The sequence below is a fragment of the Seriola aureovittata genome, chromosome 16 (genome assembly GCF_021018895.1).
Source record: "Seriola aureovittata isolate HTS-2021-v1 ecotype China chromosome 16, ASM2101889v1, whole genome shotgun sequence".
NCBI lineage: Eukaryota > Metazoa > Chordata > Actinopteri > Carangiformes > Carangidae > Seriola > Seriola aureovittata.
In genome coordinates this window covers 19,635,399-19,861,775 of record NC_079379.1, presented here as the reverse complement: position 1 = coordinate 19,861,775, position 226,377 = coordinate 19,635,399, and the positions used below count along the sequence as shown (strand labels likewise).

The window sequence follows — 226,377 nt, the reverse complement described above, 5'->3', positions numbered from 1 at the left end:
CCGAGTTAAACGGCAGCCTGTTAGCTTGTATTCGTGACTGTGTTAATCTGACTGAAAACGATTGTTTTACTCGGTTTATTTCAATCATCTGAGTGTCATCCAGAGCATTATGGCTGCCATGTCAAGGTCTCCCTGCGCAGTTCCTCGTTTCAACACTTTTCTTACCTGCATGGAGTCGGCGCTGATTATTTCTCCCTGAAGCCGTTTTCCGATCTCGATCGCCAGCTTGGACTTGCCGGTTCCGGTAGCTCCTAAAACCACCACCAACGACGGAGCTATCGCTCTCCGCAAAGCGAACTGCACGCTACGAGTGGACGCCGCCATGATGCTGCTGCCTGAGCGCCCAGCTGACGGCCGTGCGCATGCGCAGTGGGCGTAGACTTGAGAGGTGGGCTCTGTTGCCAGGCAACAGGCAGCCGTTGCTGTGGCAACATTGATTGATGGGGCTGGATTCATTTTCAGACTAATAAGTGTAGATCTTTTGTAGCATTTTAGCCTTCCTGATGCAGATCACGCTCGGATTGGTTACTGGTGCTTTACCTGTCATTAAACTGGATTAAAACCAGTTCATCAAAGAAATGAATCAGCCAATAAGGCGTCAGAATAGTCTTGTATGTCCTTGTTGCTGCATTTGTGAACAGATTGATGATAACATTTACAATGTCTATGAAATGGCTTTACAGGGCGGGCTGAAGAATAGTTGGTATTGTTTCTATGGAAACAGAGCTCTGCAATGGTGAGCAAAGATGCTTGTTGCCATGGCAAAGATGCCAGGATGGGTTACCTTGGAGACTGCTCAGAACAAATGGTGGCTGGGGAGAGGGAGATGTGTGTTTACTCATACAGGTGGTTTGTATGGAAAACAAATGAGTGTAATACAATAACAGTGTGATCCAGTTTAAAGCGAGACAATAGATTTGAGTGTAGCTTTATTCAGCTGAAATAATACAAGGCTAGTTGAGGATTCTCCTTGTGCATGTGAAAGGGACCAACAGAGAAGAAAAACAGGTTGTTTATGATGTCAAACCATGAAATTTATTAATTTTATGACTTACTCTTCATACATAGAGGCTTATGAGGTACAGAAAAAACAAAGTGCTGAGACAAGGCTCCAAATCACCATAATTGAACTCCCAAAGTAAGCAAGCAATGTCCACTGCTACCATGACTGTGCCAACCGCAGAGACCAGTGATCAATACAAGTTAAACAAAACAGAAATATGGGGCAAACCACTGCTGTGGGTGCACCCTATTGAAAAACAAACTAAAAATCAGGGCTACTGGTGGTTTGTGCTGAATTCATTTGAGATTTTTTTTAAGACAGAGTAAAAAGGGGAAACATTAATGATATTTGTAAGTATTTCTTTAACCATCACGAATCCTCTGATCAAATCCTCTCTTTTCATCTCTGAGGGTGCTTTCTGAGGTTATATTATACATACAGCATATTATATTACGGGTTTTTCCCCCTCAAGCAGAGTCTATGAGCCTATCACAAGAGCTACAGTTTACTTGGGGGGGGGTTTTCCTGAGTGCTGGTAAAAGCAGGCGATGCTACTCGTGATCAAGTCATTTACAGTACTAGATCCAGGGCTACAGTGTTCTCTGTTGCATGGCTTATGGGACAGTAGGGAGCGCCGGGCTTGCAAAAAAAAAAAAAAAGCAGAGAGAGCCGTAACATTAAGGCTACACACAGCCAGAAGTTTAAAATCGGTAGATCCTCTTAAGCCTCCCCCCCTCCACCCCCACACCTCACGCCAGATTTAAGAGAGTGCTACAGCTACAGTGATTGGATTGAATACAGGAGCTTTCAGGTGCTTTCCACTCCAAAGAGAGGGAGAAAGCAGACCACACATGCCAATTTTCAGCACATAACCACCAATAAAGCCCTGGTGGCTACATAACAAAAAGAATAGTCATTAGCTCACACTGAAACACAACTCGGTAGGAAAATATAGTATAAAACTTTTGTCAACTCTTGACTTGTACAAATAAAGAAACCCCAGACACAGAAAAAGTAATGAAAACAAGTAGGCATTACAAAACAAAAACAAAAAAAAAAAGAAAATGTGTGACAAAGTGGCTAGTGTGATCAATGTTCAGTAAGTGTTTTATTTTGACTCTTTTTCATAATCATTTTATTAACAAAAATAGAAGCTTTGAGTTATCTTTGAAAAGCCAGCAAGCCTGGCCCCGGTTTATCACGCGAGGCCCAACAAGAACTAGGATGAGTATAGTAGACAGCTCTGGTTTTGGTTTGGAAGGGGCTGTACAGTAAGGGAACTATATACATAACATCCAACAGGATAGTCTACATACATTGAAAGGCTTCTATAGGCATTACATGAAATGCAAAAAAAAAAAGTACAAATATAATCAGAGAGCAAGATGAAAGAAATGTACTTTTGGAACTCAGTGGGCAGAAGTTGGCATTTTTTATGACATGACATATAGATTAAATTTGAGCCATTTTATAAGAGTTTCTTTTGGTTAATTAATTGAAGCCGACATTCACATTTTGGCTGGTCTCCATTGCACAACAATATTAGGGAGCGTGAAAGCTTGGTAAAAAACTTTTCTTACTGTTTTTGCAGATTGTTGCTTGAAAATATGATCTATCTCAAAACAATGCCTGCATGGCAACAAATCTTCTCATTTTCTCCAAATAAAATGCTACAAAAAAACAAAACAAAAACAGGCTGTTACTGTGACCAAAGTGCCGGAACATCTCTGATGCAAGAAGAAAACTACAAGTTTATCAGTGAAAACCTGCAGGCACAGAAGTTAAGACTTAACCTGAGCTATTTCAGAGGTGCAGAACATGTTGTGTCCATCCAGTTGTAACATTACTGTTGCATGGCTCAGTACAGTCCAACTACAGCCCGGTGCATCTCCATTATCAGCAAGCATAAAGCTAGAAACTTCTAATGCTGACAGGGAGAGAAAAAAGAACGGGAAACAACAGGGATAGAGGGTAGATGCTACAGACAGCGAGTGAGAAGTAAATGAAAATGGAAAAGAACACACAAAAGAAGTTGTATGCCAAGCGTATGCCAGCATTAGAGAGAAAAAGAAAAAAGCAGAAATTTGAAGGGGGAAAGAAACTCTAGGGGGCTCTTCAGACCGATAGAAAGAGGAGACATCATTGCCGTGCAAGCACATCTATCACAAGGAGACGTCTGACCAGACCATGCAGCAGTTAAACAGCACAGTTGTAGCAGTTCATCAACTAGAAGCTGCTGCTTTCACAGCAGCCTTCCCAGTAGCAAGCAACAGTTTTGAACATTTTTAGCAGGGGGAAACATAACAGTTTGACATATCTGTATTGAGTAACCATGGACATATTCATCTGCCCGTTAGATTCATAAGATCAGTCCCTAGCTTGCTGTCCCGACCGGCTTGTGGCCTTGTCAATCACTCAGAAGCTAATGTGCAAACCACAAAAACAGAAAAAAAAACAAAAAAAAAAAAAACAATCCACCCGCACTATTCCAACGTGACCAACTCAAAGTGAACATTAGTGTCTTTTCTTCTTCATGTAGTCCCATTGAGTTCTGTGAGTGTACGTGTGTGGTGACAGCCGACGCGCCCCCCCCCCTCGGACGCTCAGGATCGTTTGAGCTGTGCCAGCCTCTGCAGCAGCTGCAGCTGCCTGGCTTTCAGCTGCTTCCTCTCCTGAGCCTTCTGCCTCTCGCTGGTGTGCAGCTGCTGCAGGTACTCCGTGGCTCGCGTCAGGATCGCCACCTTTGGAGTCTTGGGGCAGTCCGCTAAGCCCGGGATCTCGTCCCGCAGCGACAGGAAACGGGAGCGAAGGTCGTTCCGCCGCTTGCGCTCCAGGAAGTTGTGCGCCTTGCGTTTGTCTGTGTCCTCGCAGTCGGAGGACTGGGGGCTGGAGAAGTGGGAGAGGGAGTGGGGCTTTGATGGAGAGCTTTGGGAGGAGGAAGAAGAGGAGGAGGAGGGAGGAGACGAAGGCGATGTGGAGGAGGTGGGAGAGGAGGCGCTGAGGTTCGGCGACTCTGACCTGACTCCAGCCACGGTCACATGAGACCTTCTGCTGTCTAAGTTCAGAGGGGCGTGGCCTGGCCGGGGCTGGTGGTAGTGAGAGTTCTGGTGTGGTTGGATCGCCTGGGTGGAGGCCTCCTGCCGGACCCTCTTGCGAGGCGGTTCGGTTGGCGCCGGGAGAGTGTCCGGGGATGGGGCAGCATAGTTGTGCTGCTGTTGGTGGATGGAGATGTGGAAACGCTTCATGCCGGGGTCGAGGGGGTCGGCCCGCACTGTGATGGTCACAGGTTTCCGGCTGTTGACCAGTCGACGAGGCTTACGCTGCTGCTGCTTGTGCTCCACCGTCACCACGTCAATCTCCTCTTCATCGTCATCCTTGTCATCTTCATCATCTGAAGGGGCAAAAAGAAATCCATTACACAAAATGTTTGACTGTAGAAAAGAGAAACATGTGGTTCAGACTGTAAGTGACAGCTGAGGTGAGAGAGACAGAGCTAACCCTCACCCTCTCTGGCCCTGTGACTCCTTAAGCCAATTAAATGCTTCTGTAAAAATGCACTTCGTGCAACCTTATGACACCTGCATGATCTCACACACACACACACACAGTAAAAATACACCCTCTCACTAATGCTGTGAATCGTCACTACATTAGGTCAGCTCCCTGAGTGGAAATTCTCCCTCTCCATTCATGTGGATGGAGTGAGGAAGAGAGGCAGAGACAGGCTGCGTTAAGAAGCACTCAGGTGAAAAATCAGCAATTCTTCAACTTGTTAAAACAGGCTGACTAATATTCAACAGCGCACCGGTCTGAAGACCATTTACTGCTCTATTTACTTGAGTGGAAATGGTGTATTAAACATAAAGGGAAGGCGTCATCGACTTTATTCCCGCCAACTGACTAGACTCTTGGGGAGAATTTCAATTCTCTTGTGAACTGAAACACTTTTTAAGTAATTGCACCTCTGTGGATTCGGCAGCTCACAAAGTAGTAATCTCTACATTAATATCACCGTAGAGAGGGTGGGGGTGTCTGCCTATATTCAACAGCATTTATATGACAAAAGATGACATCTCATATTATCAGGCATACAGAAGAAAAATCCCCCAAGAAGCCCTATCCTATACTGGCTCTTTATTGGAGCTTTATGATCGCTCATTCTCCTCTTCTTTGAGTACACATTATCCCCCTGAAACGGCGCGAAATACTGCCCTAAAAACTCATGTCAAAGAATTCTGCAGGCCTAGCCGACGTCCTAAATGGCTAATCCCGCTCTATTCACAGCCCAGGCTGGCTGGCTGGGACCAAATCCACCCACTGACACAATTGGCGCTGCAGCCTGTTGAGTGGAGGAATGCAGCAACAAGTCCCCTTTGTGACATTCCACACACCATTATGCATGGTCCAAGCTCAACATCACATGGCAGCCTACATACCAAAGTCAATCATATGGGTTCACGGAGGGAATATGAAAGGAAAAAAAAAAAAAAAAAAAAAAAAAAAAAGGTGGTCTGAAGTCAGGGAAAATTTAGGCCAGACATAATAACTAAAGAGGGGGTAGATTTTCCTCTTTTCCTCCCTCCTTTCCCTCCTTGTTACATAAAGTTCCAATAATGTGTAACTCTTTGCTGAATTCATGTCAAACCCGAGCCATGGAGTGCAGGAGAGGATATTGTTATCATAATTCAGACTGGAGGAGCAGGGAGAGGTAGCAGCTGGTCTGCTGGAGCCCCGCCAAGCAGCAGATGTTTCAATGGGCGTGTCACTCTCTGGGCTTGAAGCATGTGTTGCATGCACCAAGGTAACGCAATGCAGTCATCATGTGCCATGCCAACCCCCTTACTGCCAGATAAAGGCTGATCAAAGCTATGTGTTGACTGAATGAGGGAAACAAACGTGGAATTATTAACCCACAGTCACCCTTGCAAAAGAAATTAAATTAAAAAAAAATTATATAAATAATAGCCTACCAGAATAAAAACACAAAGTAGATATCTACCAATCACCAGCACGGACAAACTAGAAGTCAAAGAAAAGCTACAAACACAATTCTTATAGAAAAGTCCTGTGTTGCTTCTGTTACTGACCTGACGAGTCGGTGTGAGACTCTGAACCAGAGGACACTTGTTTCTTGCATCCACCGGTAAGCGGGAAAGTAAGCACCGCAGCGGGGTCCACACAGTCCGTTGCCAAGCCACCGACGGCTGGCGTGTCGGCGGCTGCACACTGCGCCCTCCCCGGGGAAGAAACGGCAGACCCGGCGGCGACTTTAGCGGCAGACGCCCCCGTCCCGGGACAGGAGGCGCAGCGCTCCCCTACAACTCTCTCCAGCTGCTGCCCGGCGGAGAAGCCGCTCCACATGCAGTCTTGGATGATAATGGAGCTCAGGTTCCCGAAGGAGTCGTTGGCCGCGGTCAGCTTGCACGGCAGGTCCTGCTGCTGCTGCTGCTGCTGTTGCTCATCCTCCTGCCCCAAGAACTGAGAGACCCACTCCAGCTTGTCCCCCAGAGACGGGTACAGCAGTCCGACCCTGCCCGACCCTTCTACCGCCCGGATGGGGGACATGGGCGGGGTCGGTACCAGCTCGAATTTCTTCCATATGTCCTCGCTGGGCGCTGTAGACTTGAAGAAATCCTCATCCGGGTCGTGGTCGTCGTAGAAATAATGTTGGTAATGATCGAGGTGGTCCATGTCCCAGTTTTCATAACGAGGCGCGGTGGAGCTTATGCCCGGCATGGGGGCTGCAGGCTGGTGGTGGTGGTGGTGGGGGGTGAATCACTCCCTGTTCCCTCGGTCTGCACAGGGATAGAGCCAATAGTTGTATCAGAGCTGAGCCTTATTCTCATCAAAATAATCACACCCCTGTCTGTGGACATGTTGCCCTCTGCGGGGGGAATGTGCTAATTCTGTGGCCACTAATGCATCAAACTGGACAATTATACAGTTTAATATTGACAATATTTTTTCTGGGGGGGGTTTTACAAACTTAAAACAGGTTTAACAGATGAATTAAACACGTGCGGGAGAACATGGTGTGCCAGCTGAGTCCATGTGAGGTCATTGAGAACCACTGACACCGAAAAGGACATTAATACAAACTATCTTATGCTTAAATACTGAAAAGTTAAAGTTAAACTTCTCCGTGTTGCTGCTGAGAAGTTCCAAGTTTCGCAACAGTGTTTCATTACATAACACCGTTTTAGTAGTATACTGTGACAGGCTGAGAGAGAGAGAGAGAGAGAGGGGAGGGGGTTTATCGGTGGTGGAGGGGAGGGGTGTCCAACTGACTGCTCAGCAGAAAATAGAGTGATTAAATCAGATTGAAATTGATTAATTGGAGAGACAGGTACCCGTCCTGCTTGCCAGTGAACCTGTTCAGACCGAGGAGTAGCATGTAAAGTAGTTTATTTGACTCCTCCTCGGTTCAGCTCCTTATCAAGCTCAAAGAATTCAGCTGCGACTAAAAAAGCGCCGATCGGTTAATTAAGCAGCAGACGCGCTTCAAAGCTCCAAAACCTCCAAACTCCAAAGCGTTCACGTATCAGCTGAAACCGCTGTTCCCGCGCCTGTGTATTCACATCCCGACAAAGTGAAGTTCCCGTGGAATAAATGATAATAACAGTAAGAGTTTTACCTGGTGCTGAGAGTGAAAAACCTGCCCGCGTCTTCATAGATCCGCCGTGCGCAATTTCGAGTGTCCAAAAAAACAACAACAAAAAAAAACCAAAACAACAAGACAAGCAGCGACCACACTGATTCCTTTTGCGACAAAACCTGCTTGAAACGTGAGCTTTCCCGCTGCTCCGTGCGGTGTCGCTTTCAGGTGGTAAACAGTCGCTGAGGCAAATGAGTCCGTTTGGTCGCAGTCCCGCCGCTCAAAGGGCTGGATGGGCGTTCGGCTGTGGTCACTTTCTTTGCAGACTGCTGCACTATATGATCCGGGAGAAGCAGGGTTGGCTGTTATGCATAAAAAGGCGGGTCGTAGTAGAGGAGCCACGCCTGCCGTTTAAAGGCGCAGCACACATGAAAACACACTGAAGCGCTGCAGAGGGACTCTTATGAGAGCAGAGGGTTACATGACACTGATTTCATAAGATGACACTGTTCTGCTTCTGCAATAATTATGCATACATAATAACAAGGTGTGTATGTGTGTGTGAGAGTGTGAGAGTGCAAACATGTGTGCGCATATGCATGAGCACCTGTATGTCATCATCATGCTGCAGGATAAGGGATAATAATGGGGGCATCTTCCACAACAAGAAGAGATACGCATTGCTGATGTGTGTGTGTGTGTGTGTGTGTGTGTGTGTGTGTGTGTGTGTGTGTCACGGTAATTTCATGTGGACATATGGCTGCAGTATCTGGTGTCTTCAATGCATCATAGTCTCTGTAATCAATATCAAGCTTGTGATGTAGAGCCCTCCCTCTGAGAGAGTTAATATAGAAGCAGCACTCAGTCTGCCATGTCATGTGTGCGTGTGTGTGTTTGTGTGTGTGTCTCCTCGACAGCTGCACACACACGCAGACACACACCAACAACTGCTGACACTTGTTTTTCCTGCCATATGAAACCATCTCGCCGCTGCCTTTTTTTGACTCATGAAACTGTGCCACACAAACTTTACCACACTCACTCTGGAGGATGATGATTGGGAAACATCCTTCCTATAACTGCTCCTCTGAAGTTCCCCCTGCAGCTCGGCGGGGAAGCAGACACCGTGAAATCCTTGTCTGTCCAGTTCATCTTCCCATCAAACTCAGACACACACACACACACACACACACACACACACCCTCCTCTTACCCTTAAACCCCATCTTCTGTCACTCATCCTCTATTCTTTCTCTCTGCAGTTTAACTCTTGCCTACTTTTCTCCCAACCCCCATGCGCTTTTATCCTCAGTCACCCCTGATCAAAAAGATCTTGACCCTACATGAAACAGGGAGACTTTAGAGGGTTATATCCTCCATTTCCCAGGAGCTACCCTACAAAGACACAGAACTAACAGACTGGAGAAACAGAAGCGGCAGTCTTTCAGTTTCCCCGTCTGTATCACTTTCTCTCTCAGTTCGTATGGTTCGTGATCTCTCTCTTTCTCCTGGTGCTTTCATCTCATTCCTCTCTGTCTTCTGCCTTGTTACATACTTTGAAAATACTTAATCTTCCGCCCTGCTTTGAATTAATCATCAAAAGTGAATGGGTGCAAGGCTCGGCTCCTTAAAATGCACAAAGAAAATGTCTTTTTAGATAAAATAAGTAGATTAAGTGAGTTTAAGGAGTCCCCCACACTGTTTTAATCATTTACATGTACAACAATTTGCACTTTCCTATTAAATAGCGCCATTTTATTGATATTTAAATGTAAATAAGCATTTACTTGTGATATAGAAAATGTTATATCCATGCAGATCCTTACATGGATGGGATTTAGTGAAGCGCAGAGAGAAATAGCTCATTTACAGTAATTCCCCTATGGATTAGTGAACCTTGTTTGCATGAAAATAGGAGGTGTAACTTGTGATCTGCTGCTGTTTTTTCTCTTACAGTACAGACATGCAAGCAACAGTCTCATAGGATTAGTGAAACACCCATGAGCTACCAATTACGTGATATTTGCTCCAAGAACAGAGAAGAAGACGGTGTTGAGCTGCACCATATTTATATGTGAAAGCATCGGGCTGATGTGCCACAACTTAAAGCAAAAATACTGTATGAACTGAGGCTAACGGAAACTTTTGTTAGCTTATCTTAGCATAAAGGCTCACTGTTTAACGTGGTGTATCTATAAAAGCATTGCGTTGTTTTTCTATCGATTCATCCATTTTCCTCTGCATTATCCGAGGTCCGGTCGCGGTGGCGGCAGGTCAAAGCAAAGTAGTCCAGACGCAGGACTATTTCCTGGCTGTTGTAACCATGTCGTTGCCAAGTGACCAGCATTAATGCCACAAAGTCACTACGCCTGGACAAGAAATAGTCCGAGAGAGACAGTCCAGTCTTTGAGCTAAAGCTTCATATTTACCTCACAGACATGATGAGAGCGGTATCCATGTTCACTTCTAAGTGATTCAGACCAACTTTAACTCTACATGAAAAAATGCAGCTCTCTCATTCATTTCAATGAATGGGTTATTTTGTAACATGTACCCTGTGTTTTCTGTTTTCCCCATGATTGTCGTGACATAATATAAAACAACTGCTCTAATCATTTTAAATAATTATTAAGTGTAACATGCTGTCTCACAGATTTATAAAGCATCGTGCAGTTTTTCACAGATGTGTTACTCAAACTGGCCCGTCTGGATCGCATTTCATGTCAATTTTCAATGTATTTCCCAAAATATGGAGCTATATCTTTAACAGACCGTGATGATAAAACTTCTCTTCATCATCCATGACCTCACTGTCCGGTTTGAACCTTCGTCACCACTCTCAGCTTTCTTCATCCATTGTCCTCTCACATTTTTCATCCCCTGATATCTCAGGGGAATAAAAGGTGGGGCGGCTCAGTTTGTCAGTGCGAAGTTAAGAGTTTGAAGCTTTCTCCCTTTAAAGTCAAAGATTGTAACACTTGTGTAAAACCTTTCGCTGTGTTTCTTTCCCAGCAGCCTTTGGTATAACATGGTGTGTGTTTTAAGCGCATTCCATTTTGATGCAATGTGGTTGCTTCTAATAATTCGATTAGATCTGATTAAATGAATCTGTAATGATCCCCACGGGACAGCAGCAGCAGCAGCAGCAAAGTGCAGGATATGAATTTATCATACACAATACTGCAGATAATAAAAAACGATCACACCTATTCTGCCAAGATATAACAAAAGTAGTGCAGCAAATATGCAGTAGTAGTAGTAGGAGTGTGTGTGTGTGTCTTAAATATGCATATGTGCATTGATCAGATTTAGACATGGACTATAACACGTTCAGATGAACATGCAGATGTGCAATCTTAGCTCTCAATGTGTCATGCAGATTAGAGTTTGGCAGCAGGGAGAAGAATGAAATGCGCAGAGGCTTGCTGTGTTCGCTGTCACCTCATTAATATACCAATTAAAACCTTTTCTGAGAGGAATATTAATAATCACATCACAGGTAATTAGTCAATATGTGTAAAAAGGTGATTTATATATCACAGATGGAGGAAGTAAGGAGCAAAAAGATGAATGGAGCTGGAGAGAGAAGTGATGGTCAGAAAGGTAGGTGCAGAAAGGAGATGACATGTGTCGACCCCCCCACCCACCCTCCTTCTCTACCTCTTCCTGGGTCACCCGCCCCCACTCCACCCGACTCTGACCTTCCAGACTGATCAATGAACACCTAGTCTGGGACCCACCCATCAGAGCGTCTGCGGTGTCTGGTGTGGCCACAGGTTCAACTTGATGCAATCTGGGAGGCTGCAGAGGAAAAGTGACAGCTGCTACCCACTGGATGGTGTTGACCTCCTACTGACACACACATACACACACGTTAAGTGAAAGGATTGCCTTTCAGTCCAGATGCTCATTACATCAAGCTGCTGCACACAGAACTGCACACACACACACACACACACACACAGTTTCATTCTTTGTCTGGCCCTTCACCTCATTCCATACTTTTTTTTTTTTTTTTAAAGGGCCAGCTAACCCAAAATACCAAAAAAAACCAAACACATTTTCTCACTTCCCTCTTGTGGTGTTTAGTAATGGAGATAGTTTCAGTTTCCTTTGTCTGAGTTTTGGCATTTTGTCTCACGTCTTTCAGATTTTCTTCATTCTTGTACAATGGAAGTGAATACAAATTAGTTTGTGTTGACATCAGGTTTAAAGAATTACTTTTGTTTGATAAAATCAGCAGCAGCATCTTTTTTGAAAAACAACGTCCTTGTTTCTCAGGGATTATTTCTTTGGTAAAAAGAACCATTCACAGAAATGAGGTTCATGGTTTAACCAGTGGAACCGGGATATTTATGTTGCTTTGAATTTCTTTAATGTAACTTTTAAATACTGTGAAAACCACATTTGAAATCCCATTTACTTCCATTTTATTTGGGGCGAGGGCAAAAATAGCAGATAGACTCTGGAAATCAATTTTCTCTATCAGATTGTTATCATAAGTGATGAGGCCCTACGTGGACACACATTTCTGTCACAATTAGAGCAGTTTTGAGTATTTCGCAGAAGAGATTTCTGTATTTGTGTTTTTCTTCAGTGCACCAATCAGAGTTTAGAAACATCTAAATCAAAATGTTTTATTTATAAAGCTATATGAAAAGTTTTCAGGGGCTTTAAAAATGTGTGTATGCGGGCTTTCCAGTAATGTGTGGGAGACTGTTTTCCATTTAACAAGTAAATCAAAGCAGGAAATACTGCACACCATCAGTTTTAACTCCCTCTGAACCAACTCTGCAGTGTAATCTATAATCTTTGTATATCTTCCTGGGCCGTCCGTCATGTTTCCATATCTGTTTATATAAGCACATGTACAAAAACAAATCAAATGATCGATTGATTTTAATCAAACGGCAGCACAGCTAATGATTAGCAGTTATGGAAAAAGCATCAAGGTGGCAGGGAATCCATTAAGACGTCAATCAGACTCAATACCGAATACCAACAGCGAGAAAGGCTCCTTGCGTTCATGTGTTACAAACACACTGCCACTGTAATGTATAAACAAGTAAATCGACTTTATGCTTTGTATTTGCATCTACATGAGCACATAGATGAGCCCATCCCAAATTACACACACACACCCATCAGCAGCACTGATTAACAAGCCGTTGTTACTCAGTTGCTCCTCTTCTCTCTTCAGTGACTTTTATTGCATTCTGGGTAGGAATCAATTGTGGAGGAACAGGCTGTCAGCACAGATTGTACCCTGGAGAGAGAGAGAGAGAGAGAGAGAGAGAGAGAGAGAGAGAGAGAGAGAGAGAGGTAAAGAGAGAGGGTGTGAGTGTGAAAAAGAGAGGGGTATATACAGTATGTGGTGTGTCAGAAATCAAGGGAATAGCAAGTGTCTTCAGGAGAAAGAGAGAAGAAGAGGGAGAATGGAGGGCAAAAGATGCTGTGCAAAATAATGAATTAGAGGAGAATGCAGGAGGCAACTGGGGAAAAGAGGGAAGGGGTGTTATACATCAAGGGAGTGAGGGGGAAAGAGGGAGGAGAGGAAAAAGAAAGAGCATGGTGGAGATTTAGGGAGGTGCAGAGATAGCAGTTCACAGGAACAGACTTGAAGAAAATGATGCAATTACATAGCTGATATTTGGCAGGGCAGCGTTACTGAGCATTCTTGAGGCATTGCACATGCTCTCTCAGACACACACACACACACACACACACACACACACACACACACACACACAGAAGTACAGATAATCCTATATATGCATATAAACTGTAGTAAGCAAATACAAGCAAATAATAGTCTGCTAACATTTTCACTGATAAATCGCTGGTTGTTTTGCGTTTACATTACGTAACTGTTGCCAGGGAAATTATCACAGTGTGTGTGTTTAAGTGCATGTAATATAACCGACTGAGCTGCCTTTTTTGAATGTGTCTACAGAGCAAGAATGCACAAAAGCTCTGGTGGCCATCACTGTATTTTGTGTGTTGTTCTCTTCTTGTATCACAGCTTCTCCATACCAGCAGGTCACTCGCTGCAAAAAGGGTCAGTTCAGATGAACAGAGTCTGGGTGAAGTCTATGTCAACATTAATAAGTGTTTCTCATTGCTAAATATTATACTCATTGGGGAAAAAGAGATCCCTCTCTCTCTTCAGCAGAAAACTTTAGGCACCCTGTAATTTTAGGAATCAATAATGATGTAATGGTAAATATAAAAGATGTGTTAAGCACATGTGGCCTCCAGCTGGCGACGGTCTAAACCCATTAGACAAAAAAAAACCCCAAACAAAACATTCTACCACAAAAGCATGAATGAATGTTTTTGTGGTGGAAATTGAGTGTTTGCAACATCTTGGCTTGTACGTACCAGTACAGTTGTGATGAAAGGGGAAATAATTAGTTATAGAGGCCAACACTGTTTTTTTGGACCAGGCTGCTGTAAAGTTGGATATTTTAATATGTGAGTCTGTGAGGATTGACTTGCTTTTGGAGCCAGCTTCAAGTGACCATTAAAGGAACTGCAGTTTTTGGCATTTCTGTGTTGGCTTCATTTTTCAGCAGGAGGTTGCTGCCTGGTTGCCACCTTCATCTGTTTACCATTTGGGGCTAGGCAGGAAGCCATGATGGATTTTTACAGATGTTTCACTTGAAACAGCTGTCTGCTTCTGCTGGAAACAGAAGATGAAAGTTTGTTTGATTGATGGCAGAAAACCAAAACAATGAGCTGAAAAACACTAAAACTCAGGTGAAGATTCCTCTGTTGGTGTGTCACTACAAGTGAACCACTTCACATTACACATTGTAATTTGATCCACTGTTAATAAAACAAATGATTAGAGCAGCTTTAAGTTGTAGCAGTAATGTTATTTTCAATCCTTAAATTAAAAGGTGGGTAAAATGAGTTAAAGCTTACCCTCCATTAAATCCATCAAAACTTCAAATATTATGATGGTTTCATCTTAAAACCAAATTCAGCATCTCTGTGTCCCTGTAAACTGTATAACATTGCATGAATGCCTCACCCATTGTGTCCTGTCTGCAGCAGATCAGAACATATTGTTCAGTAGTGAGACATCTAGTGGTGAGGACTGGTTCTCTTACGCCTGACTGGCTGGAGGACACATTTCTCTGGAATCTGGAACCTGAGCGCCTCTCAGATATCAGTTTACAAAGTTGCTTTAAAACTGACAAGGTTTGGGATGACTGAATTAACCCCAAAGAAATCCCTGTCAACATTTTCTGTGATATTTTGCCTTCATCAGGCAGCATTTCAGGAAGCTCTTCAGTCCACTAGACTCTAAGCCCAGACAGACAACTCTGTCATTCATCTTAACATTTATGGGAATTTTGGTGTCTCCATCGTCCTGCATGTAGTTTAGACTGTTGAAGAAAATCCACTCGAATACTTCCTCCTCTGAAGTGGCAGTGCTAATCCAAAGTTGTACAGGTGGTACAAGCTAGACAACTTGATATATTTCTGTATAAAATGGGTCAAATGTTGGTATTTAATGAGAAAATGGTCATTTGTAGTGAAAAACCCATCAGTATAGCGCAAACCACCCAGGCCAAACAATCCTACACACACCTGTCTAGCTCTTATAAGAGAAAAATAAAAGGAAAAAGTAAGTAGTCAGTACTATAATTCATACAGCTCTACAGCTGTATGTATTTTCTCATTGCTATGTTGCAACCTCTATTGTTATTGTGTAATTGTATTAGTTGCATGTTGAACTAAATAATGATGTAAGCATTCCTGAATGCTGCTGGTGCATTTTCTTCCACCGGATCCAGACTATTTTCATACAAAGTCAAAGATCTTAACACCATAAATGGTTCAGTACATTTTTAATAATTGTACTGACAAACAAAGAATCAGACAAAAACAAAAGAGTGAATATTTGACTTACATTTGGCAGATGGACACAAATACAACTTCAAATGAATGCTATTGTTGTTCCTTGTCTGCTGGATATGCAAACAGGCAATTGCTAGTTGAGATATTTACTATATCAACTTTATAGGGTAATAATATGTCAGTGTTGTTTTTACACCATTTGCAAACCCTGACTTTGACGTGCTTTAATTGAATGCTTTAGCCCATGGATGTTGGGGTTAAGGCAATGGTTGGCTTAGTTTCAAGCCAAGCAAGTGAAAAAGTTTGGATTTCCAGGGCGTGGCCTAGAAGAAAACTGTGCCAGAGAGGCTGAACACGGAGTCAAAAAGATCCCACAAAGTTTTATTTCAGTCTTCAATTTAAATGTATTTGTGGTTCCTCCAGATGGTGGGAGGTGTGTGGTGTCCCATGGGGAGCTAAACAACCAGAGTCATTAGTTGAAGGCTAATATGTCTAAAGCAGCTGGGGGAGCGAAAGCTCAGCCTTTGTTGATCAGACAAGATGCAAGATATATTTCCAAAATAATTGTCAACAAAAATATAGAAATAATTAAACCACTTTGGGTAAATCACTGGCATCTCAATTTTCAAGGTGAGACATGTTTCTTTGTTATATAGCTCTACTTTCTGATTCGGGTTAGTAAGATTTATGTATTTATGTAGATTTATTTTCATATAAAATGCTCACCTCCTGCAGCTTTAAAGGAGAGATGGGGGTGCTAAATGGGATTCCTGGCTGCTGAATACTGGTCCTGAGCTGGTCTTATAGCCTGGAGGCAAGAGAGGCAGGGATGTGTGGTAACCTACAGATGGGCACCCAGACACAGATGGGCGCACACACACACACACACGCACACGCACACACACACACACACACACACACACACACACACACACACACACACACACACACACACACACACACACACACAGCGCCCTGCAGAGAGATCAAAAGAGGGAGTGTGGCTTTGGCTTGTCAACAGTGAAGACTGATAGATGGAGGCATCTGTGTTGGTTGGAGAGTACAGGAAGTTGAGCGAGAAAGGAGAGATCTGAGCATTCATTTCCACATTATCATCACATCAGTTCATGCAAAACAATATATGGGTGTTCTTGAAAGTTGGCAAGCACTGACTTATTTAGCAGAATGTAACTGTCATAAACTGTTTGAAAAAATCTGCATGTGTGTTTTCTTGTGTAACAATCAGGTAAAACTGATTGTGTAGACTTGACTGAACTGTCTAATCTCCATAGTGACAGCTTTGATGCTATTTGATATTCAGATGAACTAACCCTGCTGCTGCAAATGGGAAGGGAAAACCACATCTGTTTTTCTTTCTTGATAGGCTCTTGTCAGAAATGTACAAGCTATAAACAGAGTTCCTTATGCAACACAGGAGGGTAAGTGGAGATAAAAGGAAGCGGAAGAGACCACCTCGCCTCATAATTACTCTTAATTAAGATTAATTGCCATTTGCAGAGTGAGGGTAATTCTTATTGGCCCTGTGGGTTTGATTCTCCATACAAAGATGACTCAAAACAAAACAAGACTGTCAACATAGATCGCTCCAGTAGCTCACAGTTTATCATAGTACATTGCCTAATTTATTTCACTACACTGGTACATTACTCTCAGCATCACTTAAGAGCTCTGAGACCATTTATTCAGCAACCAAATACTGGAAGCATGTTTTCAGAGTGATAAGTGTAAGGTAAGCAACCACTAAAATGGAAAAAGTCTTTTATTTAAAGCTGCTATAATCAATATTTTTATATTACAGTAACAATGGATCAAGTAGCTAGTTGTATGTGAAAGCGGGAGCCCAAATTGATGAGCCCCCAAGGAATTATCATGCAACTCTGCGGTTCCCCTGAGCTTTAAAGAGCATATTAGCATTTTTCAGTTCATTGTTTTGGTTTTACACATATACCACAACTTCACTGTTTTGGCAGATGGAGAAAGTTAGCAGCTAGCTGGTGAACATTGTGTAGCATTTAGCATCTAAAGAGCCAGATTTTTCCCTCAAGAGTTAGAGATCAAAATAAGAACAAAGGTTAGAATGAGAATCAGACATACATTCATCAGGCACATGACTCCAAATGAATGAATGAATTAACAAGTTCACCACACCAACTTTAAAAGGTGATAATAATTCAGTGTTGGGTGTACAGGTTGTTGTTGCTGTCCACAGTTGGCCAAATAGTAAGAGTTAATACAACTTTAAGCATTAATTCATTCTTGTCATTTCTTGCATTTCATTACATGCTTTTTTACACAAATGAATGTGATTTGTGCTATCACATTTAATGAGAAATAATAATGTCAGGCTTAAAGGGGAACAGCTGCAATCAAAGGGTGTAGGTTTCGTCTCAACATTGGTAGGAACGCAACAACCCCACCACCCCTCCAAAACAAAGAGGATCATTTTTTTCATTTAAAACCTCATCTAAAATCCTGAAGATGCACCTGTTTCCTCATCAACCTCCTCTGCTTCTCTGGTCTGCTGCTGTTCCAGAATATAAAATAATTCCTATAAAATGATCATACAGTTGAATTAACAACTGTCTAAAATAATTTTATTTAAAAACTGAACATTATAACCTTCATGAAGGAGGATTTACTGCAGGACTGTTTTATTATACTACATCAGTTCTAGCTGGATGTTCTTAATAAATTGTCAACTGAGTGTATATTAGTAGGATTCACATGGTAACCTAAAGGGGATCTTAAATTTAACAGTTTTATCATATATTATTATCACCATTTAACGTGTTTTACCCCTCCCCTTTTAAAATGTAGCATGTTTACACAGAAACATTATAACTGACTTACTTTGTACTTTTATTTTTACACAGTGATTTTACTTCTACTGCAGTAAAATGTCTTTTCAGTAACAGTAGTTTGTGACCGTTCACCTGCTGCAGTCAGCGTAGTATCTCATCGCCGCTCTGTGGAGTTTCTGTTGCTGGTATAGTTTATTGCTGCTCTGTCTGAACACAGTTAATATTTTCTTCATCACAGTGTCTAACTGCCTACTGTACATTTAAACTTACACTACTTCAGCTCCAGCACACAGAGCTCTTTGCTCCTTTTAGCAACTTTCACTAATTCAGCAGTTGTTTACACAGTGGGGCAGATAGGCGAAACAGTTGTGCATTTTATGACTAAAGCATGAGTGTTTCTGCATATAATCTACATACCCCAAGGTTTCTTGTGTATCTTTGCCAAAATTGCATAAAGACGCATATTTGCTGCTGTGGCCGTGTCACATAATTTTGCTTAGAGCACCAATTTTGCCAGGGAACTGCAGACCCCACAATTTCCTGGTGTTAATGAGCTATAGCTTATTAAAAGCACTGACAATTTCTGCTGTGCTCTATGGAATCACATGGCTAGCTAGCACATTGGCAAACATTCCAATAAGAAGCTAGCATGCTAGTCTGGTCTGGACCACACACATTACTCCAGGTGGTCTGCCCTGTCCCAGAGGTCACATCTGAAATTCCTCCACATTTGAAAATAAACTTAATACTTATAGAAGCAGGAGTTTCATGCTTTAGTCATAAAATGCAAAATACCTCCCATATACAAGCTCATCTACTGCACTAACATGCTATTCAGATGCTAGTTACTTTAGCTTAGCAGTTAGCGCTAGCTTCTCTCTCTCTCTCTTGCTCGGTGTGTTTTGAATCGACAGATGAACTTGTTCATCAGAGTGTGGCGTTGTTGTAACTTCAGTGTAGAGGATTGTGATGTTTATTACAGCTTCAGTGATGCCTGCTGTCTTACCTTCCAACACACAGCTCAGCCCTTAACCGGAGCCGCTCGTTGACCGGAGCTGCGCGTGTCTGTGTCCGTCTGTGTACAGAGCAGCCTTCGGCGTTGATAGGGTGTTACTCGTGACGTATAACCAATCAGATGGAGCTGTGGGCGGGACATTGCTCTGGACCACAGAATGGAAACTATACAGATCAGAGACAGACTTCTGCAGCAAATCCTAAGCAGCACATTTTAAATTTATTTTTATCGATTATCGGTTAAAATGGCATTGGAATGTTCTAATATGACTTCACGCCAAAAATAGTGCGAACGAGTTCACTAAAATAAACACCCTTGCTGCAACCTAGTATTGCATTTCCATAAGGTTGAGGAACTCATAAGAGCCAGATTAAAAAAAGAAGCTGCAGAGGCCACAGTATCCTATAACATTTGTATGCGTCAAGTTCCAAACACACTGGATCCTACATTTCCCATAATGCAGTATAGTAGACTCCTACTGGAAATCCTGAATTGGGACACAGCGAATATACACAGGCTGAGCAGTTCTCTCCATAACTTATAAATTGGTCTTCATGTGTAAAACCAGTGGCGTTAGTAAACTCTAATGACTTTATGCCTCTTCAAGAGTGTCACTACGTATGGGCATGTTTTAGAATTGCTAAATTACTAGCACTGTCAAAATGTCAAATTGGAAAACACACTTACTCTGTTATAAAGTATGATTATGGGCCCTGTAATGATACCTCTTACTCCTGCAGGAAACAAATATATGAGTGAGGTATTATTAGGTGAAGATGGTGGGGTAGCGGGGAGGACGATAGACCGCCTCCAATCAAGACTCCAATCTCTTGCACACTGGAACCAGAGGAAAATCCAATTTTGTTTTTGCGTAATGGCAGGTGATCACTGAGAGGAGAACACTTATCTCCTCTGTCTCCCAGACAAAATAACAGTGGTCTGAGTGTGATAATGCTCCCACAGTCAGTATGAGAACACATGCAGAGGGAGAGGACATTGGGATGTTGAAGTAGGAGTATATATAGAACAGATTTTGCCTAAGATGTGGCTGCATTACAGATCCCTGAACTGTCAGCGATGGCCCAGAAGAATTGTGGGAATTTCACTTCATTGTCCAGCATTTGATGTACGATTCCTTCGAAATGACACAGTGCAAGTGTTCAGCGCCCACACACAATCTGCTGCTTAAGACCATATATTCATTGGGGTCTCTCTGGGTCCTCACCTCACTACAAAGACTTTCTGCTCTCCCTTCTCCCTTCACAAACTCCTTGCCTCCCCCTCCACAACCACACAAACACCCAGCAATTGTCTCTCACCATCCCTGCCGAGGAAGACACAATGGTTAACGTTAACAATACCTCCTCCAGCTCCTCCTCAAATGTTGCCAAACTGTGGCAGCCAGTTGTTTGTGTGACTGCGTGTGTGTGTCTGTGTGTATCTCCTCCTTATTGTCTGTGAAGCATATGGCCTTCTGACATTGCTGGCAGAAGGTCACTGGCTAAAGGAATTTAAGTCATTCTGGGAATCTTTCTGTCTCTCTCTCTCTCTGCTTAACAGACTTAGTTATAATGCACTCATGCTTGAAAGTGCACACACAGACACACAGACACAGACACAGACACACACACACACACACACACACACACACACACACACACACACACACACACACAAACATAAACCCACATGTCCATGTGCACAAACCCACTTTATCAAACAGTATTTAAATCATTTAATTCACAAATAATTACATCATTCAGTTGAATAAATGGCCAGTTTTGGGTTGCTGTTGCTACCCACCTGTTAGCCTAATAACTGCAGTCCTCTTAACTATTACAGCCAATTTACAGTCTATATACAGCCACTATTTGCTCAACAGTAACTAAATATTTTACTCAATACTGTACTTACCTGCTTTAACTGATTTCATGGCCTCTTGGGGGCAGCAGTAACAAACTGTGAACACAACACTGGCAAATCCATCTGATGAATAGTAGTAGAAAAGTCCAATTTTCGCTCTTCTTTTAGCTCTAACTGCAGAGTAAGTGACTCTTATCTGCTGGTTCATCTGTATGAGTGGCGCCTTTTACATTACACATAATCATTTCATCCTTCGTCGGTATAAAAATATTGATGCCTGCAGCTGTGAGCCACTTATACTAGAGTATTTTCATTTTATGCCACCATGTACGTACATCTACTCCAATTCCAATTTCATATTTAGAATCTGAACATATGGTCAGATTATGAAACATAAAGCATTGTTATAGATTGAACTATGAAGCAGTTCCAACATTAAAATGCTGTTTACATGTTAATCCATCAGTGATAATGATCCAATAAAACAATGCAGATATAATAATATATCACACTGACATTACTTTTATATGCAAGTATATTTTGCTGATACTACTTAACTTTTTCAAATCTTATTACAGGACTTTAATTTGTAATAGAGTAAGCATATTTTTAAATTTTGATATTTGTATTTTTGCTTAGGTAAAGAATCTACATATCGTATACATGGCATTGCTTACACATTAGTCAATATAGCAAGAGCAAATAAAAACTCCTACATCCACATTATGGTTTCCCACTAATAAGTAAGAAAATTTCCTTCACATGCTTATAGCTGGAGCAGTACTGACATATTTTCTTTTGTTCCTTTGTTGCCTTTTGTTCTCTTCTCTTCTAACTGACCATATGTAAGTGTTTCAGTGAGAATTTCAAAATAAATGGAAAGAATTGTTTTCTTTTGTTTTCCCCAAATGCAGTCCAAACCATGACCCCCCCTATAGTGTATGTATTGTGCCAGTGTTACATACCATTACACCCCCAACGCACACACATGCACACAACCACACTGAGGCACACAGAGTAGCCAGATGTAATCAGGAGCAGATATCAATGAGGAGCATCTTGTTACATCTTAACTGTGGGGGGGGGGGGGGGGGGGGGGGGTGATACTTTGAATGATACACACTACCCCTATTGTAAAGCTACTACCTTGGGGGAAGGGATGAGGGGTAAAATGTAGGATCAATGGGGAGGGATGAAGATAAAAATGAAATGCAAATGTCTCTATAATCTTGGTCAATTGTGTGTGTAAGAAGAACAGAAAGTAGGAAGTGAAAATAATCCAAAACTATGAAGAAATATAAGGATTGAGTAGAAATTTTGAGCAACAATAGACGCTATATATGGTACTACTGCTGGGTGGGGGTGAAATGATCCGACCTCAGGGAGAGGCCTTGATGATGGGCTGGGGTCTCTCAAGTGGCAGCCTCTTGCCTCGGGGCTCTGGGTGGGATTCCATGTGTCGGCCCTGGCTAGTGGCAGATGTCTCTCTCTCTCTGAAACTGCAATAATTTACCACTAATCTGCATGAGGTGTAAGATACTGTAACACAGAAGGGGGAGGGGTGGGTGGGTTGGTTGGGTGGGGGTGGGGGGTTAAGAGGAATAACAAAGAACAAAGAGGGAGGAGGGGGGAGGGAGTGGAGTCTGTGAATATTCATCCACCTTCTCTGATAAGATGTGATGCAGAACTTTTTTCTGTGCACTGCTCTTCTTAGTATTTGTGCACATGCTTGCACGTGGCAGCATTAAATCTAACACTGCACTGTATATCTCCGTCCATGAATCTGCTCTCTCCCTCCCTCTCCTCCCTCTTGCAAGGTATCATGATGGGAATGTGTCACTGACATTAATATATGGTGATGATCACAAACTCTGTGTGTGTGTGTGTGTGTGTGTGTGTGTGTGTGTGTGTGTGTGTCTCTCTCTCTCTCTGTCATGGCAGTAAATACATCCAGGTTATTATAATCAAACCAGTGTCTGGGAGTATTTCTTCCAATGCTGACACATTACTCAAGGGTGGGTGGGGGTGAAAACCAGCACCCACGTGTCGGTTGTGCTGTGATGGCAATTTGTGTGCACATGCCCGGGATTGTTTGTGTGCATTCGTGTGTGTGTGTGTGTGTGTGTGTGTGCACAAACTGTATGTCAGTTCCTATGCACATCTGTGCCCATTTGTGTGTCTCACTGTGCATCATATGCGTAAATGTGCATGTTTTTTGAGCCTGTGTCTGACTCTGGTGCTGCCTGTTATCCTCGAGGGATGATGATCCTCAGATCAAGTCTGTCAATCATTGTGATTGATCAGTCTTCTGCCCCTCCCTCCCTCATTCCAATCCGATCCCTGTCGCCCTCTCCTCCCACTCCGAGCCCCCTGGTGATTAATCACTCAGTCAGTCAGACAGGTAGCAGTGACATCACCCAATACTTCCCCCATCCCACTTAAAGAGATACACTGGAAACTGGTGGTCAGCTAAGATCCACCATGTCTCCAGCTGTCCCTGAAGTAATCACATTTACATTATCTTACATACACTTTGTTATTCACAGCAGTGTAACAACAGTGGCAAAGGGAACATCTGCACTAGTGATTACTTTATTGCTTGATGAAAAAAAAGAGCTAAATTGTCAAATGTCAGTAACATCATTGCCATGTGTACTGCAGTTGTATATTTAGGTAAGTGTACATAATCTACAGTATACAGCAGTTCTCTGCAGACAGGGTTGTGGTTACTAGGTGGCACACAGAAGTCAACCAGTTATATAATTACACATTTGTCTCTAAACGATGTTGTTATGTTCATCATGTTTAACCTGAAAGCTGCCACTCCCCACAGTACTTTATAACCCAGGGACAGCAAACATGGCATCTCATTACATTGTCTCACCTCTTTGTTGCTGATAGGCACATATCCAATTGAGTGAAATGTCATCAACCAACCGGATAATAACCGGAGTCAGTGTGTTTTGTTACTAACTTTTTTTTAACTTTCTTTCTTTTTGAATATTGCTGCTTTAAAAAAATAAACACTGAGTCAATAATGCGCTGCTGTCTAGTCTGTATTCTCTCCTGTTCACACATCAGAACTGCTAATGTGTGATGATGATGATGATTGTGCATTTATCAGATAAGCACAGATGAAGTATCACACATCAATCACTACAAATATATATATGTACATATATATATAGATATATATATCTTCAAGCTGTTCAACATTATATAATGTTCATGATCCATGACACTGACTGGCACTCTGCTGACGCCGACGCCTCACATATCTAAAGAAGCAAGAATGACTAATATTGTCACCATGTCTGGTGACCATATCTGGCAATATACAATCCTGATTCAGACCCCAAATTAGAAAAGCTAGACGAGAAACATTATTGGTTTTTTCTATTTGTGACGGTGGCAGTTCGGAATGGCACAATTTAGTCTCACAGTTTCACTGTGACGAGAACCAGAGTCATGCTCTAACAGTAGCACCACATCAGTGTTTTTTTCAGTCTCCAACTCTACTTCATCATCAACAGCTTCAGCTCAAGGACTCAAGGACTTCTCTCTTATGTGACCCTGAGAGCACAGCCAAGGTCCTTGGAACAAACAGAGTGGGTGTTGATATTGTCACCACATGAGAACTCCTTGTTGTATTCACCCAAACACTGTAAACCTGCATAGAAAGAGAAAGATCCTATTGGGTATTATTATGGTCTTCTATATAAACTCAATGCCCATTGTTACTGTGTTTGTCTTATAATTGCATTGTGTGTAGTATGTAATAGTGAAGTGTGAATAATCCCAGCCCTGGTCACCATAACGCAAACATTAACTTTTGCTGCTCCCTGCTGGACAGAATCTTTCCCTGCACACAAGACCGATCATCCCCTTCACCCCATTGTTACTTTTCTGTTTAGTTCTATATACAGGTTTTCAGCATAGATGTTTTCTTTTTTGTTTCCCTTTTGTTTTTAAAATGCTAATATGCTAAACTGATTGTAAATACACAGAGTTTTGGTGGAGGTTGAGTGAGAACAATTCACAAAATTTGAAAAATGTGGTCACGCTACACATTTTTGTCAAAAGCAATAAAAAGTTATTTACAGTCAAAAACAAAAACAAAAAAACAAACAAAAACACGGTAATCACTGTAGATTATTGTATCAACAACAGACACTGTGTTTCAGCAGGTGTTCCAGAAGGTGGCAGCAAAGGTGCAGCATAAGTATGAAGTCATCGATGCCCTGATGTTAAGGGTAACTTCACCGTCCACGACCCAACAGTGTACATTGTTCTGTACTGTTTGAAGTAGTTCACAGCTTTAGGGAACTGCCTGGCGCTATTACTTTTAGTCTAATTATAACTTTAAAACTGAAAAATATGCTCAGAAAAATAAAATGAAAGAAACAGCACCGGAAAAGGTATCCATTGTTTATTATACAATTTTATACACTTGTAGACTTATCATGTTGTCCTCAACTGCCCTGCTGATTAGCTTCATTTCACTCTAACTGATATCCCACTCACTTCAGAGACACTATCTGAGAAGAGATTTCAAGAGGTCTTAGACAACAGGAGACAGGAAGCAATAACTGAAATATCTATGGATTGGCTATAAAGATAATGGCTAATGGGTTTAGATAATGGTTTACTCCCTGAGATAAATAGTCTGGTCTTACTGGAAAGTATCTGAATGTGTGTTATGGATTTGTAATTTAGTCAACTATGCAAATTAACTTGTACGTTTGACCTATTTCAATAAGGGAACATGTGCTGCTTGTACTTCTTTATGTTCCTGTAAATACTGAGATGTTGTTCTTAATGAAGAGAAATGAAATAATAATAAAAACAAAGTTGCAGCAGATAGAGCCCACAGATCAACTGACCGACAGTGAACTCCAGTTTACTTTGACTGTCCTTGCCTGTTTTCTCCCAAGGGTCAGAGGCGGACATGCCAAGGGGTGGGTGCACTACACACACACACACACACACACACACACAGAGTATTTACACTCTCACACAGACGCACACTCCTGCACACGTCACAGTTTCCATTCTAAACATAAATAAACCCCCATGAGAGCATAACCATACACAGTCAGCTGTATGAAGTCTATTATGACGCCGCAGTTGCTCTCGTCCACATGTTGTACAACATCACATGATGAGAGAGAGCCACTGAATATATCAGCGCAGTTCACGTCATCACAGCATCTGATGGATCACCAGAAACAATCCGAGCTACTCATTCGCCAACAAATCAATCTGTTGAACGATAGTGACCGACACAACACTGAAGTCCGTGTTCTGACCTGAAGCAGTCAAATACTTGAGAGTCAAAACGACCTCTGGTAGCTTGAGGCAACCTCCAGCTGAATCTTTACACAGTCACGCCACAGTGACCTCCCACGTGGCACTGGGCACATGATCCACGATGAAGCCTAAACATAACAGAGAGCTTAGTCTGCCATGTAACTGAGCTGCTGCTGAGGTGGATGTTATCAAGTCAGTGTTTATAGATGTTAAAGATTTTAAGTTAGTAGTTTTATTGCTTGTGATTATGATAGTAAATGTGATAATTGACTTTAATCATCTTAAATTCCTCCGTTTTACACCAAGGCAACTAGACTTTGTTTTATAGCAGCTTGAATGTGTGTGTGTGTGTCGCAGCAGCAGTGTCTGTTTATCTGCATGTGATATGCATTTCTGATGTGCACGAGTGTGTATGTGTGTGTGTGTGTGAAGTCCAAGTATTACTCATATTGTGTTAACATAGTCACATGATGATATGTCTTCTTTATGGGGACAAAAAGTCACTATAATGTAAATCATTAATTTTGAAGGTGAACACAAATTTTATGGTTACACTTAGGGGTGGGAAATGAATGGTAAGAGGAACTCTACTGGAAATGAATGGAAGTCAATGCAATGTGTGTATGATAATGTGCACATTACTCTCCTTAATGTTTCTATATCATCTGTTTACATCCTCCCATCTACATTATTGATCTATCCCCTTTAACTCTGCACTGCACTATGAACTATGATACCCTAAAACTGACCCAGAGATGAATGTAATATGTCTTGATCACTCATATTACAGGTATTGAGTGCCAGCTACATGCACACAGATGTCCAGACACGAAGGCTACTGTAATACTCTCCCCTGCTTATAGTCTTTGTGCTAAGCTTAAAGTGCTAAATAGCTTTGATCTGAGCTGAAACTGATCCCAGTCCTCTGATCTGATCTGACTGCCGAGAGTTAGTTGAGAAGACAGACACTCATATCTGCACGGTAAATATGATGCTACAGCCATCAGCTGGTCAGCTTAGTTCACATGGTAACTTGCATCATTTCGCACATAAATTTGAAAACAGATCATAACATGCAGCTGACACATTTATTTCAATATGCATGATTTAGAAAGACGGAAAAACAAAAACACAGAGGTTATAATTTATATTTTAATGTGTTTTGAATACAGGGGCACAAACTGGGACTAAAACAGGACTAAAGTGAAACGAAGCTGATCAAACCCGACAAACCTGAAGTTCTTTTGTACAGACTTGAGTAATACTGAGTAAGAAAGGTGGGGTGCAGAACTCATAAAAGTAAAAAAGTGTTTACTGTAATTACAATAACAGACTGAGCCTGGCACATCTACACGTACTGTGCACAGTCACCTGTGTATTTGTGTTGCTGTTGCTGTCTTCCTGTTATTATCACTAAGCCAACTGCAGTGCACTTTCTTGTTTGCAGGTGACCATTGTTTTGTCTGTGCATGTCGGCGCTGTCTTGTTTTCGTTCTCACAAATATCCTGTTCTCGTTCTTTCTCGTCAGACGTGGCTGGAAAATCCCTGGAGGTTCTCTGATATCTGCATCATCTCGTCTGCGGACAAACTGTTGACATTAAAAACACATCTTGTGTTATAGATATATTATTATTACTCTATAGTCTTTTATTACATCATGAGCTTCTCTTCTTTTGCTGAGCTTGTTGTTGTTGTTGTACCTTGCAGTGCAGAGAAAAGATCTGAACTCTCCAATCACAGACCCCTGCAGGGGTGGGATGAGACTCAAAGTTTTTAACTTTTTTTGAACCTCTGACCCAGCTCTGAACTTTTCTCAGAACTTTCCCGATGCTTGGACAGTTTGCATGTATGTATGAATACGTGGGGCTCATTGAACATTGGAAAGTACCTCTTCCTCAGTATTTAAGATCCTTTACATTACTCTTATTAGCAATAAGCACAAATTCGCACAGATCATATGATTTCTGGAAACTGAAGTATAAAGCAGTTTGGCCAGTCAATGTGTAATTGTCTCTTCTAACACAGCCTCACTGACGCCAACACAACCTGGTGATGTGCAGGCAGACAGGCTGTCAACCTAAACACGCTGACATCACCAGTCTTGGTTAGATGTCTCAGTGCCAAAAAGGTCTGACCACGCTGATAACAGCAAAGTTCAATGTTCTGTCGCTCTGAGCCACACTGTCAAAAAACATGGACTTTGAAACAATCACCTCAGTATGATTGATGCTGTTTGTTTTTGTGTACATGCATCATCTCGGGTTGTTGTGTCTGCAGCAGATGTGGAGTCGTGACAGAGACACACAGCAGTTTTATTCTTTGCTTTAATGTCAGTCTGGGACATAAATTAAATTAAAATGGTCAGTCCCTTCTTCATGGGCAACACCTTGTAATATCTACACAGCAAGAGCTACAATGGGAGAAAAGACAAAAAGGAAAACTATCATACTGAAAATGACAATTGATCACATAAAGTATAAACTGCCCTGTATTTTTTTATTTTTATTTTTTTTACAGATTCCTAGGGGCAACTTAGTCATCAACAGTATAAAGACTTTTTTGTTGTATAACTGTTACAGTATGTGCAAGTTATTATAACTCACTCGCTTCCTAAAAGCAACCAAGGCCACTGACCCCAGGGCAGGAATCTCAGGGAAATGAATACTGACTTTGATTCTGGCAGCTGAAAATGTTTAAAGAGTTTTTGTGTTTTGCTGTATGATACGTTATACTGTGTCAAACTTGTCATTAAATGTTTCTTCCCCTAAACCTAAATGCATTTATCCCTGATCACCATAGCACTAATCTTTCACTGATTTGCTTTATATGTCAAATATTATAGAGACTCCATCATCGTGTATTTGCCAAGTCTGGCTATATCCAAAATCACTCTCTTTTTGATGATATGGTGCATGCATTTTATTTAAGGGTCCGAATTCGACGTTCATTTACTGTGTAGTACCTCCCCAAATGTCCACAACAGGCCTTTTTCACAGCACACATTTTAACATGTCAAAGCAAGAAATAAATGATAAAGCAGGTGTAAATAATAACACTGAGCCAGGTGCAGTGTTTGGTATATACACGCTGGGTCTTTGAACAGGCTTCCTGGGACACTGAATAGAACAGAGCCATTGCCAATGTTAGTAGTTCCACCTGTGCTTTTCCTGCTGTGGTCAGTCAAAATGTCTGCTGTGAAAAAGCTCTGCTGGCCGAGGTATGCACACTGCTTTCTGCTTTCAATCCCATAAAGCCAAGCATCACATTTTAATGTGACAAAACATCTGTGAATGATGTGTCTTTTATATGACGTGTAAGTGTCGGAAATCGCAATTTTCTGCTCACTACTAAGTGTCAGTTATAAAGGGAGTAATGAATGAATGAATGAGAGGGTGATTTTGGACACAGCTGCTGCCTGTTCTGGTTGAGGCAGTAGGTTTCAGCTCATATACTGTAATAGCAGTATTAAAACATTTACTTGCTGAATCCCAGCCCAATCATTTCCATGCTTACTCATTCAATACAGCCAGTTCCAGCGGAGAGGGAAACTCTTCCCTGTGAGTGCCCTACATTTTCCAGTTTAAAGGAGCTATTTGTAAGTTTGGCCATTGCTACATAGCCAGCATTAGCATTAACAGCTGTGTCCAGCAGTGGAAATGTCTCTATCATGTCTTCTCTTTTATTGAAATTAGCATACCAACCAGCTAGCCTGTGTCATCACTTTCCAGTAGCGACCCGCTGCAGCCTTCAATCTGCCCTGAGGACGTAGTGCTGCTCAGAGGGTGTATTATAACCTCTTGTCTTATAAACGCAATGATGGCCAAAGCTCTTACCAAGCGACAATCAGCAGCACCTGCTCCTGGCAAGGAATCTCTCTTGGTGGCAGAGAAAACTCACAGCTCCTTTAATGATAACCAGGTATCTGAGGTGAGGTGGATATGACTGACAGACTGAGTAATATCTAAATGTTGGCCTTTCCCTCTGTTTACACATTAGATATTTGACTATCTCTGCTTTAAACAAATTCTTTTGTTTGGAGGCTCTGTAATGCAGTGAGCCTGAATCATCAGAACAATGATGCAACAGAATAAAGGTGCTTACTTAGTACTGACAGACTAACGAATGCCACCTTCCATTAGCCAATTTTGTGTCCACACATGTCCTTCTCTTAGCAAGTTCCATGTAATTGCAGTGTGTACATGAACTACCAGTTTGCATGCAACATTATTATCATTACATGTTCAAAAAGAGCAATATCTTGCCAATACCCACAACAATTTGTCTCCAATAGAAGTGTTGGTATAGTAGTGCTGTATCAGCACAAGCAAGTAGGAATGTGAGGGGTGAAGGCAAATGAAAGGGAGCAGCTTTTGATGCTAGTCACAACAGGTTGGGCACATAATTAAAGTAAAGTGTCTCCTTTATGCCCTGCAGATTAACTGTGATCACAGCCACAAAGAGTTGTTAAGCCAGAACAGCAAAGTCAAGTCATCTGGGTCACATTTCATAGCTTGCAGTTAAATTACTGCCTATGTGGCCCCTTTTTTCAATACTTAATGGAAATTGCAATCTAACACACTGGGTGTTTGAATGCACCTTTTTGTGTAACTTTAAAAAAAAAAAAAAATTAAATGAAATTAAAAAAAGCACAAATACTGACAACTGATCCAAACTGATTTGACACAACGTGACCCAGAAGAGTATCAACTGCTTCCCAGCAAATCCACCTTCTCTGAAACCCGCTTCCTGTGAAAACTTGAACTACTAACCACAAAGCACATGACAACTCCTCCCACCCGTCCATCCATTAGCTGTCCCAGCTGAGCCGATCCCAGCTGAGCTGAGGAAGGGTACACCCCGGACGGGACAGGTCACCAGTCTATCACAGGGCTTGCATATAGACACAAACAACCATTCACACCAACGGGCAATTTAGGGTTGCCAATTAACCTAACCTGCATGTCTTTGGACTGTGGGAGGAAGCTGGAGTACCTGGAGGAAGTGCTGGCACAAAGAGGACATGCAAACTCAACAACCCCCCCCCTCCCCATTTTATGTGTATGTGTGCGCATTCCCCCCTCCGTCCTGAGTTTCCATCCTACCTGTCGCTATGTTTAACCTCGGTTGACGCACGCAAGCGCAACCTATTGGACAGCTTCTGCATTCATCGCATGGCATTGCTCTCTCAGAGTTTCACACACGCTGTGTTTGGCGACAAATACACAGTCATGAGCCTTTACTCACACTCACATCACACTTGCACATACTGTATATCTACACACACACACACACACACACAGACACACACACACACACACACACAGGCAATAAATCCACTTGTACACAGTAACGTCATCACAAGTGTGATGTCCATCAACAAGTGTGACTTTAACAGCACCGGTGGCAGTGAAAACTAATAGTGCACTCACACTCAAACACACAAACACACACACAAACACACTCATACATGCATACACAAACTCATGCCAAAAGACTTCGCCCTGTCTTTGTCATGACCGTGTCTTGATCAACCAGTGTGACCAATGCGTCCCTACTTGCACTAATTTTAACGACAAAGGATCACAGACACAGGGAAGGGCATTATTTCTAAATTGTAAACATCTCTTCTAAGTTAAGCACAGGGTCACAGCAGCTGCTTTGAGGATACATATCTAATCTTTTTGGGTTGATTTTTTTTCGGTAGCCAAGCTGCAACAAATGGGACAGGTAAGGTGATCCCTGGGAAAGTATCTTGTTGGTTCAGGGTTAGGTCCCTCAGGATGCAGTGGAAAGCTTGGTCTTGTTGCAATAAAATGCAAGGGAGTTTGTTTACCAATCAGTTAGCCCAAGTCCCTCTTGGTTTAGGTCGACTTTGAGAAGAACAGTGCATTCATTAGTCATTACCTACAATGTGTGTTTTTCCCTGGCTAAGGTGACAGAAATGTTTTCGTACCGTGATGCAGGTGCTTAAACAGTAGAACTGTGTGAAAATGGGCTGACAACAAAGGGTCAATATAGTGGTCCACACACTAAGTAGAGTCAAAAAGTCGGCAAACTAACCTGGTAGGGTTGTTCTCTAAAGTTGTAAAGAGCTAGCCACAGTGGTCACACATATGGTGTAGCTGTTAATTGAAATTACTTTATATAGAAACTGTGTGAAAATGGTTGCCTGAAGTGTAAATGCTAACATAAGAGCTAACATTAGCTATAAGCTACTAGTCATATTAGATGAATTGAGGTTTTAGCTGCTAAATGTCCGTGTCTTATGTACCGCAGTTCTGTTTTATTGCAAATGCATTCATTAATTCATTAATTCATTCTTTAATTCATGCAGGGTATTTTTACTGAAGGCCCTCCGCACCAGATTGATGTTTGTCAACCACAGGCAGATGTTTGGAGACTACTACTCTCCAGCCTCGGCATACAACAGCCTCCTCCTCTCATTTGCTTCATCAACAGCGTTCTCCGAGGGCTCAACGTAAACGGTGCGAAGAACATTTATGAAACATTTGTGTAAAGTTAGCTAACATTAGCTAACATTAGCTAACATTAGCTAACCTTGGCCACCATAAGTGACTGGCGCTACAAGAAAAATGCCTGAATTGAACGATGGGCAATGTTGCTAATGAATTCAACTTTTCATTTGTAAACTGTGTGAAGGTGAAAATGGAGTGACCTTCGCTAATATTAGCAAGTCATACAAACTATGTTGTGTGACTGATTTATGAAAAAACTCAACAGTGCTTCTCTCCTCTGTCTTTATTTCACGTTGTTTCTATTTTCCTCAACATCAACCTCTGTCCTTCAGTATTTCAATATTACCACATCTCTCGAAGCTTCCTTCCTCCTATGTGAAATTAGCTTTACAGGCAGACAATATTTTTTTATTGGCAAATTGTAAGATTTCAACACCTTCCAACAGACCAGTGGCTCTTTGCCCCTGAGGTATTACAACAAATCATTTTCTTATATTGAAATTATGTCAAAGGTGAGATAAGCTGAGTCCACTGTCACCTGAATACACAATTTAGACCAAGCCATAACATATAATCTAATCTACAGTGTGTTGACACACATTGATTTATCTTTATCGCAGATTCACTTTACACGTCTGCATATGGTACAAACTTGACTTTAAAGTTGGAGAGGTCAGGGTTTAACTGCCACAAGTTTATTAATGCTGTGGGGAGATTCCTGCTTAGAGATGTGTGTGTGTGTGTGTGTGTGTGTGTGTGTATTGGGTTTGCGTGAATAAATAGGTGAATGGTTCATAGATAACGCTGCATTGTGAGTCAATGTTTGATCTATGGAGGCGGCATGTGTGTGCGTTATATCTCTGCAAGCTGTGTGTGTATGAGGGTGAAAAGACTATGTAAGTAAACACTGCAAATATCTATACGTCTCCTGCCACCCAGAGCCTCCTACCAGACACACAAATGGGTATTCAGACTAGTGGTGGTGTGTGTATATTGCATACCTATACTGGCGGCTTCATGGTATGTGTGCTCAGCTAAAATAGGGACATACTGTATACATACATAGGCTGCACAGCCTCTCGCAGCCAGAGCAGAAGACGCTTTGCAAATAGAGACCTGAGTCAGAGGATTTGAGAAACCGTAAGGCAGCAAGCAACCTCTGGCTAGCCGCAGGAGAAAAGCTATTTGTTCTACCACACATGAGGAATTTTGTGTATGCCTCCATTTAGCAGTCAGGCTATATGTGAGCACATATTAAAAGAAGTTAAAACCGTCGCTTTGAACCGTCTTCATTGATGGTCAGTACAGAGGAAGGTGGTCACTTTGAGATATATGTAGGACATGTGAAGGTTGAAGTAGGCCCACAGCAAGACTGACGGACACACACACATAAACACACACACATGTGAGCGTACACACTGTGGAGCCACTTATTTTCCAAAATATGTAATTGTTCGTATATGTAGATGAGATTTTTCCAGAATTTTATCAGTGTACAGGAAGTCACCAACTCATAAAAAAATATATTTGGGCCATTTTTTTGGCATATTTTATCTTCCTATTGAGGAATTTAGTTCAGCTGTGGACAATATTGTGCAATGATGTTACTGTAATTTACAATATTAGGTGACAATGTTTTATTGAAGTTTTATTTTTGTCCTCCCAAAATTTATTTCAGAACTGCTTGATATTTTCTGTTTCCGTATCTGAAAAGTCTGATTTTGGTGAATACTTCTCACTCAATCAGTGACCGGGGAAGCACAGGTCATTGACTGAACATACAAATTCTCCTTTATCAATCACAAAAGTTGTATTCCTAGTGAAGCCATTCAGGCATGAATATTTATTTAAGATATTTGCTGAAAACCAAATTCGAGACCCACAAAAAGCAAACATACAAATTGTTCAGTTAGCTATAATATCTGTATTTTTTTTCTGGATACTAAATCCATTATTTTATCCTTTTTTTGTGATCAAAAAGTTCAATACAGAGTATTGAATAGGTGGAATCTGTCTATAACATACTGACATATTTAACTTCTCCTTCAATGGTAGCTACAGCCATGACATTATATTATTATCACATATATACATCCTCTATCCTATGAAATACCCATAGTAAAAATGTGTATATATACATATATAAAAAATATCAAAATGATGATTTTTTATGATTTATGTTTATTAAAACAACATACATATTAAAATGATATTTATTTTTGTATGTTTTTATTACTAATTTTATGTCTATCTTTCCATTCTGGGAAAGTGGTCTCAGACTTTTGGACCCTATATAATTATTAATGTATATTGACAGGCTTTGGGATGGATAGGTATTTACCATAGACTGTATATAAAAAGGTATTTACATAACACATATGTAAACATGCAAATATAAACATACTTGTATATGTGTTATTTGTATGGGTTAGACATTTATGTCAATACTTGAAATTGTTCCAATTTCTAGGTGTATTTTACATACACGTTTTTTATTACATATAGGTATTTCATATATGGAAATTCAATATATATAACCTACATATATTAACCTTACGTGACATTATAGGGATGAAACAATAGGTTGGTTTATTGTCTGTATAGAGATGCAACATGTGACAGATAAAGCGGTATAACCAGAGTCAGGGGGGAAATGTCTTGAGTGGGAGGGGGGTGTCATACTTCAGGACCTGTATGACTCTGGATAAGCCTGACTGTGACCCGCCTTTGGGGGCGGGGTCAAATATGGCGTGAATGGCAGGGGCGGGGATCTCTAAAAATTACTACATCCACCCTCTGCCACCGCATCCTCTCAGTTTTCAAAAAGATTGTAGACTACGACGATACCACTGGACGTGACTCTTCAAACCTTTACCGAAGACTGTTTTTTTTGGGGGGAGTTTTTCTACGTTTTTTTCTTTTTGTGTCAAGTTTAAACACAAGAAAAAGCAGCTGCTCTGATATGGCAAAAGGAGAAGGAGGTGAACAATACTCCAGCGCCAGTTTATTGAATAAACCGGTGGGCTCAGATGGCATCAAGCTAGCCAAGAAGGTGGGTTCATTCATTACGTTTATTCAAATTTTCAGGGTCGTCGGCAGTTTAGTATTTGTTTGTTTAAGTCACCAGTTAAACCAAGACGAGGAAGGAGCTTGTCTCAACATGAATGAATGGATCACATCGGTAAATTGACATTTTAAAGGAGTGAGTCATGTTACGTTTTGCTAGGCGCGCGTTGCTAATTGTGATATTTCAACACGGAGTTAACCAACATAGCTTCACAATACAGACTTGATAAATTATGAAATGAACGAAATATTATTTAAAAATCATAGACTTTAAGACAATTCAACGAATTCCAGTCAACAAACCAAACCTCCTCTGGTCTTATTCATATCACGAGAAATGCAAAATCGTTAGAAATCATATAAACCGAGGCTTTGTACGGTGTTTGATACAGTTAAATATAGTAACTTTCAGTCATAATTTCTGGGTGGACTCTCTAATCATAGAGGTTTTCGATGCACTCATTACCCCAGCCACACAGCTAATTTTAAAAGCTGAAAATGCCAATCTTCTCACTTGAAGGCTGCACCCTTTTAAATATGGTCATGGTCGTCTTATATTAGCATAGCTTGCCAAATTAATTACACATATATAGGCTATACTAATGATGGAATAAATAAGTGAAAGTTTGAAGTCAACATGTGAATTAAAAAAACGCTGGGTGTTGTAAATAATAAGAGGCGTGTGGGCTGCATCCTCCATGTCACTTTATTGGGATGCATTCGCAATAAAGGTGTGTTTTAATGCTGCGTTCACGGGCTCCTGTGTAGACGCCTCACATCAAGAGAGAAAGGACCAGTTGGCATATATAAACTACAACACAAATATTTAAGAAAACCAAATGTATTGGTACGTGTCTTTCTGTTTTAGATTTAAAAATTAAAAAAAGTGACGACATGCTTTGCACTGTATCAACAAAATGAGGAAGACAAATCATCGACACAGTAGTGAGTTGTTATGGGATCGCATATAGGCTTTCACTTTTCAATGTTTTGTTTTTCACGCGATCTTATTTCTGAAGAATCACTCGTCAAAGAAAACCCCCTCTTAATTAGTTTTTTTTTTTTGAAGGCGTGTTTGAGAGTAATTCACGTTTTTTCCCATAGCTGTGAATGCAGCAGGAAGTACAACTCATCAAGGCGACGTGTCAGACACAGAGGGGGCAGGCTGAGGACGATGTCCTAAAACCCCATCCAAAACCAGACCATTTCTGTCTTTGCCAGTGTATAGATTATTTATTTAGGTGTTTAATATTTCTAATTGTAACTGAAATCCAAAATGCATTTATAACCTTTTGAGTATTTAAAAAATCCACCCAGTGCAGGACCAAAGCTGTTTACAGTGATAACATATTACTACTGCTGCCAGAGGCAGTAGCCTTTTGAGGTAGAAATGAGAGGCTGTGTTTAATGGTTTTAATGTCACTTTTACAAAACACTGTTGGACCTCTGTGTTGAATGTAAGGAATGAGAAACACTGCATCTTTTTTTTTTTTTGCAGAAGACATCAACATACACATAACTCCTCTAATGTAACTGATCTATTTAGGGTGCGCAGAGGAGTATTGTTTTCAAGCCGAGTGACATTGATGCAATGATACTATCCTATGAATGTTGCATGACAAAGTAGGTACAGTCACTGCAGTGAACTTCTTTAAAACTAGGAGTGGCAAAAATATGTATGCATACAAGTAGAGCAGGTGTAGGAGAGTTATATGTAGTGATGAAAAGTTGATCTGCCACACACTGTCAGACAAAAATGTTCTAGCCCTCCGTCTGACATAGACTGACCAATCCTTGTCCAGTTTACAGCTGTATTGCTTAGTTTGAGGGGGAATGTGGGAAGATCACATGGCCAAGTTCGGCCCACGAGATCCTGCGTTCAGTACCGTGGAGACGTGACCTGGATCACCAGATAGTCCAACTGTTGCAAGGCCAACCATTGTGTTCAGTCAGTGCAGTTTGAATAATTGCTTCAATGTTTTGAAGGTGCTGGTTTCTCATTTCAGCCACTGAGCGTTTTGTCAACTAAACAAAGGCTTGGCTGGGTGTATCAACAAGACAGGGGCTGGTTTTTATTCAGTCACAGTCACAGTGCTGTCTTGTGTTGTGGTGATGAGATGAGGCAGTGTCCATTTTCTTGTCATGACAAGACAAATCCTGAAATGTGCCTGCAGATCGGGGTCATTTTTCCATAAACCGATGCTATCTTACAGGTTTACGTTTTGTCTGAGGCTGTTAACAGCAGCTGTGAAGAAAACTCCTTTGACCAGCTGAAAAGGGGACAGATTAGGCAGCACCAAACACAACCTTTTGATTGGTCACGGAGGAGGGTGTGTTTTCACTCCTCTGTGGGCAACACTGGTCAGAGCACTGGTCGAAGTGGCAGCCATCCATCTGGGTGTTAACTCAGCACAGGCTGCTGCCGAGCTGCTGTCCCCCTGGCTTTTGGTGTGTGTGTGTGACACCATGGTGTAGTCATGCCCTGGCACTTACCGGCAGCGATTTGTGTTACTATTAAAGGAGATGTTTAGAGTCGGTCTGTTGAGGAAATTATTACATCTAGACTGAGGAAGATAAAGAAGAATGAGCCCTTGTTAGAACACCAAGGGTTTCTTGTTTCCCAGTGGCTGTCCCTGACTTCTGCCAAATATGCTACGTGATAGTTAGCTTTCTGCCAGCTGCACTTTTAAGACTCTGGCGATATAAGAATTTAGGCCACATTCCTTGTGAGGCAGTAAAAAAATCTATGATTGTCTTAATCTAACCAGTGAGAAAAACGTGAGACTAAAGATTGAAGGAACTACAGGGGGAGGATTAAATTGTTGAGACAGAAATTGAGAAAGTTGGCTATTTATAAGCCAGGGGAGTTTAGCTGTGTGCTGCTGTATTGCAGGCACCCTGTTAAGGTTGAACTGCTTTCGTCGATTTTGCTGAATTTAACTCTCCTATAATTACGTGGGTTAAGTCCTGCCAAAGCCTGAGAAAAGGTTTGTGGGCAGCTGCAAATACTTAAGGACACTTTCTCTAAAAGTAGGTTAATGCATAATATGCCTTTGTTAAGTAGTTTGACAGATCTCATGTCTGCTACTGTGTCTACACTCTGTGAAATTTCCTTATCGTTTTTCCACTTTTGGGGTTAAAGTACTTGATCATTTTTCTTAATGTTTTTCTGTTCTTTTTTCCTTGTATTTCTTTTCTCCAGCACGAGCACAGGAACAGGTTGTCAGTCTGCAACAAGTTATGCTATGCCGTTGGCGGAGCGCCCTACCAGATCACAGGATGTGCCCTGGGCTTTTTCCTGCAGATTTACCTTCTGGATGTAGCTCAGGTGAGTTGGTTGAGATTATTTGAAAACTCCATGATCACACCTGTCCACGTATTTAGTGTCACTTTTACAACATGGTCCTAAATATAGCCACCTTAGTGGGGATGGGAACATAGTGTACCTCCACTACCGACCTTCCTACGCTCTGTGCTGTCCTGCCACAGTATGTGAGGTGGCATTTACAGGCTCGGAGCTGTACACGATCCTTCCTGCGCCCTCAAAGCACCTCTTTCATTAGGCCACATACAAGACATTGTGACCGCCAAAGTTCGCCAACAAATCGTCTGATTGTCCAGGAAAAATGAAGAGGTGGAAAAGGCTGCTCTCTTCTTTCCATTATTGGCTCCATGATGGGGCTCCACTGTATAAAAAGGCTTACAGGGGCTTATTCTGAAAAATGTAAGGGGGGGGGTGGGTGTTGGTAGCACGATGAGGAGGGGCTCACTTTAATGGGCTCTGACACTAATCTGATGGTGAAGGCCAAAATAACGTGTAAGTCAAGAGCTTCCCAGGGTTTAGCTTTGTCCAGCTACTGAGACTGTTGATTAAGAGTCTATTGGGTGACACAGCGTGGTGCAGATTGTACAGTCAGGAGTGGAGCATTCATGCTGCCTTGGCTTCCACTCAGACTCGTCTCCTCTGAACAAAGCTGGGTGAACTGCAGACGGCCTGAGCTGCCAAGTGGCACCTTTCGATAGATTGTCAGCTTGCTCATGACATTCGTTTTTTTTTTGTTTGTTTTTTTTGTCACTGTCACAGTTGCACTAATCTCTGCGTCTTCTTCTGCTTTCACAGCTGGACCCCTTCTATGCCTCCATCATCTTGTTTGTGGGCCGAGCATGGGACGCAGTAACGGACCCCACAGTGGGATTCCTGGTCTCCCGAAGCCCGTGGACACGTTTCGGACGCATGCTGCCATGGTAGGTTTACCCAGCAGTCTGACACTGTTTCGTGCACTGATGCACATGACGACTAGATCTGCTTTTTAGAACAATTTCTTTTTCAGATCTGGGTAATTTTTCTCTGGAGCTCCTGCATCCTCTTTGGGTCTCTGCCAATCCTTTTCCATTAACTTGTTGATAAAGCCCGATCCTTTTCCATTACCTTGTTGATAAGCACCCTGAGTCATACCTCAGGGTGCAAGTTTTCCAGCTTTTCCCTCTACATGTGTCAGTGTTTTGGGGTGAGGCTTTGTGCTGGGTCTCCGTTGAAATCACCAGCGTCATCTCCCAAGAGGGGTTACTATGGGTCATGCTGGTACTCCTGTACAGCTTCCGCATAGCCCACACATGCGTATATGTTCATTCACGCCCCCCCCCCTCTCCCTTCCACACTCACACAGACACAGAGAGACACACACAACTGCTGCTATGCATACCGGCAATAAAATAACCCACTGAAAATTGCCTCTAGTTGAACTGGTCCAGGCTTGACCGCTGAAGCCGAAATGCAAAGGTACTAAGCCTTTTTTGTTTTTTAACTAAACAAATATAAGGAGTTCATGCAGCCGCTGGTTTCCCACAGCACGGCTTTGGCATGGCTTTGACAAATATAACTCCTGCTTGCTACCGAGGCTGCACCTCACTGGAGGCACACAAATCATTTTTCAGAAGGAATTTCTCCAGAGGACTCGGACAGTGGAATCTGTGTGTGTGTGTGTGTGTGTGTGTGTGTGTTAGTGAAACTCATTTTCAGCTGTCTGACATTTCGATATTTAATATTTTTGGTATTTTTCACTTCAGATTGTGAATTCCCCTCATGAGTGAATGTTAAAACGTAGTGTGTGCGTCTGTGTGTGGCAGCCAGCCTGAGGGAGTGGGAGGCCTGTGACACTTCAGGCTTTTTACACGGAAAGGTTACTGACCCTTTTTTTCTTTTTTTTTGCCGCTATATCCCCTCCCCCACATCTCTGCCTCTGAATCTCTAAGCAACCTACAGGGGCTTATCTGAATCATTATACGTCTGCTCGTGAATATTGGATTGTGACTTTTGTCCACAGTTCCCTCCATCGCCAAAAATCGCAGACCCTCGTAAAACTCTTGGTCCGTGTCCGAGGGGTATAATTCAAACGGTTATGTTAGATAAGTGCGGTGTAGGGTGTCAGTTGCTGGTTATAGAAATGGCCGCCAGCCTCCTGTCAGCACTGTGTTGGATGTTTCAGAGCTACTGTCCCTTCAGTAGTAGCTGGGAGCATGCGATACCTCCACAGGGTGATCAGGGCAGTGCAGGAAAAGGGAGATGAGGACACTTTGACAAGCCTAGGTAAATCTCTCAGAGGGGCCAAGGCAGCAACTCCCTAGTTGCATATGAAACGGTGTGAGAAGGAGTGCAGTTGGCAGGTGAACGCAGCCACAAACATCCCTGTTGGTTTCCCACCTCAGCTTCCTGTATTAATGTTCCCTCGGGTGCACCTATAGAGAAAACACCCGCATAATTAATTTACAAAGAATACAAAGGAATTATCATCCTGTGCAGCTAATTAGCAGCTCGTGTGAAGTGCCAGGATATGTTCTTTCTTTGGTAATGAAATAAAAGCTACAAGAGTTACAGATGTACAAAATATATTCAAATGGCCTTTTGTTCTGGACCGACATGAATTTACTAAAATAATTGAAGTCTAGCTTTTGTCACACATGAGCAACCTTGGTTTTGTGATTATTCCTATTAAAGGCGACTTTTTGCTCATACTGTTGTATTTTTAATTACATTTTTAATCAGTTTTAATCAGTTTTAATCACATTTTAAATCATCTCTTGTATGTATAAATGTCTCGTCTTTTCTAAAATGCATAATCTAATTGGATATTTTTGAAATTATATATTTGGCACACTACTTTATACACATAACAGCTGTTCTTTTGATAGACTCACTGTTTATGCAGAAAATTCAACTTAATCAACTTGGTGTCGTAGAGGATTATGATGTCATGGCGGAGGTATATCAGTACTGTAATTTTCTTCCAGCGTGGAGATGCTGACATGTGACTCGAAGTCTTTCAAAAGTGGGTCATTCTTCATGTTGCTTGTGGTAAGCCACAGATACATATCGCCCATTTGCTGTCAGAGAGATGGGTGTAGGTGGGGGGTTGTCGGAGGAGGAAAAGGATGGAGGAATGACGGGCATGTTAGGTCACATGACGCTCATTACAGCCGTTTAGATGTGTGAGGATATGACGATGTGAGGAGATGAGGACGGAGCTGGAGGAAGACCACTGGAGCTGCTCCATCTTAAAATCTCTGTGTGTAGGAAGTGGGGGAGGGGAGAATAGTCGGGCTTCCTTGTCATTGGTCGCTCCCACAACACACCACCTTCCTCAGCCAATAGCGTCGGCTGAAAGGCCCGGTAGGATTTTTTAAAGAGCAGCTGAGGAATTCAGGAGGTTACTGCAGTTCGAGGTGCAGGAAACGAACAGAATGATTTTCACTGTTGCTTCACTGCGACTGCCAGACTGTCACCAGTGACAGACTGCAACTTTCTGCCACTCCCTCAACACAAGTCATTTCTTTACACACTGATTGTGAAAGGCTTGTATCACAACTTCAACAAATACTGGATGTCTTTCTTTGTCCAATATAAACTTAAAATTGAGTTAGAATTTGAGTGTTTTCACATTAAGTTCATGTTTTTTTTTCTCACACTTTTCACATGAAGCAGGAGTTCTTTTTAAATTCTCTTGATTTCACAACCAGAATGTTTTGCAGATTTCTTTTATTGTTACAAGCTGTTCACCCACTCAGCTTAATGGTGACTGCCAGAAGAATGAGTTCACATATCAGCTTATAAGACAACAGTTAATGGCCACCAGACTTGCTGAGATAAAGTCACCCCTCCCAAGTCAGCACGGCTATTTCAGAGGACATTTAAATATGACTCCAGGAAGGGGGATCTGGACAGTGCTTATATGTCACCGCTGTCCTGCAGGCACAGTGCAAGTCTTAGCTTAGCCGTGCAAACTGTTGAAGAACATAATGCACTGACAAAGATGGGACTTGAAAGTTCATTTTTAAAGATTCAAGCATAAGTTTGCATGCTCAAAAGATTCAAGTGAAGGCAATGTCAATGATAGACCGAGCTAAAGCCAAAGGAAGTGGCGTGACTAATTTGGTAGATGTTCATCTCAAGCGGCACAGAGGAAATGAACATGCAGTCCTACATGTGCTGTCATCCCTAGATAAAACATCTGCTTTGACCTGCTCACCACTCCTCGCACACTCCCAGAGTAACTTTCCTCAAGTGTACAGTTAATCGCATCACATGCACGAGAGAGCTTATTGAATGCCGCTCCTCCTGACATTTCTCTCTTTTAAAGAGATATAGATAATCAGAGTTCAGCCATTAAGTGGGATTAAGTTGATTAGCAGCGGGTTTGCAGTGAAGCTGGTCTGTTTCTGTGGCTGGATAGCAGCTGGTGCTTCTGACGAGAATTTGCGTCACTGTGTTTATATACGGCAGTTACATGCTGTTGCTTATGGTCCGATGTGATACGAACATGATGCATGATTTCATGTCCTGTCTGGTGAGGGTGAGCAACCTAATTAACAATAGAGGATCAAGCCGGAAGCCCTGAGCTACTTCCTGTTCTTTTCCTCTTTTTTTCTCATTCCCTGCACTCAGAATCTCATGTGTGATTGGTCAGCGTTGATATGACCATAGGAGGAAGCCGAACAGAGGGAAGGAAGTGACTGAAGGAATTCCTCTCCCACAGGAATTTAAAAAAACATTTTTCCTGTTAAAATGACCTCATGGTGTGAATTTACAGGATGTGAGACGTGTAAGGGAAGAAGGGAGGCGGAGTACAGGATGGCACAGATACGTTTAGAGAAGTAAAACAGATTCTTACTCATATATGAGCATTTGAAACCTTTCTCTCTATTTGTAACACAGGCTGTGTCAGCAGTCGTCTGTGAGATAACGCTAGCCAGGTTTGGTTTTGTTTACCAGCATTCCCAAATGTCATATCCTCTCATAACCCTCAGAGCCTGGCAAACATCAAGCCCAACCTGTTCCATGCACCAGGAACATTATGTCTCTATTAACAACAAACAGCGAGGGAAAAGCAAACCCTGATGAGGAAAAATTGGCGCTCACTGAATGAAAGACACTTCACATCAGTGGCCACAATTTGTTATGTAAAGAGTGGCCCCCTCTTTTCATGATTGTTTACAGAGCGAGAGTGTTTCACGCTCGAGTAGGATCACGTTTTCATCCACTCATGTTGTTGTTGTTGTTGTTGTTGTTGTCTCCTCTTCCCTGTGTAGGATCCTGTTCTCGACCCCTCTGGCTGTGCTTTCCTATTTCCTCATATGGTATGTTCCTCCCTTCGAAGACGGCAAAGTCATCTGGTACCTTTTCTTCTACTGCCTCTTCCAGACCCTTCAAACTGTGAGTACCTCACTGGCGCAGACACAGACGCTCCTTGTGAACACTTACTTGCAATATAAGGTCATGGAAGTGTTTGATTTCCAAATAAGATTTTTACCATGTGTACACCCATCACACTTTCACATCCTCAGTGAAAATTAAAGGTAATCACAGGGTCTATAAGCTTAAGGAACCTTAATTTTAAATATTATTTTTTTAACTGATTCAATCATGACAGTATGAAGCAATCTTTCCTACACACACACACACACACACACACACACACACACACACACACACAACATTTTGTCAGGAAATCCTTAAATTGCACAATAATCTAAAATAAGCATGAACTTGCAGCCAGGAGAAGGTTAGCTTAGCTTAGCATAAAGACAGAAAACAGAGGGAAATGGCTCACCTGCCTCTATCCAGCACCTTCAAATTTCACTAATTAACGTGTTATATCGTGTTTATGTAATCTGTACCAAAACTGAAGTGTAAAAACAACAATTTGTCCTTTTTATGAAGCGTTATGTGCTGGACATTTTTGTTGGCTATGGCTTTGTGTACAGATTAAACCAAGGAGATACATTTCCCCCTGCCTCCAGTCTCTGTGCTAAACTAAGGTAACTGATGGACTCTTAATATTTACCATACAGACACGAGAGCAGTATCGATCTACTCATTTATCTCTCTGCTAGAATACAAATAAACAGAAAGTGAACCACCGACATGCATTCATTTCCTTCTCTCTTTGCTTTTCATTGCCGTCAGTGCTTCCATGTGCCGTACTCTGCGCTCACCATGTTCATCAGCTCAGAGCAGAAAGAGAGAGACTCGGCCACCGCATACAGTGAGTATCACAGTCGGTAAAATGTAAAGTTGTTATTGTGTAAACGAAACCATTCACCGAAAAGACATTAGGTGCATCACCTCGACAGTGACTGAACGTTTCCCCATGATTCTTCCAGGGATGACGGTTGAAGTTCTGGGCACCGTGCTCGGCACAGCCGTCCAAGGACAGATAGTGGGCATGGCCAACGCGCCCTGCCTCCCAGGTCCCGGTGACATCATTGCAAACCTGAACAACTCGGCCAGTTCTGTTGGACTCAATGAGTCAGAGCCTGTCATTTCCCTGGATCACACGGTAAACAAATCTGTTTATCTGTTGTTTGACAATAAAGATTAATAACAACATAACTGTTCAAATGTGAAGCGATGAGAAAATTTGGGATATAGATTTTTCTTGAGTTTTTCTAAACATCGTCCTTCTCTGTTCTCATTCTTCCTCTGCAGAAAGCGGCCTACATGATTGCCTCTGGTGTCATCTGCTTGATCTACATCCTCTGTGCTGTTGTTCTTTTCTTCGGTGTGAGAGAGCAAAAAGGTAAAGCATCTCTCCTTCAATCAAACCGGCTCCATCTTTCAATTTAGATGCCTATGACCACTCCTTTTAATTTAAGCTTTAAATTGTTGAAGAAAATTCACTCAAGTCCTTAGTTTGAAGTTTGCTGTAAAGAAGTAAGTTTAATGGTACCCCAGGATATGGTGAGCCAACTGACACAGAGCAGGTCTGAGGCAGTAGACTGACCCCGAGTGTAGGGCAGGGGGACAGTTATACAGTGAAAGACAAAGGATGGACAACTGTATTTGCATATACCTGGGGTTACAGACATTTGGTCAGACAGGAAAAGAAGTTATAACAAAAGGTAATGTTTATCAGAGGTCTTGTAGTGTAGCACCTTGGTTCAAGTTATCAGGGGGTAGGAGGGGGCCTTGGGCTGGATCAGCATATCCATAGTTGGGCCAGGAAGGGCCCTTAGACTAGATCAGCATATGTATGGATAGGGCAGACAAGGCCCCTAAACTGAATCAACATATGCACAGGTAAGATGTTAAGACAATGAAGCGTTGGTGATGTAAGAGGGAAGAGGGAGACAGACAGTGGTTGATAATAAACAGGGAAGGGTACTTGTTTAAGGTAAGTAATATCTCCTTGATCAAGGATCAAGGAGTCGAATCAGTGGGGTTATAGGGTTATTTCTAGGTGCCAGCCAGTTTACATTAGAGGATGTGTATTTTCTTCCTCAAAATCAAATCCAAAGAAATCCTTCAAAAATAAGTTGAAAATCAGAGATATCTTTTTCCTTTTCAGATGTTGATTTTTGCCTTTTTAAGTGCATATTGCAAAAGGCAAATATATTCAGCTGTAAGCCTGAGAGTCTTCCATGGCTTTTCACACATAAAAGTCACTTAAGTTGATTGGATGCAGATAAACACACGTCTTTCATGTGACAGAGCCGTTACTGACGTTGTGTGTTGTAGTCCAATGGGGATGCACAGTTATGGCTGTATGTTATGGTGTGACTGTGTGCTGACAGGCTGAGTGAGGGCACTAAGGCTTTGGTTAAATTAGAGGCCAGCGATGGGGACCGATAAGACACAATTGTCTAGTGACAGTAAAAGATGAGCCTGAGAGGCAGCTGCCTCATCCTTGTAGGCATGAAGGAGGGAAATAAGAATTTAGGTGAAAGTCATTTTACGTCTTTGTTCATTTTTTCCCGTTTTCTCTCCTTTCAGAGTCTTGTCGTCCCAGGTCGGAGCCCATGTCTTTCTTCCAGGGGATTAAGCTGGTGATGGGGCACGGACCTTACGCCAAACTGGTCATGGTCTTCCTCTTTACCTCACTGGCTTTCATGGTGCGTATAGACACATACATGCACATGCACGCACACACACACACACACACACACACACACACACAATTTTCCTGTGGATTTAATCCATATTCAGGATGTCAATCACGGTCTTTAGTCTCATCCGACTGTCTGTCTCTGCCCGATGTTCAGTTTGTTTTTTGGTTACTGAGTTGAGCCAGTTCTTCTGATGTTGGTAGTCTCTAGGTGGTGCTACCAGCCAGAGTTTACTTAGCGCCCGCAAGGTTGGCCCGCGGTGTGTGTGTGTGTGTGTGTGTGTGTGTGTGTGAGTGTGTGTGTGTATTTATTTATTTGTGTTTACGCAGTAAAACTTGACTGAAGTGCGCCTGTGTGCTTCGTTCCACAGCTCCTGGAGGGAAACTTCGCTCTGTTCTGCAGCTCCACGCTGGGCTTCAGAAACGACTTCCAGAATATTCTACTGGCCATCATGGTGAGCGCACACACACGAACACGAACACGCACACAAGCAGGTGGCATTTTCAGACACTTAGAGATAGGTGCACTGTTTCCATAGCAATGGCCGCTTTTCCCTAATCACCTGAAACCTTGGACAGCCCATTTGTGTGGAATAAGTTAAGCCATTAGCTCCAGAGCGCAGACAAAGCTTCTCTCCCAGGACAAACGCATAAATTGTCTTCAGTCACAAAGCCACAGTGTCTCCCCGCCGCCCATTTCAGTGATGTGTGTCCATTCTGACTCCTCTGCCCAAATGGCATCCCATTCCCACGGACAGTAAAGGAGCCACATTTGCTTTTCCTTTCATGTCAAGGTCTCTCTTTTTATATAAACCCATATCCAAAGAGAAGTCTGGCATATCAAAGAATCGCTCCGCCTTCGGTCCGACAGGTATGAAACCCAGTTAAGCCAAGCATTGCTCCTACTGTAGCACGCACAGCAGCACTGTACAGGGCGAGAAAGTGCAGGTTAAAGAGGTTGAAAAGATTAAATGCTTTGATCCTTTACTTTATGGAAAGGATTACAGAATCAAGGCAGTGACCTTTTTTTTTTTTTTTTTTTTTTTTTTAAAATACACTTATTTAGCAAAATGACTTTTTAGCGGCTTCAACACTGTGAGCTTTCAGAGCCCCTGCTCCTTAATAAGTTACCCTTAATCAGCACTAAGTGATCCTAATCCTCACCTTCAGTAACTTGATGAGATGGCAGGCTAATCTGAGACGCTCGGCTCTTAATAGAACGAAGATGAGTCAAACAAATCAAACTTAGAGGCGTTATGTAAGGGTTTGTTACTCAAGCTGGTTTGTCAGTTAGTTGATGCAAACGGCGAAGGTCAAATGTAATGAAGCATGGTGTGAGAGCAGCGCGGGGGGGGGGGGGTTCCTTCAAAAAGCAACAAACAAAAAGAGCCTTGTGTGTGTTCCTTTGTGCCGAAGAGAGGCACATTTCAGAGAGCATGCTGTATGGTGCATTGCTCTCCAGACTCCATGATGCTGCACAGCACATGTACTCATTTAATCAAGGGCTGCACGGTGTTTATGTGCTAAAGGAGCAGCCGTGTTTGTTTTTATACACCCAGGTCAGGAGTATGAAACTAGCTTTATGAGCTTTAGTTAGAAGATAGAGATGGTCAAGATATTATGATGATTAATTTCTCAGGAAATGGCTGGTAGGGCTTGTAGGGTGGGGATGGTGCCTGGGAACTTCTGACTCAGCACTGCACACAACAATGCTGTTTTTCTTTTTTCTGTTTTGTTTTCACAAGTTTAGATTGAAGGAAATGAAATTATGCGTTCACTTAGACTGAGAAACCACATGAAACAACTTTTGCTGCCACAGACTCATCGTAACGTGGATGTGATGTGTGGGCAGTGGTGGAAAAACACTGTTGCACCTTTTTGCTTTTCTGTTATCTTTACCTTAGTCAAACACTGAGGTCAGAGGTCGCATTGATCTGAGTGAGACCCCCCCCGTAGCGTCGTTAGGATGACCCCTGTGGAAGTTTGCATCACATTGAACTCGAATTTGTTTTAGGAAGAGCTGTAGAGGCCGTATTATCTTCCATCGTCACTGTTGTGTTTGGCATATATGAGAAGTCAGAAGTGCTTCTGCATCGCCGCGCTTCAAGTCCGGAGCGGAAGGATTTTGAGAATGCACCTAATGTCATGCTTCTTTTATTTGTTATGCAACGCGACACAGAGGATCATCCTTTCCTGCTTCTCCAAGCTCTTGCTTACTTGTAATAAAAGGCCTTTTTATGGAATTTATTGGAATCTGTTTCAGTTTTGTGTGTTTGTCAAAGAAAAACAGCTGGTTAACCGGAATTTTAATGTTTTTTTTCCCCCCACAGCTTTCAGCTACTCTGGCCATCCCCTTCTGGCAGTGGTTTCTCACTCGCTTCGGGAAAAAGACAGCGGTTTATGCTGGCACCTTGGTAAGGCCCACAATCACGTCCAGACACCACTTCTAAGTCACATGAAGCCTAAGATTGACAGGATTTAAGTGTTATCCTAGGAGTTATGAGACAACAGCTGTAGTGCCATTAAGAAGCTAGTTTTGGGAAGTAAAACTCTGGCGGACAGCTGTTCAAGTGAGCTTTAATGGTCTAATATGTGTCTGTACTTTCCAGGCTGTGGTTCCCTTCATGATCCTGGTGGTGTGTCTGAAGAGTAACCTGATTGTTACCTACGTTGTCTCCTTCGCTGCTGGGGTTGGAGTGGCCGCAGCCTTCCTGCTGCCCTGGTAAGACCCCTGCTGTCTCTGGGTCAGCTTTTACATGATGTATTAAGTGTGAAGGTGCGAAACCAATTCTGACTCTTAACATTTTTTTTTTTTTTTTTTTTGCTCAGGTCCATGCTGCCTGATGTTGTCGACGATTTCCAAGTGCAGAACCCAAACTCCACTGGCCACGAAGCTCTCTTCTATTCCTTCTACGTTTTCTTCACCAAGTTCGCCTCTGGAGTCTCTCTGGGCATCTCCACGCTCAGTTTAGAGTAAGTACTCACATGCTCTCTCTCTCTCTCACACACACACACACACACACACACACACACACACACACACACACACACAGACCCTATATTGGAAATGTTTTTTAGGGATTATATGAAGTTTTTTTTATTCTTTTATCTAACACACTTGGACACAATATGAGGCTAAGCCAAATCTCCCAGAACCCAAATCCCACATCAAAGCAAGGAATTCTTTTTGCTTTCATTTGATCCAGTACAGTAAGACTGTTTGTGTGTGTGTGATGAGTTCATGCATCACATGACTGATTCTACACCAGTGTTGGCCTTTGATCAGCCATTTGGTGGGAAACTACCCTTCATATCTATATCTATCTATATTACATTAACACTCTGCTTTGCACAAGGATGTGAAACACTTATGTTTTCATTTTCATAATTGTGTTTCTTCTGTTATTTTTTTCAGTTTTGCAGGCTACATCAGTAGAGGCTGCTCTCAACCAGAAGAAGTGCATTTAACCTTGAAAGTGCTGGTTTCCGCCGCCCCCATAGCTCTTATCATTATCGGCTTGATCATTTTGTACTTTTATCCGATCGATGAGGAGAGGAGGCAAGGCAACCGCAAACTGCTGCAGGAACAAAGGTGAGGCTGTGAACTGAAACCCCTTGCTCTCTTGTTGTTTTTATGTGTGTTTGTCTGAGAGACTGAAAACACTTGTGTTTTTCCTGCAGGGACAACGAGACAGATTCAGACACAGACTCGACAGAGCTGGCCAACGTGGTCTAGGACATTTTATAGAACCTACGGACCAATCAGATGAACGGCTGGCATTTTGCACTGGGCAGGACCAACAGACCCGGGTCTGTCGGATCATACAGACACTGCCTTGTCCAATCACATCGCTGCTGTTTTACGTCTCCAAAAGTGTCGCTTCAGCCACACTGAGGGCTTTCTAAAGATCGACTAACCGTCCCCATTTGTGACCTTCTCCTGGCATGAAATTCTCTTTCCTCTTTTGTTCAGTCAGATCTCAAAAGCCTTACTTTTTTCTACAGCACAACTTCTGAGTAATGTGGGAAAAGAACTTTTTTTTAAAGGTTGGTCTTGAAATGTGATTGGATCATGTTTTGTCAGTGTTCTCGCTGGAACTGAACAGTTTCCATCCTCTTATAAACTAATGACCTTGAGCGCTGCACTAAAAACATCTTTATACTTCAGAGATGTAAAACATCGTAAGAAACTTGAACAAACAGTGATGACGCCTTAATTTCAGCCCTGTTTTGGGGTTAAAATTCAAAAGTGATACCTGTGTCAGTCACTTGCTCCTGAGTCATTGACTTGTTGAGTATTTTCAACGTGTTTAAATGTGTTTTGTAATTTTACAAGATCTCCTCATAGTTTACCGAAACCAGTTGGTTTCCATTTCATTCCCGTCCCTTCTTTTTGTCTTTTTTTATAATCTCTTTTTAAAGAGATGTAATATTGGAACTAGTGGTGTGGCGTTAACAGCTCATTTTAGTTCCCCACCATAATACTGAAACCACTACATTAGTAAAAGCAGTTATTTTGTACATATAACTGCAATGTTTATCCAGCTATTGCATTAATTACATCTCATTTATACAACGGCTACTGAAGACAAGGAAAGCTTCTTTTCTCTAAACACTTTCATTTTCTTAATATTGAACAAAACGATGACTACAGCACGGTACTAATTTAGAGATATCATTATTTAAATATTTATTAGTTTTGATTTTACTGTTTTGGAATTCATGTTTGCTGGAGAGCCGTGTAGTATTTAAATCTATTTAAAGCCTGTAGGTTTTTTCCAACTGGATTTAAAAATGAGGAAAATGGGGTGGCAGTCAAATTTTAAAACATTCACGCACCTTTTTAATGCATGTTGCCAATGCTACTGTCTTTGCTCCATATGCCTTCAAAAAAGGGAAGCATGTAATTGTGGGAAAAGAGAAGATTGGAAGGTGGGGAAGTGAACCTGTTTTAGTCTCCCTTGGGTGTTTTTTTCTTTGTATATATGTATGTTTACAGAAGGAACCACCAGGATGCTTTGTGATCATCTCAATCCCTGTCATTGAAATGAGGATTGACATATTTCATATCTATTGATATGGAAATGTGTACACACAGTGTCATATGTTATACATACTGTTACATCTTTTGACTTGTTGTTTCTGACAACTGAGTTGCCAAATGTGAAAATGTTCATATTTCATTCACTTTATTTTTCCATTTTATTTTATGTTTTTCTCACCAGAAGTTCCTTATATTGTTAATACTGGATAGTGTACATACCAAAAACAGTGCCATTTTCGCCCACAAACCCTGTTATAAATGTACATCATGTAAATCTCATTCTGTTTTATTTTGTCAGCGTTTTGTCTTTTATGGCTCTGTCACTGAACTTCCTCATGACTCTTGAGGCTGTAGCCAAATGTGTGAGCTTTAATCCCACTGGGACACACAGAAGCCTTGTGTACATGCCTCCTGTGCATATGTATATATTGTATGTAAACCTGTAAATATCTTTGATATTTGTGGCTGCAAGTGAAATGTACATTGTTCTGTAGTTATTTAAGGAAAAGATGTTCAGATGGAAAAAGATATTGTTAATAAATACTAATTAAGTGTATTATGAAGGAATTGTCAACATGTGTTTACTTGACACAACTACATAACACAAGCTGGAGCCAATTTAAACAAGAACATAAAATCACACATGCATCATGTGGGTACATTAGCCATAACCCAATGCATACTGAAGACACTGAGATAACTCTTCTGATATTTTCATATTATGTCCTTAAGTACTTGGAGCTAGTTGTTAGAGCAGACACAAAAATTACTAAATGAGAGCTGGTTTAAAAATAATATAAAAAGTAAATATAAAATATCTAAAAACAATTTATAAAACAAACAATAAATTGAACAATATGTATGTATATGTTTATATAAAACTAAATTTAAACAATTACTCTGCATACTTTGCATACTTTGGGTAGCATTAATTGCACACTACTGCCATCTAGTGCTGAGTTTTTAAAAAGCTATTTAAAAAGCAGCATCAATGAAAAAAAGAGTATAAGTAGTTAAAAACAGTTAAAGCAGTGGTTTGGGGGAAAAAAAAGAAAACAAAAAACGTTTCAAATGACACTTGACATGAGACTTTTTACAGGAGGATGTGTCATATCAGATCCATTCTTTGAGATTAGTTGAGGGTCAATAATCTGCCATAGATTGTGTATTGACTTGATTGATTTCCAGTTTCGTTGTAATTTTTAAGATCCTTGTTGTCTCGTATTCACAGAACAGATTAAGCATGTTATGGTACTTTTTAAACATCATTAATACACGTAAAGTATAGTGCAGTCTTCCTTAGGAACTCGTGTGCCTTTATTTTGAAGGCAGATCGTTGAATCCGGAAGTGTTTTACACTGTTAGCATACAGCGGCAATTTTAGCACTTAAATTTTAATACTTAATTTTGGTTCCTCGTGCGCCTTGTCTGTCAATTACAGCGACATTAGCTTGACAAGTATCTAACTTAAACAAATAACGCTAACAGCGACATTGATCTCCTTCATGGATTGACTTTTATGTGCTCCGCTCGCTGCTGAGCTGACATGGCTGCCAACCCCCCAGGACAAGGCTTTCAGAACAAAACCCGGGTGGCCATCCTGGCGGAGCTAGACAAGGAGAAGAGGCGGCTGCTGCAGAGCCAGTCCATGAACAGCCCTGGAGCCAACATCCCCCTGTCGTCCAGACCGAGCCTGAAGGAAGTGAGGGACAGCGCGGAGCAGCAGCACATCGCCGCCCAGCAGAAGGCCGCCCTGCAGCACGCTCACGTCCACTCGTCCGGCTTCTTCATCACGCAGGACTCGTCGTTTGGGAACCTCATCCTCCCGGTGCTCCCCCGCCTGGAGCCCGACCTTTGACTCTGAATGTCCCGACAAAATACTGACCCATGCCCCGGCCCTGGTGGACACTGGCAAAAACTCACATGCAAAATCATACCTGTGGTTCTGTTTCTGTCTTTTATGTGATATTTTTCCTGTAGTCAGTCTAATGGTGATTTAGGCTTCCAGGTAACCTCAGTGACAGAATAAAACGATGTATTTGAACTCACTGAATTAGCGTTGCTCTATTTGTACGGGTACATAGGCAATCTGGGCCCCCAGAGTGCTGTCAGCCCTTCTGTAATTGTTTCACACATTCTGCTGTTATTACAGTCATCATTACCTTTCACTTCACTAATGACGACTTATATTTGTTGCTAGGCAAACAGGATGGCCAGCCATTATACACGTAGTGCTTTAAGAGTGTAATAACACATACTGGGTTGTAACAAGGAGCACTATTTATGTTAATTGCTCGCAGAGCTTTCTATTGAAGGTAATGAGAGAGAAAGAGTAGTTTTGTTTTATTTTATTTTACATTGAGCTTACATGGAGTATATACTGTGATCAATCAAAATAATCATTTAGCATATTCAAACCCAAGACAACAGCTGGGTGCATACACAATGTACAGAGGGCAGGTTGTTTGTATGGGCCTAATATTATTTTCCTTCTAATATTTTGTTAGTTTGTCTTGTCCTATGCACCTGACGCACCGATCACACTCACTGCAATTACCTGACATTGTCATCTATGCCTGCCAGCTGTAGAAAACATTATTTCAATAAATATTTTAATTCCAATAGAAGCAGAACCTCGCAATCGTGTGCTCTGTAATCTACACTCGATTGCTTTCCCCTGGAGTCTACAGTGAGTCAGTCGATAGCAGAGCAGAGTCTGTCGCTGATGCAACCACACTGACTGGTCCACCCAGCCGGCTCCTCTCACCCACGTCTCACTGTAAGAAGTCAGGTTTTGAGGTAAGTCAGCAGGTTGTACAGTGTTGCTTTATGGTAGACTGATATCGCCGTTATATGAGATGAAAATGTAGCTATTAAACAGGTCGGAAGTCGGAAAGTGGAGCTAGATAACGTTAGCTGCACATGTTTTTTTTTTTGCTAGCTGGCTCGCTACATAGCCTTAGTCGGCTGGTTGATTCAATATAAGCGTGACGTTACTCTAAGCTCCAGGTCAGTGTAACGTTAACGTCACCTTTCTCAGTGGCTAACTTACTTGGATACAACCTGTCTAATACATTTTATTAACTGTTATAGTCGTCTGGTAAATTCGGCACACAGACAACTCATTAAACTGCTGTGTCTTTTTCATAAAACATCCAAATTTAGGACGGATCATATGCAGTTTGCTACCGCCCACCATAGCGCAGATTTAGTGAAAGGGGATTTTGTGTAACGTGGGAAACAGCCAAACCAGCTCAGAGAAATGTAACCATGTAATTTATTTGTCCGTCGCCAGGGGCAACATTAAAACCGAAATTGATTTAAAAGAGTCTCGACTCACATATGCTGCTGCTGCTGCTGTTCACTCACAGTAATACTCGAACTGCTGCCCTCTCAGTTAGGAGTCCCTGAGCCATGGCAGATCAGCTGAGTCCTGATGAGAAGTTCGACCTCATCACTAGGAACCTCCAGGTGGGAGACACAAACACACACACACACACACACACACACTCTCACAGCGACTGAAGTCCATCAGTAGCTATTGGTCTCATGAATCTCTGGTTGTGTGTGTGTGTGTTGCAGGAGGTCCTGGGAGAGGAGAAGCTGAAGCAGGTTCTTCAGGAGAGAGAGCTGAAAGTTTACTGGGGTACAGCGACCACAGGAAAACCCCATGTCGCTTACTTTGTCCCCATGTCCAAGATAGCAGACTTCCTGAAGGCTGGATGTGAGGTGGGTACATCTCAGTGAGCGTCTTGTCTGTCGATGAGGCGTCGATTTAATCTGTTTTGCAGGAGCTTACAGGTTTGCTTTTTGTGTCTTTTTTTTTCTTTTCCTCAGGTCACTATTCTGTTTGCAGACCTGCATGCCTACCTTGACAACATGAAAGCCCCCTGGGAGCTGCTGGAGCTCAGGGTGAAGTACTATGAGCAGGTCATCAAGGCCATGTTGGAGAGCATTGGTGTGCCACTGGAAAAACTCAAGTTTGTCAAAGGAACGGACTACCAGCTCAGCAGGTCAGTTGGGCCGACGCTGCTCTCTGACTGTCTTGACATGTATTTGTATAACTTTATATTCTCTGAAACAGACTTGACTTAAACTAATGTTATAGCTCTTTGTTTTCATGTTTGTCAGAGAGTACACTCTGGACGTGTACCGCCTGTCCTCCATGGTGACAGAGCATGATGCTAAGAAGGCCGGAGCTGAGGTTGTTAAACAGGTGGAGCATCCTCTACTGAGTGGTCTGCTCTACCCTGGACTGCAGGTAATACCCCTGTTATTAGGTGGAGTATAAGCAGTGTTATATACTCAATGAGTGTCTGCAGCAGCAGTAAATGTGACATTTCTTTGTCCTCAGGCTCTGGATGAGGAGTACCTGAAGGTGGATGCCCAGTTTGGAGGAGTTGACCAGAGGAAGATTTTCACCCTGGCAGAGAAGGTACCATCACCCTCCAACATTTATCTGAACTCTCCACCCTCTCCATAAGGGCAAGATCTTCTGGAACAGTTTTCTGAATAAGATTTATCAAAACTAAAGCAGAGGTCCTCTTTGAATTTTAACTGATCGCTCATCTAAACTGCAGCTTTTCTTTTTGTCTCCAGTACTTGCCCTCTCTTGGATATGCTAAACGTGCCCATCTGATGAACCCAATGGTACCAGGACTGACAGGAACCAAGATGAGCTCTTCAGAAGAAGTAAGCCTGCAGCCATATTATTTGTCAGAGGAAAAAAGTGATAAAGATTTAAGATTTGTGTGGTTTATATGATATATATTTTATCTCTTTGTGGCTGCAGGAATCAAAGATTGACCTACTGGACTCTAAAGAGGATGTGAAGAAGAAGCTGAAAAAGGCTTTCTGTGAGCCAGGAAACATTCAGAACAACGGAGTCCTCTCCTTTGTCAAACACGTCCTCTTCCCTCTGCGTGGAGGTAGAAAACTCCTCCTTTAATCTCCTATTATCTTTGCCTCTGGCTTCTCTTCCACTTGTAAGAAGAATATAAAATGAGTGAATATTTGGGATCCACGTGTATTTCAGAGTTCTGCATCAAAAGAGACGCCAAGTGGGGTGGAGACAAAGTCTACACGGGATTTGAAGAGGTGGAGAAGGACTTTGCTGAGGAGGTAATGTACAGTCTAACTGGATTGTTTGAAGAGTAAAAGCTCCTCTTAAATGATATCTCTACAAAAATGTTTAATTTTCTCCTTATGTTCTGCTCTAATCATTGATCTCTGCACTTGTTAGACGGTCCATCCAGGAGACCTGAAGGCCTCAGTGGAAGTTGCACTAAACCAACTGCTGGATCCAATCAGAAAGAAGTTTGAGTCGCCTGAGCTCCGCAAGCTTACCAACACTGCCTACCCTAACCCTTCAAAGACAAGTGCGTGCTTAACCCACTGTCCTCATTTGGTCCTCTTCTTCTCATATGACTTCAATCCTTTCAGCCCAAATACAGTAGGGCAAAAAAGTATTTAGTCAGCCACCAATTGTGCAAGTTCTCCCATTTAAAAAGATGAGAGGCCTGTAATTTTCATCATAGGTATACCTCAACTATGAGAGACAAAATGAGGAAAAAAAAAAAAAAAAAAAAAAAAAAAAAAAAAAAAAAAATCCAGAAAATCACATTGTCTGATTTTTAAAGAATTTATTTGCAAATTATGGTGGAAAATAAGTATTTGGTAAATAACAAAAGTTCATCTCAATACTTTGTTATATACCCTTTGTTGGCAATGACAGAGGTCAAACGTTTTCTGTAAGTCTTCACACACTGTTGCTGGTATTTTGGCCCATTCCTACATGCAGAGCTCCTCTAAAGCAGTGATGTTTTGGGGCTGTCGCTGGGCAACACAGACTTTCAACTCCCTCCAAAGATTTTCTATGGGGTTGAGATCTGGAGACTGGCTAGGCCACTCCAGGACCTTGAAATGCTTCTTACGAAGCCACTCCTTCGTTGCCCGGGCGGTGTGTTTGGGATCATTGTCATGCTGAAAGACCCAGCCACGTTTCATCTTCAATGCCCTTGCTGATGGAAGGAGGTTTTCACTCAAAATCTCATGATACATGGCCCCATTCATTCTTTCCTTTACACGGATCAGTCGTCCTGGTCCCTTTGCAGAAAAACAGCCCCAAAGCATGATGTTTCCACCCCCATGCCTCACAGTAGGTATGGTGTTCTTTGGATGCAACAATTCTTTCTCCTCCAAACACGACAAGTTGAGTTTTTACCAAAAAGTTGTATTTTGGTTTCATCTGACAGTCTCCCAATCCTCTTCTAGATCATCCAAATGCTCTCTAGAAAACTTCAGACGGGCCTGGACATGTACTGGCTTAAGCAGGGGGACACGTCTGGCACTGCAGGATTTGAGTCCCTGGCGGCGTAATGTGTTACTGATGGTAGCCTTTGTTACTTTGGTCCCAGCTCTCTGCAGGTCATTCACTAGGTCCCCCCGTGTGGTTCTGGGATTTTTGCTCACCGTTCTTGTGATCATTTTGACCCCACGGGGTGAGATCTTGTGTGGAGCCCCAGATCGAGGGAGATTATCAGTGGTCTTGTATGTCTTCCATTTTCTAATAATTGCTCCGACAGTTGATTTCTTCACACCAAGCTGCTTACCGATTGCAGATTCAGTCTTCCCAGCCTGGTGCAGGTCTACAATTTTGTTTCTGGTGTCCTTTGACAGCTCTTTGGTCTTGACGATAGTGGAGTTTGGAGTGTGACTGTTTGAGGTTGTGGACAGGTGTCTTTTATACTGATAACGAGTTCAAACAGGTGCCATTAATACAGGTAACGAGTGGAGGACAGAGGAGCCTCTTAAAGAAGAAGTTACAGGTCTGTGAGAGCCAGAAATCTTGCTTGTTTGTAGGTGACCAAATACTTATTTTACTGAGGAATTTACCAATTAATTCATTAAAAATCCTACAATGTGATTTCCTGGATTCTTTCCCCCCATTCTGTCTCTCATAGTTGAAGTGTACCTATGATGAAAATTACAGGCCTCTCTCATCTTTTTAAGTGGGAGAACTTGCAAAATTGGTGGCTGACTAAATACTTTTTTGCCCCACTGTATAACAGAATGACTATCTTTGCATTAATTAGTTTGTCAGGTTGTTGCATGGGAAAATTTATCGTCATTTATGTGTGTGTGTGTGTGTGTGTGTGTGTGTGTGTGTGTGTGTGTGTGTGTGTGTGTGTGTGTGTGTGTGTGTGTGTGTGTGTGTGTGTGTGTGTGTGTGTGTGTGTGAAATTAGAAGCGGGAGGAAAGGGTGCCAAGGCAGGTGGAGGAGGAGGAGATGACGATGAGCTGGCACCCTCCAGATTGGACATCAGAGTGGGCAAGGTCATCAGTGTGGAGAAGGTACAAGGTTAAGATGTCACTTGATGCCTGATCATCAAATTGATACATAACCTGAGCTTGTCTTGAGATGTATGTGGAGACGATGCATCGATATTAAAAGCCCTCTTCCTCTGTGTTCACTGTGTTTCTTCTCTGTTCAACTTTCAGCATCCAGACGCTGATTCACTGTACCTGGAGAAGATCGACGTGGGCGAGGCGGAGCCCAGGACGGTAGTCAGCGGGCTGGTGGCCTATGTTTCACAGGAGGACCTGCAGGACAGAATGGTGTTGTTGCTGTGCAATCTCAAACCCCAGAAGATGCGAGGGATCGAGTCGCAAGCCATGCTGCTGTGTGCCTCTGTGTGAGTGCCATTCATTTTCTTTTTTCCACAAAGACAAATGCAGCTTGTCCCCTCAGCCTTATCTTTTTATTTCTTCACTCTCTCTGATTGGCTGATTTTTAGTGAAGGGGAGCCCAGGAGGGTGGAGCCTCTAGACCCTCCAGAGGGTTCGTCACCAGGGGAACGGGTCTTTGTGGAGGGATATGAGACAGGCAAAGCAGACGACAGACTCAACCCAAAGAAGAAGGTGTGGGAGAAACTACAGGTGCGTTTCAGTCAGATTTTACTTTCACTTAATAGAATGGAGCCATCGTTAATGTTATAAGTAACACCTATGCTTTTCCTGTTATGACAAGTCATTGTCTTTACTGAAAGAATAACACAGTAAATTCCATCAGTTCAGTTCTTAGTACAAACTTTTCAAAACATGGATTCATATGTTAATATTTATTAATATGTTTCCAAAATAGAATAATGGCATATTGGAATTTAATGATGGGTCTTTAGGGGGACGTTCTGTGTATTCGCAATGATTTTATTTTTTTTCTGTCTTCTCTCAGGTCGACCTTAAGGTCTCAGACGAGTGTGTAGCTCAGTGGAAAGACAAGCAGCTGATGACCAAACTGGGACAGATCACATGTAAAACACTGAAAGGAGGCAACATCAGTTAAATACACTCAAGCTACATTCAACACTGAAGCTGCTGCTGCCCACCACCTCAAAACAACAATACGCTCATCACCAAATTGCCATGGCGACAACGGTCAATCTTCATCTGGATGTTTTCTCGGAAAAGGACATCGATGCCAAAAGTCTCAGATGCTTTCAGACTGGCTTTGACAAATTCTGTTACCTTGCTTTGACTTCATTAGGAAAGATGTATGTAATTCCTCTAAACATAAGCAACTTACAAGAAAAATTATGAAACTAATCAACCTTTGATTCATTCGTTTATCTTTTTTGTTTACTGGGCATTGATGGTTTTACTAATGCACTTAAATGTACACATACAAGAAATGTTCTGCAAATCGAGATAGAATGTTGACGTACCAGTCGCTCATTCTTGGTAGTAGCTGATAAGGATTCTCAGGTGTTTAAAAAGGGACTTAATGTATCAGTACTTTTCCTGGGTAAAATTGCACTTGTGTTGTTTGCCTTCATGGTAAATGTCATGCCAAACTGCCAAACCTAATTAATAAGAATGGTTTTATGGGGGTTTCAGTCATCAGATGTGTGGAAAGATGTATTTGCCTTGTGCTATAGGACGGTTGCATTTGGGGGTAATGTTGTACAGACATCAATAACTGAACATTAACTGTCATAATCAAATAATACATAATCTCAAATATGAAATAAATGCTGAATTTTGTGGTCTGCAGGAATTAAATGTTTGTGTTGGATGAGCAAAATGAGTAAAAAAACTGAAAAAACACATGGTTACTATGGTTACGGTAAGACAATGCAGGAAACAGCATATTTAATACACTTAAATTTTATTTATAGAAGTAATAACTGTACATAATTCTTTATAATCATCAAAACGTAGATTTTCGACCCATTAGGAAGAGTCGGTATAATTCACTCCTGATGATTTTGCTGGGGGAAAGCATTTTGTGCAAATAGAGATGAGCTTGATTTTTTTCCATTAAAGATTTAGATAGAGAACATTTAATAAAAACACTGACCTCACACTAAGTCTACTCCAGTGTATCAATCATCCAGGGCCAATCTTCACATCCATAGCCCTAAAAGTGGTTTTCAGATGAAATAGATTCTTAAATATTTCATATTTGGTAGGAAAAGGTGACTGACAGTGCTACTAGTGGAAACAATCACACATAAATAAATAGGATACTTTTGTTACTGTTTCCTAAAAAGGTTTCATACAATGTGTTGGATTGACCCTTACTATATCCAAGAAATGGATTATGTATAGGCATCTAATTGACATTTTAGCTGTTGCTGTAATCAGATGCTTTTGTGTTAAGTCTTCATGGTTTATCATCTGTAACTTTACAAACATGCTTCTGTCTTAACTGACAAAAAAAAAAATCTCTCTCATTCTTGTAAGTATGCAGCATCCCTTTTTTTTTTCAAATACTATTTCAGATCTGTCTATCCACACAGTGATGAGCCAGGAGTAAAAATGAGTGTCGTGCTTTTACTCAGATCTTTAAGCAAAGACGGTGATAAAAATGCAGATTTGTCCTGTAGTGGATGCCATTGTCAGCCTTTTCCGACAACTGCTTAAATCCCCATCAAAATTATGTATTATATTACAACAGGGAAAAAAAACACACAAACTTCTGTACAGAAATGCTTTGTTTCACACTCTGAGCTGCAGTGACCACTACCTAATTCAACCTCTAGGAGGCGATCTCACGCAAGCCAAATATTTACACTTGAGCCAATGTACACCATTTCATCCTGAGGGGCCTTAATAAGAGATAAACTATCGCTTAGAAAAATACTCCAGAATAAAGCTATCATAAGAAATTGGGAGCGACACATTTTTTGCATAAATATGTAGGAAGGCCATTAACAGGCTAAGGCTTTTGGAGAAGACTTAATACACAACAACACTCAGATAGTTGAGCTTATTGTCTCTCAGTAATGTCAGTATCTGCTGTGAGTTGTCCTTTTACTTTGCTTCTGGCATGAGTATGGTCCTCATTTCATCATCACTGCAAAACTCTTTCAAAACAGCGTTTCAATTGTGTCTGCTGTCACTCTCGTAGCTGGAGGAGGAAGAAAAGAGGATGTTAGACATTATGACATTACCGTTATACAGTTACAGGAAGAAATGTAATGAGTATTCTGCCCGTAATCTAATTCAGTTACTGAGACGTGATCACAAGCTTCAGGTTAAGGCTGACTGAGGCACATGCTTGCACAATTTGCTGGAAAAAAGCTGTAGGCAAGCTAGCAGAATTTATATTGTTTGTGTGGAACGGGGGGGGGGGGGGGGACGACGACGACAAAATATGCTCTTGCTGTTTCATGGTAATGCTGGAATTTGCATTCTGTTTTTCATGACAAGAGAGTTGCAGGAGTTATTGATTAAAGCTAACCAGCCTTGAGTTTACATACTCAGCAGCAGCAGCAGCACCCTGAAACATATTGATGAAGGCAGTGCTAATCCTTCAATGATAAAGCCAGAACATCATGGTTATAAATTATGTTGCTGCACTTACTTGTTGTCTCAGGAGGTGTTATTCCACTTGCATGTTGTACTCCTCCTATTGCTCCATTTCCCTCAACACAGTACTCCATCTTTCCTGAACAAGCAGCGTAATGCTGTGAAGGACTGATGCTGCCATGCGCTGGCTTCTTAGCCACCGGCGGAGGAACTTTGTCACACTTCACTCCACCATTGGAGAAAGTGACAGCCCTTGATTGGTCAGACACGTGCATGAGCTCGGCTGCTAAACTTTGCTTCAAACTTGCCTGAGCTTCGGGCGAGGAGGCAGCTGCAGTCTCTATGACGACCTTCTTTGTGCTCCTGGAGAAGATAAAGCTAGCGGTAGAGGCTGGGGACTTGTGCACATCGCATCCTTCAGGTGATTTCAGAGACAGAGCTCCAGGTTCACTGACACAGCTGTAAGTGGATGATCTCACACCCAGTCTGGAGGGAAGACCATCTCTTGAAGACATGGCTGCAGTTTTCATACGTATGGCTTCCTGTAAGCGCAGTGAAGGGGTGTTCAGTGTCACAGAGGATGCTTTTACTGTCTGAGGTGGAGATTTTAGAGACAGAGACTTGCGGATGGGCTTTTGTGGGATGTTTTGAGGTCCTGGGATTGAAACTGAGCAATTCTCCTGAAGTGGAGCTCCCTCGTTTGTTGGCCTGTCTTCGGAGGAAGATTTCACCTGATCTTCAGTCATGTTGACTGATCTGAGGCGAACCATCTGAAGCAGGGACGGGGTGACAAGAGGTATGTTCGCATCCTCTTTAGGAATGGGTGCACTTTTGTGACGGGAAAGGAGTTCCTTGCTCCTGGTGTCCCGGTTTGATACACTGGGCTGCCTTCTGAAATTAACCCCATGGCTTAAATTATCTGCCGGTAGAGGGGGCGCTGCTGGGACTTTAATTGGAGTTTGGGGACTAACGGGAGGCCCAGACTGATCTTCAATTTTCACAGAGTCTCGCTTTAGGAAACTGCTTGAAGGAACTAAAGCAGATACTAATACTGGGTTCTCTGCTCTTGTTATAGGGGGTAAAGGCGGTGCCTCAACTGGTGGAAGTGGGACACCATCTATAAGAGACGAAACATTCTCCACTGGTCTGCAAGAAATCTCATCAGCAGTGTTAGCTTTGGAAACTTGCACAGCAACCTCTGGTTTGTTGTCATTTACTACCAATTGTGGAACAGCACTGGGCAAATCTGGATTTTGTTCCTGTATAGATGTCACAGTTTCACTTGGGTCCTTAATTGTCTCTCCAACTTCCTGTGCAGCCACAGTATGCTTGTTAAGGTCATCCAGCTGTTTGACACAACTGTCCATCACATCTGGCACCGCATCTGTTACAAATGGTGGCGGAGGAGGAGGAAAGTCGACCTCATCCCCTCCATCAAAGACTGAGTCCCCTTCCAAAGGAGGTGGAGGAGGTGGCCAGCAAGACTCGACAAAGTGAGTCTCCTCCTGTACCCTCTGTAATTCATCCGGTGGCATAGATACTGAAGAGGGAGGTGTCTTTCTTGAGGGAGGAGGTGTAGGGTGGTATGGCGGGGGTGGGGTAGGAGGTGGTGAGATCTTATTAATTTTGGGGACTTCTACAGAAAGTGTTTGCATGGATGGGACCTCACCTCTGTCCGTCTCATTCTCGCTCTTAACTTCAACTAAAGTCGTAACCCCATCCTGTGAAGAGGTCGTATGGTTCTCAACAACTATACGAACTTCTGGCGTAGCACTGCCACTCATGTCCTTTTGCTGAATCTCTACTGACTGCTCTGTTAATTTCAGTTCCTCTCTGTGCAGTATGTTCGTGGGTTTCTTCATCACAGGAGGGGGTTCTTTCTTTGGAGTTGTCTCTTGATTCTTGGGGTCCTTCAGTACAGGGCTACTACTCTGCTCTTGTCTCTGAACATCTACACTTGCTTCCACTCCCTTTGTTTCGGTACCTGCATGTTCCTTGTTCTCTAGTTCCTTGTGGACATCTTCAGGATCAGTTGCTAACAATGTCTCAAGCTTTGCTTTGCTTTCTGACAATTCTAAGACGGGTTTGACGTCGATAGTTGTCTGTTTTTCATCTAAAACTTGCACTTCCTTTCTGGCTTTAGTCTGGGTTCCTGCCTGTTTAACTGTGCCGTCCTGTATCTGTGTGGGTTTGTGAGTTTCTTTGCTGACATTGGGGCAGGGCCCACACAGGAGCTCAAAGGTGCGTCTGTTGTGGACCCATGTCTCTGGAGGAGGAGGACATGGTGCTTTGACCTTGGGAGGGGGTGGGATGTTCAACAGCTCTTGGATTTCTACTCTCAAAGTTGACGAATTGTTATTTGGTGTGAATTCAGTTGGAGTAACAGTGGCTGGAGTTTCCTGTGGAGGCAGGCTGGGGCTACATGTGGGAACATCTGGATTGACAGGCTCAGATGTACCTGATGATAGAGAGGTAAGAGAGGAGGAAGGAGAAGCTGCTGAGGATGAGGCCCGAGACACTGATCTCTCTGGTTTGACCGGTTTCTTCTTCTGTTTTTCTGGGGAGGTTGGGGAGATACCTTTAGGGGAAAGTGTTGGAGTTCCACTCTGGCTGGAGTAGCCACTGGAGGGGGACATGGTCCGTTCAAATTTCCCCCCTTCTGAGGGAGTTTTCTGTGGGGAGGAGCTGCTGGATTCTGACTGGGCCTCTGGTGGCCCTCCAGCCTCTTTGGAAGAAGTCTTTGTGGGGCTCAGAGGACCTGAGGAAACATCTGGAGAGCTGGATCTAGTAGAGCTTGATACAGGGGTGGGGACCTTATTAGTATCTCCAGTGACCAACTTAATCTCATCCTTAGCTGCAGTATTTTCTGTACCAGTTTCCACCTCTCCGGACACAGAGTCATTAAGATCTTTGCTTTCCACCAGAACCCTGGCGTTACTCCTGAACTTGTTACTATGGAGAGAGTTTGTTCTCCGTGGAGGTGCTGGAGGTTGTTTGGTCTTCATGATTGAGAGACTTCGAATGAAGTTGCGCTTGTTCTTTGCATCCTCCCCAGCAGTCACTGACCCTGACTCACCAGACTCAGATCCTTGACCTGTAACAAGATGTTCACTTTTACTGTTGGGGCTGCTAATCCCGCAAACTGAGATACGTAGACTGACAAGGTCTTGATCTCCTCCAGAGTGCTCTTGCTGGCTTTCCTGTCCATTGAGACCCACTCTCTGGGAATTACCCCTGTCTCTGCTCCCCTTAGAGGATACAGGGGAGGAGTTTGAAATCATGGTCTTTGAAGACTGTGACTCGCTCCAGTTTGACCCCGAAGTCGATGCGGGCATCGGTGTGGAGTCATTGCAGGAATGTTCAGTCTGGGAACCGTCACCTTCGGACCTTCTGGACAACAAAGGGCTGACTGATGAGTCCCCAGATGCCAGGCTGCTTTTGCTTACAGTGCGGACACCGCTGCCATGGTTGACGCTGCTACCTCGAGTTCGGCTGCTGCGGTCAATCTCTATTACTTCAATCGAGGCTGGCAACACCGCATTAGGGATGATCGTAGACAAGTAAGTGGCCTGAGGAGATATGGACATCACTGGGCCCTAGAAAAAACAGAGAGTTTTACAGCTAAATGTCAAGAATGGTCAAGACACCATAAGTTAAGAAGAGTAACTCTTGAATTTAAGGCCATATCATTAGCTAACAGCTTGATTTTGTTCTTACCTGGGGTTCCTGGAGGAAGCTAAACATTGCTGAAGGACAGAAGGAGGAGGAGGAGGTGGTCATGCCAGGTACTGCAACAGACTTGGGTCTCAGGCTGGGGGTGGGGCAGAGATGGGAGCCAAAGCCCTGGTGGTTGAGGGGCTGCTCATCCTGGTACATTGCCTGGAGGTGCTTCCTAAGCAGCTGCTCATCTCTTGATGCCTGCTTAGGAGTTGAGAGAGGACCGTTCATAAGTGACTGACAAAACACAACCACTAGAATGTATGTTAAAACTATTCTAAATGAATTGATTCTTTTTGTTTAACCTTTAACTGTACCTCTAGCTCTGAAAGGTGCACTCTTGCTCCCTCCTTATTTGCTGTCGGAGTCCCTCCATCAACTGTGGGAATGATAACAACCCCTGATTGGCTGTCAGTGACCTGTCCATTGTGATTAGGGAGCTGTGTAGACACAAGCGGCTGGAAGGTGGAGCTTCTGTGCAGTGCTGGAAAGACGGTGGGTCACTGTCAATAACATGTTTACTACAAAGGACACATCATGTCTGCTGGTTATGCAAGGATGACATATAAAAACATACCAAGCTCTTTCTGGACCTGGTTGGGAATACCCATGATGGTGGTCCTCCTTGTCCTCTTCTTGCTCTTATCTAACCTTTTCACTGGATTCAGTGGTTTGAAAGTGGAACCTGAGAAAGCAAAAATGGTCTCATTACAGTACCTGGGTTATTTTTGCAAACAAAACACTCTATATGGCTCAGGAGAAGACATAATGCATTGAAACTCAGCCTGTGGAGGACTGGATTTTCTTAAGGATTTTTGAAATATGATAAGAATACCAATCACACTTCCTGCATGCGCACACACAGAACGGCACACTTTGCCTCCCAGTGGTGAAATGCAGAGGCAGCCGCAGTGCTGCCTTTAGATGCTTAGAACTTTTGAGTTACCGGGAAAAGCTACAGCTGAGTGTATGAGTGTGTGTGAGTGTCTGTGTGTTCATGTCAAGTCCCTCTTCCTTTGATTTCACACCGTGACTGCAGAGGCACCAAGCAGCTGGGAATGAGACGTGCATGCTAAATAAGTACTGTACATGCCTGTGGCTCATCATAAACTCGGGAACAAAACTCAAAGTGCTTTTACAAGTGCTATGATTAGCTCACATTTTTATTAGATGAACGAAATGCAGGGTGCTTCCTCTCTACTCACACAAACAGAAACAGAGCTGTTGTTTACCTTGGCGGGTAAGCACAGGTCTTGTTGACGCAGAAGAGGTTACTGTGGTATCAGTATTCCCGGTGGTGGATATCAACTCCGGATAGTCACCTCTGTCCTTGGAGCTGATATCCTGCTCTGGACAGAGGGTGTCTGAGGACTGTGGGGGATACACACACACACACACACACACACACACACACACACACACACACATACAGTAATATTTAGTTAAGTGGCATTCTTGGTGTGTACGAAGCGCAGGGAAAATGATCCACAGAGGTCTGGCGGACTTACAGCAATGCTTTCATCGTCGGGGAAGTTCACTCCATTTTTGTGTTCTGTGTAAACCAAACGGACAAGGCTAAGACACAGAATCTGAATACACTCACACTCCATCCTTATTCATCTACACACAGCATCAGTAACCAGTTATCATAATCATAATCATAGATAAAAAAAGGTGGATAAACTATAACCTTCACTTTGTGACCTTCAGTGAGAAATCAGCCACAAACAAACTTTAATCAGTGTGATAGCACTGTATGGTACAAACAACAGAAATATATGTCAGTATATGTTTATAGTATGAATGGATGTGTTTTCACATCTGTAAAAACCCACTGAATGTGTCTGACCTTCCTGCTGTAGTATCTTCAGTCCCTCCTGAGCCTCAGTGTGCAGGTCCTCCAGGTACTGAGGCCTGCTTCCCTCAATGAAGACATTCTCCTGGTGGTGCTGCGAGGTCGTGTAGTGGACCGTCAATCTCTTCTGGTCTTCATTACCCTTTGGGCCAGCTGTCGGGATGGAGGAGAAAAAAGCGGTTGGTTGACAGATTTGGTGGAGAAAACAGAGAAGAAGAAGTCGTTTCACTGACAGTCTATGCCAGGTGAACACTTTTCTCCTGCTGCTCCTCCTGCTGTGCCTCTGTACTCTTATTATGCTAACTTTAGTCTTTCCGCTGCTACTTCCGTGTCCTCTTACACCAACTCAACACACACATGCTCAACAAGTGTCCATTTGCCAAAACTTTGATCAGCTTTACAGTGAATCCTCTGTGCCTCCACCTGGCGTGACTGTATGTCCCTTAATTGCTGCATCTTTGACGCAGCACACTCGTCAAATCTCATCAGCAGGGCAGTTCGGTGAGCAGACGTCCAAGCCTGGGCCTCAACGGTAAACTATTTCCTGGCTAATCTCCTGCAGCATCTCTCTTCCCCGCCAGTCCCCAGGGGATTAGATAATCTGGATTGTCCGCAAAGATGCCACTGGACCCCCTGCTGCAGGACGTCCTGCGTGGGAACTGGACTGGGCTCTCCCTTCAAGGTGGCTTTACTCAATGTTGAACAACAACTAAATACAGTGGAGACTGAACAGAAAATACACTGTTAAATTTGGTACTAGTTGGACACCAGTCAAAAGAGGCAAAGCTTGCAGGGCCAAGGGGTGTTGTGTCCCTGCCAGCTTCATCAAAACAGTGTTGGTGCAGCCAAAACTGTACAATATTCTACGTATAACCATGTCTTGCAATGTCGAAGTGTCAAAGTATATAAAGTGTGACATAATGGGTTTCAATGTTGAGAGCATAGCCTGCAGAAAATCACTCATGTAAAGTGGTTGTTTCTTTAGTCAAAGGTCAATGTGTGGTGTCCACTTTCCCTCCTTTTGTCACTTTCAACACTGTGACTCTCCTGTCTCACCTGGTTAGGTAATACTGTGCGAGTGTGGATGCACATACTGTACAAGTTTGTGTGTGTAAGGTAACAGACACTCCCACCCCTCACAGGTGAGGCAGCCCAGACACAATGCCCTCCCCTGTTTTTGTGACTGTGGGAAATCTCAGGTCATTGTGAACCTGGGACTGTGTGGACGACTCCCCCTCAAGGAACTGAGAGCAAGTCTAAGGATCTCAACTAGACTCAGCAATTCATCACATACATTACTCACATATAAGGTGCTGTAACCCACGGTTGTGATTAATGGGACAAGTAACCCTCCCTAAGAGACCACCAGACCCCTGCAGAAGGTTTAAGGCTTTTGGTTGATTAAGACGATCGCCAGAAAATCAGTTAAGCCCTTTATCTCATTAGAGAGGACCCCCAAAGCGCATTTAACCCTAATTCTTGCGTGCCAGTGTTTGTATGTTTGTATGACACAGAGACAGAGACAGTGACTGGCACAAGAAATCTGCAAGTGTTGTCACATCTTTACACTCAAATAAAAATACATACATCCACCACCTTATGGCTTCAACAATGCAACCCAAGTTTTATAGGGTACTAAAAAAGCCACCGAAATCCAGAAACCCCTCCATCAAAGCAAGAATTAATGTCATATAAACCAGCATTCATTTCCTGGCAGATTCCTCCACCTGAGTCAGCACTCACCCTTCTTCTTGAAGACAGACAGCAGAGAGTGGAGGCTCTTCCTCAAGTAGACCACCATACCTACACTAGTTCCATGGCAGATGGAAAATCAAAATACTGTGGTAAAGCAAAACAGAATCCAACAAGTCCTCTTTCTGTCACTTGTGAGAAAGAAATCAGTGTGTGTCCCGAAGAAGATCCAGACGCTCTGAAGTTCAAGGACAGAAAAAATGATAAAAGAGCTTGAAAGCAGAATAGCTGGGATGGACCGTGGATGGACAGGAGTGAGAGGCTCTCTGTGTCTCACTCTGTGTCTGAGTGACTTAGGAAGGACAAGTGCACAGTAAGATCTGCTTCCAGCCAAAGCAGCCTGTCCCAGCTGCCTTATCCCCGAGTCTGATACCCTCCTCCCTCCCCCCTCTGCTCTCTCTATCTCTCTCTCTCTCTTTCCCTGTATTTTGCTTGGTCGCTCACTCTGGCTCTCTCCATTGCAATTCCCTCTCTATTGTCAAATGAAGAAACCCCCCCGCCAGCAAAACGGCTGTCAAAGTTTGGCTTTCATGAGGCATCCACCCCCACGTCTCTCAATATAGACACGTGCGAGTGTATATGCACACACACCGCCCATGTGAACCCCCCCCAGTTAAACCAGAGTGATTTTCCCTCCTTATATTTTTAAGTTTGAATATATTTCACAGAAATAAAAGATAAAAATCTGACTTAAAGTAGGTTTTCCCTTCCCTTCTTTTTATCTCAAGACCCTTTAGATTTATCTGACTTATGTTGGAACCACAGGTTTTCATTGTGTTTATACTGTTTGGGTCAGCAAGACAATACTTTTGCCAATAAGGAAATTTCACAGTTTATAAGTATAAAATACAAAAGGGTCAAAATTGTTATTTTAAATGAACTACTTCCTCCAGCTTCTGATATGATAAATGTGCTGCAGCACTGGAGCCATTCCTCTTTGTTTGCTGTCATCCTTCCCATCTCCGAGTCCAACACTAACTACACCCATAATCACTGATATATGTATAATGTTTATATGTTATAAAGTTCTACTTGTCATTGTCCCTTCCCTAATGAAAGCCTTCAGCATCATGCATCTGTCTGACTCTCATTATCTAAGTGCTACAGGGGCCACATTTTGACAGGAGAGGTTGTGTCCCCACAGTGAAAAGCTAAACAACCATTTCAATGTACTGTGTGTATTCCTCTCTTCTATATCACCGCATCACTTTCTCTAGTGCCCTCTTTGACCCCTCTGTCTTTGCCAATCTCTCCCTCTTCACATCTTTCTCTTCCTGTCTGCTCTTTAGCCTTATAGCCACAGAGGTCTAGTTTGAGTTATAAATAGCTGACATAGCCTCAGTTCATCATCTCTAATGGTGCCGTGTGTGTGGATGAGTTTCTATGTGCCTACTAATGTTTCCTGACAAACTGCAGAGGGTATGAAACACAACACGGCCATGAAAAAAAAAAAAAAAAAAAAAAAAAAAAAGCTAAAAAAGGCTGATTCTGTGCCAAAATATAAAACCAGTGCTGTGTTGTGCTGCATCAGAACTTTGATCCACTTGCCCTTCCCAATGGGAATAAACAGCAGGGGGCTACAGCTGGTCCATACACCCGGACCAGCTGGAGGGACATGCTGGAGGGTAGTAACACAATTACTTTTAGTCACACTGCACCAACACACGACTCCTGGCACTTGAAAATTGAGGTGGGGATACTAAGCTTCTTCAGTGAGGAAATCTCCACCACAGTGTCTAGGGGTCAGACTGACCGGCCTGGGGTGCTGGCTGTGGTTCAGATTCGGGGTTAGCACGGCTGGAATAAGCTGAGGCCTTCAGGAGAACAGCTTTAGATATGGGAGCCATGCCAGAGGATTAATGTTGCCACTAACTTAACCTGTCCATCTCTTTACCTTCTACACCCTCAGTCCTGACATCTGTTTTCCCCTCTATCACCACGTCTTACAGTTCTTTTAACACCATATTTTCACTTCCTGTCTTGAAGAATCCCCTGGATGACATCACTCAGGCGGCTAATTCATACTCATTATCTCCTAATCCATATTAATTTCTGCGAGACAGTTGACCAATATGGGGCATGTGGGAGCTTATGTGCATGAGAAAACCGCTTTGTGTCGTGGTGATGTGGCAAGCACTCCCTTTCTTCAAAAATAAATCCTTCCACACCCAGTCCCCTCAAAGCAGACCTTTACTAAGTGCCAATTTTTGGGGGTCTCTGGCCCGGCATGCGTACCCCCCTGTTGTTAACCAAGACCCCTCATATCAATATTCATTAGATGGCCTAAAGAGACACCATCTGGTCTTGGGGGAGAGGGCAGAGGGGAGAGAGGGGCTTCAGATGCCTTTGATTCGGTGCACACAACACACCATTCCACTGCATAAGCAAAATATGCATAAACAGAGTGCAGTACAATAGAGGAAAGTTATATATGCTAACTTCTCGCTCATGTAGATTCCCCAAACTCACACTTTAACCCAAAAAAAACAAAACAAATATTCAGTTCCTTTTTAAACAATTTAAAATCAAACAGCTTGGCATTTTAAGGGATAATAATTTGTCTAACTCCACAAAGATAATATCATAAATCAACTGAGTCAGACTGCTGGACTTGTTAGCAGGTCAAACAGCCTGTTGAAGAACAATCAGAGTTCAAACAGCCAACACACTCACTTGTTAAAATGTCAAAGACCAAAAAGCATTTCGGCTCATTAGTTAGAGCCACATTCAAAAATAACTGTAACGATCTGATGTGCCATTCTTTTTTACTGATTTACATCTCATGTTGTGGATTGTCTGGAATCTGTTGTGTAACTAAATTTAAACTGGATGTGGTAGTGTTTACTTTATTTTTCTTTCTTCAGACGCAGCACACAAAAACTTCCCAACCATAATGCACTCCCATAAACTTGAGGGACTCACAAGAGACACATTCAAAAAAGAGAATAGTCAAAGTCAGAAAAGCAGAGGCAGATATATATTTACTTTTAGTCCCATGTGTGGGTCAAGTTAAAAAACTATAATTCTCCTAATGAAACTCAACTGAAATTCTTGTTAAAGCGCCTAAAGCCTCCATGATGTCCACTTCTTTGAAAACTCACGCCTGCGATTTTTAATGCAGGACTTCTGTTTAACAATTGAAGTCTCAAGCCCGAGCCGAGACAACCCCGATGACGTCATCAGATTTATTTTTTCTCAAACCAACAATTCATTCATTTGCAGTTAGCAGCTCTTCAAGACAAAGTGACCCACCACACCTATTCATTTGAAGGAAGAAATGTGGGACATAAGTGAGTCAGTTAGAAGATAACGAAACAAAGACTGACTGACATATTTAATAAAAGGTAAATATAGCAGTTTTTCCACCGGAGACAAAGACAGACCTCATCTCTCTCAGGAGAGATCACATAGACAAGTTGATCTATATCAACACTGTCATTCATTGTACACACCCATATAACTTCTTGCTCCACTAGAGAGTGCTGCATCAACTCTGACTCTTGTCTCTGCAAGTATGAGACTGCAAAAACAGCAGGTCATCTGATGAGGATGTTTAGGATACACACGGTCGGCTTGTACTGATACTGGACAAAAAGCAGCTAAATGTAAAATATAACTCCCAGTGGACTGAGCAGCCCTAAACCATGACGCTAATACACAAACACACTTATTGGAAAATGTGATAGCGTGACCACACGGCGAGTATTAGCTCATCTCATGTCCTCAGCTCACCCTCTCATTTGCTGTACAGAAGAGGAAGGAGCTAAGCAGAGGGAGAGAGAGAGAGAGCGAGAGAGAGAGAGCGAGAGAGAGAGAGAGAGAGAGAGAGAGAGAGAGAGAGAGAGAGAGAGCTGTTCTTGCCTTTGTCATAACCTCAACATCAGTATCGGGTGAGCATAGACGCCACTGGACCATAAGAAGTTACAGGGTTTCCACTTCACGCCCGGTTGCACTTGAAAACGGCCATCGTGTGTGTGTATCAATGGGTGTGTGGTTCAATGAGTACACGCTGGGTTCACTAGAAGAAAAAAAAAATGGAGGCACAAGGGGAGACGGGGACAGGCTTATGAAGTAAAAAACGAGATTAAAATTGATGTGTTCACCAGGTAGATGCAGTGCATGGATGACAAAAATCTCTAAGTTTCAAATATAAACTTTCAATTTTTTAAAGGCTCAGTAATTCTCTAATTCTAAACAGCTAATAAATAATACATTTGTTAAGGACTATTGTCAGCGCTGGATGAATACACTGTTTTGGATTAGTGAGTATTTACTGCAGCGGGCCAGCGTATGTGGAATTGAATCAAAATAATCTGCAATACTCCAAACATGTCACAGAGTAAGTTATAAGATATATAAGGATTGTGGCTACCCACCAACACAGTGGTGTGCCTTTGTTCACTGACTTCTATGTTTTGCTGCAATATTGTTCTCTCCCAGTTTCTCTTTCCATCCGTATAGATAGATGCAATGAGAACAGGAAGAGAGGGTTAAAATGTGACCAGCAATAAACCTCCAATCGCTGAAACACACGAGCACACATGCAAGTACACACACACGCACACACACACACACACACACACACACACACATAGGTGTCATTATTCAGCTCATTGCTGCTCCCCTGATTTGTATTCTATGGCTGCTGTGGTGGACTTGTGTTATGAGCGTCCCTACATTGAGTGGTGTAGTATTAACCCTAACCCTAACTAACCCTAACCCCAACCCTAACCCTAACCCTAACCCTCAATCCTCTTTGTATGTACATAACTAGTGGAATATTTCATGTTTCGTGTATCTTTGTTATGTTAATATCTCACAGTCTGTTCAGGTGGCCTGCTCTCAAGTAAATAATACCTGTGAGATTAGGCTCATTCCTCCCTGTGCTTATCTGATGAGAGCTGATGGCTGTCGAGGGAGCATAAAAAATTAAACATACAAAATGTAAAACTTGTACTACACGACCCTGGAGATGGCGGGGAGATGACAGCATAGATGAGGAAGGTGACTGAAGGAGAAGGGCAGAGGAAATGGGAAAAGGAGTAGGAGGGGAAGGTATGGGACAGGAGGAGGACATAAATCACAGAGTACAGTAAGTGACACTACTACTGATTACAGGTCATGCAGTGCCATTGTGCAATGCAGAGAGTACACTTAACAAACTACTACTCAGATACCAGGTTTGTTTACAAGTAGTTCAGCTGACATTGCTGTTTACAACACCACTGCATTCTGCATAATCTAAACTAAACCAGCAAGCATGGTTCCTTGATGGATCATATTGTACTATATGTCCTAACCTAGCCCTGGTGTGTCATTACTTCAGCAGAGATCAATCCTCTATTTGCAGCACTTCTTAATCCTGACCTGGAGCAGGTTGTTAACCTGAGCCGAGCTGACTGACTGCACTTCAGGACCCTCTGCATCGGCACACATACACATACAGAGCTAAACTTAGCTGCTGCAGCACCCACTGTGCTTAAAAATAGCAACAGTCACTCTGTTTGTAATTATCCCTCTCTCGGTTCCCCCCACCCCCCACCCCGTTCTCTCTCTTTCAACCTGATAAGGGGATTGTGGGTATTTTTCCTGAAGGAGGATGAGCTGTTTTTGCTGCTTGTCGTTCCAACTTAAAAGCTTTTTTTGAGAGCCAAATTGAAAGCTCTGTAAACACTGATACAGATATGAATGCCTCAGAGTGGAGACACAGATGACCTCCTGTTCAATACATTAATCTACAAGATAATAAATCTATTTGCTGCCAATTGGTGTGTGGGAGTGAGCATAGGAGTTGCCTGGGTGACCCAGGAAAATTAGAGGGTATAGAGAGATGCAAAAGCCTCCAGACAAAACCACCCTGAGAGCAGACAGAGTACAAGTGTCTTAACTTATTTAGTATGTGTTTCCAATGTAGAGTCACAGAGACAGATTCTGTTTTTGCAGTTATATTGACTTGACCAACTATTTTGTGTTTATACTACACAAAATAGTTTGTAAAGGTGTTTTTTGTACTACAAGCAGATATGAAGTCCAAAGGGCAACATCTGAAAATAGAAAAAAAAAGAAAAAAGCGCAGGTTCTGCAGGTTATTTGAGGCCATGTCTCCCTAATGGTGAATCGTCTCATTTAGTATGACTGATGAGTTAATGAGAGACCTCCAGCTTCCGCACAGACTCATCTCCGAGCAGGACAGGACAGGACAGGACAGGACCGGACAGGCCAGATGCCCTCAAGTCTGATTCCTTTGTCGGACCTTTGTCGGCTGGTTTGGACTGAAGCAAACTTCAAACACACAAGGACAGTCTCAGCAGAAAATGCATGTTAAACAATTTCTTGAGACGTACAGTCCTATATTTAAGTTCTGCAATAAGTCACAGCATGGGCTAATATCAGGTAAAGAAGTAATTTTTGGAAATTTGCTTGTTCACTTTGCTGACGAAGGTTAGATGAGAAGACTGACGCTAGAGTCAGCAGCCCTTTAGCTTACCTTAGCATTATGACCAGAGAGGGGGAAACAGCTTACCTACCTTTGTCCCAAAGTAACAAAATCCATCCACCATCACCTTTAAATGCGACTCATAACACATTATATCTTGTGTGTTTAATTCCTAGAAATATTTAAATGTAAAAATGAAAAGTTGTGGTTTTACGGGGGTCATGTCTTCTGTTCTCTCCTGCCTGTAGCTTCATATTTGGGGTCAGAATATTTGTTTTAGGGAATCAAATTATCTCAGTGGCAGATTGTTGCCTTAAAAAAAACCCAGATTTTAAACACAATTGCTTTTTTCAAACAAAAAAAAAAAACAAACAAAATTTGTAATAACTAACTTGCACTTACTGTACAAATCAGTGGTTTCATAGATTTGCCAATCTGTCCTATTATCAAAAAGTCTTGCAATGCTACATGACAAACCACAAGATAGTATATCTGCACTGTCACATACGAAGATCCACGAGGCCTGAATTATCACCATAAAACTGCCACTGAGATGAAGACATCTATTTAACAGGAAAAAAAATTCTTTAACGGTTAGCAGCTGTAAAGACTCCCAACCTCCTTGACCTTTTTTGAATTGCAATAATGACAAAAATCAAAATGTCACAGTCTGGTCTCGTTAGAGAATCAGAATGTATGTCTGTAGTTCACTGTCCTTGCAACCAAAATGTCACTTACACCATTTTATGCTCCCATCCTCCACTGGGAGTTAAAGAGATTGTAAAGATTTCCAGACATTGACTTTTCTGTGAGACAAACGACCCTTGTTCTTTTCTGTACATGGACTCTGTCTACTATAATGGATTAATTGCCTCTGATTCAGCCACCAACTGCTGTGACCCAGAGGAATGGATATAGAAGCCATTTAACAATGCAAAGTATGCATTCAGGATGAAGCGCTCGCTCCGTCACTACGGAAATGTTGATGCTTTTCATCATCATCATCATCATCATCATCATCATCATCGAGTGAGCTTATGAGACGAGAGGGAGCAGAGTTGAAAAAGAGATGAAAAAGAAAAACAAGTGCTGACGTCCTGAGTACTGAGCTGTGAGATACGAGTGAGGAGACTGACAACTTTAAGTTCATTTGACTGTGCGTCATCCAAATCACGCCAGACACATTAGGCTTGAACAGATGTAGCCTGTTTTCAATACACGCCACACATGTAACACACACACACACACACACACACACACACACATAAATGCACAGGCAGTGAAAGTATGCACTATAAGTGCTACAATGTGTGTAAGTGAGTGAAAGCAAATGAGTGTTGTGAGAGCGTGCATGTCAGGTCGTGCATGCGCCTCTTGCCCACAGAAAACAACAACTCATTCTGCCAATTGTGTGGCTTCATTAGTGTCGCAGAAACACGCTCTTCCTCATCACTCTTCCTCAGTGAAATCCCATTATGCACGGCCAAGGAACTAAGCTTCTCCTTCGTAAACAACTTGAAATCATTTTGACTGAATCAGTTTGAAAACACTTGTAAATCCGCGTGAAAAGACGACAGCGTGTTTGAGTAAACGTGCTGCCAAATGTTGAAGTACAAAAGGAGGCCGAGGCTGGCGCCGGCTCGACACCATCTGCTTGGCACAGATACTCAGCTCCCCAGTGTAACCTCTTCACCAACATGAGTCCAAGGTCTCTTGACACCAGTGAGATGACATAACTCAAGTTGTTGACTTTAATGATTGTTTGGCTGGCTAAAATCCCTAAAGTATTACACTGATTGACTCTATATATGTATCATTAGATTTATTTGCCAGCAACCATTTGCAAAAGGTATTAATCTTAAAGAACTTGCAGATTTAGCTACTAGCTACTCTCCATCTACAGGCAAACACTACGAAACGTCAGACAAAACAGAAGTAGCTTTAGAGTGAGCGTTCTGTTATATAAGGGAGGTTCTGCGGGGCTTGCAAAATGATGTTCAGAAAAACAGTGTTTGTATATCATGCTTTGTATTTGATTTGCTGACAACAAAAATTTGAGTTGAGTAGAAAAGATTTGTAGTTGTGAAAAACAAAACTGTGCACAATTTAAATTAACAGTGAGGCTGCACAAAAAGAGAAGAGTGTTTGTGAACATCTGGGAATTCAAAGCAGAAAACTGTGTGAAACTCAAAGAAGTCAAAGTTCCCACACTGTGTGCGACACTGAAACTTTTGGGCCTGTGTTTCATTGTTTGTCCTTTCTGGTGCATTTCCACGTGACATACAAAAGCTTCACTGAGACATGCTAATATACCTGAAAAATTTCAGTGTCAAATCATGGGACTCAAGCGAGAATTTTAGTGTCCTGCAATGGACCAAAATGTTGATTCTGAGGCCTTTTCATGTTGATAAAGATACGTTTTTGGGGGAATAACCGAACAGCTTTAATTAGAATAATAATTATTTTGTTATTGGTCAAGTTGTGGTAATCATTCCTGATTTTATGGTTAAAGTTCATCCAAAAATATTGGTTTCAGTCCTGGCTTTCAAACCCCAGACAGAAAATAAATCAGACAGTGATTACAACGGCTTATCAAACCAGATTTATTTTCATCAGAGCCAGAAGAAAAGTAAAAGCCCCCTTTATGGTTGGATAAGTTAATTTCAGCGAATTTAACCTTAGGTTTGATATCGCTTTCTTCTCCATCAGCAGGGCAGGACCTGCTTAGCTAAGACTGTCACAAGTTTCAAATTACAGATTAGACACAGTGACGAAGCATAACCTGAGCGATAAACAACGAGTTTGTTCTCATTTCAAAATGATAACCATCAAATTCGAGCCATGCCAAAAGTTGAAATAATTACTTTTGAGTAGCAGGGTCACATACAGGTCTGTGTGTGTGTGTGTGTGTGTCCGTCCGATGCTTTAATTCAATTTAGGTGGTGATGCAGGAAGAAGCCACTGGACTGAGCCCCATTACAGAGCAATCCAAACACTGGGTCCTTTTATACTGAGGACGGAGATACAGCCTCTGATGCAATCAAGCTGCAGGAGATTTGAGCAGCAACATGGTTTGTGAGCGGTCAGAACCGGTGTTTTCTGGGGACATGTTACTTGAAATAAATGTTACTCAAACATGAAGTCCAATACTTAACTAACTTAAACAAAAAAAAAGTGTCATTACCTTGTCACCTCGTCTATATATAAAGCAGAAAACATTCCCATTTCTTCAACTATTGATATTTCTGACCACGCAGATGGAGCACAAAAAGCTGTAAACAAGGGCTAAACAATATGCATAAAAAATCATACTGCGATTATCAAAACAATGAACTGAAAAATGCATCAAGTCTCTGGAAATATGGAGAGTTGACTTGTCACTACAAGTGATGCCTTTCACATTAGACAGTCATTTGATTCACTGTTTAAATGAAATTGTTGATTGTGCAGCTTTAATTAAGCAAAGTGTTATAATAAGGTGATTTATAATGGTAAGGTGTTGAATGGATTACTGCACTAAGGTAGTAATCATATAATTTCTAAAAATTACAAATGAACCCAACGCTGCTCCTAAGAAAAGGCTGAAAAACAGGATTTCTTTCCAAGTGGCAGCTGAGTTAAATTTGGGTCTTAACTTTGGGTTAAAGTCATAAAATTGCAAACTTACAAACGCTCCACATACACTTTCTTTTCGCACGCATAAGACTTGCTAACGGGTTGTGGCTCATTTAGAAGGAATGATCCCAACTTGAAAGTGTTCATGAAACAGATGCCATCCAGTGACTAAAAATTCCCCATGCTACATTTAGGAAAAGAGTATGCAGACTAACCACAATTGCATGCTGCCAAAAATGTCCTTTCATTTAAAAGGGAGAAAACAAAAGTTCCTGCTCCTAAAGGGCATGAGAGGACAGGACAGAGGAAGAAGGTAATGATCTCCCTTCATCTGCAAAGAACACTCTGGTGACAGTTTGGTGCAACAGGCCAGAACATGACGTTACAGGTGAAAAATTGACGACGACAGTTAAAACAGGCAGAGCCAAGACAGGCTGCACTACCCTTGGGGTCTTGAGAAACCCTAATGTCACAGGAAGGAGACGAAGGGGGTGATGAATGACAGGGTTTTTCACTGGCTTTGCACTCAGTCTCCAGCACAGACAAAAGAAAAATTAGAAAGTTGTAGATGGAGAAGAAAGGGAAACAGAGGAAAGTACAAACGCAGAGGTTGGTTAAAGAAACACTCCTCCATTCGTCCTATTGTTATGTCTTCTGTGATAAAAAATTCAGCTTCAAAAGGAGCAGAAAAGAAAGAAAAAGAAGGGGGAATGGAGGCACTTGTGTTCAGCTATTGCTTGCCTGCCTGAAAAGCAGAGGATGGCAGTGAGATGCACAGAGAGAAACAGCAACAGAACATAAAAGATCAGGGCTGGAAGACGAGATGGGGCGAGGCGTAGGAGGGATAGATAACAGAGATGAAAAGTCATCCTCCCTTTATCCAACTGTGTGTTGCCTAAGCTGTCTGCGGGGAGTCCGTGACTTTGACAGTGGCACACAGTAAATGGGATCTTCAAAGGAGGACCAAGAAGAGAGCGTCTTAGCCCCGCTTACGGAAATCAAAAGGCTTATGCGAGCCATACCCGGCAGGATAATGGAATATGGAATATCACACCCTGCACAAGACAGTCGTAATGAAAATGGCAGGCAAATCCGGTGCCAGCCTTGTTCTCGAATTATACACATCCCTACACAACATGTTCATGTCTTTGTCTTCTCTTCCCATTATATTCGCTCAACTAAAGTCACCTTCTTTCCATTCTCCCGCCCTAATGCTGTCATCAATTTTCATTTTTCTTCACCTCTCAATCCGTCACTGCCCCCTTTTTTTTTTCTTCTATGTTTCACAGTCAAAGGCAGAAGTTGGCGTAAATCTCACCGTGTCCAAATGCAAATGTCACACCTTTGGAATGCTGAAGATAAATAACAGGCCGACAATTCCAAGGTCAAGGCGATAAAGGAGAGGAAGCGGAGTGGACTGAAGCGCAGAGGAATGCGATAAAGGGGAAAGCCAGGGGAAGGAGGGCGTGATTTCAATAACATGTCCTGATATTTCTGGTTAGTAGTAATATTGGTTTATTAGATGGATCATTCTGACGTCTTACTTTAATGCGAAGACACACTGAGTCAGACTATCCAGTGATGAAAGCCAGCTGAGGCTCTCCCTGCAGAGTGGACAGTTATGAGAAGGTAATATGAAACATCTGGAGACCCATCAGCTGCATCGCATGATTTCAGAAAACATCAAAAGTGGGTCTGTGTGTGTCTGTTTGTGTGTGTGTGTGTGTGTGTGTGTGTGTGTGTGAGACTCCCTCTGCATCACTGACCACCTGTGGATGCAGTAAAGTGAGTTCATAGTGAGCTAATCTCGTCCACTGTAGCCACTCAGTGCTCACATCACCAGATGAATAGTCATCTTTGTGACCCTCAGGCTCAGCTGGCAACATCTCAACTCTACTCAGCATATTGTGTCCTTTAATAGTTTGTGTGCAGACAAATGCATCCAGTCATTGATAAGTGATGTGTGTTACTGTGTCGAGTGAAACAAAGTTCAAACTGAAAAAAATGAAAGCATCTAGCATCATCATTGTAGCCACCAATGAGAAAATCTATCCAGAGTGTATTTGTATTTTTCTGAACTCATAAGATAATTCAGACAGAAAATCTATCAGCATCTATTTTTATGGTCATATTGCATATCACAATGATAATATCCTCCCATAAAATGAGAATGAGGTCAGTGACTAAGCAAAAGCCAGTGGGAAGCATGAGATGAAGAACAAAAACACACTCCCACGGATGACCTTGACCACAAATACAGACAAAGCCATGCGGCGCATGTGTGACATCCAGTCTGTGAGGTGTTGGAGTGCACAACATCAACAACTCAGGTGTTGTGAGAGGTTTCTTGATTGGAACATGGCCAAAGCCACAGAGATGACACATATTTCAGGAGCACGTAGTGAGCATCTATTCACCGAGCTCATCTCCTGCATGTTACATTAGCCTGCTACAACTAGAAGCTGCATGCACTGCTGCAGCACAGAGACCATGTACTGTGTGGTTGCTGCCTTTACTGTGGATTTAATCCATTAGCTATGGTTTACTGGTATATAAATAAAGCCAACATGAAGTCAACCCAAAAGAATATTGAATCAACATGGCAGCAACCTGAACATGTATGCAAAGCACTCTCTCCCCTTCTCTCCTACTTGATCCGGCTTTATGTTTGGATGTTGTGTGGAAAGAAACAGCTACTCTCATCTTAAAAGAAAAAGGGATTGAGCCTCATTTCGTCCTGCCCTGAGAAGTTGTGTGTTTGTGTGTTGGATGGGTGTCCATGCGTAAGGAAATTGGCTGGAATGTGGGAATGCATTCACACCCCAGGTTTCTGAATAAACTCCCCATGAATGAGGGCGGCGAATATAGGAGAACAGAAGAGGACGATCACACACACACACACACACACGCACACACACGCACACACACACAACCCACACAGACATCGACCACCCTGAGAGAAAATCAAATCAAGATGTGTTTGTACGCACACGTAGTCATTATCTACTATGAGCACAGTTCATCTCTCATGTAGACAGACACACACCGACACACACAAATGCCATCCTCATGTTGTCATAAGAGACGTTCCCTAATTGCCCAGTTACTGGCTGCTGATATGGCATACCACCACACCATTAACATGCGGGTTTCAGGGTTCAGTGGGGTCAGCTGTTTCTATGGTAACCAGTGGCATCAAGGTTCAATTTCAGCCATGTTGGTTAAACATAAGCTGAACTATCAAGACATTTTCTCTCATCTGCACAAACAAGCGAAATGAAAGTCTTTCACGTCCTGATTCATCGTGGTCCGATTGTCATGGCTGATTTGTTCTGGCCAGTGTTTCATGCCGTCTAATGACACAAGCAGATAAATGCACTTGGTAATATTCTAATGCACCATCTCCCACTGATGGCCATCTAACCATGACAGCCATATACGGAAAGAGGCGACAAACATGTGTGGCAGGTTTGCGGTGGACAAACTGCTCCATCAGCATCTGCTTTATCAAAAGTCTTTAGACATCAAATTTTGTTTACAAATATTGGCTGACATGGACATATTTTTTTCAAAACTTTGCCACACTGACTCAAGTGTTTGAACTCAAAATTGAAAGTATTTTGTCAGTAAACCAAAGCGGGAAAAAGATGATACACAACAACAAAAAGAAGGATGCAGGCAGAGAACAGGAAAGAGAAAACAGCACCTCAGAAAAAGAAAATAAAATCCACAGCAGCCTTGTGAGAGAAAAATCTCAGCGGCAGAACATTATCTGACAATCTGTCTCTGTCACTGTGAGCTTGTGTTAAACCTGTTATTCAGGTGGGTTTTAGCTGCTTCAGGGACATTTAACAGAGACAATGATCAACATGGGACAAGCTAAGCTCTGTTTTCCACTGCAGGTATAGTGGTCTGGCAATAACAACAGAGTCATAAAATAACCCCCCCCCCAAACACAAACACACACAAACACATAGTATATACACACTGTGGCATTAAGGTGGATGGTGGTTTGGGGGCGAATTCAGACTGTGTCTTCAATTAAAACCCTCTGTTGACCTTCTCATCTATCAGCAGGAGAAACAAATCACCAGAACAGCAAGAAGGATAAAAAAAATCTCTCTTTCCCACACATGAACACACACAACCCTGTTCTGCACAGCTGTGCAATAAGCAGGAAGCCTTGAAGCTGACTAAGGGAAAGTCAGCATTGCAATATTGTCACTTTGCACCCAAAAAGCTTACTGTAGGAACTAATTCACATGCACATGACCCCACTATCTCACACACACACACACACACACACACACGCAAGTCAGCTACAATCTAATCCCTTCACAAACTCCTCACATTCAAAACAAGTTAAATTTTACAAGCAAGAATAAAATGATCCTCCCTGAACAGTCAGGACTTTAAAATGAACATTTACGACAACACACATCAACACATCCCCTCCAGACATCCTGCGCTCCTCTTACCTGTTTTCGGTTTGTCTGGACGTCCGAACAGCCAGAAGCCTTTTGGTTTTTCGCGGACAGGGCTCGGGGACAGGGACACAGAGAAGTTTTTCTCTGTCTCTACCTTCTTCTTCTTCTGGACGCTGTTCCCCATTCTGGGGCAGTCCTGAAGCCCCCTAAAGGGGGTCTGTCATCTTGTCGTCCTGTAACATTACATCTGTATTCCTTCTCATGAGATCTTTCCACAGTCCCTCGCTGTCCAGCTTGAAAACCCACCCAGAGTAAAACTCAATAACGTGCTCCTGAATCCCTGTAGTCAAATCATTCCTGTTGATTAAAGTCCTGCTGACACACATACACACCTTGGTATACTGTAGACGCGCTAAAGACCCACTGACACCATTCCCATACAACAAAATAGACTCCAGCTGAAATGCTGTGACAAACACACACAGATCCACAACACAAAAATGCCTCACAAACACTCCAATCAGTCCTATTCTCCGAGCTGACACACTTCTAATCATGTACCTCCAGCTGCTGAAGCAACGGCAGCATCCGGCACTGACAAGCTCACTACCAAGTGTGCGTATGCATGTATGTGTGTCGTTATGTGTGTGTGTGTGTGTGTGTGTGTGTGTGTGTGTGTAAGTGCCCCTCCCACTCTCTGCCTCTGTGATCGCTGTGCTCCCATGCAGGCTGAGCATTCACACAGCTGAGCATTTTCAGGAGAAGGGTAAAAACACAAACATACACAAACATACACAAACACACACTTATCTTCATCATCATATTCTCATCAATTGATTCACACACGGTTCTCCAGTGGTTAACAGCAAACTTCAGTTCTGTGCTCCCCCTGATTTTCTCTTTCAGTGAGCAGTGATCAGTCGTCTTTATTGCAAACCATTATAAGTTCAGACGACAGATCCTGTCAACACGATGTGTTGATGGAGAAAACACAGATTCCTCTGTCACAGTTACACACACACACTGACAGCCGCTTATGAGAAGAGAGCAGTATATAGAAGTGGTGTCTATGCGCCGGAATGAGTAATAAAGAGCAAGAATAAAAACTGAGATACAGGTAAGAGTGGAAACTACAAACGGCGAAGGGTTGCTCAATAATTCAGCTGATCTTTACTGGTGCAGATCTGCTGTCTGCCACCTTTTGAAACTCCTCACAACACACACACACACATACACACACACACACACACACACACACACACACACACACACACACATATGACTACACACATACACATAAAAACTATAAAGAGCGGGATATATGCCAGTCCACTAGTCGGACAGATCAAAGCTTGTTTTGAGATGAGAACATTCCAGCTATGCTTAGAGGGGAGTACAGATGAGGAGCCAGATGTTACAAAAACGGAGATGCTGGGGAAACTCCAGAGTATCAACATCATTTATGTTAAACAGAGCAATATCACAGCAATGGGAGACAACAGTGAGCTAATATGAGGAAGCAGATATAGCCAGCAAAAGTGCCAAGAACCCCTTCGTCTTTACTGTAACTCATCATCTTCCTCGTTCCTTCTGTTCTGTTTCCCTCTGCATCCTCCCCCACATCCCTAAAAATGTACAGTGTTGAACAGTGCCTGAATAACACGATGGCTTGGCAGGGGATGTCCCACACTGATGATATCAAGACCGTTGCCATCACTCAGTGTCGGTGACACCACACCAGGAGCTCGTGGATCGATAGCAGCCATCCAGAAAGAGGTCAGTGGGAGACGTATGGAAGAGGAGAAATGGTATGATCCATATCATGTGAAACTGAGATTCCATATTGGACAAAAATGGAAGAAGGAAGGGAGTGTGGTGATGAGGAGTAAGGAAATGAAACCATGTACTCCTCATCATGGTCACCCTGCTCATGTTTCTTCCCACCCCTCTGATGTGTAGAGAACTGCTGGAAAATATAAAGCACTCCAATAAAAAGCAGATTTACTGACTGGGGGGGGGGGCAGTTAGGAAGGGGAGAGCTGCTAGGCTGCTGGACGAATAATTTATAATCCCCTGTCGTTTTTACTATAAAAGAGAATCGATTCGGTGCCTTCAGAGCAGGAGAAGTTACTGGGTCTTTCCAAATATGAATGTGAATGCTTACAGTGACAGTACGTGTATGAACGCATCCGTGTGAGAGACAGAGAAAGATGTAAGACTATGATGTCACTCAAGCAAAGTGTAAAACGATCTGCAATAAACTGCTCAAAGAGAGATGATGCCTCTTAATGCAGCCCCAACAGAACCACACCCAGTACATTTGTGCTCGAGTACTCTGAGCTCGCTATCTCATCTGTCATGGAGTGCACTTAGATTGTGTGTGAGTGTCTTGTGTGTGTTGAGCGCTCTATACCCTGCCTTCACCTACGAGCTGCAATGTGCCGTGCCAAACATGCCCTAGATACATTTAAATTTGAGTGTGATCAAAGTGCGTGTCACCGTCGAGAGAGATTTTAGGTTTTGACAGCTGCAGGGAACTCAAAGGACTCAAAGAGTCGGTCTCTGTGTGTGTGTGTGTGCGCACATGCGTACATTAAAGGACATCAGTGTAGAGGAATGCCGTTGTCGGGGAAGAGTCGTCAGAGAAAGTGGTTGTCAGGGTGACCATCACCAGGGAAGCAAGAAAAGGGAATAAACCTTTCTAAATGTCTCTGGGTGTACTTTTATTGGTGTGTGTGTATCTGAGACTAAGGAGGTCTGATACTAATGGCCTGAAGTAGGACATCTGTTTAAAACAGCTCCATTAGTAAAATAGTAGCAGTGATTATAGATTGACTGATATGACCTTGATGGGATGTATTAGCCTTGGTACGTCTTCACAGATAAATCCTCACATTCACTAAATCTGCAAACATCAGCCAAGCACTCCCATCTTGTGGCAAGACTCTGCCATCACAATAGAAAAGAACCTAAGGACATAAAGTGGCATTGATTCAAAGCACTCGATACCATGCCCGGTCACTAACATCCAATTGCAGAGCAGCAGTTTCAGTTCAGTCTAACCTGCAGCACCTACTGGCAAGAAAAGCAGATGCAGATGTAAAAAATGCCCAGGTTCGCCATCTACAGGCAAGGAAAGTAATGAGTCATAAAACTGCAGGTTATTTCTGTTTATCTGCCCTTTGCGTGAGTGTGTATGTGTGTTTTCAAAATGCAAAGAGTTTTGTTGTTGCAGCATATTTTAATCTGTGTGTCCTCCTAGTTAGTTTTATTCCGATTATATTTGCTCAATAATGGAAAAGGCCAAACTGAAGAGTAAAAAATTAAAAATGTTAGGACTCGTTAATTCATTAATTTCCATGTACACGAAAAGATATATATGCGGTTGCAAAACTACAAGCTGAATTGTATGTTATTATTTCATATCGACCGGTCAGTGTAAAAGACTATGTTCCATTTTTATTAATTAATCTATTGTGTTATGGTTAAAAGTTGATACAGGTGTTCAGAATTTCAGTTGTTCAGGGATTTAATGATTAGTTGATTAATCACTTAGTTGATCCAAAAACAATTGATAGGCAACTACAGTATTTTGATAATTGATTCATAATTTCAGCCTTTTTGTAAAGTTAAAATGTGAAACTTCTGTCGGTTCCAGCTTCTTAAGTGTGAGCAAATTGAATATTTTTGTGTGAGTTTGAGAGTTAGTTAGGTCTGCCAGATGATCAATCATAATATGGAGCTGCAGCTTAAATCAGAAACAAACATGAGATAAAGGGACACCGGTCAGCTCAAGCTCGAGCTCAAGCTCAAGTTATCAGAACATATATGGCTCGAAATTTCACTTAACTCAAGACTGACTGGATTCCTGAGTTGCTTTGTCATCGTCTGGTCTATTCTTCTCTTTGGAGAAAAAAACCTCCCAAAGACAGAACACGCAGCTGGATCAGGTAAACATTGTTCAACAGGTGTATCTATTACAAAACGTTACATAACAGGAGCCTCACATACATACACACACACACACACACACACACACAGTCGAGGGTAAATCAGTTGATCATCCCTGTGTATACAGACTCCCACTCCCTCAGTCCCACACTGATGTCTTCCAGCTGCTTCCCCGCCACATCAAACACAGTCCATTTCCTATAAAACAACCCATTAGCTCTTATTCCATAAACAATACATTTAAAAAAGGATTCTGATTTTGATTACAAGACTACATAAGTGTCTATAATACATGTAATTTGTATGGGCTTGACTGAACAGCATGTGTGCATGATGCTCTAAAGACGATAGTAAAATCATATTAAAAATATTATTCTAAACAATGAATAATATCCTATAAGCTACAATGCAGATGCTGTGACTTCCATTCTTATTATGCGTTCCTGTTCTTTCTTTCTGTTTCTTTCTGTGTGCTACTTTACTGTAAATCCTCGTGTTAAACGTGACCTGAAAGACGATTAATGTTTCACTCCGACATCACAGTCGGGCCCTATTGTTGCCTCACGGTACTGCTGCCACAGCAACACGCTCCTCACAATGCCGTTGCCTGAGAGACGTTTACCTCACCGGCGTGGCTTCAGGTCTGCGGTGATGGATGAGGGTTTGGAGGTATCTGCTTACCCAGGTAAAATTACCTCGCTCATCAAAGTGTGTGTGTGTGTGTGTGTGTGTGTGTGTTGTGTGTGTGTGTGTGTGTGTGTGGTGAGTGATGTTCGCAGGGGTTGCATTAAACTTTCACACTCCTCCCTCTCTGCTGCATGCCTTTCCTTGCCCTCCACTCACTCCCTGCTGTATTAAAGTAGACTTGAGTTGTGGCCTGTAATAGAGCTCAGGCTGTATACAATGTTCTCTGTGTAATAAGATGTTTGCTCCTCAATTACTTTGCCAGGTCTGTAATCTGCACTGTAGTTTGTGAATCTACACACCCTAACTGAATTTTGTGATGTGGCAGCCCCCCCCCCCCCCCCCCCCCCCCACACACACACACACACTTAGAGAAAATCAAGCAAACAATGGGATCCATAACAAACAGATTTACAAGATCTGCATTTATGAGACAGTAAACAGTATTCTCTGCAGACACACATGGCTTCACACATGTAGAATACAATGACTACACACACAGACACACGCGCGGCATCCCAGGGATTGCGCACAATGACCTCACCGCTCAAACAGCCAGCCAAAGATGGGCTGTGCTGGACAAAGCAGGTAGTTGCAGAGGCTCTATACGCCCTTGTGTGTGTGTGTGTGTGTGTGTGTGTGTGTGTGGAGGTGATGTAATGAGTGCTAGTGTTGGGATGGCGCCGCCTTAAGCCCAGCAATATGACGTTGACACACACACACAAACAGAGATACCCTCTGATACCGGGTAGCACTCGGTCACACACAGCTCCGCAGACGTCCACACAACAACCATAAACACACACTGATTACACAATAATAAGCAGTGAAGACCAACACTCCCACACTGGTGCTGAACAGAGGATGTTAAGCAATCCGAGAAGCAAATCAAAAACAGTAATATGTGGTAATGAATAAGCAAGGACTGAAAAACCTGAGACAGAGAAAAAAAGATGCGTGTTTGTATGTGTGTGTGTGTGTGTGTGTGTGTGTGTGTGCTCTGAAGTCGCTCTAATTAAAAAAGCATTGAGAGACTGTTCTCTAAGAGTCCTCTCAAGGCTGAATGGGGCTTTGTCATTCGTTGTAATCTCTCCTCTTCATCGCATAACTCTAGGCCCAATCTGGCATCCAGGCTGCCACGCACTCGCACTCACACACGCACACGCACGCAAACAGACCTTGACACACACACACACACACACACACACACACACCACTGTAATACACAGCTCCCAGGAATTCAGCACATCAAAGACTATTTTTTTTTTTTACAGGAGGGGAATCTCAGTAAAATATAGCTGGCTGGCAGAGCTGGACCACTGACTGCTGGATCACAGAGGAGCCAGTCATGCAGGGATGACACAGCCAACTTAAATCAGCCAACAAAGACATTACAGTAAGAGCAACATGTAAGTAAACCACGAGGGGACAACACAAAGATGTGTACAGATGACGACAAGTTTGTCACAAAGAAACAAAAAGGTGCAGTGGTACAAGAACACAAGGCTAAATAGGCCTCTTCTTTACGCGACTACACAACTATCATTTTGTTTAGTAAATGGAGAAAATGTCAAAGTAACTTCACCAACACCTTCTATCTAAATGAGCCTGTGCTAACAGTGTGTAGGATGGACAGTTTGTAAACCTATGTGGGTCTGAAAGTATATAGACGAATATGTGTATGAGAACATGTGTTTGTTTGTGTGTGTGTGCGCGCGCGCCCGTGTGTGTGTGTGTACAGACTAATGCTTTGTCTTGTAAAGTTTCCAAAGTCACCCAGCGGGTTCGGGAAGAATGAACCACAGCAGTGAGAAGAAAATAAAGGTGCAATGCACCAATTATTTACTGGTGGGAAAAGAACAGGCTTCCTTCACTTTCTCTGCAGGAGAGAAAAAATGGCAAAGAAAATAAGACAATCCAATGTGTGAACCAATTTGTTCACACACACACACACACACACACACACACACACACACACACACACACACAAACTCGCAGGTGAGACAGAAAGCACCAGCTGTTCCTGTTGGTGAATTAAGGAACAAATCACTCTGTCAAACTGCATGATTGTTGCTTTTGTGAAAGTAAAATGGGACTCCCCAGGCTATACAGACCTGCTGTGTGTGATGACAGCAGGTTAACTTTGACAAGATCCAGTCATGATTTACAGCTGCATTTTGGAATACTGTTAGAATTAAGACAGAACAGGAGAGGGCGTCCTGTCTAACTTTCACTTTCTGTTTTTCAGATTTCACCTATCTTCTCTCCAAAATAAAACTTTCAGCTGCTAGTAAACCCATCTGTAGTTACACAAGGATCCACGATGAATCACAGTCAGTCAACAGACACGAAATAAAGCTAGATTTTTTTTTTTTATTATCTTTAAATAAACACCATTGAAACTGCTGTAAAACACTTAGCGAATACAGAGAATAAGCAGACTATGTCTTGGTCACTTTTCAAGCTGCAGCTCCTGGCCTAGCTGGATGTTCTCTGATCTGTTTCTTGGACATGTTTGACTGTGGTCCTCTTCAGTCTTAAAATGGGAAAATCAAAATGCCAAAAAAATGGTTCCCACACATTCTTACCATCAGCCTTTGACCACATTCTCTGCTGGGGAATTATCAGCCCTACTACTTGTTAATCTTTGGTTTCAAATAGAGTCACTGTCTGTGTTGCCCGTCCAGTGTTCATAGTTCTCATAATAAGGGATCATGGAAGTCCCTTTTCGTCGGAACAAGCGCAAAAACCACACAGGAAACCGGCCAAAAAAAGGTCTGAAAAGATTGTGAATCTGGATTTCCAAGAGTTGTTGGATAGTTACTACAGTAACACACACACACACATGCACACACATACAATGACAGAAGAGAAAGGGATGGCTTTAGAGGTGGAACAAAAACAGGAAATGGGGACTGTGGGTAATCTCTGTGCTGCCGACCAAGCAAACGCATCAGTAAACAGAAAAAGGGGATTAAACCCCTGTGTCAGTCTACGTGTGTGTATGTGCGTGTCACAACTTCCAGGTTATAGACGTACAGACTGATGTCTTGACGATAACTAAATCTCTCTTAACTTTCCATCTTAATCCAAAAGCCCACACATTTCTCTGAAACTTCGTGACCACACAGTCTGTGATTGTGACAGACAAAACAAGACAGAATTACACGGCAGAGTTGCCAAACAAGCAACCCATGGCTTCAAAATGCTGATCAGCAACTAATCTGAACCTTGACAAAACTTGTATGTCCCACTTTATCAGAGACAGAAGCTCTCATTGACTGCTTTTTTATAAACCCACATTAGTAGATATTTTGGCCACTTGGGGGCAGCACAATAAGCTGTGAACACAACAATTAGCTGTTATGGCAAATGTAGAACCTAACACTTGCCTGTTTGAACCTCCGGCTGACAAGGGGCAACAATATCATTAATTCTGAGTTATGCTTCTGGCCGCCTCGTGAATTTTAGCTTCTTTTTTGCTCCTTTTAGCTCTTTTTACATCTCCACCATCACATGAGGGTGGTGCTCCACTATGCTCACCACCTGGTCGCTAAATTTGTCTGCCTGTTGACTGGCTCTGGATAAGTGGTGTACAGTGACTTCCTTTGCTGAAAACAGCTGCCTACTGTGGCTACAAATGGGGTTCATGAGGGCAGTGAGAGAGAGCCATAACAGTAAAATGCGAGTGTACAATAAAACCAAAACAATGAACTTTTATTAGTTCGGATTTAGAGTTAAAATATGATTTTTGTTTTCATGAATACAATCAATTTAAATTTCTTTCATTAGCTGCTATTTAAACTCATTTCATACACTCAACTTTTAATGGCCCTTTTATGTTTAAAGATTATTGTAAATGTGCAAAAGTCTTGACAATTCTTTAGTGAGATTCTTGTTTTGTCTAGTATAGTATAACGCCATGATCACTCACCTTTAGCAGGATCATGGTTCTGAAGTCCCAGTTTGGCATCCGTCACACCAGTACCAGTTCGGTTCATTCCATTGCCGATGCTCTTCTTCTTCCGGCTCCCCTTTAACCAGTTGAAGGCCTGCCCCAAGGAGCTTCCCGGCTTCCTCTGCCCACGCTGAGCCCTCGCTTCCCGGGCTAAGATCTCAGTGATGTCCCTGGGCACCAGGTCACCTGTGGACCTCCTCCGGGACATCCTGGAGGTTGGTCCTGGGAGCTAAGGCCCAGTACCTCCCCTTAAATCAGTGTGTGTCTTCTGTCAGAAATAGGTTACAGGATCTGAAATCTCTCTTCCTTCGGAGGGTTTGATGAACCCCTCTGTCCCTCTTTGGCCTCGCTCAGCGTCTCTGTTTTTCCTGTCTGTCACCACCTGGGACAACAATGAGATCAGCAGAATAAGAGAGACAGGTCGAGATGGAAAGAGAGAAAAAAGGCTGAAAATGAAAGCCACAGGGAGGACAGAGTTACATGAGAAAGCAGGAACAAGACCATGAAAAAGAGCAGACTAATTAGAACAGGGAGATTAACTGGAATAAGTCAAACTCACAAAGGAGTATTACAAAATAAAAAGGTAAAAAATGGTGAAATATTGTGAGAATAACTGTTAACAATGTATCAAGATCAAGAGCGTTCCCACATTGTCCTACTAAAGTTTTCCCTTTACTTGTCCGCCCCAACTTTCCCTCTTCCTATTCTCTCATTTTTGTGCTTGTAGAGAAGAAGCCCCAGGGAGGAGAACTGGACCTCTGCAGCGTCTATGTATGTGTGTGTGTGTGTGTGTGTGTGTGTTCATGCATGTGTGACATGTGGTTCACATCAGCAGAAAAGTTTGTATGGGTGAGTTAGAGAAGAGAAAGAAGCTTAATTCAATAAAACTAGCAGTGGAAAATACTTTGAATGCATACTTTTTACTTTGTAAAGACATACAGACAAAGAACGCTGATGAACACAAGCAATTTCTCTACATGTTGCCCAACTCACAAACAATGCAAAATACGTGCCGTGAAACGGTGAGACATGTATACAACTTACTCGGAAAACGTGCTGTCGTCTCCTCCGCTCCCCTCTTTTCTCTCAGCCTGAGAACAGCCTTGCGGAGCATGTGTGTGTGTGTGTGTATGTATGTGTGTGTGCATGTGTGTGTTTAGCAGAGTGAATGAAGCTCCATGCTCTCTGAACAGTCAGTCCCTCCCTCTGTATGAGAGCCAGCCTCTCCTCCCACCTCTCACAGTGCTGTTAGGAGTTAGGTACTCCATTTCAGTGCTGGCTAGCTCCAAACAGCTGGGATTTAGTATTTTAGCTTCAGTGTTGAGTCCTTTACTTGACCTGCACAAGTCATTGGTAGTTTCTTGTCATACAGTTGGCTTTCCTTTTATATTTTCTCCTAGCCTCCTTTCCGGGGATCAGGTGCAGTCATCCCAGTCTCCCTCAGGAGGGGAACCCCTGGGTCACGAATCATCATGGCAGCTAGGAAAGAAAAATACACTCCTTGGATCAGTGTATCCATATTATAAGGCAATACAAGACAACAAGCCTGGTGTTATTCTTGTGTGGTTTTCACAGAGGGTACAGGTGGATTTCTTTTGCTCTTGAAGAAAAAATCTTAAAAAGCAAATCTGATGGCAAAGTTTCCTGGAAAACTACTGTAGAGTCCAGTGTTTGAAGGTGGTCTGGCAAAGGTGAAGAGGTTCAGCTCTTTCTGTATATAAAAAGGGAGTGGCTCTTTCCTGTCACTATGTAGCCAGGTGGAAACCCAACACCCCTTGTTAAAAATAACACACACACACACACACACACACACACACACACACACGCATAATTAGACAGACAGGTAGGGTGAGTCACATGAGACCAGTTAACTTTAAGTCTTGTCCAGTTGTACTCACTGTCAACATGGAAGCTGTGTGTGTGTGTGTGTGTGTGTGTGTGTGTGTGTGTGTGTGTGTTTGTGTGTGGGTTGGCGGGAGACACATGTCAGAAGTAAGTGCAGTGCATATACATGTGTGTGGTAGGACTAGCTCATCTGGTTTGAATGTGGAGGGGATCCACTGGGGAGGGGAAGGGGGAAGCAGGAGGACAGGAGTCAAAGCCTTGAGGGAGCAGAGTGAGACACACCTGTGACCACTGTGACTCAGTCTTCTTCATTTAGCTCCTGAGATGGGGCAGATAAATTACCTGTCTGTTGGGATTCCTGGGCTAATTCTGGCACAGGATCTCCGGACATCACGATCAGCCAGAGTTGCTGTATCAAAAGGGCAAACATAATGGGGAATCATATGGATCATCTTCAGCCAAGAGGGAATTAATACATGTGGAGTGAATTTACTTGACACACTAAATATTGGGTAAAATTATCATGTGCCACATTGCCTTTATCACCCTAAGATTTAAACGTTAACTTGCTCCATCCCCCCCAAAAAATCTGACCTATTGCACAGCTATGAATGTGAAATGATTCATAATGTCTCGGTGTGTGATGAGGTAGCTGTGTGTGTGTGTGTGTGTGTGTGTGTGTGTGTATGTGCATGTGTGAGGTGGGGGAATCCATACTGTATGCGTGTACTGGTGTGTTGGGAGGGGCTGAAATGAGTCATAGTTTAGTTCACTCATGCCGAACACATTGAAATGTTTTAACGTTTCCATGGCGATACAATAGAAAACAGCCACACTCGGTATGTCTGCGAGGGAGCTGAAGAGTGTCTGTGCTTGTGTGTGTGTGTGTGTGTGTGTGTGTGTGTGGTAAGAGGTACAAAATCATTAACTCCCAGAACGCTATGGGCCTACTGGGGAATGTAACACCAATCCTCCCCGACTCTGTTTTCCGCTGTTTCTCTCTTTCTTCGTCACTTCTTTTCTAGCTAAACTGTTGTAGCTACATTTACTGACTATGTTTACATGCACGCACGTATTCTTTTCCAAGCCTTTCTGCTAGAGAGAAGATTACGCAGAATTACTTATGGAAATGTTAATACTTTTGTTTTGAAGGAACATGGTCATGCTAACAACTTAAGATGGTTGTAGAATAAGATACGGTATAAGGCAATGGGACTTCTGAGCGTGTTTTGGAATCCGTTTCGTATGTAGCTGCAACAAACTTTAATTCTATATCATTAGTGGAGGAATACAGACAATCTGGGATCATGTTTATTTATGGATACATGATTACAGAGATATGCAGGATCTTGTTATGTATAAATAATAAATCTTGCAAAAAATGAGGCAGTATCTGGAAAACTGTGCATATAAAACATAACCGCCGACTAAAACAAGTTCAAACAGTCTGAAGTCCAAAACATAACAAGCATAGCAAACTACAAGGAGCCTGTGGTGTCTCACACATAGGAGTGTGATATGGATAAAAACATGCACACAATGAAAATACTAACATGCGGGTATTTTGCAAATATTATGTTTATCGTGTTCACCATCTTAGTTTAGCGTGATAGCGTGCTAACATTTGCTAATTAGCCAGAGACACAATAAACCAAAGTATTGGACAAATTAACATCTTGACCTGATGACAGCGGTAACAGAATTAAAAAAATGTTTTTGTTAAAGTTCATCCTGCGGGAAGAATAAATGTATTTAACAAAATGTATTGCAATCATCCAGCAGTTGTCCAGACATTTCAATCAAAACGACAAGTGTCAAAAAGCTGGTGGAAAAGTCAGGGGCTCACGAATGTCATTGAGATTCATCCTCTGAGGACCATGAATGTTTGCACAAATTTGATGACAATCCATCCAATAGTTGCTGAAAGTGAAGGACTGAGCCACATCGTCACATGCATAAAAAACTCCCAAATTGCCATAAAGCAGTCGTGTTCACAAGGTCTAATGCAACCTAAACTAGAGAGATAGCAACCTTAGGTATAAACGTTTTAACAGATTTTTATTGTGTCACAGTATATATCATCATATGGTCAACTATGGACCGAGAAGTACAAAATAATAATGTAATTCACACAGTAAGAGCTGTCTGGTTCCCATATTGTAACGACTGCACACTGCTGAAAAGATCTTTTTTTTTTATTATAATATCTGCACCAAAGAAATACAGTATAAAGCTGACATAAGGGATGAAACAGCATCCAAAGATCAAACAATCCTCTGCAGCAGTCAGAGGGAAGAACCTTGCTCAAAGACATTCGGGCCTTGAGACTGTCCAGTCACACAGTACCATAAACAGGCAGCACTAAATCAGTAATGACACCAACACGAACTTTCTGTCATCGGCCTCTGTGCGTATCTGTGTGTGTTGGATGTGACTGAAAGGAGGCTGCAGGCAGGAAATCCATACTGCCGGTTGGGATAAGCCCAGCTCTCTCGGACCAGCATTATCATTCCCGACCTGCCTTTGTCCTGCGACAGACGCATTCTTTCTGCACCGACTACTTCTCTCTGTCCATTTCTCAAACAGAAGCATACAACACTCAAACTATGTCAAAAGAACACCAAAACAGGTCTCAACTGCACTAATCCATTGTTTTCTTCCATCACCTCTTTAACATGAGTGTGCATGTTTACTCTCTGTATGTACAGTAGTACCAAAGAGTAATCGAAAACACTGAAAACTCTGCAAAATTACATTCCACAGTCCACTATTTATAACATCAACCAACTCAGGGGATGGGAGGGGTGCAAATTTAGGTGAGAGAAAAAAGAGAAATGAGGGCAGAGAAAAAAGCGTGGCATGTAATAATAGTGTAAGAGAGAAGAGGGAGAGATTCCAGGTTGATACTCAGCTGTGAAACACACAGAGGGGAATCCTCTGTGCAACAGAGACAGCTTTGTCTCACCAGTCTACGACTAGAATAGATGTTAGAGTCTCTGTTGGCAGTGAGTTGTGCTTGGTTCTGGTTGAAAAAAGGGGTATGGAAACAGGAATGAACAAAAGTATAAACCAAAGTAGTTCAAGAGCTAAAAAGTGTGAAGAAAAAGAAAAAGGGAGGAGGTAAAAACAATTCTCTGACCTCTACTTCACTCCAGCTTTCCCTGCCCAGGCATGTTGTTGCCCTTCATGCTGTATGCAGCCACTGACAGTCCCTGCCACATTCTTCTGACCTGCCTCAAACAGACACACAAAAAGACCAGGTTATAAGGTTGTAAGAGTGGGCAGGAGGTGTCCATTTCCTTGCCCTCATGAGAAAAAGCGAGGAAATGGAAGAAACATTGTTGAGTAATATCTCTTGTGTGTGGGTTAAGTTTGATGAGGAGGAGAGGAAAGAGAAAAATATGGGTTGAAACTGCAGAAAATGAAGCTATAAGATTTGGCTGTTGCCTGTTTTATGATGCCTCCAGGGAACAATTTTGTCTGAGAGCCAGACAATAAGGCTAAAGGAGGGTCATTTTCTTACAGTCTGTTAGTTCTACCCTAAAATAAAGTGATATCCTTGAAACACTCTAACTCTATCCATCACTCTTAGGGACAGATGTGTAATTCACTCTCTGGAAATACGTTTGCCATGTCAGGCACACAAATTACACAAAATACCCATTATCCACAAATAATGTAGTGCTCATTGCCAATGTAAACTATGTTGACTGCTGTCACTGAAGACCTCTTCCTGACCTTCGACAGTGACAAGTATGACAAGTATCGGCTTCAGTGCTTTGAACTTAAAAGCTGTGATGTGATGAGAAACTGAACCATAATGCTGACCCTAGATCAGTGTCTCTATCTGTCTGATACTATCTAGCGCAGAGAAGGAGGCGGGTGGGATCTTCATGTGTGTGTAACCCTGTCGCAGACCAGCTCTGTGACCCGTAAGCTGTTCATCAAATTTTATTGGCCAATCAGTGTTTGCCTTTGCCTGGACAAGTTCAAACTGGCCTGTTGATGGTTCTTGCTTTAGGCTGACTTGACCCTTCCTGGACATACATAAACAGACATAAATTAAATAAAGGGACCTGTAAAATGTTACAAATGGCCCCTGACCAACTACACCGCTCCTTGTGTTTTTGCTGAAAGATAAAATAATAAAACACAGTCAGAGCAAACACACAAAGCCCTGTGTGTCTGATGTTAAAGGGTGAAGCTGTCTTCTCTGTGGACACTCAAGTATTTCTCAGAATCCAGGAGTGGTCACAGCCAAAACACACTGGCTGTTTGCAGAGCCATCTGGTTAGCAATTCACACATACTCATGAAGATACACAAACAGACTCACACAATTCACTCAAGTTAAAATACAAGCAGAAATATTTAGGCTTAGATTCCAGATATTTCTGATTAAGAAAAACCTTGTTTTTGGCATTTTCTTGGAAGTCTGCGATTGTTTTGTTGTCTGTTTCAGCCATCCCAGTCACAACAGAAGGTCCACGGGACCTGTTTTGGTATCCTGACTCACTACAATCAGGGTCTATATCCCTACTTTATATAACATTCATCAAATAAATCTCTTTCTTTTCTTGTGTAAAATGTTTTTTTTTTTCCATTGAGTAACTTTATATTTTTCCTCCTCATTTTTATTAATTGTGTAGTGAACTTTGTGGATAACTATTCAACACTATTTAGAGAACTACTCTGCACATAACATTAGTCAACAAAAACTTAATAACAATATTCACTAATGTGAAAATAAAATGTATACAGTATATGGTTGAATTTATTTCTATATACATCTATATACTGTACATCCCATTTTGCAACATGGGGGTGTTTCAGGGAAAAAGACCATTCATAATGTTATGATAAAGCTGAACTGCTCCTTTAAAAACATGACATGAAATATTTTTACAGCAGGAATTCCTGAAAGGGTGTGGTTGCTGCTGGTTTGTTTGGGACTGGACAAAAACAGGCCACAGCTTTCCATCTATTCATCCATCCATCCATCCATCCATCCATCCATCCAACTATCCCTCCGTCTTTCTTTGTCTCTCCCTCTCTCCAGTTGCAGAGGAACTGTCTGTCTGTTTTCATTCTCTCCAGGGGGTCGTTTAAATGAGGCACTGACGTCACAGCCAGGAAACCTGAAGTGACCCCTGTCGAATCTTTACTAAAATAACAGGATTGGCACTGCTGCAACATCTAATTAAGAGAGCTGAAAGCACAGTGGTGATTCTCTCAGCTTAAACCATTTCTGAAAACAACAGGGATCAAGTCTAAGGTTTTTGGGAGTGTGCAAAAAGATATTTGTTAACTTTTGAAGTCTAAAACCTACTTTATTGTAAGAAGGCATCACAATATTTACTGTAGTAGCTCAAACTAACATTTATACCACACCATCTTAAAACAGCAAATTCCAGCTCCTTTAAAGGATGCAAACACACTCAGTCACATAGACACATGAATACATGCTGTACACTGAACACCAGCCAATGACTCAGAGGAGTCATATTAACTTTACATCTAAGCATTATATGTTTGGATTTAGAAACAAACTGCAGGTGAACAGACCGTCCTCTTGGGAGCATTTATGATTCATGGCTGTGCTGAAAGTGGTACCAGTAAGAGCTGGGTGAGCCAGAGGAATGCTACAGTTTATACTGACTTAGTGTGGTGGTTAACATGTCGTTGTACTTTCTGTGAGATTCATGTATACTAACATTGAAACAAGACTAAGAGTCTGCAGCCCTGGTAGCAGGTCTGTGAGGGTGTACTTGAGCATAATGCTAACAAGAGAGTGAGCTAACATACTCTAGGCCTACCGCTAATGCAGAAGTTAGATACAGCATTGCATGCACACAAACAGCCTTAAAATACAACTGAACCCCTATCCAAATCTAATATCACTATTTATCAAGTCTTTGGTTGATCAATGGTCAGTATCTCCTAATGGTTTAAAGTTCCTCTCCAGACATGTTTTGTAAAACTCTGTAAAAATACTCTGCTATGATTTATACTTTATTTAACACAGTCTTCCCACATAAAAAGTGAAAACAATTGTAACACTGGAGCAGGAAGCACATCTTCCCTTACTTCCTCATTAAGAAATTCCAGATCAGGCCTTGTGCCCCGCCCACCAGCACTGCTTGCGTTAGCTTGATAGGTGAAACAGCAGTGTGTATCAAGATGGTTTGCATTAGAGGAGACATTGGAGAGACTCATATCTTTGAACCTCAGTCAGACCCAGACTCAGTTGAGGAGTCTGTTGTGCACCAAAATCAGCAAATAGCAGACATATCAGAACTTTCTCTGTACTGACAAAGTTTCAGGTTTATTTTGCACGCCTCCCTGGTACCTGCAAGTTGATGGGATTGGTTCCTTAAGAATATAGCACATGAAAAACCTGGCTGCCTGAATCCGTTTTCATGAGACCGTCATTGGTGCACTGAAGTTGTAAGGTTGAAATGGCATTGGCAGACATGGTGTTGACTGTTTATTTGGCTCATGATGTCTAACAAGGTTAAAAGCTTGATTTTCATTAGAGGTGATTTCATTAATGGTGTTCACTCTGTAGATGAAGTCTATGGCCACAGAACCTACAGTGTGAACCTCACTGACTGAACATGTGAGCTCCTCTTTCGTCAGCTCGTCTCATCTTTCCATATCAGCTGTTCTCATCTGCAGTGCCGTTTCATGGGAACTGGTTGTGACTGTGCAACAGTGTAAGGGTGACACACCGAACAGTAAAAGATCGGCAGAAGAGGTTGACTTAGTGTTAAAAAGCCTGGGCTCTGCCTCAACACTTAAAAATTAGGGCTATTTTCAAAACATCCATTTAGCAGCTACAGCTTGTTCCCTGTGTCTTTTTAAGGGTAAGCATGTCCGTCATCTTTAAATGGAGGAAACATACTTAATCCAGACCAGTGGAAAAACACACTGAAGGAGGACATGAGGCCACCTACTTCATTATATTAAGTGATCCCTTAAGACTGTGAAAAGCCAACTGGTACAAACACTGGGTGGCTGATGACAGTAAGAAGATGGCGACTGACAATTATGTAGCAGAGGCACTCTCTTTAAATAAACACCAGATAAGGTCACTGTCATTAAAACACACTTAGACACAGTGAGACAATGCTGTATGATGCATGGAGTGACAGACAGCAGGGAACAACAAAGTGAGAAAACATAATTTGGGAAAGCGGGATGGTAATCAGATGATCCGCAGTCGAAATCTTCTGACCAGCAGAGAAAATGTGCCTGGAGACACTGAATCAGCAACGCCACGTCCTCCATCTCAATAAACAGCTGTCAATGTGTCCTTGAGCAAGGCATTTTATCTCTTATCTTAGCAGTAGAACTCGGGTTGTACTAGGAGGCACTGGTATGAAAGTGAGATTACGAAGTAAGAAAGTGAAAATGGCATCCATGCTTTTCTGACTTCCTGTAAAGACAAACGTTTACTGCTATCTAATGTCAACTTATGTAACCGTAACCTAACATACAGGAGGTCCAATTAATCTATAAGTCTCTTCTTTAGCAAATAGAGTGACATACGAAGAATATTGTATTATAATCTGTATTATAAACTTTATTTATGAACATGTAAAGCACAGCACATGTATGGATGTGTTACAGTCTCAATACCCTTTCTTTATGGCATTTGAACATTTCACATTTCATGAAAGAGTTCCTCTAAATACTTGTTTCCATGAGAAAAGCTCATGACAAAAACAGCTACTATTAATTTGAATGTACATACAGCTTGTGGGTCATATATAAGACAGAAAATGGACACTTTTTGAGCTACCAGTGTAAATATGGTGTACATATTATTCATTATTGGTCGATTTAGCAGCAATTTCTTAACCTTTCACTTAACCTGTATTTCAAAATCACACAGGGAAAAGTAACCCCAGAATTGAATAAAACCATGAGTACAACCAAAAAGGAGCCACCCATAAGGGACCCTTTGAGAGGAAACAGGATTCTAAACTATTCTTGGAAAAACGTTTTACAGCTGACAATGGAGTATACGCACATTTAGTTTTGAGTGGGATGTATATTCTGAAGAGTCACTTAATCTGTCCACCAGTTGACACAGGTCTCAGAAAATACACAAAAGAATCTTAACTGATCTCAAAACAAATTTTAGTGAATATTGCACAGTATACTTGTCTGCATTTGTGGTCCTCCACCACAGTCCCAGTCTGAGCCAAGAAATACTGTACTGTCAGCTCCAAATGGCAGAAACGGGAAATATGAACAATATGAAACCGTGTGTGTTTTATATCTCTGCCATGTACAAAAGGAAACTGGCTACAGTAAAATTAAAACATTTATGAGTTCAGCTCTTTCTAGATACTGATGCCTTACTGCTGCTTAAGGCACCAAAAAAAAGGAAGAGAAATGTGAGGAAGAAGGAAGACACACTGACAGGATGTTCTGGCGAGTTTGGGCAGTACTGCAGATTGGAGCAGACAGTAACAGGCTAGTCCAAATGAATGTCCAGCATATGGTCTACCTCAGTGGGACATTCAGTCCTGAACCACAACGCCCCCTTAAATATTTGGTTTCCCCCTGTCCTGCTCTACACCCACCCACACACACACACACACACACTGATGATCTCTCCATCCTTTACGAAGGAAATGACAGAAAAAAGACAAAAAAAGAGCATAAAAGATGTGAGAGAGATTTTTATGGCAGAGAAGTGAGAAAGAGTCTCTCTGGATCCAAGTGGCTGTGTGGGTGTGGATCAGCACAACAATGTTAAACCGTTGAAACAGATCATCTCTGGACATAACGTCATGTAAATTACTGTCTCTCTTCTAAAGCCTGGACTTACAAAAACACAGAGTCACAGTGGTCAACAAGGGTGAATAAGATAAACATTACATCTTTTCTTGAGTAAAAGGGACGCAATCTTTTCTTGGAAAGACTGAATCAGAATAACAGTCAGTATTTTACAGGGTGTTAACTGCAAACAAAAGCATATTTGGTAAAAAGAAAACTCATGTAAATTCTCAGAAGTAGGACTTGCAGAAAATAATCTTAGATTCATTTTCTAGCACATATATTAGTGCTTATAGTGGTCCATCATTCTCTTACTATGCCCCAATTCCTTTGTAAAGCAGTAATTAACCATTAACATAACTTTAAAAAACAAAACATAAATACAGAGAAAATACTGCGAAGTTATCCAGAGCATTGAGGTAAATTTGTATAATGCATGTTATTTCATCTTGTTAAAAACTAGATAAAACTATTGCTGTTAGTGCTTTAGTCTTGTATTTACATTTCATGACAATCATGACTTCTAAACTGATGCTGCATTCATAAAAAGAAAAGCCCACAGGAACACTGGGTAGAGAGGTTGAAGCTGTTTCTAGACAGAACTGGTTCTTCAGAGTTAGGAACTCAGCATTTCCATTTGTTACCCTTGTGAGAGGAGTTGTGGAGCCATCTAGTGGTGTCATTTTATTATATTATTTCTTATGTAATATAAATATAAAGAAATATAAAGACATATTCAAAAATAGTGTGAAAATGACAGGCATGGCATAGGAAAAAGGGAAATGAATGACAAACTGTCATTACCCAAAATAATATCTAGAAGATAACTTGAAATCATAGTTTTGGGGTAAAAAATAAAAATAAAAAAGTAAGTAGTCATTGCAGCTCAAGATATGGGTTGCACTGAAATCTGATTTTCACCATCTTCAACATTTCATCATCTCAATCGTCTCCTCCTTTATTCCTGTAAACCTTTCCCTTTCCTTTACGTCTGCCACATCTTTTCATGTTTTCTACAGATCTATCCCATCCTCTCTGCCCTCAGACTACAGAGGGGGACCACCTGGTCCATTGTTGGGGTCAGAAGTTTAGGTGAAAACCAATCCTCCCGTGGGAAGCGGCTGGAAAAGTGCAGGGAGCTATTTAAAGACTTCTCGATAATGAGGAGGCGCGGGTGGAATCCTGGAGCCATGGTCTCTTTCATCATAAACATACACACACACCATAAACCCCCAACACCCATCCACCTCTCGACAGCCATAATAGATGCTCCCAACTGCGACTCCATCAGACCACCTGGCGTTACAAAAGAAAAACTATGCTGTCAGTGATGCTGGCTGTGTGCTACAAGTTCTACTGATGCAAAATAAGATGATCTTACTGAGCTTTTCTTGAAACTACTGAGACATCAAGACAGCGAGTGATTTAATTTCCCTGTCCAACGCAGGTTTACCTTCAGTATGGTACCAGCTTACTGCCATGTACTTAAATAAAGCTGATTACTCCAATGGCTCAAGAAAATAAAATTTAAAAAAGATATGGCTGCCAGGTGTTCGGTCTAATCCTTAGAGGTCCATTTTGGCAAATCCTTTATCTCTCTCGAGTTGAAACAGCCTGCCGTGGCTCCTCTCTCTCCCTGCCCAGTGTTTATTAATAAACCTAAACAGATTCGAGGTAGTCATGGTCACACATAGCAGCACAGTGACAGAGAGAGGAGGAGACTGGGTCAACTGTCTATACCCCCCTTCTTCTCTCAGTTCATCTGCACACTACATTGCTCCCGCTCATTCTTTGCTGCTCACTTTGCTTTGTCGTTTGAACCACAACTCTTACAACAAATTCATCCTGATGATACAGCACAAGTACAAAGGAAACTGGGATATATGTTGAGAGGTAAGTTCACTTATAATTGACTGCGGCATATGGTTTGTGTTAATGATTCTGATAAAATTTGAATGAAAAAACTAACACTAACCATGTATGTAGCTCTTAGCTTTCAAGCAACGAACTGTATAACTAAAGCAATTTAAAAACTAAAAACTAAAGACATGTCAGATGTAGCATAAAATAATTTTTTCAAATGTTGTTATTTAGTTGAAGGAGAAAAGTTGGTTTAGAATGGTCAACAAATGTAGGCCAGTGCTGTTGGGGTGGTGGGGTCTAAAGGAATGTGCCTCATGCCCACGCCTGTCCTGCAGCGGGACAGCTGGTCACTCTCATGTCCTTCCAAAAGTTTTGATCACCCATGCACAACAAAGTCCAGTCCTTAGGCACTGGCGACACTTAAAAGAAAAAGACAGAAGGGTGTTGTGGGTGCTGTAGGTTTTAGTACATTATTCATATCATTGGATCTAGCTTAACACAACAGCTGAAACTGCATCTGGAATTTCGAGGGAGGAGGTTCTGGCCAGGAAAAGAAAACTGTTAAATAAATGTCACACTTGTCTTCCATGGCCTGTCTACATTACAAATCTCTCTGTGATGACACTATTGGGTCAATTTGATCAATTTACTCTCTGGGAGTCTCTTGCCAGTCTTGGCAAACACCTCAAGGGGTGAAATTACAGCCACATTATTCACCAGGGGAGAGTGCAGATGCCCATCCATCGGCACAATGACATGTTATGATAATCTGTGCTCTAATGTAATCTGTGTAATGCCACTCGTTCGAGCTTCAGACAGAAACCGTTTGTAGGTGTTTATATTAGTAGTGTTGCAGTTTTCATTTGAATGCATAAGTAGATTTGTTTGAGGTGTGTCTGAGTATGCTGTGCCCAGGAGATCTAGCCAAAGGGGACAGCTGCTGGTGGCATACTTTCTGCTAAACTGTACCCTTGCTCTGTTCTACATGCCCACATGTGACAATGACATCAACATAGTTTACACAGAAGACTGGCCAACATATTAACTCAACTCCTCTGTCGACATATCAGTGCAGGCAAGGCCTAGTATCTGTGACATGCAGCACGAGTGCCAACAACTACAGCTATCATGCTTGATATGCATCAGCTAAGCTAATTATATTAATTTGCTTTGGTCAAGGGATGAGACGGTTTTGAAGGAGATCATCTATGTCCAAAGAGGGTAATTAGGCTAAACCAATGGAGGACATGGATGCCAGCGCTTCATCTACTGGGTTCGAGCCTCTCTTCATCAAAGAAGAGGATGGGGAGCCAGACAGAACCTTCATGGAACAAGGGGAGTGCAACACGGCACAATCTGGACTCACCTTCACAGGAACACAGCTGAATCCATCAGCCTTAATGAAGCCATACTTACAGGAGATGGATGACTTACTGAAGAGCTGTGAGGAACTTACTGGTATTCCCTTTGGCTCTCGCTTCTCAGAAGGTTACACAGAAACAAGCATGAGCGAATCAATTCTTGGTCAGAGCAAAGAGGAAGTTACAATGGAGAGCTACAGAGAAACAAGTATGTCTCCCCAACCATATCTTTCCACAAGCTACATTGACACACACATGGATGGGGCCGGAGCAGAAGACCAGTCAGCACAAGGGCAGCTGCAAGGCTTGGGCACCATCATCAACAGGTGTGGAATGACCACTGAAGTTTCTCGCCAGACAGAAATGCCTATCACTTCAGCAGGCACCAAACTGAGTGAAACTATGGTGGAGTATGAGGGCCAGCTGCTGGGAATGTTGGCCATGCTGGAGAATTGTATGGAAGAAGCTGGGATGGACTTTGAGCCACAAGACTGGGCTACAGATGCAGGCCATGAATATGTGCACATCAGTAAGAATCCTAATAGGGGCACAACACTGGTCCCCATTCAGCAAGAGAGGCCAGTGAAGTTGGAAACCCAGCCAATGCAATTAGAATCCTGGGCTGCTCAACATGCAGAGGGAGATAAAGTTTCCAAGGACAGCAGAAATGGCGTGACGGTAGGTTCAGCAACAAATAGAAGTCAGCAGAATCCTTTGCTTGGCTGCGACACCATGGGTGGCATTTCGATGGAAACACTGGAAAGGTCAGGGAAAACAGTTCAGGGGGTTCTTAATCCGCAGTTTTCACGGCCATCAAAGCCATTAGATAGTAACGAAAATGATCCAATGTACTGTGAAGGGACAAAGACAGGCTCAGAAACAAATGAAGACATAACTGGGACTGAGGTAGATGACACTGAAATGTCAGCTGAAGAGAGACTAGAGTCCACGGATCTGAAATCTGGGATGAATGAATTAGGAGATTTGGGGTCTCAGATGGAGGAGTGCATAGAGGAAGTACAGCAGTTAGAGAAGAGGAGGAAGGAGCTGTTGACAGAAGTGCTTCAGTTGAGAGGGAATAAAAACAGAGAGGAGGCAGAGGGGAGCAATAAGGAGGAAGAAGTGACAGAAGAGCAAATTGCCACCAAAGTGGCAGAGCTGATGGCTATACTAAAGAGTGAGGAAGAGGGGAGAAGGGAGGAGAGGAAAAGGGAGACACAGAGCCTCAGGGAGGAGAGAGCAGAGGAGGAGAGGAGGTTGTGGAAGGTCAACCTGGAGAGACAGGGGCTGCAAGAGGAGTTCAGAAAGCTGAAAATGAGGCTCTTCGTCACAGCCAGGGACTGTACCCACAGTCAGGCCTCCCTGAACAACCAGCGCCGCGAGACGGAGCTGCTGAGGAGAGAAGAGGTAAGACAATTTTCAACTAGAGTCTTCATGTGTGCATTGTATTTCCAGGAAAACCCTAACATAATTTTATTTCCATGCTGCAGGTGAAGCTCCAGTCTCTGCTGCTTCAGCTGACAGAGGAGGGCTGCCAGCTCAGGTCAGCCCAGCAACAACAGGTCTTAGAACTACGAGCAGCGCTTCATGCCCAGGCGTCCAGTAAGACCTCCAACACCCAGGAGGATCTTACCGAGTGCAGGAGGCATTCCTGTGGGGACATCCAGCAGTATTTGCAGGGTGGACTGAGAGCCCTGGAGGATAGGTGCCTCTATTTTCACTCTTAACACAATTAGCATTTAGAGGCTGATTATACTATATCTTATAGTACCTACCTCTTCTCTATATTAATCTGAAAGTATAATGTGTACTGTTTTCAATTTGGCTCCCTGCAATTAACCACAGGGAATTTGTTGCTCATATTTCAGTTTTGGGTAGAAACTCATTAAAATCAATGGTTGCCTTGGCCAGGTATGAACCCATTTTGCTGGCGTTGCTGAAGAGGAGAGACGCAACAGCTGGAGCGCTGGTGAAAGCTAAAGAGCAGGCCCAGGAGCTGAGAGCCCAGCTGGGACCCCTTAGGGAGGAGATCCAAAAGCTGAAGCTCCAGAGGGCTTGTTTGGAGGAGAAACTCAAACTAATCCACATCCATCGGAGAGAGGATGCGGGGCAGTACAAGGTGAGCAAAATGATGCGGAGAGGGGTGTTTAAAATGGGGAAGATGAAAAGATAAGATAAGATGTACATATTAAAAGTGGTGTAACTTGATACTCAAAGGACTTAAGTTTTCAACCATTACAGGAGACAGTGTACTGTCTGGAGGAGAGCAGCAGAGAACTGAAGACTGAGTTAAAGATTCAGAAGAAAAAAACCAAAGACACAGAAGAGTTGAGAGACAGCCTAACCAAACAACTCCTCCTTTACAGGTAAGATATGTTGATCTATTCTGCATCTTACTTTTAAAACCCTACAGGGAAGCACTCTAATCAAATCATTTTTCTTACAGGGCTGCCATTGAGGACCATAACAAGTGTAACCATGAGGAGAAAACGTGATTGTTTTTTTGTTTTTTGTTTTTTAAATCAAGAACATACCCGCGAACATAGTTCCGTGACTTAATAACAAAACTGATTATCTCATTATTTTTTATCTGCAACATAGTGAATGCCAAGGTTCTATTAATGCACTTTACATATATTAAGAGACATGCTGTTGTTAAAACAAACAAAACTAAGATTGACCTAGTTTGTCCAGAACAGTCTGTAAAGATGAACCAGACTGCTGCTTGTAGAAAGGTTTTTGTTATGAATAAAAGCTTTATGGTTCTTCCAACCTGAGTGCGACTGATGAGTTAATGTCTGACTCTGAAGAGAAGAGAGGGGTTCATGTACTTATATGGGCAACATGGCTGAAGAACTAAACAATGGGACACAGAGTTATAGAGTGAGAGTAAGATCAGAAGACAGGAGTGCACCAAGACGTCACAGCAGACACATGAAAAGGTCTGAGCAAAGTGTGATGAGGCATAACCAACTGTTTCACTGAAAGGATTATTTAGGTTTGTTTAAAAATACTTCTAGGCTTAGCAAGACACTGATGCTATTCAGAGGCATTGACATAAAGTGCACCCAAAGACTAATGAAAGACAGTTTTATTAAGAAATGCACTAACAATTTAACTGTACAAATGCAAAATCTCAAAACATAGAAAAATGTATTTCACAACGACAAAAATGATTAGTAAATTATTTAATTCCTTTAGACGAGTAATGTAATGTTAAGGTGACTGGACATGGGAAAACAACTGGACAATTCAAACACAGATTCAGAAACAGCTGGTGTGGAAATCGGAGTTCAGAACAATTCAGTGGTGACCAAACTGACTCATTATTTGCCTTTTACATTAAACATGACATTCTCTACACTTTTAACATGTGTGGAGGGAGCTGTGTGTGTACACAACAGCAGGTTACTGTGAATAAGCATTTTTCTTGGGCTCTCAGTATGATCGCCCCCTTGTGTTGTAGAAAAGCTTTTTTGAAAAAGCATTGGCTAAAACATTTCAGTGTATAAGGGAAAGCCAATTTGGTTACAAAAATATACTTTTTATATGAAGTGCAAATAACATGGCGGAGGCAATAAATCACTGAATAAAAGGGGAGGTCTTCACTTTGAATATTCCAAACACAACCAGGGCTGTACATGCTTACTCTCTTTCCTGTATTTACAGTGATTTGTGACATATTGTGTCCCACCATAAAGTAGAGCAGGATGGGAAGAAGTAGCTGCATGGATCTTCTGAAGTGGCAGTTTGTGATGAGGTTAAAGGTTAAGACAAATGTGGGTAAATGTGTTACGCTGTGGCTTCAGGGTCTGTTGCACCCTCAGGATCTTCATCATTGTAGATGTTCTCAGCCTACAAGGAGAATCAGTGTGTCAGTCATTCAGACATACTGTCAAGTTATTAGACATTATGAGTCAGTGCATTATTGGATTCAAGGACAACCAGAAAAAGATGAACTCTCAGGCTTTCAAAGCACCAAGGTTTATCTATTAAAACACTACTACATACTTGACTGCAAGCTTTCCTTATATTTATGACAGTTTAGTGTTAAAGGAAATACATTATACAATATTACAAAGGGAACAAAGTAAGCACACACCGTGGTTAGTACACTTAAAATACTCACCATTTCTCTTTTCTGTCTTGTCACTTTGCCCTCACTGAATCCCTCCAACATAAAATCAAAAATCGATCTTGACTGAGATTTTCTCTTTGTAGTTGTTAGCTGAAATTTCAGGAGCCTCCCATCAGGCGATTTATTCCTACAATTCACTGTTGATTGCTCTGATCCACCATGTTATAGCTTCTTTAGAGACATGGTATCCTGAGAGCAGTCGCCTCTGCTGTTTGTGACCTTAAAATGTTCCTGCAAAGTTATGATTTGGTATGTTGTCTTTGAGATAAAATAATTCCCTATAAGACAACATAATACAAAAAAAGAATCATGTTCTCTGCCTGTCCTCAGCTAACATGTGTTAGTAAAATGGGGACTCAGCTGTCTTACCATTTGCCAGACTTGCATAATGTTGTCTTCAGACACAGAGCAAATCACCCAGGGCTCATTGGGGTTCCAGGAGAAGTCTGAGATCTTGGCTGTGTGTCCTCCATGGATAAACTGGTACACAAAAGAAAAACCACTATCATCATTATTGTGATACACGATGATTTTACCAATTAGAGTGAAACTCAACCGCCGAAGATTAGGAGACTTCAATGTGACTCACCAGTAGCTCAGGAGGACCATCCTCAGCATCTTCTGGGGACTGCTCCTCTCCGATTTTACTACAAAAAACAGACAGAAGAGTTAAAGTTCTGAATCATGTTATAGAACAACTAGACCCTATGTCAGCTAGATGAATCTGCAACTGTGTCATGATTCAAATGTCCACTAGGAGTGTTTTTGAAGTGAATGTCTTCAAGTAAGTCTGTTCTACAGGAGCTATATTTCCAGTGACTATGATGACGGTTCAACAGCACACCAACTCATCTTTAAATTGTATGTGTATCCCCTGGATAAGGTTAATTAGCTGAGGAAAAACACAGAGCATTGCTCTGGAAAAAATCAACCTGACATGTAAAGAGCACAGAGCTGAGAAGAGCCACATCTGAGATCTGGGCAAGAAGCTTTGTTCACAGACCAGTGGACATTACCACACTGACTAAAATGTCAGGGGATCACCACAATGGAGCCACTACGAGACATTGCCACATACGGTGGACATAAAGGGTAGATGTCAAGTTGTTTACCTGAGATCCCAGACATTGAGGCGACGGTCTGTTCCACTGGATGCCAATATAGTTTCATTATGAGGTGACCACTGAACCTGGAAAAGCCAGTCAGACAACTCAAATTAGGTCAACCTGAGCAGCAACACAGACGTATAAAACTGAAACTCTCATCACAAGCATCTGTCAGGAACATTTATCTCAAAGTTCATATCTGCTTAGCAAGTGCTGATGCTTCTTACTCATTAACCTTTTGACTCATACATCAGAGATTCTTCAAAGCACCAGGAAACAATTTTGTCTGAGATAACTATTATAAATGCAACATTGTAATTTAATTTCTACCAAAGTCTTTTAGTTGACTATACAGATTTGAATACAAGATATCCTGCTATTCTTATTTTGAGAAAATGTCACAAATGATAAATATTTTACCTGGAAGATCTCATCCTTGTGTGACTCAAAGGAATGCAGCTTCAGTTTCAGGTTTCTCAAATCCCAAAGAGCCACAGTCTGAGTGGGAGAGAGATATTACACATACCTGCCAGATTTTCTTCATGTCTGTGATAACATGGCAGTTTCAAAATAGCAACAATGTCGTCATTATTTATTTAGTCAAAGAGCTATAAGATGCACATCTGACAGAATTAAACTTCATGCTATCAATGAAACTAAAGATGAGATGAAACAATTAAGATGAGGTGGAGTATTGCATCACCTTGTCTGCAGAGCCAGTGGCAAGGATGAACTCGCTGTAAGGGTTAAATGACAAGCAGTTGACCTCTGCAGTGTGGGCATCTACTGCATGGCTGGGTTTGGAGGTGTTGTTTGAACGAGTGTCCCAACTGATATGAAGAAAGGCAGGGTGATCGTCATTTATTTGTATTATTTAAAAAAAAAAAAAGACAAATATTGATGGACTGTGCAACATTGCCTAACTTTTCAGGTGAACTGCTTCACCAACCTGTCAGATCTGACTCATTATGAAGCTACTTACATCATGAGCTTCTGGTCATCTGCTACAGATCCAAAGAGTGACTCATGAAGCAAGTGCCAAGAGACGTCTTCCACCACAGCAGTATGACCGGTGAAGATCGTCTTTGCATCAACTATTTTCCCCTCCTTTGGCACAGCACTTATATCCCACAGACAGATTGTCTACAGATTAAGGAAAGATGAGAGGTAAAAACCACATCAATACTTCACATTCCATGTTTGAACACTTCTTAAAATTTGAAATAATAACTCAATAAAAACCAAAATATGTGAAGATGTCTGATGATGGTTCTCAACCATGAAACTTTAATTTTCCTCTTACATGGTCATCTGATGCACTAAGCAGACAGCCAGACAGATTTGCATTCCAGGATAGACCATAGCCCTCTTTCTGATGACCTCTGAGTCGCAGATCAGGGCGGCATTCTCCATTAACATCTATGGACAACAAAATGAATGCACACTGTTATTATTTCCCAGCATAAAAAACAGATACACAGTAATGAGGTGTTAGTCATGTTCAACAACATGCAAACTTTAGCAGTGTCTGTACTCTGTGATCTATGTACCTGGCTTGGAAGGATGCTTGGTGTAGTCAAACACAAGCACGTCTGAGGTGGGGGTCTTAGTGGCAATGATGCAGGGATTCTGTGGCATGTAGCGGGCACGGTTGACCTCTCCTTCATGGTTAATCTTGATTTCTATCTCGATCTTGCCACTCACTGAGCCAAAGCCTCCAAACTCTGCAGCAACATACAAAGATGCAATATGAGACAGTGAGCTTAAGAAAATGTACAATTCACCTATAACACCAGAGCACTAATTCCCGTTGTTACTCATAAGCTGTGGGAAACAAGTTGTGTAAGGATTCTGGAGCTATCTGAAGAAATCCAATAATAAAGATGATTAAGCCCAACTTAAGATACAGATCCTGAGGGGTCTGCCACTTGATTTAGTGTGTTACAAAAAACTAAACAACTTATTAGAAATATACATGAAAAGTCTGCCTGTCCGAATATGTACACTTATTAAGCATGTGACTGTAAAGTTCTCCAACCTCCTTTTTCACTGTCATAATGTGAGGCGTCAAACTGGGCATCATCATTGGGCAGCTGGACACTAGCAATGACTAGGTGATTCTGCTCATCAGATGTATGAGTGCCCAGTACCAGTCTGTGTACACTGTAATCCTTCCCCTCTGGCCTGTAAGGAGAAAAAAGTTTAGTCATTAACGTCATTATCACTTATTGAAAGGAGACATATTGGTATACACACATGTATGAGATTACTACTGGCCCAGTGTGTACCTGGAGACATCAGGCAACCACTGAGCGGTGAGGCTGGGCCACTCTAAAGCATGGGTCATAACCAGGTCATAGAGGAAGGGGGTGTTTTTCTTCCAGATCTTGTACTCCTCATTAATCACTCTTTCCTCCACTGCATCGTCAAATGCACCAGCTATAGTGGACAGAGAGTGACAACAGAACCATTGATGAATAATTGGTACTTCTACATTTCATTTAGTTGCTAAAAATACTTGCAAGATATGTCTATAGCTTTCAGTGGCTAACGGTGTCAGTTTAATATTAAGGAAGTTGACGGTGTATCTCTGCTATAATCAAGACATTACTGATAGCTAAAGCTATGAGGTTCGACAAGAGCTGTTTACAGTTGTCTTTGTAGTAGACCAATGAATGACTCTCGACCTGACTAGTGCCCGGTATGTAGGCATGTTTGGAGTAATAACCTAACCTGGCTATCATGTGTATACTCTTGCTACATGGTTAGCATACCTATTATAACTTAAAACAGTGTGGTACTGCACCGTCAGTTGCTACCAGTATATAATAGCTAACGTCACTGTTGGCTAACAAATAACGCGAAAACTCGAAATGAAAACCGAAACCGCGGCTGTTACAGCTCACACAATGGAGGTTTTACGCGGCTTAGGTTGTGAATGTGAAAGGTTAATTCTGGAGCTATAGCAGCTAACTGCTACTTAAGCTAGCCGTATAGCTAGCTTAATACATGTCCGATAACAGCGATATTTGTCGCAGACAACATTGAAACCCTTCATTTTACCTTCCTTGTCCGCCATTGCAGGTATCTTAAGAAGTTGATGGACGACAGTCACTTCAGGTTAGTTGATACTTGGAGTCAAAGAGCCTTGTCGCAGGTCTCCCTGTGGTGAGCAAACCCCAGTGCCGTTTAAAGCACAGAGTGAACGAAGCTAAGCTAACGGCTAACTGAGGACTGGGGGAGACGTGGGTGCATTCGCGCGCTCAATACAAGTGAGAGAAACGTCTTTCCGCCAATCACAGCGCAGTAGCTGTGCTCGTGCTGACCATAGACTGCATACAACAATGGACGTCTCCGGGGTTGAAAAGTGAAGCCAATGCGGAAGTGCCTTAATGTGCAATACCACCGACAGCTGCTGGGGGCTGCCTCCAAAAAACTCAATACACTATTATTCAAAAACGCCAACTTCTATCATGAAATACTCAGTAAACATTTTTTTCCACAACTCATTACGGTATGCTGGGTCAAATCCACACCTCTCGTTCAGTGTACTGGTGGTCCATCTGAAATAATCATCAAATTAATTAGATATTAGGCCATAAAAACTGGTACATTTGGGGGCGTGCCTGTATGATTGACATGCCTGGTTTGCAACGATTGATAAACTGACGACGCAGGTCAGGAGGAGGGCTCGAGCCGTGTGCGCGTCGTATTGAAACAGTTGTTAAATTTCTATTATTATCTCAATATCTGTCGGTGTAGGAGGAATTTTGCACTAACAGTTTTTTCTGTTAGTTATTTAGTTTTAATGAGTTTTCGGTTCACAGTAATTATGACTCGTTCTTCGGAACTAACAGACCGAAGGGATGCTGATATACAGTTTTTTCGGTAAGTAAATGTTTATTTCCTGAACGTCCTACGGTTTTAATGTGTATGCACCCTAAAATGGAGTGCGTTTTTTCCCTACGTGTTTTGACCGGAGAAGCAAAACAGCAAAACATTCAATTTTATCTCATTACCTTATTATCTGTATGCTCTTTTCGCTAGTATCGTATTGTATTGAGTACAATACACAATGTATACTAGAACATTATCTTGTAGGAGTTTGTCATTTAATACTGTAAATTCATACACAGTAGTCCTCAACTGAAGCAGATATAGCTAGATAGTTAGATAGCTAGATAATTTATTTATCCCCTACGGAAAATTTATGATGTTCATGCACCTGTCCCGACAACTGGTATATGTGTATGATTAACTGTGATCCACCATGTCTGAACTAAAATGTTTTTGTTTTTTTTACTGACATCCTTAGTTCTCAAATGGGCTGTGATGATGATGATGATGCATCATCAACTTCCTCTGATGAGGGGACAGACCGGCACATTTGTTTATGTGCCGGTCAGAACTTGCCTGCTCTACAAAGAAGGTGACGTTCATTAAGCCAAACTCGAGGCTTCAAAACAGCAGTTCACAAACCAATGGGTGACGTCACGTTGTTTGCCACTTGTATGGGTGCTGAACAGTGGAGGGCATCAGGAGGCCGCCTTAAAATAGTACAAATCTTATTTTTATTTTTGCCACATGTCACACTCATTAGAGCACATTTAAAAAAAACAAAGCCATCGTTTATTTAAATTTAAAATGATCTGACACTCTACGGATTCTCTTGTGATCTCATCCATTTCAACGGCAACTAAAACAATATACTTATATTTCTCATAAAATATTTCCTTACTTATTGGTGTATCTATTCTATACACGTGTCTTTAATCTTGTTTACCCCTGGCTCTGTTTGTTATTTGTATGATGACTGTTAAATAAGGTTGTGAAAAAAGTGAGGACACTACTGTCTTATTGGTCATATTCGACGAGCATGTTATCCTCACTGTGAAAGAAGTGGTTATTATGAATAACAAACCCTCGAAAAGGGCCTCTATGGTGCCTGTAATGACTTTAAAATCTGATGTATTCCTATCTTTTTTTGAGGAAAAAGTCTATCCGAGGACAGTTTAATTGTATTTCTCGGTACAAATCGCATAACGTTTAAATATGCATGACCACACTCGTATGTACTGCTACATTTACAGGTGGAACTGACAATATCTTGTCAGGAAAAAGGGACAACATGCCTTTTTTTGTTCGCCACTGGTCAACTGTGATTTCACCGCTTTAGTATGAAGCTATCTTATTGGACACCTCCTCTTAAGTGCTCTCTCATTGGCTGACGATGACGCGGGCCCTTGAAACGACAAAGTAAGGCTCACCTTGAGCTTGCGCATTACGTTTTTAAGCACGCGTTATGTCATGTCCTGAGTGATACCACAGCGTGCTCATTCGGTCAGTATGACGACGTCTGATATGTCCGGTGTGCTTGGCATCCTCAGGTCTCTTTATCGGCACATACAGACACTGGAGGAATTTGCAGACAGCATCGTGTTCAGAGAGGGACAGAGGGCTGTGCTGGTCCAACAGTCAGACACAAACCGCTTCAAATCATTCGTACAGGCTGTTTTTGTCTGCTTTGATAAGGAGCTACAGCAGATACCAAGCTGCAACCAGGTAAGTTTTACCTATCCGGCATGCATCTCGTGGAGTTGACTCGAACCTCTGAACAACCATGGGGCAGTATTTCTAAAACTAGCTGCTAACTATTTAGCTAACGGCTGCCAAGGCAGTAAGGTCATATCTCATGGAAGCATTGTTCAGTAGTGTTATAAAAGAGTTGGGACAGAAATTATGTGCCGAGGCAGAATAATTTAATTTCCGTTCAACAATAATCCGGCATCAAATGTGGCAAACTGTAAATGACAGTTTTATTGTAAAATAAAAGAAATTATCAGCTTTAGCTGATAATTAGTCTTGAATTGTGATATATAACGGTTGCACAAACCATTACGCTTTTTGGGTTATATGATATTGAATTTTAAGTTTTCTTGATTTAAAAAGAAAAAGGAACATGCTGTGATTCAAATGTTAGAAACATTCTTGCGTTGATGTGATGTATGTTATGTTGTTTTTTTTTCCGCAGATATGCACCCTGCCTGAATTGCTGGCCTTTGTTCTTAACAGCATGAAAAGAAAAAAAAAAAGAAATGTCTTGGCACACGGCTACAATTATCTCTCCTTGGCTCATGAGGAGCGGGATGCAGACCACTTCAAATTCCAAGGAGATGTAACCCAAAGTGCTGCTTATATCCATGGCAGCGACTTGTGGAGGAAAGTCACAATACGTCTTGGCACAGACATCACACGGTACCTGTTGGAGAGCTGCTCTGTGTTCATGGCAGTCCCTCCCTCATGTGTTTTCCAGGTTAGCGGCGTTCCGGTATATGACAGGGTTTCCATGGCGTCTGCTTCCACTGGGTTTTATCTCCAGCCTCGCTCCAGGGCACATAATAGTACTCGGTTTAGAAGAAATCAAAGCTCAGTGACCTTGAAAAGAAGACACAGAGTCGAAAATCAAGCAGTCAGCAAGAGGAGGAACAGAATGAATGTAAGTGTGAAGAGGAGGAAAAGAAAGAGAGACACGGATCACAAAGATGATGAGGGGGTTATGAATTGTTCAGGAAAGAGGAGACGAAAGGGACAGCTAGAACCCACACAGGACAACCAGCAGGTTTGCTCTGAAACAGTGGAGGAAGAGCGGCGCATGTCTGTGGAACAAACACTATCTATGAAGCCTTTGGAAAATGGTTGTACTGGTTCTAAACAGCCTGTTGAAATTCAAACAAACAATCTTCCCTTGGAAGGAGGACCCAGTTGGAGATCGGGGGTTTTCCCTCCTTTTCCTCCATCACAATGTTTTATCCGTACGCTGGGATTCCTGTATGGGGGAAGGGGAATGCGTGGCTTCCTTCTCAACAGGAAAAAGAAGAGCTCTGTTGGATCCAGAAGGCTACAAGGGCGAGATCTAGTAAGAATAGTCTTCTTTGAGGGACTGGCTTATCTAAACAGACTAGACAAGAAGCTAAAGAAACTCCCCCAACGCTTTTTTAACATGGTCCCCCTGTTCAGTCAGATATTGCGTCAACACAAGAGGTGTCCGTACAGCAGAATACTGCAGAGGATGTGTCCACTGGTGAAAGAGAGCGATGGAGGACAGGGAGAACTGAGCTCCCTCTTGCCTCAACACTGTGCACCTCACCGGGTCTACCTGTTTGTCAGGGAATGCCTTTCTGCTGTGGTCCCACATGAGCTGTGGGGCTCTGATCACAACCGACTTAATTTCTTTGTCAGGGTCAGGGGTTTCCTGCGCAGTGGCAAGTTTGAGAAGCTTTCATTGGCTGAATTGCTGTGGAAGATGAAGGTGAATGACTGTGATTGGTTGAAGATCAGTAAGACAGGTAAGATTATCGTTGGTGGTTAAGTAGTATTTTTATTCTGCTGACATATGTATTTTTGTCTGACATAAATACTCTCATCTGCAGGCAGGGTCCCGCCCAGTGAGCTCTCATACCGGACACAGATCCTGGGTCAGTTCCTGGCTTGGCTTCTGGATGGCTATGTTGTAAGCCTCGTCCGAGCCTGCTTTTATGTCACTGAGAGCATGGGCCAGAAGAATGCCCTCAGGTTCTACAGACAGGAAGTCTGGGCCCAACTACAGGATCTGGCCTTCAGGTACATACACGTACACGCAAAGGTTCCTATTTATACAACCACAAGCTCACAAACCATTTTTGTGATTTAGAGGTCACCTTTCCAAGGGACAGATGGAGGAGTTGACTCCAGCAGAGGTGACATCCCTCCCCAAAACCACCGTCATCTCACGCCTTCGCTTCATTCCCAAGACTGATGGCATGAGGCCTATCACACGAGTCATAGGAGCAGATGCCAAAATGAGGGTACATTTTTACAATGACGTTAAAGTCAGTTTTGTGTTATTACGTGTTGTAAGCGTATGCAGGGTTTTTAAAACGCTTTCTTTTCTTCCCTGCAGCTCTACCGAGGGCGTGTCCGGGACTTGCTGGATATGTTGCAGGCCTGTGTGCGCTCCACTCCATCTCTCCTGGGCTCCACAGTGTGGGGGATGACCGATATCCACAAGGGGCTGCAGTCTCTGGCTCAAGCCCAGAAGGACAAACCACAACCCCTCTACTTTGTTAAGGTTGTTTTCTTTTTATTACACAATTTTAGCACACAAAAAATCATAATCATCATAAATCATTTCCACTTTTAGTTATTAATTCTGTGTTTTCACTGTGGTTAAGGTGGATGTGAGTGGAGCCTATGAGAGTCTGCCTCATGACAAACTCACTGAGGTGGTTGGCCAGGCCCTGTCACCTGTCCAAGATGAGGTCTTTACCATCCGCCGCTATGCCAAGATCTGGGCTGATCCCCATGAAGGCCTGAAAAAGTCCTTTGTTAGACAGGTACCATCACACCCACACACATGAATGTACTGTTTACACACACATTATTTGACCCACTTGTGGCTATTGTCACTTTTGTCGATACAGGCAGATTTCCTGGAGGATAACATAGGATCCACTAACATGAAAGGGTTTGTGATGTCACTGCAGAAAAGGAGCAAAGTTCATCACGCCATACTGGTTGAGCAGGTGACTTCCTGAGATGTATCTTTTAGTTAAAGTTGTTTGATAGTTTTTCCTTTTTGTTTTTTTTTTTTTTTTTTTTTTTTTTTTTTTTTTTTTTACGTTTTAGCATTTCACTCCTTTTCTTTATTTCAGCATTTCTGCTCAGATCTTCTCGGCAGAGAGGCAATGCAGTTTTTCACCCAGATGCTAACTGGCAGCATTGTTCAGTTTGGGAAAAAGTAAGCAATACCATGAAATGACTTTTGTGACCGGCATGTCATGACTCATTTTCTTTCATTTACAATGTGACCAGGAGAGTTAATCTGATTTTGCCGTTGTGTTTTGCAGAACGTACCGTCAGTGCAGAGGAATTCCTCAGGGATCGGTTGTGTCCAGTCTGCTCTGTTGTCTCTGCTACGGTCACATGGAGAATGTGCTTTTCAAAGATAAAACTGAAAAAAAAGGGTAGAGCAGACCTATCTGTAGTTCACTTAACCTCTATAGATGTAGTAACACATGTGCAGCAGCAGAGAGCAGTCTTTCTGTACCTTTCCCTCTCTGTGTCTCCTGTAGGTGTCTGATGAGACTGGTGGACGACTTCCTTCTGATCACCCCAGACTTACACGAAGCACAAACATTCCTCAAGTACGACACACTCACAGCTTTGTCATGTCACATATTACTACTCATGTGATACAGTTGTTCTCACCCAACATCTATTTTTTTTTTTTACAGAACTTCCTCATTTTTTCTCATGCACTTTTCAAATATTCTGAATATTTCAAACTTTTATAAAATCCATTATTAACCACATAATTAATTAATCTTAAGAGTTGAGATGAAGCACTCAGACTAACTTGACTGTTGAAAAGGTCAGATGTAATTGAACCTTATTAATTTACTCTCACTGTGTTTAACTGGCAGCCATTTTTTTTTTCTTGGCAGTAAAATTGTTACCAGAGACCGTACAAAATATTTCGAAGTAGCAGGCTGCAATATGATCTGCAGTTCCTTCAGAATCCAACATAAATGTATCAATGTATAAGAGTAATAATAATGTAATATATAAGAGTATCAGTGTAAGATAATGATAATATAATATATAAATATATCAATGTTGTTATTCCTCTCGTGCATCATGTTTGTCTTGTGATATCATCAATCCATAAAATCAAGTGGTAGAATTTAATCAAATGGATTAGATTTTATAATCATATAATTATTCCAGTGATATAAGATGAAAGAATAAAGAGACAATTCAAATGCACATTCTTTTTTTAAATGGAAAAATGTCGACAGCCAAAGATTTAACACAACATGATGCTGAATTTTTGATATAGCAGTTGGTAATGACATCTGCACTTGGTGTGTAGGATCTTGCTGGCTGGGGTTCCACAGTATGGTTTAGTGGTCAACCCGCAGAAGGTGGTGGTCAACTTTCAACTTTCAGGAGGCGTTGGCTCTTGTCCCGGCATTCGCGTGCTGCCCCCTCACTGCCTCTTCCCCTGGTGTGGACTGCTGCTGGACACAAACTCACTGGATGTCCACAAAGACTATTCTAGGTGAAACATCCCGTCAGTTGTAATTGCACTGTAGAATTATTGCCGACAGTGTACTTCTTGCGTGATAAGTTATTTAGCTTTGTCAGTCTTTACGGTTTCTTGTAAGCTGGGTGAATCCCAACGCTGTACTTTGTACCTTCTCATAAACATTCATCGAGACAACTCCCAGTGTAGCATGGATGACTAAGTCTCCTGTAGTTTTTAAGTGATTTTCCTTTTCTTCTTTCCATCTCTGACAGCTTCGCAGGCCTGTCTCTGCGCTACAGCCTTACTTTGGGCTCTTTCCACTCAGCTGGACAGCAAATGAGGAGGAAACTGATGGGCATCCTCAGACTCAAATGTCACGCCCTGTTCTTGGACCTCAAGGTCGGGGAAATAATTATTGTGAAAGTTCAAAAGAAGTTTTCCAAAATCCTGTGAACGCTCACTATTAACATTACGTGGCTCTTAGTATATAAAGTATTTACCCCCCCTTTCACTTTTGGCAAATTTTATTGTGTTGTAGATTGAATATTTTTAGAAATCTTTGCAAAGTGCCATCATCAGGTCAAAAGTTTTATTTCCAGTATCCAGTACTTTAATTAATCACCAAATACCAGCAAAACTAATGACATCTGCTTCAGTCTCATGCTACAGTTAAAGGGTTAATGTGTTAAACCTTATATCGGCTAAACACCAGCATGTTGGCATTGTAAATAACATGCTGATTTAGCTTAGAGCGCGTCTGTGCCTAAGTACAGCTTCACAGAGCTATAAACTATAAAACAGTTTTGTTGTCATAGGCATAGTTGCATTCAAGCAATATCTTTAATTATAATAAGTAAGGAAAGGGTATGAGTGAATTGAATAATGTTAGAATTTTAATTATAGCTGAATTGATAAGACCTTAATTGCTCTAATTAGATACTGCTAGCAGATAACACACTATATTTGGGATTTAATTGATGTTAGCACATGTAGATTTATATTTAGATCTACATAGGCTAAATTTATCCACCTGCAGTTTGTTGTTTGTTGCACTGTATTTGAAAAGGCTCCTGACACAGCTACATTAGTGCTAGCAGCCATAAACAAACATAGACTAGCTGTGTCCTACTTGAGGAGTTGCCTCCTTCACATGACACAGCCTATAAAGGTATAAACATGAACTTCCAAGGCCCTATAGCCTCAGAGAGTTCTCCTATAGAGTCAGAAGTTTCCAGAAGTGGTTAATGACAGTTGTAAATTCAACGATATCTGAGTTTATGAGCCATGATATTTCACTTCAACTCATAACAAACAAGAATGTAAATATTAGTAAATACAGTACGTACAGAACAAATAGTGAAACAATCAGGGAACAGGAAATATAATGTATGTTATATATCATTTACAAAATAGTAAAGACTGTTTATTTGCACCTTTCATAAGCATTATTGCATTTGATTGAGATGCATCTATGAAGTGGAAGTCCCACATATATTTTTTTCTGTTTCAGTCCCTCTTGTTTCATTTCTGTACCTGCACTTTTGCACTGAATATAATATATAATATAATATAATATAATATATACATACATATAATAATAATAATGATAATAATAGTTATAATAATAATAGACTCATTTTGCTCCTCAGACCAATTCTCTTGCGGCAGTCTACAAAAACATCTACAAGCTGGTTCTGCTTCATGCGTGCAGGTAAACACACTGACCTTTTGTGTCTCCACTCTCCTCCAGAAGCACTGAAATCGAATGGCAATAAACACAATGCTTACTTCCATTCTCGCACGTGCTCACTGGCTTCGACTTAATAAACAGGATTGTAAAGATAAACCTGCTATTAAAATAAACACAGAGAAGGTTGTTAATCAATACCTGCGCTGAGCTGCGACGTAATTGCGCCGCCTTTTTCTTCAGAATGTAGATATCTGAACGGGGAGGGCCTGTCTCTGTATTCTCTTTGTCCTCTTTATGTGTTTTCTCTTTAGGTTCCATGTGTGTGCCCAAAGTTTGCCATTTGGTCAGACGGTTGCTAAGAACTCTGTCTACTTCCTGCACATGATATGGGACATGGCTGAGTACGCCAACCACCTCATCAGGCTCAGCAACAAAGGCAATTTCCCCCACACACATCTCGAAAAAGTAATTCAAAACATTATCAAGTTCAAAACTTATTCTCATCATTTTTTTCTTCTCCCTTCCTCTTTTTCCAGGACTGATTTTAGGCAGTAAGGCTCAGACAGGCACCGTGCAGTATGAAGCAGTGGAGCTTCTTTTCTGTCTTTCCTTCTTGCTGGTGCTGTCACAACACCGTCCTCTCTATAAGGATCTGATCCCACACCTGCACAAACGTATGTACCTCCAGGAAACACACACACATATACAGAAAGTATCCAGGACGACTAGCACAATTCTCCCAATAATAATAAAAAATGTGATGGCTATAACACATTTCCTACAAAAAAAGATACAATCTAATGTGCTACACAAAAGATGAAACGTATGCAAGAAAAGTAATGATGCAAGAAAAAGCAACAATAAATAAACCAAATTTACAGTCAATTGAGCTAATGATTATTTCATCATCGATTAATCTGTTGTCATTTTTTCAATTAATCATTAAGTCTAAAAAATATTCCCAAAAAATGCCAAGCAGAGGTGCTAAGAGCCTGAGGTGAAGTCTTCAAATGTCTTGTTTAGTCTGACCAATTATCCAAAACCTAAGCTATTCAGTTTACATATTTAACTGTAAACTGAATATAGACGAGGAAAAAAGTCCTCACATTTCAATTTGTGCAAAAGCTGTTTTCATGGGAAGAGGTCAAAGGGGGCGATAGATTTTTATTCAAAGAAATATGAAGTGACATGTGGCATGAGTCAATGAAACGGTTTCTGGTGGTGCGAGATCATCCAAACAACTATTAACAACCATCAGATCTTGCCAGGAATGCCAATCCCTTTGAATGTGGACTTTGTGAGAGATGCACCCAACTCATCAAATATTACATGTACTCAAGTCAAGTTTATTGTCATCTTTAAATCGATTTTACAGGCAGATGAATGTTACAGTTCACCAACAAAGAGAAAAGAAGGACACCTTCCTATCTTCTGTTATCATCTTTTGACAGGGAAACGCAGTCTGGAGCGGCGTCTGGGGGATCTGAGGCTGGCCAGGGTCCGACAGGCCACTAACCCCAGGACCCCAGTTGACTTCTTGGCCATCCAGATGTAAACTACCACCTAACCTCAGTTACTGCTTCCAGCCACCAAGAAACCCCTCATCAGCTGAAAGGTATGAATAAGTATTATTTCCAGCTTCTCTGGCATTTGTTTTTTCTCCAAAATCCATTTATGTTTTTTTTTTTTCAAATTCAAGACATAGAGCAAAACTTTCTTGTCTGCTTGTCTCATCCTCAGGTTTGCGAGAGAGTAAGATGAGCAGTGTGTTGAAATCAGTAACTTGGATTTATCTGATCTGTCCGTGCCAAAAAATGTAATGTATCTGTTATAGTGTCAGGGAAGCTGGCTGCAGAGAAAGAGAGCAAAAACAGCTCTGTTATAAAACACTGAAACGATAAACTTAAGTCATAAACACACCCAATAAAACAACAACCTCCATATATCAATAAAGATGGATGAATGAATATCATCCAGCTACTCTACTAGACTCTGTGTCAACCCCAAGCTGTTTGTCTCTCTGGACTTTGATTTACACTTTGTGGTGATTTTCCACAAAGAAGACATGACATCACTTTGGAAATAATTTATATGTAAATCGGCCCACAGAAATATTGTCAGCACATTGTCATTACAGTAAGTGAGTCAAATGATTTTTGTAGAAGCTGTGTAAAATGTAAGGTTTTGTAAATGTGGAAGTGAAGACGACTGATTGAATATTATTTACATCATATACACTACTACTGTGAATTTGACTGTTAAATAAATCCGATTTGTTTATTAAGGAAACAAATGAGTTGTCATATGTCAGGTCATGTCCTGATAAATCCTGATAAATGTAAACATAAAAAAATGAACAGGAAAGTCTATTTTACAGTTCATAGTGACTGATTATATGTCAGTTCACCAGTGATTTAAGAGGAAAGGTCCACAGAAGTGGTAATATCCATCAGGAAGTCGCTCTGTTTTCTAAGCTCTCTGGTTCCTCTGTTCCTGAGTTTCAACCTCAAAGCCGTCGTTGAAGTAGGGGTTCAGTTCAGCGGGAGGAGACGACCTCTTGCGCATACAGCAGATCAGTTTGTAGATGGCCACCAGAGGGAGGGAAAGCACAGGGACTGCAGAGAGGATGATGATGATGGCAAAGACCCAGTCCGGGTATGGCTTCACTTCAGTTTGGGGGAATAGTTCCTAAAAAAACAAAGAATAGATGTATAAAAATGAAATGAATCAAATGTTGTATCATTATTGAATTTTAAAGTTAAGTTTAAGAAAGAGATAAAAGGATTGATACCACTTTATGCGGTTAATACAAAGCTATAGCCAGCAAGCAATTAGCTTAGCTTAAAATCACTGTGTTCAACCAGGAAGTACTAGTAATGCACAGGTTGTGTATGTATTAAGGAGAGACATGTTATTAAAATTGGGTATATTTCTTTTTATTTTTGGACAAAGCTATGACTATAAAGCTGTTTCCCTCTGCTTCCATAGCTTATCGCCTGCTGGTGCTACCTTCATATTTGGCTGACAGGCATGAGAGGGGTTATAGTCCTCTTATCTGGCTGTCAGTAAAAAGCAAATAAGCGAAACTATAAACCTGCATTACTGTTCTTTGTTTGTTTTTTACCACTCGTAGACAGCAAAACAAGCTATGAGCACAACATTGACATTATCACCCTATTATACACATCCAGCAGACAACGGGAAATGTTAGCTGTTTCTGATCACCAGTTGAATGTAAGTCATACAGTCACTTTGTTTTAGATCTAAATATGTGGAAGTGGTCTCAGACTTTTGTACGTACTACATATACAGAAGGGTGACAAATTAAAGGAAAAACCTGAAAAATGAGTTTAGAAACAGGATGACCCCATCCATAGGGCATGAGGGGCCACTACATGGTTTGATGAGTATGAAAATAATGTGAATCATATGCTTTGTCCCCCACGGTCACCAGGTCTCAAACAAATAGAACACCTATGAGAGATTTTGGACTGATAGACAGCGCTCTCCACCACCACCATCAAAACACCAAATAAGGGTATATCTTTTGGAAGAATGGTGTTCATCCCTCCAGTAGAGTTCAGAGACATGTAAAATCAATGCCAAGGAGCAATGAAGCTGTTGTGGTGGCCACACTATGTTGGTTCATATATATATATATACGGCTTAACCAGCTTACATAAAGTGGGTTCCATGTAGGATAGGTGGGATGTTTTTGCGCCTGGATGACCACATAGGCAACCAGCACCACCAGGAGCATTAAAGGACTGATCACCATCCAGCACGCCTTCCAAAAGATGTTGGGCCTCTTCCCAGTCATGAAATAGATGTCCTCACTGAAACTGTAGCGAGGACACAGGAGACCAGAGAAAATGCTGAACACATTGGGACTAAAAGTTTTTATGAATACTAAAAGACTATTGAGGATATATTGGAAGAGGAGGAAGAAGAGATTACGTTTTCATTCCACGGACATAAATGACCCCAATAATCTCAAAGAATGCAATGATGAGCAGAGGCACAGAGCCCACGTAGCTGTTAAAGACCTCCACCCAGTAGTTCCCCGAACCCAGGGTGAAGATGAGAGCCGTCAGGAAGCATATCAAGCAGACGACTCCTAAGAAAGCAAGAAAAAAAGATTTTCAGAGACGGATTTCAAAGGCAACAAAATTTTGACTTAAGAACAACATGAGCAGATCTGCCGGTACCTGTTACAAGCTCATGAGGGATCCACTTAGGCACCAGTTTGAGGTCATTGATGGGGGTGAGCACTCCCTCTAAGTTGCCAAACATGGAGGAGAGGCCCAAGCTGAAGAGCATAACGAAGAACAGTATGGCCCAAACCTGCGAGCCTGGCATCTCTATCACTGCCTCAGTGAACACAATAAAGGCTAGGCCCGTACCTGAGGCGCTCTGGGGGAGGAAGATGAAGGAGACAAGAAAGTAATGAGGAAGCTTCAACTGGCTGTACGTGTGTGACCAGCACATGATGTACTGTACTCCAGGAAAGACAGGGGAGGCAAGAGTGGGAACAGCACACAGGATTTAAGTGAAGTAGGAGTTCAGAAAAATGAGACCTGGACAAAAAGAATGCAATGTACAAGATTGGACGTGTTTTTGATGTTACCTTACCTGGTCAAGGAATGTATTTAGGTCACAAACCCTCAGGTGCAAGTTGGCCACCTCACTAGGATATGTCTGATTTAGATATGTGAACGAGTGCTCGTAGCTCTCCACTGTTATGTTCTGGTCTGGAATCTGAAAGTGGTTGGTCAGAGCCAAGATGTTTCTGCAGAGGAGATACAAAAAAAATCCACCTTGTTAGTATTAGAGAGCAAAGAAGAAGTTTTAAAATAAGGAATACAATAGATGTGAATACGTACTCTTGTAGGCAGGCGTTGTAGAGAGTGGTAGCTTTAAATCCCAGGATGGAGAAGATGGATATGGAGGCGTACAGAGATGTGGCACTGTTTATTATGCCTACTAGAACAGCATCTCTCTCACAGTTGTTTCTAATAGACACAAAACAGAATCAAAAGTGAGCTTTTTAAAATCGTCCCAAGTTTACTGAGGTAATTGAGTTTCGGTTCTTACCTCTCTGAATTATAGCTGGAGAAAGCTATGAGACCTCCAAAGGCCACAGAGAGAGAGAAGAAGATCTGGGTGGCAGCGTCCAGCCACACCTGAGGGTTCATCAGTATCTCCCACTGGAGTGAGCGCAAAGACAACACATCAGGTCATTGTGTCTGTGACAGGAGAGGCAATTTTACATCACCTGTAGTAGCAACAAGTGAGCACACTCACATCAGGAGAGAAGAGGTACAGCAGTCCATCAGTAGCTCCAGGCAGAGTGAGGGCACGAATCAGGAAGATGGTGAGCACCAGGTAAGGGAAAGTGGCTGTCACATACACAGCCTGAAAGTTAAAAAAAAAAAAAAAACATTACTAGGTATAATACAGTGGTGGAGAGTTAAATTGGAGTGTATATATATTTTTCACCAGGTGAACTGACCTTTCCCATGGACTCGATGCCTTTGATGAAACATATGTAGACTATGCACCAGGCGCTGGCCAGACAGATCACCATCCACCACTGCAGGGAGCCGCTGGTGTCGATGTCAGGTGTGATATTCAGGGTCTCACGGTACCAGAAGTAATTGACTGGGGTGCTCTTCTCACACTCGACATTATAGCCTACATGGAAAAAGAAGATTCTGTAAGGGCTTAAAGTAATTATTGTTTATTCCGGTTTAAAAATTTCATGCACTTTAATTTTCAATATTAAAATTTCTTTTGGATTTCAGATGTATAATGTGTTCTTGCATAATTTATGTAGCATTTCAAAACGATTAAATAGATTTCAGTATGTCGGTATGATTACTGTGCTCTTTGCCTGTCACACATTATCTGCCACTGAGCGAAACTTACCATGAAAGAAAAACACCCTCTTTTTATTTTATGTTGTGGTGTAATATTCCTTTGTGCCATAAAACAATCCAGGAGCTCTCTATTAAATCTGACGTGGAACGCCATGTGGAGCCTCATAGTTAATCAGTCCTCTCATGATAGTTTAGTATGTTCGAAGTTATCATGCTTTCCTAAACCTAATTTGATAGCAGTAATATTTCATATACAGTACATGTATCAAACTGCTATTAGACAGTATGTTTGTTGTTACTGTCAGTGTGGAAGTGTAAACACTGGTTGGTGTTAATTTAATTTACCTGTGTGACAGCAAAGTTATCAAGAAAAAGCTAGAATGAGAGACGGGTGCAGTTTCCCTCTTACCTGTGTGATTGTCATTAAGTGGACACTGGCTCCACGGCAGAGGGTTTTGGAAGGAATGAAAGAAGTACCAGAGCACCCAGGCCAGGATGGTGTTGTAGAAAATACCCACCAGGAATGACACCACCATAGAAGCAATGCCTGCATGTAGGAAATGATGTCAGGAAAATAAATAAACAACAATTTACATCCACAAAAATGTTTCAGCTCATGACATAAGGAAGAATTGTGTATCATGTTTTTCTGAGAAATCTTTTCATTCCATTTAATGTTTTGAAATGCAACTTTCAAGAGAAGGAAGAATCTTTTATTTTATTTCATTTACTTTTGGATTTGTACTAACTGAAAATACTAACACATTTTACTAATAATCCTAGGTCACGTACCGAGCCCACCCAGCAGTGGTGAGATGGAGTTCCAGACACCTATGCTGCCCATGCGGAGTCTCTGTCCTATAGCCAGCTCCAGGTAGAGCAGGGGGAGGCCCTCAAACACTAAAGCTATCAGGTAAGGGATGAGGAATGCACCTGAAGATAATAAGTAAACATTTGCTTCACAGTTAGACATCAGTCAAATTACAAGAGTTTTTATCAACATACTTTGCTGAGAAATTTAAAAATAGGTTTTGTGATCATGAGTGACTATTTGAACTATATTAATGAAGTGAAAGGTATTCTTTAATTATCTTGATCAAGCAGTAATAAGTGATATTTAAAGCAATGATAAATAAGGGCACTGCAATAATAAAATAAATAAATTGTTCACACTAGGTGATCAATAGGATTTTTTATTTGTTTTCCAAGTTGCTAAAAACATGAGTGGACCCGAGTCATGTGAGTAAAAATGCATAAAACCCCCAACTACTCCTCACTGCATGTGTACCAAATAATCTAAGACTAAAGTAAAAGTGACTGAAGGAAAATGGGACTGATTGATCCCTAAGCCGAGGTCAAACGGAGGCTCACCTGAGTCTGAAACAATGCCTGTGGGAATCTCAATCTTGATAGACTTATGCACGTTTACAGGATGGCTGTTTACTCAACTTTACCCTGACCTGGGTTCTTTAGGATTCTGTGGCTTTGGGGCTCAAGATATCTGACTGAGAGCTATGAGGAAGTAAATACAGGAATTTAGACTATTGAGTGGGAAAGATCCGTAATGCTCACTGTGATCAATCAAACATAGATAAGGCTCACCATTTTCCACAGACAGTAACAATAACTGGCCTGGTCCATTTGTTAATGACTAATTACACTAAAACAAAAAGAGAATCTTTGCTCCTGTGGAAATTCAACTGTAGCCAACATTAAAGCATCTCATTGCCGGATAAAACACAGGTGATAAAACATTTAAAATCTCTCAAAGTGAATGTAATTATAGTGCAATGTGAAATAGGAAAAAAAATGAATGTAAATGTAGCATCTCACCTCCTCCATAAATTTGGCATAGGTAGGGAAAACGCCACACATTTCCAAGTCCCACTGCAAAGCCAATACATGTTAGCAGGTACTGCACCTTGTTGTCCCATTTGGGTCTCTCCTCTGTCCTAGAGCTGTTTGCTTTGTCCATCCTGAGCCGGCCCAAAGGATTAGCACAACCCCAGTTCTCTTACAAAGATGCAACCCTCTTAATTCTAATTTACACTTCAATCCGGTTGTATGTATTTTTCATTTAGTCCAGAATTCTCCTCCTGATCTCAGTTCAGTGTACGTCAGAAGACAAAATACTGTCTTGAGTGGGTTTGTCTAAGTGATGTCCAGTGCTCCCCTCTCGTCCTCTGTCTGACTCCCTTTAGGGGCTGTCCTTTAAAATCTTATCAGATTCTGCTATGAGTCAGGTATACAGATTTTATTGGTTTTTATGAAGAACTCACGTCAACAACAAGTGAGCAAAAACATCAGGCATGATGATTTAGTAGCTGAACCTCCCTGTTTGTTTAAAATTGGAGTGTGCTAAGCCTCAAATTAATGGATAACCAGGTGATGCTGTTTCAGTGTTACACTGACCTACAACAAACTGTTCAGATGCAGTCAATAAAAATACATCATTAAAGTTGTAAAGTGATCATGCTGTGTTTATTCACTCAGTCAAACTTTACACATTTAACAGGTTTTGTTAATTAAAATGCAAGGCAATGTGCAAAACAGAAGGAAAAAAATAAGTAAAATGACATTTAAAGCAAGCAGATGAAAAAAGTAAAAAGTCAGTAAAAATAAAATGTATTAATAGTAAAATAGTGATAGTAACTGACCTAGATGTAAGAAAAGGTGAAAAAATGCAGCGAGAAACTATTTCAGAGTCTCTGTCCATATGTGCCAAATGCTGCTCCAGCAATCTAATAAAAAGATAAGCCTTTAAGAGGCAATGTGGAACTGTTGAATTCATACTCCAAACAAGTAGGGGGCAGCATATTACCAGAAATGTACCATACCACACCATACCATCAGACACACTGACAAATCCCGACGGACCAAAAGAAAAATCCCATAAAGTTTTTACTCTGGCTCTCTGCATGCCTGATATTAGGGGTGTGCATGAGAGCGTGCATGTTTCCGGGACTGCAATCACTGGCTACTCACAACCGAGTATCAACCCTCGTTCTGTTAATAAGCTTAGTTCATTTTTTTAAATAGTTTAAACTAAAATACTTATAGCTCTTGTAAACTCTATTCTGATATTAACCTGAGGCTAGTGACAGAGAAACAGATAGAGCATCCAGTGACTTTTTGGAAAAACTTAAAATACTGTTCTTAGAGGAGAGACACCAATACTGCCCCATCTGCTCACATCTACTCTGTTCAGTGAGTGGCGAGAGGTGGGGCAGCAGTTTGTTACGCAGATGGAGGCTGTGGGCTGTGTGAGAGACAAAATAAGAAAGATATTGTGTCGCTTCTAGTCATTTCTCTGAGTGATCATTTTACAAGTAAATATAGCCCAAGTCACAGCACAGTTGTTGTCTTTAACTCGGTTTTAGCAGCAGAGCAGCAGTTAGGAAAATGGCTTGGAAGTGATTGCTGGTTAACATGTACTCTTAATGGGCCATGTGTCAGTCACTATTTTAAACTTACACCGTTGTCTGACAACAGTAACAGAAAAACATGTAAATGAAAACATCTTTATTGGAAATTTTGGCTGTATTAAAATACTATATATGTGAGCACAGAGAGTAGGAGAGAATCTAACAGATAAAGGGCTGAAACCAGCTGACACTAGGCAGATAGTAAATAGGATGCAATCATGTAATGTCAATCATGGTAATCTGGGGAAGCCGTTTTGATTGCAGATTGCGGTTTTAGTTACATTACTTATCTGCAGATTAGAAATAACTGAGTTAGTAATAATAATAAAACCTTCATGCCTGTGTTTCCTGTCTGTGACGATGAGCTCAGGTTTATTCTCTTCTCCCTTCCCAACCTGTTATATTGTTCTTGCCAATGTTGATTCCCATGAGGATGTACTCACTGACGAGCAGCACACCAAGTGTTAATTAAAGATTTTTTTGGTGGTAACTTGCATCAGGTACCGAAATGAATGACCGACTGACTGAATCAAATACAATTCGCCACAAATGCTATAATTTGTAAAACAGTTGCACAAATGCTTTTGAAATTGATTCAAAGTTACATCAAAAGCTTCATAGCAAAAAATGTTAATATTATTGCTTAGCCATTTGGCTGGATCCTTTCTGTGAGTAGTTTTAGTCTTGGTCTCAGTCAGTGTGGATTTCCCTCTGTTAGTCCAGTCCAGCACTTGCTATGGAAGCGCATTTGGAAGGAATCTGTTGATAGCCTGTATGAACAGCAAAATGGCCAGTATGGGCACCTGACTATTGTTTGGAAAGACTTGAAAAATTGCGAGCCTATCCTTTTAACAGAAAAATATTGGACGTGTAGCTAGAAAGTTTCATGACTATATCAGTTTAAAGCTTATTGACTTAATAATTCCCATATTTGACACAATTAGCTCATGAAAAACCGTAAATGTAAAAACACTGTAAATGTGAATTGATTTTCTCCTACATCTCATAATGATTATTGACATCTGTAATTCTCTTTCTGTTGAAACAATACAATTCCAAGTCTGTTTCTGCCACCTGCTGGTGTAAACATGCTTCTGCAAGTCCCAAATAGTGCGTGCGTGCATGTCCCGTTCTGCAAACACATAATTGGCAACTGCAATTAAGAATCAAAAAATGTCTAATCCTTAAAGCATTTTTGAATGGAAACATATTTATTAAACACAATATTTGAACAAAAAATGTGCAAAAATAAAGAAATTAAATTAAAAACAGCAATATCACAACAAAAAGTGCATCTATAGCCTCCTCCACCAGGCCAGACAAAACAAGAAAACTTGTTCTTTTTTTCAGGCTCTGTTGCTGCAGGTTAAACATACAGTACACAAGCTATATTCATACATACTCATATCCATACGTATATACCCGTACGCACATATACATGCATATACTTGACTGTACAAAATACATTCACATGTATATGTATGTATATGTTTTACGCATACATATGCATACCCCACATATATACAGTATATTAATATATATACATACTTAAATGGCTCAGTAGTAGTGCTTATGTACATATGTATGTAAGAGATCAAAACAATGTAATGATGCAAAGGTTTGTAGCCATAATTTCTCATTCATATTGTTAATCTCTCTTTTTGCACTCATAAGTCCAACTGATTCAGTTTTTGTCATCCATGTAATTCCAAATATATAATTTAGGGTTTAAGGGAATATTCTCTAATAATTTTACGTAAAGTTAATGTAACTTACTTCTAAAATATTTGCAGATTTGGGCATTTCCACTTCATTTGAGAAAAAAAATCCTTTCTCCTCATTAATTTTCTGCCTGTCTTATCACTGAACTGTATAATTAGGGCCTACACATACCGAACTGATATCAAACAGCTAGTGCTGATGCATTGACTCACATCAACTTGTGTCTTCTCCTCTTGAACACACCACAAGGGCTATATATTATAAATATATTAGGCCCCATTGTTTTTTTTTATTTTTTGAGGGATCATCTTAAAGTTGGCCACATTATGAGTATGTACTTATATTCAAGTTATCGGACAATTCATGGTGTCAAGGTAAAAATCTGTTGAAAGTAAAGTGAGTAAAGTTTTAAAGTGACAAAAATAGTTTAATGACAAAACTCACAAGCAAGCTATATTCATGTACAAAACTACATGCGCGTTGCTAAACAGGATCGGCAGCTATAGAGCGTGGATGGATGAAAAACAGCATAATGTCTTGCCTTTTAATAAAATAAAAAAAGATGCAATACAATAAGAAACTCATTGATAGGGCAGCCATAAAGCATGAGCAGAAATATGTCCAATTTACATTCATTGACATCATTAACAGCTCAGCCTTGTGCCCCACAGTTTGCAGCGGAAAACCAAATAAGCTTAAAGATTTTCTTATGAAAGCAACACAACAAATTTTAAAAAATATCATGCATTTTGTTCTACTCTAATTTTACGATGTTTTAATTACTTTAAGAAATTTGCTTCATTTTTTCTGTGGATGCACATTTTTTCTTGCAGCCAACAAAGATCAGTCGACATAATGCATACACAGGCACTGCCAGGCTGGGGACTCCGGCCAAAAGAAATATGACTGCACTTATCCATGAAGGGTACGGTATTGATGCCAGCGATGGAAACCCCTCCTGTAAACCACAGAACAGTATGATTACTGACAAGTAAGTGAGTTATCATTATATGCTGTAGTATCAACAACATTTACCATAAAAATATTATATTATGAATTTGTCTTTTTTAATAAGGCATGATCAGAGAAAAAGGGCTTGGAGTTTCAGTCTGATCTGACACCCAAATATTAATGATCTCAGATTACTGTTATGAGTTTGTGTTCTTACAGAGTTGGGGTCCCAGACTAAATAGGTGAGCTCCTCTTGGGCTTGGGTTACCAGGTAGAAAACTAAGATAACCAGGATGATTAGAGGACTGATGAACCTCCATGAAACCTGCCAGAAGATGGAGGGCTTATGTCCAATCATGAACTCCATGTCCTCATTGAACCTGTCACACATGAAGGTTTTAATTAGATTATGATATATAACTTTATTTAATCAGGAAAGTTCCACACAGAAATTAAAAAGCTGTTTTACAGGAGGGTCCTGGCCAAGATAGTGGCACATACAAGACAGATCATACATGTTACAAAACATATATCAGACTTAAAATAAAACAGATACAATATAATACCAATAAACAGTAAATTTGTGGGATATAAAACCAAAACAGTGAGCTGAAAGGTGCTAAAACAGTAGAGGGGAACTCCAAGTAGATTGATACTTATCTGTAGGTTGACGTGACGTAGTCATTTTTTCCATTAAAAATATTAATCAGCAAAGATTTAAGTAAATATATTATATGGATAACTGTTATTATCATTAATATTTAATCCGTCATTAGAACAAAGCTCAAAAGTGGCTGCTAATATTTCACAGTAGGCTGTACAATATCACACAATACCGTATTAACTGAATACAGGAGCTTTGTGCACTAACCTGTCTATGCCGTAGATGTACACGACAGCTATCAACTCAAACAATCCAATGGTCAGAAGTGGAACCGATCCAGCAAAGTTGTCAAAGAGAGTTACCCAATAAAGCCCTGAGTGCTGCGCAAACAGGAGGGAGATGACAAAGGCAACAACGCATGTTGTTCCTGAAACACACATGAACAAAAACAGGGGAGTTTGTGTTAAAACACAAACCAGACAATCACTTCATCTGCGGTTGCAAAGCCGACGTATAGATTAATTTAACTACAAAACAGAATACCAGTCAGTGCTTCCTGGGGCCATTTTTTAGGAAACATATTCAGGTCTTTCAAGGGTACCACCACTCCTTCAATGTTGCCAAACAGGGTCGAGACCCCCAAGCAGAGAAGCATGATGAAAAATAGGACAGACCACGCTGGAGAGCCAGGCATCTTGGTGATGGCTTCTGTAAACACAATAAAGGCCAAACCTGTTCCCTCCACTCCCTGAGCAAACACAATTCAGATTAGAGTAACAAACGGTAATAACTGAGGAATCTGATAGATATTCATCAATATAGTTACCTCGCTGAGGAGTTTGTGCATGTCACAGGTTTTGATGTCCAATCCAAGAACAGTGTCAGGATAGGAGCTGTTGAAATGAGCGAACACTTCCTCATAGTTGCTCGTAGTGATGTTATCTTCAGGTAGTTCAAATGTGTTTAATAATGTCATGATGTTTCTAGAAAAAAAATATGTCTTTGATTAGTAACTCTGGATTACTGGAACAATACAAATCATATTTGTATTTTTTTTTGCCCCTCAAAATTTGAGTTATGTACACAACTGAAGAATTGAAGTTATGGATAGAAAATGAGCATGTTGTTAGTCAAGTTATCATGATTAAAAAAAATATTTCAGTTTTGCTATGCTCATTAAAGACATTACTGATATAAACAAAACTCTGACGGCATTAGAAAACGTTTGATCTATTTTTCCAAGCGTTAGGGCTTCCCCTTTTTAGATTTTGATTGCACTTTTAAAAAAAGTCTTGAAAATGCACTTTAAAATACAAATTCTGTGACTAGTCACTCGTTGATACGATGATCATATTTCTCAGTGGCCCAATAACTCTTTTCATCATACATATGTGTGTGAGTAATGTAAGATAGACATAACAATCTCTAGACCCATTCTCTTAAGGCCCAATCAATAATTTGTTTTCCATATACAGTACATCTGAGAGTAATACACATATAAGTGAAGAATTGTTTATCATTATTGAAAAAAGGAATTTTAAAAAAAGGCGGGGTCTGCTTAACTTTTTCAAAACTGTACTCACTCATTGATACAGTTGTCATATTTCTCAGTGGCCCTGAAGCCAATGATGGTGTAGGTGACTGTGGCAGCATAGATTGAGGTGAAACCAGTAATTGCAGTCAGGATCACAGCATCTTGCATACAGTTGTTGCTTGGGAGAGATAACAGGCAAAAAATGAAGGACACATCATGTCTGACAATGGCTACTTTCTTTTTCATTTTCATTGATGTGAGCTGAATAAGAGTTGAACTTCTATGTGGTTATAAAACACAACAGGTCTTCTAAATGTCTCTTACTGAACAGGGTTGTAGCTTGAGAAGGAGATGAGGCCTCCCCATGCTATACTGAAGGCATAAAAGACCTGGGCACCTGCATCCAGCCAAGTTGTTGGTTTCATCAACTCCTCCACCTGCAAAAGTATGTAGTTTTGAGCTTTGAGATACAACACATTTTTTTTTGGCTGGACTGGCCATGGGCCAGCGCTACATCCATAAATGTCCCTGACTGACTGAGTGAGTGGTAGAGTTCAGTGAGTGATGAAGTTTTACCATTGGTCAGTCCAAGTGTTGGACTTTTCCCATTGGCTGTTTCTCTTTCAAAACGACTTGGCACAAACAGTTTCTATTGCACTATCGAAGATCTTTACAAGAGGTCCACAACAACTACCTTATTTCCGCAAATAGTGGCCAAGGCTTTTACTTACCTCAACTGCAGAAGGTAACAGGCCTTTATTTGACGCAGACCTTTATATTTAAGTCCCTCCGTTTAACATGTATAATTGGTCATGCTGGTATTTTAGTACAAAGCCTTGTTTTGATCTCCTCCTGTTTGCCCAGTTAAAGTTTCTGAATTACGTGTAACTTTCCAATTGCTGCTGTTTCTGTTGTTTACATGCTATTCAGATCTGATAGTTTCTTTAGCTGTGCTCTTTCTCCTTCCCATTCTCTTAGATCTCACTTGCTTGGTGTGTCTCATGTTTAATTATTCCTCTACTCCTTTAGTAATAATGATACATGTAAATAAAGTAGTTTATTTGCCGTAATGGAGGCAAGGCTCAGTGAATTGGAATCGTGGCTTAGCCTTAAGCCCCTGGTTTACACCATGGTTATGCCAAGTGTTGTACAAATGTACAGTAACCCTAATTGACATGCACATTATTTGACAGGCATCAAGACCTCTGGTCTATATTCTCCTGGTGTTTCCTCTGGCGAGTCCGACTATGGAACAGTCTATAGAACAAATAACTATAAAATCAGAAATGGACTTTCACACCTGTGACAATGGCCTATTTATTTTTTAGCACATTGTACTATTACATTTTGACATAAATCCGGAAGTTTAAAGTGTTTTGGCACGCCTGGCCAAGTGGCGCTATCCATGGTACTGAAAGGGGTATTTCGTTCTGGCATGTTCAATTAGCATTTAATCTTTTGTTTTGTTTTGTACAAACATATATGCTATATATACCAGGTTAATATATAGTTTTGGTTATCAAGATTTGAAACATACGTCTGGTGTGAAGAGGAACTTTATTCCGCTCAGGGCTCCTTTAAGAGTCAGTCCTCGGACCAGGAAGATGGCCAGCACTATGTACGGCAGGATGGCTGTGACATACACTGCCTGAGGTGAAGACAAGATATTAAAAAAAGCATGAAATGATAGTGATTGATAGTTGTGATTCAGTAATATATATTATTTAACAGCAGGTTCAACAAACCTTGCCTGAAGTGCTGATGCCCCGTATATAGCAGATACAGATGAGTGTCCAGGCAGCTAAGAGGCAGACTACTATGGGCCAGTGGAGTCCCTCAGAGTCAGCTATAGAGGCTGAACTATTTAGAGTCACTCGGTAAAAATAGTAGTCCACAGTAGAGCTCTGTTGACACTCTGGTACAAATGCTGCAGGGGCAAGAGAGAGGTTTCTGCAAATGTTTTAATCATGAGTAGAGTTCTTACTGTGTTGAGCGTGTGTGTGTGTGTGTGTATGTATGTGTGTGTGTGTGTGTGTGTGTGTGTGTGTGTGTGTGTGTGTGTGTGTGTGTGTGTGTGTGTGTGTGTGTGTGTGTGTGTGTGTGTGTGTGAGAGAGAGTGTGTGTTTCCAAATACCTGTCCCATTGTCAGCAAGAGGACACTGGGTCCAAGGCAGTGGGTCTTGAAAGGAGTTGAAGAAATACCACATGATCCAGGCTATCAAGGTGTTGTAGTATAGTCCAACCAAAAAGGATACCAGCATGGAGGCTATACCTGAGGGACAGCACCATTAACTGTGATTTCACACTCACAGGAAGTCAGATATTCATTGAAAGCTTTGCGTTGCTGTGCTGTCTTGTTTTATATGCATTTATTTTGCCTCTGCTTTGGACATATTGTTCCAGAGCCTATTTTACATACCAATACCAGTCAGATAAGGGCTGATAGCCCTCCACACTCCCACACTGCCTTTCCTCAGGCGCTGGCCAATGGCAAACTCCATCAGCAGGAGTGGCATTCCCTCCAACACCAGCAGGATCAGGTATGGGATCAAAAAGGCTCCTGGAAAATGAAGACGATCGGTGTTACAATATTAAATCTGTATCACTGAATTTCTGACAATCGGAAGCCTTGTTAGACTCCCAAAAAGAACAGAGTAGCCTAGGGTGTAAAACATTCCCACAGGATAGGGTCATAAATGATACTGACCCTTGTGACAGCCCCACCTGCTCTTTCTGCCTGTCTTTCTTGTCCTGCTTTGTTTTCTCTGTGCAGGTAGTTGGTTGGGTTGTTTGCTCATACCTGCAACCTCTGCGCTGAGTCTCTGAGTACATAATGGACTGCCTTTCCTCTGTCTCATTGCTGGACTCCTGCTATACTCCTGAGTATATCCTGTTTGTCTGTTTTGTTTGCTGATATTCCAGAAGAATTAACTCAGAATTTCCCCTAAACTGAATTTGCTCTCATCTGCTGTTTGCTAATCTGTGTGTACACTTTTGTTGAATTTGTACAAATGGATAGCTAAACTCAGCAAACACTTTATTTATCTGTGTGCACAGTTCACTAATTTGTTTACTCCAAGCCATTGTTTTTTTTTTTTGTTTATAACCACTGGCAGAATCAGTAGAACCCCTTTACATTGCTTGATTGCTGTATTTATTCTGACAATAAAATCAGTTATTGCCACAATTGGTTTTATTATATAGTTACAAAAACTTAATGGTAACTTCTGGCAGCCCTGCCAGGGATTTTAAGGTGTATAGTGTAGTCCAAGTTACTGGTATTTTACAATGAGCAAGCACTAGTTTACAAGCTAGCAAGATAGCTTGAAGGCTTGCTTGTAGAATAGTCACTAATTGTGGCTCTAATGCTCTGTGCATACAATATATTTTTGTTGCAGTTTCCCATTTTTAAATGGCAACTATGTCAATATCCAAGTGGTAATTCCAACTATTGCAAAATCTGGATATTTCCTGATTGCTCCGATATCAGTCTTGATGTTTTAGAAAAGTGCCTGAAAACACCTCAAATTAGACAAACTCCATCATGAAAACACAAATTTAATGGATATAGAGCAATGCTTTACAGTCTAGTGCAGTATTTTTAGCCTCTACAAAGCTATCTTTGTAATTGAGCTGTTTGATGACGTATCACTCTCAGGTTGCAAACATGGGAGTCTTTCCAGTGGAGGTGATCCAAAGCTTGGATATCGGTTGCAACAACCAAAAACAAACACAAATCAGAGCAGAACAGAGAAGATGCTAACATGAATGATTACAAAAGGCAACAATTACAATACTACTTTTCGACCATTATTATTATTTTTATTGGCGCTAGTAGTAGTTGTAGTGGTAGTATTTGAGTATTTGTGGTGGTAAAAAGTACTTTAAGCACTACTACATATTTATTTATAGGAGAGAATATTTATTCATACTCTCTCCCTCATACTTACTCATTGCCTCACTCCCACAACCAAATATACACGCTCTCACACATAAACATGTACACATACTTGCACTTGCGTAATCCAACTCCAAGTTGACCAACGTGAGACAATCTAAATCCCTTATATGTCCTGGTTCTTTAGTAGCTGTGCTGTGCTGTTTTGTTTTCCCTGTCTTATCCTGTTAGTGTGTTGTCTGTTGTGTTGTGGTAAATAATGAAATTGAATTCTAATATATTATCTTAAGAAAATTGTCTCATCCCCTGTGGCTTAATCCACAGTATTACTTAACACAGCCACTTTTGAAAAAAAAAAACACAAAGTGCTAGCGATTTCTTTGAAAGTGAAAGAGTTCAGAGTTCACTATATCAGCACTTGCCTTTTGAACCTTTCTCTTGAAGACTCATACTAATATTGCACTGCTAGAATTTGTCCCTCCAGGAAAATCGCAGGGGAAAGACCATAAAGTTACTTACAGTGATATAAGAAGACATTTTTTTACCATTCTATCTCGGCTTACCTCCTCCATGACTTTGACATAAGTAAGGGAATCGCCACACGTTGCCAATCCCAATGCAGAAACCCACACAGGTTAGGATGTACTGGGCTTTGTTGTCCCACTTGGGCCTGTCACTGGCCTCCTCCTTCTCTAGCCTCTCCAGATCCTCATAGTTAGGGATCCGCAGATCCAGTCCCCGGTTGGGAAATACCAGTCTCATGGCGAACCGGCTAAAGCAAAGATGTTAACACGATCGTTCTTGGACGTTGAAGTGAGCGCTTGGAGTATGCACTTGCCAAGGTTGAGACATGTTTATGATCTTTTACTTTATCTGGTGCAGTTCAGATTGGCTAGTGCACAGTCTGTACTTCTATTTTTATACCACCAGTCTTGCTGAGTTGTTGCTCCAGGAATATTAAGAAGGGGTATCAAGTGTAGGAAACTGTTGAATGGAAGGTTCGCCAAACTAACTCTAACTTTACAGCTGAGGCAGTCACTCACTGAGTAGAGTTTCACCTTGAGAATGAGGTGAACCCTCCAAGGAGGTCAAAGGAAAGAAAACCTGTTCACTTGCCTCCAACCATGTCATATGGATTTATGAACTAATTCAGAGATAATTGAAGCTGGTATGATTTAATAAAACAAACCTGAGATTTAGTACTAATCAAAACCTGTAGTAAACACTGTTTCCAGTTGTCCTGGGCATTGTTAATAATTGCTTGTTCAGGCTTTATTATAAAGTTTTATAATGCAGTTCTATAAGCTGGAATGTACTTCTGTTATAATCATGAGAGACATCCCATATATTGTATAACATTTGACACCATGTTTCTAAAACAAAAAACACACACACCACAATTTTCATAATTTGAGAAAACCACGAAAGGACTCCTAGACTCTGGATAACTTTACTGTGTCCCCCACTTCTGAAATTACCCCAGATTGCGTTTATGTTGATGATGTAACAATTCATGAGCGTTGTGCTAGCTCACACGGTTTCATGTTAAATCTACTGTGGTGTTCTACCGATATTAATGAGTGACCTCGTGATGATGCCTCAGTAGGATTCAGATGTTTTATAAGACATCAGCACATGGACAGGTACATCATGTAAAGCTTTCTGATACTGTTATCGTTATTTTTGTGAATTATTAAAAGACAATGGTTTGGCAATTGTCCAGATGCACTAAATGAATAAGAAGCAAAGTTCAGTTTGGCTAGAACATTCTTCAATAACATGTTATTTTATAGTTATAATTAGTTATTGAAGTTACTTATTATTACTTGTAAATGATATTTAGTGTATTGTGTATCGGCACCGCGGTGTGCTGATCAATCCATGTCAGCGTTTATTTATATTGTTATAATGAAAAATAGAATAATCAGATTAAATCATATAGTAGATCACTATGCTGTAGTTCGATGAGTGCTCAAATAATGGATTTATTATTTTAGCAACTATGTTATCACATTATCACAGTTGAAGAGCCTTTTACGTTTCTCCTGTACCTCAATCACATGCAAAGTATCCTGCCACAGTGTGTTGTGCTTTCCTGCGTCTGGTTCACCGGACCTTACTACCACTCTGTGTTCTCGCAGTGTGATGTCTCCCTCTCTTGGCCAATTTGCTGTTCTTATTCATTTTTAAACATCTATACTGTGTGGTTAGGTCCCAAACACATGAAGTGACATCAAACAGCTCATGCTGTTAAAGATCAACTGATGCACTGCCTCATCTCACCTCCTGTCTTCTGTTAAAAGTTACTCTTTAACACACCACGAAGAAAACTCTTGTATCTAAATGCAGATGTAATTTCTTTGAAAGAGCTTCATTGTTTATGGCAGCCGTTAGTCTGTACTTCACATTCAAGTTTTCTCCAGAGGTCTTATGCACACAATGCTCAGATTTTGGCCATTTTCATAAAAGATTTTATTTGGTGTAATTTTGTTTCTTTTGATAGGCAGACATTTTTTTAAATACTGGAGGGTATTTCCTATAGTTTTCACTTATTCAACTTTTATTTTCACTCAAATACATCAAGGTAGAGCAAATTAAAAAATAATATATAAAATAAGAGCACAAAAATCCAAGGCTTGTAAAGTTATTTAGTCAAAATTATATTACACTGAGACAAAAATGATTTCAACAGCAAAACTTACAAGTAAACTATACATTTACAAACCAATATGCCCCTCTATAAATAGCATAGGCAGGTAAAAAGCATGTATGGATCGAAAACTAATTTTGTCCAATGGAACGAGAAATCTGTGCAATGAGTAAGTTTATTTATACAGCAGCCATATAACTACAAAATATGAGCAGAAATTCAGAGTATGTTATTGAAGTGCGTCACTAAAACATCAGCATTGTGCATTTAAACATACCCGTGCATTCATATAAAACATTGGAATTCTTGTGATGTTAATTGACTTTAAGAAGGCAAATTAAATAACCTTGCATATTGTTGTACTCTGAAATGTATGACTTAAAACATTTTAGGAAATTTGGCTAATTTTTTCTCAGGATACAATTTTTTTCTTGCAGCAAACAAAGAGCAGTCGACATAATGCAAACGCAGGCCCTGCCAGGCTGGGGACTCCTGCCAAAAGAAATATGACTGCACCTACCCATGAAGGGTACGGTACTGATGCCAGAGATGGAAACTCCTCCTATAGAACAAATAGCAGTATAGTTAGTGTATTTAGCATTCAAATGATTTCCAAACTTTGGTGAAATACGGTGAAGCTATTTAATATATGCTATACAACAGAAGAAAAACATTAGTGCCATATAATTTGTGTATTTTGCAATGAGGGAACAAAAAAACAACATAAAGCAGGAATTCATATGCTGTTAAATGAGATGATCACAGAGCTTGTGTTCTTACAGAGTTGGGGTCCCAGACTAAATATGTGAGCTCTTCTTGGGTTTGGGTCACCAGGTAGAAAACCAAAATAACCAGGACGATTAGAGGACTGATGAACCTCCATGAAACCTGCCAGAAGATGGAAGGCTTATGTCCGACCATGAACTTCAAATCCTCATTGAACCTGACACACAAGAAGTTTTAATTTAGTTTTGAAAAGTTTTGAAATATGTAATGAAATCCTGTAACACAGGACTTGAATAGGTCTAGGGTTTTTTGCTCAAAAACTGGTAGAGATTGGTGCTGGTAAGTGTATGGTCATATTGAAGCCAGTATCAAGATGTAATGCAAACACAAAAAGGCAATGTGTTGCTAAAATAGTTTGAATAGGCACTAACCTGTCTATGCCATAGATGTACACGACAGCTATCATCTCAAACAATCCAATGGTCAGAAGTGGAACAGATCCAGCAAAGTTGTCAAAGAGAGTTACCCAATAAAGCCCTGAGTGCTGCGCAAACAGGAGGGAGATGAGGAAGGCGACAACACATGTTGTTCCTGCACCAAACAGAAAGCAAAGACAAACTCTAAAGTTGTTTCATTAGTAGATGAAAAGCTGAGAAACTGACAGAGTTGATTTTTAAAACCAGGTTACCAGTCAGTACTTCGTGGGGCCATTTTTTAGGGAATACGTTCAGGTCTTTCAAGGGTACCACCACTCCTTCAATGTTGCCAAACAGGGTCGAGACCCCCAAGCAGAGAAGCATGATGAAAAATAGGACAGACCACGCTGGAGAGCCAGGCATCTTGGTGATGGCTTCTGTAAACACAATAAAGGCCAAACCTGTTCCCTCCACTCCCTGAGCAAACACAATTCAGATTAGAGTAACAAACGGTAATAACTGAGGAATCTGATAGATATTCATCAATATAGTTACCTCGCTGAGGAGTTTGTGCATGTCACAGGTTTTGATGTCCAATCCAAGAACAGTGTCAGGATAGGAGCTGTTGAAATGATTGAACACTTCCTCATAGTTGCTTGTAGTGATGTTATCTTCAGGAAGTTCAAATGCGTTTAATAATGTCATGATGTTTCTAGAAAAAAAAATATGTCACTGATAAGTAACTCTGGATTACTGGAGTCAACATTAAAATATGGGTTCAGATTTTTCAAGTCTGTCTTAATACTTGCTAGTGTGTCTGTAAAAGATGGGGGACAACATCTGACAACGTCAAAAATATATTTCAAAGTACAGTTGAAGCTATCGATGTCTGACTTGGTATGCTGGGTGTTTTCCAAAGCTATGCCATATTAGTTCAGATTTTCCTGTATGAATTGTTATCTGTTATACTGTAACAGTAAGCAAACACTGTCCTGGGGAAAACTAAAATAGACTTTGTACTATGTAGCAATTGCATAACTTACAAGAGATCTCTATACCCTTCTTTAAAGGCCCAATATTTTTTGTCAATATACTGTAAGTCAGAGATGAATCCACATATATTTGCTTATCATAATCGAACTGTACTCACCCATTGATACAGTTGTCATATTTCTCAGTGGCCCTGAAGCCAATGATGGTGTAGGTGACTGTGGCAGCATAGATTGAGGTGAAACCAGTAATTGCAGTCAGGATCACAGCATCTTGCATACAGTTGTTGCTTGGGAGAGATAACAGGCAAAAAAATGAAGGACACATCATGTCTGACAATGGCTAATTTCTTTTTCATTTCATTGTGTTTCAGTGAGCTGAATAAGAGTTGAACTTCTATGTGGTTATAAAACACAACAGGTCTTCTAAATGTCTCTTACTGAACAGGGTTGTAGCTTGAGAAGGAGATGAGGCCTCCCCATGCCAAACCAAAGGAATAAAAGACCTGGGCACCTGCATCCAGCCAAGTTGTTGGTTTAATCAACTCCTCCACCTGCAAGAGTGAAGCGTGTGAGATTGATTTGAGATAAAACACACTTTTTTATTCCAATCTAGATTTGAAACATACGTCTGGTGTGAAGAGGAACTTTATTCCACTCAGGGCTCCTTTAAGAGTCAGTCCACGGATCAGGAAGATGACCAGCACTATGTACGGCAGGGTGGCTGTGATGTAAACTGCCTGAGGTCATAACGAGAAAACATGGAATAATTGATAATGGAAATCCGACTTAAGTTTTTTCAGCAATGTATCATAATTGACCATTTGCTAAATCCCTTCCCCAGATATCAACTGTCAACTGGCACTGGGTCTGTCAAGCTTTGGATTTCCCTACATGTGGAGTGTATGTTGCTGCTGGAAGAGAAAAAAAGTTGACAAGGTGGGTTCTTTTGCTTTACAAAGAATGCAATTTATTTTTGTGTGAGACATGCAGCTTTAAAAGGGCTATTTGTAGGTTTTCTCTGCCAATAAACGTGGTTTCTTGTCAGGAGCAGGTAGTGGTGATTGTGCTTTGACGAGAGCTTCGACCATTGTTGTCTTTATGATACAAGAGGCTATATGAGCAGCACTACGACTATGAAATTCTGAGTGTCCTTGTAAATGTGCCACAGTTATCCTTGTATTCGTGTAACTGAAGGTTGAACAAACCTTGCCTGAAGTGCCGATGCCCCTTATACAGCAGATAGCGATTATCGTCCAGGCAGCTAACAGGCAGACGACTATGGGCCAGTGGATTCCTCCAGACTCAGCTATAGAGGCCGAACTATTCAGAGTCACTCGGTAAAAGAAATAATCTATGGTGGAGCTCTGTTGACACTCAGATACAAATCCTGAGGGATCAAAAAAATATGCATAAATAATGATGCAATTAGTATTCTTTAGTGTACATGTGTATGTGTGTGATATAAATGTGTGTAATACCTGTCCTATTGTCATTGAGAGGACACTGGGCCCAGGGCAGTGGGTCTTGAAAGGAATTGAAGAGATACCACAATATCCAGGCTATTAAGGTGTTGTAGTACAGTCCAACCAAAAAGGATACCAGCATGGAGGCTATACCTGAGGGACAGCACCATTAACTGTGATATCATACTGATAGGACGCCAGATACCCGGTTTTGCTCCAGAGCCTACTCTACTTACCAATACCAGTCAGATAAGGGCTGATGGCCCTCCACACTCCCACGCTGCCTTTCCTGAGACGCTGGCCGATGGCAAACTCCATCAGCAGAAGAGGCATTCCCTCCAACACCAGCAGGATCAGGTAGGGAATCAAAAAGGCACCTGGAAAATGTTAAATGTATGTGATCAGTGATTTGAATTTTCAATTCTAAAAATGTGATCTTTTACTGGGACGTAAATATCTCTTTGATAGTCTTGTCGGCAGTTCCTTTATCAGCCACCATGACAGGTGCTCGTTAACACTGACATACAGTAAAACTGCTCCTTTCCTCGGTTCCATTTCGGTCCACAAGAAAATACCTCATGAAATTCAAGGAACCCATATCACTATTCCACTCGCTGCATTTAAAAGTTTTATGCTGGTGTAATTAGATTTTGGACAAGGCATGACAAATGAGTATGATGAGGTGTTGCAGATGGCAACACATATATGGCCTTTCGTGGATGGAACTTGGCAGGGTTGAAATATGACATATATAAAATGTTTAAATAAAGAACTTTGCTGATAACGGTAATTAATAACAGTTATGTATTAACTACAGTGTACACTCAAAGGTGACTCATTTGTTGTTATATAAAATCATGATAAGCAGAGTCAATGCAATTTGTAATACCATTCAGTAAAGTTTTTTACTTAATGGACAAAAAATATAATGCAATCATATCACACTTACAGCAGACACAAGTGTAACATTGGTATTGTTTTGTATCCATCAGTATATTGCTGATAGCATGGACTATGGACAGTGGTTTTAACTGTATGGACTTAAGTTAACAAGTCACCTTTGAAATCTGTCACATCTCCTGTGGCTCAGTGCGCAGCGATGACCCACTTAACACAAACTTATACACACCCAAATATATGCAGTATGAATGCATTCTTAGCATTCAGTTTAAACTCAATTGTAATGCCACAGGTTAGTCATTACTTCAGAGAACCTCATACACTTGAGAATCATTAATATAACTTGATGGTAATTTCATGCCATTCTGTCGTAGCCATGAATGAGTGATATATTTAACTTACCATTTATCCTCAGGTACAAAGGACCAGTGATTTTGTTGGAAGTAAAATGGTTAAGTTCATGGTTCAGGTATTTGGCCTTTTACAACCCCTCATAGACAAATTCTGCACTATAAAATGTCCCTTAGAGGAAATATACATACATAATTGATCACAATAAAATAATTCCTGGTTACCTCAAACATTAATTCATTTGTAAATCATTACATCGCATTTACATTTACTCATTTGGAGGACGCTTTTATCCAAAGCAGCTTACAAGTCAGGGACATTACATCACAATAAGTTATTCAACTTAACCAGATATGTTCATGTCCCGCCTGTATCGGCTTACCTCCTCCATGACTTTGACACAAGTAAGGGAATCGCCACACGTTGCCAAGCCCAATGCAGAAGCCAACACAGGTTAGGATGTACTGGGCTTTGTTGTCCCAATTGGGCCTGTCACCAGCCTCCTCCTTCTCCTTCCTGTCTAGATCCTCATAGTTAGGGATCCGGAGATCCAGACCTGGGTTCGGAAGTACCAGTCTCATGGCGAACACATGTGTACTGAAGCAGAGACGCAGTGTTTACTACAGTACAGTTGAATCATTAGTGAGGGGTTTGTGTATAAGTATGAACGTCCACATGGAGGCACTCAGCAATGTTGACATGTTTATGATCTTTTACTGTTGCAGATCACTGATTAGCCAGAGCACACTCTGAACTTACAGCCGTATATATAAGTTAAGTCATAAATATATAGTCAAATAAAGTCATTCAGTTTCAGAATCAAATGTCAAATGTATAAAAATTTCATGGCCAATCTGAAAAAAGATTTTATTCACTAAAATAATTACTAAGCTCATGCTGGATGCTCCTTTGTCACAGACAAATGAGAGGGAATCACATTAATTGCTTTGGTAATTTGTTAGTAGTGTTTTATTTTGAAGGTTTATTCAAAGTCACTGTTACAATAGGAAACTGTGACATGCAAGTGTTGCCAAGCAAAATAATTTAAAGTGCCAGTAAGCTCATGTATTCTACATGATTTACTCTTATAACACATAGGCCTATTTCTGAGAGAAGAGTATTGATACAGAGTACAGATGACAGTTTATGGCAGTGTAAGTACAGTTTTGTAAAATACACCAAACGTTAAAACTTTACAACACTCCCCCACAATAAAAAACTAACAAACTTATAGACAACAACAGTTTGACTAAAATGCACTGATCACATGAATGTAATAATTTTTGCTTTAAAAAAGAAAGACATGCTTGCAGTATGTCAAAAGTTTTAACAAGAATTCACTCTGTTGAAGATTATTTACAAAATATTAAAATAAAATATTTTTGTACACTAGAAACATGTGTATAGTAAAATTTACAATATTAAGCAATATGCTTATTGGTTTTCTTACAGAGAATGAGACAAAACTGATGCCACTTTCATATCTTTGTACTAAATATAAATAGCTGCAGCCAGCAGCAGGTTAGCTTAGCTTGGCATGAAGGCTGGAAACGGGGGAAAAGCTAATCATGTTAAACGACATACTGATTTTTACATTTTTTGTTGTTACACGGATTAAACAAATGGGATATACAAAAATTAATAAGAGCCTTAGATGTGCTGGTACGCAGACTTTATTATGTTTAGACAGAGCTGGGCTAGCTGTTTTCCTAGCTAGCCAAGCTCAGCTAACCAGCAGCTGGCTGTACCTTTATATTTAGTGCACAAACTTTAGAGTGGCATCAATCCTCTTGTCTTACTCTCAGCAAGAAAGCAAATTAGTGTATTTCCCAAAATGTCCAACTATTCCTTTAATGTAATAAACAGATTCATACTATTGTACATACATATTACAATAACAAGAAAAGTATTATCAATTACTCTTTTCTCCAAAACAAGTATTTTACAGAAAATGTTTCTAAATTTACTTCTACTTTTCCAGTCAGTAGTCTTTTATTATTGTACAGGGCACAAGGAAGAGAAAAGCAATAAGTATAATAAAACAGGTCCACCTCAACACATTTTTAAATAATCAATAGAAAAGCTATTTAAAACTTTTTGTCACTCATTTGTATTTTTGCAGAGATGGTGTCCAGTTTCTTGTCACTGTAGTCCTTCTGCTTACAGCATTTGCTCTGGATGAACTTGAAGAGGGCGGTAACTGGGATGGCTAAACTGGGAACTCCAGCCAAGATGAAGATGATGACGTAGATCCAGGAGGGATATGGACGCGGTTCAAGGGTGGGGAAGCTCGCCTATAGCCACAGGCAAGAGAAAATGTTACGGTTTATAGCAACATATCACATTTTAAAAGAATCATTGATAAGAGAAGTAAATCGAAAAAAAATGATGACAAGCACACTTACCGCCTCCTCGTCCCAGACCAAATAAGTGAGTGTCTTCGAGATTTGGGTAATGAAGTAGAAAATCAAGATGACGATCATGATGAGTGGGCTAACCACTCTCCATGTCACCTGCCAGAACATATTGGGCTTGTGGCCAATCATGAACTCAATGTCCTTGTTAAACCTGTGCGGAGGCAATAAGAGGGAGATTTTATGTCAGCTAATCGTGTACGAAAGCATCCATAAAAGACGACCTTGCACTTTTATTAGTTACAGTAAATAAAGCAGCCTGTTGGTGTGTGTTCAACAGGTTGATGCTGCACTGAACTTCAAAGAAACAGAACAGGACTCTGTTTCTTTAATCTAACCTGAACTTTAATGCACAAAAACATAACATAATGCAATCTTTTGAACATTTTGTCACTGTGAGTAGCATTTTTTCCCGCTTTGATCAACAGTATTATTGAAACACTGAGCAAAAATACATCACCACAGTCTTGCTACATTACAAGATACTCTGTACTTCTTTATCTCTCCTATGATGAATGCAAGACATTATCTCTGTCCCAAGGTTAAGAACACAATATGCTGTTATTTCCTGCTTTGCGACCAGCCACAACAGCGGATTGCCTGTATTGTTTTCACCTGCTGTAGCGGGAACTACCACAGAGGGAGTTTTGAGTACTTGGACAGGTGTTTATATATCTGATTGTCAGAACAATGGTGTCGCAATTATGTAAGATACGGTCACAAAACTTAACATGTGATCACTTACTGGACAGACTCACCTGTCTATCCCATAAATGTAGATAACAGCAAACATTTCACAGAATCCGATGATCAGAAGGGGGATAGAACCTGCGAAGTTGTCAAAAAGAGCCAGCCAGTAGTTTCCAGAGCGCAGAGCAAATATGAGCCCGAAAACGCAAGAAATTAAACAAGTCAGACCTGAAAAAAAATTACAAAAAAAGTGGTTACACTCATATCTCTACATTGCATTTTCTAATCCCACATGAACAAGTATTTTATATTTAATAGGAAATTTACCACAGAAAACTTCTTTGGGCCAAGTTCGGGGCAACACTCTGAGGTCCTGCAAAGGAACCACGACTCCCTCAATGTTGCCAAACATAGTCGAGAGGCCGAGGCAGAAGAGCATGATGAAGAAGAGGACAGCCCAGAGAGGAGAAACAGGCATCTTGGTGATTGCCTCCGTGAACACGATGAAGGCCAAACCTGTTCCCTCCACACCCTGAAGGAGTAAACACCACATAAATCAATCATTGACCATCTGTTGAAGCATTTCTGTGAGACTGAAACTAGAGATTTTAGTTAAATGTACTGAGAAATATTTAATGTTCTCTACTGACCTGACTGAGGAAGGTCTGCATGTCACAGGTCTGGATTTGCAACCCTTGAATGATAGCGGGTTGCGTTTGGTTGAGGTGCGTCAGAACCTCGTTGTAGTTGCTCTCTGTGATAGTGCCTTCAGGATAGTTGAAGGCATTTATCAGCTCCAGGATGTTGCTGCAGAGAAAGCACAGAGAGATGAGTTCAGTCTGACACAAGTGACTCAGAGTGTGTTTCTTAAGCCCTCTTTTTTGAGAAGTTTGAAACTCACTCTCCCATGCAGTCATCGTATTTTTGCGTGGCCCGGAAGCCGATGATAGAGTAGATAACCGTTGCAGAGTACACTGAGGTGCAGCCATTGATGATAGAGATGAGAACGGCATCCTGCTCGCAGTTGTTGCTACGAGAAAAATAATGATCATGTGAGGAGAAGCGTTCAAACGAGGGCTCATTGTGTGACTGTGCACTTGAGGCCGTTACTCACTGAACAGAGTTGTAACTGGAGAACGAGATGAGACCTCCAAAAGCCACAGAGAAGGAATAGAAAACTTGGGCTCCTGCATCTAACCAAGTTTGTGGATTCATTAACTCATTCACCTAAAAGAGAATCAAAAGATACATTCTTAGTAAAACTGAGCTGAGATACCTATGCTAATTACTTCCTTTTGTGATATTTCTGCTCTTTAAAACTGACAGTAAACACTATCTCCCATTGTCCTCGGTACTGTTAATGATTAATATGTCAAGGTACTGGACACTAGGATCATAGTTATGTTTTGTTTTTTTCTCAAATATAATTATCAACAACACATAATAAAATCAGGCAAATGGGAGTTTAAAAAACAAAGTTGGCATATGAATATTACTCATATTTAATTTATCAGTGGATTACTACTGAAAATGTCTCATCAGTGGCTGGCAGTATAGTCTTTGAACTTTCACTATCAGCTTTTATCAGTGCCATGATCAAAGTTTATCTCAGTCACTTCAATTAATTTTCAATTTAGATGCAATTTTGCACATTTAGTATTCAGCCAGAGTGGTTATCTCTGTGTGGTAACTACAACCCTGTTAATCTTTTGCATTTCAGTAGTAGATTATGTGCAAAACTATTTCCTGTCACATTTTTTTTTTTTTTTAGCCATTTCCCTGTTTCCACTCACTATGCTAAGCTAAGCTAACCAGCTTCTGACTGTATCCTTATACTTTATGCATCAGACAGGTATAAGAGTGGTATCAATATTGGGCGGTGTGTTACAACGTTGCTTACATCTGGCGTGAAGAGGAACTTGACTCCCTCTAGGGAGCCTTTCAGAGTCAGTCCTCTGATGAGGAAGATGGTGAGGACCAAATATGGCAGAGTGGAAGTGACGTACACAGCCTGAGAAATGGGAAATTAATGAAATAATTAAAACGTTTATTTGAATTAACATATATGCACAGTAGCAGGGATCACTCCCACATTGGATTACTTAGATGTAATGTGCTGACCTTTCCAGAGGTCTCGATGCCCCGGATGCAGCAGACGTAGAGCAAAGACCAGGCAGCTACCAGGGCCAGTACCATCCACCACTGCAGGCCCCCAGACTCACCGATACCTGTTGAAGTGTTCAGAGTCTCCCTGTACCAGAAGTAGTCAACGGTGGTGCTCCGAGCACACTCCTCTACCAGACCTGCGAAGAATCATATAGTGAAGAACAGGACATCAGAAACCTTCAACCTTTTTGGATTCAGTCTGACTTTTATTTTGATAGATGAAGTTATACCTGTCCTGTTAGCATTGAGAGGACATTGGCTCCAAGGCAGAGGACTTTGAAAGGAGTTGAAGAGATACCACATGATCCAGGCCATGATGGTGTTGTAGTACATACCCACCAAAAATGAGACAAGCAAGGATGCAATACCTGAAACAGAATGGAAAAATGAGTCTTGTGGTAGTGGTCTTAATTTTTAACTAAAAGTTTGCAGCCATGCTAGCAGCTCTGTGAGGCTGTACTTGCTTTCAGCCAAATGCTGATCATAAATGTCTGTACCACATATCAAGTAATTGTTTAGATGTTTCAGTCATGTGGTGCTCTAATCGACATTATTGCCTTCCCTGGGGCATGTGCATGTGTGTTTTTATTTATTTGTGTTTTTTTTGTTTACCCACCAACTCCAGTCAGGCAGGGATTGATTGATCTCCACACTCCCACGCTGCCTTTCCTCAGGCGCTGACCGATGGCAAACTCCAGGTGCAGCAGTGGGATTCCCTCCAGAACCAGCAGGATCAGAAACGGGATCATAAATGCTCCTGGAGGTACAACATTCACATCATAATGAGTTAACCCTGCAGTGAGTGTTTGACTTTATTCAGTACTTAAGTGAAAGTCAGTAAATATTCAGCAGCCGACGCCATTTACAAAAATGTTCCAATAAAGACACTCATAAACTGTAAAAAGCATTTTTTATTATCTATGCTATGTACAATTTAAACCAAGCATTTTCATTTTTCTAACGCACATATCCCTTCAGATGTGTCAGGTAGTTACAGTTCACCTCTTTATTTGTGTTACATACTTTTTCTAAATCTCAGTTATTTTTTGTGCATTTTTAAAAAAAAAAAATACTGAAACAGAAAACATCCAGCCGCTTCACATCTTACCTCCTCCATGACTTTGACACAGGTATGGGAACCTCCAGACGTTGCCAAGTCCCACACAGAAGCCCACACAGGTGAGCAGGTACTGGGCTTTGTTGTCCCATTTGGGCCTCTCCCCAGCCTCTTCTTTCTCCATCCTCTCCAGGTCCGCATGAGAGGGGATCCGCTCATCCAGTCCTGGGTTTGGTATCTTCAGCTTCATGGCAGCTTTCTGTAAATTTCACTGGACGCAGAATTGGAAAATGCAGTCTTGGAGTCTCCCTTTTGGTCAGCAGTTGTTGTTTTGCTGCTTTTCCCAGCAAAGCTTCCAGAGGCTGTATGTCCTTTCTGAAACGATCTCCTCTGTGCTGGGAGCTGTTACTGATTCTCTGGTGACTGTCCCTCTCTCTCCGAGTCCTACACTCCTACTGAGTGTCCTGGGAAGGGGAATCGAGGTATACTGCGACCTATGGCTCCTAAACTGCAGTTATCAGTAGCTCATTACAGTCTGTGTTGTATTATGTAATGTCAGCAAGTTTAAACGGAAAAAGGTGCAACCTTCATGATAATGGTTAATACATCACATGAGGTGCCAAGATTTTTCCTTAAAAGATTAGTTTGGTATTCAGGCAATTGTAAAGGGAAATAGTTTAATTTGATGTAATATCAAGAAATCACAGGTCTTTATTTACAGTATATATAAAGGAGCATCATGTTGGTTGTTTACTCCTCTTTAAACTGCTAAATTTAATCTAGTGGCCAGTAACCATCCAAATCATTAAAATGTCATAATTACAGAGTTTGTGTTTCTTTTTTGGACAGAAAGACAGGATGAGACTCTCCGCTGTCAGAGGCAGCACATTTTCCATCTCTGCTTATCTTAACTATTGGGCACTGCCTTTTCCAGTCCTTGAGAAGTCAGATTGTTTTATTGCATAGGGATGTACAAGCCAATCATCTCAGTCGGCACATTCAGTTCACATTCTCTCATACATTCTTATATTAATGATAATCACCAGAGTGATTGTGAAGATGTCACAGAGTAGTGGAAGTGATCTTTTTCCTGTTTGTTTTTGTATCATAACATTTTTTCTGCAGTGTAATCTTTAAGCAATTCAGAGAGCTTATAAATCTTATCAGTGTTCCTTTCTAATGCAATAATTAACCAAAGAAAGGCCGGTGTCGGCATTTACAGCGGTGTGTATACTGACTGGCTCTATAGCGGACGTATCTAGGGTTATTTTAAAGATGCCTCTAAAGATATCTGTGTTTATGTAAAGTTTGTGCGTAACTACATGGTCCAAAAAATACTTACCTGTAAAGATACAATACGTTTAACGACCAAAAATCAGTGCCGCAGTAACTATGTGGAGTTACATGTGGATAAGTACTGTGGTGGAAATTCTCTAATAAACAAACAACAGGCTGTCTCTCTGAGTTCATTATCACAACTTGCAATCTGACAGAGTTTCAGACAACAGAGCCATCGTCTCAAACAGTCACTTCATACAGAGACATGATGTGATGTCCTTGAGCAAATTACAATAAGAAATCACAGCATTTGCAGCTGTGTCTCGATACATTTGGTACATTAACTACACAGACTTACATACTTCTTTAAAAAAGGTTCAGGCCATAAACTACCTGATTAGTCTTTTCAGGTTTTTTTCACTCCTCAGTACATGGGTGTCCTTAATTAAATGGTAATCAACAAATATCATACATGATAAATTTGTTATATTGACTGTCTCTTATTATATATATCTCACATGCTTTTACCAACCAGATTTAACATAGAAATGCATGAATATCCATCTTGCAAGAAAACTCAGTTTCGTGCAAGATATCTATGAAGCTAAGCATAAGTTCAATCGGGGAGACTCTTTATACCTCATTCATTCACAATTCTCTCTTGCTCTCTCCTGCTTCAGATGTTTTCGATAACCAATCAGATTTCGCCACAGTCTCAACCTGTCAATCACTTTGTTGCTGTCAAACTTTAAAATCTGTTCTCCTCTCTTCTGCTGTCAGCTGTCATTTCAGCGTGTATTGCCGAGACCCTCCCCGACACCATCCACCCCCAGTCTCCACATCCGGTGCCAGGTCGAGCTCATCGCCGTCCACTCGTCATCACATCCAGATCTCCAGCTCCCAAGTCTCTCCTGATTTAAATGACTAATAATCACTCATCTAAACACCAACACCAGTCAGTTAAGAGTTAATCACAGCCCCAGCCCTTATGGTGCCAATGGCACAGAAGGACAGCAGCAGGATAAGGATCGGGATCATAAAAGCATCTGGGGACACACCAAGGTAAGCGTAGATAAGCAGAGAGATAGAAGAGATGTGTGTCTGTGTGAGTATAGATACACCTTTACTTTACTGTAACCATGTGATCGTTGGAACATTAGATGTTTTTCTACACCTCAACACATTGAAACAATTTATAATTTCTGTCTTTTCTATCTTCATTACTTTCTTCATTGTTCCTTTTATATCCATTTATTTAATCATTCCCCCTGTTCATTCTATGTCGTTATTAATCTTTCAAAACGTCAAGTCATGCGAAACCTTTTCAGAAACAATTACACAGAGTATAATTGAAGCTAAGAAAAGGGTGTATAGGAGCTTTTACTGTCTTCATTATCATGATGCGGGTGGAGTAGGATCAGGGCTAAAAGTTCACTCTGATGTCAGGACTTTTTCAGATAGCAGAGGTCTAAATCATGAATCACACATCAAATTATGATCATTATGAATAATCATTTTAAAGTATGTAGAAGTAGAGTCATATTGTTGCCTGTACAGAGAGGTGGATATCGAATTCAACTTGTTACTTACTGTATGTCACTGAACCTTTCAGTAGTAACATGAGTTAAATGTTAACCACTTGAGACTATATACAGACACTTCTGAATGGCAGCTCGTGCTTTACCTTACACCACTACAGATACTGTTGGGAAATCCGATTTCCACTTCAGAGATATATAGTCCTCTCCCTCAGCTGGCCCTATTTACAGTACCCTATCAGTAGTAAACTGAGATTACAGGAAGCTATATAGTTTGTAGGTGTACTGTTTTTGAAGTGAAAACACTCAGTCCAGGAAAACATGACAAGATTTGTTGTCATGACATTTGTTACAGACATTCATGCCCCCCACCCCCAGGACTAAATGTAATCACTTTGATGATCTCTGAACCTCACCCCGTCTTCAAAGCAGGGCAAGTTTATTTATGTAGCACAGTTCAGAAACAAGTGTTTTACAGAGGAAAGGAAATATATAGAAATAAGACATTAAAAAGACGTTAATATTGTGTCACCAGGTCTGAATTTTAAATTGTAGTTTATGATTAAAATTCCCATCAGCCTCCACTGCACTTTGTGTTGCTAATTAGCAAATGTTAGCATGCTAACATGATAAACTAAGATAGTGACCATGGTAAGTTTCAGCACATCAGCATGTTAGCACTGTTGTTATGAGCATTTTTAGCATGCTGACATTAACATTTAGCTTAAGACACCACTCAGTGACACTAATCAATGATTTAGTTTCATGAAAATGTTGCAGATCATTTATTTTATGTACCAACAGTACCACAATAAAATACTATTTCCATTTGACCATTTTTATGTACTGGCTTCTGCGCTGATAAATGCTGTGTATATGCACTGAGTGAGATATGCTGCTTTATCTGGAAAGCGTTAGTGATATCTGAGCACCTCTCAGGCAGGACCTGAGCACAAGACCATGTTCAGCCGAGAGGTGGAGTTCAGGGAATCAGTGGAAACACTAGTAGTTATTCTTCACTTCTGTTACATCAGACCCTGAGATCACCCTGTGTAATGTGAAACAACTACAGTAGCTAAACATAAAAATAAAATAAAACAAAACTTCCCTGCTCAAAAATTGTGTGTGTAGAGTAGTTTAATGCATCAGTGGTGCTTCGCTGCCAAATGGACATTTAAGTCACACAATAATGTTCACGTGCAAGAGTTAATGTTTAACCTAAATCACTTTAAGAGAAGATATTAGACTTAAATGATGCATCATGGTTTCATAGTGCTATACTGAGTGTGATTGCTCAATAGATTGTATCTTAGGGTTTTATATTGACTCCAGTGTCTTAATTTATACCTACCCCAAAAAATGTGATCAATTATGAACAAAAGTGATGCTGACAAAATTTCTTGTATTTTAGGGCTAGTGAGCGATACACCATTAGGATTTGTGTAATTACTACACAACACAGTAGCATTTATCATGAACAATACTGAGTAATTTATTTTCCAAACACAAAACATAGCTTCCTTCAATTTTAATATTTTTTTTCTTCTTTTAGTTTTCACATTCCTCTATGAAAAATTCGTATTTTCGCAGCAGATAAGAAGAGTTTACCAAATCCATGACTTTGACACAGGTATAGGAACTTCCAGATGTTACACACAGAAGCCCACACAGCTGAGTCAGCAAAGTTGTACTTTTAGTTTACAGCTGTCAAATACACCAAGTCTTAGTTGTAGATTTATAATGAAGTCACTGGTTCAGACTTTTACCACAATGTGTGCGTCATCTTCTCCTCAAGTGATATTTTAACCATTTTATTCTTATTTATTCTTCAAAAAAAAAAACATTGTGTGGATTTTATCCAAGAATACCAATCTGAAAGTGAATGTGCATTTCAAACTGTTAATAAGAAACCTGCTGAAGATCCCACTGTAAATGTGTGACTACAGTCAGGAAAGAAGAAGTAGAATAATTTGCCCTTCCAATAAATTTAATGGAAAAACCAAAATGACCCTTAAGAATAAGGAACCGTAGATTTGATCTTGTACTTTCTGTTATTATAGAGCTACATATATATAGAAGATTGAAGGTCTACAGTGTTCGTCTCAGATAAGAGGGAATAATGCAGGGTAAGGTGCACTTACCGTTTCCCCCACAGTACTCTGGGAGATCATTTAAAGTGTCTAAAAGTTGCTACAGAAGCTGCAGACTAAAATGAATCTGTACATCCTGGCTGCACTGCAGGGAAAGCTGGTTACTGCGACATCCTCAGGATGCAGTTTATTTGCAGTGAAGCCACTGTGACTTCACAAGCGGAACAAAACACTGCAGAAAACAAACACACCTCACTCTATGTCTTCACTCCTCTGCTTGTCTAAATGATGTTATTGAAATCCAGTCATACTGAAATAGAAAATATATGGTGACTCTGAAAGTAAAATGTCTTGAATTTTTGTTTTATGTTTGTGTTTTCAGAGTTGGTAATTATTCTTATTTCTGTTTTTTCTGAATATCCCATCTCACTGCGTACAGGACATCACTTCCTGTTTGTTTACCCTGTTGATATTGATGTTCTGATTCAGTGTTTTTGACATTTACTAATTATTCTGTTACTAAGGTATGTCTGAGGATTATCAGCCTGAGTTTAGACACAGGCTGATAATCCCAAACCATGCTGTAGAGCTAGAGATAAGAGAGCATGCAGTGAGTGGTTGCCACGGTGTGTGAGGAAATCTTTGAACTTTAAGCCTTACTTCGTAATCAGCCACTGACTCATGAGCCACGCTGTACTGGCTCATTAGTGGTAAAGATTAGTGGTTTTCTGCCCTCCAGTGGTAACAGAGAGGTTGTCTCCATTCAATTCAATAGATTTTGCTCTCATACACAGATGAAGTTTACAAGTGCACAGACAAAATGGTAAATGGTAAATGGATTGTATTTATAAAGCACTTTCATCCGAACCACTTTACAATTTGCCCCTAATTCACACACGTTGATGGCAGCAAGCCACGTGACGAGGCACTGGCCTTCGACATGGGGATGAAACCATGATGAGTATGATAAATGAACCTGTGTGATGCAGTTTAAAGAGCTTGTCAACAGCTACAGAGCTCTGCTGTGTAATTATTTAGCTTCGTTGTCCTCTGAACATGAAATGAAGTAAGCTTTGCTTTTTCGTAAATCACCATATAGTTTCATGATTTCATTGCAGCTGTCTTAAACTATATAGTATCTCTTTTATAAAACTGTGTGGTATGATCATCATTTAATTCACCTCTCAAAATTAAGATTGATTTCATCACCTACAGCAGCTGCAGTGAGTTTACTGTAACTAAATGTTCCAGTATTCGTTTATATGAACTGAGAATGCATCTTTAGTATTAAACAAATTGTTTAATATTCTGTAGAAAAAGAAACTAAGTTGGTCACTTGCATTTCACGTTTTTGGCCACAAGATGTCAGCATTGGTCAAAATTGCCCTTTAACTTGCTGCAAACTTCCCAAATATTGTTCCTCGTGTCAGGCTACTCTTCAGAGTAAGAGTAAAATGAGACTTGTGTGTCTTTTGTCCTGGATAGTGAACTTATAGAAAACGAATCTTTCTATGATATATGCTATATTTCACCTCATTGTTGTAGTAGCCTAGGTTATTAGCCTGTTTATTTATTCAACAGAGATTAAAACTGTCTCGGTGATAATGCAGCTTTATGATTATAGTCTGTTCCCTTTGTTGACTAATTTATGGCAAATTTAGCTGATGATCGTGCCTATTCTTTTATATGCGAATAACACATTACCTCGTTACATTTTCACATTTGTATGTTTATATTCTTCGAAATAAATGTATTATGGCATAAATAGCCTGCAGTTCATTTTCATATGGGAAGCCACTGCTAAGCCTGGGACAGTGATCTGAAGGGAGGGGGAGGAGGGAGATGAGGCAGAGGGGAAAATAGATATGGGGGGGTGGGGGGGGGGGGTGGATTTACTGGGACTCAGACAGACAGCAGACCGGCTGTCCCAAGCTGCGCTGATCCTTCACTCTCCAGCACCAGGCTGGAGTCCGCCCGCCCGCTGCCTCCCCCTTATTACCGGCCACCTGCCTCTCCGAGAATAACACAGCGGCACCGAAAAGCTCAGTGAGGAGCACAAGCAAAGCAAGGAGGCGAGGCAAGATACTGACCGGCTTCCTGTGCCATCTTTTCGGCATCCAAACCCCCTCCACCAAAACGTCCTGCGGGAGGACAGGCTGCGCACAGGGCGCACTTAGCGACCCGGGTTTGTTGTCGTTACCAGGAGAGGAGCGCTCAGCGAGCAGAGCCGGAGAGCCGGTTCAGCTCTGTGCACACCGGGCTGCCCCCCTCACAGGAGCCACTTGCATGGATGCACCATGGCCACGTTTGTCTGCAGGGTTCAGTTTTTAGACGACACCGATCCGTTCAACAGCACAAATTTCCCAGAGCCGACGAGACCACCGCTGTACACCTTCAGGGAGGATATCCCACTCATCAACCAGTTAGCAGGCGTCCACCGGCTCCTCAAAGCTCCACACAAGGTAGGATTACCAGGGGTGGTAAACAACCTAACCTAGAAATCACTTGTGTGGCCTGACTTTATGAAAATATTTGATATAGATTGATTATAGGAACTGTATAGTGACATATCCCACCAAAAAGGAAAATAAGATCAATATGAATAATAGAAATATATGAGGGTTCATGCTGAGATTCAAACACGTTGTTGTGTGTGAATACATCGTGAGGTTGTTTTGCGACATTTAAGGCTGCTGTTTTTCACTTCAAGCCAACTGCAAATAAACTTCCATACCCACCATTCACGGGCTATTTTGAGAACACATGCAAGCAGGAGTGATTGGCTCTCCAGCCTGAGGACTGAAACGAGGTTGCGATGTTTGCCTGAAAGCCCACAGCAACACAAAACACGGACTTCACCTGTTTTAGACCGAATATCCATCCTTTAATCCCAGTCTTTGCCTTGCTCAAGTGCTGGATCCCTCTAACCTTTGACACCCCCCCCCCCATCCCCCAGTTGAGGGGTGCCATATATTCTTGCAAGTGAAGTGAATAAATCTGCCTTTTGTAATTTTTTTTTGTGACAGGCTGTTTAAAAGGCATAACTGCAGCTAAATATATCCTGAGTTGCCTCATTTCATGCACAGGTGACAGTCATGAAGCCCAGGAACCAATTTGGTGGGAAGTGTCAGATTATGATGAGTGTGTGAACCAGAGAAAGTGTGTGGTGGAGAGGAAGAGAGTCCATTGTCAGCGATTTTCAGTGTTTAAAGTAATCCAGAAAAAAAAAAAAACAGCCACACATTCCTTACTGACAAGGTTGACTCAGACACATGAACACACCCGCAGAGGCCTTACAAGTCGAGCAGATACTGTATGTGACCTTATTTTTTTATTCTTCATTTGAAAACAGATGGTCTACAATTCAAGCTGGAAATGTGGATAGAATAGAGTTGAAAATAAAAGTGAGACAGAAGGAAAGAGAGAGAGAGAGAGAGAGGGAGTTGGACTGCTGGGACACAACTCTTGACAGCAAACCAGCGTTCAACAGCAGAGTGGTTTTCCAGACCAAGTCGATCTTTCACTGCTCCGTCTTTAAAAGCCACAAAACAAATGAAAAATGGCCCACAGCACAGAAAAGCTTATGATTACAACCTATACAAGGACAGATGGCACAGCTTGCATTCGTGTTTGCAATTTTGTTCACATCAGGAGGAAGACTGAACGCAATGGCAACTGGATATTGCGCTTAGATTATAGGGATGAAACTGAACTGTCGCAAATTTGCCTAGCAGACTGTCCAGATCTAAAAGGTGGTGCTTAGAGAAAAGCTGGAGTGTTATATTATTGGAAAATGTGCTCAGTTTTTGTCTATTCTCTGAATATTTTGAGCTGCTTCTCTGTCTTTCTTTGTTAAAACACTCGTTCTCCCTTTTTGTCTTAACCTCCTGTGCTCTTCTCTCAGAAAAGCCTACTGTATTATTATGTTGTGATGGTAGAGCTCTGTGTATGGCTGGCTGGGCTGCATGTAAAGTATAGGTCACTTGTCCCAGAATTCCTGTGGCCGGGGCCTGGATCCCTGCGACACTTTGTTCTCCTCACTTTGGGTGCCGTGGTTTTCCTGACCTCTTCCTCCATCTCCTCTTCCACCTCTCTGACCACGCACCAGTTCGTACACTCAAACACAAACACTCATAAACACACACATAAGGTTAGAACGGGGTTGCCAAGGCTAAATCAGTGCGCCCGAGATGTGTCATTTTGTCCCGACTGCTAAACAAAGACGTTTCCTTTTGATTCTCACAGAAGAGATAACCACTTTCCTGTCCAGGCTTTAAAGAAATTAACCTAAAAAGGCTCAACAGAATTCATCAAAGTTTAACATTTACCCTGACATGTAGAGATAAGTGAGTGAAATTAAGCACTAAGACAAATGACTCTCCCAAAATGATATATCACGTGCCGAGCTCAATGCAGAAGCTTCATCATCAGTCAAGCAGCTCCGGTTTTGCAAAGAAAACTCCCATTCCCGTCAAAAAACAACAAAGCCCAGACTTCACAGCTTAACTTTTATGTCATTACCAAAGGGTTTCCATTAAAGCAACATAGGGAGATTTAATAGCCGTGTAGAACAGGCCCTCCCCCACGCTCTTCAAAGAGCTTGATCCTCTGCAGCTCTGAATCTGACACACACACACACGCACACGCACACACACACACACACACACACACACACACACACAAAAAGTTCTTAAAAACTCATCGTCTAAGTTACGTAAGGGCATCGTTAACTGTCGGCCCACTGTGATCGCCAGCAGGCTCAGTGTTGTTTTAACGTGGAGGTAATTACTCCCCCCCTCCCCACCCCCCTCCAACTTTTTTCCTTTGCTTTTGCTCTTCTGGGAGAATTTGATTAAATGAGTGTAAAGTATACTAGCCACTAAGTGTTTCCCTGGCCCGTCCCGGAGCCTTGAGTGTGAAGAGTTAGCGGTTCCTTCTGGAGCCACCTCTGTCCCGGCTTCATCCAGCATGATGTGTTTTGTTATGTTATTACTCCTATTACCCAAACCAAGTGTTTTAGGAAAGAGTCAGCCTTTGGAGGGTGAGCTGTTCACATATTGTGTTACAAAGTGGCCCGGGGATCACTTCTCGCTGTCCAAGAAGTATTTATATGATTGAATAATGTGTGTAGATAAAGCAGAGCAGCAGAAGAGGAGGTGGAGTCGGTGGTGGGGCTCTGTATTGGGATATGTGTGTTAGACAGATTGGGGGATTTTCGAAAAGATAAGGAAAGCTTAACTCAAGTGCTAAAAAGGGAAAGACCCACTGTTACGTATGTGTGGAGTATTGCTTAAAATGCTGAATAATGCTGACAGATTGGGCACAAGAAATGTTTTTGTCTTATTCCTGCATAAAAATCAGGGCAGTGGGACAAGGCATGATTAACCCCACCCACTGTCTCCACCCCCCCTGCTCAATCAAACGTCAATCTGAGATTTACCAAATCTTACATGCTGAATTGGCACGTGAAGTGTGAATAAGAGTGGCATTGCACTGAGATGGCTCTTAACATATTTGCACTACAATGCTTTTGTTATTTTTCCTTTACGCTTAGTTAATATTCTCAGTGATGCAATGTACCCAAGCAGGAAATGTTGGTCTGTTGATTGGTCTGTCCAAATGGAAATATCTCTTCAACTATTGAATGGACTGGCAAAAGGTTTGTTGTGTTATTCATGATCCCTTTTGATGATCCTCTAACTTTTCCTCCAGCTCCACCGTGAGGTTTGTCTTTTTGAGTGAAATGTCCCATGAAATTTGGTGAACACATTAGTGACGTCCTCCTCAGGATGAATTGTAATGACTGCTGATACCTTAATTTTTCATTCAGGGCTATGATCACTTCAAAATGTCTGTTAGTTTGGTTGATGACCCAGTCTGCAAAAGTAATGATATTCACATCAGCTCAGCTGTACTTTGTGTATAGTGATAATCAGAGGATGTAAGCATGCTAACATGCTAAACTCAGATGGTGAGCATGGTAAACCTAAACATCAGCATGTTGCTATTATCATTGTTGACATCCTGAAGACAGCATATAACTACTGTATATATTAAAGGTCAAGCCCCATTCAAGGTTTTTTTTTCTGAGCTGTCGACCTCATCAAGAGTCTTCCTCCTCCTCTCCTGTGCGCACTATATCAACGTTGTTCCTATCTAGTGGTCTGCATGAGGTAAAGATGGTGATGACAGCAGTTTAACTGCCTAAAATTGCAAGTAAGAATGTGTCCACTAAGTGTGTGTTTTTGCTTTGCTGATCGGCAATTTGGCCCAGGTGGATTAATGCTGGTGTGGGCAGGGGTAGCGGATCCCAAAGTCACCTCCTTTGCTAGTCGGGTCTGCTCCTGGGATTGCTAGAATGAAAGATAAGTTAGAGTAGTACTGCAAAGTTCATCGGCATGTTCATGGAGCTTCTTAGATTCTCCTTTGTAACACTTTGGCCTGGGCACTGCTCCCCCCCATAAACTCCCGGCTCCTGCGGACACACCCACCGTTGAGCTCCTGTGTGCATGCTGCCTCAGAGCAGAGTAAATATAGCAAGGTTATATTTATGCTGTGAGTCCATCCGACAGTCCGTCTCTCTGTTTCCAAGTGAAAGGGAGGGACAGACAGAGAACAGCAGCAGGTCTTGTGATCTGCGGTCTCTGCTGGTCAGTGAGTGTCGTCATGAGGCTCGACTGGATGGCCGGGGGGCGGGGGGGCAATTGGCAACACACCATAGGCCACGCTACATTAAACCCACTGATACCATTAAGGTGATAAATAGTAATTTAACTCATGACTCTGATGTCATTCACCTATTCATACGACAGCAGCTTTAACACTGTGTTGCGAAGCTCATAGATGCTTGTTGCAACATAATGATGTATGTTATTTTTTTATTGGCTCTAGTTTCTGGGATGGCAGCTTGCACCTGCTATCAACTTGTGACTGTACTCATAAACATCATTGCCAGTGGTGTGCAGATATATTACTTTGCACCTGGTCTCAAACTCAGTAGGGTTTCTCATTACACAGCAGAGTGGGTCACTTCTGACATAGGCTGCTCTGCTGTGTTACCTTAGATCATGCACTCGAAGATGGCGTGGGCGCAAGATTGGTCTGTTCTTGAGAAGTGAAAAACAGGAACATAGCACAATCTGTCGTGTGCATCAATATACATGTAAATTATTTACGTGGCGATGACTGTGGTTGCTCCCTTCAAAAACAAACAGGGACTTAAATGAGCTGCAGCTTCATATGATACACGATTTGAATAATATTCATATTCCCCTCAGGTGGCATTTAAATGCTCTAAAATCTCTCTTTCTGTCTCCACTTTCCCTTCTGGTTTTAGTTTCATGTTCTGCAGCCTTTATTGCTGTGTCTCTACTATTTAATTCCCTTAACAGCTTTGTAATACTGGAAGCAGAGTCGCACCGCATATGGCTCTCCCCCCTTTTCATGGACCACTGTACACACTCGTGTTCAAACCCCTTCCCCCGTAAACTGGATTCGTTTTACAGGCTCAAATTGTTTTAAAAAAGGGTGTGAAATGTGGAAAGACATATTGAGGGAGCATTGAAAAAAAGTGTGTCCAGAGACCAATGTCATTCCTGTGGGTAGTTCATATGTATGTATATCACTGCCAGGGAAATTTCACGTGCCACCCCGTATGTCCAAGTTCTCAATCATATTTTCCATCCCTAATATAGGTAAAAATGTGAAGTTAAAGTGGGGACCACTTCAGCTGTAGTATTTCCCTCTCAGTCAAGTTAAATCTAACCCAGTATCTTAGTTCAGGTTCATTTTATTCATTAAAACTGATGTATTAAAATGATTTATTTCTTCCTTCATTTCCACAGCTTGATGACTGTGCGCTCCAGCTCTCCCACAATGGCACCTATCTGGATCTGGAGTCTTCTCTGGCTGAGCAAAGGGACGAGCTGGAGGGATTTCAGCAGGACGACACAGGGTGAGACTGACTCACATTTATCTCCTCTGCCACAGCCACACTCTCTAACGCACATACACTTTCACTCTTCCGTGTCAAAATATCTGCAATCATCTGAGACAAAGTGATGAGTCCCCTTGCCTTTTCTCTCCCTGACACACACACACACACACACTTCACACACTTCTCTGAGTTTCTCCATTCTTATAAAATGGGAGGAATCACAAGCTGCTGGATATGGATTTCTTGGAATCGCAAGTTCACGGAAAGTATGAAGCGCTCTGGAAAGCGGGACAGATGTGCCCTCACTTCCACAGCAACAGCTCCTCTCTCACTGTACTTTTATAATAATCGTTATTATGGTCTTCTTTGTGACAAGATTTCACAGTTCACAAACCTGTCAACTCTGGCGGCTGGAGGAAACCGCATGACCACTTTGTTAGAGTACTGCTGTGAATCATTTTCAGTCTCTCACATATCCCAGCTCACTCTTTGGGAAAACAGGAGAAAATGGAAAATGGAAGACTGCTGCTAGGGCTCAGAATTTCCCCAGAAATTAGATCAGTTTGATCGGCGACAGCCACACTAATAAATATTTAGGCATTTGCTGTGTGAAATACCAGAGTGTTGGCAGGTGTATGATAATTATCAAATTAGTTTGATTATTTAGTCCTTTGTATGAATAACAATTCTGAAAACCTCTAAATGACAAATCATTTGATATAATGATATATAAGTGATTTCCAGTCTGATTATTTATCGTATGTTAACAGTGCTGTATGTGAGTGTATCACAGCAAACTGACCCAGGATCAGCAGTGAATGATCCAAACACAATCAATCAAATCAGTTTGATTTTCCACACCTGGCAGCACAGCAGCATCTCTACCCTTTACCCTGAAGGTTAATTTGGTTTCTGTTATTTGTTTTTTATTTTTTAGTGGAAGTTATCTTTTTTTTTTTAAGCATACAGTAGGTGTTCTGCTTCCCCTGTAAAACACTGCGAGAAAGCCTAAAGCTAACATATTAGCAGCAACAACAAGTTTCAACAGGAGAACCATTTGAAAAAGAAAAGATGCAAGTTATGACTGAGGAGTCGCACAGTAAGTTATTAAAAATAAATGACCAAATAATGTAGCCTGTATTTATTTCCCAAAGTATGCTATTATCACATTAAGTTACTGCTTGTTCTCTTTAGTGCTATGACTTGTGACATCAATTCTAGCTAGTTAGCGCAGTTAGGCTTAACCGTTTCTTTTTACTTTTCAAATGTAACGTTAACCAGCCGGCGAGCTAATTATATTAGCAAACCATACAAAACTAACAGACCAAATAAAACTGAGTAATGTTAACAAACAAGTGGACTTACTTTAGCCGAATTTAGTAACTAGCTTAGCTACAAGTTTGCTAGCTAGCTGTTGTTATGTGTAAAGCCAGGGGTTTAACACTGAGCCATTTTTGTGTGATTGACCAGGTGTTGTAACTTTAGCTAATTACCTGTATAACAAACAGGTGAGCATCATCTATATTCAACTGATGTACCGTAACGCCATCAGTGGGGAGATAGCTAGATAAATCATGTTAGACTTTGCTGTTGAGGATAAGTCACAACTTCAGAAGTGTACTTTGTTCTCAGCTGTTGCCTCCAACACTGTTTTGTCACCTAAAATCTCTTTATATATACAAAGCATTGTCATGTAGAGCTCTGAGAAAATACACCGAGAAGGCATCTGTTATGTGGCTGCATGTGCAAGAGTGTGTGACTGTGCGTTTGTGGAAAGTTGTGGTATGTTGATCTGTTTGGGGGCTGGGGGCGGCAGGATGATAAGTGATGGCAGACCCCACAGAGCCTGGTTGTTCTCTGTGTCTGTTTCTGTGTGTCTTGTTTCCATGTGTACATGTGTTTGTTTGTCTCTCTATGTGTGTGTGTGTGTTTGTGTGTCTTTGTTGTGCGCCTAGTGAGCCTTTTGACAAATGATGGACAGGTGAATGAAGACTGTGTGTGTGTTTCTGCAGTGGCTGAGATCTCGGGGAACTGGTTGGATTGGATGGGCCTGTCTGTCTTCCTATAAAACTGAGGCTTTTACCAAGGTCATCCTGTGCTGACAGGAGGAAATGATTCACACATTGGATTGGGTTTGACCCTGGCAAAAAAATCACAAAAGCTGAGGTTGGATGCTTCCACTACTAAGCTTGTCCTGTCCTCCCTCTGTTGGATGAACGCTATTTATATAGTGTCAAAAATGAATAAGCTAATCTCACTCAATATCTCAGCCTCACACTGCATCTTCTACTTGTGCTTTAAAATCAAGAAGCTTTTGACAGCTGCTGTAACACATTAAAGGCATACTGAATGTCGGAAACAAAGCTTTATGTAGTGGGTGTGAATTTTTTAGAGTGAATAGATGTGTCCAGTTGTTATGGCGCCGTGTGTATAATAGCTTTCATTCAGGCACATTAACTGTCTATAGCCTCTCTAATCTCACAACAATAACAACGACTGTGTCTTGTGTGTGTCTTGGTATCATGGTGACTGGTTTACGGTCACCGGACACATATTATAGATACATTCGTAGATTTTTTAGGAATACAAATAAGGCCTACTTTTTCTAGTTTTAAATAACAAACTGAAACTGGAAAACTGAAACTTGCCTTTCACTGAAAAATGGGCAGAGAGGTTTATAAAGAGCACATTGGTGTAAACGTAGAATTTATGTTCCCACGCATTGAAAATGTGTTGCAATTCCAGCTGTGGTGGGACACTGCTCGCCGCAGTTGACAGTAAACAAAGTCCTCAAGTGACGCCTCAGAGTATGCTTCCACTGAACGAAAGTTTAACAGAAAAATGGGATGAAAACTGCTGTAGATTATAATGCTGGTATTTACAGATACGAAATTGGACATGAATGACAACCTGATAGAATTGGGGACCTCAACCCTCCCAACCCCCCCTTTTTTTATCCCCAGGGATATTAATAAAAAATGTCAAATCCTCTTAAATACTCTCACACCCAGTATTTACGGGTTTAAGTTGAATTTTTCCTCCCATTGTTCTCTTGCTGTCAGTCTTTCTGAGTCTCTACGGTAACTGTCATTCTCACACAATAGATTGTCAGAGAGGTATGACAGATGAATTTGTTCTATCAGCATCTGAACGGATCGTGTTAACATTTTGCTCTATTTCCGAGCAAAGCTGATAACGGAGCTTAACAGTAGGATAGGAGGCCAGCTGCTCTCTTGTTTGGGTGTATGCTATCCTTACTGCATGTTATGCATGACGAGTGTCTTCCAGCTGTGTGTGATATCAGAGCGGCTTGGGTTGAATGCTATCAGCGTGTCAGTGATGGATGTCAGTGATTAGCTCCTACAGATCGGAGGATAAGGGCTAAGGTTAGGAGAGAGAGTTTGACGTGTTCTCAAAATACCATCATGCTTTACTTTCATGTTTGTGTGTACTTATTTTGTTTTCCCACTGGAAATATGCTGTGTAGGAATATGTGCTCATTGGCACAATGGTGTGAGGCGGTCTATAGATGTGCATATGTATGTTGTGTCTGCTCCTGCAGTTCTGCTGTCTTTCTTCAAGGCTCAGATGTGTATCAGTATAGGGGTGCTAATCTAATGCAGGCCACTGTTTGTCTTCACCATTCCCGTCATGCCAACAGGATTGCGCCGTAAAAAATGTCCATCATAAAAATCCCTTGCCTCGTATTGTGTCTTACAAATCAGATTTTTCTTGACACAAACAACAAAAAATGCTTTAAACAAGACAGATGATTTTGCTACAGCCAAGAAATTTACACTTGATTCCAGAAATGAAACATACGTCACCTGTTTGCTTATCTCTTTGTCACTCCACTCTCTCTCTCTTAGGTCCAGAGGGAAGAAGCACAGTGTTATTTTACGGACCCAGCTGACCGTCCGTGTACACGCCTGCATCGGTGAGTGCTGTGTGACATGTTTTGTATATGTGCTTAACACGTGTTTCTCCCTGGACACACACACACACACACACACACACACACACACACACACACACACACACACACACACACGCACACACACACGCACACGCACATGCATGGACACACTGTACTACACGTTTAGATGGCTGTCCAGGGGTTTTACATTACGTACATTTCCGGGGGTTAGACCTTGTGTATGTGTGTATGTGTGGCTGTAACTGTTATTAAAGTAGCACTGTGTTATCACAGCTCTGCTTCTCCCTTCTGGGCCTGGTGAAGTCTTAACTCTTCTTAGTTGTAATGGTGAAGAGAAGGACAGGCGGAGAAACTAAGAGGGAGAAAAAAAAGATAAGATGAGATGAGATGTGTCATGATAAGGAGAAAGAGCTGAATGAAAGATTCACAGTTGAGGTAGGGAATGATAGGAGATGTGTTTGAGAGGGTGACTTGCTGTCATGCAACACAGAGCCAACAGATCTTTTTAAACATGATACTACAGCACGTTTTTATCTCCATATCGTAAGGCCACATTGGATAAACACCCCCCCCCCTCCCAAGTCAAAAGTAACCTGTAGATATGTTGAGTTTTCACACTGATATATTCAGTAGAGCTCTAGAGATGGAAACATAGACTCAAATATCTCAACAACTACTGGATGGTTTGCAATGAAATTTGGACCAAACGTTCATGTCTCCCTCAGGATCAATTGTAATAACTTCATGATACTTTAACTTTTCATGTCGCACTGCCATCACTTCAAAGTTTCAATTTGGTTTATGACTTGCCAACTTGGCCTGTCCCATAATATCCACTAACGTAGGACCATATTAATGATCTACTGAGAACACATGGATGATTTTGGCCTCTGTGGTCTTATTACTTTTAAGTAAGTTGGCCGAAAACCCAGTTCTATAACAAGCAAAGCATTCCTTTTACCTCTTTCCTGTCTTGTGGCCTCGTCTCGTGAGGGTCTTTATCAGCCACTCTCTGTCTTTACCTCAGTCTCTCCTCATCCATTCAAATCATCCCACTCTGTCTCTCTCTCTCCTTTCCTCCATGTCTTTCCTGCATGGTCAACATTCTCCATGCCAGTGATAGGGGTGCTAATTCTGGATCCTAGAGTCAGTGACTCTGATTGGTGGAGAACATGATGAGGTGAAAGGTCACTCAGAGTGGAGCCGGGGGGTGTTAAGGAGAGACAGTGTGCCCAGACAGAAAGAGAATCATTTTTTAAATTATATATATTCTTTTACTTAGGTGACATGTTCACAGTAACAACATGGAAAATAAAATAACATGTCATTCTAAACTATTGATTTGCTCTGGTAAAAAACAGAAGGACCTCATTCCACTTGCAGATTTGATTACATTTAAAGAATTTCAGTAGATTAAATTAAAGTGGATTAGATGACGTGTTAAGAGACATTTGTGCAGCTATCTCACCCCAGTTGTATTTTACTTAATCTCAGTATTGTGGAAAAGTGGTCTCAGACTTTTGGACCTCGCTGTATATAAACATTTTAATCACACATGCACAAGCAAAAAGCATACATGCATCATTTCTCTCGTCATTCCTCAACGGGCCTGAGTGAATGGAGTGTGAAGTGGTGTAAGCTAAATCTTTCTCTCACGCTGGCGGACATGTAATACACACACCCACGCACACACACACACACAAGCCCTTATGAGGGACCTTCCCATGGCTCATCTTGGTTTGAGGAAAACCGATGCTGGGCTATATTTGCTTGTCTCTTTCAGGGTATTTTGATAAACAGCTTCTTATTAGAACATATCTTTCTATCGGAGAAAAAGCTGCATCATCACCATATGAGATGCATTTCCTTTTGAACGGCATGAGTGAATTTTGCTCGGTGCCAAAGCTTAATGATAGAGTTTGCTCACAATATTGACCACAACCCAGATTTCATTCAGCATGGCACAGATGCTGGGCAGCAACCAGACCCTGACCGGACTTGATATTCTGGAGTGGCAGAATTTCGACTGCAATAAACAGACGTATAATCAGATAGCTTGAGTGAGTCGGAGATCCATTCACTTTAGAGATCTACCGACCACTTTCCAACCCCCTCTCTGTGCTGTTTCAATGAGTCGGTTCAGCTGTCCACTCATCTAACCGTTCAACGCTCGGTAATCCTTCAGGGCTTTGACCTTCAAATCGCCTGAGTAGTGGTCAGCATACTATCCACTAAATGAAAAGTCTGTCACAATCAAGGGTACGGATTGCTTGTAGAATCAAGTATCTGAGACTCTCAAGTAGTATAGTTTTGTAGGATTGCGTGTTTGAATTAAGAGTATGGATTACTGATCATGCCACATGATGCTTCATGTTTAGTTTTTGTGATTAAAACGCAGGAAAGGATCAATTCCTTGCCGATTTCCCTAATCTTACTGGCTTCATCAGCTGTCAGCTTTGATCGGTAATGATCAGGATTTGATTGTATTAAGGTCAAATATTGGGGGATCTCAGTGTTTTTCGACCTTCTTCAGTCGTCCATTGATCTTCTTTCAAGGCCACAAGGTTGAGAAAATTATTATAACTGTACAAGGAACACTGCTCTCCTTGGCATTTCTTGGCACCACTGCTAACAGAAAGCTCATATTACATGCAGGCTTGCCAACCTAGGATTAAGGATGCTCTGTGATGTGTGTATGTGTGAGTGGGTGTGTGAGTTTTTCGGATATGTATGAAAAGGAGGACAGATTGGCACGGTCAGCAAAGCAGTGACTTTGTCTTCTGGTGTAAGGGCTACTCTGCAGGCAATGTGTCTGCACCGGAGAGACCTTTGTGGCACTTTAATGATCCAGCTCTTCTTAGTACTCACTACATGACGCCCACCAGGAGATTGGGGTCGGTTTTACAGGAATTTATCTTTTTTTTTTTTATGCAGCGTGGGTGTCCTAAGTGTCCTCAGCTTTAGGTGGAATAAGGTTGTTCTTTTGTGCCTCAAAATCTGCTTGTGTGCCCTCTCTCCTATGTTAACACCCCTTCTCTCATTAGATCCCGTGGTCTGCAGTCCTGTCAGAGTGCCTATCAAAACCTCTTGTTTAAGGTTTAATTTTAGCCACCTCTGTCGCAGCAGAGTTGTTGTGAACTGTGGCTGACGGGTGCAGAGAGGTGGCTCAGGGATGGGGGCTGAAGTGCAGGTGTTATCTTTAGAAAGTGTTGACAGCACAGAAACATGTGAGGAAGGTAGCACAGTGCTGAATCTCTACTCTCTAAATGTGAGAGTTACAGGAAGCAAGAGGTGCAAAAGAGGGTTGATGGAGGAAGCCAGAGGAGAACTGGAAGGAATAATGTTGATGGGTAGTGTGGGAAATTATTTGAATGTTACCTTTTGTTATACCACTATCAGATTTAGTTGTTTTTTCTTAAAACTACACTAAGCAAAGGTTTTATGTAACAAGACGAGAACCCTGCTGGAAGCATCAGTGGCACCTGGAGGCATCGGTGCTCTTTACATGAAAGTGTCAAAGCAATTCATCAGTTAGGGATGTGAATTTGTTCCTTGTTATTTTGTGGCTTCACCATGTAATGTGTGTCTATCTTACTGTTAACAGCTTCCATGTTTTCTGTGCTATGTGCAAAATTGGCAAGGCTATAGAAAAAGTGTCCAAGCTGGAGAGGGTTCATCCTCATGAATGTGGATCTGGGCTGTTGGTGCCATGATTCGTGACTAAAGAGGAAAAGTCAAAGGGTCGCCTAAAGCAGCAGGATTCATCATAGAGTCCATAATAAGAGCCTGACAGATACTGGATATATTAATTTTTCAACATTAACAAAGACAGACATAACATACCTTTTAAATTATTTATTAATTATTATTTCATTTTTGGTGCACTCTGTTGGGCAGACTCTGAAGTACAGACATTGTTTTACATTCACCTATTTACCCATCCAGAAGATGCAAAGCAAATTTAATTTGTAATCATGTTTCGCAAAGAAAGTGGTGAGAGTGGAGCAAATGTTACGAGAGGTAAAAAACAAAACAATGAGCTAAAGGTTGCCCTGTAGAGTACTGCAGTGGGGTTATCATTTTCAGTGGGTACATAAGAACAACTGCTTGCACATTCAAGTATAGTCATATGGATCATTGTTAATATAAAATATTGATCATAGGTGTGTTATTATATAGTGTTTTTGTTGGTTTGTTTTGTTATGACCTTCATTACCTGGTTTATCTACTCCACACATAACCATAAAAAACAAAATACGAGACAAGACTAGTTCATAAATTCAAGACCAAAGTTAGAAAGACATTTAGGATAAATGATAAAACCACACACAAAGCTGCACTGGCAGTACAAAGTACAGAGTACAAAGTGTAATTTTCTCATTTGTACCCTGTTTAAACTGCACATTACTTACCAGAATGTTTTCAGAATCCCAAAGCTTTCGCCTCCCATGTGGCCTCATTTCCCAGCCTCTCCTGAAGTGAAGGGATATGCAGTAATTAAATACAGTTTAAGTGATCAAATATAGAGAGGGTATGCTATCTGACAGGTAAAGCTCCCTGTAATGAGTGGTGCAGCAGGTGAAACAAAAGAACTGGAGTGCAGAACAAAAGACCTCGCATGTGTTTTGGAGCCTGTTCAATCCCTCGGTACTGAACTCTGGAATTTCGCCTTTTTACAAAAAAAATTTGGCTTCTATACTGCTGGATTTCTGTACCCCAATTATCCGTCTCTAATCACCCCCTGCAGTATTGTAAAGGAGAGGCGGGGGCTGGAGGTTGAGGTGGACTAAAGGTCGACTTTCTTTGATTTTCTCTGGTCGTGTTATTATATAACAAATTAGCATCTTGTTGAAAATGTTGTTGCATGCGTCTGCTTGTCCTCGCCTGTTTGTCTGTTTATCCTCAACTTTCCCTTTCAGCACGGGATTCATACTTCCCAAAAGATTCCTGTCCATACATCACTGTTATTTCACTCACTTCAGTTCAAAGAAGGCTTTCTGCTAACTGTATTTACACACTGTAAAGAGATGTTTTGAGGATTTGATGGAATCAGTGAGAGTTGCACAAATCAAAATCTCTGTAAATATGAGCCTACTGACATGGTGGTCTCCAGCGACAGAGCAGTAGTCACTACCCGATGTTGCTTTACCAGTGGGGGTGCAGTGGCAGTGACAGCAGTCTGGCCTTAAGACGCTGCAGAATGAGATGACTACAGCTGGTTCGAACAGCGATTTACTGTGCTCGGTGTTCCCCCCGCTGTGGGAGATAAGGCCTGGTAATGGCATGGTGTGACAGGGAGATAATGCTTTATGGGTAATGGGTAAGCTGAGAGGGGGCAGTGGTATACAGTGGGACATCTGTGGCTGTGTAGTTGTAAAACTCCAGACACATTATGTGGTTTTGCTGGTATCTGTGCTACCTTTAGCCAAAATGCTCTAACTACTTTTCAATCTGGCATCATTTCCCCTTCATCCTCTTTTATTTTACTTCGCTCCACATTGTCCATTTGTCCCCATTTCTAACTGGTTTTATTTAAACACACTCTCCTCCTGTTTTTTAACCCCTGCATCTCTTGCTTTTCCTGGCCTGCGTGCTTTACTTTCTAAATCTATATTTACTCCGCTCAGCTTCACTTACTGTTCATGACTCTTTGTTCTCATAGCCACCTGTGGCTTTGGCTTGGAGTTGTGCTTTACGATCTCTCTGTTTGCAGTCAACAAGGTTAACAACAAGTTCTCAACCTGTCACTCAGCCGTTTTTTTCCCCTGTGTATAGCCATCATATCTTCCGTGTATGTGTGTTTATGTTTATGTGTCTGTATTTTGTTTTCACGACCTCAGCACACTCTAAAGTCAGCAGTTATGGATTCAGAATAGACGACACCCTTCTCTCTTTTCATCTGTGTTTCACAGAGGGAAAGAAGGAATGCGAAATCATTCAAATAGTTTTCCCTCTACCCTCACCAGCAGCTGAGACCCTGAGGAGCGACTGAGAGCATTGCGCCCACATGAGTCATACCTTACTTACTGCTGTGGGAGATGGAGAGATGGGCTGATGAGGCATTAGGGATGGAGGTGTAGAGCAGTAGAAGTGGTGGAATAACATGCCCGTAACATGCATCTATCCTGCAGCTGTTCTCCGTTCCTACTGCAGTACTGTTCTTTGACTTGTAACTTGCTTTCTAGCTTTTTTAGGGTTTAGGAGTAGATCATACTGGAGAACGGGACCCTGGGCTAAATAAAGTTTTCCTGGTTTCTGTTGCTGTAAGCCATAAGCACACAGCAATAACAACTACACATATTGAGCATAAGGCTCAGCTGTCAGGCTCACCGATTTCACATCATGCAGTTAGACTACAATCTGATTATTTCTGGCTTTTATGGTTTTGCTGTGTCATCCTGTTGTATGTTGCAGCTGTGTGTCTCTATTGTGACTGTGATCAGTTGCTGTGGTGTGGTGGGTCCAGTCTATATGTTACAGCCTTGTGCTTTCTGTGGATGTGGCAGGGTTTTCCCTGGGCTCTAGTTATGCTGACAAACATGAGCAGCGCACGTCTTGTACTGTGGCACAGCATACTGCTGTTTGGGTTTGTTTTTTTCTTCCCAAGCCTCAGTGTGCTTGATGGAAGAAAGTAAGGAATATATCACGACAGATGTGTTTGTGTGTTTGTGTGTGTGTGTGTGTGTGTGTGTGTGTGTGTATGTGTGTATGTGTGTGTATGTGTGTGTGTGTGTGTGTGTGTGTGTGTGTGTGTGTGTGTGTGTGTGTGTGTGGCTGTGCACATGTCTGAGTGTTATGTCTGGGCTCGTTGATATCTGCACCAGAATGTGCCTGCACAAACCTCTGGCTAGTCTGTTTTAATCATTTTGAAACTGTTACATAATGCAATAAAACATTACAAGTACCACAAGCTAAACATCCAGAACACACACTGGAGAATCTGCGGGCTTGGCATCTTATCCAGTCATGGGGTTTTAGAGATGATGGGTTTAGGGAATGTGTGGAGAGAGACGGGGAGAGGGATGATTTCCAGGGAAATGGTAAATCACTTAGGGAAGGAAACACAAGGGAAAAACAAAGCAAGGAGGAAATGCACCTGCCAGACAGAGCAACAGCAGCTGGCAGGTAGCTCCACAAGTTATGTCATAGCTCTGTGGTCCGCTGACTTACAGGTGAGGAGAGGAAAGACAGAGAGAAAGTTATGCCAAGGTGGTACAGTTACAGATACTGTTTTCTATGAACAACAACATACCTCGATTCTTCTGTACTATATTTGGAGTTCCCTAAATATTTTACTTTGGCAGTTTGATGTAGAAATTAATTTGGCTGCACTGACAAAAATTTTACCCGCCTCCTATTTGTAGTCATACCTAATGTAAGTCATGCCCCTTCAGTGGTATTATATAGTATTTAACGTTCACTTTTCTTTTCCCATTTGACCCAGAAATTGCTTAGTAAACTACGACAGACTTTTATTCCTGTTACCTGACACACTTCCCTCTCCGTCTCCCCCCTCCCCCTCCCCCAGTATCCAAACTCCAGGCCAACACAAACGGAGAGAAAATAGTCTCAGAAAGTGAATAAAGTCTGATATGCTGTCTTCTCAATTTGTAAATATACCTAACGATGCTACACCCCCTTTATACAGTAGCTTATGTCATTGTGTCTGCGGTATTAGGGACACACACAGACAGACGCACACACACAAACAAGGGAGGAGTATAATATCAGACAAGGGTAGTATGAGTCAGAGCAAGATTTCACTCAGCTAATCCACTCAGCAAGCAGCACATATCCTCCAATATCCTCTCTGTTTGCTCGCGCTGGCTGCTGTTAGTCTTGCTCTGGTTTCTATGTCTGTTTCTTACTGTGTTTGTCTTTCTCGCTCTTCCTGTGCTTGTCTTTTCTCTTCCTCTTTCTTATTTGTTAGGCTCTCTTTTTGTGTAGACCCAATCCAGCCAACTTATTTGGATGGCTGTTTATCAAAAAAAAAGATGCCAAAGTACATTTTCGAAAACCTACAAATTAGCGGTTTAGACATTGAAATGTAATTCAGATGATTATTTGACTTGTCACCATTATTACATAGTATTACAGCAGTACTCACTGTGAGGGACAACACCTCCAAAACTGAGGCTTAATATATAAAGCTTTTGCAAAATGTAAATGTTTACCTCTAAAATATGCACATTGTACAATCCCAAAATGTAATTCCATTGTATAGCTCTCTCACTCTATGTCTCTCTCTCTCTCTCTCTCTCTCTCTCTCTCTCTCTCTCTCTCTCTCTCTCTCTCTCTCTCTCTCTCTCTCTCTCTCTCTCTTCACCTACTGTATCTCATGAGTCTTACATTTTCTCAATCTCTTTCACTCCATCTCTCTGCTTGTCCTTCATTTTTCAGTCTTACTCCTGCCACTCGCTGTCGCTGCACATGCCCAGTGAGTCCGGTCAATTAACAATGACACAAGCATGATCGAGCGTGAGAAGTGAGAGAGACAGAAAGACAAAGGGTTTAGGGGAGAGTGAGGGAAAACACTGAGCGCTTGTTTCACACGTGCACAGTTGAATGTGGGGTTTTAACAGCACAGTATTCCCCACAATCAACTTTTGTTTGTGGCTGCACGCTGCAGAAAATCAGGTCACACTGTATAAGAATGCACTATCACAGATAAAATACAGTGACAGAGCAAATGTCATGTACAGAACGTAATGTCAGCACCATCCAATAGATGGACAAAAGTGAAAGGAATTTAAAAGTGTTCAGTAGTTATTGAAAAACAAACAAGATTTTGATCAAGTTTTGCAGCAGTTAAAAAAATTGTTTGACATTTTTGGAACTACTCTTATTTGCTTTCTTGACAAGAGCTGGAGGGGAAGATTAATATCACCGTGATATAAGTATGCTAAATGTGAGTCTAAATCCAGCAGCTTGTTAGCTTAGCTTAGCATACAGACTGGATAGAAGGGGAAACAGCTAGCCTGCCTCTATTGCACTGTAAAACACCTGTAAGACTCACACATTATATGATACTTGTTTAAGTTGTACAAAATCCAAAGTGTGAACATGACTCGTTGTGGTTTTAATAGGAGTTATGTGCCAGACTATTTCTTGGTTGCGAGTAGTAATCTCTCTGCCAGTGTCTCATGGTGGCAGAGGAGACTTCAGGAAATATAAATAAAATATAAATGTAGTTAGTGAACTTTAGAAGTGCTGGTGGGCAGATTTCTATAACTGGCTGCTTACACTCTATAATATTGTTCAATATATTTAAATATTGATGTAAGTATATATAACGCGTCGTCACTGTTGCTGTGGATACAGTGTAGTAACTGAAGCAGTCTGTGTGTGTTTATGAGTGTGAGAATATAGAGCAGAACTGTAGCAGCCGACTGGGCTCAGGCTTGTCATCGCTGCGCCTGTAAGAAAAGCTGGGTATATTTGTGTTTGTGTTGTGGGGAACTATTCCTGTGTGTGTGTGTGTGTGTGTGTGTGTGTGTGTGTGTGTGTGTGTGTGTGTGTGTGTGTGTGTGTGTGTGTGTGTGTGTGTGTGTGTGTGTGTGTGTGTGTGTGTGTGTGTGTGTGTGTGTGTGTGTGGACTAATTCAGAGGTGCCATGTGAAGGGCACTGGGCACTCTGGTCTCAGTGTGTGTGTGTGTGTGTGTGTGTGGGGGGGGGGGGCATACTGTATTTGTGAGCATGTGTGAGTCTATGTTTGTGTGTGTGTGAGTATTTTTACACGTTTGCTTGTGTTTATGTGGCAGTGAGTTTCCTTCCTGAAGACATCTGCTTCTGAGCTTCTTTTACAGCTGATGTCCTTCAGGGTTCAAGGTTGCAGTCTGGAGATGTGTGTGTGTGTGCGTGTGTAGGTATGTCGTATGTCTTGTACATCATTGTGTTAACTATAAAAAATAGCATTTGTTTTTACAGGACTGGATTTATGGGAATCATATAAAAGTTTGTTTTCATTTACTCCCAAGTGTTTCTTTTCACAGTAGGTTTGCCGTTAGGCCTGGAGTTGTACTGTATCTGCCTGTGGGATGTGTGTACATGCTTGTGTGTGTATGTGTGTGTGCGTTGGTTCTGAGCTTAGTGTAATCTCTGTCTAGGTCCGTCGCCATTCTTTAAATCTCATGAATCCCACAGTGAAACCTTGGAGGTCTCACTCTCCCTTTCTTCCTCTCTTTCTCTGCATCTCTCTCACACACACACACACACACACACACACACTGAGCTCATGGGGCCTCTATCGTCATCTGTACCATCAGCGGCCTCCAGTACTCACACTGTAGGCCAAGACCAACAGACAAAAAATAGACAGTCGCAAAATAACCGAGTTGTCCTCAGCAGTCTGGCCTTTTGCTGCCTGCCAACTTTTCCTTTTCACTTCACTTGACATGAGACTGAAATCGTGCATTATTGTCCAAACTATATCAGCATATGACAGATTGATAGAGTATTTATTCTTTTTACTACAGATTAATGGATATGGCACTCCACACACGTGTGCACACAAGAAGGGAATACCACCCAACGGTACCTTTGCACATTGTGTACTGACACAAAAAATGCTAAACTTTACTGAGAAGTGCTGGAAATATTACATGCAAACGGTCAATATTAAGGTGTCGTTTCCAATGGTTATCTGGAAACAACAGGAATTCTTTCAAGGAAATTCCTGACACAGGTGAAATTGCATTGGAAATGACTGAAATCATCTCATCCAGTTGACTCATTTTTCCTTGACCGAAGGTAAAGTCTCCAGGGCAGGACACGCACAGTGCACTGCATGACCTGAACAATGATTGAACCCAGCATCTAGAGTTGTTACAGTATGCTTGATACCCAACCCACCTATATTTAGCGCGATACCAGCACACGGAGGGAAAGACTTCCTGGGATTAAAGCAAGCTCTCCAGCGTGCCATTACACCTCATGCTCCTCGCACTTCTTTATTTTAGATCCCACTGAAGACCCAGTTTGAAAGCCAACCGACTGATTGGCCCAGACAGCCGCGTGGGGGCTTTTTTAGTGGGGTGCAATGAAATCCTCCAGAAACACGAGTCAGCGGTTATAACTGGGCTTAAATACTGGACCACCAGCTGTGACCCGCCCATCTCTCGCGCCTGACCCACAGACAGTTGTACCATCCTGAAAAATATTTCCCTTGGTTGACCTCAGTGTGTGCTTATCTGTGAATATCCTGTGACCTAATAAAGATGTGTCACACTGAAATAATTCCCTCTATTCAAAGCGCATGGAGTACAACATATTTACACACTATGGGTGGAGAGTTTATGGATTTTTATCTGTAGTGTTTGGGATTGTGTTTGGGTTGGTCTATAATCTGCACTGTTTGTGTTGACATCAGCATGATATCTGCAGACGGCTGTTAGCTAGCATTAGCTCCCTGCTAGGGACAGACTGAATGAAGAAGAATCCACACACTGTCGACGTCCACAGCTTCACATCTCGTAGCACGAGATAAAATCTCAACAAACACAAACGGAGCTGCGATCAGTGTGTGGTCTTTTTTCAGATGTCATCTGCAGATTCACGATGAGAAAGCCAGATTCAGCTGAGTGTCCTGAGTCACAGCAGTCCCGTAAACCTCAGCGGGTCCGCGTAGACTGTAACTATATTTGTAACATATTCTGGGACTGACTCATGAAGCCAGCTATTGTCTATGTAACTTTTTAACTTAGAATAATGTTTTTGTGCAAGTTGTAATAACTTAACAAGCCCCAACTGAACCGCCTACAACAAGTAACCACTGCCCACATGCAAAGATTAATCTCAGGATTTTAAAGATATGATATGCAAGTTCTAGAAATCACAGTTACACCCTGCTCAGCCCTTCAGCTACATCCTTCTGCGTACGACGTCTCAGTTAATGCTTGCTTGCCTGTGAGTTAGCCATAGCGATGTTTTCCAGCAGCCAATGCCAGTGTAAAGCCTTGGTGCAAGAGGTGTAGTAGACCAGAAGCATGTTCATGTTCTGATTGACAGCGGCGACCTCCCACCCCTGACTTTGGCCCTCTCTGATTGGTTGATGGTGACAGGGAATTACAGCAGTAAAGTTGTGGGTATACAAAGAGCTGAAAGATGCTAAAAGGCTCTGTAGAGATGAGAGGAACTGCAGAGTTGGGTGATAATTCCCTGCGGGTTCATTTCTACGAGTGACCACAAGACAAAACAAGCAGTCTTGTGATAAAAATATTTATTATAGAAGAGTAACCAATAGAGATCGATAATGCCTATAAATGATTTATGACCATTTGAGATGCTGATCTGCACAATGTTAAATGGAAAGATTTCTGTGATACTTAAGGTTTGCCTTTGTATTGTTTTCTTTTTTCTTGTCACTTTGGTAATTCTCATCTTCACACTAATGTGTCTTAACTAGGTCGCCTTTAAGAAACATCTGCTGAGCTTGCCGCCTGAGGATTAAGCGTAGTAGTAGTAGTAGTAGTAGTAGATTGGTTGCTGCCCTTTGTAAAGGCCAACTAAGCAGAATTAAACCACACTCAACCTGGGACTTGGTAATACGACACAATACAGTACGGTTGTGAGTATAATTGCTGTGGATTAGACCTAGTGTAGCCTGAGCTGGCCCGTGTGTTTTTCTGTTTGGAGATGTGTAGATGATGCAGTAAATGTTAAGGGATTAGTCAAAGCTGAAGGGTCACAGCACTAATCTCATTACGGCAGGAGGAGAAGGAGGGATCTGACCACTCCTGAACGACTTAGCAGACAGCCTTGACACTGGGGGAATCCCTGTTCGACCGCAGAGGACACTCCCACACACACATGCTCTAATGCACATACAGGTTCTTCCATTGCAAGTTGTTTTAAAGGTGTTTAAACCCATTATGGAGCATTAGATTATATCTTTCTGGAGGGATTTTAAATATGAATCAAATGTGGATGACACACAATAGATATGATGATTCTGTTGGGTCCTCACTTGTGGTGATGAGGATGTAATAAACCCTCTGAAAGTGTTAACTAAGCTTACATCTTGGAGAGTTTATAGGCTTTGTGTGTAGTTTAACATCATTAAAGGCACATGGAACCAAGAGTTTTGTTTCAATCATTAAATTAAAGGAGAAAGTTATAAACAGAAGTGACTACATCAGAAACAAATGGAAATGAGTCTTTCTTCTGGCAGATTTTTCCCCTTGCCTTAAGAAAATTAAGTTTTTAAGATGGAATATGAGGCTAAATGACTCGTTAAGGCTGACACATTGCAGTGCATGTGAGGTCATGGTGAAACAGTGCGGACAAGAACTATGAGTCCTCCAAAACAAAACAGTAAAACTCCAAGCGAACCTATAAATGAAATGTGCCTTTCTGTCTTTCCTTCATCTGTCTGTCTGCACTCAGCAAACACAGGCACTGGGTTACACATGGGTGCGTGCACATGGTCACACACACACACACATACACACACGCATGCGCACACACACACACACACACACACACACACACACACACACACATACACACTGTAATACAAGCACACGGACACACACAAGCCACAATGACACATCCCAGTGAGAGTTTCAGCTTTTCTTGTGACAATAATAAAACCTAGAGCCAGGAAAAAAAAGGAGAATGACCAGCAGAAGACACGTGGACAGACAAAAACCTCGCTTTAAAAACCATCCTTTTGATCTTTTCCTTTCCTTCCTCTTCACTTACTCCCACATCTCCTTCTCTGTCACTCAGACCAGTGGATGGCATCTAATTAAGATGCGTTATCTTCCTAGTTTGTGTTTTGCGGTTATTTCAGTTTTCTGAGAGATGCAGGCACTGAAGCAGCTTTATTAGGCCAAGCTGCTTGGCCCAGAGGTCATAGGTGAGAGTGATTTGTTTGAATTATTTCCAGCTTGAATGCACCATCATTCTAGACATGCAGTGTTAGGACAGCTGGAGACCTTTGTGCCAATGGGAAAATGGGCGATTGATTATTTAGCATGTCAAACTCTGTTTACGCTGGAGCAGAAGGGTAATTATTTTGACAAGACTTTATTAGCAACGATAAGGTGATCACAGGGTATTGCCATGACAATGTTAATGTTGGCATGTCAGTGAGGCTGTTGGTTCAACTGTGCACTTCAAAAAACATCTTAAGAATTTAATACTGAATATAAGTCAGAAAAACAAATGAAGGGTTCTCTCACTGTTTAAACACCAACTAATCGAAGTTATATGTAGAGAGAATCTGTAAAACAGGGATCTTTCTTTTTAAATATCATATATACATGTATGGGAGTGTAAAGTTAACAGAGGCTGCTAATTGCTCATTGCTCTAGAACAACGAATCAGCACTCCTTTTAAAACAGAGATCTCATTATATTGCCGTTAAGAAGATTGTTTGCACTGAATCAGACATAATGCCGCCCCAGTGTGTGATTTTTAAATAGCATCAGAGACGAGACATAGAATCAGAGGTGTTACATGTAACACAACAGTGTCGTCGCCCGGTCCCGCCATGCCACTTCTCCCTTTTATACAGACATTGTTTCGGCCCTAAAGGTGGAACAACAAAGCTCCCTATATGCAGAGCAGCAAGGTGCAATCAAGACACAACATTACCACCTTCAACAGGTTGTGTACAGAGGCAACTTACAATAACATCAACATTAGCCTGCACAGAAGGGGTCCTTAATGGGTCTTATATGCAGCCATGCAGTTTCTAGACACTTCTGAGTCCACTGCTCGGTAAACACAAATGAGGATATGTGACTATTAAATTTATATATCTGGCCTTTATATTGTGATTGGCTTTTATGTGTTTAGGGACGTACCACAGTTCAGTTTTAAATGATTTCACTTGTTAAACAGGGAGAGCAACTTCTTACAGGATTGAAGGGTACAGCAGAATGAATCAAGCCAAGTTTAAGGCTTATCGCTGCTGCTGACATGCTCCTGATGCACAGCAGACGTTTTGGTAAAGGTTACCCTGACAGACCCACTCATGCCCTGATCGTCTGAATGAACCATTGACACTCAAGAGCCAGACGGAGTGTTCCCTGCCTCATTAAGTGCCCACTTGATTTCCAGGGAAACCTAGAGAAGACAAGAACAAGGAAATCAGTCCAAACTGGTTATTTGAAGAGAAGAGTTAACGGTCCACAGTTAGTTCGTCTGTTGTCATTTGTTAAATGAGATGCAGATCGTGGCACCCGCCACTTAGACTTGTTCTCCTGCGTTGAAGGAAAGTAACATCATCATCTCAGACTAAACATGTGGACTATCTGAGAAAAGGTTAAAAATCAACTTTTTACACAAATGACATGGAAGAGACATGTACTGTGTGTACACTGTGTATTTTGGGAAGGGAAATTACCAACTTTCTCAGATGTTCCCACTGCCTTGATTACCCAAAAGCAATTGGCCCTCTTCCCTCACACACTGGCCTGCACCCTTTCCTTTCCTTTCCTTCCCTTTCCTTTCCTTTCCTTTCCTTTCCATCCTTTCCTTTCCTTTCCTTTCCTTCCTTTCCTTTCCTTTCCATCCTTTCCATCCTTTCCTTTCCTTTTCACCCACAGTATGTTTTGCTTCTTTGGGAAGGTCTGAGTTACATTTTCCCACACATTTTGTGTTGTCTCTCAGCACTAATAATTTGGCTGATTCGATTATCTCTGTTGTAAACTATCACAGATGTATTTAATGAATGTGCTCCTGATCTCACAGAAAGGGTCCTGCAGATGGAGAGACAGACAGGCCTGTAATTCTTCGTCTGTGTGCGGAATGATAATGATTTTGACCCTGGCCTTGGGTTAGCCTTGCCTTGCCTTGCTCAGTGACGGTTACCACTGAGCTCAAGACAGCAGGATAGACTGGCCGGCTCCATAGCCAGGCTAACCCATGTCTGGGCACACATCAGGGGGTGTGTGTGCTGTCCTGCCCTGCCCTTACCTCTATACTCTTTTAACCAGCTGCCTCCCTCCTGATGGACTGAAGGATTTATCATTAACATGCAAACTCGGGATTTACACACACAGGTTCCCAAACCCCCCGCTGACACACAGCTGAATGCACAACTGTTCATACACACAAATGGACAATATGGACACCAAACTAAACAGACTTTGAGCTTAATGCAGAGCACTTAGGAAAATTATTTCTGTTGTCTGGTCATTATAGGGATCTGTACAAATACAAGTGCTACATAATATGCAGATACAAATATTTGTTTGTTCGGGGGGTAGACAAAATGAAAAGGACACTGGAGGGTTGAGCAAAATCTAGTACAACACAAATTCCACTCTCAAAATGATCATAAAGTTTAATTACCATCTCTATTGTACAGTCGAAACAAAAACATATTTTTACAGGCTTTATAAAGGTATTATGTATTACATCTTGTCAACCCCTGTACATACATGTAAACACATAAACACACACCTTAAGAGACAGATCAAAGAAGAAGTTATATGAATATATAGGAGGACATACTATAGAATATGATTTAATACCAGAGAAACACATTTAAAAAAGGATTATTATTGTGAAACTACTGTGTAGGAGATAATACTGTACCAAATGGTCACAATAAACATTTTAAGACACTGTAGGGATATTATACCAGTATATTAATCATGTCTTTGTGTTGGAGGATAGAAATAATTAGGCTAAATATCAGTGTGATGGTATAAGAGCTGTTGGTTCTGAGTGTTTTCCGTGTCGTGACCTGAATACTTCACTGTTGAAGCCCGGCCAGCAGCTCATTAACATTCCAATACAGCTCTAATCACTACTGCAACGTGTGTGTGTGTGGGTGTGTGAATGTGTGCATGTGAGAGAGACCATGCACGTGTTGCTCTCTGCAAGTGAGGACGCGGCGAAAGTGTGTGATGAAGTGCCTGCCACAGGGGATCAGAACCGACTGGTGTCATCGGTTCCATCGACTTGCATCGCTGCTCTTGCATCTCAGACAATTGCACATAGATAATGTCCAAAAGGTTTACAAGGTCTTACATCAGATGGAAACACATTTTTATTACTTTTCATACTTGCTTCTCCAACTCTAAAAGGTCTTGTTGCCGTTTGTTGACTTGACAAATAACCACTTCTATGTCTCTCTCTGTCTCTACAGAAAGACTGTATAACTCCAATGGACGTGACTTAAGAAGGGCGCTGTTCTCTCTAAAGCAAATTTTTCAGGTAACACACACACACACACACACACACACAGACACACATTTCATCTGCAATTACAGTCAGTTTGTTGTTGCAGAATACAGTTGGTTATTGTGGCCACTGTGCGCTTCCATGATGACAGAGATCTCCATCAACGTGGCATTTCTCTCCCTGTGTGTGTTTCTGTGTGATTACGTGTAAGTTTGTGTGTGTGTGTGTGTGTGTGTGTGTGTGTGTGTGTGTGTGTGTGTGTGTGTGTGTGTGTGTGTGTGTGTGTGTGTCTGTCTGTCTGTGGACAGGGGGGGGTGTTTGCATTTGTGTGTGAATCTTTATTTTAAGATGAGGAGTCAGCCACTTCAAACACAGAGGGTTTTTTTTACACACACACACCACACACACACACACACACACACACACACACACACACAAAAGAACTCAAATATAATAACACATGGTTCAGGAAATAAAACAGTGAACTTTCAAAATGTTTTAACTACAGCAGCGTACAAGTGCTATTGTCATGATTACAATGTTCACATTCACTAATGCCCCAAAAAAGCCGTGTCAGTGGCTGAAGGTAAATGCAGTGACTTTTGACATCTCCTTATTCCAGTAACATTTTTTCTGCAAAAAACATAACAGCTACTGTACCAATGAAATGTGTTTTCCCAGGTCCCATGTTCATTTTCCCGTAAAAGCTCTTGAATGAGCAAAAAGCCACACATAATATGTCTCAGAGCTTAGACAGTGCACCTGAAGGCAACATTAATATACAGGGTCCTTTGCGTGTTTGCTTATTGATTTGTTTTTGTTATCAGAGATGTTCTGTAAAAAGCAACAAATTGTGAAAGACAGTTGTTGACATTTGGAGTGTGTTTATCAGCTGGCCCGAAATTCTGCACATTACTGCCCCCATGTGGTAAGAACAGAGTTTTGTGTGGTTCAGTGCTGTATGCAGTTTATATTGTAATAACTTATTAATTTATTTTTTTAATCTATTTCTTCTTCTGTGCATCAGGATGACAAAGATCTGGTCCATGAGTTTGTGATGGCTGAAGGTCTGACATGTCTCATCAAGGTGGGAGCAGAAGCTGACCAGAACTACCAGAACTACATATTACGAGGTAGAGCCTCTCTCTTCCTTTCTGATCACCATAATCAGATACATCATTGCAAATATAAATACTGACATTATTACACTATATATTTAGGACATTGGTAATGGAATTTGTTTTTTAAAAGAATACAATACATGTGTATAAGAGGATAAGCGGTAGAAAATGGATGGATGGACAATACATGTATATAATAATTCAAATAAATTTTCTTCAATCAAAGAAAATGTCAGATTTAACATGTTTTTTTAAAAAAAAAAAAAAGAAAATTTTCACCTCTATTTAACATTATCAAATGTTTTCAATATGAAGAAAACATAGATGGAATAGAATTTAGTTTTATTTTTGTGTCTATGGTGTGTGAGTTAACCATAATTACAATTAATACTACAACTACTAATAATAGAACCAAGAAATAAACATTTTGATAATAGTACTTAGTAGATTAGTATTAGAAATACATCAAATAAACATATGAAAAAATAAAGATAAAACTTAGAGGAAAAAAAGGACTCTGAAGCCTGGGGCCGTAGTACATACACTACCTAACTTGGAGATCCTATCTTAACTGTTTGGTAACCATGGTAACTAGAGTTAGGACCTAATTTAGGAAAAAATCCACGACAGATGAATAGTTCAGAAGTCAATGTTCCTGTCCTAACTTAAGATAGGAAGTTTCCAGCAGGTCAGATAAGGTCAGTCACTAGGTTCTTAGTCTTTCTTGCACTCGTCCTTCCTGTTTCTGTCCGACTTACTCCTCTGTCTCTCTGTCTCGAATAACAGCAAATCACGATGTGATCATAACAACAGAGATATAGCAATGAAAAAAAAAGAGTCCACAACAGTGCAGGCGTTTTCAAGCTGATGTCATGCTGTCATATATTGACCCTTTAGCTCTAGTACTTGCACGACACACGTGCTTTCCATAATTTCCACCAGCAGTAAATACACTCAGAGTTCCCCTGAGAGGTCTTTGCTTTCTTTTTTTTCACATTTAAACATACACATGCAGACATTCCTCTCCAGTCTTTTCCAAAATTCCCCCACTTCAAACATGTGTCACGGATAAGAATTTCATGAGTCGCGTAATTATGGTGTTTCTTCTTTTTTTTTTGCTGTTAATTGTCTAATGGTGAGCTATTTGCAGCCATGTGATAAATCTTCTGGAGGCAGCTCTGGGCAGTTAGTGTAGTTGTAAGAGGATCTGTAGTCCCTGAGCAAAACCTCAGACGCAGGGCAGCGCAAAACGCCCCCCCCCCCCCCCCCCCCCCCCCCCCACAGCCCCAACCAGTAAAATGTGATTGCTTCAAAAAGCATGTTTGTCAGGTGTAAGAGCCGAGCCGGTATGACTGATCGTTTGTGGATATGACACAAGCTCTCAGATGAAAAGTAAGTGTGTAGATGCAGCTGGTATTCCACAAATCTGAGGAACTGATCACAGCGCTGATGTTTGACACAACAAGTTAGATTGGGGTTATTGTTAAAATTCATCTTAAACCAAAGATGAAAATATAAGCATGGATAAAGTAAACATGTTTGTGTAGTTACATGTAGCCTGCCAGTTTCTGTAAGAAATCCCCTCATACCCCAGCAGCAATAAAACCCTGAGAGGAAGAGAATTTACAACTCTTTATTTACATACAGTAACAAATGAACAATTAATGAACATGTTTCATAACCTTTTTCCATCAGCCCTGTCTAATTGTTCTAACTGTGGCATAAGTGTTCAGTGTCCTTCATTTTTGATCATAACCCTGCGTCCTAGCAAAAGCAAAATATGAACATGAATGTTATGCCAGCTGAATTACATTTTCTGATTTTCATAATGAGGAAATGTTAATTAACGTATCTCACAAGTCTCAAAAATGTTTGAACATATCAGTTAAAGGTTCTCTGACAACTTATTAAACCCGAATGACCGCTGTCATCATCACCAGCAACAGCATCACCTCAGTCTTCATAACTGCTGTCATCATAACCAGTACCATCATCACCGCTGTCATCATAACCTCTGCCCTCATCAGTGGTATAATCATCACCTCTGTCCTCATCATCACCTCTGTCCTCATCACCAGTATCATCATCGCCTCTGACATTATCACTGGTATAATCATCACCGCTGTCATCATCATCACCGCTGTCATCATCATCACCTCTGTCATCAACGGTATCATCATCACTGCTGTCATCATCATCACCGCTGTCTTCATCACCTCTGTCATCATCATCACCGCTGTCTTCATCACCTCTGTCTTCATCAACGGTATCATCATCACTGCTGTCATCATCATCGCCTCTGCTCTCATCATCAGTATCATGATCACTTCTATCATCATCACCTCTGACATTACTGGTATAATCATCAACGCTGTCCTCATCACCAGTATCATCGTCAAATCTGTCATCATCATCAGTATCATCATCACCTCTGTCATCTTGACCAGTATCATCCTCAGTATTTATTTCCTTAATCAGGATGCCGTAAGGTCGAATAGAGTTCTCCACTATCTGTTTCTCTTCCTCGGCAGATGTTCGTTTATGAACACGAATGAGCCAGTGATCTGATCTTTTGCAAATCTCCCTCTTTTCTGGATTGATACGATTCTGCAGAATCACTTTGTAGCTTTTCCCCGTCGTCTTCGATGTGAAAGTCTTGGCATAGTCCTCTCTCTCTGCAAAGTGTATGTCTGGTGTTGAGTAGATTCCTCTTCCATAGAGGGTTCTATCTCCTGCTTTGTAGTGACTCCAGATGATGCCTTTGACTCCAGCTAAACTTGTTCCATGGTAAGAAACAGGCCATTCTCCAGGTACAGATTGACTCCTCCATCCATTGGTGCCCAGCCAGCTGTCTCCATCTAGATATTTACCTTTGACTTTTAGGGCCATGCGGTACCAGCCTTTTGGACGCTTATAACGCTCTTCACCTCTCCTGCACTCAGCCGAGTCAGAGAAATCAGTGAAGTCAACGTCAAACTGCGGGTCAAAAAACTCTTCCTCATCGATGAAACGTTCCTTCGCATAACGTTTCCTTTTCCCAGTGATGGTGTTGAGGTGAAAGTCATCAACAGACAAAATATCTGCCGTTCTCTTATATCTCTTCCTGTCATAGGGTTGAAAGCTTTGCCCAAGAATTGAAGATATAACTTCAATTCTCAAATTTGAGTCCACATTCATGGTTGAGGAAGTTGGAATCAACGTCGCTGTCTTCTGTTCTTACTTCACTTCACTTTCACTTTCATTTTCATCAGCAGTTTTCCTAAATTTGAGGCGTGCCTCCCCGGGGTGGCGCCAGAGAACTTCACGGGAGGCGCAGCGTGAGAAAAAATAAACTACAAAAGATAACTGTAAACATGTGGTTAGTTAAACTCAGCGATGCATGTGGAAAAACGGATCGATTTTAGTAGCTACAGCAAGAGAGGAGACAGAGAGACAGAGTCTGGGGCAAGCAGAAAACGGAGATTCCTTTCTACAGTGTCTCCCCGCATCAACCACCTACAGAATGCGCAGCTCAGACGCAGGGCAGCGCAAAACACCACGCAGGTGTCTTCGCTACTTTCAGACCCACGATGATTAAATAGCAAGTACATTTTCTCTGTGGTCTAAGGTCAGTGGTGCAGCATTTTACCGTTATTTTAATGACGCATTATCAGGACAGCAGTATGCGCCTACCTAGACGCGCGTAAACTGGCTGTTACGCGCAAGCAGAGTGAGATGAAAATGCGCTGCAGGTGTTTGGATAAGTCAGATGGAACATCATAAATCAAACCCAAAGAAGGTCGGAGCATCGTTTGTAGCACATTGTGTGTTGCACAACGTTAAGAGACATCCATGACGCACGAGGTTCTGAAGTGTTCAAAAAGGCCATTCAATATTTACATGACATGCATTTACTGTGATTGGAAAAACTCGCCCATTAGCCCAGAATTGATAAAACATAACATAACTGTATTACATTATACAGAGAGGTGTTTCTGTGTTTTAACTTGCCCTCAATGATATAATCTGAGTGAGCAAAATAATAGAAACTTTATTAGTTTATCATTACTAGGTAATTGACATGCGGGTTGATGTTGAGCAGCAGGTTGAGGTGGAACTATTTGGGAACTACAAATCTGATCATATGTTTTGCATTTAGAATCTTTATCTGCAACCTAACTTGTAACTGTCAGCTTATAATATAGAATAAAATGGAGAAATTCAAGTAATAGTTCTAAGGCACAGTACTAAAGTAAATATACTAGGGTTGGGTATCAGCTACAATACCAATTTTGCTTGGATATGAATGAGATTCATTCCTCTAACCTGGTGCATTATTAAAAATATTAATGTTTACATTTCAAATGGACCCCAGTAGTAACGGAGTTACAGCTTCACATGTCCATGGGAGATTATAACAGATGAAAAGATGGATCTCAGGATTTTATGAATCGATATCAGAGTATTCAAATGAAAACCGATTTGAAGGTTGAAGGTTGGTTTTTTTTTCAAGGAGGAGTGATAGTTTAATAATCTGACCATGGTTTATGAAAATATAAATACTAAGTGTAAACGTCATTTAGCACAGGCAGTGTGTCTTAAATATACACTGAATAGGAGAGAGAATCCATACGCCAAGTTTTCTAAGATATTAAACCAATGACATAATGTCTTTCTGCGATGGGAAAATACAGTACCAGTACCACTGAAGCTTGAAGACGGTAATATTTATAAATCATTTCCATTTTCTGCTCTAGTTTGCGTTTTTGTCTGTAATAAAGACCTAAAGCATAAACGACGAAACCCTTTGTCCCCGATGAGTTTCCCTGTTATTTATAGGTATGCCTACAGTTGGTTTAGTGTTGACTCGTCTTTCTATATTTCTTCTGCCTCTCTAACCTTTTGTTTCTCCCTTTTCTCCCTCTCTCAGCCCTGGGGCAGATTATGCTGTATGTAGACGGGATGAACGGCGTCATCGGTCACGCTGAGACAATCCAGTGGCTGTACACTCTTGTTGGCTCAAAGGTATGGTCACACATGCATACTAAATCATCCCAATCCCCATTACAACAAGTACACACACACACACACACACTACCCATCCATTGTATGGTGGACATTATTTCATTATTCTAGCTTCTCTACACTGTAACAGACACACAAACACATCTGCTACTGATTGTATTCTGTGTCCTGCCCTGAGGGTTGTGTCTCTCCTTGGTTTTATGGTATTTTCATTAGTTTTAAAGCTAAAATTCTGCTTTGCCCTAAAACTATCAGTCTTGATTCCAGTGTCTAAAAAAGTCATTGCTTTTATTCTATTTATCTCTAGTTACATGAGTACTCAGTGCCTGTGGGTTGGACCACACCCATATTCAAACTCAGCCTTCATTTTGATCTTTCATGACTGCATCTTGCACAGTTGTGGTGACAAAAACCAGTCCACAGACATTTAACACCTGCCAAAGTACATAAAACTGCCTCTGTGGTAGTTCCAGCTTTACTAGGTGCCTCCAGGACCACATTCTGCCACGATGACACACACACACACACACACACACACGCGCGCGCGCGCACACACACAGGTTGAAAACAATACCAGCCACGGTGTCACGTCTGGAAACAAATGCATTCTCTACCCGTCATTAAACACTGAGCCGTCTAAACAAAAGCCTGGACTGAAATATACACGGTTTGACAACGGTTAGGAACCAAAGACAACATGTTATTCGCAGATATAGAGATACACACACACACACAAACAAAAAAAAAAACAATTAAATAAATAAACAAACTAGAAAATATATCATGATGCTTGCTGCAATGATAAAACACTAATAGATTTCCAGAATTGCGGCCACAGGACCAAAACATATCAATCACTTGTATAAGTTTGTTTGTATTTCCCCCCTAGTTCCGTCTGGTGGTGAAAACAACTCTGAAGCTGTTGCTGGTGTTTGTGGAGTACTCTGAGTCCAACGCTCCGCTGCTGATAGAAGCCATCACGTCTGTGGACAACAAGAGAGGTACAGAAGTCTTCACACGCCACAAGCTGATGAGGAACTTCACATTCATTAATATGTTTGTTCATGTAATGTCTTGGTTGAACGCTGAGGTTGATAAACCGTACAGAGAAAGGCGTGTTTGGTTGAGTGGTAACATCACAGCTCGCATTTCAATTGGTGAACTTATTCGTGGGTGTTATTGGACTGATCTCCAGGCTGCAAGCCATGGTCCAATGCTATGGAGATCTTACATGAGAAGGATGGCGTGGACACAGAGCTGCTGGTCTATGCCATGACCCTCATCAATAAGGTATCTATGTCTATAGTTTCTATATACTGAATGTTTATATACTTTTATTAAGCACTAGATACAGGAAGATATACGCCACATGTACTTTAAAACATGCCTTTTCTTTCCTTATTCCTCATTGTAAAGGGGCTTCCCAACGCAGCCAAAAATAAATATTTTAGAATTTAGCCATCAGAGTATTTAAACCTCAGTTAAACCTTGATCTGCTTTCTTTTTGCAGACACTTGCAGCACTGCCAGACCAAGATTCATTCTATGATTTGGTGGACGGTTTGGAGGAACAGGGCATGGAGACAGTATCCCAAAGACACCTGGGGCGGAAAGGCACTGATCTGGACTTGGTTGAGCAGCTTAACATCTATGAGGTTTGAGACATACACAAACATTTTCAGTCATAAGATTACAAGCGAAATATTGCAAGCTGATAGTTGCCTTTTGCTAAAGATCAGATTTCAGCTCGTAAGTGTTGCTCACGTCCAATGAATCTGATGCGATATGACTCTGTACAGTATTTATAGGCTGATTGCTTAATACTAAAATCCTCTGAGGGAAGCACCTGCCACCTCTCCCACTTCACACCCAACCCACTTTTCCCTCAGATGACCCTACGGCACGAAGACGGTGACGATGACAGCCAACCTCCACCGATGGGACGCCGGGACCGCAGACGAGCCAGCCTCGGGGGCGGGGACAAAAAGCGTGGCCTGGAGAGGAGGCGGAGCCGCAGAGCTTCACTTGGGCGATCTGGTCACGCCTCCCCCTGCAGCCCTGCGTCCCCACAGAGAGCCGGCTTCAAGCCTTTCAGTGGACAGAGGGCTGAGGACATGAGTGAGAGGTGAGAGAAGGGGGAGATGGAGGAGTATCAGAAGCTAAAGGTTGATTTTTAAAAGTTTCATAACAGCAGAGGGACAAAAGGGGTTGGTTTAAAGACTAAAAGTCATCTCTTTAGAGATGCACATGTGTTAACTCAGCTCCAGACAGAAGTTCTGACTGTCTTATACGACCGCTTTCTGCTCTAGGGCACTGTCAGGTTTCCTTCCATCCATGTAAGTTCAGAGGTCATTCAGAAAAATGGTCAGTGTTGACCTCTGCGACCCTCTGTCTATGTTTTCCTTCTGCTGCTCCTCACCTACATGCTGTAACAGCTATTAATGTGTCTCATGTCACATAAAGCACTCTGAGTGGGTTTTTTTTTTGTTCTCCAATGATACACTGGTAGAGACTTGTGCTCCACTAAAAGAAATAAAACAGCCACACAAGCCTTAAGGGTTTGCTTGTAATTCTAATACAAGCGTACACATTATTAAACCAGCACAGGCTTACTTCAGTGCTGTGTGTGTATACACAAAAAGGGGAATTTGGAGCCATCTGTAGCTGTTTACTTCAGGTAAATCATCCTTTGTTCCTCTTTCTCTTCTGTTATGTGTATCTTCATCCTCTGGCAGTGTGTAACAGAGCAAAACAATTGTGTGAGTGTGTGTAAATGTGTGTATACCAGGACACCTGTTTATCTAAAAATGAGGATTCGTTTTGCATATGGCTCTTCGAATGACGTGATGGGTGAAAGTTGTTTCATGTCAGAGTCTACATCCTGCTTCATATTATTCATGCACACGCAGAAAAACAAACACAACTTTTATTGGCCGTCCCATTCGTCACACACACATGGCTCTGGTCTTGTGGAACACCACCTGGCAGCGCACGCTGACTCAACTGCAACGGGGCTCCTCTGGTTTCTCTAGACAAAACAGTTCTGGTCTCAAGTCAGTTGTTCAGCCATGGTATATTCTCCTCTTAGCATCCCTTTTCCTCTTCCCTGCCATTATGTTTTGTCTTCATGTGCATGTAAAAGTAGCTAACTGGAGGCATGGAGTGTGTAATGACAAACATTTATTCACCCCATCTCCTATTTGTTGTTTTTCTATCTGATAGATGTCATGTCCTCGTTTGTTGTTGTCTTTGAGCATCACTGCAGCTGTAAACATCATTTCCACACGTCAATCTCATCTAACCCTCCACCTTTGTTCCATCTCTTTTATTCTTCAGTAGTGAGGCGATTTCTACTTGCATGCCATTCTTATGTATCATATCATCTCTCCCTGAATCCTTCCCGTACATTTTCCACTCAACCATCCATTCATCCACCCCCCTGCCTCCACAGAGAGGAGGCGTGTGAGGATGGATTAGAGAAGGAGGAAGAGGAAGAGGAGACTCCATTGACTGAGTCTGATTCAGATGAGCAAGAGGGGGCTGATACAGTGTCTAATCAGACCACCCCCAGGTATTTTAGGACATGGTGGTAAATAATGTTCTGTGGTTCTTCCTTTGTAACTAGGGGCTCTAAATGTGAAGCCACAAAGCTTTTAAATGTGTCTTTTGTCACTGTTTTCTGTTGCATATCTGGTTGGTTTGATCTCCTTGTGGCCTATGTACCTAGCACTTATTACTAACAGTGCCAAACCTGTTTACAGGCTTCTCTTTTATGCTGTCATCCATTTATTCCTCTCAATCCATCCCTCTGTTCCTAGCCCGGCTCGACAACTTCCATCCATTGTTCATAGAACAACCCTCCAGTCCATCACCATCACTTCCAGGAAGGAGAACATAAAAGAGGATGAGCAGAGGAACCCGACTGACCCACCTCCAGCATCTACCGCCCACTCCCCCTCAACTCCCGCTTCCTCTCCTCCCATCTCCTCCCCTCTCAGCCCCCAAGCCCAGCCCTCACTTCTGGCCAGCCTTCTGGCCAGGAAGAGGTCTACTGTCACCGTGCCGGCTACCAAAGAGGTCAGCCCACCATTGCGTGGCAGCTCTCGTCCCTCCCCTGACCGCCTGCCCTACCTGCCCCACTCGCCTTTCCACCTCTTCTCCTACGACCTCGATGAGGAGCCGTCGCCCCCGGCTCCGGTCAAACCCACTGAGGAGTCACCTAAAACGACGTCTCCCAGGTCAGAGGGGCAGCACAATTCAATCTCCCCCGAGAAGCATCGAGAACTTTCCTTGCATCTCTTCGACGTTGCACTTTTCCTTTTTTCAGTTTTCACTTCTGTTTCTGGCTTTTTTCTCCTGGCACCACCTTGGATCTCTTTGCACCACTTATGTTATTCATCACCTCCCTTTCACCACTTCTTTCCGGTCTTTGACTGCACAGCTTCTCACCTTCAATCTGTCGCTTATTATCACCTTCATTTCTTTTTTTTTCTTAGTTCTGCCACTGCGTCGATAGTCCTCCACACTGGTTTGCACTTTGTTTCCCATTTCCACTGCACTTCCTCTGCACTTTCTTTTCAAGAACAGCACCAGATGTCTTTTCAAATTCTTCACCTGTATATCTCTCTTTTCTCTCCTTGCTTATTAGCACTATTATTTTTATAGAACATTGCACTTTCTGATCCTTACTTCCTCCATCCACTGTCCTCTTTGATGTTATAAGTTTATAGTATCGTTATGTTAGATTTTTCTCCGGATGGAGAAACCAACACCTCACCTATAAATACAGACAGGTGACGAATTAAAGGAAAAACCTGAGTAAATGAGGAGAAACTTGAAGAAAGCAGATGCTTTCAGACAGAGCATGATGGGTGATAAATGGTTTGTGTATGACCATGATGTGAATCATGCTTTGCTATGGCCTTCGCGGTCACTAGATCTCAACTCAGCTGAACATGTATGGGAGATTTTGGACAGAGTCTTTGCTATTGAAGCTGTTCTGGAGGCTTGTGGTCGCCCACGACACTTGATATTGATGTTTCCTTTAACTTGTCGCCCATCTGTAGCTTGTTATGATAATCCTACATTCAGATGCTCGGATTTACAGCCCTGTTGCAGCCATGGAGCTCTATTTAATTCACAGGGATAAGATGCCAGTATGCTTAAAATAAATACACACACTTCTAATTTGACACCACCTTTGCTTTATATTAATATTAGTACACATTCAATTTTATACCAGTAGCTTAAAAAAGAAAGTTGTTGCCTGCTCACACTTGTTAAATGAGTTAAGGTAAATATATTTTTTAGTGAGCTGTGAGTGTGCCTGGAACTTCCCAGAAACATATGTAAATAAACACCGCAGCACCTACTAACTAGGGTCACTCTAATGTTGCACCAGCAGCATTCCTGTTATGTAACAAGGTGTCACATTCGTTTCTGGCCACCGGTTTCTCACTGACCAGCTAGCCGGTGTGGTGTCGGGTAGCTGTACAGCTGGGGATGTTTCTCACTGTCATCTATTTTCTCACCCCTTCTCTTTCTCAGGAATGGAGGTTTCACGTCCTACTCCTCTCTCAGCAGTCCGAGTACGCCCACCAGCTCCAGGTGAGAGGACTCTGCGCCAACATGTGCCTGCACACGTTCGTGAAAACATCCCTAAAATACACACTCCTGCACTGCCAATGTGCTCACATATGTTCCTCTATGTTTGCGTGAACCAAAACACACACGCTACATGTGTAACAAATGTAGACTGTGTGCAGCCCCGTAGTGCAGTCATGGTGATGACATACCGAAGAGAAAGTGATCTCAGCCTCCTGGTTCCTTAGTTAATAAGCTGCTCCTATTTCCTCCATGGAGAATGTAGACATCAAAATATTATTTATGGTGTGTTACACACATACGTGTATAGAAGCTCTGCATGTGCAAGGATCAGAAGGAGGAATTTTCATTACTGTGCTGAAGTGCAGTGTTTTACAGAGACGACTGGTGCTTGAGGATTACAGAATTACTCTGACTGCACAGTGGTGTTATCAGACTGTATTTCTTCTCTTGCTCTCTCCTTCAGGCCTGCTCTGGGGGGTCTTCTGTCCTCCTCCTACAGACAACACCAGGAATCTCTGGCAGCTGAGCGAGAGCGCCGCCGCGTGGAGAGAGAGGAGAGACTGCAGAGGATAGAGAGAGAGGAGCGCAACAAGCACAGGTGAGGCATTGCCGGCTTTGTATAGCATTTAACACATTGAACAAACAATACATGTTAATTAGTGAGCTTTAGAGGTGCTAGTAGGCAGATTCACCTTTACCTTTAGACAGAGTCTGACGAGCCATTCCCCCCTGTCTTTATGCTAAGCTAAGCTAACTGGCTACTGATAAAGTGTATTTCAAAAAATCTCACACTTTTCCTTCAAGAATTGAGGAAGCTGTAAAATGCAAAACAAAAACTATACAGTGCAGAATACATACAGAAGAATGCAAATACTATTACAGATGTAATAGATTACAATAGAACTAACAATAAAACAGACGATATCAGGGATTAAGGAGAACTCAAATAACAATTCATACATATCAAGGAAAGAATAAGCATGTAAATTAAAGGAAATATTTCCAGAAGAATGAGTGCGTAAAATAAATGCTAAACTATAAGTGAAAATATCTGAATTTAATATATTTTAAAAAGACTAAGGTTAACAGTTTGAAAGAAAAATATGAGAAACACCTGAGAATTAGGGGTTGCACCAGTACCTTAACCGCTTGTTCGCGTGATGTGCAAACGTGTTGTATTTACAAAGGCAGGTCTGCAGACGATCATACACGAGTAGGGAATGATTATTATTCTTTAAAATTCTCTGTTTGTGTGTCTCTCTCAGCCGCGGCTATGTGGATAAAATGGAAGAGGCCAGGCTTGCGCGGGAGGAGAGGTAAGTGTGTGCGCTAAATCAAAACAACACACGCTCAGAACAGCTGAACCCGAGGGGAATATGTTTGAGCCTGTGGTTTGGGAAGCTCAGTAATGGAGTAATTGTTTTCAGGTTAAAAAGGTGCCCTTTGCTGCCAGAGGCTGGGGGGATACTGAACCGATTTTCTTTGCTCCGTCTGCCTGTTTTCTTCTCTCTTAAGGAGCTGTATTTTAACATTCTGCCAGGGGCCTGATTGCTTTGGCTGCATGTTGTGAGAAAATCAGATTCCAGGATTCATCAAGCTTTTCACACTGAATGCACTCACACACACACAGACACACTTTTTACTCAAGCACATGTACTTTTAAACACACACACACACATACACAATAAGAAGAAGAAGAATTTTCATGAGGCTAATAAATCGATGTTTGTGTGCAGATGGGAATCATGGGAAACGAGAGATTTACTCAGGAGGGTATGTGAGGTCATGATCAGATTTATGACTGATCATACTTGATGCAGCCTTATATAAACAAGGACTGATGACAGCTGTATAAAACCAAATCCAATATGCTGATCAACACAATATTTAATAATATGAGGAAATAAAGCTCCTTCTTCTTCTTCCTTTTCCTCTTCTTTTCATTCTCCTCTTTTTTCTCCTTCGGCTTCTTTTCTTCTTTTGACCCTCTACACTGTATGTACTGTGCCAAGTGCTGACTTTCATCCTCAGTTTTAAGCACAGTTGATACAATACAATTGAAAGAAATAAGGAGAGACAGAGAGAAAGAAAGACAAACTAAGAGCAGATGGAGGAAACAAGCACGAGACGGACAGAAAGCCAGAGATGAGCTGCTGAGTGAGCCTGAGGGAGATGTTTCCAAAGGATAATGTTGATGTATTTACAGTGTAATTGGGTGTCATGGTTATCAGAAAAACATGAGTTTTTACCCTGGCTCACCTCCCAGAGGGACGCATCTGCCTGACAGGACACAGCACAGTAACACCTGGACAAAAAGGACTTGCATGAAATATTGCGCTAATGACAAACAACTGAGTCCAACAATGACTGTTAATGGTGTACTTACAAGGACTGGACTGAAACAAGATTCCCTAAGTGTGATGCAAATATAAAAGCCTAAGAAATGTATATGTTAGGATTATAATTGTGAGCAAGTTAGCATGCTGATGCATTTAGCTCAAAATACCACTATGCCTATGTACAACTTCACAGAGCCACTAGCATCGCTGTAAACATCTTGGTCTTGTTCCTACAGAGTCTATGAAAGCTTAAGCTACTTAATAAATCATGACAATATATCATCATGATTCCTGATATCAATTGTATCACCCCTGATTGACTGTTATCCAGAGGTGTAAGTATTAGAACTTTTTCTGTCTTTCCAAAGGTAGAAATGCTGCAATATAAAATACTCCATTACTTGTAACAGTCCTGTATTGAAAATGTCACTTTAGAAAAAGTAAGTCTTATTAGCAAAATGCCCTTGGAGTGTTACGACCATTGTATAGAATTACATATATAGTTTCATTATTACAGATACATTTATCTGTAAGTAGAATTTTACTGGGTTAGTAAATTGAGGTGAAGCTCGTTTAAACTATTAAACTACTTAATTTACAAATTTCATAATCTGATCACATGTTTTGTATTTAAAAGCCTAAGTGGTAACTACAGCTGTCAAATATATGTAATGGGTTAAAAAGTTCAATGTTTCCCTAAGAAATGAAGTGGAGAAGAAGTGTGAAGTGAAATCGAAAGAGTCAGGCAAAGCAAGTATGTCAAAATATTTCCTTAAGCACAGTACTTGAGTAGAACTAGTTACACAATCTAGTACACTCCACCACTGCTGTCATCAGAATTTCACACAGTGGCAATATCAGGTTGATAAATTTGCATCGGGCGAGTGTAGCTAATCAGACGTTAATTATGAACATGAACTTTACTTAGAGTAGCAGAGTGTAGAGGAGAGTGTAGCAACCTATCACTCAACATATTTTATTAATCAAGCGTGTAAGGACATAACAACATATTGAAGGTCTTGGTCCAGGTTCAATCACACAATACACAGTTGGCTCACTCACTCCCATTTCACTCCTGATCACATGCACATGCACACAAACACACACACATATATTAGTATCCAGTTTCTTCAGCCCTCTGAAGTGGCCTGATGCTAATGAACTCTGAACAGAAGCTCCACACATTCATGGTACGGTGGGAAAGAGGAGGGGTTAGAGAAAGAAAGAAAGAGAGAGAGAGAGAGAGGGTTGATTCAGCGCCCTGAAACTCTGTTCTGGCCGGCAGGTTGAATGGTAAAGTTTGGTAGAGGGAGAAAAAGGAGGAAGACGAGAAAAAGGTAGGAAGGAGGAGAAATGAAAAAGACCAGGGAGGAGACCTGATCGAGGCACATCTTGAACAGGTTTACTCTGATTCACTTCTGATGTTTGGCCTTTCAGCAGCCAAACTAACATTAACTTCTCCCCATCTCTCCCATTCTTCTCTCCTGTCGTTCTCCTCTGCTCTCCACCCTCCTCCCTAACTCCGTCTTCTCCTCTTAACTCCCTCCGGTTGCATATTTGGACTGCCGATGATAGCTAAGCGTTTGGTTAGATAGACGGGGAGAGAGGACCAGGATGGTGAACCCATTGACTACAGGAAATGAGTGATGAATGCATTGAATTCTTTGTGGACAATTAATGTGGCAAAGTAAAGGAGTGAGGTGGGCTTATACTGCAGTGTGTTGAGGTTGTACGGCAGCTCAAGAAGAGAAAATATTGAAGAATGGTCTGAGCGTTTTCTAGGTAGACATGAAGTTTTTGATGAATTCAAGTAAATTGGAAAAAAATTTGTAACTAGTGGTTTAGTCTAGGACAATTAGGCAAAGAGCAACACAGCGCAGCACTGCGGAGAAAGGCAAGACAGAAGGTGCATTGCCTCAGACTCTATTTTTACCTCTTTTGTCCTCTGATACTCCTTCTCCCCCTCCCACAGGTATAAGAACGTGGAGCGTCTGGCAGCAGAGGAGTACGAGAAGGAGCGTGTCCGGGTCTCGAGGACTCGCCCTGACCTCAACCTGACCTTTACACCCTCGGAGGCCTGGCCCTCGTCATCACGCAGCAGCACCCCGTCCTCCTTCGCCTCCCAAGAGGACACAGAGGCTGACCTTGAAGCTGAGACCCCAGCCACCCCTTACACCCCCTCTGAGACTGGTATGACAACTGAGAATACTTAATTGACTAATAACATAGTACTGGTATGGCTGTTATTAACAAGTCACATAAAACCAATTAAATATCAAATGTAATAACATCTTTTCTCTTTGTGTAGAGGATTTAATTACAATACTGTAGCCAAATGGCATCTATTAGGTTTTGTATGATGATACATAATAGTGTTCAGCATTACTACGGCTACTATTACTGCTAGTCCTGTTAGCACTGTTAGCAAAGGGGTATTCTTATGCTATACCACACTGTGGAATAATATATGGTTTTATAACCAGTAGTGGAGGTAGAAACTAACATTAACTTACTTTACATACTTTAGAATTGAAATCCTTCAGATTTCAGTCCTGGTCGTTTTGGCGACACTCTGAGCAGCTAGTTTTGTTTGAAAAACAGCGGAGCAGCAAGCGGTGTCTGTGTTTACAGAGCAGCCAAACAAACACACGCCTTAATAAAGAAGAAAGTCAGTAATTGGAACCACAATCTGATTTCACGCTGCACACACTGTGAGTAGTTTTAGTAGCCAGTAATAGACAACAGCAGGGGCACAGAAACTGTTGGATACCTTGCTGTGGGGTTGGAAGTACACAGCGCGCTGCCTGCAACTCTTCATCTAGTAGCTCATATTTAAAACTGATCTGCTGTCAGAAAAATACCAAAAATGACCACATCTTGTAATGTAGATGCATTTTTGATATATGACTGCTGTCAGAGCTAATGCTGGATTACATGCATGATTTGTTTTCCTGTGAATCCCTTGTGTGCATGAAGGGAATCCAACATGGGAATGGACAATTAAATTGAAAATGACTATATAGAGAGAGGTAAATACTGAATATATGTACATGCCGAAAATATGTTGACCATAAATAGCTTCCAATACAGGGTTTGTATCTATGTGTTAAAGTTCTACTAGTTCAGAGCACTTGTATGACTTGGGTTGATACCTTGTGGAGTTATAATTAATACCAGAAGGTCGCTAGTTCAATTCCCATTAGTACGCCCCAAAGCAATCATTCTTAACCTTAACTTGTTTCAGTTTGCAGCTTGCTGTTTAAATTAACATGCAGACGTGAGCGAAAGAGGGAGAGAGGAGACAGATTGTGGAAAATAGTGCGGGAGAGGAGGGGACACCATCAGTAGGGTAGAAAAGAAAAAAAACACAGAGAGAGGATATGGGTGAAAGGGTCAAATGGGTTTTTGAAAGAGCTTTTTGAAAGTGTGATGCCAAAACATCTTGTGTAAGAAAACAGCCTTGTGTCGGAGTGCATGCACAGCCACGAGCTGAGGTACTGTAGGTCAAACAGGCGAGTGTATGAGGCCTCAGGGTGTCGTGTTATTCTAACCTCGCCCGCATCACTGCATGGACTGTACTGTTGAGTTACGTGTGTGCGCCATATACATGAGTGTGTTTTGACGTAAACAGGAACTTAATTCTTCATTTCCTGTTCATATCCTGGTGCTACGACAACCCGGCTTTGTTTACCCGCCATATTGTTTACATTAGTGTATGGGTGTGTGTTTTTGTTTTTCTTGTTAGTGTGTGTGTGTGTGTGTGTGTGTGTGTGTGTGTGTGTGTGTGAATGTGTATTGATACAAGAGTGTCCTATGTGCAGCCTAAACAGAGCCACCTTTAAAAATCAAAGACAGCCATGTCACATATTTCAAATAGTATTTCATTGCAGATAAGCCTTTCATCTCACAGTTTCTTTCTGTGTGAAGGATTGTCACTCTCGTGCAGGTCTAATCAGTTTGAGAGATCAAAACCGTAAAACAGAATCTTAGAGAATAAAGTAACGCTGACTTTTTATGACAGGAGAGGCTGATGACTCCAGTGCCAGCGTAGAAACAGAGGAGAAAGAGGCAGAAGCTACCGCTGAAGAGGAGGAAGAACAGAAGGAAGAGGAAGAGGTAGAAGTGGAAGTGCATGAGGAAACAACCGCGGAAAAGGAGGTAGAAGTCGAGGAGCGCGCACAGGAACCGGAGAAAGAGAGAGAGGAGCCGGAGGAGGAGGACAGCGGCATCCTGAGCGACAAGGAACGACAGAATGAGGAAGTAAACGAGAAGGACAACTGCTCGGCCTCCAGCATCTCCTCTGCCAGCAGCACTCTGGAGAGAGAGGAGAGGGGGAGCGCTGAGAATGGTGGGTAGTTTTGTAATTGATTTCAATTTCATTCATTCACAGTTTTTTTGAAACAAGGGGATGATATGCTGTATTATGGCCTGTTGCCCTGGAAACAAGTCAAATGACTGAGGATGCAGGGATGATCTGACTTTTCTCTGTCTATACAATTCCAGCACCTCAAATACTTGATACAGAGTCCTGATCTGATACCAGTGCACTGTTTTCCCCCAAATTGAAAATCTGCTAACCTCACTGTGTGGAACCTGCTGCGATCATTTTTTTATGAAAGGTGCCATAGGGCCAGGGATTGCTGCGACTGAAAGAATGTAGCTGATAGCTAAAACACTGAATTTTGTAATGACACTGACTAAGAAACTGTTTGTAATGTTCGTCATTCACATCTGTCTGATACCCGACTCCCGGTCAGCGTCGGTGCTGATACAGATCAAATGGATCTCATCAGTGCATCCTGTATTTTCAGTTAATGGTGATTTCTTAGTAGTGATACTATTTCAGATGAAGTTGTAATGCAGTGTGTAGAGAGAATGAGGCAAAGCCCTTACATTACTTTTCAAGTGGAAATAAACTGTTTTGTTTGCTTCCTCCTAGTGTAATATACTTTAGAATAAGGCTTCCTCTACAGTGGTAATGTTTTTACATCCTTTTTCTCCTCTTAACCGTCACTCTCTTTCTCAGGCTTCAAGGAAGGAGAGGTGAATGAGCCGTGCAGTAAACTCCTCAACAGCAAACTCTTCATGCTGGACATGCTGTACTCCCAGAACAAGAAGCCCAGTGATGAGGAGGAGGAAGAGGAGGATGCAGAGAAGGAGAAAGAGAGAGAAGAGGGGGAGGACAAAGAAACAAAGGAGGATGCTGAGGGGCAGCTGGGCGATGATCAGGAGAGCGACAACAGGGATGACAAATCAGAGCTACATGGGAGCATCCGCCCGTTCGCTGAACGATTTGGAAACTTGATCAAGGACCTCACTTCACCCCACCCTCACCTGGAGGGCCCAGCCAACGAGCCTCCTCCCCCACCACCCAAGAAGGAATCAGACACGATCTGGGACCAGCTCCTGGCCAGCCCACGAGAGCTGCGCATCGGGGACATCAACTTCACCGACCTGACAGAGGATGACGACAAGGACATTCTGGACACCGTTTTCATGGGAGGATGCGGCGACCTCCCGCCCCCGCCTCCTCCACCACCCTGCTTCCCTCCACCCCCACCCATGCTAGGCAGCTGCCCCCCACCGCCTCCCTTGATTGGGATTATGAGGCCTCCACCTCCTCCTTCCTTTAATTGTCCAATTCCAGTGCCTCCTCCTCCAGAGCCGCCTCTATTCAACAAGAAGAAGAAGACAATCAGGCTCTTCTGGAGCGAGGTGAGTCAAGACACAAAGAGCATCTTCATTAACCAGGTGCAGCTAAGGCTTTTCAGAAAAATGAAAAAATTGCATCACTGTTTTAATTCAGTTTTACACATGAACTTATCCAAGATGAAACATTTTCTTTATGTTCTTAATGGCGGTAAGTGATTTCTCTTTCACTACGCCTAGAGGAAGTAGGTCCTGTTACTGTTTTAGGTTTGACCAATATTGTTGGTCGGACAGAAGATGCTACAGATCAAGATGAAGAGTTCATTAAAGACTGCATGTTTCCATCAGCCAGTTAAGATTAAGGAGTCATCAAAAACAATGAGTCACAGGACATGTTCCTGTTGCTGCTATTATTTGTGGTTATTTGTCTCTCATTTACCTGTTTTATTGTAGGAAATGGGAGTCTAACACATGTCTCCACTTAATGTAGTCCATTCTTGTTGTGTTCATGATCAGGTGCGTCCGACAGACTCTCAGTACAGGGACTACAAGCGGAGTGGAGACTCATTCTGGTCCAAACTGGAATCAGTAAAGTTGGACACGGCTAAACTGGAACACCTGTTTGAGTCGAAGTCGAAGGAAATACCAGTTACAAAGGTAAACAAGCAGTGCCTGGTTGGGGGTTAGAAAGGTGTGGGACGCTGGTTGATAGTCAGTTTATCAATGCTGTTGAATCTAATCTGTACAATGTTGGATTTATGCTTAAACTAACTCAATTATTGAACATTGTCCACTACAACTAAATCAGGAAATTTATCAGGGAAATCAACTAACAACAAGTCATTTGCATGGTCATGTGTTATAGTCACTGAGCACCATCATCATCAATTCCAAATTATATCAGCTCCTCATAAAAACTGCACAACTTCATCAGGAGTCACGTCCTTTCTATTTGGCTCTCAGGATAGTTCATGTAGTGTCTTGGCTGCTGCTTTATCACAGACTCCTCCTTGTTGCCAGCCACACAGTCTGCAGGCTTGGTTGTCCATTATCTCCCATACTCGAAAGCTGATGTTTTAAAGGTTAAGCGAGGTCATGTGTGTTCTGATCGTGATCAAACGGGGGAGCCTTGAATCCTATGTAATTCTCACAAAGCCTTTGAATAAGAAAAGTATGGTCTACTAAGACAGGGGAGCTGAAGCCAGGCACCTCACACTTTGAACTCCTGAGCCACTGCTTCAATCCACAACTCTCGTTAGAGCCAAACCAGTTAGTAACTCACTTCTGGTCCACACGTAATGTGACAGTGTGGTGGTGGTCTCCAGCAACAGTATCAAGATGGAAACGGCTCAAGCAAAGCTGTCAGTTAATGAGAGAATCCAAGTTTTAAAAGAACCTTCAGAAACCAAAGCCTTCAGAGGTCAGAGGGAACTTCACTTCTTTTGGTTTTATGCTCTTCTTACCGTAAGATGTGAAAGATGAGAGAATGAAAAGCTCAAACCAATTTTGCATGTTTTTCTTTTTTACCCACAGTATGTGGTTGGTATCACGTGTTTTTCGTAGTTGTACAACCTCAAGTCTTCACAAGTTTTTAAACTTTGAATTCTTTGCTGGTCTGAGTAGTTAATGTGCCCAACATTAACAGAAACATTAATCAGCTTTCCACATTATGATAAAAGAAAAAGACAAACAAAAGTAGAATTTTCAAATAAATCTTTAATTAAATAAAATAAATTGAATTTCATCCTTTACATAGAATACCATCAACAACAAGTGTATTTCTATACAACAATTATTATTGTCATCAATAAAAGTATACTTTTTTTAACCTTAACAACCTGTGGGAAATGAGCCAGAAGTTAGTTAAAAGTTAGGTTAGTCTTATGTCGTAATAGCATGAACTGTAACATGAAGCAGCTCATTAGTGGCAGAGTTGTGCTGCAATGTAAGTCTACCAGTCTCCATATTGTGCTAATAAAATTTCCCAGAGGCAGTAACCAAGCCTTAGCACCTACTCTGTTACACTTTAATGTGGTGACATACTTCCTTCCTGTAATAACTTATAATAGCCTCAAGTGCTTGTGAGGTCATTTCTACACATATAGTCACAATGTGTCTGGGGACTAATCCAAACAATACAGTATAGAGCTAACCTGTCACGGTATTTCCTGCTGCCACTAACCATGTAGTTCCTGCTGTCAGTCAGTGTAACCTGAGTGATGATCCCTCTAATCCTTACAAGCCCATAAAGCAGACCACAGGGAGAGAGAGAGGGGGAGAGAGAGGGAGACCCAGCATTGACCCTCCCTGTATTTTTGTGTCCTAGAAAACAGCAGCAGACGGTAAGCGCCAGGAGATCATCGTGTTGGACTCCAAGAGGAGCAACGCCATCAACATCGGTCTGACGGTGCTGCCTCCTCCTCGCACTATCAAGACGGCCATCCTTAACTTTGATGAGTATGCGCTCAACAAAGAGGGCATAGAGGTGAGAGATAGAGGTGACGGTGAAAAGGAAGCAAGTGATGATTGAAACTCATCCATGACACCTATCACCCATATCTTCTCTTATCCGTTGTCTTCAGAAAATCCTGACCATGATCCCCACAGAGGAAGAGAAGCAGAAGATCCAGGAGGCTCAGCTGGCCAACCCCGACGTCCCGCTGGGCTCAGCAGAGCAGTTCCTCCTCACTCTATCCTCCATCAGCGAGCTCTCTGCCAGACTCCAGCTCTGGGCCTTCAAGATGGACTATGAGGCCACTGAGAAGGTCAGTTTAAACACGGGGCAGTACTTTCACAGTGAAAACTGTTATTTTCTTAAGATAAAACTATACGAATTTGAAGAAAAATGATTGATACTTCATAAGAATGTCGACGTGGGGAGGCCAAACCGAAGCCATTACCAAATGCACATTTAAAATCATACAGTCATACATAATAAGTGAATGTGGTTTTATTAAAGCAGAAACAGACATAGCTAAATGAACTTTGAACCATGAAGTGTTGAGTAAATGTGCACAGCACGTGTGCGTTTGTGTGTCTCATGCCCATGTCAGTAAGTATCAACATCCATTTTAGTACAAACAACATCCGCAAAACAGAGACATAGTTATATAACAACATCATAACAAAATATGCAGGCTTATTAGCAGCACCTCGTCCTCTTCTTCTGGCACACCATGTTTTACTTTAGCAAAGAATGCATCCAGGAGAAGAAGTTCAAAGTCGAAACCCGGAGAATGAAAAACATGCCGCCCCTCCGTTGCTGTCCTGTAAATTTTACAGCTTTCCGCAGGATGCAGTTGTCTTTAATCTCTCCATGAAAGGCATGATGCCCGACCGCACATTCGGCAGAGCTGCGTTCCCGACTCGACTCTGTGGGACGGTTTGGTCGAGGGAGGCTTAATGGAGGGCAGCATACCGTGCAGGCACACAAACACAGGCTCGCAAGAAAACAAAGGGCTCATGTCGTCAGAGGCACGTTTGATATCGAAGGCTGACCGAGGCTGCAACCTTTAAACGACCTCTCATGACCTAAAACAAAAGCAGATGATTTGTGGCAGGAGAGGAGGTGCACCTGTTTACTCACCGCTTATATAACTGTAGACTAATGAAACACATGTTTTTGGGAGTCTTAATTGACTCGACTAATGGTGTGTGTGTATGTGTGTGTCTTCCTCCTCCCAGGAAGTGGCAGAGCCGCTGCAGGATCTGAAGGAGGGTATGGAGCAGCTGGAGAAGAACAAAACTCTACGCTACATCCTCTCCACGCTGCTCTCAATGGGAAACTTCCTCAATGGCACAAATGTGAGTCATGACCATTACAGGTTCACATCACCTGACTGAGTCACAATGACAAGCTTCCTTTGTTGTCTCTCTACTGCAGTTATTATAGAGATTGTGAGAGATTTTAATGGAGTGTGAATGAGTCAAGTCTACCATTCGTAGATTAAAAATTACATCACATATCGGCAACTATAATTTAGTGAGATCAGACGTTGCTTTCACATCATTTTCTAAACAACTGTCTCCAAGACTCTCAGGCTATCACATAGAGATATAGAGAAGGAGGCACAGAAGTAACATTTGATTTTTTCTTTTCGTAAATAACTGTTGTGTCCATGTGTCCAGGCTAAAGGCTTCGAGTTGACGTATCTGGAGAAGGTTCCAGAGGTGAAGGACACGGTGCATAAACAGTCTCTGCTGCATCACGCCTGCTCTGCGGTGGTGGAGAACTTCCCTCAGAGCACCGACCTCTACTCCGAGATCGGAGCCATCACACGTTCTGCAAAGGTCCGCTCCACACTCATTCGAATCCCCTCACTGTAAAACATGTTTAAGCTGGTCCAACAGCTTGGTCCAAATGATTGATCGATTATCAGATAGTTGCTGAATAATTAATAAATAATAATTAAATAATAATTTTGACCAGCTAATTGATTAATGGATTAATAATTGCAGCTCTAGATGTTATTTCTATTAAAGGGAATAAATTTCTGTAACATTTACAAAGCAACAGTCAGAGCTCAACCATACAGAGAAAACTGTCCGTACAATTTGACATGCTGTAGTTTGCGCTGTTGTTCGATTGCCAAGAGCAATATATGTTAAAATATGGAAAAAGCATTTGTTTTACAGTCATAAATTGACATTTAATGTTCACAGTTTTCATAAAATACACTTTTCTATGTATTACACTGATATTGCATATAAATAATCATTGAAAGTTAAACGCATGCTGTCCATCAGAGTGAAAAAATAAAAATCTAATATATATAAGTATTTTTTCAAAATATTTTCTTCGTGTCTAATGAAGTATAAAACCACAAGTAAAAAATCTTGATTTAGGCTTTCATAACTAATTCATGAAAGGGTTAAAAGTGTCCAGGGGTAGGGACTGAAGTGGAGACTAATCTTCACTGTGGTTAAGACTGTTTTCATTACTATCAGAGGAAACATCCATTATTTAACAAGTATTAAAGACACAGCAAGTTTCCACCATATTTGTTTTCTCAAAAACTACAAAAAAGAAGGATCTTTGGAGGGATTTGACTCCAAAACAGTGCATGCTGGGAAGTCAGCTAAAATGCTCATGCTTCTTTACAAACAATTGAATAATCAGTAAGTCAAAACACCTCAATTCAAAGTTGAATTAACATGAAATTGAACAAGTTATTCATAAAACATTAGGTTTGATTAGATTCTTCTAAACTAAACAGTGTTTTACGGGTCGGCTGAATAAGAGGACTTCCTACATGTTGTTTTTGATGCAAGTTGATTAAAGAACTTCTTGATTTGCTTTGATTAGGTGGATTTCGACCAGCTGCAGGAAAACCTGTGTCAGATGGAGCGCCGCTGCAAAGCCTCATGGGACCACCTGAAGGTGATCGCCAAGCATGAGATGAAGCCCCAGCTGAAGCAGAAGATGTCTGACTTCCTCAAAGACTGCGCCGAGAGGATCATCATCCTCAAGATCGTTCACCGCAGGATCATCAACAGGTAGCTCCTCTCACAACTATTTTGTCCTTTTTTTTTGTTTTGTTTTTTTGCTTGATTATTGTATTTTGCAATGCAATGTTCATTATTGTGAAGAAAAGCGTTCTCTTCTTTCACCCAGGTTCCATTCATTCCTGCTGTTCCTCGGTCACCCGGCCTACAGTGTGAGGGAGATCAGCGTCCACAGGTTCAGTAAGATCCTCAGCGAGTTTGCGCTGGAGTACCGAACCACCAGAGACCGCGTGCTGCAGCAGAAACAGAAAAGGGCCGACCACCGCGAGCGCAACAAGACCCGAGGAAAGATGATCATTGACGTCAACGCTCCTGTGAGTATCACACAGACAGAATCCCTGACACAGAGACACACACACCGACTTTCACCTCTGTTTTCTAGCTCTTCTTTTTCCAAATCTAGTGCTTCCTTCGTTATCCTTGATCTGTTCTTTAACTTTCACTCTTTCTTTCTCCTGTAGTCTGATGATGAAGAGGAGAGTGAGGTATCAACATGTGTGCTGCCTGTCTGCATGTCTGTGTGTGTGTGTGTGTGTATGTTTGTGTGTGTGTGTGTGTGTGTGTGTGTGTGTGTGTGTGTGTGTGTGTGTGTGTGTGTGTGTGTGTGTGTGTGTGTGCATGAAACAACTAACTGTAACTACCTCAAAGTTTCCTTTTCACTAAACGAGTGGATCAGTCAGTAAAATACAGTAGGGACTGTAATCTTTACAGGTTGGATGTTTTCCTTGATGTTTCAGGTTTGGCATGGTTAAAGCCCAAAGTGCTTAAAATGCAAGCCAAATTCTTATCCTTTCATATCGTCTCTCTCCCCAGCAGTGTGGTCGACGTGGCTCCAGTAGCAACAGCAGCGCCCCTAGTGGTAGCCAGGAGAGCGAACAGCCTCAGGGCCTGGGCCATGCTGAGGATGCTGCAGAGCACGAGCACATGAAGGCTGTGCTGAGAACCAGCCTCAGCGGCGGAGACAAGGAGAGCAGCGGGGTGCCGGGGCTTCGGACACGGACCAGATCACGGCCTGGACGAGGAGGTGAGGGTGACAGGAAGTTCCCTACAGGGTCTCACAGATAAATACGCAGCAAAAGTCACAGCTCTTTAAAAGGGTTTTTTTCCTCGTGCTGAAGCATTTTTCACGCTTCTCCAATTGTTCAGGTCGCACTATGCAAGCACGGACACCACCTGTGGAGGACACTCAGATCTGTGGAGACGACGCCGCAGACGAGATCATGGAGCGCATCGTGAGGTCGGCCACTCAGGGTCCGGGAACCAGAGCTCAGCCAAGAGAGAGGAGGAGGTCCAGGGCAAACCGCAAGTCATGTACGACCTGAAAGCTGAAATCCCAAATACATGCTTAGTAAAGTCTGAGAGAATAACCCCTGATGATGTCATCGGGCCTCAGACTTTTAAAGAAAAGCCTGCATTAGGATTAGGATCCATTTGAAAGAAGTGGGCATTTATGAGGCAAGAAGGGTCTAATGAAACACACAATATTGGTTGCATTGTAGGAAATGTATGATCCAGCGTTTCTGAAGCTTGACCCATACTAGAAACTAAAAGTCAGGTTGTCTCGACCTCCGCTGGATAAATTTTGACCAATTTTCTTAATACCTTTGATACTTTTAATAATGAGCAAGTGAAAAAATTTATAAAAATTAAAGCACAACACAAGCACAGAGTAGACATAAAATCAGACTTTAAAATCAGAGAGTAAATGTTTAAACGTTTTAATTAAGTCACAGTTTGTATTGAATCATTTCCTGTTATAAAAATCTCTCTCTCTATATATATATATATACTGTATAAAACAGTTACAGCAAGTATGTTGATTTCTTTCTACAATAACTGCAAAAACAGTACACCATAAAACTTAAACAGTAGTATATAGTACGTGTTGTATATATTTAGTATGTAGTATGGCATTGGGATACAGCACATAACCATATCTCTCCTCTCTTCTCCTCTCCTCTCCTCTCCTCTCCTCTCCTTTCCTGTCCTCTCCTTCCTGTCCTCTCCTCTCCTCCTCTCCTCTCCTGTCCTCTCCTGTCCTCCTCTCCTCTCCTCTCCTCTCCTTCCTGTCCTCTCCTCCTCTCTCCTCTCCTCTCTCTCCTCTCCTCTCCTCTCCTCTCCTCTCCTCCTCTTCTCTCCTCTCCTCTCCTCCTCTCCTCTCCTGTCCTCTCCTCTCCTCCTCTCCTCTCCTCTCCTCTCCTCCTCTCCTCTCCTGTCCTCTCCTCCTCTCCTCTCCTGTCCTCTCCTCTCCTCTCCTCTCCTCTCCTGTCCTCTCCTGTCCTCTCCTCTCCTCCTCTCCTCTCCTCTCCTCTCCTGTCCTCTCCTCTCTTCTCCTCCTCTCCTCTCCTGTCCTCTCCTCTCCTCCTCTCCTCTCCTCTCCTGTCCTCTCCTCTCCTCTCCTGTCCTCTCCTCTCCTCTCCTCTCCTGTCCTCTCCTCTCCTCTCCTCTCCTCTCCTCTCCTGTCCTCTCCTGTCCTCTCCTGTCCTCTCCTCTCCTCTCCTCTCCTCTCTTGTCCTCTCCTCTCCTCTCCTCTCCTCTCCTCACAGTGAGGCGGACTCTGAAGAACGGTCTGACACCGGAAGAAGCTCTTGCTTTGGGACTAACTGATTCTCCAGACTCACAAATGTGATCCTCTGCCTCCTGTCTCTGTCCTCTTTGCTGTGGAAACACAGCGGCAAACATCGATGCGACGCCTCCGTCAGCTGCCTGCCTTCGTCACACTCGTTGTTGTACTCCAGCAGTTACATGCCCCTTTAGGTTTTTGTCAGCTGCTAATCTTGCCTGATGTGTCTGAGTGATGAAACTGCAGCCACCATAGTGTTTTTAATGCAGCAGAGAAAAAAAATCCTCAGAAGAAAAAGTGGAAGTGAAGATAGAGATTGATGTGTTCAACTTGGCAAGAAGGAAAAGAGAATTTGAATTCAGTGATTCTGCCTCTACACTGAGCTGAAACGTTTTTTTATTTATATAAACATATTTTAAACATTGCGTTAGTTCAAAGGGATAATTTTTGCTTTTAACTTTCTGCAGCTGTGACTTCACCATGTTTCATTTATTTAAGCTGTGAATTTTGGTTGTAAAGACGAACGGGCTGAAGAGGAAGCTTGATTTGTTCTCTTATCCGGTTTCCAAAAAATCCTGAAAAAACAAAGAGGCTTAATGAGAATCCAGTTTTGTTTCTGCAGCTGCACGTTCGACAAGTGGCCATTGTGGCTGTGGATCAGTGGGAATATGAAAGGTTTTGATGTGTGCCTTTCATTTAAAAGGGACATTGCTGTACCTTTTCGCCATCTCTTGCTATTGCTTTATTCACCTCCTACTTGTCAGATGACTCACAATTTCACAGGTGTAGTTATATCACGGGTGAGTGTTGACTACAATTACCTTTTTTATTTTGACAGAACTGTTCTCAATATTTATTTGCTAAGCTCAGACATCTTGCACCTTACTCAGCGTTAATAGTCTGTTATGCTGAAATGAATGACTGATTCAAAACACAGAAAAAGGAAGTTTTATCTCAGAGGAACTGTTTGTAAAGTGTAAAAAGACAAAAAGATAAGGACTTTTTTAAAATTTTAATAATCTATTTGAAGGACATGCAGAGAATCCTGCAGAAAAATGTGTAAATGCCCTCGTCAGCTGCCAGATACAGCGTGCATGTTTAGTGCAGTTCATGTTCTGTATTATTTTTGTAATTTTCTGTAGAAACTTGTATTATAGTCTGAGAAAGAGGCTATTCTGTGAATTGTAATTAAAGATGAAAAAAATGAAAGATATGGTCAGAGCTGAAATATGTGTTTTTAAAATGTTGCTCCCTGCAGAGAGAGGGAGAGAGAGAGAGAGAGGGAGCAACATTTGGACATTTGCTTTGAACTTTGTGGTCACGTTGTACTTTGTATGAACTTGAAACAGGTCGTGGAGCAGTCCCAGCTGAAGTGTGCGCTCCTCTCCCAGTCCAGCAAAAACTGGGAAACATCACTGCATAAATATCATGTAGTGAGCTGAACATAAAAACCATGGTTACAGACACTTCCACTTGAAATGCTGTGTATACACATTCTACAATAAAAAGACAAAACCATTGAGTGAAAAAGTGGATGTGCATGTCATTCTTCTTCTATGCTTTCACTTCTGAGCCCTTGAATACACAGCAGACCATGTCGGTGACCAACCTTTGGATCAATGAGCTGCCATAGACTGCTGCTTTGTGTGTGTGTGTGTGTGTGTGTGTGTGTGTGTGTGTGTGTGTGTGTGTGTGTGTGTGTGTGTGTGTGTGTGTGTGTGTGTGTGTGTGTGTCAGAGACAAAGGAGAGCACAAATCTCAGGAAGTGCTGGAGATCAACCGGAGAGGACAGGTAGGTGTAGCATGCACACGATGATCATGAAGAACAAAGCACTAGCGTATTCCAGTTCATACACACACATTAATTCAAAGTTTATATTCCAGTTAAATCTAGCTGCCTCTGGGTAGAAGTTTAATTCCCTTTAGCCAATATTAAACTTCATTTTTTTCTTATTTGTCCTATGAATACTATGTGTCTGTAAAAAGTAACAGTAAAATGTGACCATGCTGCAGATGACTTCTTATGCTCACATAATGTTATTTTATTCTTCCAGCTCCCTGCCTTCAAATATGGAGACAACACATTGAATAAGTCCACTGCCGCATGTTTATACTTGGAGGTAAAGTGTTGAAACTAAATATGAAACATGACATATTGCACAGTTTATTACATAGTAAGATACACACACACTGCTGCTCCAGGCTGCTTTGTCTCTCAGTTACATGTCAACCTTGTGTCCTTTCTTAAAGCTGTCTGTTGGACATTACCCCAAACTGGCCAGATATTACAGCCTGTTGAAGGACAGAGCCAGCATTAAAGCCAGCTGACCACTATACAGGCTGGCCAGTATAGTATAATAGTAAAGTAAAGTAAAGATTATTCAAAAAAACAAGTCGTGTGTTCAATTTTTGATTTTTAACATGAGGTGAAACTATGATGAAGGTGCATTATTTTAAAAGGCAGTAAGTTGTAGTCTCTTCTCCAAGCCAGTAGGTGGCAATGTGAGCTTGGATTGCAGCTTGAGCTCCACATGAACTGAGGGAAGAACAACAACAAATCACTCCTCTCCTGTGCGCAGTGACTGATAGAAGCTCCGAGCTTCAGGCTGTGAAATCTGAAATTATGGCCAAGGACATGACTCTGCTGTGGGGCTCCGGCTCTCCTCCCTGCTGGAGGGTGATGATCGCTCTGGAGGAGAAGAACCTGCAGGGCTACAACCACAAACTGCTCTCCTTTGAGAAAATGGAGCACAAGTCCCAAGAAGTGTTAGATATAAATCCCAGGGGACAGGTAGGAGCAGCCTGCAGAAAACCCCATCATAACCACTAACCAGTAGACTAACTAAAATAGACTAGTGAGTGTGAATAGTGCGTAATAACGTCAAACACTTTCCTTAATAGAAGGAACAGCCGCTGCCGCTTTTCATTAACCCCTATATACTATAGTTCTAAGATAACGCCAAAATCCATTCACAATTTCAAGCATTTAATATTTTTATCTTACTGGCAGAAACACACCTGTTGAAGCTTAAAATAAGTCCTCTACCAAGTCAAAGAGAAGGAGTTTTTAATTCGGCTGATACTCCGTTTATCAAGCACGTCTTTTTTCAGAAGTATAAGACCTTATGAATTTCTGTGACCCAGTTAAGCGCCTTTCACACAAACTCACCACAGAGGGCGGTAACGACCAATGTAAGCAATTAACTATTTAGAGTTTTTATAGTAGTTGTGTTATCAGCATGCCGAATTTATCATGAGGCATTACATGTCACCCTAAAGTCTCAATTCGTGATTTAGCAGGCATGTAGTTTATCAGTAAGCAAGATAAAAAATTAATTGACTGGATTTTGAATGTAGTTTGGTGTATATGAGTCAATGCGTTCTATCTATATTTAAGCAATATCACGCGGCCGAGTACCCATGACCGAATCACAGCCGTGCTGATATCCAGTACATCACTCCCTCTCGTGTGATATTACTTTTATGCAACAGTTCTACGAGCGTAATATTAGTTAAATAAGCAACAACAGCTTAAGGTTTTTTTTTTGTGTATATCATCATTTATTTGGAAAATAGTTCCGCAACTGGACTGATACTGGACTATTGCTAAGCAACACAAAGGCTAAACATTTTCCTGACCTGCACAGTGCGCACTAGTTTGCTAATTTGTCCACACGTTGCCTCGGGTGTTCGCTGAAGTGTGGCTTCTTCCCTCCATCCTCTTCTGACGACTCTTATACATAATTCAATTCAAATGTTATTTCTGGAATATAGTCATCTTTGCAAAGTTTGTTACAATCTATGATAGATAACGGCCGTTAAATGTAACGCTGATTAATGGTTAATAGAACACCTGTGAAGCGGAGTGATACACGTAGTTACTCTGTCAGCTGCACTCATTCAATGCCTCTCGTCCAATGAAATTACTTGGTCGGAACTAATTGTTGTATAAACGGGGATATGTGATATGATGTGGCAGCTCAAGCAAACGAGGGCACTACTATTATTGTGAAGAAAATATTCGCACAGTCAGATCCTCAGATAACACTACACATGACGTAATTCTCCATACAGTTAGCTAAACAAGTTGTGTTAAAAGCACTTGGTAGGACCCCAACACTACCAGCACAGCATGTTGTCTTAATTAGCTCCCAGTAGCATTAGCATTAACACTGGATTAGAAACATAATAGCAGGTAATAACAGGAAACCATTAAACAGCCTGTCTTCTTGTTTGTTTTTTGAAGCTTCCTTCTTTCAAACATGGAGACGTCGCTGTGAATGAATCCTATGCAGCCTGTTTCTACCTGGAGGTGAGTGAGCCACTCCGTTAACTAAAGAAATATCACTTCAGCAATTATACCAACACTAAATTAAGCATTATGAAGTGTGATATGTTTAAATGTGTGTGTCTTTCCTCTCCATGTGTCAGAGTCAGTTTAAGTCCCAGGGAAACAAACTGATCCCAGACAGCCCAGCAGAACAAGCACTGATGTACCAGCGCATGTTTGAGGGTCTCACATTCTACGAAAAACTCAGTAAGACAAGCAAACAAGATCCCTTAAGTAGTCAGGTGACTGCAGAGTAATCACAAGCTGTAACACAAACCAAATCTGACTTCTTAGATCACATTAGGAATTATTCTTTTGACCTGTTATGTTTCATCCTGTCATCAATAAATACTGGGTATGTTCTATTAATTTCAAACAGCAATGGTAGCCACATAAAACAGTAAAAAAGGCAGTTTTTTTTTTAGAAAACCTTCTCGACAGTTCTACCAAAGTACAGTTGTGTGCAAAGGTTCGGGTATCCTTGGGCACTGTTACTTGTTATTTCCTGAAATTAAGAAAAAAAAATCCCTACACGCTACTACTTGTAAAACACTTACGATTTCATTAAACCATCAGGTTTTAATTTAGTTGTTAGGACTTGCCATTAGGGGTGAAATATTCTGCTTTGAGATTGTGTGGCAGCCAGCGGCACAGGGAACACGGCATAGATAGAGGGAAGGATGAATTTCACTACATATCAGCAAATCCTGGATGCAAATGTCCTGCAGTCAGTTAAAAAAAAAAAACTGAACTGAAACTGAAGAGAGGCCAGTTTCTACAATGGTACACTGATCCAAATCAGAACCCAAACCGCACCATGAACTACTTCAGCAAACCCAAGCTGAAGCTGTTGGAGCAGCCGCTCACAGAGCATCACTGTAAATCTGTGGGTAGATTTCAAAACATGCTCGGCCTGAAAGCCAGCCGGGACATATCTCAGAATTTGAAGTGATCTGCATGAAGACAGGTTGAAAGTTCCTAATTAGAAAGAGTCAGCTGGCTACAAAAAACGAGACTGCCCAAACTTCTGCTGTGTATTTGTCTGTGCATAGAGCTTCATTGTTGTCCAGGACTATTAAAAACACACCAGTGAGCTGCAATGTTTCACTAGGTGCTCCTTTATTATGATAACTGTGGGCACTGTAGTTTATTTTGAGTTAATCCCACAGTGTATGTGGGATTGACTCAAAATAAATAAACACTGTCCTGCTACTATAAATACTAAAGAATAAATCAGCTGCTGGAAGTAGTTCCAAACAAAAGTACTATTTAGTCCTATTTGAGGAATATTTGCTAAGAACTAAAATGCTTAATGGGTCATTTAGGGAATTACTAAGGTTTTTAAAAATAAATAAATATAATAATATAATCACCAAAGCTGCTGTCTGTTCAATATGTTAATGTGAGTGTTTTTGATTTTTTTTTTTTTTTAAGATGCTGTTATCTACTATAACTGGTTCATCCCCGAGGGAGAGAGGCATGACTCAGCTCTTCAGAGGAACAAGGAATCTCTGGCCACTGAAATCAAACTGTGGGAGGGTTACCTGCAGAAGGTAGTGTGTGTACAGTGTATACACACACACACACACACATACACACAAACTCAGAATGCACTGACACATTCAAACATGCTGTATTTGTCTCCTCTTTCTTTTCAGCTGGGCTCAGGCGCTCACCTGGCAGGACCATCCTTCTCACTGGCGGATGTGACCGTTTTTCCAACTGTTGCTACTCTTTTCAGATTTGGGTGAGTGGGAAATGACTGGTGTACTATCCTGAAGTCACACTGACAAGTGCACATATGGCTTGAAAATAAAGTGTCTCCTGCCCTTCTGTTTCGCAGGTTATCCGCAGAGTGTTACCCTCATCTGGGAGAGTATTACGCTCTGTTGAAGGAGAGACCCAGCGTCAAAGCAAGCTGGCCTCCTCATTGGTTGGAGAACCCCAAGGGACAAGACACACTCAAAGACATCTGATATCCACGTTCCCCTTTAAAGCCACGTCTGCCTGTTGTGTTGTAGTTTGGCTTCTAAGAGTTACTACAGCAGCACTTGAATGCATTTTGAGTCTTCCTGTAGGTTTCAACATTTGTGCACAACTCATAATTTGTCAAATATGATATAGCTCTTCTATTTTTCTGAAAATGAAACACAGTGTTGAGATAACCATTAAATACATCAGCGTCACAATGGCAGAAATGTGGTTCTTATTTTTTGTCAAACTAACTTATATTTTGTTCATTTGAATTTTGTAGTGGGTCTGCAATTATAGCACAAATAAAAGCCAAGATGTCACTGCTGAAGTCTGAGAGTCAAGGATGAGGAAAAGTTTAGATGTTATAGTTGAGTTTATGTGATCAGATTGCAGACACCCGCCAACACCCCTATATTCAGGTCCAGTTCACGGTAGATTAGATATCAGTAGAAAATGTGGGCGGAGTCATTGCGGACCTGACCCATGCGTTTTGTTGGCTGATTGGTTGTGCCCAAACTTGTTTTCGTCTGTACAAAGGTAACTGAAATGTCCTGAGTTACCATGACTTTGCATGTAGGAGATAGTTCTCCATTGCATCCTCTGCATGACTTTGCATTTTATGCAGAATGCAGATCCTCTGTGAGACATGCGCTAACCTGGATGACTATATTGATGTTTTAACTATGTAGAGGTGTTATACGTGTGTATGAGTTTGAGTTCAGATCCTACCAACTCTATTAGACATTGTGGTTCTTATCTTGGACCATGAATCTGAGCCACCTGTTCTACCTGTTGAATGTTTTATATTTTTCTCTGAGCTTACGTTTTGGTCTTGGCGCCGTGGATTTGGGGCGTTCCCCGTTTTGCTCCACCAGCTGACAATTACAGAGGCAGTTGGTATTTTTATTTGAAAGAGAAAAGATAATTATCATGGGGCTGCCGCATTCAACGTGGAATATGTATACTGTTTATTCTAAGAGCTATGAAAACATCTATCTAATCAAAATAGCATATTTTCATTTCACTCTGTTAGCTGGAAGCACAAGCACATTTGACAGTCTCACACTCGGCTTTCAAACTCATATGTATCACTGCACCAGTACACGCATATAGCCACAGTTCTCACTCTTTATGACAATGCCAGTGAATCAGCGCTGATGATAACATGCCAACAATCAGCCTATAAAACCAAATTTATGATATTCCAAAATGAAAACACCAGACCTGAACAAAAAAGGCCTCATGTAACCAGCAGGTTGAAATAAGTCAGTATGTAAATGTATAAGAGAACTCCATCCTTCCTACAGAGCCTATACTTTAAAAACAAAAACCATTACAATTTTGTGTTCATCCATTTATTCAACCTTGACTGTATTTACTCAGAGTGGCCTGATGAGAGCAGTTCACGGTGACTCTTCTGTCCGGACATCCTGTGTACACAGGGCAAGAGAAAAAAAGAGAAAAAGGGGCATCAAGCCAACATATTGAATATTTTTGCTAAAATGTTTCAAGTAATGCATCTGATTAATTCTAGAAAAAGTTGTATTATTAGTCGTGGTGCACCGTGGCCTTGGTGTCGGTGCGTGCTTTGCCAACAGAAAATGTCTGTGTCCAGCTAGTCATTCTGGTCATGCAGAATGAAACTGAGTAACTGGGTCACGCACAATGACAGGAAACGCTCACACTCAACAAAGACAGTGTGTGCATACTGATCGACACATTTTTTTCAATGACAAAGAACTTTAGAAGGAAAATGAAACGGCAGTAATGTAAAGCTAGTCTGTGGTTTAATGTGTCGCTGGAAGAAAGAGGCTTTGGCAGCTTCTTTTTATTCAACAGGTCGTCTTTAAATGCAGCTGCAAACCAAAACAGCAAAGAGATCATTGTGTGAAATACCTGACAGAGCTGTGGTTGATGTTGTCATTTGTTCAAACACACAACGTCCAGGGTTCAAAGACTGACTCAGAGAAAGAGGCACAAAGACGCTGCAAAATGTACGTGAACAAGGTCAACAGTGTGTACGC

At 41.6% G+C, this 226,377-nt stretch overlaps 15 protein-coding genes and 4 long non-coding RNA genes across 37 annotated transcripts in view; 9 read left to right on the top strand and 10 right to left on the bottom strand.

Moving 5' to 3' along the window:
* Positions 1–339, bottom strand: part of trit1 (tRNA isopentenyltransferase 1) — a 46,910-nt gene extending 46,571 nt beyond the window's left edge. For both annotated transcript variants that reach the window (XM_056399920.1, XM_056399922.1), the window contains exon 1: positions 166–339. In XM_056399920.1, the coding sequence (XP_056255895.1) occupies positions 166–324 (159 nt within the window). In that variant the 5' untranslated portion in view covers positions 325–339. The remainder of the gene's footprint in view (positions 1–165) is intronic.
* A 670-nt stretch (positions 340–1,009) lies between these two features.
* On the bottom strand, positions 1,010–7,913 carry myclb (MYCL proto-oncogene, bHLH transcription factor b). Its single transcript, XM_056400042.1, has 3 exons — positions 7,638–7,913; positions 6,091–6,798; positions 1,010–4,394 (listed from the first exon to the last, which is right to left on the bottom strand). Exons 2-3 carry the CDS (start codon positions 6,737–6,739, stop codon positions 3,607–3,609), a joined length of 1,437 nt encoding a protein of 478 aa, XP_056256017.1. The 5' UTR covers positions 6,740–6,798; positions 7,638–7,913; the 3' UTR covers positions 1,010–3,606.
* A 4,565-nt stretch (positions 7,914–12,478) lies between these two features.
* On the bottom strand, positions 12,479–19,464 carry LOC130183950 (uncharacterized). The gene is made up of 3 exons (XR_008829907.1): positions 19,295–19,464; positions 16,193–16,274; positions 12,479–12,863 (listed from the first exon to the last, which is right to left on the bottom strand). It is a non-coding gene; the product is annotated as an uncharacterized LOC130183950 (long non-coding RNA).
* Positions 19,465–35,758: 16,294 nt separating this feature from the next.
* Positions 35,759–53,004, top strand: mfsd2ab (MFSD2 lysolipid transporter A, lysophospholipid b). Its single transcript, XM_056399906.1, has 14 exons — positions 35,759–36,005; positions 39,222–39,347; positions 40,140–40,264; positions 44,603–44,726; positions 45,480–45,558; positions 45,677–45,852; positions 46,002–46,092; positions 47,286–47,404; positions 47,769–47,852; positions 49,728–49,811; positions 50,007–50,119; positions 50,227–50,370; positions 50,813–50,989; positions 51,079–53,004. The coding sequence occupies exons 1-14, from the start codon at positions 35,916–35,918 to the stop codon at positions 51,131–51,133; spliced, it is 1,587 nt and encodes a 528-aa protein (XP_056255881.1). The 5' UTR covers positions 35,759–35,915; the 3' UTR covers positions 51,134–53,004.
* Positions 53,005–53,749: 745 nt separating this feature from the next.
* On the top strand, positions 53,750–54,489 carry LOC130184109 (SOSS complex subunit C-like). The gene has a single exon (XM_056399907.1). The coding sequence runs from the start codon at positions 53,988–53,990 to the stop codon at positions 54,297–54,299; it is 312 nt and encodes a 103-aa protein (XP_056255882.1). The 5' UTR covers positions 53,750–53,987; the 3' UTR covers positions 54,300–54,489.
* Positions 54,490–55,101: 612 nt separating this feature from the next.
* yars1 (tyrosyl-tRNA synthetase 1) lies at positions 55,102–61,488 on the top strand. 2 transcript variants are annotated; one of them, XM_056399904.1, is made up of 14 exons: positions 55,102–55,240; positions 55,839–55,912; positions 56,024–56,170; positions 56,279–56,454; positions 56,573–56,702; positions 56,796–56,876; positions 57,041–57,133; positions 57,234–57,369; positions 57,477–57,562; positions 57,684–57,819; positions 59,688–59,794; positions 59,942–60,135; positions 60,238–60,379; positions 60,675–61,488. In XM_056399904.1, the coding sequence occupies exons 2-14, from the start codon at positions 55,856–55,858 to the stop codon at positions 60,783–60,785; spliced, it is 1,596 nt and encodes a 531-aa protein (XP_056255879.1). In that variant the 5' UTR covers positions 55,102–55,240; positions 55,839–55,855; the 3' UTR covers positions 60,786–61,488. The 2 variants fall into 2 exon arrangements, with proteins under 2 accessions (XP_056255879.1, XP_056255880.1); XM_056399905.1 differs by having other exon boundaries at positions 55,136–55,240; positions 55,813–55,912.
* Positions 61,489–61,631: 143 nt separating this feature from the next.
* kiaa1522 (KIAA1522 ortholog) lies at positions 61,632–95,113 on the bottom strand. Of its 6 annotated transcripts, none has more exons than XM_056399899.1 (10): positions 94,693–95,113; positions 93,625–94,094; positions 68,820–68,978; positions 68,479–68,522; positions 68,203–68,341; positions 67,548–67,655; positions 67,288–67,454; positions 66,971–67,174; positions 63,309–66,849; positions 61,632–62,852 (listed from the first exon to the last, which is right to left on the bottom strand). In XM_056399899.1, exons 2-10 carry the CDS (start codon positions 93,854–93,856, stop codon positions 62,812–62,814), a joined length of 4,635 nt encoding a protein of 1,544 aa, XP_056255874.1. In that variant the 5' UTR covers positions 93,857–94,094; positions 94,693–95,113; the 3' UTR covers positions 61,632–62,811. The 6 variants fall into 6 exon arrangements, with proteins under 6 accessions (XP_056255874.1, XP_056255872.1, XP_056255876.1 ...); XM_056399897.1 differs by having other exon boundaries at positions 93,625–94,030; XM_056399901.1 differs by having other exon boundaries at positions 66,971–67,171; positions 93,625–94,030.
* Positions 95,114–104,170: 9,057 nt separating this feature from the next.
* Positions 104,171–105,985, bottom strand: LOC130183281 (uncharacterized). Its single transcript, XR_008829806.1, has 2 exons — positions 105,664–105,985; positions 104,171–105,578 (listed from the first exon to the last, which is right to left on the bottom strand). It is a non-coding gene; the product is annotated as an uncharacterized LOC130183281 (long non-coding RNA).
* A 64-nt stretch (positions 105,986–106,049) lies between these two features.
* sync (syncoilin, intermediate filament protein) lies at positions 106,050–110,283 on the top strand. The gene is made up of 6 exons (XM_056398552.1): positions 106,050–106,175; positions 107,325–108,913; positions 108,997–109,211; positions 109,418–109,625; positions 109,748–109,872; positions 109,953–110,283. Exons 2-6 carry the CDS (start codon positions 107,384–107,386, stop codon positions 109,999–110,001), a joined length of 2,127 nt encoding a protein of 708 aa, XP_056254527.1. The 5' UTR covers positions 106,050–106,175; positions 107,325–107,383; the 3' UTR covers positions 110,002–110,283.
* A 299-nt stretch (positions 110,284–110,582) lies between these two features.
* Positions 110,583–116,126, bottom strand: rbbp4 (retinoblastoma binding protein 4). The gene is made up of 12 exons (XM_056398560.1): positions 115,814–116,126; positions 115,039–115,189; positions 114,789–114,934; positions 114,301–114,474; positions 114,054–114,169; positions 113,733–113,893; positions 113,454–113,580; positions 113,171–113,248; positions 112,757–112,833; positions 112,234–112,291; positions 112,014–112,124; positions 110,583–111,361 (listed from the first exon to the last, which is right to left on the bottom strand). The coding sequence occupies exons 1-12, from the start codon at positions 115,827–115,829 to the stop codon at positions 111,299–111,301; spliced, it is 1,278 nt and encodes a 425-aa protein (XP_056254535.1). The 5' UTR covers positions 115,830–116,126; the 3' UTR covers positions 110,583–111,298.
* Positions 116,127–116,411: 285 nt separating this feature from the next.
* Positions 116,412–126,494, top strand: tert (telomerase reverse transcriptase). 8 transcript variants are annotated; one of them, XM_056398548.1, is made up of 20 exons: positions 116,416–116,638; positions 117,066–117,179; positions 117,841–118,006; positions 118,138–118,312; positions 118,782–120,096; positions 120,181–120,370; positions 120,441–120,594; positions 120,690–120,857; positions 120,961–121,122; positions 121,210–121,311; positions 121,441–121,526; positions 121,636–121,752; positions 121,861–121,932; positions 122,661–122,849; positions 123,089–123,215; positions 124,466–124,527; positions 124,818–124,942; positions 125,043–125,180; positions 125,958–126,121; positions 126,247–126,494. In XM_056398548.1, exons 3-19 carry the CDS (start codon positions 117,981–117,983, stop codon positions 126,059–126,061), a joined length of 3,312 nt encoding a protein of 1,103 aa, XP_056254523.1. In that variant the 5' UTR covers positions 116,416–116,638; positions 117,066–117,179; positions 117,841–117,980; the 3' UTR covers positions 126,062–126,121; positions 126,247–126,494. The 8 variants fall into 8 exon arrangements, with proteins under 8 accessions (XP_056254526.1, XP_056254525.1, XP_056254523.1 ...); XM_056398547.1 differs by having other exon boundaries at positions 117,066–117,306; XM_056398549.1 differs by lacking the exon at positions 117,066–117,179.
* Positions 126,495–126,923: 429 nt separating this feature from the next.
* LOC130183270 (sodium-dependent neutral amino acid transporter B(0)AT3-like) lies at positions 126,924–132,458 on the bottom strand. The gene is made up of 12 exons (XM_056398554.1): positions 132,219–132,458; positions 131,178–131,318; positions 130,795–130,932; positions 130,019–130,200; positions 129,811–129,921; positions 129,601–129,713; positions 129,390–129,518; positions 129,139–129,295; positions 128,715–128,919; positions 128,464–128,623; positions 128,186–128,348; positions 126,924–127,194 (listed from the first exon to the last, which is right to left on the bottom strand). Exons 1-12 carry the CDS (start codon positions 132,358–132,360, stop codon positions 126,976–126,978), a joined length of 1,860 nt encoding a protein of 619 aa, XP_056254529.1. The 5' UTR covers positions 132,361–132,458; the 3' UTR covers positions 126,924–126,975.
* On the top strand, positions 129,758–152,316 carry LOC130183279 (uncharacterized). Its single transcript, XR_008829804.1, has 7 exons — positions 129,758–129,891; positions 130,009–130,128; positions 131,169–131,298; positions 136,366–136,523; positions 148,145–148,239; positions 148,960–149,123; positions 152,184–152,316. It is a non-coding gene; the product is annotated as an uncharacterized LOC130183279 (long non-coding RNA).
* LOC130183269 (sodium-dependent neutral amino acid transporter B(0)AT1-like) lies at positions 132,832–143,299 on the bottom strand. Its single transcript, XM_056398553.1, has 12 exons — positions 143,083–143,299; positions 141,041–141,181; positions 140,756–140,893; positions 140,367–140,548; positions 140,159–140,269; positions 138,946–139,058; positions 138,671–138,799; positions 137,914–138,070; positions 137,631–137,835; positions 137,355–137,514; positions 136,701–136,863; positions 132,832–136,490 (listed from the first exon to the last, which is right to left on the bottom strand). The coding sequence occupies exons 1-12, from the start codon at positions 143,279–143,281 to the stop codon at positions 136,317–136,319; spliced, it is 1,872 nt and encodes a 623-aa protein (XP_056254528.1). The 5' UTR covers positions 143,282–143,299; the 3' UTR covers positions 132,832–136,316.
* On the bottom strand, positions 145,582–150,604 carry LOC130183274 (sodium-dependent neutral amino acid transporter B(0)AT1-like). The gene is made up of 12 exons (XM_056398561.1): positions 150,400–150,604; positions 149,003–149,143; positions 148,782–148,919; positions 148,509–148,690; positions 147,930–148,040; positions 147,742–147,854; positions 147,462–147,590; positions 146,867–147,023; positions 146,584–146,788; positions 146,327–146,486; positions 145,950–146,112; positions 145,582–145,731 (listed from the first exon to the last, which is right to left on the bottom strand). The coding sequence occupies exons 1-12, from the start codon at positions 150,596–150,598 to the stop codon at positions 145,582–145,584; spliced, it is 1,848 nt and encodes a 615-aa protein (XP_056254536.1). The 5' UTR covers positions 150,599–150,604.
* Positions 150,974–157,791, bottom strand: LOC130183271 (sodium-dependent neutral amino acid transporter B(0)AT1-like). The gene is made up of 12 exons (XM_056398556.1): positions 156,396–157,791; positions 155,904–156,044; positions 155,518–155,655; positions 155,243–155,424; positions 155,022–155,132; positions 154,236–154,348; positions 154,023–154,151; positions 153,772–153,928; positions 153,449–153,653; positions 153,190–153,349; positions 152,423–152,585; positions 150,974–152,311 (listed from the first exon to the last, which is right to left on the bottom strand). Exons 1-12 carry the CDS (start codon positions 156,592–156,594, stop codon positions 152,105–152,107), a joined length of 1,905 nt encoding a protein of 634 aa, XP_056254531.1. The 5' UTR covers positions 156,595–157,791; the 3' UTR covers positions 150,974–152,104.
* Positions 155,927–162,995, top strand: LOC130183280 (uncharacterized). The gene is made up of 3 exons (XR_008829805.1): positions 155,927–156,050; positions 156,418–156,466; positions 158,403–162,995. It is a non-coding gene; the product is annotated as an uncharacterized LOC130183280 (long non-coding RNA).
* A 164-nt stretch (positions 162,996–163,159) lies between these two features.
* Positions 163,160–219,582, top strand: fhod3a (formin homology 2 domain containing 3a). 5 transcript variants are annotated; one of them, XM_056398539.1, is made up of 28 exons: positions 163,160–163,712; positions 169,095–169,204; positions 173,056–173,123; positions 190,228–190,295; positions 191,290–191,395; positions 196,293–196,387; positions 197,277–197,388; positions 197,583–197,677; positions 197,898–198,041; positions 198,276–198,511; positions 200,205–200,624; positions 201,934–201,993; positions 202,457–202,591; positions 203,259–203,309; positions 206,305–206,522; positions 208,354–208,680; positions 209,359–210,047; positions 210,498–210,638; positions 212,308–212,466; positions 212,564–212,746; positions 213,666–213,785; positions 214,110–214,271; positions 215,287–215,477; positions 215,596–215,800; positions 215,948–215,971; positions 216,303–216,510; positions 216,633–216,797; positions 218,033–219,582. In XM_056398539.1, the coding sequence occupies exons 1-28, from the start codon at positions 163,548–163,550 to the stop codon at positions 218,113–218,115; spliced, it is 4,740 nt and encodes a 1,579-aa protein (XP_056254514.1). In that variant the 5' UTR covers positions 163,160–163,547; the 3' UTR covers positions 218,116–219,582. The 5 variants fall into 5 exon arrangements, with proteins under 5 accessions (XP_056254514.1, XP_056254513.1, XP_056254518.1 ...); XM_056398538.1 differs by having other exon boundaries at positions 216,300–216,510; XM_056398543.1 differs by lacking the exon at positions 200,205–200,624 and having other exon boundaries at positions 216,300–216,510.
* A 1,025-nt stretch (positions 219,583–220,607) lies between these two features.
* LOC130183276 (glutathione S-transferase A-like) lies at positions 220,608–224,577 on the top strand. The gene is made up of 6 exons (XM_056398563.1): positions 220,608–220,840; positions 222,296–222,361; positions 222,481–222,586; positions 223,814–223,932; positions 224,038–224,126; positions 224,223–224,577. The coding sequence occupies exons 1-6, from the start codon at positions 220,673–220,675 to the stop codon at positions 224,353–224,355; spliced, it is 681 nt and encodes a 226-aa protein (XP_056254538.1). The 5' UTR covers positions 220,608–220,672; the 3' UTR covers positions 224,356–224,577.
* The last annotated feature ends 1,800 nt before the right edge of the window (positions 224,578–226,377 follow it).

Bases quoted from the DNA above. Each gene is read 5' to 3' on its own strand.
- myclb (XM_056400042.1), bottom strand. From the start codon at position 6,739: ATGCCGGGCATAAGCTCCACCGCGCCTCGTTATGAAAACTGGGACATG. The intron at 4,395-6,090 runs GTCAGTAACAGA...TTGCCCCTTCAG, and splicing joins GTCTCACACCGACTCGTCAG to ATGATGAAGATGACAAGGAT.
- mfsd2ab (XM_056399906.1), top strand. From the start codon at position 35,916: ATGGCAAAAGGAGAAGGAGGTGAACAATACTCCAGCGCCAGTTTATTG. The intron at 39,348-40,139 runs GTGAGTTGGTTG...CTGCTTTCACAG, and splicing joins ACCTTCTGGATGTAGCTCAG to CTGGACCCCTTCTATGCCTC. The intron at 46,093-47,285 runs GTAAAGCATCTC...CTCTCCTTTCAG, and splicing joins CGGTGTGAGAGAGCAAAAAG to AGTCTTGTCGTCCCAGGTCG.
- LOC130184109 (XM_056399907.1), top strand. From the start codon at position 53,988: ATGGCTGCCAACCCCCCAGGACAAGGCTTTCAGAACAAAACCCGGGTG.
- yars1 (XM_056399904.1), top strand. From the start codon at position 55,856: ATGGCAGATCAGCTGAGTCCTGATGAGAAGTTCGACCTCATCACTAGG. The intron at 56,877-57,040 runs GTACCATCACCC...TTTTGTCTCCAG, and splicing joins TTTTCACCCTGGCAGAGAAG to TACTTGCCCTCTCTTGGATA. The intron at 57,134-57,233 runs GTAAGCCTGCAG...TTGTGGCTGCAG, and splicing joins AGATGAGCTCTTCAGAAGAA to GAATCAAAGATTGACCTACT.
- kiaa1522 (XM_056399899.1), bottom strand. From the start codon at position 93,856: ATGTCCCGGAGGAGGTCCACAGGTGACCTGGTGCCCAGGGACATCACT. The intron at 67,656-68,202 runs GTAAACAACAGC...TTGCTTTCTCAG, and splicing joins ACCTGTGCTTACCCGCCAAG to GTTCCACTTTCAAACCACTG. The intron at 67,455-67,547 runs GTATGTTTTTAT...CCGTCTTTCCAG, and splicing joins CCAGGTCCAGAAAGAGCTTG to CACTGCACAGAAGCTCCACC.
- sync (XM_056398552.1), top strand. From the start codon at position 107,384: ATGGAGGACATGGATGCCAGCGCTTCATCTACTGGGTTCGAGCCTCTC. The intron at 108,914-108,996 runs GTAAGACAATTT...TCCATGCTGCAG, and splicing joins AGCTGCTGAGGAGAGAAGAG to GTGAAGCTCCAGTCTCTGCT. The intron at 109,212-109,417 runs GTGCCTCTATTT...TGCCTTGGCCAG, and splicing joins CTGAGAGCCCTGGAGGATAG to GTATGAACCCATTTTGCTGG.
- rbbp4 (XM_056398560.1), bottom strand. The intron at 113,249-113,453 runs GTGATGCAATAC...TCTCCCACTCAG, and splicing joins CCACTGGCTCTGCAGACAAG to ACTGTGGCTCTTTGGGATTT. The intron at 111,362-112,013 runs GTAAGACAGCTG...TTCTCCTTGTAG, and splicing joins TTATGCAAGTCTGGCAAATG to GCTGAGAACATCTACAATGA.
- tert (XM_056398544.1), top strand. From the start codon at position 116,559: ATGAGTTTTCGGTTCACAGTAATTATGACTCGTTCTTCGGAACTAACA. The intron at 120,371-120,440 runs GTACATACACGT...TTTGTGATTTAG, and splicing joins CTACAGGATCTGGCCTTCAG to AGGTCACCTTTCCAAGGGAC. The intron at 123,216-124,465 runs GTCGGGGAAATA...TTTGCTCCTCAG, and splicing joins CCCTGTTCTTGGACCTCAAG to ACCAATTCTCTTGCGGCAGT.
- LOC130183270 (XM_056398554.1), bottom strand. From the start codon at position 132,360: ATGGACAAAGCAAACAGCTCTAGGACAGAGGAGAGACCCAAATGGGAC. The intron at 129,714-129,810 runs GTGAGTGTGCTC...CGCTCACTCCAG, and splicing joins TGTACCTCTTCTCTCCTGAT to TGGGAGATACTGATGAACCC. The intron at 128,624-128,714 runs GTACCGGCAGAT...TTGCTTTCTTAG, and splicing joins CCCTCATGAGCTTGTAACAG to GAGTCGTCTGCTTGATATGC.
- LOC130183269 (XM_056398553.1), bottom strand. From the start codon at position 143,281: ATGAGACTGGTATTTCCCAACCGGGGACTGGATCTGCGGATCCCTAAC. The intron at 139,059-140,158 runs GTATGTTTCAAA...ATACTTTTGCAG, and splicing joins AGTTCCTCTTCACACCAGAC to GTGGAGGAGTTGATGAAACC. The intron at 136,491-136,700 runs GTAAGAACACAA...TGTGGTTTACAG, and splicing joins TAGTCTGGGACCCCAACTCT to GAGGGGTTTCCATCGCTGGC.
- LOC130183274 (XM_056398561.1), bottom strand. From the start codon at position 150,598: ATGAGACTGGTACTTCCGAACCCAGGTCTGGATCTCCGGATCCCTAAC. The intron at 148,920-149,002 runs GTAAGTAGAGTA...GCTGTCCCTCAG, and splicing joins CCCTTATCTGACTGGTATTG to GTATAGCCTCCATGCTGGTA. The intron at 145,732-145,949 runs GTAAGAACACAA...TTTGTTCTATAG, and splicing joins TAGTCTGGGACCCCAACTCT to GAGGAGTTTCCATCTCTGGC.
- LOC130183271 (XM_056398556.1), bottom strand. From the start codon at position 156,594: ATGAAGCTGAAGATACCAAACCCAGGACTGGATGAGCGGATCCCCTCT. The intron at 155,656-155,903 runs GTGGGTAAACAA...ATTCTGTTTCAG, and splicing joins TCCCTGCCTGACTGGAGTTG to GTATTGCATCCTTGCTTGTC. The intron at 153,654-153,771 runs GTCAGTAGAGAA...TTACTCCTTCAG, and splicing joins TGCAGACCTTCCTCAGTCAG to GGTGTGGAGGGAACAGGTTT.
- fhod3a (XM_056398538.1), top strand. From the start codon at position 163,548: ATGGCCACGTTTGTCTGCAGGGTTCAGTTTTTAGACGACACCGATCCG. The intron at 200,625-201,933 runs GTCAGAGGGGCA...TCTCTTTCTCAG, and splicing joins CCTAAAACGACGTCTCCCAG to GAATGGAGGTTTCACGTCCT. The intron at 201,994-202,456 runs GTGAGAGGACTC...TCTCTCCTTCAG, and splicing joins AGTACGCCCACCAGCTCCAG to GCCTGCTCTGGGGGGTCTTC.
- LOC130183276 (XM_056398563.1), top strand. From the start codon at position 220,673: ATGGCCAAGGACATGACTCTGCTGTGGGGCTCCGGCTCTCCTCCCTGC. The intron at 222,362-222,480 runs GTGAGTGAGCCA...TCCATGTGTCAG, and splicing joins CAGCCTGTTTCTACCTGGAG to AGTCAGTTTAAGTCCCAGGG. The intron at 223,933-224,037 runs GTAGTGTGTGTA...CTTTCTTTTCAG, and splicing joins GGGAGGGTTACCTGCAGAAG to CTGGGCTCAGGCGCTCACCT.